Source organism: Nycticebus coucang, chromosome 6, assembly GCF_027406575.1.
Source record: "Nycticebus coucang isolate mNycCou1 chromosome 6, mNycCou1.pri, whole genome shotgun sequence".
NCBI lineage: Eukaryota > Metazoa > Chordata > Mammalia > Primates > Lorisidae > Nycticebus > Nycticebus coucang.
In genome coordinates this window covers 19,118,760-19,407,117 of record NC_069785.1, presented here as the reverse complement: position 1 = coordinate 19,407,117, position 288,358 = coordinate 19,118,760, and the positions used below count along the sequence as shown (strand labels likewise).

The following is a 288,358-nucleotide window of genomic DNA, read 5'->3' as shown; positions in this document are numbered from 1 at the left end:
CGGGGCTGAGTCTGAACCCACCACCCTCAGCATATGGGGCTGGCACCCTACCTACTGAGCCACAGGCACCGCCCACTCTTTTTTTTTTTTTTTGAGACAGAGTCCCACTTTATTGCCCTCCGTAGAGTACTGTGGCATCACAGCTCACAGCAACCTCTAACTCCTGAGCTTAGGCCATTCTCTTGCCTCAGCCCCCCAAGTAGCTGGGACTACAGGTGCTGGCCACAATGCCTGGCTATTTTTTTGTTGCAGTTTGGCTGGGGCTGGGTTTGAACCTGCCACCCTTGATATATGGGGCTGGTGCCCTACCCACTGAGCCATAGGTGCCACCCAGTCTTGAACTCTTAAGCTCAAGCAATCCTCCTGCCATGGCTTCCCAGAGTGCTAGGATTATGAATTATAGGCATGAACCACTGTGCCTGGCTGATGTTATTTAGCTACACAAATACTTACCATTGTGTTACAACTGCCTACAGCGTTCAGCATGGTGCCATGCTGTGCAGGGTTTTAGTCTGGAGCAATAGGCTGTACCCAATAGCCTAGGTGTGCACACGTAGGTTTGTGTGAGTACGCTCCATGATGTTCACACAAGCATGAAACTGCTTAGTGCCACATTTCTCAGAACATATCTCTATTCTTTTTTGTTTGTTTGTTTGAGACAGAGTCTCACTATGCTGCCCTGGGTAGAGTGCTGTCGCGTCACAGCTCACAGCAACCTCAAACTCTTGGGCTTAAGTGATTCTTTTGCCTCAGCTTCCCAAGTAGGTGGGACCACAGGCCCACTACAACACCCAGCTATTTTTTTGGTTGCAGTTGTCGTTGTTATGTAGCAGGCCCAGGAGGCTTGAACCTGCCAGCCTTGGTGTATGTAGCTGGCGTCCTACTCACTGAGCTATGGGCCACGAGCCAACATATCCCTATTGTTAAGTGACACATGACTGTACCATGGTCGCAACACAGAAGGAGAACTGAAACCCTTGACTTTTTTCCCAGTTGATTTATCTCTAGTTGGTACAGCTATCGGAACCATGACTTGCTTTTTATTTTTATTTTTTTGTGGTTTTTGGCTGGGGCTAGGTTTGAACCCGCCACCTCCGGCATATGGGACCAGCGCCCTACTCCTTGAGCCACAGGCGCCGCCCTGATTTGCTTTTTAATGTTATAATTTTGTATTCTCATTTGTAAGAACTACAGATCCAAAAGTGAATGAATTGATCTTACAGTAACTATGGCCTCTGGCTACCTCCCTACCATTCATCCTCAGCTGAAGTAACCAGGAGGCCGGGCTGATATGGGTGACAGTGGAAACCTAAGTGGATGAAGTAGCCAGGGCCTTCATGGGAGCTGGTTTAAGCCTCCTAATGTAACATAAGGACAGGTAAGGCTGTGAAGTACTGTAATCGTGTTTCAGAAATAGCATCTGGCGAAATTATTGTCATCAGATAACAGTATATTTAACATTGTCAGTCTCATTTGAATACAGAACAAGGAGGTAAGGCAAGTTCAGATGATTGCTTGTCTGGTACTAATTTCATATTCTAAATTAATAAATATGACTTAACTTTCAGTGAACTAACGCTTTCAGATCCCAGGTTGATTTTTCTTTAGAAGGATGAGGAAGACAGGTATTATCACATTAAGTAGGATATCAAGCAGAGAACTTTGGAATAAAGTGAAATGGGAAGCATAATCCTTAAACCTAAAAGCAGAGGCCGGGAGCAGTGGCTCACGCCTATAATCCTAGCACTCTGGGAGGCTGAGGTGGGCAGATCGCTTGAACTCAGGAGTTCGAGACCAGCCTGAACAAGAGTGAGACCCCCATCTCTACTAAAAATGAAAAATGGAGGCAGGAGAATCGCTTGAGCCCAAGATTTTGAAATTGCTGTGAGCTATGACTCCATAGCACTCTACTGAGGTGAAAAAGTGTGAGACTCTGTCTCAAAAAAAAGGAAAATATCTAGAGGTAGAATCAAACTTTAAACTCTGGCATTCTTTCTACTGAAAATTATAGGGTAACATTTTGATAGTTTGAACCAAAGAAAACACAGAAGCAATTGCCAAGTGTTGATAGGTAAAGAAAGCGTTATTCAATCCACTCGGAAGATTTTGATCCAAAATGAAACAGTTTTCTCCCCCTGCTAGTCAGGCAGAAATCTAATTACTCTTGTCTGATCTACTATGGAGAGGTAAACCTGAGAGGTATAGATTATGGACAGTTTTATTGATTTTAATCTTAGAAATCAACAAGTGAAGGCTTTACACTTTACACATAGTTCCTTAGCTGGTGTTAAGAATAAAACGTAATCAATAATAATTTTTGTTTTACTGAGGTTTGTTCTAGTTTCAATTACGAGGTTGATGATTTCATAGTCCCTTTCTTCATGTGAATGCTTTAAAAATAATGTCTAGTTAAGGGTTTAATGCTAAATTAATTTTCATTGTATATAATCTCCCAGAAATAAAACCAGAATAATGAAAACTTAAAGATAAGCTCCTGGAAGGTTGGGGGCATAAAGACAGATGAACTGAAATGAGCCTCTTTGCCTTTAAATTGTGTTAATTCTCCTTACTGTCTGAATGGTTTAATCCAATCAGGTGTGGGAATGAGATGAAGCACATGTACATGACAGGTAGGGGCTACTGTCCTCCTTTCTTGCTTTCCTTTGTATAATATCATAGTCTGAGTGACCTGGTGTTAAAGCCTGGGAGAGCGAGAGTCTAAGAACTAGCATTTACTGATTCCTCACTGTAGGCCTGCTGCAAACACTTTATACACATGCTTTCTTTTTATACTTAAAACATTTCTGTTAAGTAAGTGTATTTACTTGATACATTTTTTTTTTTGAGGCAGAGTCTCAAGATGTCACCCTCAGTAGAGTGCTGTGGCGTCACAGCTCACAGCAACCTTAAACTCTTGGCTTCAGTGATTCTCTTGCCTCAGCCTCCCAAGTAGCTGGGACTACAGGTGCCCACCACAATGCCTGGCTATTTTTTGATTGCAGTTGTCATTGTTGTTTAGCAGGGACCGGGCTCGAACCTGCCAGCCTCGGTGCATATGGCTGGTGCCCTACCCACTGAGCTACAGGCGCTGAGACACTTAATACATTTTTTATAAATGGTATGACTGAACTTCTTCGAGGTTAAATAACATGGCACAAGTTAGAAGAGGAATATTTTGAAGATCAGGTGAAATAATGTTTGAGAAAGTACTTTGAAAATTGTCAAATGCTATACAAATTTCAACTATTGTTACTGTTGTTATTTTAGTGCTCAGTGAGGAAAGTAAAAATCTGTTCTAAGTGCTCTTTCCAGGCTTCCTCTTCCTCTGCGTTAGTATCGCAACGGCTTCCATTTCTAGAAAGGGAACGATTAGTGTTTGCAGGTGTTCCCTTGGTCCTACAGTCACAACTGGGAGGAGCAGTTATTTCGCCAAGTTGATGACAGGCCAAGAGGAAAGCAAAAGGAAATCTACTTTTCTTACTATTCTGTTAGGATTTAGTAAAATAAAACTGTGTTAATAAAATAATGAATTTCATGGTACGTGTGGGAACCACGGCCGAGGATGGGCTTGCATGGTGATCAGTCTCTTGGGAAGGGTCACCCTTTGCTCTGTGACATTACTGCCTTGCGTCTTTTTATTCGCACAAGCCGTGCACACATAACCTATTTGTCAGCTTCACAGGCACTCAGCTGTAAACAGCAGAAACCCTTAGATTATCTTGATAGCCAGTGTGTCCTGGAGAGATAAGACTGTTTCCTCCCAGCTGCCACATTCCCGAATGACTGGCAACTCCTCTAGAAGAGGCTGCTGCCCTTTCTCTCAGATAAAGGTTATCAGAATGCCCATTATTCTCTTCTCTGTTTTCCCTGTGGCTGTAACTACTGTCAAAACATTAACCTTCTTATGGGAATGTAATACCAAATGGTGGGGAAAAAAAGGGGAATCTTCATTCCCACATTCTGACTAGGCCTATGGTTTGTCATGTCATTTCTCAAGCCAATGTTGTTAATGATGTTTTTGAGCCTATTTTGTTTCCCAGAAGTGAAATTACCAAGTACAGCATTTTGTTAGTTTTCACAGTTCTGATGCATTTTGATCCTCATTTATTTAGTTGGGAAGAGTGAGGGAATTCTCTACAGGCCAACTGTAGAAAGCATTAGGAAAATCCCTGGACTGAGAAATCTGACTGCATCTGACTATTATCCTTTTGCATGCCACAGGTGACCTCTTTTGGTGTCTCGGGCTTATTTCTCCATTAAAAAGACTTACCTTTTAGGCCTTTAAACAAAATGAGTTAAGTGTGTATATATATCTAAGGTCTTATCTGTGATCCAAACTGGCTCACGATTGTTCTGTTGCATTGATATGCCAACAGAGTTCCTCCTTTTAAAATTTCTTTTTGAAAACTCTGGTGGGGCCAGGCACGGTGGCTCATGCCTGTAATCCCAGCACTGTGGGAGGCTAAGGAGAGAGAATTGCTTAAGCTCAGGAGTTCATGACTTGCCTGAGCGAGAGTGAGACCCCGACTCCTAAAAAAATGGAAAAACTCAGCCGGGCGCCTTGGCAAGCGCCTGTAATCCCAGCAGCTTCAGAGGCTGAGGCAGCAGGATGCCCATAGCCCGAGTCTGAGGTTGCAGTGAGCTATGAGGCCATTGCACTCTGCTCAGGGGCATAGGGTGGGACTCTGTCTCAACCAAAAAAAAAAAAAGCAAAGAAATAAAAATAAACATTAAGCAAGGAAATAAAAAAAATTTAAAACTCTGGTGGGTTAGCGTTAGGAACAAACAAAACAAAAACACAAAATTCTGGTTTCTTGGAAGCAGTCTAGGCATTGACAAATGTAGGATTTTTTTTTTTTTTTTGAGACAGTCTCACTCTGTCACCCTGGGTGGAGTGCTGTAGCATCTTAGCTCCTCACAGCAACTCTTGGGCTCAAGAGATCCTCTTGCCTCAGTTTTCCTATTTGTAGTAGAGACCAGGTCTTGCTCTTGCTCAGGCTAGCCTTGAACTCCTGAGCTCAGGCAATCCACCCGCCTCGGCCTCCCAGAGTGCTAGGATTACAGGCATGAGCCACCGTACCTGGCTTACAACTGTAGGATTTTTAGGGCTATCTAGTCCCATTTCTGAGACTTGGATCTTGCTTACATTTTTTTTTTTTTTCAGTTTTTGGCCAGGGCCAGGTTTGAACCCACCATCTCTGGTATGTGGGGCTGACACCTACCCCTTGACCCACAGGCACCACCCTGGATCTTGCTTACTTTTAACTCAGAAAGACTTGAGAGCAGGGCCCGATAATTCTCCAACTCCTGGAGCAATCCTATTCTCAGAAGCAAGAAGCAGAAGGAGGATCCAAAATTTGGAGGAAGCCTTCACAACTATACTGCTACTTTTACAGGATCTTTGAACGTGTTGTTAGGTAATTATACAATATTTATATGCTAAATAGAGGGTTAAATTACATTAAAGGAAATATGTTTATCTGAGGCCCCTTAACAACTAGCTGTGAGTGACTACATGACTATTCTCTAAAATTCGAAATGTTTTTTTTTGCAGTTTTTGGCCAGGGCAGAGTTTGAACCCACCACCTCCAGTATATGGGGCCGGCGCCCTACTCCTTGAGCCACAGGCGCCGCCCCTAAATTGAAATTATTTTATTTTGACTTTTGTATGTCTTATGATAAACATGACTATTTATTTATGTATTTATTTTGAGACAGGGTCTTACTATGTCACCCTCAGTAGAGTGCTGTTGCGTCTCAGCTCACAGCAACCTCCAACTCTTGGCTTAAGTGATTCTCTTGCCTTAGCCTCCCAAGTAGCTGGGACTACAGGCATCCACAACACCTGGCTATTTTTTTGTTGTTGTTGTTGCAGTTGTCATTGTTGTTTAGCTGGCCAGGGCTGGGCTTGACTCTGCCAGCCTTGGTGAATGTGGCTGGCGCCATAACCACTATGCTGTGGGCGCCGAGCCTATTTATTTTATTTTTTTGAGACAGAGTCTTACTTTGTGGATTCACTGGAGTCTTACGATTTACTATTACAGCATTGTAGTAAATATCGAAATTGAGATGGGTGAGTTCTCCAATTCTGTTCTTAATTTGCAAATTTTTTTTTTTTTTTTTTGCTGTTTGGTGTCCCTTGCAATTGTATATATATTTAAGGATCTGCTTTTCCATTTCTGCAAAAAGACTTGTAATTTTGATAGTGGTTGCCTTGACTCTGTCGATCACTTTGGATAATACTGACATCTTAACACCAATCAGATTTTTTGCCCAAGAACATGGACTGTATTTCCATTTACTTAGGTCTTTTTTCATTTCTTCCAGTAATGTTTTATACTTTTCAGAATACCAGTCTTTTACCTTGTTGTTTAAACTTATTCCTAAGTATTTTACTCTTTTGGATATTGTTATAAAAGAAATCACTTTATTTATTTCCTTTTTTGGATTGTTCATTGTAGGTATATAGAAACACCTATGATTTTTGTTGACTTTGTATTCTGCCACTGTGCTGAATTCCTTTATTAGCCCTAGTAGCTTTCTTGTGGACTCTTGGGGGATTTTCTATATGTAGAAACCTGTCACCTGCAAACAGGGATAGCTTTACTTCTTCTTTTCCACTTTGGATGCCTTTCTTGTCTAATTGTTCTGGCTATAACTTCCAATACAATGTTGAATAGTGGCAGTGAAAATGAACAACCTTATCTTTTTCTTTTTTTAATCTGCAAGTTAGTGTCCTATCTTGTTTTCTATTTTAGAGGAAGAGCTTACAGTTTTTTGTTTTTTTTTGAGACATAGTTTCACTTTGCTGCCCTGGGTAGAGTGCTATGTTGTCATAGCTCACAGCAACCTCAAACTCTTGGGGTCAAGTGATCCTCTTGCCTCAGCCTCCCAAGTAGCTGGAACTACAGGCGTACACCACAATGCCCGGCTATTTTTAGAGATGGGAGTCTTGCTATTGCTCAGGCTAGTCTCTAACTCCTGACCTTAAGAGCAATTTGTTCACCTCAGCCTCCCAGAGTGCTAGGGTTACAGGCATGAGCCACTGTGCCTGGTCTTCTTTTTCATTTTCTTTTCTTCACTTTTTCTTTTTTTTTGTTTTTGAGACAGAGCCTCAAGCTGTTGCCCTGGGTAGTGGGCCATGGCATCACAGCTCACAGCAACCTCCAACTCCTGGGCTTAAGCAATTCTCCTGCCTCCGCCTCCCAAATAGCTGGGACTACAATGCCCAGCTGTTTTTTTTTTTGGTTGCAGCTGTCATTGGTGTTTGGCGGGCTTGGGCTGGATTTGAATACACCAGCTCAGTTGTATGTGGCTGGCACCCTAGCCACTTGAGCCACATGTGCCGAGCCTCTTTTTTTTTTTTGAGAATTGTCTCACTCTGTTGCCTAGGCTAGTATGCCATGGCATCATCAGCCTAGTTCATCACAACCTCAAACTCCTGGGTTTAAGCAATCCTCCTGCCTCAGCCTCTTGAGTAGCTGGGACTATAGCCACACAGCACCATGCCTGGCTAGTTATTATTATTATTATTATTATTTTTGCAGTTTTTGGCCAGGGCTGGTGCCCACCACAATGCCTGGATATTTTTTGTTGCAGTTTGGCCGGGCCAGGTTTGAACCTGCCATCCTCAGTATATGGGGCCAGCGCACTACCCATGGAACCACAGGTGGCGCCTGTTTTTTTCTTTTTTTTTTGAGACAAAGTCTTACTCATTTTGTTGCCCAGGCTAGAGTGCTGTGGCATCAGTTTAGCTCACAGAAACCTTAAACTTCTGTGCTCAAGCAGTCCTTCTGCATCAGCCTCCTAAGTAGCTGAGGCTACAGGCACCTGCTACAATGCCTGGCTATTTTTTTTTTTTTCTATTTTTCATAGAGATGGGGTCTCACTCTTGCTTAGGCTGGTCTTGAACTCCTGTGCTCAAGCAATCCACCCCTTAAAAATTCTTAAAAATAAAATCTTTAAAGTGTTTAATGTAAGGTTTAATTTTTCATTCTTATACTTTCAAAGGAAAGATGGAATAATAAAATGTATCTGTAAATATATAGCTCCAAGGTCAGTAGTATTTTGACAATATTTTATTTATGTAGGGCTAATTTGTTTAAGACTTTCAACTTTCAGGAAATATCAATGTAAACTAAATCATTAATTCAAGAGTGATTGATAAAGATTATTCATGGAAGGTGGGGACAATGACTCGTCCCTGTAACTTCAGCACTTTGGGAGGCTGAAGCTGGAGGATTGCTTCAGTCTCAGAGTTTAAGGTTGCAGTGAGCTATGATGACACCACTGTATTCTAGTCCAGGCAACAGAGTGAAACCCTGTCTCAAAAAAACAAAAAAACAAAAAAAAACAATAAAACCCTACTGGGTTGCATGATCTTTTTTTTTAGATTTTTTTTTTAAATTATTTATTATTTATTTATTTTGTGTGTGTGTGTGTGTGGTTTTTGGCCAGGGCTGGGTTTGAACCCGCCACCTCCAGCATATGGGACCGGTGCCCTTCCCCTTTGAGCCCCAGGCGCCGCCCAAGGGTTGCATGATCTTAAACTGTCCCTCAAAACCTTAATTTTTTTTTTACCTTTGTCATCTCCTTTTCTATAGTCAAAAGCTTTCAAGACCCTCTGTCTACAGGTTAATCATGGGAAAGGTGTAGGCTAAGTTGTTTCTAGTTGTATTTCTGCTTATATATAATATTTATTTATTTATTTTAATGGCTTGGACAAACAGGAGAAAACTTACACCCTTTTTCAGCAGAGGCACATTAATGTTTAGTCCCTTAAGCAGAAATTTTAAGGAGAATGAGAAGAACATTTTAAACTCATGTCACAGACGTTTCCTTTTTTTTTTTTTTGTGTTGAGACAGGGTCCCACCCTATGCCCCTGAGCAGAGTGCAGTGGGCGTGGTAGCTCACGCAACCTCAGACTCGGGCTGCGGGCACCCCGCTGCCTCAGCCTCCGGAAGCCGCTGGGAAGCCGCTGGGATTACAGGCGCTGGCCGCGGCGCCCGGCTGGGTTTTTCCATTTTTTTCACGAGTCGGGGTCTCACTGTCGCTCAGGCGAGTCTCGAACTCCTGAGCTCAAGCGATTCTCCCTCCTCAGCCTCCCACAGTGCTGGGATTACAGGCGTGAGCCACCGCGCCCAGCGACGTTTCCTTTTAATAAAAGTAACCCTCTGAAATAATGCTGTCCTCAAGAGGGTCATCTGACAGTTATGGAACTATTTTCTCATTTCTACTATCTTTGTGTAATCATTGTGGGGAAAAGTATTAGAGAAATACGTGCTCTACACAGAGCACAAGGTGGTCAACGTCCGTCCTCCCTCAAGCTCACCTTTTATGCGTGCACATGTGCTGTCATCTCTGTACATTAACTACTTATATTTGATTTTTATTCTTTTTATTGAATGAAGCTCTGAGTAGTTTACTATATCAAAAAGGTTTGCTGTATTTTAAGAATCTCAAGTAGCGCTCCATTTTTTTTTTACACTGGTTAGAGGTGCAGGGTTCAGAGTACAGAACTGGGACAGTCCCTGCTTATGTTTGTGCTTTATCTCATTAAGCGCTGATCACCAGGAAGGCAAACAGCCTGTCATGAAATTTGCCTTGCAAAGAAATATAATAAGGAAATCTTATGAAAAGAGGCCGGACAGAAGGTGTGTTTAATCTGTTGTAATGTAATGTTGGTTAGCCCCAGTTTCAGATCAAGAGTAATGATTCTTGGGAAAAAAATTGGGAGTCTGCCTGCGGGCAACATTTACCCCTGACGTAGAGATGGCTGCAGAAACCTAACCATTGGAAGTTTTCAACATACAAGTAGGGATTTATTAAAGGAATTAATATCTTTGAAGGCTCACAAGGCAATCCTATTTTCCTACAAGATGGATGAAAGGCAAAGATTTTAAAACATCTGCTAGAAAACATCAATAGCCAATCCTGCTGATTTAATTTTTTCAATCCCTTAGGCATCAAAAGAAGTTGTGACTAGTAGACATTTGCTTCAGAAGCAAAGCAATATTGTAAATTAAAAATGACCGGAGCTTAGCTGGCTGCATTTCATTTTTAATTAGCTGAATTTTCAAATATTTATCAATATTTCTTCAGCTCAAAAGCAAAAAGAGACTTCTCACATTTGTTATGAAGATGGTACACGGAATATTTGGTGACATTCACTTATACAGCAAGGAACAAGTTCTTAAACTTAGCTATCTATCAAAAATACTGAAAAGAAATAATATTTAGTCATCTTCATTTCTTTTCTTTTATTCTTCAGAAAGGACGAAAGTTTTCCTATTGTATTTAACCAGTTGGGAACTCAAAAGATTGATGCTAAAAATCAAACCAGATTCTGACAACACGTAATACTCTGATCCCAAAGGTGTAACTAAGCAACTGATTTTGCTTCAGGCATTTTGTTGGGGTGTGCGGTTAACCCACAGGAGGCAATAGCAATGTAGCCCCAGATTGTAGAGTTAAGGTTTTTCTCTGAGATAAAATGAAAATGATAACATGAGGTTAATCAGTCATTCAAAAAATAAATTTTGTTGGCTACTCGTTTACACCAGGCACTATCTAAGCACTTAAGATAAAGTGGTGACATTATGAAGCTTGTATTCACTTTTAGAAATATTTAGCCCTAAACAATACTCTGTAAGTGGGTAGATGAGTTCTGGGAGCCCTTGAATTCTATTCAAGGTAACAGGAGTGTACTTTGAAGAAAATGTGACCGATTAGTTACATCCTTAACCTTATATTGAATTATATTAAATCTTACCTGAAAAAAAAAATGTGTTTAAAAGAAGTCTGGAAAGAGGAGAGGCCAAGAGTACGAATTTTCTTTTTTTTCTAGCTGGGGCTGGGTTTGAACCCGCCACCTCCGGTATATGGGGCTGGTGCCCTACTCCTTTGAGCCACAGGCACTGCCCCCAAGAGTAGGAATTTTCAAAGTGTCTTCAGCATAGCCCTGGGCAGTGATGACAAATTTCAGTCCCCCTAGTAGCTTCCAGTTCCCTTTGCAAGTTTGTCCTTAACAGTGAAGATGGATACATCAGAGTTGCTTGATGTATTGATAAAGGTAACTAACTCCCTCTGCTAGGATTCCAAGGTGATCGAACAACCTCCATTTATAATGTGGCTTCCCATATGGACTTTCCTGCAGAGAGAGAATGTCCTGTCTATAGTCCCAAAGACTCCAGTCCCTTTAAAGTTATCATTCTCACTATAAATAAGTTAGCATTCTGGTTTATATTGATGTATCTTAGGACTTTGATCAGGAATCTGAACACCTCTGGATATTTTGTCAAAATTGGATGTCCAGAACTCTTAAAGCTTTAGCTCAACCCCCTTGAATAGTGTTTCTCAAAGGGTGGTTTAAAAACGTCTGGCCTGAGAATCACCTAGGGAGTTTGTTAAACATACAGATTCCCAAGACTCACAATGAACTCACACTGAATCAGAAACTCTGAGGATGGAGCTCAAGATCTGCATTTTACCGAGGTTTCTAAATGATTTCGGTGTACAACAAAGCTTGAAAGTCAGCCTGAGAAGCAGGGGATCACATCCAGTGAAGCTCGCTTCGGCATTTAGCCAGGTTCCTAGATAGCATCTCCATCTTTATAATTGCAACACAGTGTTTAGTGACAAGAGTCAAGGATTCGTGGCTCTCACAACCCAGCTCCTTTCCAGTCTCCCTTCGCACATCCTCTCTCAATCCCTCTGTGCATCCATGACTTTCAGGACTCTATGCCTCTACATTTCTTGATGGTTTTTCTTTTGGGGGGGAGGGTGGACAATAAATAGCATCCCAATTCCATGCCTGAGTTCCAGTCCACCTGAAGGAGGCAGTTCAAAAACAAAGTATTACTATTACTCCATTAATAGAGATGATGCCTAGATTGGAGAATGTGGTTTAGATGTAGAAAACGAGGGGCTTGTTTTCAGAATTAGAGACATTTACCCATTCTGCCATAGGAAGAATTGAATAGCTACTGGCCTCATCCTTCTGGGGCAACCAGTTACTTTTAAGGTGATGAAAGGTCAAGAGAGTAGACCAGGCCAATCAGGAAGAGGAAGGAGGAAGGAAGTATCTGTTAGGGACGTTCTCAGTCCCTAACTCACTATTAAATAAGTCATTCCTCCACCACTGGGGAGGAATAATGAATGAGGGGATGGAAAGAGTCCAGAACTGCCACTCTACTCGATGTTCCTTGACATAAAAGGAAACAGCAGGAGCGGATGGTAATGCTCCCCCATGAAAGCATGCTCTGCTTGGTGCTTGAGATACCCTATTACTGCACAATCCTTCCTTTTCTTTTTCTTTTCTTTTCCCTATTCTCTTCTCTTTAAGGATAGAGTCTTGCTCTGTCACCCAGGCTGGAGTACAGTGGTACCATCATAACTCACTGTAACCTCAAACTCCTAGGCTCAAGTGGTCTTCCTGACTCAGCCCCCTGAGTAGCTAGGACACAGGTATGCACCACCAAGCCCAGATCATTTTGTTGTTTCTAGAGATGGGGCCTTGCTATGTTGCCTAAGGTGGTCTTAAATCATAGGTTCAGGCAGTCCTCCTGCTTCAGCCTCCCAAAGTGCTAAGATCACAGCCATGAGCCACTGTGCCTGGCCCCCCCTCTTATTTTGATGTCTTATTGCTACTCATCTGTCAAGATGCAGCTCAAAAAGTCCCTCCTTTGGGAAGCTTGAGGGAACTGAGGGGAGCATGCCTACCTTTATGCTGTTATAGGACTCTAAACAACTTTTATTATGGTGGTTGTCATGTAATGTACTTAACATGCTTTCTTTCTGGTATGAGTGCAGGGGCAGTGGCTTATGTCTTTATATTGCCATAGTAGATATTTTGCTGAATTACTATAAACAGGCTTAGTATTTTTAAGCCTGCATTCTTACCAACAAGACCAGCAAGAGAACTGCTAATTATTTTCCTCTATAGATTCATCTATTTTCTAAAAGTTGGCTAACAATCTGGTCAAGGCAGATATCGCCTATTTAAGCCCCATCCTAGAAATTCAACTAGTGTCGTCTTATCAATATGACATGTATGACTGATGATCTGATCTTAAAAGACACCTTCTTCCAGTTAGTATTGAGCCTATTCAAAATTAAAATAAACTGGCTGGGTGTGGTGGCTCATGCCTGTAATCCCAGCACTTTTGGAGGCCGAGGTGGGAGGATTGCTTGAGGCCACAAGTTCAAGACCAGCCTGGGCAACATACTGGGAACCCATCTCTACTAAAAATAAAAATTTTTAAAAATTACCCAGGCGTATTGGTACATACCTATAGTCATAGCTACTTGAGAGGCTCGGCTAGGAGAATCACTTGAGGCCAGGAGTTTGAATGATCACATACTGCATCCAGCCATACTCAACAGCAGGACCTTGTCTCAAAAAAAAGGAAGTTAGAATAAACTATGAGGTTGTAAGGAATCACTTAAAAACAAAACAAAACAAAACCCCGATGGTGGTGCCTGTGACTCAGTGGGTAGGGCGCTGGCCCCATATACTGAGGGTGGCAGGTTCGAACCTGGCCCCAGCCAAACTGCAACAAAAAATAGCCGGGCATTGTGGTGGGCGCCTGTAGTCCCAAGTACTCAAGAGGCTGAGGCAAGAGAGTCGCCTAAGCCCAGGAGTTGGAGATTGCTGTGAGCTGTAACGCTACAGCACTCTACCAAGGGCAATAAAGTGAGACTCTATCTCAAAAAACAAACAAACAAACAAAAATAAAAACAATGAAGTAGAAACTACTAATTAGAAAAATTATTTCAGATAAAACTTAAAATTTCAAAGTTCAATTATAAACATATGATTAATAATTTGCTTGTACACATTATTAGGAGAAAATTATTTCTCTCCTCTTCAAGTTTTTATATTTTCTCCAATTGTGTAAAGAAAAGATAAATCATTTTAGTCTTGAAGTTTACCACTATATGTCCTTATAGCAGGGTTTATATATAGTTATAAAATAGAGTTATTCCAGAAAGTTATAAGCATAAGAAAAGATTTTGAGGCCAGGCCCTGTGGCTTATACCTATAATCCCAGCACTTTGGAAAGCCAAGGTGAGATGATTGTTTGAGGCCAAGAGTTCAAGGTTGCAGTGCATTCAAGGTTACTGTAGCCAGTTTGGGTGACCAAGTGAGATCCTGTCTGCCACTCACACACACACACACAAAAACCCAAACACACAAAAAGATTTTCAGCTTTAATTGGTAATGCCAATTTGTAGATATTGTAAAAGAGACAAAAAGTTATTTTTGTGTTACTCTTAGTTTTTTTCTTTTTCTTTTCTTTTTTTTTTTGAGACAGAGTCTCACTATGTCTCCCTCGGTAGAGTGCTGTGATGTCACAGCTCACAGCAACCTCAAACTCTTGGGCTTAAGTGATTCTCTTGCCTCAGCCTCCCAAGTAGCTGGGATTACAGGTGCCTGCCACAACACCTGGCTATGTTTTTGTTGTAGTTGTCATTGTTGTTTGGCAAGCCTGGGATGGGTTTGAACCTGCCACCCTATGTGGCTGGCACCCTACATGCTGTGCTATGGGCACCAAGCCTAATTTTTTCTGTTTTTTTTTGTAGAGACAGAGTTTCACTTTATTGCCCTCAGTAGAGTGCCGTGGCGTCACACAGCTCACAGCAACCTCCAACTCCTGGGCTTAGGCGATTCTTCTGCCTCAGCCTCCCGAGTAGCTGGGACTACAGGCGCCTGCCACAATGCCTGGCTATTTTTTGTTGCAGTTTGGCCGGGGCTGGGTTTGAACCCGCCACCCTCGGTATATGGGGCCGGCGCCCTGCTCACTGAGCCACAGGCGCCGCCCCCTAATTTTTTCTTTTTTGAGACAGAGTCTCACTGTGTTGCCCAGGCTAGAGTGCCAGAGTGTCAGCTTAGCTCACAACAACCTCAAAATCCTGGGTTCCGGCGATCCTCCTGCCTCAGCCTCCCGATTAGTTGTGACTATAAGCACCCACCATGCCTGGCTGATTTTTCTATTTTTAGTAGAGATGGGGTCTCGCACTTGCTCAGGCTGGTCTTGAGCTCCTGAACTCAAGGGATCCTCCCACCTTGGCCTCCCAGAGTGCTAGGGTTATGGGTGTGAGCCACCTTGTCTGGCCTGTGTTATTAAGATGAAAATTGGTTTTGGAGAACATGGAATCGTCTCTAATATTGGCTTCTTTTCAAACTTACTTTTTGTTTCAATTATTAGTTGTGGTAAATCTCCCAAATAACTGGTAAGTAGCATTTGTTAAGTGATAAGATGTACTTAGCTAAGATCTGCCTAAGGCTAATCTTCTCCCTACTCTTTAACAGCTAACAACCCCAAACTAGAACCAAAACATATGAAGTAGAAAGATGTGCAGAGCTATTTGATACAATAGAACAAGTCATCCCAGCAAGACCCACATTTCCCCTTTCCTCTTAAAGAGATCCAGTGGTTTGGGAGTGGGTAGGACAATCAAACTAATTTCAAAATAAGTATCTACTTTTTTTTTTTTTTGTGGTAGAGGCAGCATCTTGCTATATTGTTCACGCTGGTCTTGAACTCCCAACCTCATGCAATTCTTCCATCTGGACTTCTCAAAATGCTAGTATTACAGGTATAAAACACCACAACTGGCCTCTAATGTCACTTCAATACTTTTATTTATTTATTTTTGCACTTTTTGGCTGGGGCATGGTCTGAACCTGCCACCTTCAGTATATGAGGCTGGCGCCCTATTCCTCTGAGCCACAGGCACCACCCCAATACTTGTATTTCTATTGTGGTAATCTAAGGCATTTTAAATTCTGTTTCAAACAGGTGTCTGTTAGTATGTTTTCTTCTGTTTAGGACCTAGAGCAAACTTTAAAAATTGAGGTGTTCTGTCAATCAGCATCTGCTAAACCCTGGGTCTACAAATCAGTAAATGTGCTTCTGTTTAACTATCTTTTTACAGTCATGAGAGAAATAAACATATAAAATAAATGCATCTCAATGCATAGCTGTGCAGGAGTACAGATGTTTTATTAATGAAAATGAATCCAGCTTTTTGTAAGTCATGGCAGCAATATAACATTTCATTGTTTGGTTCTGTGCTAGACAGTCCCTGCTGTTTCCACATAGAAATTCCTGTAATGCTTAATGGACATCTGGAAGAATTCAGCCAATTAATCGAATTCATGTAGGAGCTAGACTAATGGCTGTCTGAAAGGCAGATTACATTAAATCAAACTTGCAATATGAATGAAAGCACTTAATCATACATGCAACATTCATTAGATGCGACACAGCAAGTGTTTTGATTACTTTAATGAAAGATCAGGTAAAGTGCATCAGCTGAACAGATTGAAAAGACAGCATGCTTACAAATGTTTGATTATGCTGAATATCAACAGAAACAGTGCCAGTAATTTATAGCAAAACATATTTATAAGTGTCTAGAGCTGGTGAATTCAATGAAATTTGGAGCCCATGCTCAACACCATAATTAATACCTGTATATGATAAGACTTTGATCAACTATCAGGAAAGAAGACAGACTGACAGAAGTTTAGTAATTTATAGTCAACTGGGAGACTTCATGTTTTGAGTGGCTTAAAATCTCTTTGCACCCAGTTTCATTTACTTTGAGGTACACAGTTCTCGAGTCAAAAGGTATTGTTACACTAAAAACATTGTATTAAAAGAGGAATTTAATTCATAAGTTGGGCTTTAAAATCTCATACTAGGAATTAAAATGCTATTCTTAACAATTGTTCCTGTCGTCTCTTAATTTTCTTTTTGATTTTTTTCTTAATATTCTGTAGAAAGAAAGTTTATAAGGTATATTTCCTACATAATATTAATGCTATTATAAGTTTTATAATGAAGCATATGCCATTTGCAGTTTTTTTATAAAATGAAGATAAAGAACATATATCCTTTTATATTTATTTATTTGATTATTATTTTATAATCATTATTATTTATTTTTTGAGGCGGAGTCTTACTCTGTCACCCAGACTAGAGTGCCATGGCATTAGCCTAGCTCACAGCAACCTCAAAATTCTGGTTCAAATGATCCTCCTGCCTCAGCCTCCAGAGTAGCTGGGACTATAGGTGTCCGTCACAATGCCTGGCTAGTGTTTTTATTTTTTGTAGACAGACAAGGTCTTGCTGTTGTTCAGCCTGGTCTCCTTCCACCTTGGCCTCCCAGAGTGCTAGGATTATAGAAGTGAGGCACTGTGCCAGGCCTAACTTTATAATTAATAAAATTATAAAAATAAAATTATATTTTGTATAATTTACATGAATATAAAATTTCATTTCTGTAAGTACATTTAATAAAAGACAAGAGTTCTTTTCAGGTGATTGAAAGCACTTTTTCCTGGTGTTTCACAGAAGGACTCTCTCTAGATTGATGTATTATTCTGAAAACAGAAATAAACATAGGACATTTGAAGTTCTTTTTTTTTGAGACAGAATCCCATTATGTTGCCCTCGGTAGAGTGCTGTGGCATCACAGCTCACAGCAACCTCAAACTCTTGGGCTTAAGTGATTCTCTTGCCTTAGCTTCCCAAGTAGCTGGGACTGCAGGTGACGGCCACAACGCCTGGCTACTTTTTTTGTTGTAGTTGTCCTTGTCGTTTAGCAGGGCCCAAGCTGTGTTCGAACCTGCCAGCTCTAGTATATGTGCCAGTGCCCTAACCACTGAGCTATAGGTGCCAAGCCACATTTTAAGTTGTTTTTTAGACATTTTCTTAAACTCAAACAAATGAATATGTAGTGAGTACTCAACTGTTTTAGATGCTATGGGTGATATCAAGATGTGAAAGATATGAGTCATAGAAGTTTATCAAGTGCTAACCACCAAACCAACACAAATAAAAAATCAAAGCAGTGGCAAAAGCAAACAAGAGGACAATCCAATCCAATCTTGATTTACAAGCAGTAGAAAGTGAAGTACAGATTCATAAGTTTTAGAGAAAATCAAAGAAGAGATAAAATAATGAGCTCCTTAATTCACTTGGTAAGAGATCTTAATTTAAAAGAATTAAAATTTCATTATTCCAGAATTAAGTGTATCTTAATCTGCTATAACAAAACATCATGAACTGGGTGACTTATAAAGAACAGAAATTTATTTCTCACAGTTCTAGAAGCTGGGAATTCCAAGATCAAGGCTGTAGCAGATTCTATAGCTGGTGAGGGCCTACTTTTTGGTTTACAGATGGTGCCTTTTAGTGGTGCCTTCACATGGTGGGAGGAATGAACAAGTTCCCTGACCCTATTTTATAAGGGCACTAATCTCATTCATGAGAGCTCCACCCTCATGGCCTAATCACCTTCAGAGCTGTTCTCCACCTAATATCCTTCCCTTGGGGATACACCTTCAGACCACAGCAAAACATTACAGAAAAACCTGTGACTCCTGTTTTTTTCTACAGAGAGTTAAAAAATTGAGTGCATCTCCAAGCACTTTTCAAACACACAATTGTTGCAACACATTCTTAGCCTAAATGAGTTGATTGTTTCTACATCAGGCTAGGCATTCTTTCTCTTCTTTATTTCCTCCCAGTATACATCACATTCACAAAAAGGGAAAGAAAAACGAGCTGGCTCAGAATATAACTTTTATAGTCTATCCACCAAAAAAATTTTTTCTACCTATGACCTTTTGAACATACTAAGTATATAACTAGAAATAAAGCCTTGTGCAATGCTACTTAAGCCTTCTTACAACATTTAGCTCAGTTACTGCATAATGTCCACACTGTCAGTTACTTAACCTCATATATACAGTCATGTATACATCCGTATAATGACGGATCACATACACAACGCTGAAAGTTGTAATACTGTATTTTTGCTGTACCTTTATTAAGTCTAGATACACAAATACTTACCATTATAGTTATAATACAGCGTTCAGTACAGTAACATGCTGAAGAGGCCTGCAGCCTAGAAGCAATAAGCTTACACCATATAGCAAAGTGTGCAGTAGTACTAGGCTGTGCATAGTACTACCTGGGTTTGTGTGAGTACACTCTATGATGCAATAATGACTCATTTCTCTGAATGTATCCCTATCCTTGAGCAATGCATAACTGTAGAGTAAAAAATGGCATTGCTGTTCTACACTATCTGCTTTGCCTCACTAATTTGTTTCTTTTTTTTTTTTTAATTTATTTCTTATTATAAAGAAATACACCCAAAGTCTAGAATTTTAAGTTGTCAGTGCTTCTGCTTGGGAATGTAATAATTATTTCTACCAATTCAAGTAGGTTGAGACAAAGTAAAAGACTTCCTTATATTTCTTTCCATTGGTAAACCTTTGCCTGTTTCTCTGACTGATCAGAAATTGTCATTACAAATATGTTTTCAATCTCTTTTGAGGCGTGAAGTTCGACATTGTTCACTCTGCAGAGTGAAGGGATTTCACTAATAATAATTACTATCTGTCAGTCTATTAATCTACCTATCTGTCCAGCTACCTGTCTGTATCTTTACTTTTTCTGAGATGTCTCTGTAACTTTGGTCTTTAGGCAGTTAGAGGAAAAAAGTAGCTAAATGATCTGCTGCCACTGTGATTTGTGATCATACTTTTCCAGACATTTGTGAGCATATGTTTTTGAAGTGAAGACTTTACATTTAGAACAGTGGTTCTCAACCTGTGGGTCACGACCCCTTTGTAACAATGAAAATACATCCTGCATATCAGATATTTACATTAAGATTCATAACAGCAGCAAAATTACAGTTATGAAGTAGCAACGAAAATAATTTTATGGTTGGGGGTTACCACAATATGAGGTACTGTATTAAAGGGTTGTGGCATTAGAAGGTTGAGAACAACTGATTTAAAATATAGTCTTTGAGATTCTTCTGATTTTTAAAAAAAATTATTTCTCATAGTTCTGGAGGTTTGGAAGTCCAAGATCAAGGCATCAGCTGATTTGGTGTTTACTGAATACCCACTTCATTGATTAGAGATGGCCTTTTTTTCTTTTCCTTTGCTCCAGTCTAATGGTGCTACGAAATCAAAGCTCACAGCAACCTCAAACTCTTGGGCTCAAAGCGATCCTCTTGTGTCAGCCTCCTGGATAGCTGGGATTACAGGTGCTGCCACAATGCCCATCTAGTTTCTCTATTTTAGTACAGACAGGGTCTTGTCTTTACTTAGGCCGGTCTCGAACTCCTCAGCTTAGGAGATCTACACACCTCAGAGTGCTAGGATTACAGGTGTGAACCACCCTGCTCGCTTGATTTATTTTCTTAAAGAGAACCTCGGGATGGAGGAGGCAGAATTACTATGTATTTTTTAAAAACTGTGTCTGGGAACTGCCTCTTTCCCCAGATTTCTGAAAGAAAATATACACTCCAGTATAGAGTGCATTGCTTAGTCCCAATTCCTACATAGAATAAGGAATAAGATGTGTGAATTTTATAATCAGATCAAATGTTTATCTCATTGCACTTGTTCTTTTTTATTCTATTTAACCTGGCTAGATAATGGAAAGAATTCTGGTATCTAGAGTTTCTTCTGGCTCTGGGAGGCTGAAATGGGTGGATTGAGCTCAGGAGTTCCAGACTAGTCTGAGCAACCAGTCTGTCTCTACTGAAAACAGAAAAAAAAAAAAAAAAAAAAATTAGCCGAGCATTGTGCCAGGCACCTGTAGTTCCAGCTACTTGGGAGGCTGAGGCAAGAGGGTGTCTTGAGCCCAAGAGGGTGTCTTGTCTTGAGGTTGTTGTGAGCTGTGGTGCCACAGCACTGTACCCAGGGCCACAGAGTGAGACTCTGTTTCAACAAAGAAACAGAGGTTTCTCATAGTGTTGCTCCTTCCTAGGGAATCACTGAAATGGAAGTGATTTCATTCAGACTCAGTGGCTTAAATATTCTCAGTTTGTAATTCTTCTAGGAAAGGTTTCACCCTCTGAACACAACTAACGGTGAGACAGGACAGAGAGAAAGTTGTCATTTCCTGCTTGGTCAATGAAGAAATTCCCTGTTGCTCAGTCTATCGAGCTTTCCCTAGGGCTATTTTCAGTAATGTTTCATTTTTAGTTTGGTTAAGGCAAATCTTCAATTATTCATTTTTTTTGGAGACAGAGCCTCAAGCTGTCACCCTGGATAGAGTGCCATGGCATCACAGCTCACAGCAACCTCTAACTCCTAGGCTCAAGCGATTCTCCTGCCTCTGTCTTTTAAGTAGCTGGGACTACAGGTGCCCACCACAACGCCCAGCTATTTTTTGGTTGCAGCCTTCATTGTTGTTTGGCGGTCCCGGGCTGGATTCGAACCCGCCAGCTCAGGTGTACGTGGCTGGTGCCTTAGCTGCTTGAGCCATAGGCGCCAAGCCTCAATTATTCATTTTCAAAAACTTCCATAGTATGTCTTTTAATAATAGTAATAGATTTTATTGAGCTTTTACATTAGGTCAGATATGTGTTAGTATTATTTATAGTAAATGATCTTCACAACTTCACAAGTTTTTTAAAGGATAAGGAAACAGAGGGTCAGAGACATTGAGTAAGTCCGTCAATATAATTCTGCTGCAAAGTTGCCCAGCCAGGTGGCTCTGCCTAGATTCAAGGCCTCTTTAGCTGACTAATTTACACAATGTTATTCTTTTTTTTTTTTTATTAAAACACAATTTTATTTATTTACTTGTTTATTTACTTACTTACTTATTTCTTTTTTTTTTTTTTTTTTGTGGTTTTTTGGCCAGGGCTGGGTTTGAACCCGCCACCTCCGGCATATGGGACCGGCGCCCTACTCCTTGAGCCACAGGCGCCGGCCCTACACAATGTTATTCTTTCATTGTGTGGTTTGTGTATTCCTCTATTCATTTTGAATTGTATACTTTCATTATGCACTTTGATACTTTCATTATGCACTAGGGGTACCTTGCTGAAGAAATAATATTAATAGATAGAAAAGCGGCCCATATTTTTGTTTGTTTGTTTATATTTTTGAGACAAGTTCTCACCATGTTGCTCAGGCTGGCCTCAAACTCCTGGGCCTAAGAGATCCTCCTATCACAGCTGTGGCACAGGCCCGTGGCACAGCCCCCATCCCACAGTGCTCATCTCTTTCAATTTTATAATGGAATCCTCTATTAGCAGCTCCAGAGAGAAGAGTCCAGCCAGGATTTAGCTTATAGATACGTAAAGATGATCCAGGCAAATTCCTAGGGCCTTGTCAAACAGTTATCAACACTGAGATAACTTTAAATTTAGAAATAATGGGCAGCAGAACTGCTGGGTCAGGTCTAATTTGGCTCCAAATAAATCTGCAGCACAGCTATCTTGGGAAGCATAAAATTCAGTTTGAATTACTTTAAATCATTTATTGAATACTTACTATGAGTTAAAAACATATCTAGTCACTTCCCTCAAGGGTGTTAACAATTTAATGAGAGATAATACATTCAATTAATATGAATCTAGGACTTGTGGGCAGAGAACATACATATAAGGTCATAAAGTGGTATGCTGTGGCAACAGTGTCCAATAACGCCCCGGTGAAGTCCTAAGTTATGAATGAGTGTTTGGCAGTCCCTTGACCATGTCCAGGGTGTTAGCTGTAAAACAGATCATACTTGAGTCAGTTCATGGAAGCAATCTGTGAGTCTCCAGTAGTGAAACCCAAGGAGGTCACAAAGAAATAAAAGTGGAAGGAAGTTGAAGGAAATAAAACTAAGCTTCAACATTCAATAGCCAAACAATATTTCTTGACATCCAACAGGCAAAAAAGTAAACAAAAAAGAAAACAGCCAACTTGACGGGAACTGGAAGAATAGATGGCAATGTAGTTTTTATTTCCATTAGCTCTCACATCCAAAGTTTCTAAAATGCTTTACAAAATCTTACGCCTCATCGTATCGTTATGAGTGAGGCGAGTGTTATTAGCTCCACATAAAGGTGGGGAAAAGAAGGCACAGAGGTTTGCTTTTATGCCAAATGAGGCCAAATATTTTCTGGAGTATTTGAAATGAATCTTGAAAATAGAGAAACAAAGAGAAAGGAGGCTGGAAGAATTTATAATCGAGGGGCATAATTTCATACCACGTAAGTGTCTAGAGAACGCTAATATAGTGAATCTTCATTTCCAGTGAAGTGGAATGAAAGCTTTGGATTGCTTCAGTGCTCCACATCGTGCAAACAGCAATTTCAGTTTCAGAAAATCCTCCACTCAGAGTAAAGTTATTCAGTGAAAGTGGTCATGATGAAGATTTCTCATATAATTGTCCAATATATGTTCATAGTTGTGCTCTGTACACACACACACAGAGGCTTCCTCTGCTGAAATATTAAATATTTAGGGGGCATTGTGTAGGCTCTTGAAATACACTTATGGATGTCAAATATCTCTCAGCTATGCTATGTATTTGTTCACATATTTCTTTTTATTTCTCTACTTGCCTTTTTATGTACGTTTTTCTTTTCCTTTGGAACTTTCTTTAAGGGGTTCTGTTTAGGGAAGATAGATGCAATAGCTCAGTAAGAAGAAATGTAACAGTCCTATTTTCTTATTTATTAAAAAAATCTATAAAATATACATATTGATTTCCCGAAAGTAAAGACTTTTAAGTTCCAACATTCCCTGTGAGAAAAGTGGTGTTTATAGTTATTCGTTTTTATATTTTTCAATGGAGTGTTGGAAGGTGAAACATTTAGGTTAGGTTGTCTACCAGTAAACTGCTGATCAAGCTAAGAATAAAGCCTATTGATCTTGATGCCAAGTTAGGACTCTTTAAGTATTAAAAGTGAATTGAATGCTACTAAATATACCATAAGGCTCTTGTTCTGTAAAAGATTTGAAGTAACTATGCTGCTTTCATTGTTGAACAAGTTTCAGAGGTTAATCACACTTAACGTTTTGGGGAAGCAAATCAATCTCTTTATTCATAATACATTTTATGGTAACAGAAATTATGAAAGCTGCTTACACCCGAATTTCAACCATATTTTGAAGTTATAATACTTTATTTAAGGATTTATATTTAAATACAGCTGTAAGTCTTTCTTTTTATTTTTTTGAGATAGAGTCTCACTTTGTCACCCTTGGTAGAGTGCTATGGCATGACAGCTCACAGCAACCTCAAACTCTTGGGCTTAAGCGATTCTCTTGCCTCAGCCTCCCAAGTAGCTGGGACTACAGGCTCCCACCACAACGCCCAGCTATTTTTTTTTGTTGCAGTTGTCATTGTTGTTTTAGCTGGCTGGGGCTGGGTTCAAGCCTGCCTGGGTGTATGTGGCCGGTGCCCTATCCACTGAGCTACAGGCACCGCCCATAGCTGTAAGTCTTTCTGATTGATTTGGGAGAGAATTAAGCCCTAAGTGCCATAAGCAATTCATTGAGCATCTGGAATGGCACTGGCTATGTACTATCCTTGGGAAAAGTGAGAAAATAGATAAGTAATTTTATGTGCATTGTAGTTCAAATAAGGTATCTTGGTTGAGAACATTAAAGTTTTCTTGGTTCTGTTTTCTTTGTTTTCCTATCCTCTCTTAATAACTACTCAGGCTGGGTGCAGTGGCTCATGCCTGTAATCCTAGCAGTCTGGGAGGCCGAGGCAGGCTGATTGCTTGAGCTCAGGAGTTTGGGACCAGCCTGAGCAAGAGTGAGACCCTGCCTCTACTAAAAAATAGAAAAACTAGCTGAGCATCGTGGGGGGAGACTGTAGTCCCAGTTACCGGGGAGGCTGAGGCAAGAGGATCACTTGAGCCCAAGAGTTTGAGGTTGCTGTGATCTATGATGCCATGGCACTCTATGCAGGGTGACAGAGGAAGACTCTGTCTAAAAAAAACAACAACAACAAAACAAAACAAAAAATCCTCCCCAAACTACTGAGCAAAACATTAACAAATAAACCTTTGGGGAAATTTGCATTATTGGAAAATATAACACTCTTTATGTACAAGCAGCAAGGCAAGTAAAGGTTTTATTAATGAAAGGCAACTCTGTTAGACAATAGCAGCCAGGCCTATATTCTAATTACCCCTACGTAGGATCCCCAGAGAAATATTAAGGAAGTGAAGGAAAGGTAGTGGAGACTTTCTATCCTCCTCTCTCACAATAATACTGTCCTCTTTAATAATTATTTCTTTCTTTCTTTTTTTTTTTTTTGACGGAGTCTCAAGCCATCGCCCTGGGTAGAGTGCTGTGGCATCATAGCTCACAGCAACCTCCAACTCTTGGGCCCAAGAGATTCTCCTGCTTCTGCCTCCCAAGTAGCTGGGATTACAGGCGCCTGCCACAACGCCTGGCTATTTTTTTTTTTTTTTTGGTTGCAGCCATCATTGTTGTTTGGCAGGCCCAGTCTGGATTCGAACCCAACAGCTCAGGTGTATGTGGCTGGCACCTTAGCCTCTTGAGCCACAGGTGCTGAGCCTAATAATCATTTCTAATACACACAGTATTTAATGTCTTCCACTAAATTAGCATGGTTTATATTTAAGCAACAGAAAATCAAACCAAGAAAGATGTGATTATAATTGATCCTGTGAGGCATCATGTGCTTAATTAAAAAAAAAATTTACCAGAAAGAACATTGAAGATTAGGGAATATAATGATTTAGTGTTATAGATATTTCCTCTAGATTTTGCTCATGTTTCTCCTCGGTTTTGATTAATTCATTATTGGATAGAGAAATTTTAAGTATACTCTATTAGTAAAGGAGATACTTACAGCGAGTAAGTGATGACAATTTTTCTACTTATTCTATCTATGCTGCTGTGCAGCATCTTCTCCCAAATCACTGTTCTGTGGGCTATGTGGATTTGTTACTACAAATGCTGATCAAAATGGCTCCCAAAATGACGCACACATTTTCCCAGTGGATAAATTATTCCCTGGGAGTTGTGACTGAATTTAAAATCTGGGTTGGTTTGATTGATTTAAATATTTCTAACAATAAAATTAAAGCATCATGGAAACTGTACATACCAGTTCATGATGAGTCTGGTTGAAATTAAGATACAGGAACAAAAAAAGAGATGTAGATGGTTATTTATCTCCTTATCTTTTGCAAGTCCATTAAATTTGTTAGCTAGCTTACTGCCTCTTTGGATGGTACCAAAATTAAATGCATAGTTTAGGCGTATGCCACTTATAGAGATAAAACATAGACTTCATACGTCATCATATACATGTAAGAGAAACAGCACCAACAAATGTATCTATTTTGCATAATGACATGGCATGTAATGAATAGAATATGTTCATTTATCTTGAAATAAAGAACAACTATCATTTTTCTTGGATGAAGCACAATGATTATTGTGTCAGTATAACAAATTTTTCAATGAAATCATTTCACATCCAGTGTATCTTATTACTAACCTCTTACATAAAACTCAATTTCAACCAAATCTAATTACCTAGAAGGGAATCTAGTGTTAGTATGTATTATAAGTATATATGAAAGGAAGATATTTTTCATTTTGCCTACATTTCCTACTTATGACATGTAGTACAATGATTTAGGTAACAGTAATATCACTAGTTAAAGCTACGGTATGGGTATAATACACAGGAAACTAGGTTTTATTGGTTCAGATACTTGCCTGCTTGCTTCACAGAACACTTCGTTAAGTGAAAGGAAGAATAATGTCTCCAGTTGAAAAACAAAGGGAGTTTGAGGCTGGCGGAATGTAATTGCCCAAGTTAGAGTGAACCAAATTGATCTGAAATCATTTAGATAATAATGTGATGGGCAGTGGACAGCATTTGTTTATGAAGACAAATCATTCCAGGCAAATCTGATTTATTTGATATTATACAATTACTCAACAAGTTTGTGGATAGAAAACTCCATGGACAAACAATATATCTAAATGTTTGTAAAAGCCTTTGATGTGTGTCTGCTTGAGATTAAGATAATTGAAATGCTGGGGAGATGTTGCCTAGATAACAATGCAATGGTGTCACATTTAAAATAGAACAATCATAAAAAATAGATCATAATATCTAACGGATATATTTGGCACAAGACCATAAAAGAGCTGGAATCTTTATAGATCAATATTGTAAGCAAGTATGAAAATGATTTAGTGCACAAAAATTAGTTTACTCTTTCTTCAGGAGGTTCAAATCATAAATAAACCTTAGCTCAAAATGTTTTGCTGCTTCCCCAAAATGAACTATTTCTTTTGGCCTCTACTAGTATTTATAAAATTTGTAATTTAGGGTGTCTGCTAAAAGCATTGAAATAGATAACCATGGGGCGGTGCCTGTGGCTCAAGGAGTAGGGCGCTGGTCCCATATGCCGGAGGTGGTGGGTTCAAACCCATCCCCGGCCAAAAAAAAAGAAATAGATAACCATAAGTTTGGTAAGTTTTCAAAGCATAATAAAATTCAATGAAGAATGGCTCCACATGGCCCACAGCTAAACACTGGGGCCCTAGACAACACTGGGCCTAAAGTTCTCCGCACTCTTGCCCAAGCTCTCTCAAAGCAGTTCAACTGAGTGCCAAGTCCAAAATCACCATAACAACTCACAGGGTAGAATACAGTGGCATCATCAGAGCTCATGGCAACCTCAAGTTTCTGGGCGCAAGTGATTCTCCTGCCTCAGCCTGTACTCTGGGCACTTATAGAGACCAACTGCAACTGAATTCCTCCTCATCATCATTGAGATTTGTCTTGGTCCCCACCTGAGAAATGTATCAACATGATTCAGACCAGACTATTGACCTCCTTGTGCAAACATAATTTAATTATTTCAACCATGATTTTGTCTAAGAAAGACAACTCTTTACACCAATAGGTAACTTCCTACAGATTAATTATTGCACATAGAAGTCATAAAAGCACTTAATTCAATGTTTTTCAACCTTTTTAATCTCATACTTGAACCTATAGTTAAACATTCATAGCACACTTAAATTAAGTTGATCAAAAAATGAGTGAAAAAACCCCCAATATATCGTCTGAGGAGCTGAGGAAGGCAGGGAAGATGGCGATCCTCCATTGCTGAGACCCGGCAGAAGCACATGAGACTCCCAAACAACTTCCACAACAATAACCCAAGCAGGAAGAGGAGAAAGAGAAAGAGGATAAGGAGGCTGTGGGGCTGGGGAACCTGAAGCACCTCCACTCTCAGTCTGAGGTCTGGAGGCCTGTCCCCCAGGAGTCCAGATTCTTGGGTGATTTCTTGAGGGGTGTGAATAGGGCCTAGACTGCAGCTGGTCAGTGCTGATTCTGCGGCACGGGAGAGAGGAGAGGACGGTCAGCTGAGAGGGAACCACACCGGAGCAGCAATGCCCTGAGGCACAGAGCAGCAGCCAGTTTTGGCAACAATAGGGCTCAGTCCCAGATATTCCCAAGCCACACCCCCTGTCTCCCTGGGCAAACAGAGGAGGCCGGGCATCTTCTCAGGTGGCAACCACCTTGGAACAGATCTGGGATAGAAATGCAGGCCCAGTGAGTAAAGGGTTTGCCTGAGGCGGTACCGGCCTGGGTGGAGCGTGGGGACTAGAAAATGCATGCGCAGAGCCGGGAAATTCCCAGGGCGGGGCTGACCCAGAGGACTGCTTTACTGAGCCTAAGACGCACCTGGCCCTCAGGGGATTGTCAGCCTATAGACAAAGAAAGGCAGGAGGCTAGAACTGACAGCTAACTGAATACAAACCTGCAGGGGCAAAGACAGGGCCTCAGGTGCAGGCTCTGGGAACTCAAAACAGCTTCTCTTCTGCACGGGAATTTAGCAGGGACAGAAACAAATTCCCACAAAGTTGTTCTGTTCTGTCAGTAACATCAATCGGGGCGGGGCTGGAACTGAGTGAACACCCCCCATAAAGCTCCTGAGGTTGTCAGGCCTCACCTCCCCCTGCTGGATAGAGGCAGAGCGCAGTGGCCTGGCTAAGCAGATATAGATTTCCTTGTGATTCAGGCAGGTGCAAACCCCTGGAGTATCTGTTCACTAGAGGCAACTGGGTCACCGCCCTGCGGGGCTATCAGTGACTGGGTGTGACAGAGATGCAAGGTGGGAAAGGAGGCATCAATCTTCCCAGACTAATCTATTTGCTGGGTGGATCCTCCGGACTTCATGGAGCACCGGAGCAAGTCATATCTCAGTTGTCACCAGACCCCTGTGATCCAGTTGCCAAAGACCTTTTAAACTCTCCCAGCTGAGACAGGTGCTGACTGAGACAATTGATTTGGACCTTTTGAACTAAGCCAATCGCCCGAGGACTGTTCAAGTGGTGCCCTGGGTGTGTGGTTGTAGGAAGGTTTGATTTTCCTCTTCCAATTATTGCCTGTGGGGGGCGGGGTGACTTAATTGCTGGTATTTCTCCACAGTTGAGACTTCAACACAGAGTAACTGTTTCACTGGGGTTGGATAGAGACCAGCTGAAAACAAGACAGAACCACTTAGCCCCACCACACCAAACAGGTCCCCAGTTTCTCAGGCCATAGCACTGTACAGGTCCTCGACAAAGCTCCAGGGGGAAAAATCAAATGGTATAAAATAATCATGGGGCAGAATCAGCAGAAAAACTCTGGTACCATGAATAACCAGAATAGATTAACCCCCCCCCCCCAAAGAAAGATATGGCATATGTAACTGAAGATCCCATTCATAAACAGCTGGCTGAGATGTCAGAAATCAAATTCGGAATTTGGATTGCAAACAAGATTAATACAATGGAGGAAAATTTGGAATTAGAAATTTGAGGAGCAATTCAAAAGTCAGAATTAGAAATTTGAGGAGAAATTCAAAAGTTGTCCCAAGAACTTAACAAATTTAAAGACAAAACCACCAAAAATTTTGACTGAAGCAAGAATGTGCAGCCCTCAAAGATCTGAAAAATACAATAGAATCCCTCAGTAACAGAGTGGAGCAAGCAGAAAAATGATTTCTGACGTTGCAGACAAAGCTTTTGAATGCTCCCAAACTCTCAAAGAGGAAGAGAAATGGAGAGCAAAAATGAACCATTCTCTCAGAGAGCTCTGGGATAATTCGAAGAAGGTTAATATCCACCTCATTGGAATTCCTGAAAGTGATGAAGTGGCCTCGCAAGGCACAGAGGCCCTTCTCCATGAAATTATGAAAGAGAATTTTCCAGACATGCCAAGAGATTCTGAAATTCAGATAGCAAACAGTTTCAGAACCCCAGCATGACTCAATCCGAATAAGATATTCCCCAGGCATATCATAATTAACTTCACTAAAGTTAGTATGAAGGAGAAAATTCTGAAAGCAGCCAGGCGAAAGAAATCCATTACCTACAAAGGGAAGAATGTTGGAATGACTGCAGATCTCTCTGCTGAAACTTTTCAAGCCAGAAGAGGGTGGTCAGCGAATTTTAATCTCTTAAAGCAAAATAACTTTCAACCCCGGATCTGGTATCCAGCTAAACTGAGTTTCATTTATGATGGAGAAATTAAATACTTTAATGACATTCATATGTTGAAGAAATTTGCCATAACTGAACCAACTCTTCAGGATATTCTCAGACCTATCCTCCTTAATGACCAGCCCAATCCTCTACCACAAAAGTAAACTCACTCAGAAACTTTTCATCAAACTCCAACTTCCACAGTGGTGAAAGGATTAAAAATGTCCACTGGACTTTCAAAAAACTCTATACCCAAAATTTTACCAGACTTATCAATAATCTCCATTAATGTGAATGACTTAAACTGTCCTCTAAAGAGGCACAAGTTAGCTGACTGGATACAAAAACTCAGGTCAGATATTTGCTGCATACAAGAGTCACATCTTACCTTAAAAGATAAATATAGACTCAGGGTGAAAGGATGGTCGTCCATATTTCAGGCAAATGGTAATCAGAAAAAAGCAGGTGTTGCAATTCTATTTGCAGACACAATAGGCTTTAAACCAACAAAAGTAAGGAAGGATAAGAATGGTCACTTCATATTTGTTAAGGGTAATACTCAATATGATGAGATTTCAATTATTAATATCTATGCACCCAACCAGAATGCACCTCAATTTATAAGAGAAACTCTAACAGACATGAGCAACTTGATTTCCTCCAGCTCCATAATAGTCGGAGATTTCAACACTCCTTTGGCAGTGTTGGATAGATCCTTCAATAAGAAGCTCAGCAAAGACATTTTAGATTTAACCCTAACCATCCAACATTTGGATTTAGCAGATATCTACAGAACATTTCATTCCAACAAAACTGAATACACACACTTCTCATCAGTCCATAGAACATACTCCAAAATCCATCACATTTTAGTTCACAAGTCTAACCTCAGTAAATTTAAAGGAATAGAAATTATTCTTTGCATCTTCTCGGACCACCATGGAATAAAAGTTGAACTCAGTAACAACAGGAATCTGCATACTCATACAAAAACATGGAAGTTAAATAACCTTATGCTGAATGATAGCTGGGTCAGAGAGGAGATTAAGAAGGAAATTGCGGGAAAGGGAGGGAGGGAGGGGGCAGGTGGGTGGAGGGAGTGATTGGTGGGATTACACCTGCGGTGCATCTTACAAGGGTATATGTGAAACTTAGTAAATGTAGAATGTAAATGTCTTAACACAATAACTAAGAAAAATGCCAGGAAGGCTATGTTAACCAGGGTGATGAAAATGTGTCAAACAAAAAAAAAAAAAAAAAAAAGAAAATGTGTCAAACGGTCTATAAAACTAGTGTATGGTTCTCCATGATCGCATTAATGTACACAGCTATGATTTAATAAAAAAAAAAAAAGGAGAAGGAAATTGCCAAATATTTGGAACAAAGCGACAATGAAGACACAAATTATCAGAACCTCTGGGATACTGCAAAGGCAGTCGTAAGAGGGAAATTTATAGCACTGCAAGCCTTCCTCAAGAGAACGGAAAGAGAGGAAGTTAACAACTTAATGGGACATCTCAAGCAACTGGAAAAGGAATAACACTCCAATCCCAAACCCAGTAGAAGAAAAGAAATAACCAAAATTAGAGCAGAATTAAATGAAATTGAAAACAAAAGAATTATAAAAGATTAATAAATCAAAAAGTTGGTTTTTTGAAAAGGTCAATAAAATAGATAAACCTTTGGCTAACCTAACCAGAAAAAAAAAAGAGTAAAATATCTAATCTCATCAATCAGAAATGACAAAGAGAAAATAACAACAGACTCCTCAGACATTAAAAAAATCCTTAATGAATATTACAAGAAACTTTATTCTCAGAAGTATGAAAATCTGAAGGAAATTGACCAATACTTGGAAGCACATCACCTTCCAAGACTTAGCCAGAATCAAGTGGAAAAGTTGAACAGGCCAACATCAAGTTCTGAAATAGCATCAACCATACAAAATCTCCCTAAAAAGAAAAGCCTGGGACCAGATGTCTTCTCATCAGAATTCTACCAAACCTTTAAAGAGGAACTAGTACCTATATTACTCATCCTGTTCCAAAAGGTAGAAAAAGAAGGAAGACTACCCAACACATTCTATGAAGCAAACGTCACCTTGATCCCCAAACGAGGAAAAGACCCAACAAGAAAAGAAAATTATAAGCCAATATCACTAATGAATATAGGTGCAAAAATATTCAACAAGATCCTAACAAACAGAATCCAGCAACACATCAAACAAATTATACATTATGACCAAGTCGGTTTTATCCCATGGTCTCAAGGCTGGTTCAATATATGTAAATCTATGAGTATAATTTAGCACATAAAAAACAAGGACCATATGATTCTCTCAATTGATGCAGAAAAAGCTTTTGATAATATCCAACATCCCTTTATGATCAGAACACTTAAGAAAATTGGTATAGAAGGGACATTTCTGAAACTGATAGAGGCCATCTACAGCAAATCCACAGCCAATATCGTATTGAATGGAGTTAAATTGAAATCATTTCCACTCAGATCAGGAACCAGACAAGGCTGCCCATTGTCTCCACTGCTCTTTAACATTGTAATGGAAGTTTTAGCCATCACAATTAGGGAAGAAAAGGCAATCAAGGGTATCCATATAGAGCCAGAAGAGATCAAACTTTCTCTCTTCGCAGATGATATGATCGTATATCTGGAAAACACCAGGGATTCTACTACAAAACTCTTAGAAGTGAATACAGCAGCGTCTCAGGTTACAAAATCAACATTCATGAATCGGTAGCCTTTATATATACTAACAATAGTCAAGCTGAAAAAACAGTTAAAGACTCTATTCCATTCACAGTAGTGCCAAAGAAGGTGAAATATTTGGGAATTTTTCTAACAAAGGACGTGAAAGATCTCTATAAAGAGAACTATCAAACTCTAAGAAAAAAAATTGCTGAAAATGTTAACAAATGGAAAAACATACCATGCTCATGGCTGGGAAGAATCAACATTGTTAAAATGTCCATACTATCCAAAGCAATATACAATTTTAATGCAATCCCTATTAAAGCTCCACTGTCATACTTTAAAGATCTTGAAAAAATAATGCTTTGTTTTATATGGAATCAGAAAAAACCTCGAATAGCCAAGACATTACTCAGAAATAAAAACAAAGCAGGAGGAATCACGCTACCAGACCTCAGACTATACTATAAATTGATAGTGATCAAAACAGCATGGTACTGGGACAAAAACAGAGAAGTAGATGTCTGGAACAGAGTATAGAACCAAGAGATGAATCCAGCTATTTGATTCAGCTATTTACCATTATTTGATCTTTGACAAGCCAATTAAAAACATTCAGTGGGGAAAAGATTACCTGTTGGGCCCTGCCATGTGCCTGAGGCCTAGTGCAACTTCCCAAGCTTGACTAGAAGTAGATCCATCGAGCTACTTCTGCATAGCAATGACTCAGCAAGACCCAGCCTGAAACTGCCTCTACCTAGATACAGCCAACGTGGTACCATGCCATTGGCCCAACCCTGTTTTACCACCCATCACACCATTTCCTGCACCTCATCCCCCGCCTCCTTTCCCCACCCCTTCCCCACGCCCTATATATGCGGCTCCTTGACGCAATAAAGTTGAGTTCCTGCTTCGACAGACTCCCGGCTCCGTGTGCTCCTGTTCAAGCTGCCGACACTCGCCATCCCGCCCCTGGGATGAGATCGTGCTGGCCCCGATCTTCCCTCAACTGCGACTGCTGGAGGACCTGGCAGATTGGTGCCCCGTGTGAGGAACTCGGCTCCCCACATGAAGATCGCTGACGGGCCAATCAGTCTGCAGGTGAGTGTACCCCCATAAATTATGGGGAAGTCCAATTCCAAATTTGACCCTGCTTTGGAATCCCTTAAAATCTTACTCAAAAGCAGAGGACTAGACCTCTCAGATAGTCAGACCCTTCAAGCCTGGGAATGTTTACTTAAGGTCACACCCTGGCTTCCGGAGAGCAACCTCTTTGACTGGGACACCTGGGATAGGGTTGAAAGATTAATCAGAAGAGCACATATAAATAGGGGGGAGATTCCCCCGCTTGGGACACTCCCTACTGTATCTGCCTTAAAGGGCTGTTCCCCGCCCCCGTAGCCCCAAGAAAATGGAGGGAGCATTGACCCTGAGAGAAGAGGAGAATAAAAGTCCCGAAGCAGAACCCAGCCCAGATCAGAGCCCTGAGTCGGCGGACCTCATTGGCCCGCCGAGTCAACCCAAACCTCTCTATCCTTCCCTCGACTCTTTTGGGAATCCTCCAACTAATCCTTTCTGGGCCCCCTCTGCACCTCCTCCATATGGTGGAGAAAACGGTACTGAGGGTGGAGCTACCAACCTTTTTCCGGTTAATATTAATCCCAGAGGTAATCGCCCCGTGGCCTGGTACCCCTGGGAGGCTCAAGATCTCAAAGCTCTAAAAAAGGCAGTTTCTGAGGATGGCCCTAACTCACCCTGGGCAGAAACCATACTTGAAGGGATAGTGCACCAAGCGTGCGTAGCCCGAGATGGGAAAGAACTAGCCAAAGCAGTACTCCCAGGCCCCACATTCCTTAAGTGGATGGCCTACTTCCAGGAGGAGTGCCGTGTTCGGGGAGAACGTAATCAGAGCGCCCAACCTCCCATACCCATAATTTATGGCATACTTTATGGTATGGCTGATCAATTTTCCACTGGTCTCCAGCAGGCAGCTATTCCTGCTCCTTACCAAGATCAGGTCAGAGCCAGTGGGCTAGCTGCATGGATGAAATTAGACCCATAGCGGGAATCAATCAGAAACACACAGAGGACCTCTCCTTTATAGACAGAGTCCAAAAAAGCCTAAAAAGAAAGTTCCCTGCTGGAGAGTTACGGGACCAATTTGTCCATTCTTTAGTCTGGGATGGCATGACCACTGATTGTAAGCTCGCCTGCACTGGGTTAAGAAACCAGGCGATGGAGAGGTGGATCATAGCTACTCGAGATGTTGGTTCCACATCTCATCAAGCAAGGGCGATGGTTTCGGCACTTCAGGCAGACCGCCAGGAAGAACTCCAAACACTTATTAATGCCCTTCAATTAGCCCCTACTGCAGGCAAGCAGACGTGTTTCAGGTGTGGTAAAGAGGGCCACTTCAAGCAGGAATGTCCTAACCAAACCAAATGCTCCCGTGACCCACCAGGGGGGAATGGCCCTCGCACCCCCTGCCCTCGCTGTAAAAATGACTTTCATTGGGCCCGCGATTGCAAATCTAAATTCAATCTCAAAGGTGGGCCTTTAAACTCCCTGTGGGGCTATCCCCAGCCCCGTTAAAAAAGGGGAGCAGACCAGTACAAACTCATTGGACCATTCCCCTAATTGTGGGCATGAGACCAAAAATAACCCTTACAATTGGAGATAAATCCTTCAAATTCCTCATCGATACTGGGGTAGACCACACGGTTATCAGGAAAGAGGAAGTACCCCAATCTTGGCAGCTAATACCTGGACCACCCCTGTTAGGTGTGGGTGGCTGATCTACCTCCTGGGAGACCGACGCCTGGCTCCCCTGGGTGGACCCTAGTGGAAACCTTGGGACAGTGCGCCCTCTTGTGGTCCCGGGCCTAACCGCCAATCTCCTGGGTCAAGACATTTTAGGTGAGGCGGAGGTATTTATCACCACTGACCATAATAACTCTCAGGATGATCACCCCCAAGATAAACTTGAAAAGCAATTTCAACAAAAACAGAGAGGGCAGTGCTATTATCCAGATGACCCATACCTCGAACCAATCAATCAAGAACACTCCCAGGTTCACCCCCAATTCTAAAGGCCACCGCTCATCCCCCCGTATTCCAAATTCGATGGACACCCGGAGACCCTGTATGGGTAGAGCAGTGGCCTCTCCCTTCAAATAAACTCCAACATCTACATTTGTTAGTCAACCAACAGTTAGACCAAGGGCATTTAAGACCATCTACTAGCCCTTGGAACTCTCCAGTATTCATAATCAAGAAGCCCAATAGCTCTTGGAAACTCCTACAAGACCTCAGAAAAATAAATAACAGAATGATCCCTCTCAGAACCCCCCAGGGAGGTCTCCCCTGGATTCCCGCAATTCCCACAGCCTACCACCTCACAGTCATAGACATTAAAGATTGTCTTTTTTTCTATTCCCCTCCATCTAAACAATATGGAAAGGTTTGCCTTTTCCATACCTTCAACCAATTTCTGAGAGCCAGATTTAAGATTTGAGTGGATGGTCCTACCCCAAGGAATGGCTAATAGCCCCCCTATCTGCCAATATTATTTGACACACATCTTCACTTCATTACTAACGCGACCTAACATACTATTCTACATTTATATGGATGATATAATCTTAGGAAGCCACAATTCAAATAACCTCCAAGAACTCACCACTGAATGCCTCACTATCCTCCACCAAAATAATTTTCAAATAGCTCCTGAAAAGATACAAACCACCCCCCCCATTTAAAATCTTGGGGTCCGTCCTCTCCCTAGATACAGTTTCCCCTAGTAAGCCCCAACTGGTCCTTCAAGAAACTTATAGTTTTCCCCAGCTGCAGAAATTACTTGGGGAAATTAATTGGCTAAGACCTTGAATCCCTATCTCCACTGAGGAAATAATTCCTCTGTTTAATCTTCTAAAAGGCCTAGATTTAACCTCTCAAATAACATTACCACCTCATTGTCAACACATACTGACTAAAATTCAACAATCCATAAACCAAACTTCTTTAAAAAGATTCAATTCCCCACATACCCCTTGTCCTCTACCTCTTTCCCAGAGAAATTTTATGTACCACCCTCTTAGCCCAAAAGGGGGAGCCTATCCAGTGAATTCATCTCTCCGTGGGAGGAGTCCCTAGAGTCTATTCCATAAACAATCAGATTGCCGACTGCATAGTTAAAGGAAGGGACATAGCAATCAGATTGTTTGGCATTGAACCCCATTCCATCTTCACCCCATATAAACTCTCAGATTTTTCCTGGCTTCAGAGAAATAATGATAGAATTGCACTGGTGCCTAAAGGATTCTCAGGCTGAATTGATTGTCACTACGGTCCTTACAAATGGATGAACTCCTTTGCCAAACTAACTTGGAAACCACCACAACTTTTTCTCCTGCATCCTAATCCCACCTTCCTCACCATCTTTACAGACGGAGGGCGCCTAGGAGCTTCCATTATTATTTATCTTCCCCTAGTGCAAGATCAAAAACCCACCCCTTAAAATCCATCCTACATGAGCTTGAAGGATCGGCTCAATTCAAAGAACTTTTTGCTGTTGTCATGACCCTTAATTCCATACCTGAACCCTTTAACCTATTTTCAGATAGCCTTTATGTAGTCAACCTACTACCCAATTTAATAGAGGCTCATATTAAATTAGATTTCAATCCCATATCCCCATTAATGATCCAGGTTAGAACTCTACTCAGACAAAGAACCAATCCAATTTACTTACAACACCTTAGAGGACATCAAAACCTACCAGGATTTTTAGCTACAGGCAATAGATTAGCAGATCGGCTAGCCTCCATGCCACAATGCAATACAGTAACAGAAGCAACACAATTTCACCAACTAACTCATATCAATTGGAGAGGGCTTAACCACAAGTATCCCCACATACCTGTTAAGGATCTGAAAAAAATCATTCGTACTTGTCAGTCATGCCAGCCTTTCCTTCAAGTTCCCCCTCTGCAGACCTCGGGCACTAACCCCCGAGGCCTTTGACCCAATCATCTATGGCAAATAGATGTTACTCACTATGCCCCTTTTGGGAAACTTAAATACATTTTTGTGTCCATTGACACCTTCTCCCACACCTGTTGGGCATCAGCACATGCTGGAGAAAAAACTAAACATGCCATTAGCCATATGCTCCAATGTTTCACTACCCTTGATCTACCTGATCAAATTAAAACTGACAATGGCTCTGGCTTTACAAGCAAATCCTTTACAACTTTCCTACAAACATGGAAAATTTCACACTCCACTGGCATACCACACAACCCCCAAGGTCAAGCTATCATTGAAAGATTCAATCAAACCCTTAAGGCTCAATTACAGAAACAAAAGGGGGAGTCTATACCCCCTCATGATCAATTAAAAAAGGCTCTATTCACATTAAATATCTTAAAATTTTCCAAAGAAGACCCACACTTATCTCAAAAGCATTGGTCTTCATCCGTGACCTATAGTTCCATCTGGGTCCGATGGCGAGGTCCGCTTACGGGAGGGTGGAGAGGACCAGACCCACTCCTTATAGCTGGGAGAGGTTTCGAATGTGTTTTCCCTCAAAACCAGAAAAAACCCATTTGGGTTCTGGCAAGAGACCTTAAATACTTGCCCCAACAAGAAGGGGATAATTTATCCAGGGGGTCTAACGCCCCTGAGAAGTGTCTTTCTACTTCCCCCCCAGAAGGAACCCCCAATGAGGAAGCAACTGCTTCCACTGCTGATGATGCTAATGATGTTCATCCCCCCCAGTGATGAGGGAATGGACGATCCCAATGCTATCCGGAGTCTCATAGCATCTAGGGAGGCATCTGTTTATTTTTGCAGAAGAAGTGCTGCTTTTATGCCAACAGATCTGGGATCATGCAAAACAAGATCAAAACACTCCAAGAAGATCTAGAAAAGAGAAGAAAAGAAATTTTAAAATGGGCCTACATGGTTTTTCTTACCCTACCTTACCCTATGTTAGTTATCACCTTTGGACCCTGTTAAAAAGGTTGGAGGCAATAAACTTAAATAGGTCGAGGTCCGATATCACCAGCTCATTAGCCACAAATCTAACTATTATTCTTAACCGCCCTCCATAGCACCAATGATGGGTAAGATCCCAAAACTGGGACAACCTAAGACAGGATATGGAGAGGCTGCACGGTGGATTACATTCATAGTACCCAAAGACGGGTAAGATCACTCTGTGTTCAGTCAACCTAAGACAGGGACCAAACCGTTGACATTTGTATCCCCATGATGGGCAAGACTGAAACTACAAGAGCAGGCAACCTAAGACAGGGACTATGTTTTTCTGCCATACAAAAAACAAAAGGGGGAATTGTTGGGCCCTACCATGTGCCTGAGGCCTAGTGCAACTTCCCGAGCTTGACTAGAAGTAGATCCATCAAGCTACTTCCGAGTAGCAATGACTCAGCAAGACCCGGCCTGAAACTGCCTCTACCTAGATACAGTCAACATGGTACCATGCCATTGGCCCAACCCTGTTTTACCACCCACCACACCATTTCACGTGCCTCATCCCCTGCCTCCTTTCCCCGCCCCTTCCCCATGCCCTATATAAGCGGCTCCTTGACGCAATAAAGTTGAGTTCCTGCTTCGACAGACTCCTGGCTCCGTGTGTTCCTGTTCAAGCCGCCGACACTCGCCATCCTGCTCAGCCCCTGGGACGAGATCAGGCTGGCCCCGATCTTCCCTCAACTGTGACTGCTGGAGGACCTGGCAATTACCTATTTAACAAATGGTGCTGGGTGAACTGGCTGGCAACCTGTAGAAGACTAAAACTGGACCACACCTTTCACCATTAACTAAGATAGACTCTCACTGGATAAAAGATTTAAACTTAAGACATGAAACTATAAAAATACTAGAAGAGAGTGCACGGAAAACCCTTGAAGAAATTGGTCTGGGCAAGTATTTTATGAGGAAGACCCCCCGGGCAATTGAAGCAGTATCAAAAATACACTACTGGGACCTGATCAAACTAAAAAGCTTCTGCACAGCCAAGAAAACAGTAAGTAAAGCAAGCAAACAGCCCTCAGAATGGGAGAAGCTATTTGCACGTTATGTTTCCCACAAAGGTTTAATAACAATAATCCACAGAGAACTCAAACTTATAAGCAAGAAAAGAACAAGTGATCCCATCGTAGGCTGGGCAAGGGACTTGAAGAGAAACTTCTCTGAAGACAGGCACACGGCCTACAGACATATGAAAAAATGCTCATCATCTTTAATCATCACAGAAATGCAAATCAAAACTACTTTGAGATATCATCTAACTCCAGTAAGATTAGCCCATATCACCAAATCCCAAGACCAGTGATGTTGGCGTGGATGTGGAGAAAAGGGAACACTTCTACACTGCTGGTGGGAATGCAAATTAATACATTCCTTTTGGAAAGATGTTTGGAGAACACTTAGAGATCTAAAAATAGATCTGCCATTCAATCCTATAATTCCTCTACTAGGCATATACCCAGAAGACCAAAAATCACATCATAAGAAAGATATTTGTACCAGAATGTTTACTGCAGCCCAATTCATAATTGCTAAGTCATGGAAAAAGCCCAAGTGCCCATCCATCCACGAATGGATTAATAAATTGTGGTATATACACACCATAGAATATTATGCAGCCTTAAAGAAAGATGGAGACTTTACCTCTTTCATGTTTACATGGATGGAGCTGGAACATATTCTTCTTAGTAAAGTATCTCAAGAATGGAAGAAAAAGTATCCAATGTACTCAGTCCTACTATGAAACTAATTTATGGCTTTCACATGAAAGCTATAACCTAGTTATAACCTAAGAATAGTGGGAAGGGGGAGAGGGAGGGGATGGAGAAGAGGGAGGGGGGAGGATGGGTGGAGGGAGGGTGATTGGTGGGATTACACCTGTGGTGTATCTTACAAGGGTACGTGTGAAACTTAGTAAATGTAGAATATAAATGTCTTAACACAATAAGTAAGAAAATGCCAGGAAGGCAATTTTAACCAGTGTGATGAAAATGTGTCAAATGGTCTATAAAACCAGTGTATGTTGCCCCATGATCGCATTAATGTACACAGCTATGATTTAATAATAAAAAATAAAAATAAAAAAATACTTCCTGGAAAAAAAAATTCAATGAAAATCACATCAAAGTTTATTAATCAATTTCTTTGGAGATTTTTTTTTTTTTTTTGAGACAGAGTCTCACTGTGTTGCCCTCGGTAGAATGCTGTGCTGTCATAGCTCACAGCAACCTCAAACTCTTGGGCTTAGCGATTCTTTTGCCTCAGCCTCCAAAGTAGCTGGGAGTACAGGTGCCAGCCACAATGCCCAGCTATTTTTATTGTTCTTGTTGTTGCTGTAATTGTCATTGTTATTTGGCAGGCTCCAGGTCTGGTGTATGTGGCTGTTGCCCTAGCCATTGAGCTACAGGCACCAAGCTGGAGATTTTTTTGAGAGCTTAGAAATCATTTAAAGAAAAATAGCTATAGTAATAGTAATAATTTAGGGAAAAACAGCAACTAATTATAAATAAAAATTAAGAAAATGGGATCTGGGCTGGGCACCATGGCTCATACCTGTAATCTTACGACTCTGGGAGGCTGAGACGGGTGGCTTGCCTGAGCTCACAGGTTCGAGACCAACTTGAGCCAGAGTGAGACCCATCTCTAAAAATAGCCACATGTTGTGGCTGCTGCCTGTAGTCAAATTGCGAACTTGTCATTATTTGCTTATGTTGGCAGCACTGTACAAACAACTCTGTAAGGTGTCCTAACCCTGGTATATCAGTGTCTCACAGTTGTGTTCATGTGGTTGTGTGGTGCTGTCTTGCTGAGTGGTGTTCATTATTGTTGCATGTTTTTATGTGCTACTGTGGAAATGTTGGAGCTTGAATTAGAGCAACAGACAAACCTTCATAAATTTCTTGTTAAAGTTGGCAAGAGTGGAAGTGAAATCAGGGAAATGTTACTTCAAATTTATGGGGATAATGTCATGAAGAAAACTGCAGTGTACAGATGGATTGAATGTTTTTCTGAGGGGAGAGAAAATATCACTGTTGAAGAGAGGTCAGGATGGCTAGTCATGGGCAGAACTGAGGAAAACACTGCAAAACTTCATCATATTGTGGTTAAAACCATTGGCTGACTGTGAAATGCATAGCAGATCAAGTAAACATAGATACAGAAATAGGAAAATCTTGGCTCAGCACACATAGCACAGTGGTTATGGCAATAGCCACATACACGGAGACTGGTGGGTTTGAACCTGGCCTAGGCCAGCTAAACAACAATGACAACTGCAATAAAAAATAGCCGGGTGTTGTGGCTGTCGCCTGTAGTCCCAGTTACTTGGGAGGCTGAGGCAAGAGAATCACTTAAGCCCAAGAGTTTGAGGTTGCTGTGAGCTGTGATGCCTTGGCAGTCTACCAAGGGTGACATAGTGAGACCTTGTCTTGGAGGAAAAAAAAAAAATAGGAAAATCTTTTTTTTTTTTTTTTTTTTGAGACAAAGTCTTACTCTGTTGCCTAGGCTAAAGTGCAGTGGTGTCAGCTTAGCTCATAGCAACCTCAAACTCCTGGATTCAAGTGATCCTCCTTCCTCAGTCTCCCAAGTAGCTGGGACTACAGGAGTCCACCACAATGCCTGGCTAATTTTTCTATTTTTAGTAGAGACAGGGTCTCACTTTTTGCTCAGGCTGGTCTTGAACTCCTAAGCTCAAGCAATCTTCTTGCTTCAGCCCCTCAGAGTACCCAGCCAGAAACCAGAAAATCTTAACTGAAAATCTTAGCTAACAACTCATGCCTCTTGCAGCACGAAAAATGCACCAGCTCACATGGCACTGTCCTTGAGAGAGTTTTTAGCCAGCAAACAAATAACTGTATTGGAACATTCCCCACTGCCCCCACTCACCTGATCTGGCCCCCAGTTACTTTTTTCTTTACTTGAAGATAAAGGAAATACTGAAAGGAAAACATTTTGATGACATTCATGACATCAAGGTTAACACAATGACAGATTTGATGGCTATTCCAGAAAAGGAGTCCTAAAATTGGTTTGAAGGATGGACTAGGCACTGGAGTCAGTGCATAGCTTCCCAAAGGGAGTACTTTGCAGGTGACCATAGTGATATTCAGCAATGAGATATGTAGCACTTAACTTTCAGACCTTGTGTATCCATAGGAATCACACTGAAGTATTTAATAATATCTATGAAGTGGCTAACCAATCAGAACAGATAATGGCCATGGAGCTAGAACAGGGCTCTAAGGACCCCTTAGTATGTTGGAGATTTAGTTGACAGATAATAGGTAGGTAGATAGTATTTGGAAGAGAGTAGGGCAACTGAAGAAGATAAGGGAAGAGTATTTAGAAAGGTAGAGGGTATTTGCTAAGTGATGTGAAAGTATTTTATATTTCAACAACTAACGCAGTTTTTTTGTTGAGTACTAGCTGTAGAATAGCCAAAGGCCTTTAAGAAAAATAAATAACATAAAATTTGAATAAGTTAAGTTATAAAAGTTACATTTTATAAGATGTTAAACTTTATCAATAACAAATGCAAGTTTATTTTAATAAAACATAACTTTTCACTTATCCAACTGGCAAATATTTTTTCTCATAAGTGACAGAACATAGTGAAGGAATAGAGAAAGTGGCACTCTTATGCCTGCTGATAGAAGTATAAATAGGCACAATCATTCTGAAAGACAGTTTTGAAATGTTTATCAAAAAATTTGGCTTGGCACCCATAGCTCAGTGAGTAGGGTGCTGGCCATATACATGGAAGCTAGTGGGTTCAAGCCTGGCCCTGGGCCTGCTAAACAATGACAACTGCAACCAAAAGATGGCTGGGCATTGTGGTGGGTGCCTGTAGTCCCAGCTGCTTGGGAAGCTGAGGCAAGAGAATCACTTAAGCCCAAGAGTTTGAGGTTGCTGTGAGCTGTGACGCCACAGCACTCTACCAACGCAACATAGTGAGACTCTGTCTCAAAAAAAAAAAAAAGTTTTAGAACATTGGTCTGGTTCTGGTAGCTTTAGGCTAAGTTAGACATATCAATCCTTCTGGTGAAAAAAATTAAAAGCTGGGTTTAAAAAAGTATTTTTAAAGCATAAAAGGGATACAAAAAAAAAAATAGCATGTAGTAAGAAATTACCAGACTAAAGGTGAAGGCAAAATGGGAACCCAAATGTAGAGGCTATCCTGCTCTGAGGGAATTTTCTGATTCGTGACAATTAGAATCTTCATCCTGACAGACCTGAAGAACATGAAGACAGAAAGCAAAACCCAGGGCCTGTGTAAGATTAGATAGGAAGTCTAAGAGATCTTCCCTCATAAGATATTGAGTATTTACTGCTTGTATTCAAATTGCCTGGGTGAATCTCAAGCCTTGAACTTGGGTTAAGGTAATTCTAGATTGGTAGTACCTGGCAGAAGCAAATATAAATCCTCTCTAAAGTAAGATAACTTCATCATAGGCTTACAATACAGATTCTCACTCTATCACCCTCGGTAGAGTGTCATGGTGTCATAGCTCATAGCAATCTCAAACTCTTGGACTCAAGTGATCCTCTTGTTTCAGCCTCCTGAGTATCTGGGACTACAGGTGCCACAACACCCAGCTAGTTTTTCTACATTTAGTAGAGAAGGGGTCTCGCTCTTGCTCAGGCTGGTCTTGAACTCCTGAGCTCAAGCAATTGGCCTGCCTTGGCCTCCCAGAGTGCTAGGATCATAGGCACAAGTCACTGTGCCTGGCACCTACAATCATTTCTAGAAATAATTCTTCAAATACAGTGTTCAACATATCATCAAAGAAATCATGTACACAAGCAAACCAGATTAAATGAGCAAGAATCAGCAGAGATAGAAGACAACAAAAGTAGACTCATAAAGACTTTGGATGTTGAATTTGTGAGGCTATCAATAAGATTATGAATCAATTATGAAGAATATTTTAAAGACAAAAAAACCAGCTTGATGAGATTACGGAGAACATGAAACCACAAAGGCTAATATATGAGTTTAAAAAAGAATCAAATGGATTTTTATTGTGATTTCAAACGTTTTAAATATTGTAGTATTATTTTAAATAAGATTTATAAATAAAGTTTATAAATATATTTATATTTTATAAATAAAAATGACTTTTATAAGTAATAATTATAAATAAAAAATTAAAATCCAACCAGAGTTGAAGTACAGATTAGACATACCTTAAGACTTAGTGAACCTGAAGAATTCCAGAAGAAATAATCCAGAATGCGGCATGGAAAGGCAAAGAAAAAAAAAAAGCGAAGTATACATAAGATGGTAAAAGACACAGAAGATAGAGTGAGACTGTCTAATGTAGGTTTAGCCAGAGTTCTGGAAGGAGAAGAAAGAAAATGCAATAGAAGCCATTCTTTGAAGAGTTAATTGCTAAGGAGTTTTCAAATGGACAAGACTTCAAGGCACTGATTTTGAGAAGTCTTATGAACTGAAAGCATAATAAATGAAGAAATCCACAACTAAGCACACTGAAGCAAAAACTTCTTAAAATTAACAACTAAAAACAAATATTACCAGGAGGCAGAGAAAAAAATACTTTCAAAACAGCAACGATATACTAATAGCTAACTTTTTACTAGTAAAAATGGGAAAGAGGAGACAGAGGAATGGTACTTTCAATGTGCTGAAAGAAATACAGAGGGTGCCAAAAAACATGTATGTGTTTTAAGAAAGGAAAAGACTGTATTAAATTTGTAATATTCAAGTCATATTTGAATTCTACAATTACAAGAGGTGCTCAGTGTGGCTTGTATTCATCTTTTGTTACTGGTATATAGGGAGTATTACAATTTTACAAGCAAATGGTTTAATTTTTTTTTTCCTTTTTGAGACAGAGTCCCAGTATGTCGCTCTCAGTAGAGTGCTGTGCTGTATACAGCTCACAGCAACCTCAAACTCTTGGGCTTAAGCAATTCTCTCGCCTCAGCCTCCCAAGTAGCTGGGACTACAGGCACTTGCCACAACGCCCAGCTATTTTTTTGTTGCAGTTGTCATTGCTGTTTTGCTGGCCTGGGCTGGGTTCGAACCCACCAACTTCGGTGTACGTGGCTGGTGCCGTAACCACTATACTATGTGTGCTGAGCCACAAATGGTTTAATTTTAAACTGGTTAAGAGGATTTGATACATAAAAATTAGACGTCTAAAAGAAAAAAGAGAGAAAGAAATGTAACAGATCAAACAAATGAAAGCACTTTTAAAGATGGTAGATTTAATTTTAAATATAGTCTAGATGAAAACATCAGACAAAACACACTTTAACGCAGAAAGCATTACTACAGATAAAGAGGGGTACTTTACTTATGAAAAGTTCTGTTAACCAAATAGATGTTGCTTTTAATTCATATGAATGTTGAGACTATGACAAAATCTCAAGATCATACAGAGCAAAAGTTGAGAGACTACAAAGAAGTTATCATATGTATGTAGGGAGAGGGCATAGTGAATAAGACTTGGAATCACAAGGGCAAAATGCACATTCTTTTCAAGCATATGAATAGAATTTAAAATCCAAAATATACAGATAAAGATTGACAAGGCTTTTTCCCCCTTTTCTTCCCATCCCCAAGGAGATGGTTTTCATTATTATTTCAAAATGTTTATTCGGAATACACATTATTTGTATACGTAAGGCAGGTTAGATAATCTCCACCTTTATGAGTTTACGAGCAGCACTAAATGCATATACACCAGTATTAGCCTAGTACATGCCAGGGCTGTTTAGGGTGCCAGTTCATTTCATTTAATTCTCATTCTACTATGTAGGTATTGTTATGCCCAATTTAGAGGCAAAGAACTAAGACTCAGAGTAATTAAGTCCCTTTGATAAGACTTCCTCTTCAGTAAATGACAAATCTACTGTTTTTTTATGAGCAATGAACTAGCTCCAGAAAATACTTATTGTTTTTAGACAAGAAGTAAGGAGTGAAGCATTCTTACAGAAGGATCTCTAATAACATTAGGGAGCTATCTTTGTGCAACGCTGACAAAGCTTTAAGTGTCTGTGATATAGCAGAGTTACATATTGAGCCCAAGAAGTGGCTAAAATAGTTTGAGAGAGCTATTTTAGAAGATAGAGGTAGTACTAGTGATTTGGGATGTGAGAATGGCTGAGGGTAAAGAACTATCATGCACCCAGCACAACAGAAATTTAAAAGCCTCTTCTCTATGGCATCTTATGCCATTGAAAATCCTTTTCTTCTAGTTTTAAGTTCACAATTTTGCCATTGCTTATAGTTCCTGAAATGAATCCCAATTTCAACAGGCAGTTTTTCATGACCACGTGCTAGTCAAGTTATAAATTCCTTTTACTTTGAAGTTTTTAGAATGTGTTATGTATTTTGCTGCTTAACAGGAGGAGGAAAACACTCAGAGATAAGTATGTGAATAGATTATTCACTATATGTAGGGCATATTGAATGCACTATATAATATATAATATATAGTGTGTTCAATTATTAAATCTATTCAATATTTGAATAATTAGGCCCACATCATCTTCTAGCAACTATTTTAGGATAATACTCTTCCAGCTGAGTTCGCTGCCTCAAGTCTCATTCCACTCTTTTACCTTCTTCACATCTTTCCCTCAACCCTCCAGCTTTACTCCAGTATAGCCATTAGAGTTATCATTAAAAAAAAAAAAGATTTGATTATATCATTTAAATGCTTTTGAAAAAATCAGTGGCTTTCACTGAAAAACATCCATGCTCAATTTAGCACAGTTATAATGTTCTTTGCAATCTGGCCCCAATTTATCTTTCCAGTTTCTATTTCTCCGCTCCCTACTCTATCTTCTTCTCATAAGAAATAAAAGACTGATGTCCCATTTATGAAGACTACTGTATCATGCCTACATGGTAAGAAACTGGGGCCAGAGAGGTTAAATTTAAGCCCAGGTCACACAATAAGTAAATGGCACAGCCAGATTCAAACCATGGGCTTCACTCAGCAGACTAACTACTTTGCCTCTTGTGTCTTTTACATGTTTTGTGAATTTTGTCATAACCACATGAAACAAAATTAATTTTGAGCATATTAAATTTAGTGTACAATCTTTGCTATCTTGCCTCATAATTAGGTATAAAACATAAGCCATAATATAAGAAATAATTCTGTCATTTCTGTAGGCTTTATAGTTGCCATTAGTATAAGAGTTTTCCTTTACCTCAGACACGTATTGATAATAATGCCTTCCATTCATCTAGGGCTCACTGTGTGCCATGCATTGTGCTAAGTATTTTGCATACATAATAATCAAAGCACCCAGTGATATAATTATTTCGATTCCCATTTTGTGATGAGAAAACTTAGGCTAAAAAAAGGCTAAGTAAATAACTTAAGATTAAACAGCTAGTAGGGGGGCTAGAATTGAACTCAAGACTGCTTTGCTTTAAAAAAATTATTATTGTCAAAGTAATTTGTAAGGACTGCCTTACTTTAAAGCATGTGCCCTCAATTACCATATTATGTGATTTTTCCTGTAAAGTTCCTAGATTGAACTTCACAAACCGGGTCCTACTAACTGTGCCTATGCCTGAAATTCCTTGTTTTCCACACATGTAGTCTTCTGCCAGTCTTGTCTTTCCAGTATAATAGCTGATCAGCTTCTTTCTGCTCCCATTCTCCTGGTATCCCGGGGACGAAACAGCTGTAAATAGCAGAAACTCTGATTATGAATTGGGCTTTATTTTCTCTATAGGTAAAGGCTTCAGAGGAAGGAAATGAGAGTTATCTAAGCCATGGGTCAAGTGGCTGAGGTGGAAAGAAAAGATTTCAAAGGTCACACGATGCAAGAAAGACCTTTATATTCCTGTCATCCCTCTGTGCCATGATTCCCAAATGCCCAGCTTCTCTAGAAATTATGACTTTGTTTTCCTCTTCTGTGCTTAGTCAGGCTGGGCTTCAGGTCTGTAGACTGCAACAACAACAACGAAAAGCTGTGATGACTTTTTGAAGGCTCATTATTTTAGACATCAGTTCGTGTCCATATATCCCAGGCATTGTTCAAGATACTGGATATAAAGGTATGAAGAAAACAAAGTACCTGCTTTTGCAGACCCTGTAGCTTTCTGGGAGACAAAAGACAATTAACAAATAAACATATATATGACACAGTGATAGGAGTGATAAAAACTATGAAGAAAAAGAAAGTTGAGTGAAAGGAAAGAACATGAAGGGTGATGGTGAGGGTGGGGCTGCTATTTCAGTGAGTGTGGTTGGAGAAGATCTTTCTGAGGTGTTATTCTTTGAGTCAAGATCCTAAGGAACACGATGCAAGCATCATTCCAGCAGAAGAAACAGCCTTGAGGTGGAAGCCTGTGTGCCGTTCTTTGAGGGAGATAGGAAGATCAGTGTAGATGGAACAGACTGAATGAGGAAAGAGTGGTGGGAAATGTGGTTTAAGAATATCCAAGGATCAATCAGAGCTTTAGATTTTATTCTAGATATGGTGGGAAGATTTGAAGATTTTGAGCAAAAGAGTGAAGTGATCAGATTTATATTGTATTTTTTTTTTGCAGTTTTTGGTCCAGGCTGGGTTTGAACCCACTACCTCCAGCATAGGGGGCCAGTGCCCTTCTCCTTTGAGCCACAGGCGCTGCCCCAGATTTATATTGTAATAGGATCCATCTTGCTGCTGAATAAAGAATACATGATAGGGGAGGAGGGTGGAAGCAAGAGACCAGACTACAGTGGTAGAGAATTTAAGAAGTATTCAGATTCAGGAAATGCTTTGAAGATAGAGCTGATAGGAATTGCTAATGGATTGAAGATGAGGTGTTCAACTTGAGCCAAAAGTCTTTGGGTTTTGGCTGAGGCAGCTAATTGAATGAAGGTGCCATTTCCTGGGATGAGGAAAACTGAGAAGGAGATTAAGTTTAGGAGAGGAAATCAAGAGTTTGGTTTTAGATTTGTGAGAAACTGACTTTCAAATTCTTAGGGACAATAGACCTCTAGTAGTCCCAGCTAGTGTTAACCTTTCACAGAGTCAAGTCTAAGTGGAGGTGAGGGGGCCAAGAAACAGAAGAAATAAAGTTCCTTCTGAGTAATTCTCCAGATAGTCAAGTGATAAAAAGTAGGCTATTCATCCCTGCCTGCCTTACACACTATGATTTCACACTATGATTTCAGGGCAAGAAGTAATTTCCTCTCTACAAAAATGTTCTGATTTCTTTTGTCTCAGAATTTCTGAATTTAAGTCAAATTTATTCCACAATTAGAGCAGAAAGCATAAAATGTAAATAGCTTGAGAAATACTCCAAGGTGTATGAGTTTTTTTTATCAAATTATAACTGAGTGCAAATGAAGGTCCTGAGTGTTTAAAAGGAGGAAAACGTTGTCAAGAGAAAAGATGTAGATAAACATAGATCTCATCATCATGCCAGGCACTGCCCTATTATAGTTTCTAAGTGAGAAAATACAGTAAGAACTGTTCATATTTTGAAGGATCATTCAGGTTTATACCCAAGTGGGAAGTATGCATTTAAATTCTTTCTCTCCTTACCTTCTAACCCTTTCTATCTTTTATCCCTTAGTCTCTCCCCAAAAGCGTTTTTCAACTAGTGACATGATAGAAGCTTGTTACCTCTTTTTCAGGGACAGACTTCAAACAGATGGCCCTGAAGAATGCTACTTGTCTAAACAGTCTCCATTTGACGATACAGTGTCCTAGGGAAAGGGTACCACAATTAACACCAGAAACGATTTAAGGCAGTTTTACATTATGGTTTTTCCCCCCCTTTTTGAGATGGGGTCTCACTCTGTCACCCAGGCTAGAGTGCATAGCTTATTCAGCAGTGATCATAGCATACTACAGCCTCAAATTCCTGAGCTCAAGTGATCCTCCCATCTCAGCCTCCTGTGTAGCTGAACATTTTTTTTTCTCATTATCAGAGCAATATATGTTTATTTTGCAGAATATTTTAACAAAAGAGTTAAAAAGGGCGGCGCTTATAGCTCAGTGGGTAGGGCACTGGCCACACACACAGAGGCTGGTGGGTTCGAACCCGGCCCAGGCCTGCTAAACAACAATGACAACTGCAACAACAACAAAAAAATAGCTGGGCGCCTATAGTCCCAGCTACTTGGGAGGCTGAGGCAAAATAATTACATAAGTCCAAGAGTTTGAGGTTGCTGTGAGCTGTGATGCCGTAGCATTCTGAGGGCAACACAGTGGACTCTGTCTCAAAAAAAAAAAAAGTTAAAAAGACCAAAAGCAAAAAAAGTTATTTAAATTCCTACTTATTAGAGGCAATGGTATTCTGATGTATTTCCTTCTAGTGTTTTATACATTTTGTTATTTCATAACTGAGCTGTTTATTGTTCAGGCGATTTTGCATTTTGCTATTTTTGCTTAACATTATGGTGTATATATTTATGGTGTATCCTTACATTCTTATGGCTATGTAATCATCCATAGTACAGCTATATCACAATTTACTCAAGGTAGTTTCTGATTATTTACAATTATAAATAACACATAAACAGATTTGTGGATAAATCTTTGCCCTTCTTTTAGATGGTTTACTAAAGGAAGAGTTGGTGGATTAAATGTACACTTTTTTAAAAAAAACTCCTGATATACAGTGTTATACTTATTTCTAGAAAGGTTATTATCAAATTACACCTGAGGGAAAAGGAATGGGAGAGCGATTGGATCTGGTAGAAAATATTTGACAGCAATTCTTATAAAATACTATGCTCTTAGGTAAAAGGCCCCCTGGAAAAGGGCTTTCTTAAAGTATTAAAATTCTTACATCAGATTTTCCACATCACACAACATGTCTGGGTCATGAGGAGAAAGGAAAGGACAATTATTAAGAATTTGAGTTAGAACTCAGACATAAGCTAACATGTCTTAACTGATCAATTTGGGAAACTAACATTACCAACACTATTAAAGGACTCAGATATTTTAAATAGTGATTCAGGATATTAATTTTGATTATACAGCTTAGGTATACTTAATTCTGTATGATTTTATGTGATTTTATGGGGAAAAACATAATGAGAATGTTTTTTACACCGTGGGTTCTAATCCATTAGTGATTTAGGAAATCAGTTTGTTTGCTACGACCAGTATTAAAAAAAATACAATGGAATCAAATAGAAAGTGAAAATACACTGAACTTATTTAAGGGAAGTATTATATTGTGAAACCTGTTTCAGTTTTGTGTGTGTGCTTTAAAACATATTTTCTATTGTGGGATGTGACTAAGAAAAAAAAACAATTTGAAGCCATTGGTGTAGGAGTGGAAAGTATGGGCTTTGGAATTAGCCAGACGGTGTTTGAATCTGAGCTCTGCATGACTTTTGCTAGTTATCTAACTTCTCTATGGCTTAATCCCTCATCAAAAAAAGAGAGTAATATTATCTCCTTCCTGGTGTGTGGTGTGTGTGTGTGAAGATTAGAGATTACTTAAGCAGAATGCCTGAAACAGAGTCATTGATTAATATATTAACATTTCCAAATCTTCCTTCAAATAATGCTCTACAATACTTCATTTGCTAGAGGGAAGACAATTTGTTTTATTGATGACTAGATCTGTTATGTTTTAGTCCACTTTAAAAACACCTTCCCTCAGTCTTTCTTCCAGTTCGGTTTAGTAAGGAAACCCGAACACACAGTTCTTTCCCCTTCCTGTTTTCACACTGTTCACATCTATATTACGATTCTGGCACTTTACATTCGTCATATATTTTCTAATTATGTCACAGTTCAGCTATTATTAAAAACTTTCAAATCTCTTCTAGTTCTTGAAACAGGACTGGGCACACTGCAGGGTGCTGGATGAAAATCTGTTGAGTTGGTTTACAGCACACCTTTGCAAAGTATCACTTGTCATGTACGGGGAAGCAGATGTAACGCTGATTCCACCAGCATTTCTCACTCAATCTTCCCCATGCTAAACAGGTCAGTTAGGCATTAAGTCATGTCTCTGGGTAGTACAAGTGGAAAGTGTGAACAGAAGAACCACTTTATGTGAGGACAGTCGAAAATTAGATCCTACTTTCCTCTCCCCACTCCTATTCCCATCGGGGAGGAGGAACTTATAAGCCCGGAGGACCAGGGCCCAGAAGCGTGCAGGCGCCCTGAGCTCCAGAGGCTTGCCAGCACGCACGATCGCCCGCACTGAGAGCCCTTCTTCTCAGATGAATTCTCATAGTATCACAGACGCGCGCAGCCCCGATCGATACTGGATGGCAGACGTGCTCCCACCGTCAAGTGTAGGCACTGGGCGGTGGATTTAGCCCGCCCTGTCGCTCTGTCACAGCTTCTCATCAGCTCAATATGGGCAGAGGACTTTAACTCGTTTCGTTGGCGGATACCTACACCGTGGGCACCTCCACCCCGCAGCCCCTGCCCACCGCCCCTTTCCCCTTCCTTCCCCCGCGCCCGCGCAGGGCCAGAGCTTTTCGGTCAGACACGTAGGGGGCAAACGAACCCCGGCCAGTGGTGAGGTGGCCTTTCTGCCCAGGTCCTCAGTGCGACGATCCCTGCCGAGCTCCCTAGCCCTCTGGACCTTACCTTGTTGGTCTCCGTCCGGGGGGCAGCAGGGGGCGGTGGCCCCAGCTGAGCACGAGGGCCGCTCGGAGGCGCCGCGAGGCGGGGCTGAGGCTCCCGCGGCCGCCAGGTTCCTCAAGTCCCGCGGGCCCCAGCGGAGGAAGTCCCCGCCCCCGGCGCCCGCTCCCACTCCTGATTGGCCCGGCCGGCCTGTAGGAGGCCGGCGGGGCCCTGGGCGCCGGCTCTGCTATAAAGAGAGCCCCGGCATGACCGCTGCGGTGAAGCTGGTGTAGTTCCTGTGCTCGCCAGCTCTCAGCCCTCGTGGGGCTCCCATTGCTCTTACACCCGAGCGCTCCAGACTCGACCATGCCAAGGGGCTTCTTGGTGAAGCGAACTAAACGGACAGGCAGCTCGTACCGAGTGCGCCTAACCGAGCGGGTCTTCCCTCTGCTGGGGCCGCAGGTGGCGCCGCCCTTTCTGGAAGAGGCTCCCACCTCCTTGCCAGATGTGGAGCGGGTGAAGTCCCCCACCCAGGAGGAGGTCGGAAAGGGGCTGATGGCGGAGGCTGCCCGGGAACTATCAGGGTCGCCGTGTTGGGCGGCCGGGGTGAGCCCGGGGGCAGGCGGGCGGGAAGGTGCAGAGAGGAGGGCGGATGGCATGGAGGGTCCTGGGCCCGGGTCCGGGCCCAGCCCCAGCCCCAGCCCCACGAAGCCAGTGGGCACGAAGCTGCGTCGGGCGTTCCTGGAGCGCTGCCTCAGCTCGCCCATCTCCGCCGAGTCCTTCCCCGGGGGCGCCGCCGCGGTGGCCACTTTCTCCTGCTCGGTGGCGCCAGCAGCCGCACCGACCTCAGGGGAGCAGTTCCTGCTGCCACTCCGGGCACCGTTCCCAGAGCCCGCGCTTCAGCCGGACCCTGCGCCCCTCTCGGCCACCCTGCACGGCCAGAAGCGGGCTGGCAGCGGTGAGCGCCGCGCCAAGGTACCTCCGGGCTGCGCTTCTGGACCAGCAGCCGCGGGAATCAAGAAACCAAAGGCCATGAGGAAGTTGAGTTTTGCTGATGAGGTGACCACATCCCCTGTTCTGGGCCTGAAGATCAAGGAGGAGGAGCCCGGATTGCCGTCCCGGGGGGTGGGGGGCAGCCGCACGCCGCTGGGGGAGTTCATCTGCCAGCTGTGCAAGGAGCAGTACGCAGATCCCTTTGCCCTGGCCCAGCATCGATGCTCCCGCATTGTGCGCGTCGAGTACCGCTGCCCCGAGTGTGACAAAGTCTTCAGCTGTCCTGCGAACCTCGCTTCGCATCGCCGCTGGCACAAGCCGCGTCCCGCAGCTGCAAACGCTGCCACAGTCTCCTCCGCCGACGGGAAGCCGTCTGCGTCGTCGTCTTCGTCCTCCCCGAAATCCGGGGCCATTACATCTTTTCTGGCCGAGGGCAAGGAGAACAGCCGGATAGAGCGAACTGCGGATCAGCACCCGCAGGCCAGGGACAGCTCCGGGGCAGATCAGCACCAGGACAGCGCCCCGCGCCACGGCCTCCAGGTGCGGCCTCACCCGGAGCCCCCGCTGCCACAGGGCCCCTATTCGGAGGGGGTGTTTGGGCGCCAGGGGCAGGTGCCGGGCAGTACCACTGGTGGCGGGGGACCTGAGATCTTCGTGTGCCCCTATTGCCACAAGAAGTTCCGTCGCCAAGCCTATCTGCGTAAGCACTTGGGTACTCACGAGGCAGGCGCGGCCCGTACGCTAGCCCCGGGTTTTGTCTCCGAGCGCGGCGCCCCGCTTGCCTTCGCTTGCCCGCTGTGCGGGGCGCACTTCCCGTCCGCAGATATCAGGGAGAAGCACCGGCTGTGGCACGCTGTCCGCGAGGAGCTGCTTCTGCCCGCTTTGGCAGGGGCTGCGTCCGAAACGCCCGGCCCAGGCGGGGCATCTGACGGGGGTGCTCAGCAGATTTTCTCGTGCAAGCACTGCCCGTCCACCTTTTTTAGCTCTCCGGGGCTGACTCGGCACATCAATAAGTACCACCCCTCAGAAAGCCGGCAGGTATTGCTGCTGCAAATGCCACTGAGGCCCGGCTGCTGAGGGCCAAGAGACAGGAGGACTTCAAATTCGGCCTTGGAGCAAACGAGATCATGGGAATTTCTGTGGGGCTTTCTTCCACTTGCAAGTTTACTTTCTTTCCTTCCTATGTTTTCTCACCTAAAACTCTCCCGGTAGTCTTACGTTCCGCCAGCGGAGCGGACAGTGAAATGTAAAATCCCTCTCTAGAGCAGGTAGGTATAAGGTACAAACTCCTGCAATCAGACTGTCACCTTTAAATCCTTCTCATTTTCCGCAAATAGAATTTTCCCCCTCAAAACTCTGGAGACCTTAGAGTCCAATATGATTTGTAATTCCTATGGAAAGTAGCAGTGAATGCGTGCATGTCTCAATGTCTGCAAAGGGTTCTGGCTACCCAAAGTGGTAGTAACGGATTTTTTCTTTCTCTTGCCATTATAGGTGCCTATGTAGTTTCTGTCTCAATAGGGTCAGATATCTAGGATTGTATATTCCGTGAATTAAAAGTTATGTGACTGGTGCCAAACCTAAGGGGAGAAAAGTTTCAAGACCTGTGTCTATGGGCAAAACATAGAAGAGGATGTTTGCTGCTTTGGGGGGGTTGTTTAACCTTGTAACCTTGCCTTCCCCACTTACATGTACTAGTCCATTCTAAAGTTTGTGTTTGGAGGTGGGAAGGATGCTGCTTTACTGGAAAGAGACCTTCAGCCCAATTCTCACCTTTAGTTATTTTTGTGTGCAGTTTTCAGGAAAAGCTACTTAAAACCTTTCTTTAAATAACCCGTTGGAAATAAATTGTTTCCTGAAGTTTGACTGTTTTAATAACAATTATTTTAAGGCTTCTGCTGTAAATCTGTGTATATGATATATAAAACTATGTTCAACTTAAAGATGATGTTAATACCTATAATCATCTTAGGAACTGAATGGCAATTCATTCAAAACTCAGTATTTTCTTTTCAGCAGCTACTTGTTTTTAAATTTTTTGTAAACCATTTCAGTGTACATTCTGTACCAATGCCCTAAAAGCAGAGTTTGCAACACTGGCTGAGCACTGCTTGGTACAACGTATTTGTAAGATGCTTACTACCAAATAAATGTACATATACTGTGCTTTGTTGTTTTCTGTGTTTGTCTTAAGACTCCTGTTGAACACAGCCTGTTTTCAAAGCCACAATTCCTTATCTCCCCAATGTCAGCATCCTATTTTAGAATCTTAGTGATCCATTTAGACCGAACACAAAGATAGGAGATACTATGTTTTGCAAATGAATGTAATGGTATAGAAATGGAATGGAAAATTTTCCTTTGAAGTATGGCTGCACCGACTGAGCTCCAAAAGGCAAGGAATTATGTACTATTCTTTAAATCTAAAATAATGTTTCCTCTCAACAGATGTCATCAGCAAATACATTAAAAAAATTTTTTAAAGCTAGTGAAAAATGTTACCTAAAGACGAAAAAATCACATTAACGGTGCCAACTTATTTTGGGTTGGTATTTTCACTTCATGTGTTACATATCATCAATCTATTAGATGTTTTTACTTTTAAAAAGAAAGGAAAGCACCTTAGAAATATGAAAGCAGTTACTTTGATTTTCCTTTTTGTATTTCATCTTGGCTGTGGGAAACTCTCTATGTTGTTTAATCTTGTTCCCAGGGACTCTATTTGTTCATCTTCTACATACGCTTTCGTAGGAAATTTAGTTTTTATTTGTAAGAAAACAAAGAATTGAGTGCACAGAAGCTCTGAAGGGTTGTTTTAGAAAAACCTATCAGTAGCAAGTATTATTCCTGAAAGTACACTGTAAAACAAAATGAAATTCAAGAAATCAGAGAAACATGAAGCTGAGATAAACGGATGCTTTAACCAGGTGGACTGGATAAAGTTTCTGGCAGACTTTAAATTTACCATGTTTTTAATGATTGTTTAAAAATTTCTCACGTAATCTAAGGATCTTCGAGAGATAAGTTGGAGTATATCCTGAAAAGGAATTCAAATTCATTTTTCAGAATTACCTAAGATAACCTAGGGTTTTTTTTTTTTTTTTTCTTTTAGAGAGAGAGTCTCACTTTACGGCTCTTGGTAGAATGCTGTGGCATCACAGCTCACAGCAACCTCTAACTCCTGGGCTTAGGTGATTCTCTTGCTTCAGCCTCCCGAGCAGCTGGGACCACAGGTGCCCGCCACAACGCCCGGCTATTTTTTGTTGCTGTTTGGCTGAAGCCGGACTCGAACCCACCACCCTTGATATTTGGGGCTGGCACCCTACCCACTGAGCTGCCCCACCAAAGGCACCACCCCAATAACCTAGGTTTATGTTTAACATCTCCCCATTAATCATACAGCCCTGCTTATTAATCTGAAAATATGAACTACAGAAGACAGATCAACACTCATGAAAAGGAAGTGACAAGAATATTTTATTTTTATTAAATGTTATGTCTTTTTTTCCCACTGTTACAAATTTGTAGATACTACATGAATGATGATACATAATTTATATTTTATGGTTTGCCAGTATGATGTATTTACACATGCAGTTAGTACCGATGTCATGCTACATTTCCTTAGGAGATGCCCATTCAAAACAAAACGTGAGCAGCTTATCTACTATAGGAAAATATTTCTGGAGTGTGGAATGTGTATCAACCTACACCTGCAAGTTGAGTATTAACAGTATTAGATTTAACTTAAGACTCATGGGTCATGTTCCCTTTCCTTTTTCAATAATATAAATAATTTGAGCAACATAGTTATACATGAAAAGTTTTTTTCTTCTTTTCTTTCCCTCCTTTTGGGTACTCAAGAAAGCACATAGATACACCAGGATCTAGCAGCCGATAATAAAGGGCCTCAATCTCAAAACAGAAATGGCATTTAACAGTGATACTTTCTACAAAACAAAACAATAGAAAAATATTTGAAAGCTAAACATAATCAAGTTCAGCACAATGATTTTTCTAGTTATTAGATATAATGGCATCACCTATACAGCCAAGAGATAAGATGTTGCTTTGGGAAGAAAAAGTTAATGCTAAAATTATTACAGTTAGAATTTAAGATGCTAAACGACCATTTATTTTAAGTGTTTTATTTTCATAACATAAATAATCTGTACACATCCTGTGTATTGACAGATTTGTAACTTTTTGCTATAACTTTACAAATGCTTAAGTTTAAATTTTTATATTTGTAAAAAAAATTATTTATTGAGCCATAAAGTAGCAATGGGGCACGATAAATAGAACAATGAGACTATCTGTCCAATTATTTTTTTGGGCTCAAAGTTAATCATGAAATTAAAGGTAAAACTACTTAGACATAATTACATAGGAAGGTAGACGGTGCAGAATAAAACTTCACCCTCTTAAAACATGGCAGCTTGGAGTATGGGGATAAAAACAAACTGAATAAATAACCCAAATCTAAAATACTATGCTACAAATTACTTAAATCCAGTGTTTTCTCAAATAAATGTACAAGAAACATGCGTGTTATGGCAGACACGAAGGCCGGAAAGGTTAAGCCTAGGTTCGTGCTATGGTGGTGCTGCTGATCACTGCTGTTGGGCTGCTGGTCTCCTTAGGATTTATTGGCTGAGCCAGAGGAACGACGCAGCTTCATGGACATACGGCTTTTGCTAGTTCGAGGAGACATTGGAGAGGCCAGGTCAGCCCCATCTACCTGCGTTGCTGTGGGAGTTTCACTGGGTAGAATCTCTGGGTGGCAGCCTGTAGGAAATAGTAAGAGCAAATACAGTCATCCAGCCTCTTATCCCTTAAAAAATAATTTTTCTGCTACTTCTCTGTAGCAAGTATCCCATCCCTTAATGAGATCTTTTCAGGGAAAAAGCAGGCCCCAAACTTATTACAGCAGCCTACTAATGTATTTAAAACCCAGGGATCTGGTGGCTTACGTCATCATATTAGCAAGAAAGTACCAATCGTCATCCCCAGACCCAGAACCCCAGAAAAAGTAATGGGAAGCAAAATCTTTGGGCCAGAAAGAATAAGGATGCAAAGCACCATTAGCATGCAGGGAAGGGCTCTAAAAGCAGCTGAGAAGGACCAATTCCTACCTCTAGGATTCAGGGTATAATCGAAGGGAGAAAAAAAAGGGCCTTCACTACTTAAACTTGAAAAACAGCATCAGTTTGGAACCAAAAGTTCCCAAAAGGAACTCAGCAGTATGAGATGAGAACTCAGCACTATGAGCATGTTATACATGCCAAGTACTTAAACATGGTTTTAAGAAAGAGCAGGATAAATTCCTGGGTAGAAGAAAGGATAAGAATTCTCATCTAAAAGTTGAGTCAAAAAAGGCAGTCTGACCCCCAAAATGTCTTTACTTTATGAGAGATAATGCTTTTGTTTTCATTAACTTAGACCTTTGTAGTTACACTATTCAGTCATAGAAAGTAGGGTAACCACTGGAATTAAATTTAAAATTTTAAAAGCAAAACAAAATTGAATAAATTCTTTTTTTTTTTTTTTTTTGAGACAGAGCCTCAAGCTGTTGCCCTGGGTACAGTGCCATGGCATCATAGCTCACAGCAACCTCTAACTCCTGGGCTTAAGCTATTCTCTTGCCTCAGCCTCCCAAGTAGCTGGGACTACAGGCACCTGCCACAAAAAATACCTGGTATTTTTTGGTTGTAGTTGTCACTGTTGTTTGGCAGGCCTGGGCTGGATTCGAACTCCCTAGCTCTGGTGTATGTGGCTGGTGCCTTACCACTTGAGCTATAGGTGGCCAGCCTGAATAAATTCTTTATGTCATTTACAAATTAGTTTTTTAGTTCGATACTTTATTTCTATGAATTATTATTCTCTAATATATAGCAATACTACATAACCTTGCACTTTGTAGGTTCTTAAACACTTCCTGAACAAATGAATAAGACATTATATTAAAAATAAAAGCCCTTCAGAAAAAAAAAAATCTGCAGAGTAACAAAATAAAAAAGTCCGTATATTTCAAGGCGCTGCAATCCAGATTTTCTGAATCTGAAGTACATGAAAATTTTCTTTATATATCACAAACAAAAACAGGTTGCGGGTTTAAATTTATGTATCTCCTTATTTTACAGGGAGACTGTTAGCATATTTGTTAGCCAAAGCAGCACCTCGCTGACACTTCAAACTTGGAAGTAAGTATGCAAGCACTCCCATATAATGAAACGTTTGTGATTAAAGTTATGAATATTTATAAGAAAAAAAAGAAGTTCAATAAGGGATGTGCAGTTCCTATTCAGATGTCTTAAACAATTAAGAATATGTCTCTGTACAATACTTCAAAGTGTTTTTAAGGCCAAAGGTTATAATTAAAAAATATACATTGCCAAGGAAAAATATTCTGGTCACTCATATTCCAGGTCAATCGTCTTCCTTTTTTTTTTTTTTTTTTGTAGAGACAGAGTCTCACTTTATGGCCCTCAGTAGAGTGCCGTGGCCTCACACAGCTCACAGCAACCTCCAACTCCTGGGCTGAAGCGATTCTCTTGCCTCAGCCTCCCGAGTAGCTGGGACTACAGGCGCCCGCCACAAGCCCCAGCTGTTTTTAGATATGAGATCTCATTCTGGCTCAGGCTGGTCTCAAACCTGTGAGCTCAGGCAATCCGTTCGCCTTAGCCTCCTCCCAGAGTTAGGATTATACGCATGAGCCACCATGCCTGGCCTTAATTGCATTCCTTCTTAAAAGTAACTTCTCCAACATTCTTGCTTTTCTAATGGAAATGAAATTGGCCTTCAAAATATGAGAAGAAAATATACTTCTGTTCACCTTTACTCTTCCTGAAGATCTGAATTTGTTCATAGTGGACCCATACTGGAAAATGTAGAAGAGAATATGAATTCATGGCCCCTTTTAGGGAAGCACTGCAGATAGATGGCAGAATGAAGGTGAAGAGGAATAGCTCATGCTTTTCTGGTAACGCATATTATTCCCAGCCACCATGTGAGGCCTTCCCATGGCTGTTTACCTTGAGATGGCCAATCTTTTCTAGCGGAGGTTTTGGGAGGAAGAGAACTATGACTGTATTTCTTTCTTTGTTGTGAATGAAGAAATGGAGTAGCGAGCAGAAGTAAGAAAACAAAACAGAAGATAGATAACAGATATGAGAGACAAAGTGCAGAATTTTACAGGTGTTAACTGAGGAGCAGAGAAGTAATCTAGTTTTTATTATGAAATACACTTCAGCATGCAATGAGTTGGGGTGACGATGTTTCACAATGGACAATACTTTGTATATTCAAATGTTATACTTACCAACTAACAAAACAAGTTCAAATAAGAAAAAAGAAAGAAAGAAAAAATTCTATGAGAGATTCTATAAACGTTTACCTTTTGAAGTGTTTACTGTAATGCTGGCATGTTATCCTAATCACTGAGTCATAAAATCTCTACTGTTGCACTGTCTAATATGGTAGCTAGCCATAGCCATATTGAAATTAAATTAATGAAATTAAAATTAAGTAAAAATTCAGTTCCTTGGTACATTAGCTACATTTCAGCTGTTTAACAGCCACATGTGGTTCGTAGCAGGACAGCACAGATATAGAACATTTCCATTATCATAGGAAGTTTTACTGGAGAGCACTACTTTCGAATATGCCAAACTCAAAGAATGTTTTCCTCAAAAACTATAATTCCTCCATGTCTACCTTAATGCCTTCAAAGTGAAATCTCCCCCTTAGTCAACTGAGGCTAGAAACAGGCTTTCTAATGTGTGTGGTGTAACATTATCAGTACTGTCTCCCCTTTGAGTAGATGCTATCTGTGGTATACTGGGAATCTGGGTAGATTCAACATGCCCAAACTCTGTGGATAATTTACAGTGGACAGACCTCAATTTCAGACATAAAGAATACAGCGATACCTACATTTCATTTTACATTCTGCCTAACTATTGATTTAGACAACTTAAGTCATAAAGAATGCTGATTTATTTAATTATTACTAATATGTCCTTAAAGGTAAAGTTCTATAAGTATCTATGGGAGCCTATGTTTGTGCATACTGTATTTGTTACTAGTACTCTTACAGTGCTCACACACATTGCATATGTATTTTGATGGTATAATAAATTGATTCATATATTACATACTGATTGTAATAAACTATTATTGCAAATAACATGACAAATATGACATTGAGGTCTCATTTATATCCATATAGATTATAGGATTGTTATTTACTATGATTTTGTTTGTATTGTTTGGTGACATGCATGGCCAATTTAAAATTTCTAATTATTGGGTAGATACAGCCTTTTAAAATGCTGCTTAACACTGAAAGGAATTTCTATTAATACTGAACTAATAGACAATGTGATGTATTAGAACATGGGCATGGGTTAGACAGCCCTGGACTAAATGCCAAATCTGTCACTTTACTAGCTGTTTGACTGTAGGCAAACTAAACTGACTTTAGACATTCTCTTATTTGTAAAATGGAGAAAATACTAATTATTTTGCAAAGCTGATATGGGGATTAATAACTATAAATGCAAAGATCCTGGCATATAGCAGTTTCACAGTAAGTGTAACTATGTAATAGAGCTATTAAACAGAGAAAAGTTAATGAACTTTTGAGTCAGAAGAGATGAAGAAAGGAGGAATAAATTATAATTTTTGAAGAAAATGACCCCCTACAAAATATGATCATTCAAATATAGAGAGTACAACATACCATTAAGTTCAGTTGTGGAAAATAAAAGAATCTATCCTTTCTTATGTTGATAGTCCTATAAAATATAACCTTATGTTAAAGGTTAAAGAGTACCCAATAACCTTATTGTTTAATATTGTGGAAAGAGTTAATAAGTAATTAAGATTAGCAGGAATACAGCACCATAAGGAAAATATTATTAATAATACAATTTAAGATAGCTCAGAAATATAAATAAGTGGTTTCATTTTAAGGTATTAAAGGACTACTACAGACTTAGAACAAATCAGGCTGAGCCTCTCCTATTATACCTCCTTCTTACAAATGAGAAAACTGGGTATGAGATAGGTAAGAGTTCATATGAACAATAAATGGCAGATGAGTCTGATTCCAAAGCCCATACTTCTCCCCTGACAACCTTAAAGCTATTTAAAAAATAATTTTTTTTCAATAGGTGGGAAAAACAGAACCCTTAAAATAAAAACGTTTAACAATTCTCTCTCTTTTTTTTTCTCCTTTGAGAGAGTCTCACTACGTCACCTTCGGTAGAGTGCCGTAGCATCACAGCTCACGGCAACCTCCAACTCTTAGGGTTAAGCGATTCCCTTGCCTCAGTCTCCCAAGTAGCTGGGACTACAGGTGCCCACAACACCCAGCTATTTTTTTTTTGGTTGCAGTTGTCACTGTTGTTTAGCTGGTCCGGGCTGGGTTTGAACCCACCAGCCTAGGTGTGTGTGGCCAGCACTGTAACCACTGTTTTACAGGCGCCGAGCCTACCTTTAACAATTCTAATTTGTAAATGTGACAAGTTACTGGCAATATCTCTTTCTCTGTCCCCTCTATCAGCAGCAAGGAATGGATGAAAATATTTAGACTAAACAGGCATTGTAAGAGTTCATGTGTTTCAGAATCAGGTCTAGGTTGGAATGCTGGCTTCACCATGTACCAGGTGACTCTGGTAAGCCTTTTTTCTTTTAAACTTCATGGAACTACTATGAAGCTTAAATGAAAAAAGTGTTTGAATAGTACCTAGAATAGTGCCTGGCATTCAGTAACTGCTCAATCATTATTCTGTTATTTTCAATACAAAAATTCCAAAACTGGATGAATGTTCTATGTGGAAACTGAACCTAGTAGTTATGGTCACAAATGTTAGTGGATGTTATTTAAGATTGATATTATTTGCTTCCTGCTCAAAAACATAAGCCAAATTTCTAAGTTTAAAGTACTGATATTTGGCTGCCTATAATTTCAGGCTAATCTAGTGATAAATACTAGTGGGAATCTGTTTTTAAAAACATTAAATAAGGGCGGTGCCTGTGGCTCAAGGAGTAGGGCGCCGGTCCCATACGCCAGAGGTGGCGGGTTCAAACCTAGCCCTGGCCAAAATAAAAAAAAATAAAAAAAATAAAATAACTAGCTAACTAAATAAATAAATAAATTTATAGCTTATATTACATGTGGTAAGAAATTAATTTCCTATTGGTATGTACAAATAATATTTAGAATATGTATAACATAACTTCTAAGGTATTTTCTTTCAGGTCATTTCAACCCTGGTAACTTTAAAATATCTTTTAAAGAAGGATGCTGAACTAAAAAACATTACTTAACGTAATGGATAAAATTTTTTTTTTTTAGGCAGTCTCCCTATGTTGCTCTCAGTAGAGTGCTGTGGCGTCACAGCTCACAGCAACCTCCAACTCTTGGCTTAAGCTATTCTCTTGCCTCAGCCTCCCAAGTAGCTGGGACTACAGGCACCTGCCACAATGCCCAGCAGCTATTTTTTTGTTGTTTGTTGCAGTTGTCATTGTTGTTTTAGCTAGCCTGGGCCGGGCTCAAACCCTCCAGCTTGGGTGTATGTGGCCGGTGCCCTACCCACTAAGCATAGGTATTGCCATGATGGCTAAATTTTGATGATCTACCACAAAGATTTGAAGAGAGAGCGCTGTCCATCATAAATCTTATCTCATCTATATAGGACAATACAGATTTTGTGAATTAATAGCAAAGCTGAGGTTAGAAAGTAGATTAAATGCTACTTTCGGTCTTCATAATCACAAGAGAGTGTATCTGATTTTTTGTTTTTTTTTTTTTTTGCAGTTTTTGGCCGGGGCTGGGTTTGAACCCATCATCTCTGGCATATGGGGACAGCGCCCTACCCCTTTGAGCCACAGGCGCCGCCCAGAGTGTATCTGATTTTGACGGCATAGAAATGACATTTAAATCTTATTTATAACGTTTCTTTAAATAATATGTTTTCTGGAGGTAATTATAAAAAGTGGTATTTGTGTGTGTGTGTATATATATATAGAGAGAGAAAGGCAAATACCAACGAATCCTTGAATTTTTAAAGAACTAAATACTTTATTTATTTTTTTTTTTGTAGAGACAGAGTCTCACTTTACCGCCCTTGGTAGAGTGCCATGACGTCACAGGACTCACAGCAACCTCCAGCTTTTGGGCTTTTGCGATTCTCCTGCCTCAGCCTCCTGAGCAGCTGGGAGTACAGGCATCCGCCACAACGCCCGGCTATGTTTTGGTTGCAGTTCCGCCAGGGCTGGGTTTGAACCCGCCACCCTCAGTATATGGGGCCAGTGCCCTACTCACTGAGCCACAGTCTTTAACTTAATTTGTAGAAAAACAATCTTAAGGAAGGTACATACTAGCTCAATTAGAGTAATAGGCATTAGAGGTAAATCTAGATATACCACACAGTAGGCATTCAAAAATAATTCTGGTTGATGACAGTAGAAAAGAAATAATATTGGTAAAAATTTAAATGTGGGCGTGCCTGTAGCTCAGTGGGTAGGGTGCCATATACTGAGGGTGGTGGGTTTGAACCTGGCCCTGGCCAAACTGCAACAAAAAAAATAGCCGGGCATTTTTTTTTGGGACTACAGGAGCTTGTAGTCTCAGCAACTTGGGACGCTGAGGCAAGAGAATCGCCTAACCCCAGGAGTTGGAGGTTGCTGTGAGCCGTGACACCACAGCACTCTACTGAGGGCAATAAAATGAGACTCTGTCTCAAAAAAAAAAAAAAATTAGGAATGTATTTTTAATATTTAAACCAAGAAAGATAAGCCCATTTTTATTTACCATATACTTTCAACAAAATGAGGATCCTGTTTCTTGTTGACATTCTAGAATTTCTTTTATTATAAAATAAAAAAACAATTTTAATTTTATTATAAAATAAAAAAACAATTTTAATTTTATTATAAAATAAAAAAAGACAACATTAGGGAAAAATGTATACATTTTAAATGACCACTGTAATTTGGTCACGAAGAGACTAATTCCATTTTAAAGTTTATGGTTAGAGGGGAGGTGTTTGTACATATAAAGAAAATAAGTCACTGTAAAACTTTTGATATTTTCCACACACATGCCTGACAAAGATAAAGGGATTTTTTTCCTGTAACTTTTTAAAAATAAAAGACAAGAAAAATCTAATAATATTTTAATGTAGTTACGGGAGATCAACAAAGTGTGACATCACGGTATTTCCCTCAATGACCTTAGGGATAAAAATAATTTCCCTTAAGTATTAAGTCTACTGCCACAGACAGTACATTTTGAGAAAATACGGTTAGAAAATTTATGGGACAACTATGATATACCAAAATCTTCCATATCTATCTAAATAATGCTGAAAGTTATATGAAAAAATCCTTTCTTGGATTGAAGTGTCATCAAAAGTTTGTACCTTACTGTTAATCTGAAAGTGGGTTTTATTTAATCTTGAACCAAATTAAGTAACTTTAAAAAAAATAGTATTTTTTTATACTATTCCACTGAATAGAATTGTGTTTTAGGGTTGGTAAAAAAGAATATAAGCATACAGGCTTTGTTTTTGAAATAGCATCTCACTCTGTTGCCTGGACTAGAGTGCAATGGTGTCATCTTAGCTCACAGAAACCATAAACTACTCCTGGGTTCCAGTGAGCCTTCTGCCTCAGCCTCCCAAATAGCTACAGGCATGCACCATCATACCTGGCTAATTTTTCTAGTTTTTGTAGAGATAGGGTCTTGCTAAATTGCTCATCTTGAACTCCTGGCCTCAGGCAATCTTCCTGCCTCTGTCTCCCAAAGTGCTAGGATTACAGGCATGAACCACAGCACCATGCCATACTGGCATTCTTTAAATCTAATTCGAAATTATTACTAATAATTCTAATTAGGAATTAGAATAATTAGTATTATTTTATATACACAGGATATCAAATGTTGATTCTCAATTGCAATTATAAATCCATTTCCTCGATAGGATGAACAAATTTTATCAGTGCACAAAAATAAAAATGAACCTAAGCAAATGACACCAGTATGTTATTTTTGCAAATCAGAAATTGGGTCTAAACTGCTACTGTGTGGCTTATTTTATATCTTCTCTGTCCCACTTTGACTTATGATTTTAAAGGAAGCTCTATATGTATGGGGTTGACTTACGATAAAAAGAAATCAAGATTTGAGATGACTGGAAGAATAAAAATCATTCTTCAAATTCCACAATGTTTTTGGTACCACAGTACTACGTATTTCTTTCTTTTTTTACTGTGTTGAACTGAGAACCATTCTGATAGAAACTTCTGTCATAACTATTAAAGTCTGTAAAAAACTTAAATAGAAATATATTCAGTAATAGTGGCACAAGTTATTTATAAATAAAAGCATCTTTTTGAAAATTATAGGACCTAATGGTTCCTAAAGGCAAAAGGAATTGAAAAAAATTAGTAGCATAATATTATGTTTAGATAATCGTTAAGTGCTATGTTAAACAACTAGTAGAAGAATTTAGTAAGATACAGTAAAAACAAAGCCAATAGAGCCTTTGCCTAGTTGCTTAGAGCATCTTTTACCTAATGTCTCAGTAAGCAAGACTACTACTTACTTCCCATATTATATACCTAGCTGAATGTACGGGATAAATGCAAACTATGAGAACATTAAGATGACAAATATGAAGGACTCCAGCTGGTAAACAACTACAACATGAAGCAGCGTGTATAAATGTAAGGGGGAAAAGTTAGTCCAAATGTGGTTCTATTACCAATATTTTTCAGTTGTGAGATTTATGATTTAACCATATGATACACAAAAGGGTCACTGATAATCTATTTTAATATAGTCTGATATTTTATCTGATATTCTCTATTATTAAATAATGAAATTATCAGGTATACTTACTAATTTACTTTTAATATCTTTCTTTTACCAACTTTCTTAATGCCAAACTGAACAATTGTATAGATAGTGTCAATCTATTAAAGTAAATATTAGACTTTTATCTTTTTCTTTCTTTTCTTTTTTTTTTTAGTTTTTTATTTTTTTGCAGCTTTTGGCTGGGGCTGGGCTTGAACCCACCACCTCTGGCATATGGGGCCTGCGCCCTACTCCTTTGAGCCACAGGCACCACCCTAGACTTTTATCTTTTTCAAAGATAAAAAATTAGACCAGACTCAACCTGGTCTAATGTGATTTTTCCCTTTGCTATGTCTCTTATAATAACTGAACGGGATCAAAGATTTTGGTAAAATTATTTTTCTAATGGCAATTTAATGATGACAGGAATGGAAGCTTTAACATCATAAAACTAAATCTCAGTTGAGTATTATGTAGTTTTTTTCAAATAAATTAGACTAAGAAAAGGAGTGCTGTGCTAAACTTATTTATCATAAAGAACACTCATTTAACAAAGAGAATCTGAAGGTTTATTATGATGAACTTCAAATATATTACGTTCTCTTTTCCTGTTTCCTTTAACACTGTTACCCTAGCCATCTTTGGACCCTGTTTCCCCGAAAATAAGACATCCTCCGAAAATAAGAGCTACTTACAGGAAAGATAAGATGTCCCCTGAAAATAAGACCTAGCGCATCTTTGGAAGCACACCTTAAAATAAGACACTGTCTTATTTTTGGGGAAATGGGGTATTTTACGTGCCTAGCACAGTGCAAGGCACACAGAGAATAACCTTTTGATGAGTTAAGATATCCAATAACAATGCAACACATTACAAAATACAAAGACAAACTACTTCAGTTCAGTAGTACTACTTTTTCATGCCGAGAAACAAACAAACAAAAAAAGGTCAATATAACAAGGTATAACTAATTTCAACCCAAGGGAGTCTATTATTTGTTATTTTTATCCCCATGTTAGTTTCATGCAGACCTGGGTTAGTCAATAAAATTCTGGAAAAAATTTAGTGATAATTTCTGAAATGTTTAGTATGAACCAGGAAAGTGTTAAATTTGCTTATTACTGTTTGAGTTACAAGCTTAGAGCTTGCCAATTTTGAAAATAGGAAATGGGAGAAGAACAGAAGGTGTTTTAGTTGACACTTTGTCTTACCTTCAGATAAACAGAACTGATATTTAATGATCTAAAGAGGGAAAATAAAATAAATGAAACAATCATAAGGAGTGCAAGATATTACAGAATAGGAAGGCCACGAGTCATTTATTTTCTTACTGATTTCTTCAAAATTAGTTAATTGTTAAAAATGCAGTACCCTCTTACAATCTCTAATTATTGTAACATAATTTACACTATCAAGCACCTCTAAATCTAGACCAGGTATTTTAGCTCTATTTGTAAAATTAGAGATGATAAGGCAATAATACTCATAGCCATAAAATACATCTCCTAAAGCTGAGAATGCATGCTCAACTTGTGTTTCTTTTGCAGATACTTTTTGTAATGCCCTCATGAGATATGAGAGTCATTGATCATTAGTTCAGATAAAATGTGGTGCATGTACTTTTATGAAGATTGCTGCCTTTCTAAGGAACTGCATTTAGGTAAAAGGAAAGTATAAGTCAAATTTATAGGCCAAATTCAAATATTAAAGTAATAAAAATATTCATATTTCAATGATTAGAATTTTATTTAAGCAAGTTTTTTAGAACAAAAGGGTATTGCATTTTAAGTTCTGGTAACAACTCACACGTGTTTTCAATCTTACCGGCATCAGATGGTAAATAATGGTAGGGGGCTGGAGAAAAAAGCTGCGCTGCAAAGTCTTCAAAGGTTGTTGGCTCCAAATGGTGCTGGACGATTGTTTGCAGGTATCGTGCTCGCTCCTCATAGCTGATTCCCTTCAGTTAAGGATCAATTTAAATGCAGCTTATACTGGAAAAGAAAAGATCTTATAAAAAGGACTACTACAAATGCTAAGCCATTACTTCTCAATATAATTATTAACTAATTATTTTGCATATTATTAATAGTATGGCTTTTTAAATTGTAAAAGTATAGTTTTTAATGTAAGTTTATTCTTCAGAAATCCACTATACATGACAGAGGCATTTATTAAAAACAATTAAAATACCAAACTGCTGAAATAAAAAAAGTTTAACAGTTTACTGGATTCAACTGCCATCAGGTCAGCCTAGGCTCATCTTATCTTGTTAATCAGCTTTCATCTGAAGATTTACTCTCAAAAGCCACACAATAAACATTATAATGCTGCTTAAAATACTACATCTAAAATTCTGTATTTTTCATTTGTAAAGATTTATTGTAAAAAATTCCTATATATCTTCTTTTTCTAAAATCCTCGCATTTTCTTAGCAATTGTTCTCATTTTGAATGGAAGACTACTGTTGCTGTAATCCTCGAATAACTTCATGCAGTTAAGATAAATACATAGCTGAATCTGTATGTCAGGAAAAAATACCTAGTCAATTATAACACTGAAACAAGCAGGAATATTTGCAAAGAGTCCACGGGACTCCTAAAGACTGTCTAACAAAGCATCTACAGGGCACTGACACTGACAGAAAAATACTGTACTTTCCTTTCACCACATTTTCTTCTCTGATATTATTGACAAGCAACCAGTACCTTGAAGTGTTGTTCCTTTTGAACAACCCACTCCAGGCTTCCTGTTTCAGCAGGCCTGATTGTGCTGTTAGCACAGAGAGGGCGAGAAAGAGAGAGAATATTTCTGTTGTTCACGAAAGCAACTATGGAAATGGCTGTCAAAATGTAGAGCAGCAGGCAGCAACATACAATTATCAGGAAAAACTCACATGCTGACTTCATGTCGTATAGTTCCTGAACTGAGAAATCAGTTAACCTTTCTTCTTCAACTTTTAAAAGTTTTCCTGCTGTACGCAGTATGCTATGTTGACAGGCTTTACACAAGACATTTAAATAAGGATAATAAAAATTTGCCTATTCTTTTTTCACTGAACCCATTTTAATATATTCCCCTCAAAATTCCTTCATATTTTAAAATTGTAATTCAATTATTATAGTTGTACAATTTTAGAAATTATAGACCAAGTTTGTAATAGAGACCAAAAAATTGAAAATGATTCAATGGAGATACCATGGCCAATTATATTTACAAAAGCTTATTATGAAGAAAAAAAAGCATGAGTGTCAAAGGTAAAACTATATTCATTATGCACTTGACTTTGTGACTTCTGCTCTCTAAATGGCTTGTGTACACTCTTCCTGTATTACCATTTATCTTATGCATCAAATATTGAAATAAGCCTGAATTCTAATTCCTGGCAACTCGTTATTTTCAATTCTTTACACCAGGATTAAGCTTCAAAAGAATTTTATTTCTGAAATGGGTAGCAACAGGACAAGATGCTGTATTAAAATGATCAGGATTGAGGATTTTATAGGAACATAATGTAGACATTTCGGAGTCTTAACTCAGAAAAATAATATAGCACACTTTTAAAGAGGGTATATGGTTATAAATGGAAGGGGATGAAACTGATGGTTCAATCTAAATAATACCACATATCTCACAACTTGTTGGAAAGTACTTTTTTCATTGGGGGAGATTCACAGCTGCCGAATTTTCTGCAGTTAATAGAGTCCTTTGATTCACAGCAGTGCCCCTTGTACAAAAAATACTGGCCTTTGTGTATTACCAGAAACTAATTTTCTATTTGGCTGAAAAGGGAAAAATGGGGTTATTGCTTCTCCCTCCTACAGAGCTTTTCATTATGCCTGATGCACTCAACTTCTAAGCTCTTCTGAGAAAAAAAATAACTGAAGAGGCAAGAGGTAGAAAAATGAGCTTGTTAGCACATTAGAAGTGAAGTATCTTGGTGGGCCCTAGAAATTCCCAGTGGTGTGTTAACTTATCACTCTATGCATGCTGGCACTGATAGTCTCCCAATTGATCACTCTCTTTTCGCACCAAAGGTGCTGCCAGGAAGCAAAGGCTGAAGGCCCACAGGAGAACAGTCTGCTATCAAAACAAGCTGTTTTTAAAAGTCTGCTTGAATGGGTAAAACGCTTCATGAAAAGTAGGGTGGAGACACCTACCTGCTTTTAAAATGCTCTACTTTCAGAGGGCCTATAAAGGAAATATTTTACTTTATCTTATAATATTTAGAGTTTATACAAAAATTAGGCAGAAAGAAAGCAAATGTTAATATTTCAAAAGTAAGGAAGGTACTTCCAATGTAGTAACTTCACTGAAGAAAACAATTTTCTGGATAAAACACATTTTAGAAGGTAATTCTACTTTGCTATACAAAAGGTGATTATAAAACTCTGAAGAAACCCTAATAAATAGCTGTACAAAGCTAAAATTATCCAGATATAACATTCACTTTGTATAATAACATGATATATTTAATAAAATTATAATACATCTTCATTAGTAAAAAACAATGCTTTCTAAAATGATTTTTTTCTTTATTTCCTATCACTAAAATGATTTTTTTTTTTTTTTTTTGTAGAGACAGAGTTTCACTTTATCGCCCTTGGTAGAGTGCCGTGGCGTCACACAGCTCACAGTAACCTCCAACTCCTGGGCTTAGGCAATTCTCCTGCCTCAGCCTCCCGAGTAGCTGGGACTACAGGCGCCTGCCACAACGCCCGGCTATTTTTGTGTTGCAGTTTGGCCGGGGCCGGGTTTGAACCCGCCACCCTCGGTATATGGGGCCAGTGCCCTGCTCACTGAGCCACAGGCGCCGCCCACTAAAATGATTTTTTAAAAGTTCAAGTCTAGGTGGCAGAGTGAAGAAAAACAATCCTTAATAATTAACTTTAAACAAAAAACTACAGCATTCATCATTTATTCAGGGTAGGTTAATGTTTGAAGTTACCTTTCGGGGAGCTTATCTTTAGAAAACATTGTTAGTTAGGTAAATAATGATAGTTTATGGAAACTCACCTTCTAACCAGGTAAATGTTCTTTATAATTTTCCAAGTTTGAAACAGCCAAGTAAAATAAATTATAAGACTTACATCTTTCCCCCTTTTTACCAAGGAAACATATTAAAGAGATATGTGTATGAACTCTATTTGAACTAAATGAACTCTATTTAAACCATCGTTCTGAGTCCACAACAAGGTGATCCAGATGATAAAGTTCCAAACAGTACTGTTAGCAATTATAACTGTAACCATAATCCACAGCAGTTAACTCCTAGATCTCCTCTGAAGAGGTTACACACTCCTTAAAAGGCAGCTCTGTAGGGAAGAGTTATTAGTACATATACATTGAAGCACTAATGTTATGAGTACCTATACACAAACTTGATGGCCAGCAACAATAGGAACTCAAGCTATATTCCTACTGTCTGGGTTTTGCCCTTGGCACTGAAATTAAAAAACTAAAATGAGTAGGACAATAAAAAGGCAAAGGTAAACTAACCAAAAAATTTACAACAAAAATTGAAATGCAAGTCTAAATTGAATTAAGATTTTCACTATACATGTAAAACAAGCCCAAATTAGCTAATAAAAACCATTTGATGAAGGAGACTCTGAACTGGTAAGAATCTGTAATACAGAACTAGCCAATCAAAAGAAATAACACACAGGTGCTGCAATCATAGCAATGTAATTATCCACTAATCCTCCTTCCTTCTATTTTCTGCAAAAGCAAAAAAAGAGGGGAAGGAATATTGCCATTCTAAAAATACTAAGACACTTTCTATAACAAATCATTTAAATCTAATCTGTACTTCATTAGTATTAAATTAACATTATTGTATTTTTTTGGCGTCATTGTTTTAGAGACAGGGTCTCGCTCTGTTTCCCAGGCTTGAATGCAGTGGCACAAACATAGCTCCTTGCAGTATTGAACTCCTGGGCTTAAGAGATCTTCTTGCCTCAGACTCCTGAGTAGCTAGGACTACAGGTGTGTGCCCATTTCTTTGTAGACACTGGGGTGCAGGGGGTGGGGGAAAGGTTGCTACCAGGCTGGTCTCAAACTCCTGGCCTCTAGCAACCCTCCACCTTGGCCTCCAAAACTGCTGGGACTAAAGGTGTGAGCTACCACACCCAGCCAACATTATTATACATTTTAAGTAACTATTCTTGATTTTAAACTTTAAGGTCAGGTGTAAAGTGGGGTTCAATTTCAACCTGGTCCTGAAAAAATTATGCATGAATTCTCTGTGCCACAGTTTATCTGCATGTTAAATGGTGACAACATCACCTGCTCCTGTTCGCTTCATAGAGGTGTTGAAGAGAAAGGATATAATAAATACAGGTAACAAAAGTGCCCATACATATGTACTGAAAATAGATTTGACCTTTGGCTCCTGTCTTTGTAAGCAGGTGCTCATCTCTAGAAGGACAATTTGTCAGTTTAAGAATTATACCTTGGTTGGGTACAGTGGTTCACTCCTGTAATGCTAGCACTCTAGGAGGCCAAAGTGAGAGGATCCTTTGAGATCAGCCTGAGTAAGAGCTCAATCCTGACTCTACTATAAATAGAAAAATTAGCTGAGTGTTGTGATGCTTGCCTATAATGCCGGGTACATGGAGGCTCAGTCAAGAAGATCACTTGAATCCAAGAGTTTGAGATTTCAGTGAGCTACAAGGATGCCACAGCACTCTAGCCTGGGCAAGAGTGAGATTCTACCTCACCAAAAAAAAAAAGAAAAGAAAAGAAAAAAAAAAGAAACTCCTCCCCCCAACACTGTAAGAACTCCTTGATAATACTGCTAATATTTCTTACTTATGGTATATACAGATGGACTTCAGACTTATTCTGATAAAATGGAACACCGACTTCTTATGCAAAAAAAGACACTGCAGAAGGTTAAATAGTATCAAGGATTTTAACTTTATTCACATGTAGGAAGAATAGATAAAAGGTAGATTTGGTATTAAAAAAGCAGCAACTTTTCATTCTCTACAATAATTTTATTACTCTGGTAATTCTGGACTGCTTTTACTGTCAGAAAAAGCTTTAACTTTCAGGTTTGTGATTCCATGGCACACCCAGTAAGGTATATAAACAATTAGCTCCAATGTGACTTGTGACCAATCTTAATGAAGTAAAAAATCTGTGTGTGTATATGGTGCATGTGAGGATGAATATAAAGTATAATTTTTACAAAAAGGAATTATGAAAATGATTATAAGCAGATATCAAAGATTTGTATTATTGCTTTATTTTTTTCTCTTAAGTTCAGGTTTAATGTTTTATTCCCTAGGCAAGAAATCTTGGCTTCTTTTAAAGTAAAGGCAAGTATAAAGTGTTTATATCTGTGTTCAGTGGTGTAGTTTGGAGGGATTTAAGGCTATACTTAAATTCCTAATTTAGTACGCACTTGCCTACATTCACATTACTATGGCTTCTATATAGTTTCAGCACTTGGGAATTTCATCTTCATTCTCTATGTAGAAGATTCCAAGAACATAGGAAAAGGGAGAGTTCCAGTAGTAGAAATTACTTATAAATTTTGCCTCCTGACTTAAAAATTTTTTTTTGGAAAGCACTACTTATAGTTGAGCAGATTAGAACCAATTATTCAATATTCACAGAGTCTATAAGGCTAGTAGCTTGAAACTGGCTATGGTGAGTTTCCACATCATGAACCTCAATGACTGCCACAAATCAACCTTCTTGCTTCCAGGCCCTAGCCTCATTCCTCAGAACTGTTCCAATAAACTACACTTTTTTTTTTTTTTTTTGAGACAGAGTCTCACTTTGTGGCCCTGGGTAGAGTGCCCTGGCATCACAGCTCACAGCTCCTCAAACTATTGGACTCAAGCAATCTCTTGCCTCAGCCTCTCAAGTAGATGGGACTACAGGTGCTATTTTTTTTAGAAACAGGGTCTCATTCTTGCTAAGGCTGGTCCTGCACTCCTGAGCTCAAGCAATCCACCTGCCTCGGCCTCCCAAAGTGCTGGGATTATAGGCTTAAGCCACCGTGCCTGGCCCCAAACTATACTTTTCTTTTTCTTTTGGTTTTCGGCCAGGGCTAGGTTTGAACCTGCCACCTCCGGCATATGGGACCAGTGCCCTACTCCTTGAGCCACAGGCGCTGCCCTATACTTTCCAGAGAAATAGTTTTATCCCTGATTCTTGGGATCTGATTTTGTTAGTTTTTCAATGTCACTACTTCACTTTAGAGCAGTGATTTTCAACTAGTGTGCCATAAGAGGATCTTAGGTGTGCCAGGAAAATTTTTAAAGATCACTATTAAATTATTTTTGAAAGAAGTTCAAAGCACAGTAAGTACGTTCTTTTTTTTTTTTAACTTTTATTTTGATCAACATAATTTAAGTGTGCGTGCAAGTTTAACTATAGGTTGAAGTGCGCTGTGAGATAAAAACGGTAGGAAAACACTGCTTTAGAGACTAGTAATCCAGCAATTCTATTTATGCTATTTAAATTTTAATTGTCCATTTTTAAATTACAGACTAGTGGGGAGACTAATATCCTGAGGACAGATACTATGACTTTATTTTTATTATCTTCAGCATCCAACACAGAGCCTAGTAGTACTCAATGACTGTTTATAAGTTGCAGAAAGAATGAATGAATAAGGTTGTTTAGATAGTGGATTAGGAGATGTCTATTATGCCAACAGGTCCTGTCCTCTAATCCCAGTTTAGCTCCCTAGAGACAAACCTCTTTGGGGCAAAATACAATAGTTGGAACTTTCCTAGGAATAGATCTAGAATTTGAATCCTGTGAGAAAGAGTTGGGTTCTACCACGCCCTTTGATGTTGCTGACCCTCAAAAAAAGTGAAAAAAGCACAGTGAATAAATATGTAAGGTACAGCATTAAGAGGAAAGAAAACTGATAATTACTTCTTTAAATACTTATACTATAATAATTGCCTAAAGTTGAAGGTAATTAAAACTCATAATTTAGCATTGAAATAAACTTCTTCGCCCATTAGTTGTGACTGTTTTTCAAGAGAAATCTAAAAATTTTAATAAATTCTATAATGGTATGAGACAATGAATTTAGTTAACCTAATTCTATTTGCTTATGTGGCCATCCATAGAGAAGGAGGGAAAAGGGCAGAATCTTTGAGAAAATCTCTATAGATAAAATCAAATGAAGGGTAATTTCAAACCACAGGCAGATTTCCAAAACTGGACTGTATACCATAAGAATAGAGATAATGATACCCTTGAAAACTAATACTTGAACCATTTTAAATATTTAGGATTTTACAAAGGCCATTTTGAGAGGGATTATCCCAAGACATTTATGAGAATATTAAGATAGTTTGAACTACAGGAAGGATACACCCACCAACATTACTTTACATTTCATAAGGAAATTTAGCAAAATGTTTATTCAGCAATAAGCCTTGCCTAAATTCAGAGTGCAGAGATTTGCTCAGCTAAACAAAGCTGCTGAAAGTTGGGGCTTAAATCTCAGTCTTTTACTCAACAGTCCAGTTTTCTTTCTACATCCAATCTCAATGATCTGGGTGTTGTGTGGTGAAAAAACAAAGGTATGTTAAGCCTGTTAGTTATCCTAAAGATGGCCAAAACAATGACAATTAGCTTAAATTCTAAGACTGGTAATTTCTGAAAGAACTCTATTTATATATATTTATAATTGACTCTATAAATTATAGTTGTAATTATACATTTATAATTTACTATAATTACTATACTATAGTAAAATCCTTGTATGTTCTAAAATAAAAATGAGAAAAACCACGTTGGCATTTTCATTTTAAAAGGCCTTGAGATATCTTAAATATTCTGAGGCAACATTACACTGGCCCATCAAGAAATAATGAACAATAAGAATTTTATTGAGATATGATATGCGGGTAGAGACATTTTACAAGTACATCTCGGGGATCTCATGATTATTACCAGTAGTAAAGTAGTGTATTTTCTTGAAATATACAGGGTAATGAAGTATCTCATGGGTTAATATGCACTGTTCCTTTATAAGATGGAAGTATTGCTTACCGTATAAAGCAAGATCTGGTAAATTAAAAGCTGGCAGAGGGGGGCATATTCCATTTCTGTCCTACTGTAGCTAATTCCTTTAAGAAACACCCAGTCTAGTTCATATGCAGTAAATAAAATTCCCCTAAACAAACAGCATAATCTTGGTATTGTTTACTTATACTATATTAACAGAAATTCTCAAAGTCTTCAACAGGTTCTGACAAATTACTGTCTATTTTTGTGATGCCTTATATTAATGAAATTCTTTAGTAGTTGATACTATCTACACTATGAAGGAAAAGCTGTGATTTGTCAGAGCAGACAAAGCTGGGCTTTAATCCATCCTTTTAACCATATTGCCAAGTCTATATTGTTTTCACTGCGTCTCAATTAGGAGACAGGCAGGACACCTGGTACTTCTTTATCTAACTCCCATGGGCTGCCAGATGACTCAAAATCCATAACAGGTGCTAAGGCAGTGTGAGGATAGCCCTATTATTGAACACTAGGGTTGAATAAAATTTGGACTACATATAATTGCTCATAATCAGTCAATTATTAAATGAAAACATTAAGTAAAAAGTTGATAAGCCCAATTCTACCAAAGTTCATGCAAATAATTTAAAAAGATTAACCTTAAGTAAGTTTAAAATTTTGAACCTACCTAAAGACTCTGAAAATCTTTCTCATTTAATAATCTAATAATCATTGGTGGGTCCCTAAAAGCACTGCCATAATTACCCAATATGTATATATCTATTTTACTTTTATGAAAGTTGTATGAAGCAAAACATCTAAAAAAAAATTCAGTTAGTGAAATTAAAATTTTGTACTCTTAATTCTTGATAAGATCTATTTGAAAAGATTATCATTAAGGCTCAAGTAATTATGAGCCTTCCAGAACTGGTACAGAACTACTTCAAAATCACTAGTATTATAGTAAGAGTTTTAAAAACATTGGGAGATATTAGAAACAATCATTTTTTATTGTTTCCTTTGAGAATGAAAATTTCAGTGCATTGAAGTTGAGGAAATAAATGTATGTATTTGAACTAAATACTAAAGTTGAACCCTGTCAGAAGATTGCAAAAAGGAAAAAAAAAGTAAATTTTACAGTGTACAATTACTTAAGTGTTATCTCTACCTAAATGTGTACTAATTTAATTAAGATTTTGTTTAAGTGCTATAATTATTGGGAATACAAAAAAGTGATTTTATTATCATAGTAAGTAGTAACAAAGCACAGCAAACCATCATTTAAGACAGTGTCATAGAATCTATGATAAGCAGTATATTGGCTTAAACTAATGCACTATATGCCCCCAGGGAATGACAGGCTTAGACACTGGACTTTAACATCAAGATCTATCCATTAATCTTGACTTAAATATAATCTATTCTGCAGTAAAAAGAAGAATGGGCATTCAATGAATTATTGTTTTTGAAATACTGCACTGGTGCCCAATTACTAAAATCACTTAAGGAAACATGAGGAGATGGAACATTAGTAAGTTTTACAGATTTACTAATTTTATAAAACATGCATATGACTTTCTACAAATTTTGCAAACGTGTTCCATTAAAAAAATTATAGATTTAAAAAAGATTTCTTAAAATATCTCTCTGTGATCTTATTTAAGAACATGTTGCATAAATTACAATAGTGCAATATAAGTTAGTCAACTTAATTTCAGCTACAAAAAAAGAGAATCATCTATGAAAATATACTGTGTGGTCAGGATCCCTGAAGGCTGAAAATAAGTTTTAATTTTTTGTAAGGCTGTAGATCACTGTTCTCTGCAACAGGAACTACCAACTGCTTCCTGGAAGAGCAGTGTTCATACAAAATATACGTTTCAAAAAAAGGAAGCAACCCTATCATTTAAAAAAAAATCTAATCTAAACAGAATTCAACCTCAAGACGAGCTAACTAATTAATTCACCTTTAATGGGTTATTTTATCATTTGCAATTGTTACACAACATTAATTTACATTTCTATATTCATATAGTTTATACACATCCAAATGCTATTTAAGAATCCTAAAAAGCAAACTGCAAATTAAACCATATGTGAATTGTGGTCGTTTTAATTTACTCCCCCTCTCTTAAAATTCTTATGAAGGTAAAAAGAATATTTTTATCTAAACAAATCATAAGGCAAAACTGACTTTTGCTGTGTTAAAATCTAGTGGGCTAAAAATAGATAATGGCATGTTAACAAGGAATTAACTACAGGTGGTTGCTTAAATATATTCTTTTTCATAGGAGCTACATGCTAAATAAAAGTCAACACTCCTATCAAGAGAGTAAGTAAATGTAGAAACATCAGATTCTACAACAGCTATTTTTGCTTCTTCTCTTTTCTGAACAGCAATTAGTAAAGCAACCCCTTCCCCTCCTCCCCAGTGCTGTCAAGCTGTTCAGAGCGGTTTGCAACTCAACAATGGTACCATTGTGAATGCTCTCTGGGCTTCCTTCCCACAGAGAGTTAAATGGGCAGTTCCTGCTGCCCATGATTGGTGTCCAGTGAAATAATACTCAAGAGCCAGGTTTTATCAGCTTCACGCCAAAGAAGTGAAGCCAGGGAACCCAAGCCTTCATATCATACTGGACCATATGCCAACCCTGATGGCCCCAAAGGTTTATCACTAAGAATCAGGATCCATCATGTCCCTTGTGAAATTTCACTTCACATACCTTATGTGAAATGCAAAGCTTCTCTAAAAACTGAACCTTCTTTACAATTGGCATGAACAGATGGATGGTAACAGTGGTTTGGCAGGCAAAAGTTAAGATTTAAATAGGCTGTATTCTAGTGTTTGAGAGGAAAAGCAGTTAGAAGAAAATGGAGAGATTTGTGATCCATAGTTTAATTTTATTTCCATTACTGATTATTAAAAATATCAAAAAGCCTAATGAAAAGAATGGATTAAAAGCACTTGAATTCCTATGTCAAATAAGTTTACAGATTAATTTCAGCTTTACATCTTTTTTTTGCTTTCTGAAATCCCCAAACAGCATCTGAAGCTATAGTTGTTTTCACATTTAAACAAAGACTAGAATAAAATTTGCACATTATGTAGTTATGTAGTGTGGTAAACAATAATGTGAGAATACCAATGTATACTCACCACTCACACAGGAAAAAAAAATCTCTATTCTAGCACAGGTGAGAAGTCAATAAAGATGGAAGTAGACAGACTTCAAGTATGGTTGTTGTTTAGGGAATACTATAGTTTAACCATGCATTAGTGGACAGAAGACATTGTGTCTTCCTTCTGGTGCACTGTGTTGTGACCCAACTGTCTAGATTGGTATATGTGGACCATACAGTTACACTGGATTTCACAAAATGGGTAAGATGATTAATGAGAGTGCTTACTTTCCTTTTGCTACTTGTTTTTTTGCCATGAAGCCAACATAACTATAAGAACAGGATTAAAGTACTTCATTTATCAATAACATGCAAAAGCATAACATTATATAAAAAAGCACAATAACTGCATAAAATATTTTTAAAAGAAAAAGCGTAAAGGATTATTATGCAAGAAAGAAGAATCTACCATGAATTTATCATAAGAAATATGGAAATCTCAGATGCTTTTATAAATGATAAATATATATAAATAGTACCAAACATTTAGAGACCTTCCTAGACTCATTAAGAAAACTAACGCTGCAGGGCGGCGCCTGTGGCTCAGTGAGTAGGGTGCTAGCCCCATATACCGAGGGTGGCGGGTTCAAACCCGCCCCGGCCAAACTCCAACAAAAAAATAGCCGGGCATTGTGGTGGGCGCCTGTAGTCCCAGCTACTCAGGAGGCTGAGGCAAGAGTATTGCCTAAGCCCAAGAGCTGGAGGTTGCTGTGAGCTGTGACATCACAGCACTCTACCAAGGGTGACAGAGTGAGACTGTCTCTAAAAAAAAAAAAAGAAAAAAGAAAAATAATGTTGGTGGGCAGTGCCCACAGCTCAGTGGGTAGGGCACCAGTCACAAATACACCCAGGCTGGAGGGTTTGAACCCAGCCTGGGCCAGCTAAACAACAGTGACAACTACAACAACAACAGCAACAACAACAAAATAGCCAGGCATCGTGGCAGGCACCTATAGTTACAGCTATTTGGGAGGCTGAGGCAAGAAAATTGCTTAAGCCCAAGAGTTTGAGTTGAATTACAGAGGGCGACGCAGTGAGACTCTGTCTCAAAAGAAACAAACAAACAAAAAGAAAAATAACGCTATCTATCACTGCTATTAGTCTGACAATTATTACTCAACTAATTATAAGAAATTTCATGAAAATAATGATCAATAAACATTTTCAAAAACCTTCATTAGAAAATGAAAAATAATAAATTCACAGTAACCGTTCTGTTATTCAACAGGCGAAAAGCATACAAAAGCACAAGGAACTGTTCCTTAGATACTGGCTGTCATATTATTGTAACATTAGAAAACCAAGTTTATTTTTTCTTTTTGCTTGACTACATTATCTGGTTTTGACCTACTTTTTGATTTTCATCTGCCACTACACTTTCCTTTGCTTTGTAGCATCAAGTAGTGCTGAATTCCTTATATTTTTTGACCACATCACACTTTTATGACTCCATGACTAATTTCTATCCATGAAAAACTCTTCCCTGACCTTGTCTGCCAGGCAAAGTCCCAGGTGTCTTTGAAGTAATTAGCAGAACAAGCTTCCTAGGTAAAGTCACTTCTCCTCCCCACCCTACTATCCCCTAGTTTCCTCCTTCCAACATGCTATCAGTTCCCACTTAAGATTAATCACCTTTACTGTCATATTTTGTATATATATCACTACTGTTGGACTCTCAGAGTGCTCTTCATTCAGATATTCATCAAGCGTCCCCCTCCAACACCAGACAGTACATTCCTTGGAAGCTGTGACTTTCTATTCCTAGCTTTTCTCTCACAGTGCCTCCCACATAGAAGGCAGTCAATAAATATATTTGGTGAGTAAATGAATGATCCAAAATTGCTTAGCAATTTTGCTAATACTTAAATTTGTCATTAGTGTAGTTAAGTTCTTGGGGGAAGATAAAAATTTAAAAATCTCTAGAATTCAAACAATGTTAACAGAAATAGAAGTTGGCCATGTATTGAAATTAGTTTTGTGAGCTTCTACAGTTTAAGAAAATAAGTAGTATTGATTCATATCAGTAAAACCATAAAAAAAGATCATGGGTTATTGAAGATTAAAAAACAAAACTACTTTCCTTATTTGGTAATAAAAATAATGTAAATGCAGAAAAAAAAGATCGTCTCTAGAGAACATTAAGAGACAATGGTATTTTCAGATATACTAGTTCAATTCCACAGAATTAAACTTTATTATTATCACAAAGTTATTATATATCACAGAGAATTACATTTATTGCTTTCATATCTTTTTTGAAAGGACAGAGATTTGCTAAACCAATATCCTTAAAGGTGTACAATAAAAATATTCCCCCAATAGGCAGCACCTGTAACTCAATAGGGCGCCGGCCACATACCGAGGCTGGTGGGCCCAGGCCGGCTAAAACAACAAAGTCAATTGCAACAACAAAAAAACAGCCCAGCATTGTGGAGGGTGCCTGTAGTCCCAGCTACTTGGGAGGGTGAGGCAAGAGAATCGCTTAAGCCCAAGAGTTTGAGGTTGCTATGAGCTGTGATGCCACAGTACTCTACCCAGGGAAACAGCTTGAGACTCTATCTCAAAAAAAAAAAAAAAAAAAAGAATTCTCCTAGTAATTGTAAGGAAGCTCCCAAAAATACCAGTAACATCACTAACAGGCATAAATTGCCATTCCTTCAAAAGAACAGTTGAATAAATTAAAACTGATGTAGTAAAAAATACATTAGAGTCACTGTAGAAGTGCAACACATATGCAGGGCCTGTTTAAATAATTACTCTTTGTATGCACAGACTCTTTTTGTATACTTTCAAGCCAAGGGGATGTTTAAGCACAAGAAAAAAAATTCTTGAATAGCACTGCCATGTCTTTAACTCTGGAGACTTAAATGTTCCAATTACAAAGCAGAGTGTTAGGTAAATGTCTACTCTTGGAGAGGTCCTACTGCAATGATTATTATCAATGGCATAATGGCTGCAACCATTTTAAAGACCACAAAACCCGGATCATTTAGCTGGTGAGACATTTTATTTAAAGAATTACCTTCTTTTGAAGCATAAATGATCATAACTATAGACCTCAAGAGTATTTAACTAACATATTTGTCCATGAAGTCTAAGACCTTCATTTACAAAATATAAAGAACAAATGGCACAGGATATTGAAAGCTCCCTATGGAATCACTAACGTAAGTAATAAAGTAGGTAATAATGTAGGTAATGCAAATGTTCAAACTCTACGTTCACATGAAGTGAAAACCTTCACTAATAATTTCTGAAAATTATCTTCACTAAATTATAATGCCCTCTAATAGAAAATATACTACTGATTAATTAGTCAAAATGTAAAACCCTTGTGCATGTGCTAGTCTTATTCAAGTATCAGAGGCAATTTCTGCTGGTCCTAGCTTCTTACCTACCAAGTAAGCTCTTAAGAGTTGTACCATAGTCTGATACAAACCAAATTATAAATCACTACCTAAAGAATTTTTTTTTGGGGGGGGGGGGACAGAGTCTCAATATGTGGCCATTGGTAGAGTGCCATGGCATCACAGCTCACAGCAACCTCAAATTCTTGGGCTTAAGTGATTCTCTTGCCTCAGCCTCCCAAGTAGCTGGGACTACAGGTGCCTGCCACAACACCTGGCTACTTTCTGGTTGCAGTTGTCACTGCTGTTCAGCAGCCCTGGGCCGGGCCTGAACCCGCCAGCCTTGGTGTATGTGGCTGGTGCCCTCCTCACTGAGCTACGGGTTCTGAGCCACTACCAAAAGAATTTTTTTTAAAAACCCACAGTAATTATAAACTTCAAAAACATAGATAATAAATCCATCCACCCTGTTTTACTACAACAAAGCACCATCATGGGCCAGGCCCTATGCTAGAAGTTAGCGAACAAAGAGGATCTAAGACTTGTTCATATGTGCATGTACATGCTAAATACTGTAATAAAGTGTTTTGAGTATATTAGGTGGAAGAGTAAAGATGGGCATTCTTGGGGTAAAAATCTGGGCCTGAGAGAGAAGGGGATTCAGGAATAAGGAATAGGATTTAGCTGGGCACAGGTAGTGTCCCAGTTGTCAGGGTGGCAGAAGAACAGGATACAGATAGAGGATGAAGCAGGGGGAAAGTACAGGTATATCTCACAAAATCACAGTGAGAAATATGTACACATGAGGCTGCAAGGCTAAGATTAAAAGAACTGCTTGCAGGTGGTAAAAAAAGTAAGACTTGTTTCAATAAGCAGTTAAGAGCCATCCTAAGCCTTTTAGCATACCAATGCTCCTTGACTTATGATGGGTCATATTCTGATAACTCATAAGTTAAAAATATCGTTAAGTTGAAAATGCACTTAATATACCTAACTTACTGAACACCACAGCTTAGCATAGTCTACACTTGCATTGGCCTATAGACAGGCCAAAACCCTGTAACACAAAGCCTATTATACAATAAAGTTATTATAAGGAATTCTGAATCAAAATCCAAAATCTAAAGTACAGTTTCTACTGAATGGCCTATGGAGTTTGCACCATCATAAAGTTGAAAATTGTAAGTTGAACCACCTTAAATTGCAGACTGTCTGTACTTAGGCTTGTATTTTAGAAGAACATTACCATTGTCAATGAAGACAATAATGGTAACGACAACATCATTAACTATAGTGCAGCTACCATGTTCTGAGCTCTTGCTACACGACAGACCTAGCAACCTGTCTAGTGGATAATGGGATAGTTTCATTTAATCCTTACAACAATCCTTAGGTTTGGTACTATTATTATCTTTTTTTTCACAGATTAAATTAAGAATAGCCCATACTTATTGTTAACCTTCTGAAGAAATGATCTACAAAAGATAGTAGATACATAAAATTATGTAGTTTCTCAATAAACTCATTTTCTCCTAACATGAAATGGCAAAAATATTGATGGGTCCCCCTAAGAGGTTTTTTTATTTTTATTTTTTATTTTATTTTTTTTCCCCTAAGAGGTTTTATAATGTTCTATCATAATGAGAGGCAACTGCATTAGCGGACCCAATCAATTACATTTTGTTTAGTTTTGGTTCTCATACTTTTGCAACAGGTTCTTTACATTTGATAGAAGTACAGGGATAACAAACTGACTAATTGAAGAAAAATCATTGACTTCTGGTAATTTATCTGATAAAGTTAAACAGAAACCCAATTCTGACATTTAAGAAAAAATCAAATCTAAAAAGATTAGAAAAAATTAAATGATATTGGTTGTGGTAGAAAAGAATACTTTAAACCTAGGAATAAAGTATTCTCTAAAGATGCTATTTAATTGTAATATCCCCCATATGGTATATTTCAGATTAAATTTATGTAATATACATATATAGATACAAAGCCTCAAACTGTAACTTATAAGAAGTGAAAGAGACATGCTGCACTCCAATCACTCAAACTTCACCCATATTTTTGATACATTCTTTCCTGATCGTCTTCCTCCAGTGTAATTTCTTGGTCCTTGGAACTGTCACACCATTTTATTTATAACCCTACTAGAATACTTTCACTTTATCTTGTATATAAATGAGATCTAACAATTCACTTTGTGAACTTGCCCCAATATGCTTACGTTGGCAGCATTGTACAAATAATTCAGTAATTTTGGTATATCAGTGTCTTACAGCTTTGCCTGTGTCAATGTGTAGTGGTGTCTTGCTGAGTGGTGTTCGTTATTGTTGTGTCTTTATGTGTGCCTACATGAAAATGTTGGAGTTTGAATTAGAGCAACAAACAAACATTACATTTCTTGTTAAACTTGACAAGACTGAAAGTGAAATCAGATACTTGTTAGTTCAAGTTTTGGGGGATAATGTCACGAAGAAAACAGTAGTGTATAAATGGAATAAACATTTTTCTGAGGAGAGAGAAAGTGACGCTTATGAAGTGAGGTAACCAGTAACCAGCAGAACTGATGCAAAACTGGTCAAATCATGCATCAGAATTGTTGGCTGACTGTGAGCAGCCTAGTAGACCAAGTAAACATTGATAGAGAAACAGGAAAATCTTAACTGAAAATCGTGACATGAGAAAGTTATGTGTAGAAAAGGTCCCAAAGGAGCTCACCAATGAACACTGTGGGGAGTTTTTAGCCAATAAACAAATAACTGTATTGGAACACGATCCCTACTTATCTGATCTGGCCCTCAATGACTTTTTTCTTTCCAAAGATAAAGGAAATAATGAAAGGCAGACATTTTGATTACATTCAGGACATCAAGGATAATATGTAAGATGACAGCTCTGTCGACCATTCCAAAAACAGTTCCAAAATTGCTCTGAAGGGTGCACTAGGTGCTGGCATTGGTGGATAGCTTCCCAAGGGGAGCACTTTGAAGGTGACCCTAGTGATATTCAGCAATCAGGTATGGAAGGTGACCCTAGCAATCAGGTATGTAGCACTTTTTCTAGGATGAGCTTACGAACTTCATGGTCTGACTGCGTGTATCATATACATATATCTTATAATTATTAATGTACATATTATTCTTTCCCTATTAAACTATAGGCTTTATAAGGGTATCTGATTTTGTTTTTGTATCCCTCTAAAATCTTTACTATTATTGTATAATAAATTAATTTTTTTGAAAGAAGAATAACAGTACAGTTCTATTTCTTGACCTGGTGATGGTTAAACTGTAATTGTTCATCATATTGTAAATTTATAATTTATATACTTTTTCAAATTATATTTTGTAATAAGAAAGGATAGGAATAAAATAAGATATGTTGGTTAATATTATGGAAACTGCTGGGTCATGGGACCCATTTTTTTGTCAAACACCAGTCTAAATGTTACCGTGAAGTTTTGTTTTTAGATATGATTACCATTGGGTAAAGCAAACTACCCTCCATAACACCATGGGCCTCATCCAGTCAGTTAAAACACTTTAAGAGAAAAGACAGGTCCATTGAAGGAAGGAATTCTGCCTTTAGACTCAGACTGCATCAATTGTTCCTTGGGTTTCCTACAAATTCTGGATTTGTCAGCCTCCACGATTGTATGAACTAATTCCTTTAAGTAAATCTGTTTTCTATTTATACATAGCCTATTGGTTCTGTTTCTCTGGGAACCCTGAATAACACAATATGATTATATAGTATAACTTTTGAAAATTTCTACATATAATACATCTCATATTAAAAAGGAAAAAAGAGGCCAAGTGCAGTGGCATGCCTGTAATTTAAACACTTTGGGAGGCTGAGGCAGGGGGATTGCTTGAAGCCAGGAGTTTAACACTGAGCAAAGAGTAAAACCCCACCCCCACCCCTGCAACAAATATAAAAATTAGCTGGGCATGCTTGTACTCCTAGCTACTAGGGAGGCTGAAGCACAAATGTTTGAGCCCAGGAGTTTGAGATTGCAGTGAGCTATGAGTCCACTGCACTCTAGGTTGGGTGACAAGAGACAAAGCAGGACCCTGTGAAAGAAAGGAAGGAAAGGAGGGAGGGACGAGCATACTTAATATTTGCATATTCAGAAGTCACAGTCAAAATGTCTTTAAGATTAAACCTGAAATACCTCTCTGGGCCAACAGTTAACCTACAGTCTACCTGGTATTCCTTACAAGTGTTGTATTTCAATTCTAATTGCATGATCAAACCAACAAATTGAGCCGAAGAGACAAATGAAAAGAGTACCTAGCTGAAAAAAAAAAAAAAAAAAAACAAAAAAAAAAACCAGAGGTTGCAAGAAAATGCTTTTCAAAGTACAAGTAATGCAAGAAACAAGTGAAGTGAAGGAGATATTTCAAAGCTTGAAAGACAGTCATCAATACTGACAGATTACTGTAATTCTGGCTGCTAGCATGATCGATTTGGGTAGCATATGACAATCAATATTGTCCTCATTCAGTGAACAACATTAGCTTCATAGTTACAGAAGATATTCCTAGAATAAAATTTAAACAGTATTTAATGATCATAAATAGCACAATTTATGCTGTGGAATCTTAGTGGGTACTTTTATTGGGCATAAAATAACTGACCTGTTCCAGAATGCTTGATTTTCTTCTTACTGAGAACTTAACTAATCTGGATATGTCAAAAACGTACATTTTAAAATTTAATATATATTTCTGAAATAAGTATTTATTTAAAAGTAAAACAGATATACATATATTTTTTCAGTATCTTAAAATGTCTAGTTGTAATTTATTATATAAACTTTCATTTGGCTGGTCCAATGCTTGCGCCTGTAATTCTGGCACTCTGGGAAACTGAGGTAGGAGGATTGCTTGAACTCAAGAGTTCAAGACCAGCCTGAGCAAGTGTGAGACCCCCATCTCTACTAAAAATAGAAAAATTAGCTGGGCACCATGGGGGTGTACCTATAGTCCCAGCTACTTGAGAAGCTGAGACAAAAGGATCACTTGAGACCAGGAGTTTCAAGTTGCAGTGAGCTATGATGATGCCACAGTACTCTGGACAGGGCAACAGAGTAAGCCTCTGTTGCCAGAAACAAACAAAAAACTTTCATTTAAAAATCAAATGACCTACATCATGAAGTAATTTCCCCCCAACATTTATAATTAACACAGAACTTTGTGAACATGATTTATATGTTCTTCAGATTAGTAAAGACTAGGAGTATCCCTACTATAACTTTAAAGTATGCAAAAACAATTTTCTATAATTTCTAAATTCAAGATTCTAAGTCAAGAAAAATTTGTTTGGTTTATCTGATTTAATGCTTTTACTCTGTGTTCCAAAAGTAATTTTGCTGGTAGAAACTGTTCAGATATGCTGTTTAAATTAAGTGTTCATGTTCACTATTTTCTTTTTCTTCTTCTTTTTTGAGACAGTGTCTCACTCTGTTACCCCAGGCTAGAGTGCCATGGCACCAGCCTAGCTCACAGCAACCTCAAACTCCTGAGTTCAAGTGATCCTCCTGCCTCAGCCTCCTAAATACCTTGGACTACAGGTGACTACCACAACGTCCCGCTGATTTTTCTATTTTTTAAATAGACCTGGGAGTTTTGCTCTTGCTCAGGCTGGTCTCGAATTCTTGAGCTCAATAGTTCCTCCCACATCAGCCTCCAGAGTGCTAGGATTACAGGTGTGAACCACTATGCCTGACCTAGAAGGCTAATCCTAATCTTATTCATCTGATTAACTCTTATCCGTTCTTCACAATTGGTTCAACACTTAAGATTTCTCAGAAGTGTTTCCTGACACTGCCACCCCTTCTAGCTGAGTGAAAGGCCCTTTGTTATTATACTTTTGGGATACCCATATATATATCTATCTGTATGTTTCACGAAGGAGATATTCCAGGGGAAAGGTTCACATTTTTAGCAGATGTTTTTGAGAACATATAAAATTCTTAGCAGATGGAGGAACTGAAACTAAGAAAAAATAAACAAAACCTTGCTGATTTCAAATTAAGACTGTGGCAAAGAAGCAGAAGTTATCATCAACTATTGTATTTGTGGAGACATATATTACTACCTGCTGGAAATGCTTGATCTGATGTTTGAAAATGCATTGGTGGGTGATGGGCTTTTCATTCTTTTTTTAATTTTTTTTGTAGAGACAGAGTTTCACTCTATTGCCCTCAGTAGAGTGCCGTGGCGTCACACAGCTCACAGCAACCTCCAACTCCTGGGCTTAGGCGATTCTCCTGCCTCAGCCTCCCGAGTAGCTGGGACTACAGGTGCCCGCCACAACGCCCGGCTATTTTTTGGTTGCAGTTTGGCCGGGGCTGGGTTTGAACCAGCCACCCTCCGTATATGGGGCCGACGCCCTGCTCACTGAGCCACAGGCGCCGCCCACGTTTTTCATTCTTTAGAGATTTCATTTGAAAAGTTAAGAGCCTATAAAATATTTATAAATTAAAATAAAAAACTTACTACAGAACCTAAAGCACTTATTATCTATTATCTGCTATATTTACAGAAAATAGTGTGTTTCTCCAACTAGACTGAGTTTTTTGCAATAAGTATTTGATTATTTCTGCACTTCAAGAGTAGCAGAGTGCCTGCAAATAATGGGACTCTAATTAACCAAAAGATTAGTACTTATTAAAACTATATAAAATACACCATTCAAATATCATAACTGCCACAACATTGAGGAGCAACTCTACTACCTATACATAAACAAATAAAAAATAAAGTTCTTAACCATACATACAACATATTTACCTTGGAAAGTAGATATACATTAGAGTAGAAATCATACTGTCAAAAAAAAGGATACAAGTTTTGATACAACGGAATCAGTGATTTCAGAGCACGACTTGCATTTATAGCTGTTGCTCTAACCATGAGGGGTAGAACCTTTCCATTCACAATTGCACCATCAAAAAGTGGACCAAAGAAGGGAACCTAATTGAGAAATTAGAACATAATTTTATATTCAAATTATAGAAAGACTGTAAATAAAAGCAATCAAGACACTTTGCATATGAAAGTGTTTATGCTTCCTCTTCAGTTCTTCCTTCAGTAAAAATACTATTGGAATTCAATTATTTTTCACAATGGGTCACTCACAATAGGACAATAAAATTATCATGTCTACAGGTGTCCATTGAAAAGAACTATGTGCTTCAAATAATTAACTATATAATTTACAAATCCTGCCAATTTTTAAATTTTGGTAGTTTTAATTATAAATAAAAATCTAACAACACTGGAAATAAATTTCTTTTTCTCGATTGAGTAATCACAGGAAAGATACATATTATTATAGACAGGAAGTTAAGTTTTTCATTATCTTGGTGTGATGTCAACCTTACTACAGAACCTAAAAGACTTATTATCTGTTTTGATAATTAAATGTCATTTTTGTGGTGACTGACAGTTTCAAAACAGCTACTCTATTTCACAATGGTTAGCACAAATGACAGGTAAAGGCAAGGACATGAGCTGTGGATAACATGGTAAACCTTTTAGATTTTGTGTTTTTGTGGTGACATACTGTCTCTGTTGTATATTCTTCAATTTAAAAAAAAAGAAAAACCCTTTAAAATTAAAAAAATTACTAGCTTGTGGGGTGTATAAAACTAGGCTATGGGTTATATAACTTCTGGTTTAGATGAACCCTAAAAAAACCCCTCCTATAAGCAAAATTCACTTTGGGAAACTTAATTCAAGGAGTTCTGAAGATGCATGATCAATTGTCAAAAGCAGATTTTCTATAAACTAAAATAATCTAGTTTAAAAAAAAAAAGAAGGAAACATACCAAAATATTACCTGAAAGAAAATACTTCTGCAATAGTGTTTAAACCCTATAGCATATATAAGACATTCAACTATAGCACAGGTAACAGAATCACTTGGCTGGTTTTATATATTAGGAGAATTCTTATTTATTAAGTGACATGACTAAGATGTGTCAACTAAAAATGTAAGAATCATACATTCCTATTCTAAAGGGAATAATTCTTACTATGTTTCTATGAAAATGTAATCATTCTCTTAATAAAAGATAAATTCTTTTGCGAGCCTGGTACAAAGAAACTTTTGCTCTGGTACTACCTAGAAACCTCCCACTGAACATACTTTCTTGCTATATACTCTTTTTAGCTCCTATTGAACCAGGCTTAGATAATCCACATAGTTACCAGAGTCTGTGCTGCATTTCCCCTCATTCTCACTATGTAATGAGGATGCCTAGTCCAAGTTTTCTTCTCTAACATGGAAAGAAACTCACAAATTCCTACAAAATGCAAAATAAATTACTAAAATGGAAGATAAGGTGTTCTTACCTCTGGTTTTTTCATTATCTGGATACTGAACATGTGATTTTTCATTGGATATATTACAATAAGGACATCACCAAATTCTGTAGGAATAATTCCTCTCCTGTAGTCTCTAGTATGCTCTGACCAAACAATGTGCACTTCATCATTTCCTAAATGTCTCAACTGGAAAACCAAGAAAATAATTTACAGTGTTTCATAAAAGTTTGTGAGGACAGTCATATAGCTATTGACAATGTACTATAAAAAGGAAAAACATAAAGAAAAAAATTGTTAAATTACATTTCATCATTTCACATGTGAAACATAAACACTCAAATACATTAGGAGACACTGCAGAAGACCAATTTCAACTGTCCATAATCACTCTTTTTTTTTTTGGCCGGGGCTGGGTTTGAACCCACCACCTCCAGCATATGGGACCGGCGCCCTACTCCTTGAGCCACAGGCACTGCCCACAACTGTCCATAATCAATGGGAAACAGAGAACTTAGATAAAAGATTCATATACAGCCCAAATACTCCCCTTAACTAGCAACTACACCAATTCTCTATTACCAAACCCTTAAAAGATGATTTAAAAGAGCGTCTTAAAAGAGTGACTGAGTTGAGATTCTGAAATTATTTTATCCTGACTACTCTCCAGAAGTGCCACTGAGCAATGAAGTGGTCTGAAGAAAGCAACAGGACAAAAAATAAAAGAAATGGGTAATGGATAAATTGGGTAATCACCTAATGAGATAAAGTTGATTTTGTTTGATTTAACAAATTTATTTCTAAGTTTTCTTTGCCCATGAAACTTAAAAATTCTTCAGATTTGTTAGACTCTCAAGATGTTACTTGGTTGTGGTGCTCACAAAGGTGTTTCTGGAAATTAAGAAACGCGATAATTAAAATAGCAAGAAAAGAAAAGCATTTAGGCCAGACACGGTGAGTCATGCTTAGGAGGCTGAGGTGGGTGGACTGCCTGAGCTCATGAGTTCGAGACGAGCCTAAGCCAGAATGAGACCTCCGCTCTAAAAATTGCTGGGTGTTGTGGCGTGTGCCTGTGGTCCCAGCTACTTGGGAGGCTGAGGCAAGAGGATCACTTGAGCTCTAGAATTTGAGGTTGCTGTGAGCTGTGATGCCATAGCACTCTATTGGGCAACAAAGTGAGACTCTCAAAAAAAAAAAAAAAAAAAAGCAAAGCATTCAAAAGTTGGTTTCAAATAAGTTAATGGAAAATTAAATCAATGCCCATTAGCCCTGAGTTTTCTTCATAAAGACCACTATATAATCATGAATTTTATTATAAAATTTCACGATCCTAGTGTTATCTACTGATCCTTTCACTGCAAACACCTGAGTCCACTCCTGATGCATATCTTACATGGGCTTTTCCATTACTTTCAGATAACTGGATATACTGCAGGTGGGAACGTTTGAAAGAGAAAACTAGATATAAGCGTCAACACCATCTACACCATAAATTAACACATGGGCAATTTCTGCTTTTGAAATATGTCATTTATTTTGGCTTAAAGACCATAAGGCAGGGAAAAATTCATGTGTGAGTAAAACAAAGAAAGGAATTAAGTTTAATTAGTGAAGAGCTCTCTTCTGTCATTCCTTAACCCCAAAATAACTCTTTATGCCTAGGTGTATATACACATACACATACAACTTGAATGATACAAATGTGGGACTTGGGCTTCCTGACATTTTTAAAAAGCAAAAAAGATTATACAACTCAGAAAAGCCATGGCTCTATAATTTCATTTTTTAATCAAAATACTTTAAAAATATCCTTCCTATACAGCATGCCCATGTGTCAGCTTCCCTAATAGGTTTATGTTAACTGAATACAAAAGAAATGTGAAATAAATTTAACCAGGAGGGATGATCCAATCTAATTTTGATACATTAATGTCATATGCTGTACATGTTACAATAGCAGCTAGATCTAATACTAAGCTCCAGGCTATACTGAGATTTCCAAATGGCAGATTGTTCTAAGTGATATCAAGTATAATTGAAGTAATAAACGATAGTAAAAGCTGAGCACACTGTCAGGAAGAATTTAAGTATTTACTTTTTAAAATTAAATGAGTTAAGTTAGGAAAGACAAGACAACTGAAATAATGCAGGTCTCAATTTACAGAAAATTCCTTTTATTTATCTGCTACATTAACCCTTGAACTCTTGCCAAAACTATCTATAATTTCTAGTGCCCACTTATCTAAAGAAATAAGAGAAAGGGGCGACTATAGTTTTATCTTATAACCAAACCTTGTATTCAGATGTCTTCCATACAATATTAAAAGTCTGTTAAAGCTGTTTAATGGAAAAGAACAACATATGTTTGCCAAGATGTTGTAATGAAGATTTCTGGCACAGAATCACACATATAATGAAGTCATTCTAAACATGTTCAAACATTTTAAGGGAAAGCTTCATGAAAATCTCCTACCATTTATATTCAAATGCTAAAAGTTAATTATTTTAGGCTATCATGATGAGGCATGTTTTTATATCTTTAAAACCTGTAATACAGTAATTAAACACAAATCGAGAAACTGCTATCACTGCTATGCGTCCTGGATATTTTTAAAAGACTACTGAAAGAATGAATTTTTTTTTTTTTCTCTCTCTCTCTTTTTTTTTTTTTTGTGGAGACAGAGTCTCACTCTGTTCTCTGGGCTACAGTGATTCTCGTGCCTTTGCCTCTCAAAGTGCTAGGATTACAGGCACGAACCACCACTCCTGGTCAAGAATGAATTTTTAATGGTTAGCAGAAATTTCAGGTGTACTGTATCTGACATACTTTATACGCTGTTTTATTTATTCCTTATTTCTTAGGGGCTTACAGGACTGTGTGCTATGAATACCCAGCAAGTTTTCCTATGCTCTGAAAACTCTCAAAGGAGTCCCTTCCCGTATTTTTTTTTTTTGGACCCAGATGGTAATTCATCTATTTGAGAGTACAAGACTTCTGTACACGGGATAGGTCTATTTATAATAAAATGACTTGCAGGTGGCACCTGTGGCTCAGTGAGTAGGGCGCCGGCCCCATATACCAAGCGTTGTGGGTTCAAATCCGGCCTCGGCCAAACTGCAACAACAACAAAAAATAGCAGGGCATTGAGGAGGGCACCTGTAGTCCCAGCTACTAGGGAGGTTGAGCCAAGAGAATCACCTAAGCCCAAGAACTGGAGGTTGCTGTGAGCTGTGATGCTACAGCACTCTACCAAGGGCAACGAAGTGAGACTCTGTCTCTAAAAAAAAAAAAAAAGAAAGGGAAAAAAAAATAAAAAGACTTGCAACCATACTACTCTTCAAAGTTTACTTCAATTGCTGCTGAAGTCATTTTGGTATATGACATAGGCTATAGATTATCACCACTAATATATGAAGACAAAACAGTTAAATTAAGTTTCACATGTATACAACTAAAGTCCTTAATACCCTGTATAATGTTTATACTGGCAGAGACCTTAAAGTTCTAATTTCCCAGCTGAGAAACATATATCCTGCTTCTGCTGGAATACTTGTAAGATTGGACAGTTTGCTAATTCACAAATCAGTCTGTTTCAAAGAGCAACAAATCTCTGAAACATTTTTTCTACTATACTACCTGCTTTCTTGAATCTAGTTCTTATTCCTTTTCTTTCTTTCTTTCTTTTTTTTTTTCCAGATAGTCTCGCTTTGTTGCCCCCATTAGAGTGCTATGGCATCACAGCTACCTCAAACTCTTGGGCTCAAGCAATCCTCTTGCCTCAGCCTCCCAAGTAGCTGGGACTTCAGGCGCCTGCCACAATGCCTAGCTATTTTTTTTTAGAGACAGGCTCTCACTCTTGCTCAGGCTGGTCTTGAGCTCCTGAGCTCCAGCAATTCACCCTCCTCAGCCTCTCAAAGTGCTAGGATTGTAGGTGTGAGCCACTGCGTATGGCCTGAATGTAGATCTTCTTAAATGAGCCTTACCAAATATCCAATCTGTATTCTATGTATTACGTTTTCAAATATTTGAAGACCAGTCTAATATATTTCTTTTCCCCATTAAAAGTGTTATTAGTTCCTTTTCTTATGCTTTCAAGCATATTCATTATCCTGGATTATTATTCTAGTTTACTGACTTTTCTATTATACTGTATGGAATATAATATCATAATATCAATATATGATCTAATACAGTAACCCATAGTGGGACTGTTTCTTACTTTGTCTTGTTCACTAAATTATTTTCTGCATTTTTACAATGTTAGAGTCAATTCAAATCCCTAAGTCCTTTTCTTACAAAGTTCTTTTAAGCACTGCTAAAACTAAAGAGAAGACTTCACATTGATTCTTATTAATTTTCCCATGCCAGGTTCAAATTATCTTTAAGTTTATAAAGGTCTACTGTTAGCCCAATTCTGCTAGTCATTGTACTAGCTCTCCCTTTCCCAGATTTGAGTTATCCTTAAATTCAAATTCTTGTGTGTTCATTTAGGTTTTGGACAAAAATGTCAAATGGGATAGGTTTGGGGTAAAAGCCTTAACGTAAGTCATTACAGACTTTCCTCCTGGTTAAAAAAAAAAAATACCCTAAATTTATAAAGGGTATTTATTTATTAAGTGCTTACTATTTATGATTATTCAAGTTTTACAACAATGCTACAAGGTACACTAAGTATAATTATTACTACCATTATTTTTACAGATGAGGAATTGAGGCTGAAAAGGGTGAAGTAACTTGCCTCAGGTCAGATAACCAGTAAGTGGCAGAGCCACGATACCAAGCTTAGGGAACTTGGCTCTAGAGCCATACTTTATCCATCTCCCTACATTGCTTCTTGTCAAATAACTATACGTATTCTGAATATGATTATATAATTAGTCATAAACGTACTTATCATGCTATTATTAAGACCACATTTCTTCAACTGGTCTGTAACAAACAACTTCGTTAAATGCTTTATACATTCTGGCTGGACGCCTATAGCTCAGTGGCTAGGACGTTAGCCACATACACCAGAGCTGGTGGGTTCGAGTCCAGCATGGGCCTGCTAAACAACAATGACAACTACAACCAAAAAATAGCCAGGCATTGTGGTCAGTGCCTGTCCCCAGCTCCTTGGGAGGCTGAGGCCAGAGAATCGCTTAAGCCCAAGAGTTTGAGGTTGCTGTGAGCTGTGACACCACAGAACTCTACCAAGGGCAACATAGTGAGACGCTGTCTCAAAAAAAAAAAAAAAATGCTTTATACATTCTATGGTCTTCCCTGACCTAGTAATCATACTAATATAAATTAAATTATTTTGATGTTATGGTAAACTCATGATGGCTCCTGATGATCACTACTTCCTTATCTAAGTGCTCAAAGCCCTTTTGTTTTGCCTGTTTTGTCAGACACAGACATGGAGCTCATGAATGTTGGTAATTTCAACAGTCTGTGGCCTGCTCTATGTCCTTTTGTGAAAATCAGATGTTTGTCCATTGCTATAGACTGAATGTTTGTGTCCTCCCAAAAGTCTCATATTGAAATCCTAACTCCCAATGTGATGGTATTGGAAGGTAGGGACTTTGGGTAGTGATTATGTCATGAGGGCTCCTTTATAAGGGATTAGTGCCCTTATAAAAGAGACCCCATCTTCTACGCCGTAAGCTCCCGGCTGGTGAATAAAGCCCTTCCTCTTATAAAAAAATAAAAGAGACTCCAGAGATTTTGCTTGCCCAGTCTGCCACCTAAGGTTACAGCAAGAAGATGGTCAACTGTGAACTAGGAAGTAGTCCTTCACCAGACACTTAATCTGCTAAGCACATTGATCTTGGACTTCCCAGCCACCATACTGAGAAATAAATTGCTGTGATTTATAAGCCACTAAGTCTACAATATTTTTTGTGATAGCAACACAGACAGACTAAGATACCTATCTATGACAGTGCTCTAATTCTCCATGATTATTAGCATGGATTCCAGAGTTAATTCTAGATTTCCTCTGTGAATTAAAATGTAATGATATTCATCTGGGGCTGGCGACTAGAATTCATGTAAATTAACTAGATTATCTCTTCCACAAAATCAGCTTACTCTCCTGATTTCCCTATTTCTGTAAAAAAAGCACCTAGCAACTAATTATAATTACTTGGAATCAAAACCTGCTAGTCTTTTTTGATTTCTGTTTTCCTTACTATGTCTCTAACAAGCTCATTTTTTTTTTTTTTTTTTTTTGTAGAGACAGAGTCTCACTGTACCATCCTCGGGTAGAGTGCCATGACTTCACACGGCTCACAGCAACCTCTAACTCTTGGGCTTACGCGATTCTCTTGCCTCAGCCTCCCAAGCAGCTGGGACAAGCTCATTTTTTAAGACAAAAAGTATTATATTCCTTTTTCATATTTTTACTTCCTATTTCTTCCCTTGTTGTCTAGATCAGACGGGACATCCTACATACCTAGCCTAGTTCAAGAGTTAATAAAAGGCCTTCTCTGTACTCTCCTTCCTTCCTATCCACTTTTGCAAATACAATGATGGTAAAACATATGTGGTGGTCTCTGCTCTCAAAATTTTGAGTCTAGTGAAAGAGACAGCGTTAACCATACAATAAATGAACAATAAAAATACAAACTGTGCCCTACATACACTTCTCTTAATGTACATAACAAAGAACATGGATCTATAACAGCACTTGAACTGAGAGGTAAAGAACACATAGAAGTCAATTAGGTTAGGCAGTTAACTTTAGAAGATAGTGAGAAACATGAATAAATTGAAATGTAGTGTTCTCACTGCCCTAAGTCCTGTTCCTTCCCCCACCTTCTACACACTAGGTGAAACATACACTATCATATGCCTCTCAATTATGTGTGAAAAACATACTTGCATATACCTTGAGGTATACATATTTTAATACATCTATTTGCTGTCTGGATCATTCATTTTTAGTAATTAAGAAAAGTTTCTTTACTTTGGGAGGCTGAGCTGGGAAAAATCACCTGAAGTTAGGAATTCGAGACCAGGTTGAGGAATATAGCAAGACCTCATCTCTACAAAAATAAAAAAAAAATTAACCAGATGTGGTGGTGCACACACCTGTAGTCCCAGCCACTTGGGAGGGTGAGGCAGGAGGATCACTTGAGCCCAAGAGCTTGAGATTGCTGTGAGCTTTGATGATGCCTCTGTATTCCAGCCCAAGCAATGGATCGAGACCCCCCATCTCACAAGAAAAAATCCAAAAAGGTCAAGAGAAAAAAAAGTCCTTAAGCATCTAGTACCGTTTCTTAGCAGAGATGGCATGTGATAAACACTGCTTGCTATTAAAAAGATAATATAACATTTATCTTGGCAAACATTTTCCATCATCACATAGTGTACAACTCAAAAATAGTATTATCTGCAATTGTGGCATTTGTTTATTTATTTATGAATGACAGAGTCTCACTCTGTTGGCCTGGGTGGAGTGCTGTGGCATCAGAGCTCATAGCAATCTCAAATTCTTGGGCTTGAGCAATGCTCTTGTCTCAGCCTCCCAAGTAGCTAGCACTACGGCGCCCACCCAGCTAATTTCTCTATTTTTAGTAGAGATGGGGTCTCACTCTTGCTCAGGCTGGCCTCAAATTCCTGAGCTCAAGCAATCCATTGCCTCTGCCTCCCAGAGGGTTAGGATTTCAGGCGTGAGCCAACTTGCCTGACTGTTGCATTGTTCAAATATGTCACTTTGATAATGACAAAGGTATCTATAGATTTTTTCATTTCTGACTATGGTAGCTATGGTAATTCATTCAATAAACACTTATTAAACACCAATAGGCCTGGTTCTAGGTGTTGGGGATGTAGCAGTAAGCAAAACAGAGACACACGGTCCTTGTCCCCATGACACTGATATTCTAGTGGAGGAGTCAGGTAAACATACGTAAAAATAAACAGGATAGCTTTACGTGGTAGTAAGTGCCATAAAGAAAATAACCTAGAGTAATGTGACAAAGTTCCATAATCGAAGGGGGCTGCTTTGACTGGTTGAGAAAGGTCTAAGAAACTGTCATGTGACTTTGAGAGTAGAATAATGAGAATGAGGAAGCCTAGTGATGTGGAGAAAAACATTTCAAACAGGGACTATTAAGTGTATATAACCTCTGAGAAGTGAATGAACTTGACATGTTGGAGTGTTAGAATGACAGCCAGGCAAGGCAGGTGGCCAAATCATGCAGGGCTGAAGGCCATAGTTAAGAATTACAATTTTCTTCTACATGCAAGGAGAAGTCACTGCATCCCATTCAACTTACACCACTTACAACGGTGAGATAAATTTGTGCTGAGCCATTTATATTTTCTGGTTTCTCTGTCCTCTATTCTTTTTATCAGGAGTATATTTGTAAGAATTGAGGTTAAAGGCATAGTCTATAGCAAAAAAGAATTATCTTTTATAAGGTTGATTGTTGTATTTGGGACTGAAACCGTGAGTACAATTTTATAGCATTTATGAACTTCACAAAATTTTATTATTCCTTTTTTAGATTCCAGACTACATTTAACATATAGTTTTTTGGACAGTATCTTATATTTCACTTCTATATAAAATAAAGTGGATTTAAAATTAAAATCAGACAAGGCAAGTCCACTAAAAGGTTTATCTATTTGTGATACCACTTTGACCAAATTTCAAGACAGAAAATAAAATGCTGTCTGTAACACTAAATAGTATTTCAGAGGAAACTGACTTAAATAAAGTGCTTCTTTCTCCTCTTTTGGGGGGTCCAGGAAATGAAAGGTAGGCTAGAGAGTCCAACTAAGTACATTACAATTATCTCAACTGGATCTTTATCAAACTTCTAAAAGGACAATTCAGCTACCTATGAAGCAAAGTATCAGCAAGTGGCTAGAACAAGGAGACAGAGGAAATGAGAGAGGCTCCTGTGAACACTTTATACCAATGCCTGCAGCACTTTTGATTTTTAGGGGTGAATACACTCAGTTAAGTGGAAATTATTTTTAACCATTTTCCATCTATCTTCCTCAGATAGAGATAATTTATAGAACAGATGGCTTGATCTGGGGTTACATCAAGATTTCTGATATGGTGGTATAATATTTCTAAGAGAAACTTTGCTAGACTGAGTATTTGGTTAATTTGTTCAAAAGGTATAGTCTAAGTTATAAAAATTCTCCTGCTACTGTCTTGAGCCTTGAAAAGGGTTTCTCTTCACAAGAAATAAAAATGCTACACTTCAATAGGTCCAAGGACATTTACTTCCCATTCTGAGAAAATAAAATGTTTAAAAATAATTTACAAATCGCCAAATGATATTTTAAATAAAAAGTCAGAACTAAAATTGGTTTCTATAAAAGGGATATAAATGATTTTCTCCTACCAAGTTTGAAACAAAGAACCAGAGTCATAAATAATTCTAGCTTGCCAGAGGCATGGCTATTTCTTTATACTGACTGTCGACTACCTAATTTAATTAGAGGTATTAAACTTCATGCCGAGGTCAACAAGCCTTACTTCCTCCAATATTACACTTCAACCAATGCTCATTAATGTGTCTACTGAATGGATTAACACACCTAAAGATATATATACAAAGGACGGGGGGACAACCTAATGATATCCAATTGTTCATTTGTAATAGGACACATGTTCTAGGCTTCAACTTATTACCACTAATGTGGAATTTATTAAATTCAGGAGAAAAAATACCAATACAGAAAGTGATTTTTTTTATTAAGGAGAACTGCTATGAGACAACTGGCTTCTATGATTAAGCTTAAACATTTAACCTATTAAAAATAAAGTGATACTATAATAGAACTAAGCTGTAAGCCTGTGATTTAGAAAAATCTTACACAGTAGGACTATGGAGATGATCAAAACCAAGAGTTAGAGGAGAACAGGGAAAAGAGAAAATCAGTATATAAAGAAATCAACATTTATAAGTTTTTAAAAAAATTTCTATGAAAAGAAGGTTATACTGAATTGAGATCTTCAGGTGTGTTAACCCATTCAGTAGAGACACATTAATGAACACTGACTGAAGTGTAATATTGGAGGAAGAAAGGCTTGTCAACCTCGACGTGAAACTTAATACCTCTAATTAAATTATGTAGTTGACAGTCCCTTTTTGCTTGTCATTTCTTTAAGGGGAATGGTAGTATTAGGAGATATTTCATAACTACATTATTCATTTATATATAATTAATTGAAACATGCTTTCTATGTAGTCTAACATTGATAGAACAGACTTTACTTAACACTTCAGAAAATAAGACATTTCTACAAAGAAATACACAAATGACCAGTAAGTACATGTAAGGATGATCAACAACATTAATCAGTAAGAAAGTACAAATCAAAACTACAACAAAATGTCATTTCACACATACTAGGATGACTATAATTTTCTTTAAAAATGGAAAACAGTAAGTGTAAGGAGGAAGAACAATTGGAATCCTCCTTATACATTGTTGGTAGGAGTGTTAAAGGTGCATCTACTGTGGAAAACAGTTTGTTAGTTCTTCAGAAAGCTAAATATGCAATTTTAGGTATATTTGGGGTATACACATAGAAGTAGAATCAATAGATATACTCAAAATAATTTGAAAATAGTGGTTCAAACAGATACTTGTACACGAATGTTCACTGCAGTATTATTCACAACAGCCAAATGATAGAAACAACCCAGGGTCCTTCAATAAATGAATGGATAGACAAAATGTGATACACACACAAATATTATCAGTCAAAAAAGTACTGCCATGATGAAATGCATGAAAAAAAGAAAAAGAAAAAAGTAATGAAATTCTGACACATGCTACAACATGAATAAATTTTGAAAACGTTATGCCAAGTAAAATAATAGAGGCACAGAAATACGAACATATATTTCCACTTATATGAGGTTCTTAGAATTGGCAAATTTATAAAGAAAGTAGAATAAAAGGTTGCCAGAGGTTAAGTGTAGGGAAGAATGTGGAGCTACTGTTTAATCGGTACAGAGTTTCTATTTGGAAAAATAAAAAAATTCTGGATCTTTTAGTTTCTAGTGCAGCATATAAAAGCTTTACTTGGTCCTAATACAAGTAAAAGCCAGACAAACTGAAAAATCAACAATTATTCCACCCATCAGAGGAAATGACATCACAGAAAAAAATTGCTCTCCCTGGCCCCCATGAGGCGGGGAGAGACAGAATCAGCTCACTGGAGCAGAAACCTTCATAGGATCCAATGCCAGCGCAGGAAAACCTGAACTGTAATTGAATTGCTGGAGGCTCAATGTAGACAAGTAACTAGTCATAGGGGACTGACTCAACTTTTGTTAGTTTTGTTTCCAGGAGCTCTACCAGGTCTTCACAGTGAATACTGAAGAAAAATTCCCTCATGCTTCAGGGTGGGGGAGAGGAAAAGCAATTACTAGCAATACATCAAAGGACCTTTTTAAAAGGCCTGCTATCATGAAAAACTGTTTTACTAGAGCCTAACCTACCTGAGAAAATAAAAACACACAACTCCCAGAGCTTATCTTGTCCCACCTAAGAGGTGGGGAGGAACTGAAAAACAGTGGTGAATTACAGGACAACACAATACTTCTCTTCCCCTCATACCTTACCCCTACACCACTAAAATCCCATCTACCAACACAGTTTCTTTCACCCAATTTGTCATTTCTGAATTTCAGTAAAAAATTACAAGGCAAACTAAAAGGCAAAAAACATAGTTTGAAGAGACAGAACAAGCATCAAAACCAGAGTCAGATGTGGCAGAGATTAGCAGACCGGAAATTTAAAAAAACTATGGTTAAAAAGCTAAGAGCTCCAGTGGAAAAGTAGACAATACGGAAGGGCAGATAGATAATGTAAGCAGAGATGAAAATATTAGGGAAGAATTAAAAAGATAAGCTAGGGATAAAAAGCACTAGAACATAAGTGAAAGATGCCTTTAATGGCCCATCAGTAGACTGAACATAGAGGAGGACTCTCTGAGCTGGAGATTATCTCAATAAAAACCTCTTAAACTGAAAAGCAAAGAGAAAAAAGACTGATAAAAGGAGAAAAGAATATGTAAGAATTGTGGGAACATTATAAAATATGTAAATACACAAAATAAGAATACCAGAAAGAGAAGAGAGAAAGGAACAGATTCACTACTTGAAGCAATGACTGAGAATTTCCCCAAATTAATGTCTGACATCAAATCCAGATTCAGAAAGCTCAGAAAAGAATCAAACAAAATAAATGCCAAAAAACTACAACTAGGCATTCAAACTTCAAAAAATAAAAGATAAATTCTGGAAAGAAACCTGAGGAACAAAACATCTTATCTATAGAGAGGCAAAGACAAAAATAAGAGTAGAATGAAATATTTATTGTTGAGAGAACTATCCCACCGACCTAGAATTCTGTATCCTCTGAAGTTATTCTTCAAAAGTGAAAGAAAAATACTTTCTCAGACAAACAAAAATTGAGGAAATTAGTTGCTAGTAGACCTTCTTTCCAAGAAATGTTAAAACAAGTTTTTCAGAAAGAAGGAAAAATGATATAGGTCATAAACTTGGATCTAGGTAATAAAAGGAAGAATATCAGAGAATGAATAAAGTGAAGGTAAATAAAAATTTTTATTTTCCTTAGTCTTGATTGATTTAACAGACAACAGTTTGTTCATAATAATAATAGCAGCAATGTATTTGAATGTGTATGCTCCTATTCATCTTACGTATAAGTGAAATCAATGACAGCAATGATACGAGGAATGAGAGGGAAGAATTAGGAATACCATGTTATTATAAGTAGTTATTATATAAGCAGCATAGTGTTATTTGAAAATGGACTTGTATTAGTTATAAAGGTATAATGAAAACTCTATAGCAATCACTTAAAAAAGAAAAAAAAAAACACCACAATTGATATGCTAAAAAAGGAGAGAAAAATTCATTGTATGAAATGTTCAATTAAACCAGAAAAGGGGGTGCATGCAGTGGCTGCTTTTAATCCTAGCACTCTGGAAGGCCAAGGCAGAAGCATGGCTTGAGCTCAGGAGTTAAGAGAAGCCTGAGCAAGAGAGAGACCCTCGGGCGGCGCCTGTGGCTCAGTCGGTAAGGCGCCGGCCCCATATACCGAGGGTGGCGGGTTCAAACCCGGCCCTGGCCAAACTGCAACCAAAAAATAGCCGGGCGTTGTGGCGGGCGCCTGTAGTCCCAGCTACTTGGGAGGCTGAGGCAAGAGAATCCCTTAAGCCCAGGAGTTGGAGGTTGCTGTGAGCTGTGTGAGGCCACGGCACTCTACCGAGAGCCATAAAGTGAGACTCTGTCTCTACAAAAAAAAAAAAAAAAAGAGAGAGACCCTCATCTCTGCTAAAAATAGAAAAATTAGCTGGGCATTGTGGCAGGCACCTGTAGTCCCAACTACCTGTGAGGCTGAGTCCCAGAGTTTGAAGTTGCAGTGACCTACAATGATGCCACTGTATTCTACCTGGGGCAACAAAGCAAAACTCTGTCTCACATAAAAAACAAAAAACCTACCCAGAAACAGAAAAGGCAGAAAAAGCAAGAAAAACAAAAAGTGGAAGAAAGAGCTGGGTGCGCAGTGGCTCATGCCTGTAATCCCAGAACTCTAGGAGGCCAAGGTGGGTGGATTGTTTAAGCTCAGGAGCTTGAGACCAGCTTGAGCAAGAGTGAGACCCCATCTCAACTAAAAATAGAAAAACTAGAGCGGCGCCTGTGGCTCAAAGGGGTAGGACGCTGGTCCCATATGCCGGAGGTGGTGGGTTCAAACCCAGCCCTGGCCAAAAAAAAAAAAAAAAAATAATAAATAGAAAAACTAGCTAGGTGTTATGGTGGGCACCTGTAGACCCAGCTATTGGGGAGGCTGAGGCACGAAGATTGCTTGAGCTAAGAGTTTGAGGTTGCTATGAGTTATAATACTACGGCACTCTACCAAGGGCAGCAAAGTGAGATACTCACAAAAAATTAATCTTAGACTCTCTCTGGGGTTTAAAAGAGTTGTAGTCAGAGTCATGAAATGACAGTAATGCTAAAATATGAATCACTGCCAAATTCTCAATGACTATAATTACTTCTTTTTTATATTACAACTGTCTGTAATTTGCATATGGCTTATTTTCATAGAGATTTAAAATGAGTTGATGGAAGAAAGAGTTTAACAGAAGCTAATTTTGTTGTTGTTTTCTTTTTTGAGACAAGTCTCACTCTGCCACTCTCTGTAGAGTTCTGTACTGTCACAGCTCACAGCAAACTCAAACTCTTAGGCTTAGGGGATTCTCTTGCCTCAGCCTCCCAAGTAGCTGGGACTACAGGTGCCCACCACAACGCCTGGATATATATATATTTTTAATTGCAACTGTCATTGTGGTTTTGGTGGCCCAGGCCGGATTCGAACGCGCCAGCCTCGGTATATGTGGCTGGCATCCTAACCACTGAGCTACGGGCACTGCCTGCTATTTTTTTTTGTAGTTGTCATTGTTTAGCAGGCCCAGGCCACTTTGAACCCGCTAGCCCTGGTGTATGTGGCTGGCACCTTAAACACTGAGCAATAGGCACTGAACCAACAGAAGTTTAATGAAGCTTTACTCTAATCCTATCATCATCATCTACTTGTCAGTACTCATGGTTCATCTTGTACTTCTAAAAAGTATATGGCAAGAAATTCCATGGCAAATTTGTTGTTGAATATACTTTCCTACGATTATCCACTCCCACTACTCATTCTAATCTAATTAGCACTCATTAATTTTCCCAGTCATTATCTATTTACTGGCAATTTCCAACAATATCATAAAATGTAAACAAATATATAAATATTTGAGAGGAGTTCTAAAGTTCCTTTTTAAAAGGGTATGAGAATAACACTGTTTCATAGCTTATTAATGAAGTATGAAGAGCTTTGCTATTTAGCAAAAGAATACTATGTAAAATGCCTGATGGGTGGTTATATTTAGCAATAGTTTTGAATAAACTGAGGAGAAGAAATAGGAGGAGAAGATAAAGTAAAGAAATGTTGGACAAGGTTTTCCTTTTTAAAATGTTTTTTTTGGCTTGGCACCCGTAGCACAGTGGTTACGGTGCCAGCCACATATACCGAAATTGGTGGGTTTGAATCTCGGCCTGGGCCAGCTAACCAACAATAACAAGTGCAACAAAAAATAGCCGGGCGTTGTAGCAGGTGCCTGTAGTCCCAGCTACTTGGGAGGCTGAGGCAAGAGAATCGCTTGAGCCCAAGAGTTTGAGGTTGCTGTGAGCTATGATGCCAAAGCACTCTACTGAGGGCAACATAGTGAGACTCTGTCTCAAAAAAAAAGTTTTTCCCTAACAAAACCAAATATGAATTGAATATATACAACTAATACTTTGAGGTATCTCTGTAGACACTACAATGATTTTTAAATGCCTCTGTGTGCTATAGCAACATGGTGGTGTAAGTTTTAATAGCTGTGGACCATCAATTGATATATTCTACCATATCCTTTATAAATTCTAAGGTAGCAATATATATTTAATAATGCATCTTTTATCTGCTATTATTCGTTTTAGTTCAAATTTATGATACAGCATGTTATTTTTTCAGTGTTGTTAGTGCTTTTAATTTACATTTTAAGTTCTTCTCAATCAGTATAATCATTATACAACCTTCAGTCAACATAAACATAATAAAATTTTATTTTTCCCCTCTCCTTCAAACAATATATATGTTTTATCTTAGTCCATGTGGTAAGGCAGTGGTTCACAACTGTCCTAATGCTGTGGCCCTTTAATACAGTTCCTGTGGGTCGTGACCCACAGTTTGAGAACCGCTGTGCTAAGGGATCTGAAATACAGTTTTACAAATTAAAACATACACAGAAATTTTTCAATTTGTTATATACCCATTTTCTTGAAAGCGAATTGCCTTAAGACTATAACCAATCAGGAATGAAAATGGAAATATTTCAATCAACACCTCAGCAATAAAAAGGGTCACAAGGGACTACTATGAACGATTGTATGCCAACAATTTGAATAACCTAGAGGAAATGAATAAATCCCTAGAAAAAGACAGCCTACCAAGACAACCAAGGAAGAAATAGAAAACCTGAACAAACTAATAATAAGTAAAGACACTGAAGAAGCAATTAAAAATCTTCAAACAAAGAAAAGCCCAGAACCAGAGGGCTTCATGGACGAATTCTACCAAATACTCAAAGAAGAATTATAATCAATACTCAATACTCTTCCAAGAAACAGAGCTGGAGGGGATACTTCCAAATACATTGTACAATGCTAGCAGCATCAACTTGATACCTAAGTCAGATAGTGAGATCACAAGAAAAGAAAACTACAGGTCAATCTCTCTGATCAACACTTACACAATCTGAATCCAATAACATATCTAAAAGATTACACATCACGATCAAATGGGATTTGTCCCCAGCATGCAAGGCTTGTTTAACATATGCAAACAAGTCAATGTGATACTATATCACATTAACAGTATAAAAGATAAAAACCATATAATCAATCATCACAATTGATGTAGAAAAAAAGCAGTTGACAAAGTCCAGCATCCATTCTTGATAAAACTCTTGACAGCTTAGGTTTAGAAGAAAAGTGCCTGATCATAATAAAGGTCACTTAAAATGAAAGCTTTTTCACTGACACAAGGGAAGCATACCCACCCTTGACACTTTATTCAACATAGCACTAAAAGTACTAGTAAGAGCAATCAGACCAGAAGAAGAAATAAAATGTACCCCGATTGGAAAGAAGTATTAATATTTCCAGATGACATGATCCTATATATAGAAAACCCCAAAGATTCTGCAAAAATAGTGTTTGAACTAATAAATACAATCAGTAAAGGTGCAAGAGGTAAAATCAACATACAAAAATCACTAATATTTCTATACACAAGTAATGACCTAGCTGAAAAAGAAATCAAGAAAACAGTCCTATTTACAATAACATAAAAAAGTTACTTAGGAATAAATTTAACCAAGGAGGTGAAAGATTTGTACACTGAAAGCTGTAGAACATTGATGAAAGAAATTGAAGACACAAACAGAAAGATATCTTGTGTTCATGGATCAGAACAATTAATAATCTTCATACTACCCCAAGCAATATAGAGATATAATATAATCTCTACCAAAAATTACAATGCCAATCTTAAGAGAAATAGAAAAAACATGCCCAGAATTCGTAAGAAACCACAAAAACCTGAATAGCCAAAGCAATACTGTGAATAAGAAAAACAGAGTCCTGGGGCAGTGCCTGTGGCTCAGTCAGTAGGGCGCCGGCCCCATATGCCGAGGGTGGCAGGTTCAAGCCCGGCCCCAGCTGAACTGCAACCAAAAAATAGCTGGGTGTTGTGGCGGGCGCCTGTAGTCCCAGCTACTCGGGAGGCTGAGGCAAGAGAATCGCTTAAGCCCAGGAGCTGGAGGTTGCTGTGAGCTGTGTGATGCCATGGCACTCTACCGAGGGCCATAAAGTGAGACTCTACAAAAAAAAAAAATAAATAAATAAGAAAAAGAAAAACTGAGTCCTATTATGGCACCAGTTTTTAAAAAGAAAAAAAAAAAAACAATAATAGAGTTGGAGGCATCATGCTCCCTAATTTAAAGTTATATTACAAAGCTATAGTAATCAAAACAGGATGGTACTGAAATAAATCAGAAACACAGACCAATGCAACAGAATAAAGAGCCCAGAAATGAGTCCAAACATAATAAGGTCAAATAATTTTTGACAAGGGCACCAAGAAGACCAATGGGAAAGGACAGTCCCTTCGAGAAATAGTCCTGGGAAAAGTTAATGTCCACACACAAAAGAATGAAACTGGACCCTTGTCTTACACCATACACAAATATCAATTTGAAATGGACAAAAGACCTAAATACAGGACACAAAACCATAAGCCTAGAAGAGAACACAGGGAAAAAGCTACTTGACATTGTCTTTGGCAATGATATTTTGAATATTATACCGAAAGTCCTGGCTACAAATGCAAAAATAAATGGGATTACATCAAACTAAAAGGCTTCTGTACAGCAAATGAAACAATCAATAAAATGAAAAGGCAATGTATAGACTGGGCAAAAAAATTGCAAACCGCCTACTGATAAGGGACTAATATCTAAAGCTTATCAACAGTCTTACAACTCAATAGCAGAAAAACAACCAATTAAAAGATGGGCTAAGGACCCAAACAGATATTTCCTCAAAGAAGACATAAAAATGACCAACTGGTATACGAAAAGATGTCCAACATCACATTAATCATCACACAAATGAAAATTAAAATCAAGTATGAGATATCAGTTCACACCTGTTAGGATGCTAATACTAAAAAGCCAATAAATAAAAAAATGATGGTGAAGGTGTTAAGAAAAGGAAACCCTGAAACACTGTTGGTGGGAATGTAGCCTGGTACAGTATTAATAGAGAAAAGTGTGGAGGTTCTGAAAGAAATTAAAAATAGAACTACCAATTGACCCAGCAATCCTTCCTCCGGAGATATGCCTAAAGTGGGTGAAATTACCACCTCCTAAGGATACCTACAACTCCTATGTTCATGGTTGCATTATTCACAATAGCCAAGACATAGAAATAACCTGAGTGCCCACTGTTGGACAAATAGATAGGAAAATATGTAATATATACCAAAAGGAATATTATTCAACCTTAAAAAGGGAGATTCTGCCATTTGCCACAACGTGGATGACCTGGAACACATTATGCTAAGTGAAATAAGCCAGACACAGAAAGAAAAATATTGTATGATATCCCTTATATGCAGAATCATTTAAAAAAGACCAAATATACAGAGGTAAGACAATAAAACAGTGATTATCATCAGTAGAGTAAGGAGGGAGAGGGAGGAAGTAAGGACTAATAGGTTAAAGTGTAGATGACAAGTCTAGAGATCTAATATACAACATGAGGACTAAACTTCATAAAATTGTATAGTATTTGAAAATTTTGTTAAGTAAGCAGATTTTAGCTGTTTACGTCATACGAAAAAAGTCACTCTGTAAAAGGACAGATACATAATTTTTCTTCACTATCATAACCATATATTGTGTTATACCATAACATTGTGTGTAAACTTCAAATATACACAATAAAATTTATTAAAAATAAAGACTGTAATGTTCAGTCACATCATTGTTCTTTAAGACAAACATAGTTTGTCGTATAGCAATCCTGTTTAGAAAGACAGTATCAGGGGAAGAGTAGAGCACTACAACCAGAAATAGTGCTTGATCAATTAATTACTTACATATTTATGTATAAGTGGTGTTAATTACTAAGATTTTAACTCTAAACTACTTTATTCCTCAGAACTTACTTTTTTGGTCAAAGAATCATCAGAATCAGAAGGCATTCTTGTTGATACATGAAATATTACTTCTACTGTAGAGGTAGCAAAATATGGAGTGGTCAATCCAGTACTTTTGTTTTTTTGTAATCCTCCCATAAAACCACAATGGTTTGTAAGATTTATCTAGAAGCAATGAAGAACCACATAAAATTAGTCAACTAAACAAAACTCAAAAATGTTATTGAAAAGATTCAAATTTTCCTCTTTCCAAAAACACTGAAAACAAAGTCTTTGCATGTTATTAACCAATAGTTAAACTAGAATTATTCATTAGTGTCGATCTGTTCCCACTTATATTTTTTTCTAAAGTATTTGAAGATCTCTAATTAGCAGGAGATAATTAGGAAACAAATCAACTGCTGTGTAAGATGCATCTTTTGTTAGGCTACTAGGTGTTAATGGTATATTATAAAGGGTGTCAGGGGACCCCCAAGCCAGAGACCAAACATCAAATCTGGAAATGATTTGGAGAAAAGTTAAAATAATAATGTTAATTTAATAAAATGATTAAGTTAGATGTGTTACATTTACTCATAAAACTGGCTTCCTGGTTTGTATATATCATAACTCAGAACCAAAAGAAAACATGCATAACTTAAGTATAATTGCATTTAAAAAACAACAAATTAATTTGTACAAGGATTTTAAAAAATTTATTTCCTGACTATAAATATAATATACATTTACTATCAGGGTCATTGCATTTCACTATATTCCCTTGACTGGCATGATGCACAGAAGCCAAGAATTTGTGTTCACTATAGAAAATGAGGGCTCTATAGAAGAAAAAAGAAAAATCGAAAATTATCTGTATCTCTCCACTTAGAGAAAACCATTTATGCCAATGTTTTACTGCAACAAAATCTGAATGTTTGATAAAATTGAGAATTACAAAACAAAATCCCTGCCCCTGTTAATTCAACATGTCTCAAATATCAGTATCAATTCCTAATGAATGAACATATGATTGACAGATTAGTTTTTATACTATTATTATAAAATTGCCTCAAGAACTTAAATTTTTTTTTTGAAAATGTCTAGAGGACATAATTACTTTACTCATAATTACTCAAATCTGGAAACAGCACAAATGTCTGAAGAACTTAAAGTTTTTAAGTTTATTTTTTGACCCACTAATACACTTAATTAGAAATTCAAAAGTATAAAAAGGTATATTTAAATTCTTCCTTTTGTATTTCTCACCTCCAACTACTCAGTTACCCTTACAGAAAGCAATTCAAGTATTTCTCCAAAGGTTTTCTCTGCATATAATTCTTCTCTTTTCTTTTTAAGTCTTGCTCTGTCATCCAGGCTGGAGCTCAGTGGCATGATCAAGCTCACTCTAGCCTCTTAATTCCTGGACTCAAGTGATAATCCTGCCTTAGCTTCCCAAATAGCTAGCACTACAAATGCATGCCACTATGCCTGATTATTTTTGGTTAGAGATGAGGATCTTGCTATGTTGCCCAGGCTGCGTTCAAACTCCTGGCCTCAAGTGTTCCTCCTGCCTCAGCCTTCAGAGTAGTTGAGATCAGTTATGAGCCACTATGCTCAGTTTTACAATTAAATTCTTACATGTCTGTATGCGTGCATGCACAAACATGTACTTCTGCACACACACAGTGCACGCATATACAGTATTCTGCCCTTTCCTTTTTGTAATTAATAAATCTTGAAAAATACTCAATAACAAGCCTCTTCATTTTTTTGTTTTCATGGCTTCTTCACAGAAGATTATTTTATTGATGTACAATAATTTAATTAGTTCCTTACTTGAAGGATATTTAGGGTCTTCTCAATCTTTTGCTATTACAGTCAGTGCTGCAGTGAATAATGTTGAACATACCACGTTGCACTTGTGAAAGTCGATCTATAGACAATAGCTAAAAGTGAAATTTTCAGGCAAAGGGCATGTGCACTTCTGATCTTGAAATACACTACTAAATTGCTGTCCATAGTCAGTACCAATGTTGTATGAGAATGCCTGTTTTCCTCATGCCCTTCCAAATATTATTATCAAACTTTATGATCTTTGCTAATCTGGCAGGTGACAAATGGATTCTTACAGTAAAATTTTTGTTTTATTTTGTTTTAGTAATAAATTGATTTACTTTCAAGTCAATTCTCTTTTGTCTCTGATTATGTAAAGGAGTCTCAATTTAGTATGACTTTGCTGTTAACGTTTTTGATCTCTACTCTTTAAAATTTCTTTGTTCATCTCTACTTCTTAAAAATTAAGTATCTGGAGAGTCACATGAAGAAATGAAATAATAATTTTAAAAATCTCATGTATCCTTTACTCAGAGTCCCCCAGTGCAAAACTGTGCCTGTTGGTATTTCGAGGTTGCTAGCTTCTTCAGCTCCAAGTCTGGGATATATGAGGCAAAAAGAAAATCCAGAAAACTCACCAATCTGTCATTCCTCAGCCCTAAAGTATGTGTCATCACTTCATTCCTTTTTATGGCTGAATAATACTCTACTGTATGGAAATACCACATTTTGTGTATCTACTCATCCACTGGGCTATTTCAACCATTTTGCTATTATTAATAATGCTGCTATAAACATTCACGTATAGATTTTTGTGTGGACATACAGTTTCATTTCTCTTAGGTATATACCGAGGAGTAGAACTGTCTGGTCATATGGCAACTCCTATGTTTAACTGTCTGACAAACTGCCAGTTTTCCACCGTGATCGTATCATTTTACATTCCCACTAGCGGTGCACGTGGGTTCAGATTGCTCTAAATCCTAGCTTATAGTTGTTTATTTTTTGACTTTTTGATTCTAGCCATCTTACTGGGTGTGAAGTGTTATTTGATTATAGTTTTGATTTGCATTTCCCTGATAATGCTGCAATTTTTTTCATGTGCTTATAGGCCATTTATATACCATTTTCTGTAGCATTGTCTATTTGGGTTCTCTTTTAAAAATTAGGTGTCTTCTGATTATCTGAAAATCCTTTGCAATATCCAAGATCACAAAAATCTACCCCTATATCCTCTTCTAAGGTTTTGTAATTTTAGGTCTTACATTCAGGTCTTTGATCCACTTGAGTTAATTTTTGTAGATGGTATGAGATAAGGGTCTGACTCATTCTTTTGCACATGGCCATCTAGTTGACCCAGCACCATTTGTCGAAAAAACTGTTCTTTCTTCACTGGATAGTCTTGGCACCCTTGTCAAAAAACAGTTGACTGTAGATATGTGGGTTTATCTCTGGACTCTTGATTCTATTCCACTGATTTTATAAATCTATTCTTAGGTCAGCATGACTACATTATCTCAACTGCTTTGCTCTCTAGTAAATTCGAAATTAGGGAAGGGTGAGTCACCTCCATTTCTTCTTCTTTTTCATGTCTCCCTCACTTATTACTAACACTTTTATAATCTTTTTAACAGAAAGTCTATTGACAATTTTTTAATACTTAAAAAAAGCATTTCCACTAAGTGTGTCTGGGTGACTATGGAAAGCTTTAGTTAGCCCTTGTATCTTAGTTTCAAGAACACCAGTTTGGGAGGCTGAGGCAAGAAGATCGCTTGAGCCCAAGTGTTTGAGGTTGCTGTGAGTTACGATGATGCCACGGCACTGTACCCAGGGCAACAGAGTGAGACTCAGTCTAAAAACAAAAAAAGAACACCAGTGTGATGGTCACAGCTATAAGGAACATCTATATCTTCTAAACATATGAATTTAGTATTTTTTCACAATATGTTGTCTCCATGACAATAAACATCTTTCCTTTCAAAGTCCCAACCGCTGCTATATTTGTAGATTACATGTAAGGCAGAAATATTAACAAATCCATTTTTAAGTTGTTGTATCTCCTAAAAATAACCCTCTGCTTCCAAATACAAATAAAATATTTCATACAATTTAAAAACAATACCTCCCAACCAAGACCAGCGACAAAATCCTCATAAGCTTGACTTCCTCCTGTATTGGTAAGAATGGAGTGTTTGTCCTCTTGTCCTTCAGCAACATAAAATACTGCAATCTTGTGCGTCTCTCGGCTATAAAACAAAAGAATATACCATTCATTTAATCATAATTTATACATTCATTCATCCAAAAATTAAGTTTTAGGTACAAACTATGTGGCAATAAAAAGATGAAAAGTCTTAGATCTTACAGTCTACAGAAGGTGACAAATAAATACAAGTAAAAAATTATAAAAGTTACAAAATCGCCCTTGCAACAGAAGAAAGGCATGATTACTTCTGACTGTAGAAACAAAGAAATCTAAAGAATAAGAAGTATTGAGTTAGGAGATAGATAAGAAAGATTTGATAAATGAAGAGAAAGAGTATGAAGGAGGACAGACACATAGGTGTGAGCATATTTGAAGAATTGTCTGTCGCATGATGTTTGTGAATCCCAGGTTCAATAAGTAGATGAGTGAGAAATGATCTGTTCCTTTACAGTACTTACAATACAGAAAAAGAAACATACACAGCCAGTCATGTTCTGCTTAACTACAGGGGTTGTTCTGAAAAATGTGTTGTTAGGAATCTAGTTATTGTGTGAACATTTTAGAATGCACTTATACAAACCTAGACAGTATTGCCTACCAAGGATATATATTTGGAATAGCCTATTTATTGCTCCTATACAAACCTGTACAGCTTGTTACTATGCTGGTTACTATAGGCAACTGTAACAAATGGTAAGTATTTGTGTATCTGAACACAGAAAAGTATGGTATAAATATGGTATTATAATTTTATCAGAGGACCACCATATATGTGATGCATTGCTGACAGAAACATCAGTATGTAGCAAATGACTATATACAAACATAAAATTGTACAGAGTAATTGCCATGTTCTTAGACATTTTATTTTTAGTTTTTTCTAAATTTGAAAGTGTTCAGAAAAGCAAATTTCTGGTTTGAAATTTGGCTCTCCAAGTTAACCAGGCTATACCATATTTTTAAGGTATCATTCATACCCAGATATTGTCCTAAAGTCATATAGCAAATGGGAAAACATTCATTTAAGAAAATTTACTAAATTTATGAACAGAAGTAAAGTTTTCACTGCTGTACCATGCAGAATTAAAAAAACAAACTACAACCAATAACAAGGAAATAAGAATTAAAGTAAATTTAGTCTGACAACCATGTTTTCCAGTTCGTCTTAAAGAAGTTGCCAAATCATGATTATGGATTTCAATATTAACAACAAGGGTGGTTTTAGCTGTTTTCAATAATGGGAATATTTCACTTTAGGTGGTAAACACATAAACTTTCAGCATGCCCAATGTGTGATTATTAGAATAATCTAGTGCAAGCAGTAAAATATAATTTGAAGGTGAGGGAGATTTGCAGAATTGCAGAATAAGTATCTATGTGGCCTGTCTCCCAAGCAAAACATGACTTAACTGTTGAAAATTATTTTTTAATATATCATTAATCTCCAGATATACTGTCCTAAAGTCATACAGCAAATGGGAAAACATTGATTCAAGAAAATTTACTACATCTTGGTAAGAACACAGATTTGCAACATGTGAGTTACAGAAAGTCCCTTTACCCTACACACAGCTCTTTGTTGCCAAAGATCTGCCCTGGGCAATTTACTAAGGCCTAGAAGACAGAGGCTCCCTTTCTCTCCAGCAACTCATCTGGGGCTATGGTTTCACCTGTAAGAGACAGATTACTGAAGATATTTGTGATCCTTCCCTGGCTCCATATTACAGAAGCTCTATTCTAGATAAGTGTGGCTGAAAAGAGCAGGTCTCCCTTCCCTCATTCAGCCCCCTCCCTTATGGAAGAAGCTCCAAGTGCGAAAGGCTGAGGGTCCCAACCTTTCCTATTCCAACGTGCTCATAGTATAGAGCTTCCAGTAGAAAAAGCAAGCAGAGAAGACCAGGGACTACTATTGGATGTATCTCCCAGGTGTCCACTTACAGAGTGAGGAGTCACTCCAGAAATAGCTGGTCTCAGACCCCAGCTCAGAAAGAGTGACAAACAGGTTCTTCCCAGGGTGAAGGATAAGTCATAAGGACAAAGAAATCAGCGTCAGCTCTACCAGAGGGGACTGACTTTATGTAGAACAGAGCTTAGAGGTAAGCAACTAGGAGAAGCTGACACAAACAAAAGAGCAAAGCAGCAGAAGTTTAACGGAAAAAAATCAGGAAAAGAGACAGCTATGAAAAGCCCTTCTGGGAGTCAGAGTCAATTGTGGAAGTTGAGCAGCCTGTGGATATGCACTAGGCTACACCCATTCAGGAACAATTAGAGTAAGATGTAGAGTAAGAAAGCATTCCCAAAGCCACATACAGACCTATCACACCTAACACAGGTAAAATGTCACTGCCACTGAATAAAAACCTATTTGAATTCAGAGTTAACTCCTAGGAACCCAAGACTTAAAACATCTAGTCATTCCTGTTAGTATGAAAGACTGTTCATACCTAAGACTGTATCCTTTTTGTGGTAGTCAGACAGAGGACCTTCAAACTATTCATCTCTAGGTGAATGTGGGATAAAAAAACCATAAACAAACACTCTGAACTCTAAAAGGCATTCACATCCAACAGTAAACAATAAAAATCTAATGAACTAAGGCGAATAAAGCATAAACTTTGGTCAGTAAGCAGATGTCAAAATAGAGAAGAACCCTAAATAACCAGGGTTCTTCTAACCAATTTTTTAAAAATCTGAGCAGGGAAATTAAAGGCTACATACTGTGGGGAAGATAAGTTGCTAGAAAATAAAACAAATGACTAAGCCTATAACAATTACTAAAAAAGTCAATCTATTTTTGATTCAAAGACACAAAGTAGAAAGTCAAAGGAATGGAAAAAATAAAGTAAGAGAGCTAGAGTAGTATTAGACTTTAAAACAAAAAATGTTACAGATACAGAGAGACAATTTATGATAAAAGGCCAATCTAACAGAAAGACATACAAATTACAAACATATATTCATCTAAGAGCAAGCCCCAAAATACATGATATAAAACCAAGACAGAATTGAAGGCACAAATAGACATTTCCACAATAATAGCTGGAGACTCTAATATCCCATTTTCAATAATGGACAGAAAATCTAGAAAATATCAAAGGAAATAGAAGACTTGAATACCAGTATAGCCCAGCTAGACCTAAAAGATATCTTTGGAACACTGTACCTATGGTAGCAGGAAAGATATTCTCTTCAAGCATACATAAAATATCTTCCAGGAAAACTACCCTGTTTCCCCGAAAATAAGACCTAGCGCATCTTTGGGAGCACACCTTAAAATAAGACAGGGGAAACAGGGTATATAGGAGGCTATAAAATAACCTTTAAAAAATTAAAAGGACTGAAATCATGCAAGGTATACTTTCTATCCACAATGGAGTGAAAGCAGAAATTAAGAAGAGAAAATTTGGAAAATTTACAAATGTGTGGAAATAAAACAACACACTCCCCAAGTAACCAATGGGTTAAAGAATAAATCACAAACATTAGAAAATATACAGAGACAAATCAAAATAAAAATACAACATACCAAAATTGATGGCATGCAGTAAAGTAGTACTCATTGGAAAATTCATAAATCTAAATGCCTGTATTAAGAAAGAAAGTTTTTGGGCGCTACCTGTGGCTCAGTGGGTTAGGGCCCTGGCCCCATATACCGAGGATGGCAGGTTCGAATGTGGCCCAAGCCAAACTACAACAAAAAACAGCTGGGCACTGTGGTGGGCGCCTGTAGTCCCAGTCCCAGCTACTTGGGAGGCTGAGGCAAGATAATCACCTAAGCCCAGGAGCTGCAGGTTGCTGTGAGCTGTGACCCCATGGCCCTCTACTGAGGTTGGTAGAGTGAGACTCTGCCTCTTAAAAAAAAAAAAAAGAAAGAAAGAAAGAAAGAAAAGCTTTCATACCAATAACTAAAGCTTCTACCTTAAGAAAATAGATAAGGAAGAGCAACTAAACTCAGAGCCAGCAAAAGAAGCCCAATATGGTGGTTCATGCCTGCAATCACAGCTACTTGGGAGACTGAGGCAAGAGAATTGCTGAAGCCTAGGAATTTGAGGCTACAGTAAGCTATGACTGTTCCCCTCTGCATTCCAGCATGGGCACAGAATGAGACCCTCATCTCTTAAAAAAAAAAAAAAATAGGCAGGACAAAAGAAAAAAAAAGGCAAGAGAAGAAAGGAAATAATAAAGACTAGAGTGGAAATAAATGAAGTAGAAAGTACAGAAAAATCAATGAAACCAGAAATTGCTTCTTTAAGATTAAGATAATGAACAAAATTGACAACCTTTAGCCAGACTGAGCGAGAAAAAGACTTAAATTAGTAAAACCAGGAATAAAAGAAGGGACATCATACATACCTCACAGAAATATAAAGTGTTAAGAAAATGTTACGAACAATCATATGCCAAAAAATTAGATAAATTCCGATTAAATGGACAAATTCCTAGAAAGACACAAATTTTGAAAAATAACCTTAAGAACAAGTAGAATATCTGAATATATCTATAAGAAGTTAAGACTCTGAATGAGTAATCTGATTGGAGAAGAAGAAGTAAAAATGTCCCACGTATACATGAGATGATTTTATATATAGAAAATCCTAAGGAATACAGTAAAAAGCTATTGGATCTAATACGCAAGTTCAACAAGGTTATTATTCAGCAGGTTATTATTCAGCAGGACATAAGATCAACATACAAAAATCAATTGTATTTCTATACACTAGTAATATAAACATTCCAAAAACAAAATGTTAAAAAAAATTCCTTTTATAATAGCAACAAAAATAATAATTCTTGGGTATAAATTTACCAATAAGTGTAAAACTTACATCTAAAAATGACAAAACATCATTGAAAGAAATTAAAGCCTAAATTAAAAAAAAAAAACTCACGTTCATGGACTGAAAAGATAATAGTGTTCCCTAAATTGATCTACAGATTTAATAAAATCTTTATCAAAAAGTCCGCTGCATTATTGTAGAAAGAAACTGACAAGCTGATCCTAAAATTTACAGGAAAATGCAACAGATTCAAAATGACCAAAACTATCCTGGAAAAAAAAAAAAAAAAAGAACAGAGTTAAAAGAAGATTCATACTTCATTTCAGAACTTACTATACAAAAGTAATCAAGGCACTGTAGTACTAGGATAAGAACAGATATATAGGTCAGTAAAACAGATCATGTATCCAGAAATAAACTCTTATGTTTATGGTCAACTGCTTTTTGATAACAGCACCAAGACAATTCAGTAGAGGAAAAGAAGAATCTCTACAACAAATGGGACAACTAGATAGCTACATGCAAAAGAAGCCTGGACTCATACCATATTCAGAAATTAAATAAAAACAGATCATAAATCTAAAATATAAGCATTAAAAGTATAAAAGTCTTAGAAAAAAACCAAGACCTTGAATTAGGAAAGGTCTTTTAAAATATAACACAAAAAGCCTAAGTGATGAAATAGAAAAATAGGCAAAAATAAAAAATTTTTGTGCTATAGATAATACTGTTAAGAAAATGAGTCTACAAAAGAAGTGTTGGCAAATCATACATCTGCAAAGTTTTGTATCCTTAATGCCTACAGAACTTACAACTCAATAGCAAAAAGATAACACAATTTTTAAAATAGGCAAAGAATTCTGCATTACCTTTCTAGGGTTTCTGTAACAAAGTACACAAACTAGGTGGCTTTCAACAATAGAAATCTATTCTGTCATGGTTCTAGATGCTAAAGTTAGAAATCAAGGTGTTGACAGGGCCATGGTTCCTCCAAAGGCTCTAGGAGAGAATCCCTCCCTCATCTCTTCTTAGTTGTAGTGGTTGCCAACAATCTTAGGCATTCCTGGCTTATAGCCCTATCACTATAATTTCTGCCTCCATCTTCACAAGGCCATCTTCTCTCTCTGTGTGCATATGTCTGTATGCAATGCATAATGGCTTTTCTTAACACCGACCATCAGCTTTAGAGTTGAATCTAATCTAGTATGACCTCATCTCAACTAATTCTATCTGCAAACCCATTTCAAAGCTACATTCTGAGGTTCTAGGTGGACATAAAATTTTGAGGGGATACTATTCAACCAGTACAAGATCTAACAAATATTTTTCTGAAGAAGATATACAAATGGCCTATTAGCAATGAAATATACTCATCATCGTAAGTCATTAGGAAATACAAATCAAAATCACAACAATATACCACTCACATCCACCAAGAGGAATATAATAAAAAAACCCAACGATAACAAGCTTAGGCTAGCATGTGGAGGATTTGGAACATTCAGGCATTGTTGGAGGGGATGTAAAATGGTGGGGCTACTGTATAAAATAGTATGGCAGTTCCTCCAAATTTTAAACAGAGAGTTATCATATCATTCCACAATTCTACTTCTAGGTATATATTCAGGGAACTGAAAACATGTCCACACAAAAAGCTGTACGTGAGTGTTCACAGCAGCATTATTCATAATAGCCAGAAAGTGAAACCAACCCAAATGTCCGTCCACTGATGAATGGATAAACAAAATGCAGTATAGCCATAAAATGGAATATTATTTGGTAATAAAAGAAATGAAGTAAAGACATGCTGCAGCATGAATGAACCTGAATCTACGCTAAGTGAAAGAAGCCTCCACAAAAGAGTACACATTGTTTGATTCCATTTATATAAAATGTGTACAATAGGAAAAGCTACAGAGACAGAAAGTAGATTAGTATTATCTAGGGCTGGGGGATAGGGAGTGGGATGTTGGAGAAATGGGAAGTAACTGGTAATGAATACTAGGTTTCCTTTTAGAATGACTAAAGTACTCTTAGATTATAGTGATAGTTGCACAATCTTGTGAATTTACTAAAAATATGTACACTTTAATGTGAATTGTATTTTATACGATTTATGTCTCAGTCAGAAAGCTATTAAAAATTTAATTTGTAAGCATACGCTATTATAATGTATAAATTCTAATCTTGGAGAAGGGGAGCCTCTCAGTGTTCTCACTTTTCTAGGTCAATGGCTATCAATCAGAACTTACGAATCACAATTTATAAAATTGGAAAAAGTTGCATAGAAATGTTCATCTGACACTATGTAAATCCAAAAGTTGAGAGAAATATATGTGCCATGTAGGAAAAGAATAGAACATAAATCTTTAAAATGTAAAAAAGAAAAGCAGACTTTAGTTGCCTTTTATGCCAAATTTTAACCTTTCACCATTCCTTTTTTTTCCTATTGACTATAGTTGCTAAAAGGTTTGTTACATTGCTATTTGATTAATATGCATGCACCAGAGAGTGAATAATGAGGCAAATCTATGAGAAAAAGTAATTAAAATTAGTGAACTCGCAACTACAAATATGCTATATGTACAGTACTAGCAAAATATCATTAGCTTACTACTGGAAATTCACAGTGATATCTGGCAAGTTATAAGCACTTCTGAACCCCCATATATATACTCTGCAATAAAATAATAAATGTCTTTTTGAGATTCGAAATTTAAAAATCTGGTGGTTCAACCATGAAGAAAAGGGATCTATTAGTCTAGTCAAAGAAAAAAAGGATCTATTAAGTTGTCTAATGAGTTAAGTCTGTAAACAAGGTAATCTTTCATTTTTTTTTCCTCCCTGTCTTCCAGACAAGTAATTAGGTTTGTTTCCAGGTTTTCTGACTTAAGAAAGCAGCTCAAAAGTTGTCTTATTGACATGTAATTAGAATAAATTTTTATTTGAGCCCATTAAGAAAAAAAGTATATTGTTTTGTTTAAAATTAATTCTTCAACTTGGAGGCTGAGGCAAGAGAATCACTTTAGTCCAAGAGTTTGAGGTTGCTGTGAGCTGTGACGCTGCAGCACTCTACCAAGGGCAACACATTGAGACTCTGTCTCCAAAAAAAAAAAGAGTTGATGTGGGTAACTTTAGTGTCATACAAGTTGGAGAAGCAAAATATTTTACAGAGAGAATAAACAGTAGTATCAAACTTTTAGGGGATTTAATACACAGAGGATTTTTAGGGCAGTGAAACTATTCTATATGATACTATTAATGATGGATACATGTTATTACACGTTTGTCGTAACCCATGGAATATATAACATGAAGAGTGAGCCCTAATGTAAACTATAATCTTTAGTGAATAATAATATATTAATATTGGTTCATCAGTTTTAAAAAATATACTATACTAATACAAGATATAAATAATAGGGGAAACAATGACTAGAAGGAATGGGTTATACAGAAACTCTCCGTACTTCCCAATTAGTTTTTTTATAAACTTAAAACTGCTCTAATTTTAAAACATGGCTATTGAATTAAATTTAAATTAAGTTTAATTAATCAGACAAATTAATGAAGCTGGTGAGAACCAAGTTAAAGTTATGGTAAAAACCATAACTTTAGACTTGACAGTCAGAATACTAACCTTCTGAAAAACAGCTTTAGTTGAGTAGCAGACGTACAGCTAGCAGGTTGAGGTGAGCAAGACAGAGATATGATTCCTGTCCCCAAGAACTTGACTACTTAGTACCAAACATAAATTATTTGGGAGAAGTGTCAGAATTGAGAACCCACAGATTACTTAGGGAGTTCTTTTAACTATCTTGGAAAAAAGTAATGGAGTACCTAGACAATAACGATAATTATAATAATGCTGTGTGATAAATGCAACAACAGGGAAGTGTTAACAGGGTTCTAGGAAGGCACATGGAAGGAGATCCAAACATAATCTGGGAAGGAAGGTAAAAGGTAGGAGTAATCCAGGGAAAGGCTTTCCAGAAAAAGTGATATTTAAGTTAAGACATAAAAGGATGAATAGGAAAAAAGAGAGAGAAAAACTGGGCAGTGCCTGTGGCTCAAAGGAGTGGGGCGCTGGCCCCATATGCTGGAGGTGGCGAGTTCAAACCCAGCCCTGGTCAAAAACTGCAAAAAAAAAAAAAAAAAGAGAGAGAGAGAAATTTACAGCCTAAGATTATCTCGTTGTTAAGTAATAAAGAATGAAACTAAGACAAAAATAATTTAATTCTAGGCATAAGGAAACAAAGCTTATGAAGAAGGAAGTAACAAAAACAGAAATTAATCAGTTAGAAACAGAACATCATAGAATATAATTAAAAACTGTTTCTTTGAAGAGACCAAGTAGATTATCTGCATTAAGAAAAATTTAAAAAACACACAAAACTAAAATGAGAAAGGGGATATATGACACCATGCATAAATTTCTTCTCTCCCAACTTCTATGACTCTATTTGAAAACCTAAATGAAATGGATTTTTATAAAATAAAAACCAAGAAACAATGATACTGACTTAAAGCTAAAGGAAAACAAGACAAAACTAATAAAGATGGAAAAATGAAATTAACAATTTTACTGATTTTTCCAAAATTTCAAAAAATAGATAAAACTCATTTTATGAGGCTGGATATAACCTTATCTCTAAAAACATAACAAAAACAGAAAAAAAAAAACCTACTACAGAACCTGCTAATAGGTGGACTATTCCCTAATTCAAAATGAAATTCTATTAAATCTAACACATTAGGAAGTCAAAAGACCAGGCAGGGCTTGCCACCAAAACACAAAGATTATTTAATATTAGCAACTTTAAATGTAATAAATGACAATTAGTTAAGAAATCAAAACCATAAAAATTCAAACAGATGCTGAAAAGAATTTTGATATCATTTGATATCCTTTCTTTACAAAATTAGAAAACAGCATGATAAAAATTTATCAGCATGATAAAAATTATCTATTTTAAATCAATAAATGATACATTCTGTAATGATGAAACAGAAGATTTTTTTCCATTAAAATCAGGAAACAGGATATCTGTTTCCATATTATTTAACACTATCCTTCAAGTTCTAGTCAATACAGTAAGACCTAACAAAAACAAGGATAACCAAGGGAAAGGTGATTATCTGCAGATGATTATATATCAGCAAATCCTAAGAAAGAGAAAATAAATGTTTAAAATCAAGAATTCACTAAAGTGTTTAGATACAAGATAAATATTAAACAGAAAAACCCAGAAAATATCATCATAGGGGAAAAAATCCCATTCAGGATAGCAACAAAACAATTCCATTCTGGGTCTCAGAATAAATGAAAAGTAGGCTGGGCATAGTGGCTCATGCCTGTAATATCAGTGCCAGGGAGGCTGAAAACAGGAGGATTGCTTGGGGCTACTGTTTCAAGACCAACCTGGGCAAAATAGTGAGACCCTGTCTCTACAAAAAATTAAAAAAATAGCTGGGCATAATAGTACACACCTATAGGTCCTCCCTGCTTGGAAGGCTGAAACAGAAGGATCATTTGAGCCCTTGGAGTTTGAGATTACACTGAGCTACCACTGAACCACAGCACTCCAGCCTGGGCAACAGAGTAAGACTTTGCCTCTTAGAAAAAAAAAAAAGAATAAATGAAAAGATACTATGATTATGAATGAGAAGAGTGATGATTATAATGATGCCTATTCTTTCTATATGACAGCTGCACTGAAAAATCCAATTAAAATACCAATGGGAACTTTTTCTTGAAATAGCAAGAGCATAAATAGGTAAGACTATTGAAGGAAATAATAATGTGGTAGGCAGGGTGAGGAAGAATAGGCTTATCAGATATTAAAATATATTTTAATGCTATTATGAAATAGGGCAACATCTGCACAAAAATTATAGACAAATCAATAGAAATAAACAGCTTTGAAGCAGTTTAACATTTGATAACAGAAACCTCAAATCAATGGGAAAATATGGTTTATTCAATAAATTACAGAAAAAGACTTTTCAAACATTCAAATTAGTTTCAGTTATCATTCTATAAATCAAAAGGTATTCTAGAATAAAGAATTAAATGTAAAATAATTTACACTTCAACAAAATAAAGATCTAGAAGGAAATATAGTAAAATGTTTAATTTCAACATTGAATTCTCTAAGCACAACAAACTGAGGAAATTCAAAGAAAAATAGTAAGAGATATGGCTACATAAAAATGAAAACCCTAGGTGGCGCCTGTTGTTCAGTGGGTAGGGCGCCAGCCCCATATACTGAGGGTGGCAGGTTCAAACTCAGCCCCAGCCGAAAAAATAGCCAGGCACTGTGGCGTGTGCCTGTAGTCCCAGGTACTTGGGAGGCTGAGGCAAGAGAATCGCCTAAGCCCAGGAGTTGGAGGTTGCTGTGAGCTGTGTGACGCTCACAAAAAAAAAAAAAAGAAAGAAAACCCTATATGCTAAAGAATCTAAAGTCATTGAAAACTGAAAGCTAAACAACAACTGGGAAAACTCCCAGAAATAGTACAAAATGTAATCTTTATCCTACAAATAAATATATTGGGAGCATTCTTACAATTAAGAAAAATTCCTAAGCAGAAAAACAGAGAAAGGGCACCAGGAGAATTTGAAACAGATTAAAATTTCATACAAATAGGGCGCGCATGTGGCTCAAGTTGTAGGGCGCCAGTCCCATATGCTGGAGATAGCGGGTTCAAACCTAGCCCCGGTCAAAAACCACAAGAAAAAAAAGAAAGAAAATTTCATACAAATATTTGAAAAATATCAACTTCACTAGTAATAAAAAACGTTAAAGAGATAACCATGATCTGCCTCTTAAAATATAAAGATTAAAAAAGCCTTACATAATGTTGGTGGGACTACAAATTATTACTTAATGGAAAGCAATTTTGCAATATACCTGGCCTAAAATATGCTTTTATGATTTGACCTAATAATTCTATTTGTTAGGAATCTATCCTATGGTTAAAACAAATTAGGTGACTAAAAACCAATGTCCAGCAATCACAAAACTTGGCACCTTTATGGTTATTTTTGCAACAATATCTGATGAAATGCCCACAATATAATGCAAAATTTTTCAAAACTTAGTATGTAACCTATGATTCCAGTTTTACATAAAAAGCATATATATCCAAAAATAAATTATGAAAATAAACAAATGTTACTATTATAAAAACATAAATTAATTTTGTTTTACATTTTCTGTAATGACCAAATAAACATTATTTTTAAAAAGGTCATTCTGAAAAAAGCTAAAAATAACGAATGTGAGAAAAGGCCTGAATCATCTTATTCCTCTGCAGTGCTTTAGAACACTAATGTTATGGTAAGTTGTTTGTTTCAAATTAGCTTCCTAATCCATCAGAATCACTGTATTTAATTTATGAGAGAAGTGACTAATGTCTGCCTGAATATATGAAAAACCAAAGGATATTTTACAGGTTTATTAGTTTCCTAAAATTCAAAAGGTGATTCTGAAATGTATAAAAAACATATAAGCAATTCAATGATTCCAAATTAAAATATGCAGTCCTAAATTTTTCTGAAAAAATTTATTATTTCCGTTTAATTTCTGTAAATGAAACAGCTTCTGTTCATAAAGTTATGGCCAAATAGTACAGTGATACTCACTATTTAGAACATTATTCACATTATTATTCTTTTTTTTTTTTTTTTTTTTTGTAGAGACAGAGTCTCACTTTACTGCCCTTGGTAGAGTGCCGTGGCATCACACAGCTCACAGCAACTTCCAGCTCTTGGTCTTATGTGATTCTCTTGCCTCAGCCTCCCGAGCAGCTGGGACTACAGGCACCCGCCACAAGGCCCGGCTATTTTTTTGTTGCAGTTTGGCTGGGGCTGGGTTTGAACCCACCACCCTCGGTATATGGGGCCGGCGCCCTAGTCACTGAGCCACAGGCGCCGCCCCACATTATTATTCTAAACAGAGAAATAGCTGTGAGTTGCTACTTATGTCTAGATCTTCCAACGACTTACCACTGCCTTGAATCCAAGTTCCTAAGTTCTCTAAGTAGCTTTTCATTTTTCTTCAGGAGATGAAAACTCCTCCTAAATGGAGAGATTTATAAACACTTTCATCACCTTTGCAGTGAATGACATGACAGTTCCGGAAATACTTTCCATTCTACTCATGCAACTTTTAAACTTTTCCTGCCTTTTCACACTTCTAACACAAAGAAGAATAGACCCTAAAAAAAATGTAAAGAATATATGTCATTATTTCTAATAGGCCCGTACATATTTCTGCTAGTGGATCATTATCTATTGACCACTCAATCTTCCCTTGCAGAAGCTGTGTGCTTCCCAAACTCGTATTCAGAAAAATGGATGAAAGTACTTGCAGGTTCCTTCTCAAGAGTTTCATAAAAATATATGAGAAAACTGTACCTCATGAGAAATAAAATATTTACAAAGTCTAAATCATTACCAAGTAAGCAAGTGTAATTCAGATGGAATGTGCTTGCTTTCTTATTTCATATTATATCTGTTTTTTATACTAGAAAGCAATGTATAAATTTTACCAAATCTGTTCTATGGGTGCTAAATAAGTATACATTATTTTGATGAAATAAATGTGGCAAAATATATTTTCTCAACTTAATTTTTCCCAAGAGACAATATATAGATGATTCTATAGCAAAAGAAAATAGAATACATGTTCAAGCCATTCTCTTGCCTCAGCCTCCCAAGTCGGTGTGACTACAGGTGTCCACAACTACACTCAGCTTATTTTTTTCTGTTTTTAGTAGAGATGGGGTCTCACTCTTGTTCAGGCTGGTCTCAGCCTCCTGAGCTCAAATGATCCTCCTGCCTCAGCCTCCCATAGAGCCAGTGTGCCTGGCCTATTTTATAAAGTTTTAATAAGGTTTTATAATATGCGTAAGAAAATAAAATAGTAAAAAAAAAAAAATGATTCTTTTTGACTGATCCTGAATCTTAAGTTAATTTCCCTGCTTCAAACCAGAAATGATCATATTACAGCTGGTCGAAAGTTGTTAAGCTTATGTGAAAGTGGAGAAAATAAGATCTTTTTTTTTTGGAGACAGAGAGCCTCAAGCTGTCGCCTTAGGTAGAGTGCTGTGGCATCACAGCTCACAGCAACCTCCAACTCCTGGGCTTAAGCAATTCTCTTGCCTCAGCCTCCTACGTAGCTGGGACTATAGGTGCCCGCCACAACGCCTGGCTATTTTTTGATTGTACTTGTCATTGTTGTTTGGCAGGCCTGGGCTGGATTTGAACTCACCAACTCTGGTGTATGTGGCTGGCGCCTTAGCCGCTTCAGCCACAGGTGCCAAGCCGATAAGATCTTTTCTTGATCATATGAACTATAATTCCTAAGTCAGACAGCTCTAGTAGTCATTACAGAAATGTTAATAATTTACTAGATTAAATTATTTTATATTCCTTTGAATCCCAACACAACTTAGCAAAATGAAAAGAAAGAATGAGAGAAAGAGAGAGGGAGGAAGGAAAGAATAAAGGGAGGTAGAGAAGGAGGGGAGGGGGAAAGGAGGGGGAGAAATAAATAAATAAATAAATCAGCCTACTAATGGTAGATAAAATTTAGTGAGGAGGCGGGGCATGGTGGCTCAGGCCTAAAGCAGGAGGATTACCTAAGGCTAGGAATTCAAGATCAGCCTGAGAAACAGTAAGACTACAAAAAATAAGATAGATTAGCCAGGTGTGGTGGTGCATACAGGTAATCCCAGCTACTCAGGAGGCTAAAGCAGGAGGACTGCTGGAGCCCAGGATTTGGAGGATGCAATGTGCCACTGCACTCCAGCCTGGGCAAAAGAGCAAGACTCTGTGTCCTCCCCTTCCCCTGCACCCTGAAAATAATTAGTGAGGAAAAAAGCAGAGACTAAAATACTTGATCAAAAGAAGATTAAGACGAAACTTTTAAGAAAAGGAAACATTTCTTTTATGCTTACCGTTTGTCCCAGGAATTCATTCCCAATATACTAAGCAGCAATCTGCAGTAATAAAATGCTGACTGAGGTTTTTGAGGTGTCGGTTCATCTTGTTCCACAGCTTTCATGTTTAAGTCATTAAAGTGCTTCTCAACAAATTCTTTTTCTTCTGTATATTGCTTAAGGATAGCATTAATAACATCATTTTCCTGTTTTTCAGAAATGCATACAGGTTGTGGAGCCGGAATATTAAGGGAGATTCCAGTTCTCTGTAAGCATTCAGGACTAGTAACACCCAAATACTGCAATAGCTCATCAAGAGCATCTTCTTCATCTCTTATTGTATCCCACGTTGGTACGGTTTCTCTAAATCTTTTAAACTGGAGGGCAAGTCCATCTTTTGCTATCATATCTTCTAAGCACTCATTAGATGGTGGAGGCTCTTCTGGCTTCTCTTGGTGAGATAATGAAAGTATGAAAGACGTAGGTTCTGACGAGCCACTTACAGGAGGTGGTCCATACAGTATGGCGGAATCCCACGAATATTTCCCAGAGAGATCACGTACTATGATTCTGACGTTTGAATTGGCTGATGCAAGGCCAGCAGATAAACCTCCTCCAGGCATATTCTCTTCGGATCTGATCTGGATACAGGAAACTAAGGTTGTATTGTTTAACACAAAGAACTGGATATTTGGACTCTCAAAGAGTTCCGGAGAAAGTTCAGTACTTTCACTGTAATGATTGTCATGATTTTCACACACCTGACTTGTTAACATAGCAGGACCACCACTCATTGGATAATGGCCCAAGTGATTTACCAGATGTGTAATAACAGTGCGGGCTGCTATAGAGATTAATCCTTGTTGCATTTGAGTTTTCACTGGAAATAAAAAGTACAAACCAGTGGGAACACTGTTGCCTCCTAGGAAGTCATAAATCAATGAAACATTAGACAAAAAACAAAAAATCATAATCAAACATTTGAGCAAATATTAGTATTTCCAATTTAGATTCTGTATTTTAGGAATGATGGTAAAAGAGAAAAGGGAAGAAAACTATTCTTTGATGAAGTTTTATTTTAGAAGCTATTTTTGAAATTTTTGCTAATGGATCCATAATTTAAACAAAAGTCTTTAAGTGTATATCACTTTCAAAGAATCAAAAGTATTTATAAATTAATCACATGAAATCCATAAACACACAGATTAAAACGCCATAAAATCTATCCAATGGATAAGTTTCTATCTTGTAAATAAGATTCCAGATTCAGAGACGTAGTTTGCAGCATGATTTAAATGTCGTTTAATTCTGGCTTTTACTAATGAATGGGAGTATTTCAGGAAAAAAAGTGACATTCCAACTTAACTTTAGGAATCACTATCAGTTTAAACAGCAAGTCAGTTTGGCCATTACCTATATATACCAAGGAAATTTTATTTTAAAAATATTTGATAAGGCCGTTTATTTATGTTTTTCTAAAATATTCTTTTTTTTTGAGACAAGAGTCTCACTATGTTGCCCTTGGTAGAGTGCCGTTGCATCACGGCTCACAGCAACCTCAAACTCTTGGGCTTAAGCGATTCTCTTGCCTCAGCCTCCCAAGTCGCTGGGACTACAGGTGTCCACCACAACACCCAGCTATTTTTTGTTGCAGTTGTCATTGTTGGTTAGCTGGCCTGGGCCAGGTTCGAACCCGCCAACTTCGGTGTATGTGGCTAGCACCATAACCCCTGTGCTACAGGTGCTGAGCCTCTAAAACATTCTTCAGGGTCAGTGTGATGTAGTCTAGCAGTTAGTTGTATGCAGTTTTTTTTTCCTTCCTTAAGCACATTAGGGAAAGTAAACAGTTAAGAAGCATATCCATATGAGTAACTTAAAAAATCATAAGGAACAGTTAAAAGAGAAAACTAAAGAACACAGTAGTTTAAGAGGCCTAGAAAGACAAGATGCCTAATGTCAGAATCTGAAGAAGGAAAAGGGAGGGAAAGAGAGAAGGATGACAGAGCACACAGAAAGAGTAAAAGGAGGAAGGAAAAGAGACCAATAGCTTGTTAAAGTCAACTATTAATGCCAGAATGTTTCTAAGGAGGACTGATAGGAAAGCTAGCTCTGGACTGAGAAGTAAGGACAAATATTGATAGGTTATCTTGATATTTTTCATGTAAGAGGAATAAGGAACATTGTCATTGGTAAAGAAGCAGTAGTCATTCACATTAGATGAGAATGTTTAGTTGTGTGTGTGAGAGTGTGTCTGTATAGCCACAACATTCTACTTAGTTTTAGATATAATGACACAGTGATTGTTTTTCTGTATTGTTCTACCACAGTCATAGAGTGATCTTTTCTGAGTATTATTTATAGTATCTGAAAATTAATTAGTTAAGAATTTTAGAGCCTAGCTGCCAGAAAAAAATATGGATTTTTAAGAATAAATACAGATTTAAGAATGCCCTGATTTACATATAATAAATTTCCCCAATTTTAAATGTGTAGTTTGATGAATTTTGGTAATGGTAGTACAATTGTGTAACACCAACATAATCAATATAGAAAAATTCCTCCACAAAAAGGATAATTTAGTAAATGTGGAATGTAAATGTCTTAGCACAATAACTAAGAAAATGCCAGGAAGGCTATGTTAACCAGTGTGATGAAAATGTGTCAAACGGTCTATGAAACTAGTGTATGATGCCCCATGATCACATTAATGTACACAGCTATGATTTAATAAAAAAACAAAAAAAACACAATACTTCAATAAATCCAACTTTTTTTTTTTTTTTTTTTTTTTTGTAGAGACAGAGTCTCACTTTATGGCCCTCGGTAGAGTGCCGTGGCCTCACACAGCTCACAGCAACCTCCAACTCCTGGGCTTAAGCGATTCTCTTGCCTCAGCCTCCCGAGCAGCTGGGACCACAGGTACTCGCCACAATTCCCGGCTATTTTTTGGTTGCAGTTTGGCAGGGGCCGGGTTTGAACCCGCCACCCTCGGTATATGGGGCCGGCGCCCTACCGACTGAGCCACAGGCGCCGCCCAATAAATCCAACTTTTTAAAAAGCAGACTAGCTTGTACACCGCTGGCATGACTATTTAAAGAGGTAAGAATGAAGAACAGTGTTGTAGTTTCAAGACTATGGCCCTCAAGATTCAGAACCAATACTACTGGGTACAGGAAAAGAGTAAGTAACCAACCAGCTCCCATGCTGTTAATACCAATAATAGCTTTCCCAACAGTTTTCTTTGAGGTTAGGCTGATATTAAAACATCACTGAGTATCACAATTTTAATCTTCCACAACCAATCAAGTTATAACTACAGACATGTAAATACATGCATATAAACATTTCTTTGTTTACTTAAAAAGTTTCAATTGTATCAACATTTTAAAAATGATGTTTATGGGTCGCTCTGAGAATGAGCCATTCAACACTAGAAATTAACACTAAATGATAAACCTTAACCCACCATTTCCAAGAATGTAAGCAAAGTAAAACGGTGTGTGTCACTTGATAATGAGAAACAAAGAGGGTACTTGAATCTAGTGTCTACTTTCCCTTGTCTAATTACAACTTAGAATATAATGAATGTTCACACTACAAGGGGATAATCCAGTTAGTACTCCTCATTTTGTGTATGAGGATGAATGGGCTCACGAAGTGAAGTGATTTGCCTGCCACAGGAGAACATACACATTAGGACTGGTCTTTCCTGTCCCAGCTCAGTGTTACTTTCCCCTTTACGACAATCCATATTTTTCTCTTTTGTTAAACTGCCTTTTTGTGTCAAATGAAAAGAATGATTTCAAAATTTATTTTTTCTGTGTGTAAGAACCTCAAAAAAGTATTATTTAGCATAAATTACTAATTAAAAAGACAAAGATCAATTGGAAAAGCTCACTTAGATAAGATTAAATCACATTTTAAATGGCAAAGAAAAAAGACAACTAATGATTTTTAAAATCTTGAAGTTGGAAAAAAATTTTTCTGTTCTTTACTCTGCCTTTCTTCCTTTTTAATGATATACTTAAATAGCTGACTTAGTCTAAGTGGTGAATGTTCCTTGCAGAGCAAAGAAGTTTACTTTCTGATGAAGGGAAAAGAAAAATGATTTCTGATGATTAAAGAAAAACAATCACTGGCTTGGTGCCTGTAGCTCAGTGAGTAGGACAGCGGCCACATACACCGTAGCTGGCGGGTTTGAGCCTGGCCAGGGCCTTTAAACAACAATGACAACTGCAAACAAAAAATAGCCAGCATTGTGGCAGGCGCCTGTAGTCCCAGCTACTTGGAGGCTGAGGCAAGAGAATCGCTTAAGCCCAAGAGTTTGAGGTTGCTGTGAGCTGTGACGCCACAGCACTCTACCGAGGGCGACATAGTCAGACTCTGTGTCAAAAAAATAAAAAAGAAAAACAACCACAGAAAAGAAAGGAATCCCTGACTTTGGCTTGCTCTGTGATCACTTAAACATTATATAAAACTCCTTAAAATCCAGTTCTTCTGTCAAGAAAAAAATCTACATTTCTTTCAGTAAGAAAAAATATACTTATTTGTAAAGGTAAATTAAAAAATCATATACAAAGCTGGATATGACAAAGACAATATAGAACATTCACTTTCGAGAGCACTATAAGTCACAGGTCCTCTGAGTTCCTTTTTCAAACTTGGTTATTAATAAACCCCAATACAGAGCCAGCTCTTTCCCTAAAACATAAAAATCCAAGCACTGGTAGTAGTACATCCCATACGTCCTCTTCCCAAAGGGAGAGATCATGGGATTTGATCACAAATATGTCATAATTAACACTGAAAACGTGGAAAGAATAAATTAAGATTTCAGATGTAAGTAAAAACAACTTCTTAACTTATTTTTCTAAATTCAGGGTATATGACAGAAATGGTCCAAATTTTTAGCTGTAAAACATACATCTCTCTCTTCTACTTATCTACTAGCATATAAAGATACAAAATTCTCTAATTTAAAAAATCAAAATGAAATTCTAAAATAACCAGCCGAGTAAGAAAATGCAAAATGAAGATATCGATGCTTCTTAGGTTTTGTGTAACTAGCATTCATTTAAATAAGTCTATTCAGGGTTGTCTTTTCAGATTGTCAGATTAAACAAACCCTACAACATTTGCAGCAAACCCGTAATTACAGATTATTATGTCATACAAAAGCAGCAAGACATAAAAAGCTGCTGCAATTCATTGTACTGTAATAGAGCATGCAGAGAAAGTTAATTTTGGCAAATGCTTTAAATATTAGCTTTGCATAATATGTATATATGAGACTATAATTAGGACAGAATGAATCCTTTGGAGCCTCTTTTCACTCTGACCCAGCAAATGATGACTTTTTGCTAATAAGACTACTGCCATTTGACTAAAAGCCAACTTCACTACCTTGCGTTATTCTTTAGTAAATTTAATAATTACAACTACTCCTGCCAACAGTTCTCAAATCAGACTTGTTGAATCCAATACTGAGCTTATTAGAGACGCTATGTTTAGAATTCTTTGGCCAAAAAAGTACTTGAAGATGATGAAGCATGCCTTAGACAAGGGTACAATGATCATTTTCACCACATTAAAAAACTCCCACAGCACATAGTCACTACAGACCAAAAAATCACCTGCTGTTATCTCATAGCTATTCCTAAAAGGTTTTGCATTCACTAAAAGGTTTTGCATTCACCTGGTCCTTACCATCTTTAAGGCAAGCCAAAGGAAATAAAATACTATATTCAGAGAATAGTATTACTATTGTTCAGTATTTGGTGTCAATATTAAGCTCATCTATTTACATCTTCTCCTTTGCTTCTTTTATAGTGACTGATACTGGTACAGTAAATTTTATATGAAATACAAAATTAAAACTTTCTTTTACATAAGTAAACACTATGTATTACTCTATTCAAGAAATACTATAATATCTTGAATCAAAACTTTATTATATTATACCTCAAACATGCAAAGAGCAACTAATACTTTCATGCAACTGTGTTAAGTAAAATAAGCACTCTATTTTACTATGCCAAATAAGAGATAATTTTAAGTTGTCTATATAAATTATCTAATTTTTTTGACATATTATACTGCTTAGCCTCTTTTATATCTAAGCAACAATTTGAATCTTATATTCCTATTTCACCTATGTATTGGTGTTCTAGATAAACCATTTGTATCTTATGGTCAACCTAAAACTTCAGCCCCACTTTCTTGACCTCTGTCCTATCTTCACTTTCATTGTATGCCATCAATCCATTATCGTGGTCACATCCTAGATGTTTCATTCATTTGTTACTAGTCTTCCTGTAAAAAATGAAACTTTTCCTTAACAGTCTACCCTTTGACCACTTCCTAATGTACAGTGATTTCCCAATCAGAATTTGTAGAGTCCTTGGGAAGGGCCCTTGAACACGAAAGAAGTCTGTAGGATCCCAGGCCTCTACCATGCTGAAACTCTTACCTGTAAGTTTTATAAACAAGGCTTCTTTACAAAATTTCCTGAAAGAGGTTTTGCCACCTAAATTGTTCTAAAAACTATTGTCCTAATATATTGATGCTTTCAGGGGTTCTCAATGGTGGCTACATATTAGTCACAAGCAGAGCTTTTATAAACCCAAATAATCCCAAATGAATATATAAAAATCTCTACAGACAGGATACAGAATCAGTATTCCAATGTCCAGCCAAAGCTGAAAACAATTGCTTTAATTTATTATCAAAAACATCTACTTTCTGACTCTCAGATTACTCTATTTTCTTCCAATTTATTGCTACTTCCTGACCGTACCAAGGTAAGTTCAATCATTACCAAGGTTAGGTTCCACAGCTAAACTAACATTCTGTAATCTATAGTTCCCTTGTATTTCTGCCATACTCATCTTAGTGTTGGTTGGTGCAAACAAAACTTTGTGGTTTCTGTTTTGAACTGAGCCCTCAAGAACTTCTGCCAAATTTCTCAATTACTTAATACCTTGAATCTTCCTCTTCTGATGGTCAAAAAGAAGGGCTAATCTTAGCACCTCTGCTTTCCAGCTCCTCCTCTCTGGGACTTCACTTTACCCCTCTCACTTACTTCCTTCTCAGCTTATAAATAAGTTCAACTCTCTCTATCCTTAAAGCTCCTTATCTTGGAATCCTCCTTTAGCTTACCTGTTATATTGCCTTTTTTCTTTATTTCCTTTTTTTTCTCTTTTAAACACAGTCAAGGGGCTGGGCATGGTGGCTCATACCTATAATTCCTAGCCCTCTGGGAGGCTAAAGCAGGATTGCTTGAGCTCAGGAATTTGAGACCAGCCTGAGCAAGAGTGAGATCCTGTCTCTACTAAAAATAGAAAGATTATCCAGGCATGGTGGCACACACGTGTAGTCCCAGCTACTTGGGAGGCTGAGGCAAGAGGATCTTTAAGACCAAGAGATTGAGGTTGCTGTGAGCTATGATAATGCCACAGCGCTTTACGCAGGGCGACAAGAGTGAGACTTTGTCTTAAAAAACAAAAATGAAAACACAGTCAAGCTTCTTTAAAGAGCACCATCCATTGGACGACTCTACTCCCTATTTTCTGCTTGTTCCTCAACCCACAGCAATCTGCTTCTACCTACTACTTCTCTGCTGAAACTAACACAGACATCTTTGTCAGTCCCTTTATACTTGACCTCTATATCAAACCTGGAAGCTTTTTCCTATCTTGGTTTCTGAGAAATTACATTCTCTCTTGCTTTTCCTTCCTTTTCAACTTTTTCTTTCTCAGAACCAATATATGTAAACACATATTCCTAACAAAGACCTCTTTAAGATCTAAATCTGTATATACAACTAATTACACACTGGATATCTTCACATAAATGTCCAAAAGTCCCCTCAATCTAAACTATTTCCAACTGCCCTACTCATTTTCCATTCAAAATCTGTACTTTCTCTAATATTCTCACTCTTAGTTTGAAGAAAATCTAACCCATCCCCAAGTCGGAATCTAACCAGTGAGAAACCTCCTTTAGATTCTCACCTATTACAAAAGCTTATTGACTTTACTTCCTAAATATTTCTCAACTCTCTTCTTCCTTTCCATTCCTACTACCATTCTTCAGTAACTAACTAAAAAAACTTAGTTTAGGCCTTCAGCAACTCTTGCTTGGCCTACTGCTACAGCCTCAGGATTGGTCTGTGTTAATTGATCAAATCAATCTAATACACAAGGAATCAGTAAGCTTTTTCTGTTAAGGGCCAGATAATAAGTATTTTTGGTTTTGTGGGCCACATGATCTTTACTGCCACTCAAGACTGTATTGTTACACCAAAGCAGCCATAATGATACAATATGGCTAAATCCCAATAAAACTACTAATAAAAATAGTTGGCAGGTATTGGTCATAATTTGCTAGCTCCTATAAAATGCTATTGTCAAAAGTGCTTTTAATACTAATTTAATCATTTATCTACCCTTCGGTAGTTGCTGGGATAGTTGCTGGTAGTTCCTCTGGGATCTCTCTGTATCTTGCGTATACTTCTATTTTTATACTCACAATGTTATTTGCTTGTATCTTTTTCTTGCATCAGGAGAGTAAACTCTGAATGCAAAAACCATGTAGCTTTAAAAAAAGTTATTGTGTTTACTATTACTAAAGACTGCTCAAAGGGCTTTCAATATATTATTTTACTTACTCAAAACAATCCTATGTGAGAACTAGTATCATTATTTGCCTTTTACAAATAATTGCTCAACAATTAAGAGTCAAAATTCAATACCAGGTTTGTCAGATTTCAAAGCTAAATTTCTTATTCTATATAAATCCTATGATGTATAAAATAAAATTATCAAATATCAGTAACTGTGTATATGAAGTTATTTCTCAAGCTAAAAATGAACTTGTGCTACAATATACATGGTTAGATAAACAAAGTAGGACTTATTCCTTTTCTCCATTATTTCCATTCATGCCCTCAAATCATACCTTGAGAGAACCCAAGCAACAATACTGTACTGAAGAGAATTCATTTTACCTTCTGTTACTGGTTGGAGTTTAGAAGATCGTTCTGAATCAGGAGAGTGTAGAGGTTCAGGCTCTTTTAGACTTTCCAAATGCATAAAAGGATCATAATCTACAGAGGCCAAATCAGAAAGGCTTATTGGAAAATACCTTGGGTTGCTAAAACACTGAGCTCCATAAACACACCCATGTAAAACCTGAAAATACAGGAGAAAAGAAAATGCCAAGTTTTACTTTTAAATAAAAATAAGCCAACAAAGCTAAATATCTCAAAGAATTCAAATTAGATCTCCCATTTGATCCTGTAATCTCACTACTAGGCATTACTCAGAAGAAAAAAAAATCATTTTATCATAAGGACATTTGCAGTAGACTATTTATTGCAGTTCAATTTACAATCAACAAAATGTAGAAACAACCTAAATACCCACCTATCCAGGAATAGATGAACAAGCTGTGGTATGTGTATACCATGGAATACTATTCAGCCATTAAAAAAGATGGAGACTTGGCTCTGTGCCTGTAGCTCAACATCTAGGGCACTGGCCACATTTAACCTGGCCCGGGCCTGCCAAACAACAATAACTACAACAACAAAAAAATAGCCGGGCGTTGTGGCAGGTGTCTGTAGTCCCACCTACTTAGAAGGTTGAGGCAAAAGAATCGCTTAAGCCCAAGAATTTGAGGTTGCTGTGAGCTGTGACGCCACAACACTCTACCGAGGGTGTCATGGTGAGACTCCATCTCAAAAAAAAACAAAAAACAAATAAAAAAGATGGAGACTTTATATCTTTTGTATTAACCTGGATAGAGTTGGAATGAATTTTTCTTTATAAAGTATCACAAGAATGGAGAAGCAAGAATCCACTGTAACCTAATTCATTGTACCCTCAATTAACCTGAAACAACAACAACAAAAAGTCAACTGGTAACACAAGGGCAAAATTTTTAAATATTTTAGAACTTAGCTCTTCAATCAAGGTAAAATTTAAGACCTTTAAAAAAGAATACGCAAAATTTCACTAATCATTCTCATATTGAACAAAAATTTGACTCCTCTCAAAATTTAGCAATGAAACCAGTGTCTTGTAGGAAGTGCTTTTAAATTACCTTTAGGTACTCTAAGCTATATCACATTCTTAGAAAATATCTAGCTCTAAAACAATGAAAATATTATACTAAGAAATTGTTAGTTTTTACATCTTAAAGACTCTTGGCTATCAAATAGACAATATAGCAAGGAAATTTACCTTATAGATGCAATTGAGGACAGATTTTTCTGTTTTATCATTTTCTGCTCCTGTAGCATGAACTGGTTGGAGCAGTGTCTTTAGAGGTAAGGCCATGATCCAGTCCAAAAGGCAGAGAAGTAAAGATACCACCAACTGTAAAAACAACAACAAAATCATTACAATGGTAAACTCACAAAATAGGAGCTTTTCAATACATAATAATATACCTTCCTATTCTTGAGTTTGCAAACTTACTTCAAAACCATCAACCCTAAGTTCCACTATTAATATTTACCTAACTGATTTTAAGATGCTGGATATGAACACTAATGTGGGCTTCCCTCGTGTTTCAGGGCAAGCACAATGAAACATTTAAGCATAATAAAAACAGGACTGTTAAAATTATTTTAAATTGGTGGCGCCTGTGGCTCAATGAGTAGGGCGCCGGCCCCATATGCTGAGGGTGGCGGGTTCAAACCCAGCCCCGGCCAAACTGCAACAAAAAAATAGCCGGGCGTTGTGGCGGGCGCCTGTAGTCCCGGCTGCTCGGGAGGCTGAGGCAAGAGAATCGCCTAAGCCCAAGAGTTAGAGGTTGCTGTGAGCCGTGTGATGCCATGGCACTCTATCTGAGGGCGGTACAGTGAGACTCTGTCTCTACAAAAAAAAAAAAAATTATTTTAAATTAATGTGAAAACACCAAGCTTAAAAGACAGCAGATATCAAATAACTATACTTATTTAGTTGCACAAGGAAAAGAACACAAAAGGAAAGTTTTAGTCCATGTGTATTATTATTATTATTATTTTTTTTTTGTAGAGACAGAGTCTCACTTTATGGCCCTCGGTAGAATGCCATGGCATCACACAGCTCACAGCAACCTCCAACTCCTGGGCTTAAGCGATTCTCTTGCCTCAGCCTCCCGAGCAGCTGGGACTACAGGCGCCTGCCACAACGCCCAGCTATTTTTTGGTTGCAGTTCAGCCGGGGCCGGGTTTGAACCCGCCACCCTCGGTATATGGTGCCTGCGCCTTACCGACTGAGCCACAGGTGCCGCCCCCATGTGTATTATTTAACAAGTCTTCACTGACTATCCTACCAGAAAGTACTTTTTGAAACTGTCACTTATTTTACATCTGAAATTTTTTTATCGGACACTTTCAAACTAATGGATGCTACAAACAGAACACTTTTATCCAAAATACAGAGTAAAATAGCAGCATCCATTTTATTAAATAAAGAATTACAATTTATGCCAAAGTGATAACTAAGTAGCAGTAAGAGATCTGCTGATCTTTAGAATTAAGAATAAATTCTCCAACTCAAGGAGCAATTTTGGTCTAAAATTCCTAGCACATCCTCAAAAAAATAAAAATAATTAAAAAACCCAATAAAATCTCACAAAACTCACACTCTTTGTACAACCAGAAGACCAAGAACATCCAATTATCTCTAAGTAGAAAAATACATAAGCAAATCCCAGGAGACTGTTCCCCATCCTCCCATTACAGGCTTTCATGAAGAGTAAGGGAAGTTTGGAAAAAACTGTGAAGGAGAAAAGATGGGAACTAGCTATAACCTAAGATTAATCTAAAACTTAAGCAGAAAGAAAAAGTCCATGCTAAGTGTGAGAATACTAAGTGTTCTAAAAGGCAAGACATAGGAAAGATAATGCTTAGGGGAAAAGAATGTTGAAAGGAAATGAAGATAGATCCTGTGGAAACATGGAGTGAAAAGAAAAAGCAAAACATGAAATGTCGGATCCTGTGAAACTTAAAAAAAATTTTAATTTTTTAAATTTAATTTTTTAAAACCACAATACTTAAATGGCCAGAAGAGGGAGCTCTTGAAATAGGAATCTTGTAAACCACCCCAAGCTACAAAAATACCTAGGCAGTTTTAAACTATACAAAACTACCATAAAAACAAAACAAAGGTCAGTGCAGTGGCTCATGCCTGTAATCCTAGCACTTTGGGAGGCCAGGATGGGAGAATTATTTGGGGCTAGGGAGTTTGAGACAAGCATGAGTAATACAGTGATACCTGGTCTCTTAATAAACAAAAGAAAAATCAGCTGGGCATAGTGGTACATGCCTGTAGTCCGAGTTTTCAGGAGGCTAAGGGAAGCTCTATAGAGACACTATTGTATTCCAGCCTGGGCAACAGAGACTCACTTTCTTACTCTCTGTCTCATTGCAATTGTAAACTCACAAAATAAGAGCTTTTTAATACACAATAGTGCACCTTCTCATTCTTGAGTTTGCAAATTTATTTCAGAAACAATGTAAAAATATATAGGCACAAATTTAGTCACTGCAGCACTGTTTGTAACTGCAAAACTGAAAACACTATATATGTCATACATAGGAGAGTGAATAACTACAGAACTATGGAATACCCACACACTCTCTCTCATTCACTCACACACATGCACACACACACCAACCAGAGAACCTAAGCAATTCAACTTCTGGAAATTTTTTCCCCCCAAAACCAATTGTGAAGCCCAAGAAAAATGTAACACAACATTCTAAATACTCTGAATTAAATATTTTCAAACAAGCATTTAGAGATATTTGGGTGAGGACACCTTAAATCAGAAACTAACAAAAGAAAAAGACCAAGGAAGACAGAATTGATTCAAGCCAGGAAAAAAAAGACAAAATCTTACTAGAAATGAAGACTGAGGCGGCGCCTGTGGCTCAAGGAGTAGGGCGCCAGTCCCATATGCCGGAGGTGGCGGGTTCAAACCCAGCCCCGGCCAAAAAAATCACAAAAAAAAAATAAAGAAATAAAGAAATGAAGACTGAGTTGTAAGATGCTTAAGAAAGAAAAAACTTGGAAAAAAAAAAAAACTTAGCAAGGGTCAATGAAACAATTATGAGAATAAAAATGAGATAAAAAGTTAAAAAGTATCAGAGAGAAAGTGGTTAAAATGAAGGATAGAAAAAGAATACTCACTTTATATATAGTTCTAGTCCCTGAAGATATAACAATTTAACAAAAAAAACCTTAAAGAAATAAAAGATCTGAATCTACATGTTGAAAAGGCCTAATAGATGCCAGGACAAACTGACCTGCACACATCCTGGTAAAATGTCAAAAGTTAAGACTTAAAAGAAATTTTCAGTGCCTCTAAGGAAAAAGATACAATAATTTCCATGGGCAAGAAAATAAGACTGGGGGTGGCACCCATAGTTCAGTGCGTAGGGCACTGGCCACGTACACCAAGGTTGGTGGGTTCAAACCTGGCCCAAACCAGCTAAAACAACAATGGCAACAAAAAATAGCCAGGCGTTGTGGAAGGCCCCTGTCCTCCCAGCTACTTGGGAGTTGAGGAAAGAGAATTGCTAAGCCCAAGAATTTGAGGTTTCTGTGAGCTGTGACACCACAGCACTCTATAGAGGGTGACATAGTGAGAATCTGTCTCAAAAAAAAAAAAAAAAAAAACCTTTTCCATAACGCTCCCTAAAATGAAACAAAAACTACCATAAAAGGCAAACTTTAAAAAGGGAAAAAATACCTACAACATATATCCTAGCTAAGGAGCTAAAATCCCTAACATATAGCCATAGAGAGATAAAAACCACAAACCTAATATAAAATATAAAAAGACATAAAGAAAATTCAAAAAATGTTTTAAAAGTAAAAAACTAGGCCATTACTAAATATGAGATGTTCAACCTCACTTACAAAGGGAGATAAAGAGAAACTACACAGAGATACCACTGTGTGCTTAGCAAATTGCCAAAAATTAAAATATACGACAAGCTGTGTGAAGAGGCTCTGGGGAAACACTCTCACAGTCACTGATAGAAAGCACAGTATTTTACAAAATTATGTTTCTGCTTGCCTTTTAACCCATCATCAATTCCATTTCTAGGAATAGACCCTGAAAGTACACTCCAATGATGTAAAAATTTATAGGCACAAAATTAGTCACTGCTGGCTCGGCGCCTGTAGCTCAATGGTTGAAGCGCCGGCCACATACACCAGGACTGCTGGGTTTGAACCCAGCCCAGGCCTGCTTGACAACAATGACAACTGCAATAAAAAATAGCTGGGCATTGTGGTGAGCACCTGTAGTCCCAGCTACTTGGGGGGCTGAGGCAAGAGAATCGCTTAAGCCCATGAGTTGGAGGTTGCTGTGAGCTGTGACACCACAGAACTCTAACAAAGGTGACACAGTTAAACTCTGTCTCAAAAAAGAAAAAATTAGTCACTGCAGTACTGTTTATAACTGCAAAACTCTGAAAACAACCTATATGCCATACATAGGAGAGTGGCTGAATGAACTATGGAACTATGGAACACCCACACAATGGAGTACTAATACTACCCAGCTAAAAAAATGAAGATTGCAATGAATTTATGTATCATGGAATTCTAGGTCAGATGAAAAATCTATAGTACCAAACACAATCTAGACTAGACTATGTAGAATATGCTTGTGTAACAAATAAGGAGAAAAAGATGTACACACGCACGTATCTGCTTATTTGTGCAAAAATAAACCTAGGATAGGTGAACCATAGCCTAAGAAAATAAACAAACAACAGAGATCTGCTTATTTGTGCAAAATAAAACCTAGGATAGATGAACCATAGCCTAAGAAAATAAACAAACAACAGAGATGGAGAGAAAACCCTAAAACTTCATATAAACAGAAGAAACTGAACTGAATCATATTTCAAATAAATTATATAACCACATTGAAGTAGCAAAGGGGAAGTAACTCAAGTAACTTACAAAAACATTTTTTAAAATTTTATATTTTCTTGGTAAAGATGAAAAGAACTCCAAGCTATACAGAGGCATTAAGTGAATTCTAAAACTTTTTTCCCCTAGAAATGCACAAAGAAGTAAATTCATTTTAGATAAATAATAGATATGGGAGCTACATTTTCCATTGTTGGAGCAAAGAGTTAAAAATAAGAAAAAGGGGGAATGGGGTGGCGCCTGTGGCTCAACGGGTAGGGCGCCGGTCCCATATGCCGGAGGTGGCGGGTTCAAGCCCAGCCCCGGCCAAAAATAAAAAAAAAAAAAAGAAAAAGAAAAAGGGGGAATGATAAACTAAACCTCCTCATAGTGTTGGATTAGAATTGGAGGGGTCGATATAAACTCAAAGTTTTTAACAGATATAGTTAGATATTATGTTTGCTTCAATTGCTATAACAAATACCACACACTGAGTGGCTTAAACAGTAGAAATTTATTTCTCACAGTACTGAAGGCTGGAAAACCCAAGATCAAGGTGCCAGCCAATTCAGTATTTGGTGAGGGCCCATTTTCCAGCATAGACTCCCTGGCTGTAGCTTAATATGGTAGAGAAAGTTCATCTTTCTTCTTATAAAGGTACTAATTTCATTCATGAAGACTCTATCTTCATGACAGAGATCTCATTACCTCTCTAACGCCCCACCTCCAAGTACCACTCTATTGGAGTTAGGACTTCACATACGAACTTTGGGAGGGACACAAACTTGTCATAGTCCACAGCAGATAAAGAAATATGTATGTGTGTGTGGGTACATCCATTATCTATTTCATGATTCTATCTCCTGAAAAGTGTGCATCTAGTTCTTATGTCCTGATTTTTAAATACCATTTACCATTCAATGGAAGAGAAAGAAGTCCTTTCTCCAAGGACTTCTGGACTTCTTACCAGAAGTCCTTGGAGAAAAGGCCAATTCCAGGGCTGGGGTAGGGAAAGTACAAGATGAATTTGAAAAATCTTGTGGCGACAGAAATTCAGAGTATGCCCAAAGAAAATTGTGATTTATCAAAAAAGAAAAGAAGCCACTTTGAAGGGGCTCCCATTGGCTAAATCTAAGACATTTTGAGCATCAAAATAAATATTGGTAACAAAAAGTGAAGGATTACCAACCTTGCATGAAATGAGAATCTTGAGCTCACTGAAATTAGATGAACAGGAAAGAAGGAAAAGCCCTTCCTTACAATGGAAAACTAACTAATACAGAAGGAATGATGGAAATAGGAAAATCAGTATAACAAAAAACAAGAACTGATTCTGTTAGGAGTCATGGGTGGTTAGCAAAACCAGTTAGCAAGAGCTTAAGGAGTATACATATTTATATGGTAGAGCCTCAATATATCTTCCTACAAACACTTATTAATTGAAATGGGCTAAATAGTAGCTTTCCAGTGAAAACATTTGGCAAATACCATCTTAATCAGATGATTAAAGTGAGCACCAATCAGTAAGGAGACAAACTTACATCTGTGCCACCTGATATGATGTACTAACAGGGGCACAAAAGCTTCCAAGGCATTCCTGCCAAATACATAATTTAATCTAATAATTAAAAAATATTACTAATCTTTTTTTTTTTTTTTTTTGAGACAGTCTCACTTTGTTGCCCTTGGTAGAGTGCTATGGCATCACAGCTCACAGCAACCTCAAACTCTTGGGCTTAAGCGATTCTCCTGCTTCAGCCTCCCAAATAGTTGGGATTACAGGTGCCCGCCACAAGGCCCGGCTATTTTTATTTTTTGGTTGTAGTTGTCATTGTTGTTTGACAGGCCTGGGCTAGATTCGAACCCGCTAGCTCCTGTGTATGTGGCTAGCACCCTAGCCGCTGAGCTACAGGCACTGAGCCAAAAACATTGCTAATCTATTCAGAATGAAACACATACCCAAAATGTGACACATTCTATACAATAACAAGCCTGTACATTAAAAAAACATCCAAAGTCAAGAAACATAGAAAGATTAAGGACCCGGTGCCAGATTATAGAAGGCTAGAGAGACATTATGACTGAATGTAACACATGATTTGGAATTGTCTTTTGCCACAGAAGCCACTGCTGAAACAACTGGTGAAATGAATAATATCTACAGATTAGATAACACTAATCTATCAAGGTTAATTTCCTAAGGTTAACTGTACTGTTGCTAATTGCTTGATTTTAGGGAGAACACAATAATGTAGTTAGCAGCATATACTTTTCTCTTTATATATATACAGAGGTATCAAAAACTGTATATACATTTGAGAAATGGAAAAACTATTAAAATTATAATAACCAATATACACTGATAACATCTGTTATCTTGTATATTATACCTTGTAGCTCTTATAATTGTAGAAGTCAAATGTGACTTAGTATTACAAGTTTAATACGGTTATTTGCTTTCTTAAAATATGTGTATTTTTTTGGGTACTCTTTGTATAATTCATATATAGAGAGGAATGAAAGAAATGTGGCAAATAAACAGACCAACATAATTGGGCCAGGCATGGTGGCTAATGCCTGCCATCTGGGAGGCTAACGTGGGAAGATCCCTTGAGCTGAGGAGTTTGAGACCTGCCTGAGCAAGAGGGAGACCTTGACTCTACTAAAAATAGAATAATTAGCCAGGCACAGTGGTCTGAACCTGTAGTCTGAGCTACTCAGGAGCCTGAGGCAGGATGATTGCTTGCCCAAGAGTTTGAGGTTGCTGTGAGCTATAATGATGCCACCATACTCCAGGCTGGCAGTAAAGGCAAGACTATGCCTCAGAAAAATAAAAAAGAATAATTTGTACTAGTCTTAAACTGTCCTATAAACATGAAATTATGTTTTAAAAAACTGGCCTTTTTGTTGGGACAAGAAAGCCTATTGTCTATGACAAACGTATCTTCCTCCATAACCCTACCTTTCTCTTCTGCAATGAACTTTGTTTCATGCTTGCCTTAAAGCTAATACAAAGGGGGAGGTAGGGAAATGGGGGGGAGGGGAGAGGTGAGGAGGGAGGAGATAGGAGGTCACGGTGTATGGCATACCTCTTGGGGGCGGGACACAATTACAAGAGGGACTTTATCTAACAAACTCGATCAGTGCAACCTAATTGTTTGTACCCTCAATGAATCCCAAACAATAAAAAAAAAATTTAAATCCCCAAATAAAACTCATAAAAAACTGATGTTTTTTAATAAAAAGGATATGGACTTTGGAATCTTATCTGCCAAAGACAGGTTGACTCTATTATTAGTAACTAACAATAGTGTGAACTTGGGCAACTTAACCCCTCTGAACCTCAATTCTCTCTGTAAAAGGGGGATTAAAAATATCTACCAATGGGTGGCACCTGTGGCTCAAAGGGATAGGGTGCCAGCCCCATATGCCAGAGGTGGTGGGTTCAAACCCAGCCCTGGCCAAAAACTGCAAAAAAAAAAAAAAAAAAAATCTACCAAAATTGTGAAGCTGTTTTGAATTTGGAATGATGTATATAACGTATATATTGCTGGGACATGTTCTTTTTAAAAAACCACTATATCAATGTTCTTTTTACTTTATTTTCACTCTATCTTAAAAAATTTAGGGCCACATTTACCAAAGATGATAAACCATTTGAGAAATCTAAAAACTACTAGCTCACATGAAGTTTACTCATATTCTTAAAAATCTGAGGTTAAGGAAAGATGTAAGGACCAGCTATATATGTACTATAAGCAGTCTGAAAGTTAAGCATGAGAAATGTCTCATTATATTGTGGCTTGCATGAGTAGATTCTTAGAGAAAGAACAACATAACAATTAAAATAATTCAATATATCTAGTTTTCTCTATGTAATGTGCAACCATCTACTAAGACAAAAGATAATCAAAACCTAATTTAACAGAATAAAAAGTACTGAAATACAACGCAGTACAGAAGGATCAGTGAATTTAAATAATATTCTGATGTTTCTCCTACAGAAAGGGAAGTCATACATTCTAAAGATGCCTAGGATAATAACAAAGCATATTTGAGGAATACAGAGATATCTGCTACTGGCCCAAGGAAGATGAGACATATTGTGCTAAATGATGATTCCCTGTTAAGTGGTATCACAGTTTAAAATGGTAAATTGAATAGTGTATTATTTTTCTCAGGTAAGTATCCAAGATATAACTGAGTCCTTGCATCTGTTCAGACCTGATTTTATTTGTTCCTACTGCTTTGTATAAGAGTGAATGATAAAATTTGAAATCAGAAAAGCATTTTGGAGTCTGTTTATTTTACCTAGTATATGATTACTCTCTCCTGGACCTGGTCTTCCCACCCTTCCTACTAGTAGTCCTTTCAGTCACTTTTAGTAAATCTTCTGCTGCTGCTGCTTCTTTGTTACTCCTTAATGTGCTGGACCTTGCTAACTCTTCCTTCTCTATTGTCTCTCATTAAGGTCTCATCTATTGGCATGATCTTAATACTATCAATGCCAATAATTTTATTTCTAGACTAGAATTTTCTAATCAGTTACACAATCGCTTTGCTGGTGGTATCCTCCTAGTTTTTACTCCTCTATGCAACAAACTAAAACTCATCTTCCTCCAACAATCTTGTTTTTTTCCTGTATTCTTTACTTTGGCTATGGATTCTACTTTGTGAATATCTATCTTTATTCCCTTCACCTTAGTTCAGAATATTAATTTTTTTTTAGAGACAGGGTCTCACTTTGTTATCTAGGTGAGAGTACAGTGGCCTGATAACAGCTCTCTGTAACCTCAAATTCCTGGATTGGGATCCTCCCACCTTAGCCTTCTGAGTAGCTGGGAGTATAGACTGGTGCCACAAAACCCAGCTAATTTCTTTCTTTTCTTTTTTTAGAAGTGGGCCTCACTATGTTGTCTAAGCTGGTCTCAAATTCATGGGCTCAAGCAATCCTCCTGCCTCAGCCTCCCAAAGTGCTGGGATTATAGGCATGAACCACTGTATCTGGCCTTGTAAATTCTTAGATAATTTTAATAACAATCACTATATGCTTCTATTCAAGTAAACTTTCACATTTTCTTAAGTGATTGTCCACAAATATGATATTTCATGTTAAAAATCCTTAAAAAATGACTTTTACTAAAGTCTGAGACTCATAGTGTACATCCTTCCTATTTCTGAAGTCTCATTTTCCCTACTCACCTGTGCACTTCATAGTCTATAATATAGAATTACCAAGAGCTTCCCAACACATCACACTATTTCACATGGCCATGACTTACACATGCTATCCCCTCTACTTAGAATAACTCTCTAACTCTAACATTTGTCTCTACATAGAAAACTCTATTAAATAATCTTTAAGGATGTTTTCTCTTAACAAGCCCTTTCCCCCCTCAATAATAAATTACTTCCTCCTCTATCCTACTCAGTATAATATATATTTTTCCACTTTTCATAGTAAGTACTTATTACACTTTCTTGTCTCTCTTATTTTTAAATTCCATGAGAATAGGAACTATCTTACATATACCTGCTTAACTAGTAGTGTCCAGAATTCACATTTTGCCACGCACTTTTTTAGATCAATAAATGATTAGTAAATTAAGTGTATAAGGAATAAAAACTTGGTAGTATAGATTTTTCACATTAGTAGCTAGACCTTTGGAAGACAGAGATGATATAGAAGCATATGGCTAGAGACCCAGATGTTATTCACAAACTGGATTTGGAATTCTAGACCATAGCCTAAGAACCTAAAATGAAGAACTCTTAGTTAAAAACAGTGTATATGTCTCTTTTGAAGATGAATGTATTTACCTCAAGTTATACACAGCCTGTTCAAAGAGCATTTAAACTGAATACAAAGGGGAAGAATAAAAAATTCTGAGGCAAACTCATAAAGTCAGTCAGAAATCATATGGTAGACAGCAGGAATAATATAAAAGACCAAAAGGATAAAAGATGCAAGCCACACGTGAAAATAACTGGGAATAGGTCCAGAAACATAACTATAGCTTCAGAGATCTATAAATTAATGGGCAGAACATAAACAGTAAATCAAACATACTTGAAATTTTAATACAATGTGATTAAAAGATAATTAACACTGAAACCTAGAGAACAGAACTCAAGATTGGGATGTGACAAAGGAAAGGAAGAGAATAATTTTCAGAGGAAATTAACAGAATCTAGAGCAGCCTTTCCTAATAGAATTTATGCAATAATAAAAAATGGTCTATATTTGTCCATGTAGCTGAGTATTTAAAATGTGCAAATAAGGAATTAAATTTTTAATGTGAACTTTAAATTTAATTATAACTGAAAGCAGTATGTGGTTGGTAGTTAACATACCGGGCAGCACAGGTAGAGTCTCTAGAACGTGTTATGTGTAGTATCTGATACACAATTGAAAAAAGACATACTAACAAACAGGATAATAGAACTCAATAGTAAAGAGGAAAAAGAATTCAACAGAAACAAACTCAATGGATGACTCAGATTTTAGATCTAACAGACAAGGACTAAATTATGTCCAATCAGTTAAAGAACTGATGAGAAGATGTATATAGCTGTGAAAAATGAAGAATTTCAGGTAAGACATGAAAACTATAAAAAAAATTCTAGAACTTGATAAATACAATATCTGGAAAAAGTAAAGGACCCTTATAATGAATTTACTAAGGTAAATGTCACCTTATAACATTTGTAATTATTTGGTGGACAGAGACAGGGAATATCTTCTCCTAAGTATTATATCTCTATGGATTATAAGTGCTATAAATACAGGAAATATTTCTACTTTCTATCAGTATAAGCTAAATAAAACAAATGGTTGCCTTGAGAGGTGATGAATTCCTCCAAATTAATAAACTTCAGGAATGATAAGACCATATTTGGCAGAATATAGTGAAATAATTATAAGTGGAGAGAAGGTTCCCAACATTCCTTAAAATCCTGAGATTCAAGAATTTTATCAAATGGCCATGAAATTTGAAATAACATATAATTTACCTATACTTAAATAACAGAAAGATATGTCTCACATTATGATTTAGTTGATTTAGGATTAGATGAATTCATTTTTACTATGTAAACAAACAAACCTTTGAAAATTTGAAATATAAATGCTTAGTAGAAAACCACGTCTTAAACAAAATTTAAATTACCCTCTTGTCCATTTCATAAGATGACGCTTCTGTACTTGGCAAAAGATGGGTGATAGTGGCTATTAGGATCTGTAGGCAAAAAAAATTAAAAAATAAAACAGCTCAAAATTAATGATAATCCTAAAACAACTCTTAAACACTAAAGTAATATAAAAACCACTGCTACAGATTTATTCTAAATATATTAATAATGTTATGTGAAAGTAATATTTTTACATAAGCTTTTCTTTCTTCTTTTTTTTGAGACAGACTCTCATTTTGTCCTGTTGGTAGAGTGCTGTAGCATCATAGCTCACAGCAACCTCAAACTCTTGGGCTCAAGTGATCTCCTTGCCTCAGCCTCTGGAGTAGCTGGGACTACAGGTGCCTGCCACAATACCTGGCTATTTTTAGAGATAGGGTCTCGCTCTTTCTCTGGCTGGTCTCAAATTCCTGAGCTCAAGCAATCCATCTGCCTCAGCCTCCCAGAGTGCTAGGATTACAGGTGTGAGCCACCATGCCCAAACTAGGTTAGCTTTTCAAGTATACTTAATTATCAATCATTTACCATCTTCATGTAGAGAAGCAAAATCATATACATTAACTATAAATAAATTTCTTCCTAATTCAATTCATAAGGGTAAATAAATATGCATAAATACACAGACAATATATGTTCACTACAGAAAAATTAGAAGATACAGATAAGGGGCAGCACCTGTGGCTCACTCAGTAAGGCGCCAGCCCCATATACCGAGGGTGGCGGGTTCAAACCCGGCCCCTGCCAAACTGCAATAAAAAAATAGCCGGGCGTTGTGGCGAGCGCCTGTAGTCTCAGCTACTCAGGAGGCTGAGGCAGGAAAATCACCTAAGCCCTGAAGATGGAGGTTGCTGTGAGCTGTGTGATGCCACAGCACTCTACCAAGGGCGATAAAGTGAGACTCTGTCTCTACAAAAAAAAAAAAAAAAAAAAAGAAGATACAGATAAGCAAAAAGATTTACATAATCCTTCCACCTGAAGAAATCTACTCTCTTGTCTTTTCAGGTCTTTTTCTGCATGTATACAAATATAATAAGCCTTTTTGTTTAAATATATATGGCTTATTCAATTAATAAATATTATACAATATATTGAGTATTATATGCATAAGAACTAGAATACCACTGAAAAGAAAGATATTATTAAAAGGTAAAATATTAATATATAATGTTATCATTTACCCTGCATATTAATTGGTCTCATTCGATTTTTTAACATGCATGTTAAAAATGGACAAGGGTAAGCTTATTGTATGCCACATTTTTTTTTTTAAGACAGAGTCTCAAGCTGTCACCCTGGGTAGAGTGCCATGGTGTCACAGCTCACAACCACCTCAGATTCTTGGGCTTAAGTGATTCTCTTGCCTCAACCTCCCAAGTAGCTGGGACTATAGGCACCAGCCACAATGCCTGGCTATTTTTTTTGTTGCAGTTGTCATTGTTGTTTTAGCTGACCTGGGCTGGGTTTGAACCCACCAGCCCTGGTGTATGTGGCTGGCGTCCTACCCACTGAGCTACGGGTGCTACCCTATGCCACCACATTTTAAAAATTATTACTTTCATGCATTAAGTAGAAAAATTCCTCTAAATATACCTTATATAGAAAAGAGCTTTACTTGCTAATGTAAACACACTCACTATATTTAATGCTATAATACAGGCTGGCAACATGGTAGAATGGAGAAAGCCTGGACTTTGGAATCTTAAAAACTTCTGTTTGAATCCTGTTTCTGCCTTGTTAGCCTGTGACTTTATGTGGTTATTAAATCCTCAGTTCTCCCATCTTGAATAAAGGGGCATGGGATAGAATAATATCCTATCCAAAAACACTTTTAAGGCTCGGTGCCTGTAGCATAGTGGTTCTGGCGCTAAGTTGGTATGCAGCATTTAATTAACACTACAACTAATAAATTATCTTTTAGCTGGGTACAGAAGCTCACACCTATAATCCTAGCACTTGGCAGGCTGAGACAGGAGGATAGCTTGAGGCCATGAATTTGAGACCAGTGTGAGCAAAACAGTGAGAGCCTTTCTCTAATTAGTTGAGTGCAGCGGCATGTGCCTATGATTAGGGAGCTAGAGGGAGGTTGAGGCATGAGGATTGCTTGAGTCAAAACGTTTGAGGTTACAGTGAGTTATGATGACATCACTGTACTCTAGCCAAGGAAACAGAGCATGCCCCTATCTTAAAAATATATATGTATTTTTTCTAATGCTTTTACTTTGTCCAAAACCAAGAACACAATCTTCTAACATAAAATATAAAGGTATCATCATGAACTTTAATATCACAAAAAAACAATGGGTAGCCATTATTTAGCTATGTAAAAAAATTTTTTTAACTGTTAAGTAATTTTTTATTTCAAAATATCTAAATCTCAGACTGTTTAACAAGGTTATAATTTTTTTAAAAATGAAAAATTACTTACTTGAATAATTTTTAAGGGAGAATCAGGCTGGTAACTCTGAAGTCTAGGTACATAATGAACCAGCATGTGAAGCATGTTACAAGCTACATGAGCGACTGTTTTATTAGTAAACTGCAATAATAACAACAAAAAACCATTGTTATAAAGAAGTGGTAAAGATCACAGAGTAATAAGTTACAAAAATACTAGTTAAAAACACAAATGAAAAATATGTGTTTGCTTTTTTTCGAGACAGAGTCTCACTGTGCAACCCTGGGTAGAGTGCCATGGCATCATAGTTCACAGCAACCTCAAACTCCTGGGCTCAAGTGATCCTTTTACCTCAGCCTCTCAAGTAGCTGGGACTACAGGCGCCTGCCACAACACTCGGCTATTTTTTAGAGACATAGTCTTGCTCTTGCTCAGGCTGGTCTCAAACTCATAAGCTCAAGTGATCTGCCCGCCTCAGCCTCCCAGAGAGCTAGGATTACAGGCGTGAGCCACTGCGCCCGGCCAAAAAATATGTTTTAGATGACTGGTTTCTTTTTTAGGAGTCATCAATATGTATTATAAGGTTAAGACAAATATGCAAAATGTTGAGATAAAATAGGTCATCACAAAGATATCCTAAATTCAGGAGTATGACCATACCTAAGGAAAGAGTCATGATCCAGGAAATATTAAAAATAATAATGACAACATCTATTCAATGTCTTCTTCCATAAGGGCACAAGATATAATTCACATTTGGAGGAAAAAAATGACCATGCTTTCTATACCAAGGTATTTCACTGAACAGTTCCATTTACCTTTAAGGAAACACAAATTACATTCAAAGCTTCCTTAATTTGAGGGTGATGAGATTCATGGACTAGTTCTTCACAAATCCAAATACCTAAACTGCAAAGTGCTACACATCTGCAAAAAAGGCAACCAGCAATAATTAAATAAAATCAAACCACCACAAACAATACCCACAATTCATAGACATAGAATGAATAGCACTACTTAAGTAAATTAAGTAATTTGTTACTCTATGTTATTTGGTGACTAAGGAAGAGAAGTGGGAAGAAGGCACATTATAATTTACTACTAAAATCATAGGCTGAGATAACATATATATTTCAACAAACCCTCATTTAAATCGACCCAAATACCCAATAATTTATGAGTGGATTAATAAAATGTAGTATATGTATGCCATGGAGTACTACTTAGCTATAAAAAGAATGAATTAATGCCCTTTGCAGCAGTTTGCATAGAACTGGAAACTATTATCCTAAATAAAGTACATCAAGAATGCAAAAAGAAGCTCGGTGCCCACAGCACAGTGGTTATGCGGCTGGCCACATACACCGATGCTGGCAGGTTCTAACCCAGCCCAGGGAAGCTGAACAACAATGACAACGGCAACAAAAAAATAGCTGGGTGTTGTGGTGGGCGCCTGTAGTCCCAGCTACTTGGGAGGCTGAGGCAAAAGAATAGCTTAAGGCCATGAGTTTGAGGTTGCTGTGAACTGTGACACCACAGCACTTTACCAAGGGTGACATAGTGAGACTCTGTCTCAAAAAAAGAAAAAGAATGGAAAAACAAACACCACATGTACTCTCTAATAAACTGGAAGTAATCAATAGGTAGCCATGTGCAGAGAAGGAAGTAAAAGTCATTGGAAATCAAGCAGAGAGGAGAGAGAAGGGGAGGGGCAAAACCTACCTGATGGGTACAATGAACAGCATTCAGGTGATGGTTACATTTATAGCCCTGACTCGAGCATTACAAAAGCCATTCATGTAACAAAAATATTTGCACACCCTTATTAATATATTGAGATTAAAAAAAGCTCTAATAGAAATATGAAGTCTGGTAATTAAGTTCATGAACTCATTGTAGGAAAAGTGCTGCATACCTCATTGCTGAATATCACTACAGACAACTTTGAAGTCCTCCCCTTGGCGACCTGGTGACCGCGGTAATTAGCAGTGAGTTATGTAGCACTTTTTCTAGGATGAGTTCACAAAGTTAATTGTCAGACTCCATACAACTTATAGAGTTTTGTTTTTTTCTACACCCTAATCCCTTTGGGGGCTTCATTTCCCTAGAAACATAACCTCATCTAAGTTTCATCTTAAAAAGAATTATTTAATGATTAGAATCTGTAAAAGTTCTATTACTATGTTCATGTTTAGGCTTCTGATAAAGTGTATCATGGTTCCAAAATAAAGACAGTCAACTCTTTCCAGTTTCCTGTTATATGTGGCATTTCCTGATATTGATATTCTTAACTTCAACAGTAGAATGCTGAATTCCAAAACAATTCAAAGTAGAAAGATTTTCTTCCTAATATAGCACATCAGAAGGTCTTAAGTCCTATCTTTCAGCCTAGAGAGTTAAAGCTAAGTTATTTATCAAAACTTCCTGAAAATCTTCTAAATAACCAAGTTTCAGGTTTAGCAAAGGAAACAGTCATAACCCTAAAGCAACAATAAACTCACAAGTAAAGAAAAGCTCTCCATGGATGCAGCTGACTACAGAGTCAGAAACTGAGGGTACAAATGCTCGACAGTTTTTGTTGTATGGAGTTTTCCACATTCCCACCAACATGTCAAAATAATCTAGATTATTCTCATATAGCTCAAATCTGCTTCTGCTCAGATTTGGAGTTACAACCTTCTAAAAATGTGTATATACTAAAATGATACAGGAAAACAAGTTGAGACAATACTTACATCAAACTTCCAGAGTTCTTCCTTACTGTCAATAACACATTTCTATGATAATACCCAGATCTAGGCAGCGCCTGTGGCTCAGTCGGTAAGGCGCCGGCCCCATATACCGAGGGTGGCGGGTTCAAACCCGGCCCCGGCCAAACTGCAACCAAAAAATAGCCGGGCGTTGTGGCGGGCGCCTGTAGTCCCAGCTACTCGGGAGGCTGAGGCAAGAGAATCGCTTAAGCCCAGAAGTTGAAGGTTGCTGTGAGCTGTGTGAGGCCACGGCACTCTACTGAGGGCCATAAAGTAAGACTCTGTCTCTACAAAAAAAAAAAAAAAAAAAATACCCAGATCTATCTCTGGACAGTTATGTTTTGGGCTTCCACATTCCTTCTCTTAAGGGACAACATAGTGTTTTTTTAAAAGGCAGAAGATATACTTTATCTGAGTCATGGCATTAAAAAAAAAAAAAAAAAAGAAACAAAGAAAGAAAAAAAAAGGCAGAAGACCTAGATTCCTAAACTCTAGGTACAAACTTGGTTCTGTCACTTATTACTTATGCATCTAGTAAGACAAACTGCCAGGGTATTAGTCGTGATTCTGTCCTACCTGGGTGATAGAGCAGATAATTAAATTCTCTGGACTCCAGTTTCCTTCTGAATTGAAAGGAGGATAAAAATTGTATCTATCTCATAGAATTATTAAAAACCTCAAGAAGCTAACAAAAGTGTTTAGAACAGCACCTGACACTTAAAAAAAGCTTAATAAAACACACTTTTGGGTCTAACAAATGCTGGCTTTCTAAGGTTCAGTTTCTGGCTAATAAAACTGGAAGAATAGGGTGATTCCATCAATCTCTCAAAACTGTGATGAGAATTAAATGACATAATAATATAGGAAAACCCTTAAAACTTAGATTAGTGTAAAAGAAAAATTTGCTCAAAGAGATTTGTTTATAGTTAACTTGACTACTAAGTAGGAAAAATACAATTAAATTGGAGCTATATTTCATTTAATTAAATAGTTCATTTTATATTACTATTATTTTTTTAAACACTCTCATTAGAATCATACATTATTTTTATTTGCTAGAAAAATAGTTTTAAATTAGAAATAGAATACAAATGGTTAAAACCATGATTTATACAATTTGAAACATGGGTCAGATAATTAAAAAACAGGAAGGTCAACAGAGATTAAGCTTAGAGAAGTAGCAGCATACTACCAGAATTATCAAGAGACATAATATATAATTTAATGATATTTGGGGGAAGAAAGGAGACATGGTGTTAGTAACCTGTTAATTTAAATCTCACCCTTTCCTTTGAAAGGTTTACTAAAACAAAGAAAAACCTCAGTTTTTACTACTTAGGACATTATGAAAAGAAAAAAAGTAAAAACCTTATGTTATTTTTAAAACTCCTCATCAAATATTTATAAATATTAAAATATACTATTTCCTTGACATATCATATCTACAATAGAAATATTCTGTTTTAATTCCATTTAGTAAATATTCATTGGATATCTACTAATGAGCTTCAAAGTATTACAGAAAAGACAATGATAAACATAATCCAAACAAAGCAAAATGTACTTAAATAAAATTAAAACAAATTACTTTAGACAGAAAAAGGTGACCACAATTATTTTTTTAAATGAAGGAAGGTTAATATGTACCTCATGAAAAAAAGCATTTAACCATTTCAATAATTTAAATTTGTAATTCAGAATAGCTTTTGAACCCGCCACCTCCGGCATATGGGACCGGCGCCCTACTCCTTCAGCCACAGGCGCCGCCAGAATAGCTTTTATATGTCTGGAACAATCTGGACTGATATAATAATTCAGTTAACTTCTAAAATAAGATCCTAAACACAGAATAATTAAGTCTAAGAATATGTGACCTACCGTGCAGGACCAGAGGGCTCATCTCTTGCTGAGCTTAATACGGTTTTGATTATAAGTTCCTAAAATAATGGGGAAATAGTTAATAGCAATGATTAAGTTTTCATTCATTCATTCAACAAATGTTTATTAAATGGCTACTAGGGACCATGTGCTACATCAGGTATTAAGAATACAACAGTTAAGTAAAATAGTTTTTGTTCTCATGTACATACTTAGAATAAAGGTATCTAATATTATTCAGAAAAGTAGCTGAAATTTATAGTCAAAAATATCTACTCAGAAAATACCATTTTTCCTGATTAGTACAGTAATTAAAGCAGAATAATAACTCAAAGATATAACCATCTTTTTAAAATTTTGAGAAACACCAATTAAAAGCCAGGACCAAATGACTTCACTGACGAATTCTACCAAACATTTAAAGAAGAATTAATGCTAATTCTTCTCAAACGCTTCTAAAAAATTGAAAAGGAGGGAATACTTAAATTCTCATTTTACAAGGCCAGTACCCAGATATCAAAGTAAGACAAGGGTACTACAAGAAAAAAAAAAATTTACAGGCCAATATTCCTGATGACTGCAGATCCAAAAATCCTCAAAGAAATACTAGCAAACCAAATTCAACAGCACATTAAAAGGATTGTACACCATGACCTATGATGCAAGGATGGTTCAATATATGCAAATCAATAAGAGCAATACATCATGTTAACAGAATAAAGGACTAAAATCATATGATCAACTCAATAGGTGGAGATAAAGCATTTGACAAAATACAATATCCATTCATGATTAAAACTTAACAAATTAGGTATAAGAAGGATGTACCTCAACATGACAAAGGCCATATATAACAAGTCCGTAGCTAACATCTTATACAACAGTGAAAAACTGAAAATGTTTCCTTTTAGACCAGGAACAACACAAGGACGCCCACTTCTGTTCAATATAGTAGTGGAAGTCCTAGCCAGAGTAATCAGGCAAAAAAATGAAAAAGAAAAAAAGCATCTATACTGGAAAGAATTAGAACTCTTTTTGCAGATAACATGCCCTAACACATACAGAAAATCCTAAAGAGTCCACCAAAAACATACATAAGTCTGTTATGGGCTGGGTGCAGTGGCTCACACCTGTAATCCTAGCACAGGGGGAACTTGAGCTCACGAGTTCAAGAGCAGCCTGAACAAAAGCAAGACCCCCTTCCTACTAAAAACAAAAAAACTGAGGCAAGAGGATCACTTGAGTCCAAGAGTTGGAGGTTGTTGTGAGCTATTATGCCACAGCACTCTACCCAGGGCAAAAGCTTGAGACTCTGTCTCAAAAAAAACCTGTTATGTTTCTATATACTAACAATTAACTATCCAAAAAGAAATTAAAAGAACAATTCCATTTAAAAATAGTTTCAAAAACAAAATGATTATGGGGTGGTAGCTGTGGCTCAAAGGAGTAGGGCACCAGCCCCATATGCTGGAGGTGGTGGGTTCAAACCCAGCCCTGGCCAAAAACTGCAACAACAAAAAAAAAAGATTATGAATAAATTTAAACCAAAGAGTTGCAAAGACCTATATACTGAAAAAATAAAAAACACTGATTAAAGAAACTGAAAAGGACAGAAAATAAATGGTATTCTTGAACTGGTAGAATTAATATTGCTAAATATCCATACAACCTGAAGCAATCCCACTTTTGGGTATGTATCTATACCTAAAGGACATGTAATTAACATGTCAAATGTTAACATGACATGCACTGCCATGTCTACTGCAGAATTCTGCAGTAGCCAATTCACAATAGCCAACATATGGAAAAAATCTAAGTGTCCATAGGAGGACTAGTGGATAAAATGTCACACATATATACATACACACACAATGGAATATTATTCAGCCTTTAAAAAGAAGGAAAGCTTGTCATTTGTGACAATATGAATGAAGCTAGATGGCACTCTGATAAGTAAACCAATACAGACAAAGAAAGACAAATACTGTACGATCTCATTTACATGTGGAATGTAAATGAGAAAATGCTGAACTCTCAGAAGCAGACATTAGAATGGCCTTTAATGTCTAAAAATAAAAGAAACTGTACCTACCACATCTCTAAAGAACAAAGGTCACTTTGCATAGTTTTTACTAAATGGCACTATAAATCTGTATCAGCCTGTATTATTTAATGCATAGGTCAAGTTCACTTATTTAACAAATGATTTCTGAGTATAGACCATGTGCCCAGCAGTGGGTTATACTATGATAATATAGCAAAAAAAAAAAAAAAAAAGAGACCTCGTAGTATTTTTCTGTTTAAAAGTAGAAGTCAGACATTGACCAATTTTAAGTATGATAAATGTTACAAAGAGGAACACAGATGCTATATAAAGTATATATAGCACTCTTAACATAAATGTAAATACATCAGAAAAATCAAGTTAAAAAAATTAGCATAGCTCCCAAGGAGTTATAATGTCTCTCTGAATCCTTCATCTAATTCTAGGCACCAATTCAGGTCAAGCAAAGACCATCTGACAATTACTGTGTCAGGCACAAGGTATCAGGACTGTTAAACCCTTGGGAATTTACAAATACCCAGGCATTCAGTTAGAGACAGCTCTTAACTTACTGATGAAATTATTTACTACCAGGCACACTGCTAAGCCCAGAGCACTGACTTCCTTTATCCAAACCAGGAGAAATTTTCACATGACTCCCTCTACCCTGGTCTAAGAATTACTGAGTCCAGAGAACTAGAATGCTAAAGGTGTCACATCTTCCCTTCAAACAGAGGCCAACCTCTGCAGAGGCACATAACAAATTTGAGCCACTTTTCTACACAAAATTTAAAAAAAAAATCATATAAACAATAAAAGACATTTGGGCTTGTCTGCTCTTAAATGGATTCAATTTTTTTGTTTGTTTATGAATTAAAATCTGGGACAGGTTTCATGGGCAACTTTATAGTTGTTCTTAATTTTGCACCTACAATTCAAGCCCTGTAACAAACTTTCCATTACTCTGTCTCCTACACTGGGAAACTGGGAGAGGAACAGTCAGATATGCATGTTTAGTTTGCCATCTCAATCTTAGAAGCCTTACATTAGGACAATAGTATTTAGCTCACAGGATATTTCAATAAAGGTTCAGTGAATGAATGAATAAATCGTAAAAGGTAGACTAGGCTTAATAACAAGAAAAAAGTCCCAAAGAAGGGCAGCGCCTGTGGCTCAAAGGAGTAGGGTGCCAGCCCCATATGCTGGAGGTGGTGGGTTCAAATGCAGCCCTGGCCAAAAACTTCAAAAAAAAAAGTCTCAAAGAAATATTAAACACAAAAAAGTCTATGTTCCTAATAAACATTCCAGCCTTTATGTCTAAATGACATGGCTGGTTAAAGTTCTTTAATTCTTGTATGGATTTCAAAAAGAAAAAGAAATGGCAGCGCCTGTACTCAGTGGGTAAGGAACAGGAGCTCGCCACATACAGCAAGGCTGGCGGGTTCAAACCCAGCCCAGGTCAGCTAAAACAACAATGACAACTGCAACAACAACAACAAATAAATAGCCAGCATTGTGGTGGGTGCCTGTAGTCCCAGCTACTTGGGAGGCTGAGGCAAGAGAATCACTTAAGCCATGGCACTCTACCCAGGGGGACAGCTTGAGACTCTGTCTTAAAAAAAAAGAAAACAAATTTTATTGTTATAAAATCATTTAAATGCTAAAAATTAGCATCTGATTCATTTTCTTTTTTAAAAAATTTAAATAGATTTAAGGGTACAAATGGTTTTTTGTTACATGGTTGTGATTTCTTACCTTAACATCTGTAAACTGAGATACAGTAATGTCAGGAATGTTGGGATGGAGAGAAGGCAGTTCACAATATAAGTTGGGAAAGCAAACCAAAGATCCCAGAAGAACCTGTGCTTCCACTCTCGGTGCCTGTGTGTCGGATTTTAAAAAGCTTTAAAAAGTATTTAATTATGTCATTAAATTATCAGAAAAATTACTTTACTACCCAACTACATCGGACAGAGAAGTAAGAGTATAAAACAAACTTCAAAAAGGAAAAGGGACACAAAAAGATTCAGGTTCCCATCTACACTTTCCACATCAACTACTGTTATTCTTATTAAGTGCAATAAACTGATATCAGAGCTTTCCTCATATCAGCCACACTTAATGAGACTGTAAATCGGAATATAACTTAGTTACCAACATCAATTTGCCCTAATTATAAGGAAAAATATAAATAGTTTAATTATAAAGGTAATGCAACATAGTGACTTATTGGTCTAATAAGCTGATGACTCAATTTCACTACATCATTTATTCATCTTAGAGTAATAAATATAAAGATGAAAATGTTAACTATATGAAAGGTACCAGTCTAGATGGTTTTTATAATATTATGCATGTGAGAAAAACATAGCCTACACTGCTTTCTAAAAACATTAAAATGTACGCCTGGACATTTAAACATTAAAATGTATAGCTGAAGCTAACTTTTTATCTTTTTTTCTTTAGATATATTAAGCTATTTCTGAAGCATCAATACTGCCTTCTTGCATCTACACCAAACATCATCCATATACTAATACACCGTTTCATTTACTAAAACACCTGCAAATTGATTTGTATGTTTAGTAATTATTCACAGTTTCATTATAGTATAAAAAATCCTCATATGCAGTTTGAGAGTTCAGAGTTCTGATCACTGTTTCTTTTAATTTTAAAATACTTAATTGTTAAATAAAGATGAAACATATGTAGTATTTAAGGTGTATAGCGTGATTTAATATATGCATACACATTGTGCAAGGATTACCCATCACTGTTTCTTCCTTCTCTTTTTTGCAACAGCCCATTGCCCCTTCTTTGCTTTTTTCCCCACCCTATTTCCTCGATTTCCTCAACTTTAAATCCTGTTATGCTAATCAGATTCTACTGATGTTAGTGCTAACTAATGTTAGCACTTTCTTACACTTCAGAATTTCGTATTTATATTTTTTAATGCAAGAAAAGCAACCAATTCCAATTAAACTGTAAAATTTCCTGAAAATCTGCTTGTTGTATTTTATCAATGACAGCTCCTCCTTTACAGATTTGTTAGCTGGGTTCTTGCTATCTGAAGTTTGTTATATTATGAAAAATAAGAAATAACTTACATTGAGAAAAGCTGAAGAAGCCACTCTACCAGCTGCTACAATAAAATCCATAATAAGCATTGTGGCTCCAGGCAAACCAAGTGAAAAAAACTGAGGTGAGCAGTGTTTGATGATTGTATTGACGATATCCTTAGAATAAAGAAAAAAGAGGGAAAGATCACATATGAATTCTGGGTATCAGCTAATCAATATCCTTAAAAATAGATCATGAAAATAATTTTAAAAGGCAATTACTGTGCATTGGAAAGGTTAATTGGAAAGGTTAATTTTAATTCTTCCAAATAATCCACATTTAACATTATAGTCTGACAAAGGAAAAGTAAACTTAGAAACACATTTCTTTAACTAATACAAATACCAGCATTTTTTTTTTTTTTTTGTAGAGACAGAGTCTCACTGTACCGCCCTCGGGTAGAGTGCCGTGGCATCACATGGCTCACAGCAACCTCTAACTCTTGGGCTTACGCGATTCTCTTGCCTCAGCCTCCTGAGCAGCTGGGACTACAGGCACCCACCACAACGCCCGGCTATTTTTTTGTTGCAGTTTGGCCGGGGCTGGGTTTGAACCCGCCACCCTCGGCATATGGGGCCAGCGCCCTGTGGCTCAATAGCAGCATTTTTTTGTCACACTAGCAAGGGTCCTCAAACTCCAGCCCGTGGGCCACATGAGGAGGTGTGATTGTATTTGTTCCCGTTTTGCTTTTTTACTTCAAAATAAGATACGTGCAGTGTGCTTAGGAATTTGTTCGTAGTTTTTTTTTTTTTTTTTTTAAACTATAGTCCGGCCCTCCAATGGTCTGAGGGACAGTGAACTGGCCCCCTGTTTAAAAAGTTTGAGGATCTCTGCTAGAGAAAAAAAAGGTTCTTCACTTCAGAGAGTTAAAAACACAAGGGTCACACATTATAAAACTAAATTACAAAGTAGTTTCCCCTGCCACGTAATTGCTTCTATATGGTAACTCTCAGAACCCACGTGATCTGATATGTGGCAATTGGAAAGATTCTCTTTTTTAAATAAGTTGAAGTCCTTTAATAATAGATATGTAGACCTGGACACTTTTAAGGGAATTTTTTATTTTTTTTGCAGTTTTGGGCTTGGGCTGGGTTTGAATCCACCACCTCTGGCAAATGGGGCCAGCACCCTATTCCGTGAGCCACAGAGGTCGCCCTAAGGGAATATTCTTAATTTGGTTATTTAGTTATTTTACTTTGGAATTTACCATGAGAACACAGTGTATTAGATTGTGTTACTCAATCCGCTTATCCTAAACAAAAGCTCTCTTTTTCTAGTAATTAAGAGTAGTGTTTTGAGACATGTTGATCATGTAGAACACTACTCTTATTTTAAAGAAGTATTTGCATTTTTCAGAGAGATGTAATTATCATCTTTTAATATTAATTTAATGCCTCTAAATGACCTGCAAGTGAAATTTAAATGTATTAGGATAAAAATATTTATAATATTTATAAATACTGACTTGCAATTTCCCATACATTTTAGTTTTATGGCCAAGATCAAGATCCCTGAAATAATGTTTTAGAGTTGTATTTGTGACTAAATCAAAATTGTAACTGATACAATTGCCCAATCAATGTAACTGTCACTGTACCAACATAATTGGCAGTAATAAAAATATGTGACATGCTCACTCTTAGAGTGGAAAAAACTTTGACTACCATAGGACTAGATAAGCAAATCCATATGCCTCAAGTATTAATTTCAAAATGCCTAACAATAGGTATACTGGGACATTAAAGGAAGACAATGTGAGCACAAAATGGTTTAATCTCTTCAAAAAGTGAACTGGTTGGTAAAGTTGGAGGAATACTCAAATCAATTACCTAACTACAATAATAGGTTTGTTTTTCAACCATGTTTTAAGAATAAGTAAGGTCAAAAAGAAGAAAACTGTATGTAAGGGAAAGAGTTTTAATTCTAGACCTTAAAAATAAGAATCAAACAGCCTCAAGAATAAAAAATAAACTGATAAAATAACTTCTTAGAAAGTAAAAATAGTTACCTGATCAATATGAAGTAATCCACAATGCATTATATTGTAGAAATGTGTTAGAAAATCTCTATTTGGAGATACATCTTGTCTTCTTTTCATTGTATTACAAATAAGTTTATAAGCATGTAATTTACCTTGTTTATATTTATCAGTCAACATGGTTGCCTGAAATTAAAAGATTAGTTTTAATACTCAAAAAGAAATTATATTTGTCAAATGCTTAAACAGTTGAATATAGCAAGCAATATATTTGTTCTCATTTATTTCTATGTTGACCTAATTTCTTTAATGAACTAAAAATTAGGACTACTGAAACTGTGGGTATGGAGGGAAGGGAACACTTTTACACTGTTCGTGGGACTACAAAATAATATAGCCTCTTTGGAAAGTAGTATGGAAAATCCTCAAAGAAGTCAAAATATACCTTCCATTTGATCCCACAATCCCATTACTAGGCATCTACCCAGAAGAAAAAAAATCATTTTATTGTAAGAACATTTGCACTAGATTGTTTATCACAGCTCAATTTACAATCACCAAGATGTGGAAACAACCTAAATGCCCATCAACCCAGAAATGGATTAAAAAACTGTGATGCACACACACAAATACTATTTACCCATAAAAAAGATGGAGACTTTACATCTTTTGTAATTAAGAGTTGAAACACATTCTTCTAAGTATCACAAGAATGGAAAACCAAGTATTCAATGTACTCAATGCTAATATGAAACTAGTAGGATCTAATACATGCCCACAAGAGAAAAACTCAATTCAATTAAAGTTGGGGTAGGGGGAAGGAGGGAGCGGGGAGAGAGGTGTGCTCCTACCTAACTGGTATGATGTAAGGGTTATGGCACACCGGGGTCCTGGGTGCAGGACACAAGTACAACAGGAACACTACCTAACAAATGCAAACATTGTAACCTAATTGTTTGTACCCTCCCGTGAATCTGAAATTAAAAAAAAAAAAAAATTATAAAAAACAGAAAAAAATTAAAAATAGTGAAATGTGAAATAATAAACCCTGAAAGGAAAAAAAAACCCCAAAATGACACAATGTAGGTATAAATAACCACACACAGTTTCACTTAGGAAACTGTACCAAATATATCAAATAATATTTAAAATTATTAAATCTTCAAAAGTATATAGTGTATTCTGTGACACAACTCAGGGTTTAAATTTCACTTAACTACAATAACGACAGACTTTTCCTATTTTTTTTTTGTTTGTTTGTTTTTGGAGACAGAATCTTACTCTGTCGCCCTGGACAAAGTGCTGTGGCATGATAGCTCACAGTAACTTTGAACTCCTGGGCTCAAACAATCCTCCTGCCTCAGGCTCCCAAGTAGCTGGGATTATAGGTACCCACCACAACGTCCAGCTAGTTTTTCTGTTTTTAGTAGAGATGGGGTCTCGCTCCTGCTCAGGCTGGTCTTGAACTCCTGAGCTCAAGCAATCCACCCACCTTGGCCTCTCAGAGTGCTAGGATTACAGATGTGAGCCACTGCACCTGGCCTAAAGATATACTTTTCTATATTCACTCTGATTTTATTGAATAAAAAACCAAAATGTATTCTGTATAATACTGCCATACTCATTCTCCTCTCTGTATGCCTCATGACTTCCTAAGCATACTAGTTAAAAACTACTCTAGAAGATTATATAATAAGTAAAATTTCATATGTTGAAAATAAATTTACTAAATGAAAATTTAAATTAATATTTTATATTTTAAGCTTACCTTAAAAAGCCAAGGTGTAAGAATTCTCAGTGGAGGAATCAAAACAGGTGGAGAAGGGGAGGTCAGGTTATCAGTTGAAATGCCAAGGTTATCTCTGATCTGTAATTTTCAAATAAAAGGCAATAAACCTATGAAAACTGTTCTCTCTTCCAGTCTGCTTTACCTTAAAAGCTAAAGTTCAAATCCAGTTTCTACCACCGAGTAAATGCTTAATTATGGATAAGAACGTTGCCAGGCCAGCAGGCACCAGTACCTCTATTGTATGAGGGGTGGGGGTAGTTCACAAAATTTTATTTTTCTTCTCCCTTTATATTCTTTATTTTCTTTCTTTCTTTTTTTTTTTTTTTACCTTAGCTAGATTCTGCCAAAGTTCACAGAGGTAATCAAAAACTTGAGCATGTATTTCAGGATCCATAATTGCATTGACATCTCCCAAAATGCCTAGCATTCTTCGCCACATTACAGTAGCAACATCAGCATGCCATCCAGTAAGAGTACCCCCTGCCATCACACTACAACATTCAGATGGAAATTCACTGATTTCTATTAAAAAAAAAAAAAATAATGTCAGTAATTTTTCAGAAAACTGACCACAAAAATCCAAAAGAGCCAAGTTAAGTCAATTATCTTAAATATTTACAGAAGTGAATAAAGTCAATGTGTATTACTGTTATTTTTTTCCTGACAAGGCCAAAAACTCACTAGTTCACAATTTGGTATTGTGACAATAATTATTTATTCAATAATACTTATACCCAGATTTGCTTAAGGAGGAAATAATGCAAATACACTGGGCATATGCCAGACAGAGGAATTTACGTTTGATATCAATATCAAATTTTTAAGTACATAATCTCACTTTAATAGCTACGTTAGGTTAGATCACCGAATTTGTAGAAAAATCTCAGGCCAAAGGCAGCTCTTGTAGGAAGTCTTCACAAGCTTGTTTCTCTATAGTTAAAGCTTCCAAAGAAATATATTTATATATTTCACAATTAAGCCAACGGTATCACAATGAAAAATAGACATTTTTACTAAAATTTAAACGTAATCAAAATTACTTTAAGTATATTTTGCCTATTAATATTGGCAAGATCATAAGTAAAAATATATAAGTTGTTTAATAACCAAAGGCTACATTTCCTCATCTGTAAAACAGACAGTGTAGGTATTGGACAGTGTAGGTATCATTATAGGTCTGCTCTAATAGTTAAAAAACAAACAAACATTATTTTACTAAATTTCCACTATATGTATAATGAAAGACTCTAGAAATTCATTAAAAAGTTAAAGATATCCATGTATCTGAAGAAATTTGGGAACTAAAAGTTTTAGACTGAAAGAATCATAAGCTTATAGTTTTTCACGTTTGGTAATATCCTGATGATTGATAATTAGTAAATTCATTCTTAGTATATACAATCCTCTATTCCTAATACTTATTTTTTCTCTTTGCATATTAAAGTATATAATACATAATAAATGTGCCTTGTGATGCTGAAAAGGTACCAAATAATTAGCCTTTCTCCATAATTGTGTTTAAAGGCTTATGGCATAAAAGCCACTATAAACAAAACAAAACAAAAACATTAACATTTTAACCATTACTGTTAATGCCTCCCTACTCTAGGGCAGTTTCATAATATAGAGATGTATCAACTGCTTTGTTTTTAACTTATACTTTTCAAAGTAAAGCTAACTATTTATTTATTTATTTATTTATTTATTTTGAGACAGAGTTTCACTACGTAGCCCTTGGTAGAGTACGTGGCAACACAGTTCACAGCAACCTAAAAAAAGGGTGGCGCCTGTGGCTCAGTGAGTAGGGTGCCGGCCCCACATACCGAGGGTGGCGGGTTCAAACCCGGCCCTGGCTGAACTGCAACCAAAAAATAGCCGGGCGTTGTGGTAGGCGCCTGTAGTCCCAGCTGATCGGGAGGCTGAGGCAGGAGAATCGCGAAAGCCCAAGAGCTGGAGGTTGCTGTGAGTCCTGTGACATCATTGCATTCTACCAAGGGTGGTAAAGTGAGACTATGTCTCTACAAAAAAAAAAAAAAACAAAACTCTTAGGCTTAAGTGATTCTCATCTCAGCCTCCCAAGTAGCTGAAACTACAGATGCCAGCCACAACACCTGGCTTTTTTTGTTTTTGTTGCAGTTGTCATTGTTGTTTAGCTGGCCAGCGCTGGGTTCGAACCAGCCTGCCTTGGTGTATGTGGCCGGTGCCCTACCCACTGAGCTATGGGTGCCGCCAAGCTAACAATTTTAAGATTAAAAAGCAAGCAAAGATGTGTGGTCTTTGATTAAATTCTGGATTGGGTTGGTGATGTGTTGGAGATGGTATAGGGTAGCAGCTATCAAGGACTTTACTGGGACAACTGAAGACATCTGGGACTACGGACTAAGAGCAATGTATCTGTTAAATATCCTAAATATGGCCATTATATTGTGGTTATACAGGAAACATACTCTTTTTTTTTTTAGGACACACCCACTAGTTTAGCTCTGAAGAATCTGGTATTTGCAATTCCCTTTTATATAGCTTAGCAAAAAAAGGGAAGGGGGAAAGGTTTTTTGTCCAAATAGGTGCATGTGAGTAAATAAAAGACAAAGTAGTAAAATATTAGCACCTGCTGAATTTACATGAAAGTTACAGGTGCTCACTTTACTAGCCTTGCAACTTTTCTGTAAGTTTGAAACTTTTTTCCAAATGTTGGGGGAAAACTATAAACAAAAAATTGCAAACCAAAAGGAGAAAACGAAGAGGTCAGAAATAACTCATTAACTAGAAAATTAGGACTACATAACTACACGAGCCCCTTAAATATTAAGTGCAGAAGCTAGACAACTTTAAATTTCTATCTTTGCCAAGGGAGTAAACAAGCTGCCTTACCACTGAAACTGACCTTTTATTTTATTCGCTGTAAAATATATCTCATCAACTATGTCTTCGATTGAAATCTCGACCTATTTGCAAAATGCCTATTATATTACACAGGCTTTAGCAAGTCACTTTTAATCTGCAGTTTCTGAGGCTTCTCAAGTCACTTTTTAACATTTATTTAAAAATACTTCATTTGGAACATATGCTTTTTTAATTAAGTTTCATGGATATGTTTGCAGAATCAAAGTTAATAAAAATACTATTTATTTGATAAACCATTTAACTGAAAGATTCATAAATGATGATGTTACTAGTTTTCTTCTGTGAGTCAGCAGGTACCTTAGGTAAAATATTTAAGAAAAATGATGCCAAATTATGTATGTTCTAGGAAACATAATATCAATAAATAACATAAAAAAACCTAAAACAATGCAATCACTAATTCTAAGACTATAAAATGAACAAAAATAAAACTATAAATCTTTAAAAGTAAAAAGACATATTAAGAAGAGCCAAAAGATTCATATAATCATAGATAACCAAGTTTAAGATGCTTTATTTATGATCTGACAGTTAACACCCTGAAAAATAAAATAGCAAATATCTAATTTCTAAATATTGCCTAGATCATCTGGTGTCTGAAGAACAGAGTGGTGAAGCTTCTCATCAAGCTGTAGATCCTTCTGTTCCATATGATCTATGTTCAGTGTAGAAGGTGAAGGTGTCTGTGACCTGGATCCCAGAGGTGAGTGGACTGTGGAAGCACTTTCTGAACCTGTAAATATAGTTTCATAAAATTACCATAAAGAATACATTCACTGCCATATTCCCTTGCTTTAATGCCTAGGGCCTAGCACAGTGCCTGTTAGATGGTTCCTTTTTTGCCAGGCGATTCAATCTCAATCAACTAACAAGAATATCGGAAACCCTGGGCACGCCAACTGAGGAACAGTGGCCTGACATGTACAGTCTTCTAGGTTATGTGACATTTAAGAGTTTCCCTGGAATCCCATTGCAACACATCTTCATTGTGGCAGGAGTCAACTTGCTAGATTTCATACAAGGCTTATTTTTATTAAATCCATGTACTCGCACTACTGCCACACAGGCATTGAAAACTAAGCATGTCAGTAATCGACCAGGGCCAACACCTGGGTATCAACTGCCAAGACCAAATTGTCCCATGGAAATCTTAAAGGAGCAGTCACATCCAGCTCTGGCAACAAAATGGAAAAGAATAGAGGCCTCTGAACAAGGAGGATTGCCCAAGAAGCTAATATTTTAGTTAAAGAGAACCCTGGACAATATTTTACTACTAAACGAAATACTATAAAATGCAAATTATAAAAAACATAATAAGCATTATGTAAAGGCTATGGAAGGAATTTATAAATATCCTACATATGTAAACTATATAAAGCTGTGGGTTACTTTTATTAAATGTGGGTTACTTTTATTAAATTTATTTTAAGATTAAAAAAAAAAGAATATATATTCAGTACCCTAAGATGTAATTTTTAAAACCCCAATAAAATACAAAAAATAAAATATAACTCACGAAAGATTATAAAACTAATTATAAATTGGCCAAAGAGGTCAAAACAATCATAATATTGTACAAGCTTCTGTATTTAGGAGGCTCAAATCATATCTTCCATGCAATTAGTATGGAATCAGATCTGGAGGGATCAGGTAACAGGAGCCATCACTAGAGCAAGAATATATTCCTCCATTTTTGGCCTAGCTAAAGAAACTCTAGTACCCACTGCCACTGTATTTCACTTAGACTTGGGACAATTCAACAGTTGTGGTACTTGCTCAATACTGCTCTATATGACTATCACTGCTAGCCTTGTATGCACTGGCCTCAGCCTTCAGTCTCACCCACATCCCTACTCCACTTTCTGTAAAGCAGCAAAAAGATCTAAATGTCTAATCTGACCACGTCACTCCCTCATGTAAAACCCTTCCGTGACTTCTCATTGACTTTAGCATAAGCTCAAGCTTCTTAGTATGGTTCTCAAGTCTCTGCAACATTCCTATCTCTCTACAACCCACCTAGAAATTTTATGTTCCAGGAGAAAGTAAACTATATTTATTAAAATGCCTCAGACCTCTGGCTTTTTCCACTTTTTCCTTTGCCTGGAAAAATAATCTTATTTCAGGCCTACTCAACAGGTCATACTAAAGGACATTCCTACTAACAGTATGTAAGTGTTCTCTTTTCACTGCATCTGTACTATTATCTATTTTTAGACTTTTTAGTAATGGCCATTCTGACACAGGTATGTCATTGTGGTTTTAATCTGCATTTCCCTGATGATTAGGAATGTTGAAAAATTTTTCATATGTTTGTGGGACATCTGTGTATCTTGTTTTGAAAAATGTTCATGTGCCTTGCTCTCTTCTTAAATGGGGTTATTTGGGATTTTTCTTGACAATTTACTCTTATTTCCCTGGCTGTGCAGAAGTTTTTCAATGTAATGAAGTCCCATTTATTTATTTTTGCTGTTGCTATATTTGCCTTAGGGATCTAAGTGATAAATTCTTTGCTTAGGCCAATGTCCCAAAAAGTTTTTCCTGTTTTCTTCTAGAATTTTGATGATTTCAGGTTTTATATTTAAGTCCTTAATACTTCTTAAGTTAATTTTTGTGTATGGGTGAGAGGTAGGAATCCAGTTTCATTTTTCTCCAAGTGGCTATCCAATTTTTCCAGCTCCATTTATTGAACAGGGAATCCTTTCTCCCAAGTGTATGTTTCTGGTCTGCTTTATTGCAAATCAGTTAGTTGTAGCAGTTAGTTTATCCACAAAGTTTCTCAATAGTAGAAGGATCATCTCTGAGATCAATTTGGGTCCCAACAAGCAAGAAAGGAGTCTTTGGACAATGGTGAGTTATCTCAGGCACCCACTTTTCTTTCACATTTTCAAATGAGGATGGAGAGACCACTGAAAAGCAGACTAGAAATACATCTGTTTGTGGATAACTCAGCGGTCGTAATCTGTCATAATCCTCTTGCCCTGCAGTATCAAAAAGTCCAAGAGTATACGGCTCTCCACTGATCATAACTGTGACTGCATAGTTGTCAAAAACAGTCGGAACATATTCAGATGGAAATTTGTTTGTTGTGTAGGATATCAGGAGACATGTTTTACCAACAGCACCATCGCCTACCACAACGCATTTAATTGTCTGCATTGCTGAAATAGTTTTATATCCACTTTAAATATTTCAAACCCGATGTTGACCTCAGCGTCTCCACCGGGGCGTTGGCAGCACTGCACGGGGCCGTTTTTTTTTTTTTTTTTAATGTAAATTGCATTGGATCTATAAATTACTTTGCGCAGTACTGAGATTTCAATGGTGTTGATTCTTCTGATCCATAAGCATGAGATATTTCTATCATCTGATTTCTTTCATCAGTGTTTTGTAGTTCTCCTTGTAGAGACCCTTCACTTTCTCTGTTAAATATGAAAATATTCCTAGGTATATTTTCTTTGTAGCTATTGTAAATGGTATTGCTTGCTTTGATTTTCATCTTGACTATTATTAGTGGATAGAAATGCTACTAATTTGTATTCACTAACTTTGTAACCTGAGATTTTACTAAATTTATTTTTCAATTGTAGAAGCATTTTGCAGTAGTATTTAGGATTTTCTAGATATGAGATCATATTGTCACCAAAAAGGACAGCTTGCCCTCTTCTTTCCCTATTTAGATGCCCTTTCTTTCTCTTGCTTAACTGCTCTGGCTAGAACTTCCAGTACTATGTTGTATATTAGCGGTAACGGTAGTCATCTCTGTCTTATTCCAGATTAGGGGGGAATGCTTTCAACTTTAGACCATTCAGTATGATGTTGGCTGTGACCTTTATTATTTTGAGGAATGTTCTTTCTATTCCTAGTTTGCTGAGGGTTTTTATCATACAGGGGTGCTGGATTTAACTGAACGATTTTTCTGCATCTATTGACATGATCACATGCTTTTTGTTTTTAATTGTTTATTCACTCACCAGTCCATGAACATTTGGTTTGTTTTCAATTTTTAGCTATTGTGACTAAAGCTATAAACTTTTGCATACAACTATCCAAGGAAAATACCTTAAAATGGTCAAATAATAAATGCATGTTTAACTATAAAAGATACTGCCAGTTTTTTCAGAGTGGTTCTACCACTCTGCATTCCCACTAGCAATGTATGAGATTTCCAGTCCTTCATACCCAATTCAACATCTTCGGACTGTCAATGTTAACTTGAGCTGTTTTACTATGTGTATAGTGAGATCTCGTTTTTTCATTTGCATCCTTTATTACTAGTAATGCTGCACATCTCATATGAACATTTATTTTTAAGGACAAATACAGAAAAAAGGTATTTATTTTAAAATAAGAATTTTCTCTGCTATTTTTCTGTGTAATCTAAATATAGTGATAATGGTACTGTGGCTCTAACTACTGACTCTGAGCTCTACTCGGGCCCCATTCTGCAATGAGACAGGCAACATCCTGCTATTATTATCCGGGAGAAGAGGAAACAGGATGTAAAAACAGAGGATGGGTTCCTGTCTGTCTAGTACTCCTCTGGCCCAATTCCATCTGTCTGGATTGGCTAAGAAAATATGCTTACCTAATTCAGAGATGCAGAAATCACTGGTCCAGTCTTGCAAGTTCCAGCCAACCAGGGTATACAGAAACCCGCTGGTATTTAAGCTGGAAAGGATAACTACTTATCAAGAGGCAACAAACTGCAGCTGAAACCACAATGGGTTTGAATCCGGAACTATGGGCCAATAGCTGCTCAGGCTCACTCACAGCGCTAACCTTGCAATAACGTGACTATGCATTGAACATGACTGAATTTCTTAGACCCTACTTGTCACATGACGGTTGGGTTTGACCACATGTAAAAAGTTTCTGAAATGCAAAATTTACTGTATAAACACAGAAAATTAGTATATTGACAAATACAACTTCTATTAGGCAATGTGCTTTATATTTTCTATAACAAATACTTAGCAAAAGACATCTTTAAAAACCTAGGCTAACTGTGAATGATAATAAAAAAGATAAAAGTGCAGTACTTTTAAACTTTTTTGGTTATCTACTTAAAAATCACTGAGGGAAATACTCTAGTGAATATAAATACACAAAATTGTACATATAATATTAGGAGTTCTTAAAGTCCCCTAAAATTTACCTACATAGACTCTAGGTCAAGAAACTATTTTCTTTTTTTTTTTTTGGAGACAAGAGTCTGACTCTGTCACCTTGGGCACCATAGCTCACGGCAACCTCCAACTCTTGGGCTTAAGCGATTCTCTTGCCTCAGCTTCCTGAGTAGCTGGGACTACAGGTGCCTGCCCTAACGCCCAGCTATTCTGTTGTTGTTGTCATCATTGTTGTTTAGCAGGCCTGGGTGGGGTTTGAACCCACCAGCCCTGGTGCATGTGGCTGGCGCCCTAACCACTGAACTACAGGCACCAAGACTCAAGAAACTATTTTTCTTTCTTAAAGACACAGTCTCAAGTTTGTCGCCCTCGGTAGAGTGCTGCGGTGTCACAGCTCATGGCAACCTCCATCTCTTGGACTTAGACGATTATCTTGCCTCAGCCTCCTGAGTAGCTGGGACTACAGGTGTCCACCATAACGCCCGGCTATTTTTTTTTGTTGTTGCAGTTTGGCCAGGGGCCAAGGTTTAAACCTGCCACCCTTGGTATATGGGGCCGGCACCCTACTCACTGAGCCACAGGTGCCACCCAAGAAACTATTTTAATGTTTTTTTCAATTCCACTGTTACATAAAGATGAGCGGAAAAAATAATACTTAAATAATAATAAGTAGCACTTAAAACCTCTCCAAAAAAATTCTAACCAGATTCTTTCTTTGGAGGTTTTAAAAATATATTTAAGGAACACATTCCCTTAAGTAACTTTACCAGTAACTGTTGCGACTTCAGCAGAGAAAGCCTGTTGATTGAGACTGCTTGTTTCAGAGTCTATATGAAGAGTGGTTAGACTAGCCACTTCCTGCTCCTCAGCACTCTGATGATGGCCAGAACCTGAATCCACATCAGCAGAAGCTATAATCCCAGTGTCAGCTCCAAAGCCAAAATCTAGAGAAAGAATAAATGAATATATGAGTCCCTATTATAAAACAAAAGTATTTACAAAAGACATAGCTAAATTAGCAAAATGATCAAACATTAGCATTTTCTTGAATCTATTTTATTTGCACACCACTCAGTAAAGTATAAACAATGTTAACACTTTAAAGATTATAGATTACAGTATAGTAGTGATAAGGTGAGGAAACATGAGATTCTTGAATGCATCTCCCAGTTTTTCAAAACTTGGTTCCCAAGGTTTTGACTTCTTTTTAAAAATTTTGTTGCCCTTTACTTACGGCCAAGTATAAATAATTACAGTAGAATAACTATGTGTTAACAATACTTACTCAAATAATATCATTGATTTTTTTTTTTGCTTTAAATATTTTCTTGTGGGAAGGGGACACCCCTTCTACTCAAAAAAGAGAAACATTTTTACAGTAGCCTTTTTATTTTTTACACCTATTATGCTATGAATTCAGAGGGAATAAGTTCCAGCAGCCCTTACATTGGCTGTCACAAAGCGTGTTATACCTATTACACTATGAATTCACAGGGAATAGGTTCCAACAGCTCAGGTTCCTTTCCACTGGTTCCTTTCTCTTTGGCTTCCTTCTTTATCTGACCATTTTCCTTCACACTTCAAGAAACTATCTCAGCTCTTAGAATGCTTGAAGTGCTCAATATGCACATTAATCCTCTTGGCAAGAATATTGCCCTTAACTTGTTTGTTTACAACAATATCAACAGCATGCTGGTAGACACTTCCACTTTTGCCATAGTAACATTTGTGTGGCATGCCTTTTTGAAAAGTACCATTCTCTTGACGCCTATGATATCACCTTTCTTGTAGATGTGCATGTATCTGGCCAAAGAAATAACTTCATCTTTTCCAAAAGACCTAGAGAACATGCGTATGGGGTGCCTTACAGATTTTCCTTGTATTCATCATTTTGGTGAATTACCAGAAGATGGCAGCTCTGGTTGAAAGGAAGTCCATTGATGTTATTTTAACATGGAACAATTATGCATGTTATGGAAACTGTAGCATTGAACATAATCCAAATATGGTTTTCAAATATAAGTGCACAAAACAGTAGTAACTTATGACTGTCCTTAATTTTATTATCAAGTCTATCCTAACATTTTTCTTACATTTTTGGTCTTATAAGTATCATTTGTATTATAAAAGAAGCTTTTTTAAATATTAGTTTGGCAAAATAAGTGGTTTCAACCTGAAGTGATCCCCTGAAACTTCCTTTGGAATTTCCCTGAAAAGTGATAATCAAACAAAAGTATGTCAGAATCACTATGTAAGTGGCATTGAGGGGAAAGTGATGGCTGTATGATCCATAAGTCAGTTTCAAATTGAAAACAATCAGTATTAAAACATACTACTCAAATGCAAAAAGATACTTGCTGTCAAATTTTCGGCCATCATATTGGAAAGCGCTGAAAGAATCCGAATGACTATCTGAGCTGATAAGATCACTGCTCCCTGCGCTGGCGGGAGAAGTCCATTCCGAGGGCACACCTGGGTCATCAATAGGGCGCATCTGGTTCTGCTTGTTTAGAATATCAGGGAGGTCTTTGGGAATTTCAAGGCTGCCTGGACTACTACCTCTTCTTGTCATAGTCTAAAAATTCAAGAAGTAGTTTACCATTAAAATAAAGAAATTTTTATTCTTACTAAGCATCTGAAACCTTTTATTTCTAAGATAATCATCACAATAAATGCTGAGATATAGGACCTGAAAGAGAGGGGGAAACACACTTGACCCAACAATCCATGTAACTATATGGAGCTGGAGCCTGAACTATTATTGGTGGTCTGTCTAAAGCAAAGACCTGAGACTCCTAAGCCTAAGTAAGATCCATGCATTGAATATAAGTTAAAACAGCAGAAAGAGCAAAGTAGAAAAAGCAGCAGCAAACAAAAGACATAGTGGGAGAGAAGAATGATGGCAAAGATGTCATTCTGCAACAACTCTACAATGATTTTTAACCACTTAACAAAAACGTTTTGTAAAAAGAGAAATATAATGAAGCTAAGGAGAAATCAAAACCCAAATCAAATATGACCATTTATAAAAAGCTATTCTGTATATATTTATCCTTCCCTAACAAGCATTATTAAGGATAAAATAGCTTGTATTCTCATCTTGCCATAATCCTTAACATTCAAAATAAAGATTCTATTCCAAAGTTCTCTAAAATGATTGAGCAATGCTTGTGCTATCAAACTATGGGAACTCGGCAAGAATACCTTCACTGTTATTTTTTCCCCGCTAAGGGCTGGGAGCTGGCAGCAGGGTAACCTGTGAACAAAGATTTAAAAAGTGTGTGTGGGGGACTAGGAAGGTAGTAGCTTATACCTGACTATTTGACAAACAGGTATTTCACTCCTTCACCCTGGTGAAAACTACAAGCCTGCTTACTTTATAGATTTAAAGATGTCTATAAAAATGTAAGTTTAAAAATCTTAATTTGAAAAAGAAAATTAAATTTTGGGAGAAAAGCCAGGTGTAGCTGGTTTATGCCTACAACTCCAGTACTTTCAGAGGTTAAGTAAGGAGGACTGCTTGAGTCCGGGAGTTCAAGACTAATCTGGGCAATGTAGTAAGACCTCATGTCTACAAAAATAACCAAAACAAAACAATTAGGCATGGTGGGGTGGGACACTTCTCTAGTTCTAGCACTTTGGAATGTTGTGGCAGAGAAGACTGCTTAAACACAGGAATTTGAGGTAATAATGAGCTATGACCAGGCCACTGCACAATCAAATAATAGTGACAGCCTGGGCAACAGAGCAAGATCTTGTCTCTTAAGAAAAAAAATTGGGGCAGGAGGCTGTTTTGACTAAAAATTGCCATATGCGCTTTATACATATATATATATATATATATATATACACTTATATATGCACAAAATGCATGGGTATATAACTTTTAGTTTCTCTACCCTCACTTACAAAACCAAATAAAGAAAATAAAACTTACTGAAGCATTACCACTTCGAAGTCGTTCCGCTATAAATTCATCCATCAGATCAGGAACATTAGCATTGCTGCTGCCAATATCACTATTAAGAGGAGGCAGTTTTGGGCTCATGTCCTCTTTATTGACTAAAAATAAATAAATAACTACATATAGTGAAGAAAAATTTAACTGCATTTTCTAAATTTGAAACAAAAACAACCCAAAACAAGACACTATGCCATATCAATTATTTGCCAAACATGCATATATGAATAATTTCCCTCCTTTTAGATTTAATTTTAAGAATTAGTAAATTGATATTTACTTTATTTAACTAAGCAGATGTTAGTCAATCTTCAGGATAACCTTAAACAGCAAGAAAGCTTATAGATAAGCACTAGCTGAAGTTAGGTTAATATTGCCTATAAAGAAACTGGTATATTTATCTTTCTTCCTGCCTCTATGCTTCTATTTAGAGCCTTAATCATTTATAATGCCATCTTTTCCCAAAAAATATTTTCCAGGAATATATCCCTCGAGTCTATGCAAATCTCTGTTGTACACAAATATATTTAAGTTTGGATATTTTCAAATAAAAATGGTGATGTTGATATAATGTTGTTTCTATTCACTATAAAATCTAATTTTAGTGCTTTAAGAAAAAAGAGGTTCATTTTCACCAAGGCGTTTCTTTAAAAAATAAACCAAGAGAGTTACTTTGATTTTTTTTATGAATACATTATGATTTATATTAACATTAAAGTTTTAAACTTGGGAAACTAACAGAAAATAATATTATTTATGTCATTACCATGCTAGTGAAAAGTTGATTTCTCTCAATGAAAAGAAAGTCAGCATTGTCTGTATTCCTAATGAACTACAAAGCATTTCAGGCTAAAAAAATATACTGGTTAGAACCTCATTGTGAAATACCATTATCTTTATATTACCAGCCAGGCTGTGCTAAGCTGTCAAATACTGCCCTCAAGTGGCATTAAGGGTTCAATGCAAGATGCATTATACAGCGCTGTTAATCATGCTAACAAAACCATGTTAAAACAAATAAAATCAAAACCTACTTACTGCTGAAAGTTAATTTTCTATATCTGTAAAGTTATTTTAACTTGAATCAAGATAAAACAGTTACCATAATCTTGCTTTCTTTCTATAATCTGTCCATAGAGGTTCCATATTTAAATCATGATTGTTTATCATGAAACCTTTATACACATCTAAAATCTCTGAAAAAAGAAAGTAATGATAAGTGTTTCAAGGCCATAACTTGCATTCTATACAAATGAATGCAAAACTAAAATGTCTATGGCACGTTCGGAAATGGCTCAAATAGAAAGTGATTAAATCCACTTTGAAATTTAAGAAATAATTTCCTCTTCAATGAAAATTAACTACAATGTTGGTGCTGGCTACAAGACCTTAATTTTTATTACGTTAAGTAATTTTCTACCAAGAAAAAATTTACGACCAAATAGATTAGCAGTAAAAATAAACGAACTCAATTAAATATGGCTGGTGCCCCTTTAAAAGATAAACTATTAGAGGACAGAGAAGAAAGAATAATTACTACTCAGTAAACTTAATTTCTAGACTCACGTGGTACATACTTAGAACACTGATTTCAGTAGCCTTTGAAAGGTCATTAAAATTTTCCTATTGCCGGTGGTGCCCGTAGCTCAGTGGGTAGGGCACTGGCCACATACACCCAGGCTGGCAGGTTCAAACCTGGCCGGGGCCAGCTGAACGACAGCTGCAACAAAAAAATAGCCGGGCGCTGTGGCAGGCGCCTGTAGTCCCAGCTACTTGGGAGGCTGAGGCATGAGAATCACTTATGCTGTGATGCTCTTGAGCTGGAGGTTGCTGTGAGCTGTGACACCACAGCACTCTACCGAGGGTGACATGGTGAGGCTGTCTCAAAAAAAAAAAAAAAAATTCCTATAATCTTCCTCTTTCCTATGTTGTTGTTCAGCAGCAAAGAGGTTTAACTAAATGCCTTAAAAGGGAAATTAGTAATTTAAATAAACATTTTATGCTGGGAAAAATATAGCTGGGAAAAGGCGCATGCATAACCAAACAGAGAGAAAGCAGTGACCATCCCAAAGCTTTTTGATTGCTTATAGCTTGCTTCAGTTGCATTAAGCCAAACTGGTGCTGCCTTTCTCCTTTTGCGCTCTGCACACTGTTAGTGCTCACCTGCAGCTTTCCTTCCAAAATAGCCCATTACATGACTGTACAGATCCCTCAGTGGAGCCTCTGGTGGCATTCTGTTCTGCCTCTGTGGGGAAACATTTGCCTTCGGCTTCGAAAGAGCATGTACAACAGATTTATAAACGCCACCCAGGGAGCCCTGCTGTAGTCCTGCCTCATGATTTGATGACCTAAGAGTACTACGACTACCTAACTGATTATTTACAATTCCTTCTTTTTGTAATACAGTGCTGGGAATCTCAGTGGATTCCTTCACTGTTCTACTACTTACTGATGCTGTGCTAACTGTATCTAGTGGCCTGTACACACCAGGTTTTACTAGCTCTGAACCACTATCTGAGCTGGTGTGAATGTTGCTGGTGCTGCTGTTGCTACTACTACTAAAGCCACTGAGTTTCCGTAGTCTCATCTTCCATGGAGCCTCTTTGTTTTCCAGAGGATTATAAAATTGGACTGACTCAGTGGATGGTCTAAAAGTAACATGAACACTATTTCGTTTTTTAGTGGCAATTTTCATGATTTTGGCTCTATGAGTTACTGTTTCAGACAAACTCCTTTTAGTTGGAGAAAGCTTGCTGGTATTTGTAACATGAGGCATTCTGCGATTAACAGGTGCTTTTAATGTTGTTTTCTTGGCACGCATAACATGTGGAACAGTGATTTTTTCATTAATTTGCACACCCTTAAGCTTTTCAACTAGTGTTACATCTACACAAGCATCTAATTCTGTAGCAGTTTGTCTATACAGATTTTTCCTTTTTTCTTTATCACAAGAGGTATCTGAACTAGGCTCCAATGACTGTTTCTCACTGTTTAGTTGCTTATATTTTTCAGAAGTTTGTGTTCTAATAAAACTGTCTGATTGGTTAGGTGCAACATTACCTATGAAGACAGCTGAGTTTGGTTCCTTTTGAAACTGTGTGTTTTCAGAAGTCCCAACAAAAGAGGTGATACTTTCTGATTTAATTTCCTGATCTATATATTCTAACTTATCTAAGGATAATCTTTCATCCCTATTTACTGCAATAATCACTTCCTGAGAAGCTGCATCTTTACTCATCTCATTTTTACTCTGATTTTCCTGGTTTTCCTTAAAATATTCTCTCAGGGAAGAAAGAAGATCGTCATCTCCTTCAAGGTCAATGTATTGGATATGTTCATCAAAAGCTGAATCTGCAAGTTCTACCGGACCTATTAAATGACAAAGATGGTCATATATGCTATCACCAACTTCCAGAGAAGACTCTCTACTATGAGTATCAGTGATGTAGCTTTCAGTGGATCTAGTTATTGAAGAAGCCTCTGTGGAACTCTGCAAGCTTGGTGCATGACGGGATGAACTGTCAATGACAGGAACTGCACCTTTGGCTCGTTCTACAGTGAATGGTTCCAAGATGTCAGAAGTACTGCTACTTCGAGGCAATGGCTGCTCCTCATTCAAAGCACCAAAGACTTCATTTCCAGTGTCTTCACTTTGTGAAAAATGTCTGACTCTAGTTGAGCGGGGAAGTATTTGAGCATCATCAATATCTGCAAAAGAGAAAAATTATACAGAGTAGGAACTGCATGAATATAAAAAATTGGTATTAATTTCATACCCTAAAGCATATGCTTTTTAAAATAAAAGTTCTGAGATACTTGTTATAAGCTCAATGAAAAAAAAAATAAATTAAAAATGCAAATTTGTTTTTAAAAAAAGATGGGGCACAAGCCAATATAGTATGTAGTGTCAATGAATTAGAAAACTATCAAAATACATTTTAAAATGTTAACATGCAAAGAAACAGACAGTGAGGCGATGAAACATTTGGAAGTGCAGTTAAAGATAGAGCTGTGCCAATAAATCAAGCAATTCAAACTTGTTATTCAATTTTTCTTAAGTTCCAAGTGAAAAAAATAGATCTTAACACATAAAGCTGATCTAACTATCCCACTGTATACTCTTACAGGGTCTCACATAAATGCTCCTGTTTCCTTCCTAATCAGGCAAGCTATGTCATCTTTTCTTCAAATTTTGCTTACCTGTTAAAACAAATATTAGAAATGGAAATCTCTACCTGCTTCCTAAAGTTCTCTTTGTCAGAAAACTATCTCGTTGGGCTGGGCGCAGTGGCTCATGCCTGTAATCCTAGCACTTTGGGAGGCTAAGATGGGTGTACTGCTTGAGCTCAGGAGTTCAAGACGAGCCTGAGTCTGAGTGAGACCTCGTCTCTAAAAATAGCCATGCACTGTGGAGGGCACCTGTAGTCCCAGCTACTTGGGAGGCTGAGGCAAGAGAATTGCTTGAGTCCAAGAGTTGGAGGTTGCTATGAGCTATGACGCCACAGCACTCTACTAAGGGTGACAAAGTGAGATTCTATCTCAAAAGAAGAAAGAAAACTATCTTATTTTACTAAGGTGTTTTACTTTATTAGTAATAAAATCTATTCATTGCCATCAAATAAAGTCAATATATTATTAAAAAATTAATTGTACTTTTTCATTTTTGACCAAACTACCATCTGTCTGCTAAGAAGAAATCTGGCCTGCCTGTGATAGGCCCTTTCCATTAATAATTATCAAACTCCAAAAACTTTATCTATGGTTTCTGAGATCTCTTTTTAAGAATTAAACAATTTAGAGTTTAAATGGATATTCAGAGATTACCTAATTTAACTTTTTACAGAGGAAAAAATTGAGGCCTAAAAAGTTTAAGTTATTTTCTCAAATTTACAATCATAAAGGTTTGAGAAACAGGTTTAGAGTTCCATGTCATTCTATTACTTTCACTGCCTTAAGTGTTACATGTATGGTAAATCCTTAAAAATATTTATGAAATTGAAATCACAAGATGAAGTATCATTTAACTGTTCATATATATATATAAATTCTCAAGCAGAAATTTTAGGAAAAAAAAAAAGAAATTTTAGAAGTAAAAACATCCATAAATCCATCGTGGTCTTTACGTTACCTAGAAATAACAAAAAATTTGCCCTCAGAAACCAATATAATGAATTAGGATAAAAAATATTGAAAAGTCAGCTATTGCCACTTATTTGGTCTGTAACCCAAAAGTGAAATGCAACAGAACTATAACTGAACTATTAAAATAAGAAAATTTAGATCCAGAGGGAAACAGTGACTTGTTCAAGATCACAATGCAATTTGTTGATGGTACTATGTTTAAACTTAGATTTTTTTACTCTGGGACTCCAAGACTAGTTTCTTCATTGATAAAATGAAGACAGTCATTCAAAGTATTCTTAAGATCTACACTATAAATAAAAGGAGGCTAATCCTTCTGCTATTTCCTTAATAGCACCCTCTGTGCAGTCCAAAAGGATCTACTTTACTTAAATTAAATCAACAGAGGTTTGTATTATGCCAAAATTCTAGTATTTTCCTGAAGATATACTGGTGGATCATATTTTACAGGTCATATACAGTATCTCCTGAAGTTGAAAGAATTAAATTTTCTTTTTTGTGTCAGTAAACTGAAGGGAATAAAAAACTTTAAAAACTGGGCGACGCCTGTGGCTCGGTCGGTAGGGTGCCGGCCCCATATACCGAGGGTGGCGGGTTCAAGCCCAGCCCCGGCCAAACTGCAACCAAAAAATAGCCAGGCGTTGTGGCGGGTGCCTGTAGTCCCAGCTACTCGGGAGGCTGAGGCAAGAGAATTGCTTAAGCCCAGGAGTTGGAGATTGCTGTGAGCTGTGTGAGGCCACGGCACTCTACCGAGGGCCATAAAGTGAGACTCTGTCTCTACAAAAAAAAAAAAAAAACTTTAAAAACATTGTCCTTCTTCCTCAAGCACTCCACTTAGAAATGTTTCTAAATGAAAAGCAAACTGTTTCCTTATAAACTTCACATTTATGCATTTGTACTCATTAGTATTTGTTATTCCAACAGATAACTAATGCATATTTGTGCATCTTGATAAATGGGATTATTGTGTTTTTTTATATCTCTCATATTATTAAAGATATCTGCCTGGAGGACAGATTATAGCCAAGTTTCTCTCCATATGATATTCTATAGGACGCAGGTAAAGGATAAAGATTGTATAACTTTCCTCTGAAACTTCTTAAGAGTTTTATAGTTGCAATTTTATTTTACCGAAGTTCAAAATTAAGATTAAAACATTAAAATCTAATGTTAAAAGACTTGGAAATATATGAACTTCGGAAACATATTAATTTGTAGTTTTCTTTATTGATATTTCAAAATGTTTCCATTGTAAAGAAACCAGGAAAGATGGCTGTGAAGTTGTGTGTGTAGGACTTTCTTCTCAAGCTCAGCCCTGACCTTACTATTGGAAAACGTGTTTTTTTCCCTAAAATTTGGTTACTGCATATGAATGCCAACTTTCATGCATGTTTAAGAGGGCAAGCAAAAGTTTTTAAAAAATGAAGTGATTATTTTTCTACTACTAATTGTAGTATTGGAGATTTTAAACAATTTTTTATAAAGTCTTAAGCTTTAAATATAGTTCTTTCATGGATGTATAACAACTCTATAAAATCAAAGACAATAACTGCTGACAGGATACCAGTATTAGCACTTGAATGAAGCATAATTGACTCTAAAGAGCCTTATATTTATCAAGCAATTACAGTGTATGTGAACTTTATGGAGGAGGAAAGAGTAAAATAATAAACATACATAGTATTTTCTACATGTGAGGCATTGTTCTAAGCCCCTTACCTATAACTCACTTAATCCTTAAAACAACTGCATGAAGTAGATGTTATGATCCCTGTTTTATAATGAAGAAACTGTTTAAAGGACTTGCCTAACATTACACAGCTACAAAGTGAGCAACTGTGATTTGAAGGCAGAAGTTACTCCACACTCTAAATCTCCTGAATAATATGCTATATATGTTTTGTACTTACAAAATAATCCATTATCTTTTAAAAGTAAAAAGTTGGTAAAAATTATATTATTATGGGTGGTGCCTGTGGCTCAAAGGAGTAGGGTTCTGGCCCCATATGCCGGAGGTGGTGGGTTCAAACCCAGCCCCAGCCAAAAACTGCAAAAAAAAAATTATTATGAAACTATAAAGCAGCATAGTTATTTATCCCTATAAAGATAAGAATCTTTAACTCGGTGCATGTAGCTCAGCGGCTAGGGCTCCAACACACCATACACTAGGGTTGGTGGGTTCAAACCTGGCTGGGCCTGCCGAACAACGACAATTACAACAAAAAAAAAATAGCCAGGCGTTGTGGCAGGTACCTGTAGTCCCAGCTACTTGGGAGGCTGAGGCAAGAGAACTGCTTAAGTCCAAGAGTTTGAGGTTGCTGTGAGCTGTGACACCAGGACACTCTACCAAGGGTGACATAGTGAGACACTGCCTCAAGAAAAAAAAAAGAAAGATAAGAATCTTAGGGTGGGCACCTGTGGCCCCATATACCGGGAGTGGTGGGTTTAAGCCCGGCCCTGGCCAAAACTGGAAAAGAAAAAAAAAGATAAGAATCTTGGAACTCAAACTTAACCAAAACAAATATTGATAAATTATTTGAAAAACTTTGTACTTATATAAATAGCTAAAAATAATGGTGGCATAGGTTTTTAAAAAATGCCTTTCAAAACAATTCAAATATCCTACTTATTCACTTAAACTTGAGAAAAGAAGCCATTAAGTTAAATTTTAACCAAAAGTATTAGAAACCATTTAATGAGCAAAACAGCAAAACAACAAAAAGAATTTTAACAAATTTTTAAAAACCCACTTTTAAATGCTGAGAATATACTTCCTGGGAAGTCTATAAAGTTATAGAAATACCATTTTATCTCTGTTTCTTTAATAATGTTTAGCATTAATATGTGCAAATTATTTCTAGATTAAAAAATAATATTTTACCTAAATATTCTGTTTCAAAGAAAAGTTTCTTTTGGTATTTTGAAAGGTAATCTGTACATTGAAGTACTATGTATACCATTAGCTTGTAAAATATAAGGAAAAAATATTCCTTTCCACCACAATTAAGTTTCTCAAGGATTTTTATCTTGTTTATCGTAATATCCCCATGCTTGAAAGAGTACTTGTTAAAAAAAAAAAAAAGAAAGAGTACTTGTTACATAGTATGGGCTTATTATATGCTGGTAGAAGGAAAGCATCTCTTTTACAAAAAAATATTAGTAGCTGCTAATGGCTTAAAATTGAGTTAGTTCCTTAGGGAAAAAAAACCCTTCAGTTATAATACTAACAAATGACTAGAAAATTTTAATGAATTCTGAAATGATTTACGGAACCAAGTATCAAAATCCCCTTTACCAAAGTTAAATTCTTTTCTTGGTCAAGCACAAATGTTAGCTGGAGTAATATAAGAAATCATATAAAAAGACCTTTAAGCTTAAAACCAAGATCAAATAAATAAATTTAATTTTAAACCAATAAAACTTAGCCTACAAAACTTATTTTCTTTTATTCTAATAATGTTCTACTGACTTTTGAGTTCTGAACATAGGTGACCAATATTTTTTTTTATGTTAAGAAAATGACAGTACTTTCTTTATAAATATGTAATATAAAGCCCTGTTTAAAGTAGCTTCAAATTCTTAAGATGTTCTTTTTAAAAAATTAACGTTATTTCAACAACAAAAAATTCTAATTTGGAACTGTGCTATAACCAGAAGATTGTAGGTTAAAAAGCTATAAAAGATTAATATCCTATTGCATATTAAAGATAGGAAAAAATTCCTTAGCTGTACAAAGAAGGACCTACTTGTTTGATTAGAGATGAAAACTTGTCCTCTTAATTGGGTAGAAATTAGGACTAGGACAGGGGCATAAAGTTATCATTCTTTTCTCCTGATAGACATAAAACAGAAGTACAAAGACCAAAATATTTTGCTTTATAGAGGTCAAATAATAAAGCACTATTAATAAAAAGAGATCAGCCCCAAAGTGTTAGTAGCCTGCATATTAATACTATGGCCTCGATAGACCAGAGTCTAACAGCAACAAAAATGACAAATCACCAGTTTTGAGAACTGGTTGGAAAAAAGTGAATCTGTAAACTTAATTTCAGGATGAGAAACCCACAGTATTCAACTAGAAAATAAGAAATATATTAAATATATTTAAATAATATATAATTATATAAAATATTTAAATAATATATTTATAATAATATAATAAAGCTGCAGAAGTATACAAGTTGCCTGCTATGCTTGTGTACTTTTATATCCCTTCTTTCATTAAGGTGTAATTCTTGGCAGTAAAAGTTAATTTACTTAAGAATGATGATTGAGATTTCTGTTTTCTCTCTAATCCATTTATCAGGAAAATAATGACTGGGTTACCAAATGCGGGAAAGAGTCCAGGAAGAGTGTGGTGGATGCCCAGACACCAGAACTGATGGAGCTGTGAAAAATTAAGTTAGATGTCTGTGTAACATTCAACACACTGTATCAAATTTGATATATATTTTTTCAACTGTTAAACATGAGTCTGATGTTAAGAAATAAGTGTCACTGACATAGTGCGATGTCTCAACTGGTCCCCAGAGCATAAGAAAACGTCTACAAGGATATTCAGCTATTTAGCTACTTCAGTCTATGGCTGTATATGAATATAAAGCTATATCACATAGCATCACACTCACAACAATGTAGGTGGTGGCATGGACATCTATCCAATAATACTGGAGCAGAAAAAAAGGGCTGGATATTAATGAGCTACTTTGAAAACTGATGGTCCAACGTGTTTTTTAAGAAAAAAAAATAAAAGAACTTAATAGGTTAATTTCAGGTTAATGTGAGGGTACAAACAACCAGGTTACAATAGTTGCATTTATTAGGTAGAGTCCCTCTTTTAGTTTTGTCCCACATCCCAAAGGTGTGCGATATACCCTTACATGGTGCCCATTCAAAGGTATCAAGTGAATATTTTTCTGACGAATTTTATATCTAAACATAAGCTAGAGTGACTGTCTTGAGTAGTTTTTCTCTAACTCCTAATCTTGATCTATAGATCAGGAACTATTTTATTATTGAGTTCATTTACACCTGCTCACATGAGAGAGACACATAAAACTATGAAAAAACATTTTTTTCCCTTCATTAGTTTATTTTCCTCATTTATTCTCTCTTTACATCAAATATTATAAGGTAAAATTTACTTAAACCTTTGAAGAAACAAAAGCAATTAAAAATAATTTGGTTGAGGATCTAAGTTAGCGCTATTTTTACAAATCTCTATTCGTATTATTCCTTCTCTTTTCTTCCTCTCTGTTCTTAATAGCTGAAGCAGCAGCAAACTCTAGGCTTTTGCTTCCAAGAATCACATGAGTAATTACCAATCCATTAGCTTGGTAATGGATTTTTACAATGTAAACATGCATAAAAATGACCCTGTCCAATTTTTAGTTCAATATTTTCCGAACTTGTTCTCTCTGGAAGCTTAATGTACAAGACATTAATATGTGCTCTTGGAAAGTTGCTCTATGCTCAAATTTAAGAAATACTAAGTTATAAAAAGCTTTGAGGTTTTTTAACAGGATTTGGGGGGGCCTTTTATATGTTGATGTGCACTATGAATCTTTAATCTTTTCTTTATACATCTATTTACATCTCCTGTTAAGTATTCAAAATTTACACATCTGTTTGGAAATGCCAACTTCATTCACTAGTCAGTTCTCAGGAAAGAAAGGGTTTTGCTATTTTTAAAATGATATGGCTCCTTGACTCTTTGAAGCCCTAAGAGAAAAACAATTTTTCATTCAAAATAACTCCAATTATGCTTTTATATTTTGACACATTAACTAATGTGTGAGTTGTATTTAACTCACACTAGTTTTGAGCCTGGAGCCTCATAAAGATGTGAAACCTCTGCTGTTTTCACTGCCAATCAGCACATCTCTCTCACCTCCTGTTGCCCTGTTCCAGCCAGCACCCCTAGGCAAGCCACACATACTGGATTGTGTTCTCCAGTTACCATAACTTCTGATTGCACATTTCCCCTTAAATGTCTGCCTGGCAGCTCTTAGTATGTGGCACATACTAAGGGGGTATGATTCAGAGGTGATCATCTAGGAGCACTCAAGGTCCACTCTAGACGTAACTAAATACTTATGGAATAATGAAAGTCTCAAATCTCAAAAACAAATGCAATAAGTATGTCATGAGTCACATACAACTTACGTGGCACACAGTACAAAAACTGATTTTAGTATGTGGCACACAGTACAGAAACTGATTTTAGTGCTAGATAAGCTGCATGTAACAAATGCACAGAAAACAAAAAGTAACTAAGTTTTCATTAAATTAGAAAGGATTATTTTGTTTTCAAAGTTTTTATTCCATTTTCATAATAAAATGCTGTGGCCCCAAGGAAAAAAATTGTTTCTGGTGTGGCAATGTGTTAAATGTAAAGATGCATAAAAACCTGGCAGCAAAAGCAGTTTGTGGAGAGAAGGAAAAAAGAAGAGTGACTTTTATGGTATCAATAATTTAGCACTGGTTTTGGAAGATCGTATATATTTTTTACATACTTTTACATATAATCTGCATTTTCTAAAATTAACATTTATTTCTAAATGTTAATTTCTAAATGCTAATATTTTAGCATTTAACATGAATAGTTGCCAAAATATTTGTACACAGGAAATTTTGTAAATCTCTTAAGATTCTGAGAAAAAACAAATCTTCCTGTCAGTTTTTAAAGACAGCAGGGTCTGATCCAACCAAACTTTTAAGAATTAATGGCCAAAACTCATTTTACTTTTTCTAAACATATCAAAAAGGTTCACACTAAATGTTTTAAATATATATTTAAACACACCTAAGAGAAGTTTATAATTGGAGCTTTTTTTTAGCTCTAACTTACTTATAAGAACAGAAACATTGTTTTGCCAATTTAGTTAACTAAATTACAATCGGAAGTAAGCAACCTAAATCTGTGCCACTTACATAGCAATCAATGTACAGTACCTAAATAGAGCAATTAAGAGACATAATAGCCAAACTATTTATTTATAGATTAAACATAACATGTAAAATGAAACATGTGCACATTCTCCCATCTATTAAAAATGTACCTTATTCCTTCCATACACTTTCTAATCTTATAATGATTAGTTAGGTTGCCTAACTTTACTGGTATAAAATATATTCATTCATATATCAAATACTTATTGAGCATCTAGGTTTAGACTGAGGCCAAACTTTCTATTTTATTATTGCCATCAATTAAATTGCAAAATCTCTACCGAATTCATCATTAACAACTTCTAATTAATTGTATTATGTTTTCAAATACAATTGGTACTTGAATGAGATAGTACTTGACTGTGTCTCAAAAACATCATAAAGAATATTACTGAAGTCAGTGTTTCCTAGTCAAGGTATCCCAAACAAGACAACACAAACATATCATATCCAATACTTAAATGTTATCTTTTCATTTTGAGAAAGGCAAACACTAAGTTTTTTCATTTATGACATTTCCAAAGAAAAACAAACTCAAGACACATATAGATATATGTCTGTATCTACATATAGGTAACTAACTCTCAATTATGTTACTCCTTTAGGTTTAGAAGAACTCTCTGATCAAAGGGATTAGGAAAGGCACCAGTGACTTCACCTATATTATTGTTAATAAAAATGCATCTTCTTATATAAGCCTATAAGCCTACTCTCATGTAAGTTCCACTAGGAACTGATAGGTATGGAAACAGGCTTAGAAAAAAACAACAAAACAGCAGCCTCACCAAAATTGGCAATGTCAGGAAAACACTCTTAAGAAACATGTTAGGAATATACTTAAGAATATACAGGTAAATTTCTTCGAGCTAGCACAACCTGCACAGTAATTGTACTCAATACAAGTTTGTGTCTGTCTAAAAAAGATACTATATGATTTTATTTATAAAAAAAGCAAGACCAATTTGTGGTGATGGAAATTAAAATATAGTTACAGAGATGGGAGAGTAGGTGGTTACTAACTCAAAACGGGTTCAACTTCTGAGGTAACAAAAACATTCTATATTTTGTTTGGGGTGATGATCTGTAGGAGTGTGTACAATTCTCAAAACTCACTGAACTGAACCTATGGATCTATGCATTTTATTATATGTTAACCAACCTTACTTAATAAAAGAAGAGACCATCCTAGTACTGGGGATGAAGGTCCTGAGGCAGAATTGGAAAGCTAAGCAGGTTTTGAAGCTCCTTGGAAGCTGGGGCTTCAAAGAATGGTTTAAAAATAAATGAATCCTTAGAATTCTATGTATTATTATATCTTATGAAAATACAAAGACTTATTCCAACACAACTTTAAGCTTACATACTTTTCCCAACTACTGACTGTCCTTACTTAGTTCCATTACTATGGATGACAGAGAATAAATACTGTTAGTCAAAACAACGGGAAATTAAAAGTCAAGGTTCTGATTATCTTCAAAGTTATCTCTTGTGAAATATCGATAAGTATACATTACTAATACTTTTAACCACCTGAGAGGAAGGAAAAAAATCAAACATAAACAAAAAATTAGCCATTAACAACCAAACATATTGGACATTGGCACAGCACTAAACTTCGCACTTCCAGAATGAACTGCAAAGACAGCATTAGAGCTCAAATAACTCAAAATGTTGATTTCTCAATCACTTTCCCAGTTTCCCATACCTCCCCCAAAGAAATTAACTTTAAAGAGTGTATTTGATTAAGCAAAATTTGAAAGCAGAGGATTAAAAAGTGAAAAGGTGGTGCAGAAATTAGCAGAGGTGGCACTACCTGAAAGCTCATCAGAAAGGGGAGTGAGAACAATATCAGGCAAGAAGGGTTTGGAAGTATGGATCAGAACAGGAGCACTTTTAGCACTGCGTATATAGGCCGATGGCAGAGCACATTCACCAATGGATCGGCTTCTCATGGCTTTAAAAAAAGGAAAAGAAAGAAGTGGGGAAGGAAAAAAGAAGAGTGACTATAATGAAAGGCTTGTGTCACAGAAAAAGCAGCAACAGAGAAAACTAAAAGATACAAAGGAAGGAAATTTTAAATTAAAACATTTCAGCACGGCAAATACTGGCAAGCTGTAAGAAAAGAAATCAGAGAACACACACCAAACTCTGAATGTAAATTTTTTGGTATAAAGCAGGAAAATGCTCTTTATTATTAGCCATTACAATGGAATAGCATTTTAAAAAACAGCAGACATTTTAATTAGCATTATTTTCTCAAAACTAAGGGTTGAGAAATTTATTGAATGACACATTGAAAAGAACTCAACATTATTAGTTCAAAGAAATTGAGATCATGTTTGGGTACTTTTCTAGTACCCGTGAGCCATTCTTCTTACTAAGGCTAAATTCTAAGAATAAATCATTCCTATTTTCATATGCTTCACCAATTAACGTTTTCAAATCACCCACAGGTCTTTCTTAGAAACTTTTACATAATTCATAAACAAAAAGTTTTAGTCTCATGGTTAATATTTATTCCTGGTAGAGGAGAATGCTAATCAAATATTTCTTAAAGTATAATAGTATAATTAAAATTTTTAGATAGAAACATTTCTAGAAAACAAAATTTGCAATCAAGAATCAAGTTCAAATCATAAACATTTAAAAGATTATGTTTTTAAAGATGAGCTTTAAACTGGTTTTTTAAAATTGTATTTGGAGTTGCATTTGATAATTTTTTAAAGAGAGTCACTATATCCACAAAACTCAAGACAAACTTCTAGTTCACTTCAAAATAAATTAATAATCAAGTCTACACTTCGCAGAGATTTTTTTTATTTTTTATTTATTTTTTTTTCGCAGAGATTTTTTTTTAAACTTTTATTTTAGTGACTTGTGATTAAATGAAGTTAGAGGTATTTATGGATGAACAGAGGTTCTAAAAGAAACAATAGTGCACGATATCCACTGGGGGAAAAATGTTTAAATATTAACATCAATTTAAAATCCCATTTTTCCCTGATTACTGAAAACATGGGGGTCCCAGATGTCCAAATTACTTAGCTTGTCACACCAGACCTTTCTAGTGGACTTGCCTACAATTTACCACTCACTGAAGCTTCATTTCTTTCTACTGTCCCCTCATGCTGCTGTCATTCAGAATTTTATATTGTTCTCTAAAAATTGTATGCTTTTTTTATCATCACAGCATGTCTTTGTATGTTACTAATGTCGTTGGTCTTATTTAACCTAGCAAGAGTTTTATCAGCTTTGTCAATATTTTCAAAGAACCAGCTTTTGGTTTTGTTTATTTTTCTCTAGTGATTTCCTATTTTCAACTTTACAGATTTCGGCTCTAATTCTTATTATTTCTTTTCTTCTGCTAACTTTCGATTGAATTTGCTCTTCTTGTTTTTCTGATTTCCTAAGGTAGAAGTTCAGATTACTAATTTTTGATCTTTCTTCTTTTGTAATATATGCTTTCGATGCTATAAATTTCCCAAAGCACTGCTTTTGCTGGCTGTATCCCACAAATGTGACAAGTTTTATTTTCATTTTGTTCACAATATTCTAAAATTTCTCAAGAGATTTCTTCTTGAGCCCCAGGTGTTATTGAGATAAGTGTGTTGTTTAATCTCCTAAATATTTTGGAGTTTTCCAACTATCCTTTTGTTACTGATTTCTAATTTAAATGCATTATAGTCAGGGGGCACACTTTTTTTTTTTTTTTGTAGAGACAGAGTCTCACTGTACCACCCTCGGGTAGAGTGCCCTGGCATCACACGGCTCACAGCAACCTCTAACTCTTGGGCTTACGCGATTCTCTTGCCTCAGCCTCCCGAGCAGCTGAGACTACAGGCGCCCGCCACAACGCCCAGCTATTTTTTTTTTGTTGTTGCAGTTTGGCCGGGGCTGGGTTTGAACCCACCACTGTCGGCATATGGGGCCGGCGCCCTACTCACTGAGCCACAGGCACCGCCCAAGGGGGCACACTTTGTATCATTTCTATTCTTTTCAATTTGTTGAGGTATGTGTGATGACCCAGAATGTGGGCTATCTTGGTGAATGTTTTGTCTAGGTTTGAGAAGAATGTGTAATTTGCTTTCTTTTTTTGTTTTTTGAGACAGTCTTACTCTGTGGCCCTAGGTAGAGTACTATGGTATCATCATAGCTCACTGCAACTTCAAACACTTGGACTCAAACAATCTTCTTGCCTCAGCCTCGCGAGTAGCTGGACTACATGTGCTCACCATGACACCAAGCTAATTTTTCTATTTTTAGTAGAGACAGGGTCTCGATCTTCCTTGGGTGAGTTTCGAACTCCTCAAGGGAGCTCAAGGGAGCCACCTGCCTCACCCTCCCAGAATGTTAGGATTACAGGTGTGAACAAGCCACCGCATCAAGCTAATCTGCTACTCTTTAAAGAAGTAATCTGTAGAAGTCACAATTAGATCTAGTTAACTCCTGGTGCTATTCAGTTCAACTATATCCTCACTGATTTTCAGCCTTTTGGATCTGTTAATTACTGACAGAAAGGTGCTAAGTCTCCGGCTGTAACAGCAGGTTTAACTATTTCTCCTGGCAGTTTTATCACTTTCTACTTCACATATTTTGGTGCTCTATTGTTATACACAAACATTAATGCCTAATATGGCTATGAACTGCCCCCTTTTTCCTTGACAATTTTCCTTGAAGTCTGCTGTGTCTGGAAATTAAAACTAATGTAGTCAGGTACTACATAACATTTCAGTCGACAATGAACCCCACATACAGTGGTAGTCCCAAAACATTATAATGCATTTTTATAGTACTTTTTCTATATTTAGATACATAACATTTAACTGTTGTTACAAATGCCTACAATATACAGTACAGTAACATGCAGTACCTATTTACAACCCAGGAACAAAAGGCTATACTCTGTAGCTTAGGTGTGTAGGCCATACCATCTAGTTTGTCTAAATACACTCTGATGTTTACACAATGAGAAAATCACCTAACGGTGATGTACTTCTCAGAATGTGTCCCTATCATTAAGCAATGCATAACTATATAGTTAACTACCCTTCTCTTTTGATTAATGTTAGCATAGTATACTACGTCCATCCCTTTATTTTTAATCCATCTAATCTATGTGTCTTTATATTTTAAGTGGATTTCTTTTAGGCAACATACACTTCAGCATTGTTCTTATAACCACTGAGATAGTCTGTCTTTTAGACTATGTGTATTTAGATCACTAATGTTTAAAGTGATTATTGATATACAGTTTTCTATTTATTGCCCTCAATCAATATCATACTGTTACAATTAATATCATATTGTTTCTTGACTTGTCTGGTTTTAATTGAGCATTTTGTTTTTTTTGTGAGGTAGGGTCTTACTCTGTTGCTAAGGTTGTAGTACAGTGGCATGATCGTAGCTTATTGCAAACTTGAACACCCAGACTCAAGTAAGCCTCCCCTCCTCAGCTTCCTGAGTTTCTAGGACTACAGGTGTGTGCCGCAATGCCTGGCTAATTTTATTTTCATGTTTTGTAGAGACAGGGTTTTGCTATGTCACCTATGCTAGTCTCAAACTCTTGCCCTCAAATGATGCTCCTGTATTGGCCTCCTGAAGTGCTGGGATTACAGACATGAGCCACTGTACCTACTCTAACCAAGCACTTTACATGAATTCTATTTTTTCTTTTTTCTTAGTATATATGTATGAATTGTACTACATTTAACAAAAGAAAAAAAACATTTTTAGTGGTTGCCCTTGCATTTGCAATATACATTTACAACCAATCCAAGTTCTCTTTTGCAAATAGCATTGCACTACTTCCCAGGAAGAGGTATTTATAACTGAGTATTCCCAATTCCTCCCTTCTATCCCTTAAATTACCACTGTCAATCCAAACACCTAATACATGGTGCTTTTGGTTTAGTGAACAAATCATTAGCTGTTAGATTAATTTAAAAATTTTAAAAAGATGGCTGGGTGCCCACAGCTCAGTGGTTAAGGTGCTGGCCACATGCTCTAGGGATGTTGGGTTTGAACCCAGCTGGGGCCTGCTAAACAAACAAACAAAAATAGGGGGGGACACTGTGGCGGGTGCCTGTAGTCCCAACTACTAGGGAGGCTGAGGCAAGAGAATGGCTTGACCCCAAGCAGAGCAGAGAGAGAGGAGTAGGGGGGATGGTGGAAAAAAGGAAGAGCAGAGGGGGGTGGGGTCTCAGTGTGTGATACACCTTTTGGGTGCAAGGCACCATTGTAAGAGGGACTATACCTAACAAATGCAATCAGTGTAACCTGGTTTCTTGTACCCTCAATGAATCCCCAACAATAAAAGAGTTTGAGGTTGCTGTGAGCTATGATGCAACAGCACCATAAAGTGAAATTCTGTCTCAATTAAAAAATATATATTTTTAGGGTGGCGCCTGTGGCTCAGTGAGTAGGGCGCCGGCCTCATATGCCAAGGGTGGTGGGTTCAAACCCAGCCCTGGCCAAACTGCAACAACAAAAAAATAGCTGGGCATTGTGGTGGGCACCTATAGTCCCAGCTGCTCGGGAGGCTGAGGCAAGAGAATCACACAAGCCCAAGAGCTGGAGGTTGCTGTGAGCCATGTGACACCACGGCACTCTACCAAGGGCAGTAAAGTGAGACTCTGTCTCTACAAATATATATATATATATATTTTTTTTTTAAAGATTTTATTTTACCTTCATTCACTCATTCTCCAACATGCTTCCTTTGTTTATGTAGTTTCTGACCTCTCCTTCTTTCCAAATAATTTCTTTTAACATTTATTGCAAGGCAAATTCCCTCAATCTTTGTCTGACAAAGTCTTTATTTCCCCTTTACTTCTGAAGAATAATTTTGCTGGATACAGAATTCTACGTTGGTGGAATTTTTTTGTCACCATTTTAACAAAGTCTAGTAAGAATGGAAAGGTGAGAGCAAAGGAGAATGAAATAAAATGAGATTGGAACAGTGGGCAGGAACCAAAGGGACTAATAAACCATGTTAAGATTTTCAATTTTATCCCAAGAGCAATAAAAGGTCACTGAAATATGTAAGAAAGGAAGTTACATCAATCTGAAAATTTTCTTAATAACACTATGACAGGAAGATAGAAAATGGATTGGGGGCAGCGCCTGTGGCTCAGTGGGTAAGGGTGCCAGCCCCATATACCGAGGGTGACAGGTTCAAACCCAGCCCAGGCCAAACTGCAACAACAACAACAAAAAAAATAGCCAGGTGTTGTGGCAAACAGCTGTAGTCCCAGCTACTTGGGAGGCCGAGGCAAGAGAATCTCCTTAGCCCAGGAGTTGAAGCTTGCTGTGGGCTGTGATGTCATGGCACTCTACCGAGGGCAATAAAGTGAAACTCTGTCTCTACAAAATAGAATTAAATTAAATTAAAAAGAAAGAAAATGGATTGAGAGGTGGTAAAGGAATGGTACAAGGAAACAAGTTAGGGAACTCTTGCAGCAAGGTAGGCACGATGGTGTACTAGACCAAGGTGGCATCAGTGGACATGTAGAAAAGTGAGAGATGTGAGAGACTTAGCTCACGGTATAATCCACAGGATGTGATGAATTAATCAGAGTTCTAGGGTACAGGAGAGAGAACAGAGTTGAAGCAGCTTTTTCACTTGGGCAAGTTGGCTACTCTCTATCCCCACTACTAGTCCTTCATCTCTGGTCCTGACTTTAAATAAAGAAGCTGCCCACTTCAGGTTCCATTTGCTTTCTCTTACATTCATAGTGTACAACATTTCTAAATTAATCTCTGCACTTTGTATAGGTTTTTCTCCTGCTTAATGACAAAGCCAAATATAAAATTCTCTCTATTCTCAATACAGTAGAACCTCTGTAAGTTGATCACCCAAGGGACTGTAACAAACTGGTCAACAGACAGACTAGGCCAACTGTACTAATATGTACCAAACGTGTTTGGTGCATGTCTGGTCTATGAAAATTAGGTCAACTTATAGCAGTGGTCAGTGTAGGGAGGTAGTCAACTATGGAGGTTCTATTGTAGTTGTTGTTTGGCTTTTACAAACAATAAGCAAAGGGGAATGGTGAGATATTATACAAGAAAAATCTATTAAAATAAATCAGAATTGGTCCCAATGTTAAGAATAAGACATAAAGATATGAATTAATCAGTCTGGGAAGGTCGTGAACTTCCTGAGGAAATAAGGAATAAACTGTACTTTAGACTAAAAATTAACCCGAGGCTCAGCACCTGTAGCTCTAGGGCACTGGCCACATACACAGCGGCTGGCATGTTTGAACTCGGCTCAGGCCTGCTAAACAAAAATGATAACTACGACAAAAAAATAGCCGGGCATTGTGGCAGGTGCCTGTAGTCCCTGCTACTTAGGAGGCTGAGGCAAGAGAATTGCTTAAGCCCAGGAGGTGGAGGTTGCTGTGAGCAGTGATGCCACAGTACTCTACTGAAGGCGACATAATGAGACCCTGACTCAAAAAAAAAAAAATTATCCTGACAAGAATGCATAAATTGATGAAAGGAGCTATTCTTCAATTCTCTTGAATATATACCTACAAGTGGAATTTCTGGGTCATAGGATTACTTTTAACATCTGGAGGAAATGACAAACTGTTTTCCATAGTGTCTGTAACACTACCACTAGCAATGTATAAGGATCCCAGTTTCTCCACATGTCATCCATACTTGCTCTTTTTTTTTTTGGAGACAGTGTGTCACTTTGCCGCCCTCAATAGAGTGCTGTGGTGTCATAGCTCACAGCAACCTCAAACTCTTGGGCTGAAGTCATTCTCTTGCTTAGCTTCTCAAGTAGCTGAGCCTACAGGTACCTGCCACAATGCCTGGCTATTTTTTTAGAGACGAGGTCTCGCTCTTGCTCAGGCTGGTCTTGAACCTGTGAGCTCAGGCAATCCACCTGCCTCGACCTCCCAGCGTGCTTCGATTACAGGTGTGAGCCACCATGCCCGGCTCTGCTCGTCTTTTTGATGGACAACAGCCATCCTAGTGGGTATGAAGCCATTTTGTGATTTTCATTTTCATTTTCCTGATGGCTCCTAGTGCTACTGAGCATGTGTTCATTGGCCATTTGTGTACCTTTGTTAGAGAAATGTCTATTTCCATTCCTTTGCCGTCTTAATTGAATTGTCTTTCTCCTTTATATTTTTAAAGGCTAATGTTTTTTTTTTTTTGGCCGGGGCTAGGTTTGAACCCGCCACCTCTGGCATATGGGACCTGCGCCCTACTCCTTGAGCCACAGGCGCCGCCCTTTTAAAGGCTAATGTTAATATAATACCACACGCTCCCTAACCTACCCTGAATAAGGATTTTATTTTTTATTTGTTTTTTTAATTATTATTATTATTTTTTTGCTTTCAATTTCAGCTGGCTTTCACTCTTCTTAGTTTAAAGGTTTTGGGTTTTTTTTTCCTGTTCTTCCTTTAGCGATTCTCTTGCCCTTTGCCTCCCAAGTAGCTGGGATTACAGACGCCCCCCACAACGCCTGGCCTTTATTTATTTATTTATTTTTTTGGTAGAGATGGGGTTTTACTCTGGCTCACTCCTGCTCATACTGGTCTTGAATCTCCGAGCTCAGGAAATCCACTGTCTTGGCCTCCAACAGCGCTGGAACTACAGGTGAATAAGGATTTTAGTTACTAAACTCTTAGTAAACTGCTCCTGAATTACATATTATTAATGACCTATATTTTAACATGCCCTTAAGTTCCAAAATGATAATTATTATTTATTCAGATAATATTTATTTAGGTTTACCTACACATTTACCAGTTTCTTTCATCATTTATTCCTTCTTGTATCTCAGACTTTAATCCTGAAATAATTTTTTTCCTGACGTATTCTTTGTAAGTTCATACATGAAGGTGAATTAGTAGTACATTCTTTTGCATTTTTGTCTTTCTTTTACCCTTAGTTGCAAAGGTTTGGTCAGTACACAATTCTGTAAGGACAGTTATTTTCCTGAACACTTTGAAGACTATCCTGTTTTCCATTGTTGGTATTAAGAACATTGCTTGTGGGCGGTGCCTGTGGCTCAAGGAGTAGGGCGCTGGTCCCATATGCTGGAGGTGGCGGGTTCAAACCCAGCCTCGGCCAAAAACCAAAAAAAAAAAAAAAGAACATTGCTTGTGGCATAACTGTAATAATTCTCCTGCAGGTTTTCTGTTTTTTTCTTTTTGCCGCTTTTAACCCTTTTCTTTGTCTCTCCATTCAGCAGTGTCACTGTAACGTGTTTAAGTATGGGTTTCTACTTATTTATTCTATTTGGTATACCATGTGCTTTGGTTCCCTCTCTTGAAATTCCAATTAGACATCTGAGACCCTCTTGTCCTATTCAACATAAGCTGAACTTCTCCGCATTTTCCTTCTCCTTATCCTGAGTAATTTCTTCCAATCTCTCTTCCAAGTCTCCTGATTCTCTTTTGTTTATATCTCACACACTGCTTAATCTATGCATTGAAGTTTCTTTTTTAGCAATTATATATTTTTAAACTTTTTAATTTCTAAAAAGAGACAGGGTCTTGTTCTTGCTCTGGCTGATCTTAAACTCTTGAGTTCAAGTGATCCTCCTGCCCTTGGCCTCCCAGTACAGTAGGATTATTACAGACATGAGCTACCACAGCTGGCCTTTTCAACAATTACATTTTATTTCTAAAAGTTCTACCTGGTTCTTTTTATTGATCATTTTTATGGGCTTATCACTTTTTTCTTTACACATTTCAAATGTGGTTGTTTTATAGCCTGAAAAATTAAATCCCAATATTAGGGATTAAATCCTACTAGAGGTCTAAGTCTCTTTTCTTTTTGCTAACTCATACAGTTTATTTTCTTGTTTTTTGAATAATCTTTGTGAGTTCATATTTGATTGATTTTAATCTGCTGAATTTCTGGAAGCCTCATTCAGAGTGTATTCCTTCAGAGTTAATCTATTCTTAATCTATTCTTACTTGAATAGAGTTAATCTATTCTTGCTTGTACCAGTTGCCAGGAAGCATTACTGACCTGAAATCAACTTTTATCCTTGTCAAGATCCCTACTTTAATGTGAAAGTCTTCAATTCAGTCTTCTAACCTTGAAACTTGCCCAGGTCTTAGAGTCTGTATTCCAGAAGTAATCATCAGCAATTTGCTTCAGGGTCATCTCACTTTTCCAATGTGCTCATCACTGCATTTTTAACTCACTCTTTCATTTTTGCCAAGGAACATAAAGAGTCTCCTTCCCTTAGATACTTCTTGCAAACCCCAAAAGGGCAACACAAAAGTAGCAAGAATATCTAACAGCTCTAGAATATCAAGTTTACTGTGTTGCTAATAGTGCAAGTCATATTTTTTCTAAAAACTCTTTCTACCCAACTTTTTTTTTTTTTTTTTTTTTGCAGAGACAGGGTCTTACTTTATCGCCCTTGGTAGAGTGCCATGGTGTCACACAGCTCACAGCAACCTCCAGCTCCTGGGCTTAGGCGATTCTCTTGCCTCAGCCTCCCGAGTAGCTGGGACTACAGGCGCCTGCCACAACACCCAGCTATTTTTTTGTTGCAGTTCAGCCGGGGCCGGGTTTGAACCTGCCACCCTTGGTATATGGGGCGGGCGCACTCCCCACTGAGCCACAGGCGCTGCCCTCTACCCGATTTTTTATTAAGAAAATTTTCAAACACACACAAAAAATTAAAAGACCATTATAATGTACACATGTATACCTCTGCCTAGATTTGACAACTGTCAATATTTTGTCATATTTTCTTTATTTTTTGTGTGTATTTTTGCTAAAGTATTGGAAGTAAGCTGCTGATACCATGTCTCTTCATCTCTAAGTATTTTAGGATTCATTCAGGTAAGGTCATCAACCTGTATAACCAATGCCATTATTACATCTGAGAAAATTAACAAAAATTCCATAATATCATCTAATATCAAGGCTACATTCAGAATCAGCAAATTATCCCCAAAGTGATTTTTATAACTTTTTCTCAAACTAGGATTCTACCAGGATCCAGGTACTGCATTTAGTTGTCTCTTTAACCTAAAATAGACTCTGTATCTACCTCAACCTTTTAAAAGACAATATTGTCTTTTTGAAGAGTCTAGGCCAGTTGTCTCATAAAATATACTAGTATTGAGTAATTATTTCCTCATGGAGTCATTTAATTTGTTCTTCTATCTCCTACATGTACTATGTATTGGAAGTTAGGTAAATAGGCTTGATTAAGTGATGACCTCCAATTTCCTCCAATGTACAGGTAAATTTGTCCTTTGCAATTGTAAATATCTTTGACATGATCCTTGGCAACAAGTGAATATCCTCTTCCCACTTTTAGTAAATGATGGTTTTAGTATCAGGCTGCAAAATGAAGACTTTTCTAATTCCTTCATTCCTTCTGTAATTACTGGCTTACATTTTTTAGTAAAGTAGAACTTTAGCTCCACCCCCATAACACCCACACATTTTTTTCTGTGTATCATTCCAAACTAATGAATTTTTGATGTTTTAACCAGTTGGAAGGTTCCATATAGCTTTTAAACTTAATCAAAAGGTGCTCCTCTTCATTCATATAAAAAAGAACATTAAAACTAAAATCAGATTAATTTTTCAAACCTTATGCCATGGAGTAAAATTTTCGATAATATGCTTCACTGGTAAGCATGTGAAGGAAACATGAACTCTTTATTATAAGTAAAAGTGTAAATTAGCATAGCCTCATTAGAGGGCAAGTTAACTTCAAATCCTACAGATTTAACCTATAAATATTCCTGCATATGTGGACAAAGTATACATAAGTATATTCTGTACCTTTTTTTTTCCTTTGCTACAGCTGCAGGAATGAGATGTACCATTTTTAATAATAATTGCACACAACTGTAAAATGTATATCCATCTTCAAGACTTAAATCATGGTACTTCCATGTAATAATATATGATGCAGTTTAACATTTTTTGATAAGTAATAATCTTTATGATATTTCATTACAGTTTGACTTCGTCTCCTAAAATCTTCTTTCCTTACTCCACTTCAGCCACGCTGACCTCCTCACTATTCATCAGGCAACCAAGCACACTACTAGGTCCAGGGCTTCTATAATTTTTCCACTGCCTGAAATGCACTTACCATAGATAGATAATTACTTGGCTCATTCTTTTACTCTATTGAGGTTTTTCTTCTTAATCATATGATAAAACAAGCTTTCCCTGACCTCCTTATCAACAGTCCTATTTCCCTAGCCCTAAAAATCTCTAGTCCTTTAGCCTGCTTAACTTTTCTTCATAACTTACTATGCCTGACGTGTTTACTCATATATAGTTCTTCCCTGATGCTGGAACTTTCAGCTCCAATAAACTTTATTTGCTTTGTTCACAACTGCAGCCTCAATGCTTAGAACAGCACTTCCATAGTGTACCTGAAGATTTGTTTTTTTCATTCCTACGTATAAAAGCCATGGCTCACCACAGTGTATACATTATGCTATATGCGTATATAAGCATGACATATCTTTAGAAGGATACTTAAGAAACTGGATACTTACTACAATGTATGTACTATATTTTATCACAGTCTGAATTTTTAATAATGTACATTCAGTAAGGACATAAAAATTAATTTTAAAAAATCAAGAATATTTAATATAGGTATCTTAACAAACTTTTTAATACTTTAACTTTTTGTTTTGGTAGGGTTGTTCACTAAGTAAGTCAGACAAGGTTTTTTTGACATAAGTACAACCAAAAAACAATCACAATCATCTATTAAGTCAAGATGAGTATTTTACTCTTTATATACTATTTAAATGACTAGAAAGATACCTATCAACATGTTAAAAATGATGACCTCTCATTAAACAGATAATGGGTCACTACACTATCTTACATTTCTTATTCTTCCTGCTTAGCATAAACAATCAATATAATTCTAAGCTTATTTTATCAGCAAAAGACAATTCTGAAAATGTGATTCTTTTAAAGCATTTTTAATTAATTATGAATTTTAATTCTTTTAAAATCTTTATTTCCTTATGTTCTTTCCAGTTTTGTTTCTTCCTCTCAAACTGTAATTCCTAACATTTTAGAACAATTCTTTTTACAGAAGTTACATCCTTACAATAATGGTTTTAAATTTCTTTAAAATTAATAATGCTTTTCACTAATTACCAATAAATGTGGATATATTCCCATGGAAAATTCTCCTTTAGACAATCATAGGTTGTAATCCCAAAATATAATAGCTTCAAGCAATTTTGTTTCAAAGAGTATCATTACCACTACACAGATAAAATATTCAAAGCCTAGAAAAGTTTGATAAATTGTCCAAGGTTACCTAGCTCTTAAGTAATGAAAGTGAGTAAGAGAGAGATTAGGGAAAAGCCTTTCTTGTTTTTCATTGCAGTACTCTTTTCTATTACAATTCACCCCAAGTTTATAAACCTCTGAAAGGAAAAGGAAGAAGATGATAGCTAGGTCCACAGTATGCTGTGTGACCCTATACCCAGAAATTCTTCCCATCATTGCTCCTTTGTTACTATTACCCACATTATAGAAATTTCTTCCATATTTGTTAAAAGCAGCAAGGAACCTACTAAAAGACCCCCACCTTGGTCTCATCTGTCCACCAGTAGACAGCATGAATTCTCCGTTCAAAGTCAATACATAATATAATTGTAGCACTGAAAATCAGCTACCCTAATTTTCCACGTTTCTGAGTGTATTCCTTTAATAAAACCTATACCAGTTAATGCTTAAGTTCTGTGGATCAGGGCTCTATTTCTTCAATTCTGTAAAATAACATTTTAAAATTAGGACTACTTGCAGTAAAATAAACTACATAAAAACAGTAATGTAAGATAATGTAATAGCATAAAGGGGTAACATAGCATGTCACTGGTCTCTGCGCACTACTGGGGAAAAAAGGCTTTGCTATAGCAGCTTTTCATTTCATAATAAAAATCGACTGACAACAAAACAGTATATTTATTTACATTGTTACCAAGGACTGTAAATGCACTGCTTTGTACAACTCTCATGTTTTTTAAGAGTACATACCAACAGTTTTTTGCCGTACTATACTCCTTGCCTTTTCAGTTCCTGGGGAACCAGTGGTTGTTGCACTTCTCTGTCTCATTGGGGCTTGGCCAGGCTGATCACGACTCCATCCTCTGGAAAACGACTTATCAACTGAAACTTTCTGAAATTCATGTCCAACTCCTAGAAATGCAGATTTTTCAATCTCAATATACTCTTACCTCATCAGTAATACCTTCCAATTATGTGTACTATCTGCCTCAGAGTCTTAGGTTTGTTCATAATAAATTACAGAGTAACAAGATAAAATCTTGTGTCCTATAAAGTGTTGAGCTTCATTTTATATAAAAATTATATTCTAACACTGATACAGAATATTAAAATTACACTATCAACAATAAACTACTAGAAATTCTCTGCCACCTATTTGCTTTGTAATAGAAATGAAACATTTGGATAGCGAAGAAAGACAGGAAGTGAGCTAACCAAATGACATTCTGTGTTGATGGTTACTAACTCTCTACCTGCCAATAATAGCCACTTGGGAAATAAATAGGCAAGGAAAAAGTAGTTTGAGCACATACTATACCCTGTATAGATAATAGGGATGAATAATACTGGATTACAAGTATGAAATATGACTCAGATGTAATCTCTAGCTAATAACGAATTATTAAGAACATAAAATACTAATAAACCAAGGATTATAAAAGCATGCATTAATGATATGTATTATCATCCTATTTTAACATTAGAGGGATACATACAGATGGTGCCCAAAAAATGTACACATATTTTAAGAAATGTTATCAATGCACTACTTTACAAAGTTGAATTAAATATACCATTACTGGTCAAGTGTAACTAGACATGCTACACACATCCATTTTACCTGCAATTTGTACAATTTTGGGGGAATGACCAATTTTACCTCCAAAAAGATGTCTTATAATGTGTACACATATTTTTGGCACTCCCAATATTTCACATCTAGGGAATGTCTGCTTTTAGTTAAAACTAAGTAAATGCTTTCAAAGTAACTTTTCAAATAATTCTTAATTATCTACTTTTTAAATACTGTGAAATAATTTCAGTTCTAACAAAAACTGGTCATGATAAAAACGAATGACATTTTATAAATTACTATTTTGTTGAATTATTAAAAATATTTAAGATTCTGAATTATTTAATTTTATTAGATATATAAAGAAAAAAATTATCTCTTATCAAAAGTACTATTGGGGCGGTGCCTGTGGCTCAAAGGAGTAGGGCACCAGCCCCATATGCTGGAGGTGGCAGGTTCAAACCCAGCCCTGGGCCAAAAAAAAAAAAAAAAAAGTAAAGTACTATTGATTTTAGGTTCTTAAAAAAATAAGAGGGTACCTACATACTTTAGTCTTGGAAATTTTAAAGCTCCAGGGTAAACAGAGAAGGGAATAAATAAGAATGAAAATGACTTTCATCCTCACCCCACCCCTTGGTTTTCCGATTCAATTATTAAAGTGAACAACTCTTACCTTTCCCTTTATGCTTTTTTTGCTTCTGTTCACTTAGTTTATCCAAAGGTAAATCACTGAGATCCAAACTATATAAATTCCTAGCCAATACTTTAGTTAATGTCTCCATTGTCAGTGACCACTCCGTGGCCAACTCTTCCCAATAGGTCAATGATGACAATACTGACAATAAGTCATCCCAAAGTTCTCGGGAGATGTACACATTTAGATTTGCTTTGATCCAGGCAACTATAAGTGTCTATAAAGACAAATGATCAGAAATAACAATAAAATGTATTTAGTTTGTGACTTCAAAATCAGATATTCAATTCTTAAAAAACTACCTAAACAACCAGGATTTTAAATTACATAATAGCTTTCTTCACAGATAACGCTTGTAAAAATAACTCATACAATCATTAGTACCTATTGTAAATTTCATTTCAACAACTGCCAACCTCAATATTCCAGTAATCCAAACCAAAAAGAAATTTCCCTATAGTTACACCTATCCTTCATGGTGCATTAATGTTAAATAAAATAAATGTTGTTTTAAAACAGATAAAAATCTCCATACTATCAAGTGGCAAAATGGTGAGTTACTGAACTAAAAAATCAAAGCTTTCACTCTTAAAATAAAGGTGGACATCACTATATAATTTGAAAATTCTTTTTACTATTGTAAAAGAAAGGTGTATTTTTTGTTCAGACTACAAAAGTTATTTCATATAACAAGATAATCTGTGTCTCTATAGCTCCCACCATGAGGAAAATTGAAAAGAAAAAAAAAAAAGGGCCAATGAAGTTAAAGAGTTCAGATAATACATGTAGCTGGTTTTAAAGGATGATTCACCACCATCATAGAATTTAAGTAAATGGCTAATATCTAGGGAAAAAAATTTAAATAGTCATACAGTCAAAAATTAGATCTAAGACAGCTTTTATCTTTGACATTAAGAACTATTTTATTTATATATATGCATTTAATGTGTCGTCTTAAGAAAATGTTTTTCTTCTAGTTTTCAAAGAATACACTCTTGTCCTCAGGTTGGAAAACACAATAATTCCTGCATAATCAAACTGCCACTGATACATCAAATTAGGAGAGGATAATAAAGTCTTATGGAATAGAAAGGTAAGAATGAACCTTGATTACTCACTACTTTTTCATTATTACAGAACAACATAAAAGACAGATTTCCTAACAATCCTGGAGATTTAGAAACTTACTACGCAATTAGGCCATTATCCCAAAAGACCCTGGCAGCTTTTGCAACTGTATGCCACACAAGGTACAAAATAAATATCATTAGTCTGTTATAACACTTTTATCACAGACCTGATATTTCCTCCACTCCTGATACTAAGGTTGTGAGTCAGTATGTATCAAAAATAGCCTATTTAGATGAGCAACTTTTAATTTACTTCTATGAAAGATCCTTTAATATGAAATGATCTCAGGTAACAAATTGAGGATTCAAGGAATCTTAAAAAAAAGTTATCTATTCAACTATTTATGTATATATTTTATTTTTATTGCCTGAAAAAGTGGTCCTGCAAGTCGACCTGCCAAAGTCATATTTTTTTTCCCCTGGAATTGTAGAAAAGCTTGTGATGGCATCTTCAGTACAGACTCTGTGACTCTGAGCAACACAAGCAGCATCTGTTCCCTTAAATAAAAAGATGAATTAATGTTATCAAAGATGAATTATTGCATATGTTTGCTTTTGGTTAATGGTTAACTTTCAAATTAGTATTTCTTACAAAAACAGTGTTATCTTTGGAATTACTAAAATATCAAACACCTCTAAAAGGCAATTTCAAATTGTTAGAATTCTTCAAATAGCAAAATTTAAAATTCTATTTTATATATTTCTATCAGCCATTTTAAACCATTATCAGCCACCATACCCTCTATTTAAATAAAAATCTATTCAAAAGCTGATGAACGGGGGTGATAATATGAAGACTGCACTTAACCACAAATCAAGCAGCAATCTTGGAGAGCTGTTTCAACACACATCTACTGCAATACAGTTCCACCTTGAAGATTGTCCATCTAATCCATGTTTACAGTATGGAGAACAACCATTATCTGGACTCATACAAGCTCAATTTGAAAAACTACATGATATCTTAAGATTAACAGATCACGAAGGGGCTTATTTTTTTTATCCCTTGGGACTGTTTTTAATCTTTTGTTGTCTGTATGTACCTCATGTCAAGCCAATTCTAACATTACCCTTACATTGCCTTTTTCTCCAAGATGCTTATTATTAAAACTGTAAAACTACTTGATTTGAACCTGATAGTTTGAAATTTGATTCAACCAGGCTGGAAGCAGTAGCTCACGCCTGTAATCCTCGCACTCTGAGAGGCTGAGGCGGGTGGACTACCTGAGTTCACGAGTTCAAGACTAGCCTGAGCCAAAGCCAGACCTCACCTCTAAAAATAGCCAGGCATTGTGGTAGGCACCTGTAGTCCCAGCTACTCAGGAAGCTGAGACAAGAAAATCACTCGAGTTCAAACGTTTGAGGTTGCTGTGAGCTATGACACCATGGCACTCTACTGGGGCAAAAAAGTGAGACTTTCTCAAAAAAATTTTTTTGATTCGACCATATATTTTAAAAAGAGGCTGGCAAAGGACTTTCAGGTATGTGTACATGTATAGCCAGGCTAGCAGCCAACTCCCTATCACAGCTTCCTTTTCTTTGGCTATTTTGCATTCCATTTCAGGCCTATCAATACATGGTATAGTCACTCAGAGAAATGTGAAGGAGGCAGCAATGAGTCCATCTACAGATCATGGTTTTTCTAGGAAGTGACAGCAGAATCAAGCAGAAAACTATCACTCAATTTAAAATATCCTGAATTTATTAGCAAACAAATGTATGCATTCATTCATAGAATAAAGAACAAAGGTACCACATTTATAACTTCATGCTTATAGCTTAGCTATAAGAAAATGAACATATATAGGGCGGCGCCTGTGGCTCAGTCGGTAGGGCGCCGGCCCCATACACCGAGGGTGGCGGGTTCAAACCCGGCCCCGGCTGAATTGCAACCAAAAAAATAGGCGGGCGTTGTGGCGGACGCCTGTAGTCCCAGCTACTCGGGAGACTGAGGCAAGAGAATCACTTGAGCCCAAGAGTTTGAGGTTGCTGTGAGTTATGACGCAAGTTGTATGTCAGTCAATGTTTGTAACTCCAGGACTTGCCACGATAGCCTCCATTATTAAGTGTGAGTTGTACCTAAGTTGGATGTTTATAACTCAGAGACTACCTGTATAGATTTTCCAAATAAATCTTGTCTGATGGTGGTCAAACCGTGACTCATAATCAGACAACCTTTTCACTTTGTAATACAATAATTATGATTTTAATTTCTAAAGAAAAGACTTAAAACTCAACATAAATATGTGGATATGGTCCCCAATATACTGTAACTTCAAGGGAACTTAAAAATTTTTTAAATTATATTCCACATAGAAAGTATTTCACTATAACCTGGATATTCAATAATTCAGAGTATACAGAAAGAAAAAAAAAACAAACAAACAAAGGTCCAATGTAGTATAGTCAACTAGCTAATAATAACCTGGCTCAGAAAAACTAGAGTTCAAAAGGCCAGGCACAGTGTCTCACACCTGTAATCCTAGCACTCTCAGAAGCCTGAAGCAGGTGGATTGCTTGAGCTCAGGAGTTTAAGACCAGCCTGAGCCAGCGCAAGACCCCCATCTCTAAAAATAACCAGGCATTGTAGCAGGTGCCAGCTACTCGGGAGGCTGAGGCAAGAGAATCACTTGAGCCCGAGAGTTTGAGGTTGCTGTGAGCTATGACACTATGGTACTCTACCAAGGGTAACAAAGTGAGGCTCTGTCTCAAAAAAAAAAAAGTGAAAGAAAATGTTTAAATAACACTACGTAGAAAGAGGAAAGTAGAATCTAAGGACAGTTGTGGTGACAACAGGGTAAGATGGCAGGAATTAGACTTTCTAAAGAAAAGTTCACAACATGCTCACTAAAGAGCAATTTGATATAGCTGAAAAGCAGAATCCTGTCTTTCAAAGTGTAAGACTTCAGGCAGGAAAAGTAGCCAGGGGCCTAACTGGACACAGAATGTAAAGGACTAAGGAATAAGGCATTCACACATTTAATCATCTACTTATTCATTCATTTAAAATACATAAATTCAGTTATACATGGATGCAAGCATGTACTCATTCCTTAGGAGGGGAGTGTAATGCTATCATATGTTTACATCACAAAGATAGTCTATGGGGTTGTGTGGAAGTCTGAACAAAGATGTTTGAAATAAAGTGAAATGAACTACTGTCACCAAGATTATTATATAAAATATTATACTTATTTATTCAATAATAAGAGCCCATATAACATTGTAACAAGCCCTGTTCACAGACACTATTTCTCTAAAAATTATTAGACTGGGTACACAGTTAATAAAAACACACTATAAATAAAAGAAAAAAATTATTTACCAAGTCTTTTTGTCCATTGATACTTGCACAACCATGTGCCGATAGATGTTGAGAATGCGTTTACACATATCTGTGTGTTCATCCAGGAGATTTTTTATTTCATTTGCAGGCTCAAGAAGAAATATGTTTGATGAGTTTATAATAAACACCTAAGACAAAAGAAACTATCAGCTGTTCACAAAGGAATTTCAATGACAGATTTCTCATTCAAAGAGAAATAAATTTAGATGCTGATCACTAACCTATAACCAACTTAAAAGCACTAAGGCTTAATTCTAACCCTACTTCTACCACTAGCTTAATATCTGAAATTTAAACCCATTAAACCTATCTATTTTTATATTTGTCTAGACAAATATAAAATTACCAGAAGAGATTTACCAGAAATTACCAGAAGAAAATAAACTAAGTGACTTAGAAGTTTTAACATAATAACTCTATTACTGTCTTAAAATGAAAAGAACAATAAATGATGCCCAAAACAGGAAGAATTTTCTGAGTTGTTCCAAACTTTTTATCTGCTTTTCTTATTTATTTGTATGTATGTGTATCTGCTGTGGTGATTACAGACTGCATAAACAGATGTCATTGTAAATAATACTACTGAAGAGCCATCATTATATATCTGTAAGTAAACTCATTATAAGTATCTCATTAACTGTATGTCATATAGATGACAAAGTCAATATAATGGCAAGAGCTGTGTTCACAGGCTATCAAGTACACTTTGAAAGACAAGACCTTTATGTTTAGCGTGAACTTAGGACATTTACATCTTCTGTAACTTCAATTCTGATTTATATCCCCCAAAAAAACTACACAACAAAGCACAGTTGTAAAATCATTTAAAAAAAAATTTTTTTAAGAGACAGGGTCTTGCTCTGTTGCCCAGGATAGAGGGCAGTATCATTATCATAGCTCGCTGCAACATCATACCCCTGGGCTCAAGTGATCCTCCTGAGTAGCTGGGACTATAGGCACATGCCACTGTACCCAGCTAATTCTTCTATTTTTTTGTAGAGAAAGGTCTCCCTCTTTCTCAGACTGGTCTTGAACTCCTGATCTCAAATGATCCTCCTTCCTTAGCCTCCCAAAATGCTAGGATTACAGGCGTTAGTCACCATGCCTGACAGAGAAGAGAATATTAAGCAAACTTAAAACAGTGAAAAGAGCTGATTTTATAAATCTAGCAACAATGACCAAGAAAAGCAAGAGAGAGGCATAAACATTAGAAATAAAATAAGGACAGAACTATAGATTAAGCAAATGATTTTTAAATACTTCAGTAACTACTTTATGCCAACCACATTGGAATTTTCCATAAAGACGTTTGCACTAGAATGTTTATAGCACCTCAATTCACAATCACAAAGATGTGGAAACAATACAAGTTCCCATCCACCCATGAATGCATTAATAAACTGTGGTATATGTAATATGATGGAATGCTAGTCGGACATAAAGAAAGATGTAGACTTTACATCTTTTGTTTTTACCTGGAAGGATTTGGAGAACATCCTCCTAAGTAAAGTATGACAAGAATGGAAAAGCAAGCATCTAATAGACTCAATACTAATATAAAACTAGTAAATGAGTAACTACACGACCACATGAGAGACAAACACATTTAACTTCAAGAAGGGAGTTGGTAAGCTCTCACCTATTGTGCATAAAAGAAGTCACACTTCCTGGGTAAAGGGCACAAGTAAAGTATCTGACTTTACCTAATGAACACAAATAATGTAACCTAATTGTACATACCCTTATATTAATCTGAAATTTAAAAAAAATAACAAAATTGAAATTTTAATGAAATTGATTATTCCATAGAAAAAATATAAATTGTCAAAACTGGCTCAAGAAGAAGTAGAAAAGATGCATATATATGTATATAACACCATGAAAGAAACTGAACTGGTAATCAAAGCCTTCCTGACCCAGCCTTCAAAAACAAGCCTAGAAAGCCCCATAGACAAAGTTTTGCCAAACCTTCATGGAAGATGATTCCTATCTTATGTAAGTGTTCTCAGAAACAAAGAAGAAGAAGAAAAAAGACCTATTTTATAAAAATATAATCTTGGGCAGTGCCTGTAGTTCAGTTGAGTAGGGCACCGTGTTGAAACCCAGCCCTGGCCAAACTGCAACAAAGAATTGCTGGGTGGGCGTTGCGGCGGGCGCCTGCAGTCCCAGTTCCTCAGGAGGCTGAGGCAAGAGAATCACCTAAGCCCAAGAGCTGGAGGTTGCTGTGACATGTGTCACTCCATGGCACTCTACTAAGGGCGACAAAGTGAGACTCTGTCTCTAAAAATAAATAAATAAAAATAAAAATATAATCTTGTTATCAAAAGCAAACAAGGACTAAATAAGAAAACTAAGGATGATATGATTTTCAAAACAATGAAAATCTAAAAAAATACTAAAGATTCAAATTGATTTTATAAGTAAGCAGTGTTTACTTCAGAAATGTAAGGATGCCTTAACATCAGAAAAATCTAGTAATATAGCTTACCAAAAATAGAAAAATATGATCACCACAAAGAATGAAGAAAAACCATTCAGCACTTAATATTTACTAAAAAAACTTTTAGCAAACTAAGAAAAACGCAAAAATTCATTAATCTGAAAAAGAGCGTTGATCAAAAAGTGTAACAAACGTATACATAGCAACAGAGCTTGAGAAGTACTGCCAAAAGCTAGTAAGATGACAAGAGAGCTATCACTTCAGTGTCCTGGGAAGACCTAGTAAAGCAAGAGAGGAGGGTAGAGAATGAACATAAATACAAATAAATTAAAAAGGAAAGGACAAAACTGAGCTATGTCACAGTTTTAAAGAACATTCCAGACAAAAGGAAAATTAAGCTCTAAGGAGCTAGTATGTCTGAAGAACAGTTAGTATAGAGAGTAAGGTGCACCGGGGGAGAGCAGTAGCAGATGATGCTGAAAAACAGAGCCAGAGCATATGAAGCAGAGTTTCTTACTTTATCAGTAGTGAAAGAACAAGGTCCCTTGCCCTAGTTTTTTGCCAACTAATCCTATTATTAAATATAATAAAAAATGAATAGGAAAAAGGAAACCAGAAAATAAAAAGACATACAAAATACAAGCTTAAACTTTTTATCAGAATCAAGAGATACTAAATGATTTCATTTCTAAAAATTTACTTTCAATCGTGCAAATAAACATTCCATGGGCCAGCACTGGTCTATGGACTGTACTCTAAAGAACAATGATGCAAAGTCTAGACCATTATAAAGACTTTTGCCTTGAGGCTTAGTGATAATGGAAAGCCACTGAAAGATTATGAGCAAAAAAAATGACATAATCTGACTTATAGTTTACAGGATCTCTCTGGCTACTACCACGGTGATAGGTGGTTAAGAGTAGAAGCAGGGACACTAATTACAAGTTTACTGCAATAATACAGACAAAACAGTATGGCAGCTTTGACACAAGAGGTAGTGTAAGTCCTAAGTAGTAGTCAGATTCTGTATACGTTATGAAGGGAGAGATGACAAGACTTATTGTCCAATTAGACAGACACAAGATAAAAGACAAGAAATGGATGGTCTGAGAAACTGGAAAACACAGTTGCCATTAAATGAAACAAGAAAGACTGCAGGTACCCCCCACCCAAAAAAAGAAAAGACTGCAGGAAGAGCACTCAAGTTTTAGATATGGAAGTAAAGATGCCAAGTTGGCATTTAAGTATTTCAGTTCAGGATCCACAGAATTCATATAGAAGTTTCAGACTAGTGATAAAATTTACAAGTTTTATACACATATATAGATAATATTTAAAGCCATAGGAATGCATGAAATCAACAAAAGAATAAGTGGAAAAGAAGTTTAAGAACTGATTCCTGGGCACCACTTCATGAAAAGGTCAGGGAAATACGGAAAAATCGGTTTAAAAAACCTGATTTGAGAAGTAGAGGGTGAGGTTTGAGAAAAACAGGAGGGTATGGTATTCTGGAGGCCAAGTGAAGAAAGGTTTCTACAGGGAGGGAATGATCTACTCTACAAAATGCTCCTGACAAGTCAAACAGAATTAGAATTGAAAATGTACATCGAGGGCGGCGCCTGTGGCTCAGTCGGTAGGGCACCGGCCCCATATACTGAGGGTGGCGGGTTCAAGTCCGGCCCCGGCCAAACTGCAACCAAAAAATAGCTGGGCGTTGTGGCGGGCGCCTGTAGTCCCAGCTACTCGGGAGGCTGAGGCAAGAGAATCGCTTGAGCCCAGGAGTTGGAGGTTGCTGTGAGCTATGTGAGGCCACAGCACTCTACCGAGGGCCATAAAGTGAGACTCTGTCTCTACAAAAAAAAAAAAAAAAAGAAAAGAAAATGTACATCGAATTTAACAATGAAGAGGTCACATATGGCCTTGACAAGAACAGATTGATTAAAAACAGGCCGGGCATGGTGGCTCACATCTAGAATCCTAGTGATCTGAGAAGCCAAGGAGGGAGGCTCATTTGAGGTCAGGAGTTCAAGACCAGCTGGAACAACAGTGAGACCACATTTCTACTAAAAAAAGAAAGAGCAGAGAAATGACATATTCGGCATAAAGAGAAACAAAGACAGAGAGAGAAAGAAAGAAAAGAAAAAGGTAGCTGAACAAGGTGGTACCTGTCTGTAGTCCCAGCTATGTGGGAGGGGGGACAGGATGATCACTTGAACCCAGGAGTATGAGGATGCAGTAAGCTATGATGACACCACTGCACTCTAGTCTAAGCAATAGAATAAGACCTTGTCTCAAACAATTAAAAACTCCAAAAGACTGAATGGACTACAAATCAGTAAGAAAAAGACAAACATCCAATGGGATAATGGAAAAAGCATAAGGTCAAATCATCTATGAGAAAAGGTGCTCAAATTCTGTACTGAAAGAAAAGCAAATTAGAAGAGGAAAATAAATTAAAAATCAGATAGTATGGGTGGCGCCTGTGGCTCAAGGAGTAGGGCGCCAGTCCCATATGCCGGAGGTGGTGGGTTCTAAACCCAGCCCTGGCCAAAAACCACAAAAAAAAAAAAAAAAAAAAATCAGATAGTATATCACATATTTAGGAATGGCAAAAAATTTAAATCTGATGATACAATTAATGGGGAGGATATGAGGAAATGAGAATTCCCAGACATAAATGTAGAGAGAAAATAAATTATTGCAACATGTTAGAAAATGATTTGGCAGTAATAGTGAAATAAAGCTAGTAATGTACAAATCCTACAAAACTCAGCAATTCCACATTGGGTATGTATACCCTAGGGAAATTCTCAGAGATATGCACAAAAACACATATGTAAGAATGTTCACTGTAGCACTGTATCGAACAGTGAGAAACTAGAAACAACTTAAAAGACCACCCATCATAAATGAATAACAATATATGAAATAAGGCTCATTGCCTATAGCTCAGCAGCTAGGGTGCCAGCCAAATACACCGGGGCTGGGCGAGTTTGAACCAGGCCGGGGCCTGCCAAACAATGACAACTACAACCAAAAAATAGGCGGGTGTTGTGGCAGGCGTCTGTAGTTCCAGCTACTTGGGAGGCTGAGACAAGAGAGTAGCTTAAGCCCAAGAGTTTGAGGTTGCTGTGAGCTGTGATGCCATGGCACTCTACCGGGCACCATAGTGAAACTCTGTCTCAAAAAAAAAAAAAAAAAAAAAGTTGAAATAAAGTACAAAACCACAAAATTTAAATTAACGTGGCACTGTATTAACAAATCTCAAAAAACATAATAGTTAATTAAAAATCAGCTGCAGATGGCAATATACCATGTCATGATTTATATAAATTTTAAAACTGTCTAGAACAAGAATATATAATTTTTATAAATATACATATTATAAAGTGAAAGTTAAGGGGAAAATATGCATAATAAATGATAGATGTATGTGTTGAATTTAAATTTAAAAGCTATACTATATAATGAAATATTGGCCTAAAATTAAATACTTGAAATATTATCAAAAATACTGAACTTAAATATTTGAAATGTTTAATGATTTTTTTTTTAAATAGCCATAAAATGATCTACCTGCAAAACTGCCTGGGTACCAGCTCGTATGTTTTGTTCTGTGGCTTCTTCAGAGGCATCATGAAGAGCATCTTGGTAGGAGCCATTTTTTGCCCAACTGGAATTTCGAACATAATCAGCAATATTGGTCCCATTTTCCTGCATCAAAACATCAAGTTTTTAATATTTCATTAAAAAGAATGCTACACAAGTTAAAAAGGCAAATGAAATTATAAGATCCCACAGCTAAACAGATTTCTTTAAGTATCTGATTACAAAAGCATTGTATATTAGCTGTAAAAAAACAAAACATGGCATATAAGTTTTTGGGGTTTTTTTTTTTTTTTTGAGACAGAGTTGGTAGAGTGCCATGATGTCACAGCTCTCAGCAACCTCCAACTCTTGGGTTTAAGTGATTCTCTTGCCTCAGCCTCTCAAGTAGCTGGGACTACAGGCACCCGCCACAATGCCCAACTATTTTTTTGACTGCAGTTTTCATTGTTGTTTAGCTGGCCTGGGCTGAGTTCAAACCTGCCAGCCTTGGTGAATGTGGCCAGCGACGTAACCACTGTGCTATGAGTGCCAAACCAAAAGGTTCTCATCAACAAAAAGATAAAAAAAGTAGAAAACATCATCCATAATGAGCTGCCAGAGATTATATAATTTCAGATACACAAACATTATTCTCTAGATCTAATATATAAAATTTCTTTCCATACTGCTACACATTCAAGTGGGATTATACTATTTACAGCTTTGTAAAACATGAATTTTGTTCTAAATCAAATGCCAGAATCAAAATAACTTAAATAAAATAGAAAATAGCTTATATTTACCGTACTTAAGGGTAGTAAAATGCTCATTATTCTAATGCTGCTGCTCCTCCTAAGACTGCAACTTTCTACTTGTGTTTTAGCTGTTGTTAAGTTTCATAGATAGGATAAGTTTCATCAGGTGAAAAATCAGACAGACATATGTGCTGTATTTTTTACTCACTCTCTTTTGAAAGTTTCACTCTAGTTTCATCCTACTTTTGGTCACTCACCAGTATCTTCAAATGGTTGGGTTTTTTATATTGCATATAGAGTTTATAATTGTAATGTGCAGGAGGTTTAGTCTGATACAAACATCTCTGTCATTACCAGAAGCAATACTCAGCTTCAAGTAGCCAGTACAACACATCATGGTCTACTCTAGCCTTTCTCTTGAGCCCAATATCCATATAATCAAGTATCTTCTGAAGAATTCTTCCAGAATGATCCTAATGCTCCTCCAATTCGTGGTATTTATTTAAAAATAAGTTTATTAACCACAAGCTTCCCATTCCTATCCACCCAAACTCTCTAGCCACCAACACCAAATGTGCACTGCTTAAAATTCCTAATCACGTGTGAATGGCAACTACGCTGGTTGCAAAAACTTGGGACACGTCCCCATTCATCTCTCTTAGCCAACTAATCATCAAGGCATATTGGTTTTATCACCAAGCAAGGTAATACATCCGTCCTTTTCCTTATATTCCCATTGTAACTGTCACTGTCCTGTCTCAAGTATTTATCATCTCACTTCTGAACTTTGCTAATTCTTCCTAGCTGGTCTTTTTGCCTCCAGACTAACCTATAATCTATCTTCCACTCTGGTATGATCTTTATATGCCTGGTATGATCCTTATAAAATATGTAACTATTCATTCTGCTTTCCTATTAATAATCCGTCAAATTCTTCCTAGTTCTAGAATGTAACTAAAGTTCATTAACATGGCATACAAGTTACTGCATTATAACTAAACCGTAAGTTATGGAAAGGTAGAAATAATGATTTTTGATGTTTATACCTCCAACACTGGTTCTCAGTGTGGGCACTGTGACCTTTGTGAAAGTGTTTCGTTGTCACAAAAATTATAAGATAACAGATTTAATGGGATAGGACAAGGAATGCTAAATCTGTATTGTAGAATGCATGGTGCATGACAGCCCTGCATGTGGAACACACGCAACCGTCTTGTACTCTGCATGCTCTTTAAATGTCTCAAATATATTAAAAGAATTAAAAAACCCATTTATAATTATCTGAACCTATAACCTACTTCCATTTTATAATCACAACATGAAAAAATTTAAATGATATCAATATATATTAATTTATCAGAAATGCAAATCAATGAATGATTTTACCTTTTGGTTTTGGTTTACATCATTAACGAGTTTCTGGCACTTTAAAAAAATCACATCTCCAATTGCAACACTGGTAACCAACAGAACTAATCTACACCACATACCTACCTCATCAACCTATCCTCCTTCCCTCCCTTCTTTCTACTGTTTGTTTTTAATTATCTATGTAGATAGTTTATATTACCTATCATTCTTATTTAATAAGAATAGTAAATGATGCAGGATAGGCTCAACAGACATAGGCAAAGCATACTAAAATAGTTGGGGAAAATAAATTACTTAAATTGATAGGTTTATTTTCCAGCATGATACAAAAATTCGTTATTTTTCACTGGTGCATAATAAAATTATAAATGTTTCTTCAGGGTGGCGCCTGTGGCTCAGTGAGTAGGGCGCCGGCCCCATATACCGAGGGTGGCGGGTTCAAACCCAGCCCCGACCAAACTGCAACCAAAAAATAGCCGGGCGTTGTGGCGGGCGCCTATAGTCCCAGCTATTTGGGAGGCTGAGGCAAGAGGATCGCCTAAGCCCAAGAGCTGGAGGTTGCTGTGAGCTGTGACACTCTACCAAGGGCAAGAGAGTGAGACTCCGTCTCAAAAAATAAATAAATAAATAAAAAATAAATGTTTCTTCATAATTTATATGGTTAATTTTATTTACTTCAATTATGTTTCTTAGTTACATTTTTCCCCTTCCTAGAAGAGAGGGAGAATTGTCCATGGACACACACATTCATTGAATCCCTGTAGAACTGGCCTATTCATTGATACATTTCTATCTTGATTGAATTCCATGAGTGAGGTTAGATTAACCACCAAAGCGAATAAACATTACCTAATCATTCCTAACTGGATTTAGAAGATATACGTCAATCTCAGATAACTTTTGGGTGAAAGGCAAGTTAGACAAAACAGAGAATCACTTTCAATAAACTCTTACACTTCTAACTTCATCTCATCATCTGCTTCTTGGAGAACTTGACCTGTGATAAGGGTTGAACAACCAAAGGATGAAAATTTATATAGGCTTAAGAAATAAATGGAAACAGGGCCCCAAATGCCACCTCTACTCTCTCTTCTCTCATCTTCCCCCTTCTAAGAGTAAACTCCACTCTTTCTTATCACAGGCCAGCTTATTTTACCAGGTCAGGAAGTTTCACAATCTACAATCAGCTCTAGTGTAAAAGATTCCAAGGAAGAATTCAGAATATTGTGCTTTGTGCTAGGTAGCCAGTCCTAGAATAAAACAGACACTACTTCCAGGGAAGGGGGAATTGTAGTTTGATAATCACCCTATGAAGTATATATACTCTAACATCCATCTTGACATACTACAATAGTTTTAAATATTAGATCTTTTTAAGAGCATCTACTTTTGATCTACACAATGCCTTAAAGAATCATTATACAATCTCAATATTGATTTTTAAAAATTATATATCACAGGGTTTTGTAATAGGGTACTGAGATCACAACTGTCGTATTACTTTAATTGCGAAACATACTGAAAGGTATTTTTACCTTTCCATTTGTTAAGTATATTTATGTTAACATTATTATACCTTTGTGAAACTCTAACCCATTAAATGAAAATATATAAATCTTTTAATTTTACCTCTTCTCTTTTCTCTCCTTCTTCCACTGAAATATCATGTTCTGTGACACTTTCAATACATGGGAGGTCTGAAGAAGTGAGCACAATTTCTTCAGGCTCTTGCATAAACAAAGGCTTTTCCTCTTGCTGGATCCATTCTTGATAGACTTTTACTACTTTTCTCATTGCTGCTGCTTCACAAATTGGTAATAAAAATGCCTAGTCAAAAAAAAGGAGCAGAGAAAATGATACCTTTTCCTTTGCCACAAAATACTAACAGTAACTCTTAACATGGATAGGTTCTTAGAAACTGCAACTTTTAGCAAAATGATACATAACAAAACCTGTTTTAATGTGAGCTAATAGATATAAACAAGAGTTAACTTCCTTTGACACATTTCTGGTCACAAAAACATCACCAAATTTCTAAATAAAGACCAAACACTTCTAATATTAAACACTAAAATAAATGTGAACTATACACGTATTTGAGAAAAATTAATAAAAATAACTAAGATAATTATTTACCCAAATATTCCAGTTCAGGTTCGCAGATGGTCAGAGTCTACCCGGGCAACTCAGAGTGCAAGGCAGGAACCAATCCTAGATAGGAGGCCGTTCTACCTCAGGGCATATTCACACAGTGCCCTCCTACCCCCTCACTCCCTCACAACCTCCTCCCCGCACAAAGGGACAATTTAGACACACCAGTTCAGCTATCTTTGGAACATGGGGAGAATGTGCAAATTCCACACAGACAGTGGGCCCAGGCCAGGAATCTATTTTTGCTCCATTAATGTAATAATGAAACAATGTTATTCAAGGACTTGCTATCTACACATTCCTACCTTACTATAAAATGTGAGGTATAAACAATTTAAAAACATAACCAATCCATTGTTGAACAAAAGCTCATCTCTAAATAATCTGTACATTGGGTGTATTTGTGACAGATAAGACACTGACTTGAAGTGAAAATAAAGATTTGTTTCAATTATATTATCTCAGAATGGTTTTATATGTGTGTGCGTGTGTGTGTGTGTATGTATTTGAGACTCACTCTTTTACCCAGGCTGGAGTATCACAGCCTAACCTAGCTCACTGCAACCTCAAAACTCTTAGATTCAAGCGATCCTTCTGTCTCAGCTCCCAAGTGGTTGGGACTACAGGCTTCCGCCACAATGCCTGGCTAATTTTTCTATTTTTGTAGAGACAGGGTCTCACTCTTGCTCAGGTTGGTCTTAAACTCCTGACCTCAAGTGATCCTCCCATCTCAGCCCCCAAGAATGCCAGGATAACAGTTGTGAGCCACCACAACTGATAAAGTAATATTCTTTATCTCATGAAATAATTGTGCTCTTACAAAGTTCAATGTAAATACAACTTTTCATAATTAGGCATATTTTTAACACATGTTATTGGGGTTTATTATTTTATTTTTAGAGCCAGAGTCTCATTATGTTGCTCAGGCTACACTCAAACTCCTGGCCTCAGGTAATCCTCTCACCTCAGCCTCCCAAGTAGCTGGAACTACAGATGTGTACCACTGCACTCAAAATCAGTATATTTTATATTAAAGACAAAAGTCTTCATTGTAAATTAAAAGTACTAAAAGGTACTTTACCTGACGAAATATCTCTGTGACAAAATTTACATTACTTCTTTTAGAAGAAAAAACTCTGCGAACTATTTCAATGTCTGTGAGATGTTCCTCATCAATACTACAGAGACTAGATGAGCTAGGTTCTCGCTCCGTGAGAGTGCTTGTATTGGAATGAGACTGTTCTGGTTCTGTAGTTCTGTCTGCTTTATCAGCATTATCATTTTTGTTTTCTTCTCTGGATACCAAACTAGCAGCTGCCCTCTAAAATAAAAACAAAAGAGGAAGAATATCATAATTATTTAACTTGGTATTTTGTCCTTTAACAGCAAACACTGGCAGAACCCAAAGCATTCCACAGATAACTTTACAGCATTGTTTAAAATCTAGGCACAGAGTTTCATTTAGAATCCATTCTAAATAATTAAGTGGCAAAGCAAATAACTAAACATCTAAGTGATATAGAGATATTCCAAAATGTACAGTAACTAATCATCAACCACTCTGTTTACATTTCAAGTAAGTCACTAATTAAAGCTCAGTGAAAAAATAATGTATACAGAGGCAGCTTAGATCTTCAAGAACAAATAAATTACTTAGCATTGGGCTATTTGCATAATTTACCTTACTGTTGTTAAATCATCTTTATTTTACCTTACACAAAAATTTACACAAGTAAAAACTTCTTAAACAAAAAAAAATCCAAAGGAAAGGAACAAAATTTATGACAGAATAAAAATAAAAGAAAATCAAAAAGACTGAAGATCAAGCTTAACCTTAGGGAAAAAGTCTTAAGGTGGTGGTAAGTAAATTATTACCATAATAGAGTAGGAGAAACACTATTCTAAATCACTGTCTGTTAAGTTATTCAATTTTTGGTCACATTTTTGTCATCTCAGAAAGTCATAGAGTTTAATAAATGATCTCAAATGTGCCTTCCCAATTGAAAACATTTATGATCTTAAGTCCATTATGTTCTAAGATCAGAAAAATAGCTCTGCTTGAGAGTTTTTACATTTAATAATTCTTCACAGAAAACTTGGAACGAAGTTTTGGGGAAAATGCACCATACAGTCTGCTACAGATGAATAAAAGACTAAGAGGAGGACGGCGCCTGTGGCTCAGTCGGTAGGGCGCCGGCCCCATATACCAAGGGTGGCGGGTTCAAACCCGGCCCCAGCTGAACTGCAACCAAAAAATAGCCGGGCGTTGTGGCGGGCGCCTGTAGTCCCAGCTACTCGGGAGGCTGAGGCAAGAGAATCGCTTAAGCCCAGGAGTTGGAGGTTGCTGTGAGCTGTGTGATGCCACGGCACTCTACCGAGGGTGATAAAGTGAGACTCGGTCTCTACAAAAAATAAAAATAAAAAAAATAAAAAGACTAAGAGGAATAAAAGCCAAATGTTCTGAACTTAAATGAACTAAAATATTTTACAACTGCATGCTATTTTTAAAAGATTTAAAAAGTTATACAAAAAGCAGTATAAGATGTTTAAGACTCAACGAGGAAATCTGAGAAAAGAAAAATGAAAGTACTATAATATAGACATGTTCAGGAAGATGTACGTGAAGGAAAAAGAAAATGTTTTAAAGTATAAAAACGGTTTAATAAAAAAAAAAAATTTTAAGTACTAGTTCCTCCACTGTATTGCTGTATAATTTTACATCACAATTTCCAGATTTGGTGTCTTGGCTAAAAAAAGAGGGCAAGTAAGTAGGGACAGAACTTTAAATCTGCCCAGAAATTTGAAAGGGCTATCCTGGTCCTAGCATTTAATTGCAGTTCTTTCTACCTGGAAGAATTTATTTGTATAATTTGGAATATTTTTAGTACTATACAACTAAACATATAAATTATCTTCTATACCTCTTAAGTTTTTTATTGAGATAATTATTAATTCTATAATTATTTAAATTTAGATTATAAAATTATATCTGTACAAATAAAATATCAATGTCCTCTATAATTAAATGTCCCCCTAAGACAATTGAAATCAGTGGACTAAATCTCAAAAGCCATTTCTAACTTCAATAAGTTTGCCTCACTTGTGTATTACCTGAATATTCTTTGGCAAGACTTCACCTTCCATTCCAGGAATATGAGGTCCTGTATGTGGTTTTGGCTCCAGCCAGAACGAAACTAGCCAACGAATGACAATAACACGAGCCTTAATAAAAGGCTCCTTAGTACAATAGACTGCTTCATTGGTTTCCGCATCTTTCTTTACCATGACATAATGTGGCTTTGGTCTCATCTGTGGGATATCTGTGCAAAATAAAAGGAAAACAAACTGCTAAATAATACAGGAATTATGCTTAAATAAACCTACATTTTTAAACATTTTGAGATAATATTGTGATGCTACTGGTTTTAGAAGCAGATTCAGCACGAAAATGCCATTTAAAAATTTGCTAGATGTTACCATGGAACCCAGAAGAGTCATACATAGTATACATGAACCATACGTACCAACTGCTATGTGGAAATATGTCTTTCTTCAAAATATTATCAAAAGGTTTGATGAGCCTAAGTACAAAAAGTTTCTAGTACCATTTAAAATGAAAGCTGACTTCAATATGAAATATGAGGTTTTGCCTGCACCTGTTACTCACCTAAACTTGGCATTAGAAACATTTATAAAACAGACATTTCCACATTCATACTACCAATGCTTCCTATAAATGGCAGAGCTCTGCTTATAATCTGAGATTTAGCCACAAGATTCTTGCTTCAAGACTTCAATAGATATTTTGGCACAGTTACTACATATATAAATATCAGACAAGGCTTGATCAAAATATGTGACAATGTAATTATTCTACAAAATTTGAAAAAGACAAACTGACCCTCAAGGAACCTTAAAAAGAAAATTCATTATAGCCCTTATAGTCTGAGGACCATATCAAACATTAGAATTTAGTTAAATTTATATGCACAAATATTTCTTATGAGCTAACTTTTTGAACAGATGAGCTCCAGAGAGTAAATTTTTTAAAAACCTCTTCATTCTCAATGAAAAATTCCTATTAATATAAATTTACTTTCAGTATGAATCTAGATGTAGTATCCCTATCAACCAATACAATTATTTAATATGATCAATTTTCTATAGGCAACAAATGCCAACTTTACACTGAGAGATATTTTATTCTTCTGTGCCATCTTTTAGAAAATTCCAAACACTACCTACCAAGTATAGGATGATATAAACTGTTCTCCTTACAGATGTTCGGGAAAATGTAAGGCAAGTAATATTTTTTGAAATGTGAAAACAAAAATGAAAATCCCCTTTCTTGGTTTTCTTTGTTCTTCCATTCTAAACTTTTTACCTAAAAATAAACAATATAATTAGAATTATTCCAGGAGATAGAATTTTGTAAATACAAGTATTATATGGTATAAACAAACTTATAAAAGGTTACAATACACTGAACTGTTACATTGTGAAGATCACAATATACAGAATAAGGACAAAACTTTAAAACTGGTCTCATGTCATACAAGTACATTATTTATATATTTTATAAATATTTAAAATATGTTTATATGTTTTATATTTATATATTTTTAAAAGCTGTTAAAGAAATTAAAATGACCCCTCCTGGCTGCTCTGAAAAGCCACCTTTGTGCTGTTCCTAGTCTGACTTCCTGCTCTCAGTAGCCACCGCAGCCACGCTGCACTCCACCACCATGGACTCTGGCAGCTTTATAAGCAGAGTCCCCAATTTCTTGCTTTCTTTTCCATCCCTTGCATTGGATCAAGTGTGCCCTAAGATCACCACCAAGAACTTAAAGAAGAAGTTGTAGAAGAGGCAGAAAATGGAAGAGATGCCCCTGCTAATGGGAATGCTAATGAGGAAAATGGGGAGCAGGAGGCTGACAATGAGGTAAATGAAGAAGAGGAAGGTGAGAGGAATAGGAAGAAAAAAAAAGAATGGTGAAGAAGAGGATGGAGATGAGGAGGAAGCTAAGAGTGTCATGGGCAAAGAGGCAGCCAAAGATGAGGATGAAGATGCTGATACCAAGTAGCAGATGACAAATGAGGATGACTAGATAGCAAAAAAAGGAAAACTTAATCTTAAAAAATAAAGGCCACTGTGACCCATTCATCTTCAACTTCCTGTGGTCACCTAGAGAGGCCTGCACCCCCTGCTGACCATGGGCAATGCTACCATAGATGACCTGCTTTTCACTACCCAACTAGAACCAAAAGAATTTGCATCAGGGGAGAAAAACAAACCAACATTTCCTGCTTTTTCTCTTAAAAGCACTTTATTTGTTTTTGTATTTTTGAGACAGAGTCTTACTTTATTGCCCTCGGCAGAGTGCAGTGGCATCATAGCTCACAGCAACCTCCAGCTCTTAGGCTTAGGTGATTCTCTTGCCTGAGCCTCCCAAATAGCTGGGACTACAGATGCCTGCCACAATGCCCAGCTATTTTTTGTTGCAGTTTGGCTGGGACTGGGTTCCAACCCACCACCCTCCATACATGGGGCGGGCACCCTACCCACTGAGCCAAAGGCGCCACCCTTAAAAGCACATTAAAAAGGAAATTTATTTGTATTTTTTATTTACATTTTATATTTTTGTACCTTTTGTTATGGGTCAGCCATTTTTAATGATCTGGGATGATCAAACCAGCCTTTGGAACATCCTCTGTCCCACTTCTGATTCTGACAATACTTCTGATATGAGCATGCTCATTATAATCTCAAATGAGAAAAAAAACTCATAAAAAAAAAAAAGCAAAGCAACAACAAAACAAATTTTACTCTGAGCATTTCAGTAACTTCTTTTGTGTATATACTTAGCTGTACTCTTAGTTGATTTGTATGGCATGTTTTAAAAAGGCAAAAGATAAAAGGTTTCTTTTTTCCTTTTTTTGTCTATGAAGATGCTATTTATTGTTTTTGGCCTGTTTGATATATGTGTGAGAAATGTCCAATAATGAACTGGAATTTTATTTTGTTGAGTTATTCCAACAACAACAACAAAAAAGAAATTTAAAAAGGCTCTGAAAAACTGTACAAATGTAACTCAAAATTCTGTTCTGCTAATGACAAAGATACTAATGTTCTTTTCCATTTGCCTCTTCCTAAATAACTCAGCCTAAAGGTCATACAAAATACATAGACATATGTGACCAGGGGTGTGTACGCCTGTGAGTAAGTAGTGCAGTGCAAATGCAGATAATCAGAACCCGAGCACAGGAAACAAGGCATCCACAAAGAGGATGTAGCAGAGGCAGTGACCCAGAGGGGACTCACAGCCTAAGAGAAGTGAGAAGGGTATCTATGAAGTAGATGAAGGGCAACAGCAGAAGACAGGGCACAATATAGGGTGTGGGAATTCCAGAAGGGTGAGGAAAATACGTAAGTAGCAGTTAGCAAAGGCCCAGAGTGGGGAATCTGGATCCTGAAGAAGTTAAGGAGAATGTCTACAGAGGAACACAATGGTGGTAATTAGAGATTATCTACAAGAGGGGTTGATTAAATATGTAAATATACTGAGAATAATGTGAGCCATATTTTTCACTAACAGATAACAGACTTATTATGGAAAGGGAGAAACCAAAATGAACCCTGGGGTATTGTTATGAATTCATAGTGTGATAATTATGAATGTGATAATTATGTGTGAGTGTGTGTGTGTGTGTGTGTGTGTGTGTGTGTGTGTAGACATCCCCTAGCAGGTCTGGTCACTGAGAGGGTCCAGGAATTGTAAAACCCCAATAGCAGTGAGCATTCTGAGTGCCCAGTTCTTGGACTCTAAACATAATTCTCCAGTGAAATGAATGTCAGCTCCCTGAAGAAATGGCAGACTCTAGAGTGGGCAAGGAAGGTACAAAATGAAACTAGAACATCTTGCTGTCCCAGGAAGGAAGTACTCAAAGAATGAAGACGACAAATAAAAAGGCATAGGAACCAACTTGAAGGAGCTCCCACTAGCCAAATTTAGGACAATCTGGACGTTGAACTAAAGCACAGAAATAAATATTAACACACAGACTCTTAGGAATCCAGAAACCTATGTGGAGATAAATAATTAAACAAATGACAAAAACAGAAAGCTTTTTCCTACAATATTTTGCTAACTGTTAAATGGAGAAGTAACGATAGAATTAAAATAGCACCAGTTGGCTAAAAGTAGAATACTCAATATTTACCACCTAATCTAGACATTAAAAAAAAAAAACTATGATTATTCAGCAATAAAAATGAATTAAGTGGGTGGCGCCTATAGCTCATTGGGTAGGGTGCCAGCCACATACACCCAGGCTGGCAGGTTCAAACCCAGCCTGGGCCAAATGACACCTGAAACAAAAAAATAGCCAGGCGTTGTGGAGGGCACCTGTAGTCCCCACTACTTGGGAGGCTGAGACAAGAGAATCACTTAAGCCCAAGAGTTTGAGGTTGCTGTGAGCTGTGACGCAAGGCACTCTACCAAGGGCAACGTAGTAAGACTCTGTCTCAAAAAAAAAAAAAAAAATTTAAGTATTAATACATGCTACAACAGGGATAAATCTTGAAAACATATGCTAAGTAAAAGAAGCCAGCCAATAAAGACTACATATTATATGGTCCCATTAATATGAAATATCCAGAATAGGAAAGTATAGAGACAGAAAATAGACTGGTGTTTGCCTAGGACTGGGGATGGAGGGCTAGGATGTAAGAGGACTGACTCCAAATGGAGTTTGATGCTGTACATTTTAAGTGAGTGAACTGCATGGAATGTATAATCTCAACAAAGCTGTTTTTAAAAAATAACCAAAAGGCAATCGTCATAGTGATAATTCAGCCAAAAGCCCTCAATGGATATTAAAACATACGTGTGAAATTTCTATAAAGAAAAGGATATTTAAATACTTACAAAGTGCTTTCCTAAAATATTTATTGATTATAAAAGAAAAAAGAAAATGGGCGGCGCCTGTGGCTCAGACGGTAGGGTGCTGGCCCCATATACCGAGGGTGGCAAGTTCCAGCCTGGCCCTGGCAAAACTGCAACAAAAAATAGCTGGGTGTTGTGGCAGATGTCTGTAGTCCCAGCTACTGAGGAGGCTCAGGCAAAAGGTCAATATTATTCATATATCAGAATTTGCTCCAATTTGACCACAGACTTTAATGTAAAAGAAACAACTAAAAAACTTCAAAAAGAAAACATAAGAGAGTATCTTTGTGAAATGTGATTAGGCAAAGATTTCTTAGAAACAATACCAAAAGTAAGATCCATAAAGGCAAAAAAGTGATAAATTGAGCTTAATCAAAATAAAATACTTTAATTGTTCAAAAGAACAAAAGTATCATTAAAAGACTACTATGAAAATGAAAACACAAACTATTAGGAGAAAATACTCAACCTAAAAAACAAATAACCCAAGTAAAAAATGGTCAAAAGAAGTAAACATACATTTCACGTACAATACATGGATGACAAACACACAAAAAAATACTAAACACATTATTATGCACTGGGGAAATGCAAATTAAAATTACAGTGAGTACCCAGGGCAGAGAGTGAGACTCTGTCTCAAAAAACAAACAAAAACAAACTAAAAAAAAGTAAGTACAACGAGGCTGGAGAGTTTGAATCCAGCCTGGGCCAACTAAACAAATGCAACAAAAAAACAGCTGGGCATTGTGGGAGTACCTGTAGTCCCAGCTACTTTGGAGGCTGAGGCAAGAGAATCACTTAAGCCTAAGAGTTTGAGGTTGCTGTGAGCTGTGATGCCACAGCACTCTACTGACAGCGATGCAGTGAGACTCTGTCTCAAAAAAAAAAAAACCAAAACACAGTAAGATATCACTACCTACTCACTAGAATGACTAAAATTACAAGCTGACCATACCAACTGTTAATGAAGCAACTGTGTTAAGTCTCATACATTGCTGGCAGAATTGTAAAAAGATACAACCATTTGAAAAAGGCTGTACAGTCAATATATACTTATTATATGATCAAGCCATTCCACTTGTAGGTTTCTACACAAGAGAAAAGAAAGCCTCCATCCCCACAAAGATTAGTTTACCAGTATTCACAGTAGTTTCACTACTAGCCCAAAACTAGAAAAAACCCAAATGATCATCAACAAATGACTAAATAAACAGGTATATGCAATGGGATGCTTACTCAACAATAAAAGGACCCTCTATTGATGGGTTTATATATTTGAGAATATAATGATTCTGAAAATAATTATGCTGAGAAAAATACCTCAAAAAGTATTACCATATGATTACATTTATATGAAACAATGGAAAATGAAAACTAAAAGGGACAAAAATCAGAACAATGATTGCCTAGGGATGGAGTGGGAGTTGTGAAGTGAAAGGAGATGGATTACAAAGGCATCCAAGAAAGCTTTTAGGGGTGATAGACAACATTCATTATCTTAAATGTGGTGATGGTTTCATGGATATATACAGGTAACAAGATTGCAAACTTCAAATGTTGCAGTTTACTGCCTATCAATTACAGCTCAATAAACCAGGTAAGCAATTTTTAAAATCTATATGAAGTGCAAAAGATACTTAAAAAAAAAAAACTAGTAGGCCGGGCATGGTGGCTTATGCCTGTAATCTTAGCACTCTGAGGGGCCAAGGCGGGTAGATTGCCTGGGCTCACAGGTTTGAGGCCAGCCTGAGCAAGAGAGAGACCTCATCTCTAAAAAAAATAGCCAGGCATTGTGATGGGCACCTGTAGTCTCAGCTACTCGGGAGGCTGAGACAACGGAATTGCTTGAGCCCAAGAGTTGGAGGTTGCTGTTTGCTATGACACCAGACACTCTACCAACGGTGGCAAAGTAAGACTCTGTCTCAAAAAAAAAAAAAAAGGGTGGCTCCCATAGCTCAGTGGCTAGGGTACCCGCCACATACACTGGGGCTGGTGGGTTCAAACCCAGCCCAGACCAGCTAAAAACAACAATGACAGCTGCAACAAAAAAAAATAGCCAGGCGTTGTAGCAGGCACCTGAAGTCCCAGCTACCTGGGAGGCTGAGGAAAGAGAATCGCTTAAGCTCAAGAGTTTGAGTTTGCTGTGAGCTGTGACCCCACAGCATTCTACCCAGGGCGACAGCTTGAGACTTTGTCTCAAAAAAAAAAAAACTAGTAATAATAATGATGACAGTAACACCCACCTATTATAGAAGGCTTACTGCACACCTTTTGATTCTAGGCATTTTGTCCTACTTAAGCCTCAAACACCAAAATGAGATAGGTATTATTTTTATCTCTATTTCACAAATGAAGCATGGAATGGTTAAATAATTGTCTAAACGTAACATTATGAATAAAATGAGGATCAGGGTTCAAGTTGTGGCAATCTGGTTCAGGGTCCAAATTAACTTTATAATGTTTGTTTCTGAGGTATAGGGAATTCATGCATTTGGAACAATTAAGAAGAAATATGTATGTGCTAGGAGTGTTCTCATCCATCAAACAGAATATACATTGCATATACAGAGGCGAATAGATTACCTTATGAAATACATGCACCCCAAAACTCAAAAGGTACAGACTTTAGTAAATTACATTTCTCCTCAATCTCTATTCTGCAGCCCACCTCTATAGGTGGTACATCTCAGCAGATTGATCCCTACATCAAGCATTTATTAGCTTTTCATTTAAAATACCACAGCTGGTGATTACAAATGAAAGGATTAGAAAATAAACCCAATTGGCTCACACAAGAATGTATGCACATAAAGACTCTACCTTACAAATATTTCTCTCTCCAGCTCCTGAAGAGTTTCATAATACCTCCAATGATTATTTCAAAACGGGGATGCTAACATTTTCAATACTAAAAAATTTGTCACTCCTCCTTCCAGAAAATAAGCAAATATGTGCATCTATTTGACATGCCTAGAGCAGTTACTCTTTGTAACTAAGGTTTCTACTATGGTTGCAAAAAAAAAAACATGTTCTAAAGCTTTCTGTCTCTAGGAGGGTGCCAGCCAAGAGTGAAAAGAGGGAAGAAAAGAAAAACAGGGAAAGATAATTTTGTAACTCAGGAATAACCTTTGTAAACACTGTGAAGAACCTGTTTTACTCCAAAGAACCTAAACTTTCAGTTTAAATGAGAAGTGCTGGGAACTACCCCCTACAGTCCTTACCTGGTTTATCACACAAAAAAATTTACAAGTTAAAACAAATTAAAATTAAGCCAGTGACTCTTTGGTCCCACCCCTGCTCCAACAAAAAAAAATAAGCAAGTATGTACTATAACAGAACAACAGTAAAAGAGAGAAAGGAGAATTACCCGCAGAGAATAGTATGGAGGGCGTGATAGCAAAGCAGATAGATAACAAGTACCTGAATTACTATGTACTTTAAAAGTGCTTCAAGAAAATAGCTTGTGAGATCTTCTTGTCCTTTATCTCCTGATTGTGGGGGGACAAGAGGAGTGATTTCCTCTATAGTGACTTGAGCTATCCAAAGACAAAAGAATAGTATAATTATAAAAAAATTAATAATATAATATATGATCAAATAAATTTTAACTCCAAAGCATGTATGGAATAAAAACTGCTTGAAAACTTTCCAATGATTGAAGCTTGAAATAAATCTGAGGTCATCTCTGATGGTCTATCTCAACCACCACAAACTGTTTTTTGTTGTTTTTTTTTTTTTTTTTTGAGACAGAGTCTCACTATGTCACCCTTGGTAGAGTGCCGTGCCGACCCAGCTCACAGCAACCTCAAACTCTTAGGCTTAAGTGATTCTCTTGCCTCAGTCTCCCAAGTAACTGGGATTATAGGTGTCTGCCACAAGGCCCAGCTACCACCACAAACTTTTATCAGCTGTTTTGTGAATCCTTTGACTGAAAGAATGTGACATGGAGATGGAATAGATAGACAAATATACAGTGACTCAGTATATAACACCTCACGTGAGAAAGAACTTCTGATAATTTTATATTCACATTAAGAGTATTCATGACATAAATTCCACAATATGATGAAAAACATTAGCAATAATACACTTACTCATCTAAGTTAACAATATGATTACTTATAACATAAGAAACTTTTACATTTTTTACTTTCCAATATTTAAAAAGTTCATTATAACAAATACAAATGCAAGAAAGTCAACCCACAACTAGTTGAATTCTCTTAAATATTTCCTAAGCAGCACAATTAGTACCTAGCTTATCACATGCAGGTCCCTAAACCTGTCTAAGGAGTAAGCAAACTCACAACAGAGGAAAATTTTAGTTCTTTTTTTTTGTAGAAACAGAGTCTCACTTTATTGCCCTTGGTAGAGTGCTGTACCATCACAGCTCACAGCAACCTCCAGCCCCTGGGCTTAGGCGATTCTCTTGCCTCAGCCTCCCCAGTAGCTGGGACCACAGGCGCCTGCCATAACGCCCGGCTATTTTTTGTTGCAGTTTGGCCGGGGCTGGGTTTGAACCCACCACCCTCAGTATATAGGGTCCTACTCACTGAGCCACAGGTGCTGCCCAAAATTTTAGTTCTTAAATAATACATAGTATCTAGATGGCCGTGGTGGCTCATTTCTGTAATTCTAGCACTATGGCAGGGGATTGCTTAAGCTCAGAAGTTTAAGATCAGCCTGAGCAAAAGCCAGATGCTATCTCTACTAAAAATAGAAAAAGCAGCCAGGCACGGTGGCAGTGTTCCTATAGTGGCTGAAGCAGGAGGAATGCTTAAGCCCAGGAGTTTGAGGCTGCTGTAAGCTAAGATGATGCCATTGCACTCCAGCTGAGGTAACAAAGAGGGACTTTGTTTTAAAAACAAAAAAACATAGTATGTTATTTCTACCACTCGTGTTTTAAAATTATTGTTTAGGCCAGGCATGGTGGCTCATACCTGTAATCCTAGCACTCTGGGAGGCCAAAGTGGACTGCTAGAGATCAAGAGTTCCAGACCTGCCTGAGCAAAAGTGAGACCCATCTCTACTAAAAATAGAAAAATTAGTCAGGCATCTTAGTCCTAGCTACTTGGGAGGCTAAGGCAAGAGGATTGCTTGAGCCCAAGAATTTGAGGTTGCTGAGAACTTTGATGCCACCACACTCTACCCAGGGCAACAGGGTAAAACTCTGTCTCAGAAAAAAAAAAAAAAAAAAAGATTCTTTAAAAATATAACAGGCACAGTGGCTCATACCTATAATCCTACTATTCTGGGAGGCCAAGGCAGGTGTATTGCTTGGGCTCACACATTTGAGACCAGCCTAAGCAAAAAGCGAGACCCTGCCTCTACTAAAAATAGAAAAACTGACCTGGCTTATTGTACCCTCAATGAATCCTCAACAATAAAAAGAAAAAAAAAAAAATAGAAAAACTGAGGCAAGAGGATTGCTTGAGCCTAAGAGCTGGAGGATATTGTGAGCTATGATGCCATGGCACTCTACCCAGAGAACAGCTTGAGACTCTGTCTCAAAAAATAAATAAATAACAAGCTTTATCATCTATCCTCTGGATTTCCTGAATTACTCTCTCCCCACAGAATACACTTTATGGATGATTCATTTGATTAAGCTATAAAAATCCCCATAAATCCTAATGGAACTCTTCCATACAGACTCTTTTGAGGCGCATATAAATACTCCATATTTTCCATGTCCTTAGACTAAAACACAGAAATCCTGTTCATAAAAAGGGAAGGGAAAAGAGTCAGTCACAAATGCATCTAAAACTAACAATTTTTCTTAAGTCACCTATAAAAAGAGTAATGAAAGAATTGATTGCAGTGGCATGTGCCTGTAGTCCCAGCTATTCAGGAACCTGAGGCAGGAGGATCACTTCAGCCAAGGAGTTCAAGGCTATAGAGCACTATGGTAGTGCCTATGGATAGCTACTACACTCCACCTTGGGCAACATAGAGAGACCCTGTCCCTTAAAAAAAAAAAAAAAAAAAAAAAAGGCTCAGCATCCATAGTACAGCAGTTGCAGCACCAGCCACATACAATGAAGTTGGCAAGTTCAAACCCTGCCTGGGCCAGCTAACCAACAATGACAACTGCAACAGAAAATAGCTGGGCAGGCATTGTGGCAGGTGCCTATAGTCCCAGCTACTTGAGAGGCTGAGGGAAGAGAATGGCTTATGCCCAGGAGTTTGAAGTTGCTGTGAGCTGTGACACCACTGCACTCTACTTGGGGAGACAGCTTGAGACTCTGTCTCTAAAAAAACAAACAAACAAAAAAAAAAAATTATGAAAGAGGGTGGTGCCTGTGGCTCAAGGAGTAGGGTGCCCGTCCCATATGCCAGAGGTAGTGGGTTCAAACCTAGCCCCGGCCAAAAACCAGAACAAAAAAAAAAAAAAAAAAGATTATGAAAGAAAACTTACACTGATAGGGTTATAGAGACGCAAAGAAAAAAGTACTTATAAAAGATCTGTTGAATATATAAAAATAGCATACAATGTTAACAAAAGCAGATATTAAGTAGCCTATTTAAACTGGTTCATCTATAGAACCAGTCTATACTGTCTCTAAAATTTTCTGCTACTGATGTAGTGTGCTTTAGCATAAAAACCTAAATGTACAGAAATACAAATTACAAATAAGATGAAATATTTATTGTACCCTCAATGAATCCCCAACAATAAAAAAAAAATAAATAAATAAAAATAAGATGAAATACCTAATAGAGTACTTATTATGGGCTGAACTGTTTATCCTCCAAATTCATTATGTTGAAACCCAACCCCAATGTTACTGAATTCAGAGCCAGGACTTTTATGAAGGTAAAGTTACATAAGGTTATAAGGGCAAAGCCCTAATTCACTTTCTTTGTGTGTGTGCATGCCCGCACTTGTACAGGGAAAATGCCATGTGCAAATGCTGTGAAAAAGGGTGGTCTGCAAGCTCAGAAGACAGCCTCACCAGAAACCACCTTGATCTTGGACTTCCTGCCTCTAGAACAATGATAAAATAAATTTCTGTTGTTTAAGCCCCCCAGTCTGTGATATTTTGTTATGATAGCCTTGGTCAACTATTATACAGGGTGTCCATAAAGTTCATGTGCAATTTAAAATAGTTGTCTACTCTATACATCCTATACTACTGTATATGACAATGTTTGCCCAAGAAAGAATAAAGAACACATATAAATATATACACATACACACATATATATAACAAAAAGCAAAATCACTTTAAGCAGTACTAATACAGGGAAAAAAAGAACTGAAGAACTAAAAAAATTATAATATTAGAAAAATTAGGGTAAAAAAAGCAGAAAAATTTATAAATAATGAAAGCAGAAATTAAACATTTCTGAAACTATAAGTGAATTTTAATATTACTAGTACTTTATAAAAATGCAATTTATATCTCATGTCTTTACAGTCACCTATTGCACAATATAAAACACTATTTGTACTTTATATCCACTAACTCCAGGATACAAGATGATACACAAGGAATAGAAATTAAAGACAAAATGTTAAATAATCTGTATTAACCATTCCCATGTTTAGACATCTGGGGCCTTGCTAGCTCTGGAGAGAATGTCCCCCTCAGGCCTCGCCAATTTCTACAGACAGTAAATGATTAGCCTGTGAACATGCCTTTCATATTCAAATCACCAATCCAGAGCCCAAACCCCTAGCAATTTCCCTACACTCACACTCAAGGCCACTATTCCCTTGTCCTAATTAACCCAGAGCCAAGTACTAGACAACTAGGGACACCCTTTATGCCTCAGAGCCTGGTAAAATTATTCCAACTAGCTAATCTTAAACTTGCTTACCCTGCCTTGCCTGTTTCTTTCCACACGAACCATAATAAAGGCTTTTGCCTATGCTTCCCCTGTTCCCTCTGCCTTCTAACTCACTCAGGTGCTTTCCCACAGTTCCTGGGGCATAGCATGCCCCTTCCTCTTGGTAACTGTTGAGTAACAAACTATCTTCTCAACAGCTCCCTTGATCTGTGGCCCCACCTTATCTGAATAATAATAAAACCTACATTTTAAAACACTGCCTTAGATAACCCAGTTAATAAGTGTACAGATCTTTTAAAAAATGTATTAACAGATTACACATAAAACTTAAAAGTACTAATCAATAACATCTCATAAATCTTACTTTCCTGAAGGCTGAGTGGTGGATTAATGAGATTATCTAAAGTCCGAGGTCCGTGTTCAGATTGTGGTGCTGCAAATCCAGGGATTAAGCATGAAAACATCCAGAGTTGTTCTTTGCTGCAGTTATTCTGAAGAGCTTGCAACCATAATAAGAAAAGACGAACACCTTCCCGCCTAATCTAAAAAAAAAAAATGAAAGGAAAAACTGATAGTATTTATATTGATAGCGGAAATACTTTCTTTCTTTTAAAAACAAAAGTTCCAGACAATGATTACAGAATAATACCTTGGGACTCAGGAAGGAGGAGATAAATAAATATTATTACACCCATGACATATACTAAACTCTCATTGTTTGGAAATTTAAATTCATGGATTTGTAGTAAGAATGAACTTGGTCTCTTTAAAGACGTCAGGTAATTTTTATTCTATACTTTCCACTGGTGAAAAATCAGAAAGCCATTTCCTTCGTGTCTACCTTCCCTTCCTCCATACTACCAATCTAATCCAAGAAGCAAAAAGGAAGGACAATAACTACTGGTAGCTGTAATAAGTTTGGAAAAAGGAAGAATGGCTATGGAGATCCTAGCACAAAAGTAAAGTTATTAAAATTATTTACAAAAGAATTTTAAAGCTCTCTAAAACGAAACGATCTCATTTGCTTTTTACTTGCTTCTAAACTGCAAAAAGAAAAGTACACTGGAGCTTTGCTAACAGTCACCGTCAACGCTATTTAACTGTTGCCACTTTCATGGATTTTAGCCTGATAACAGGAGAAAGATAAAGGATGGCCTTGATGCGAAAATTACCTATAATATGTGATTTTACCTAACCTACAGCAAGATGTTCTGGAGTGGGCAGCTTCTCTTATCACAGCACAATCAGTGAAAAAGAAATAAAACCAGTATTTTTAAAATATATATTCCCTACTTTCCTCTACATTAAAAATGGATATGGTAAAAGGAAAAAGTAGAAGCCCCATAGTTGACCACCCCTTTACATTGACTACTCCCTTAAACTGACCTAATTTTCATAGACAGAACATTCACCACATATACTAAGGCTTAATTTCTTATGCTGACCACCTTTTTATGGTCACCAGTTAGTTTCCAATCCCTTAGGTGGTCAACTTACAGAGGTTCTACTGTAACTGGTTGAATGACTAGTGTTTTTCCTCTGGGGAGCACAAAGAAGAAAGATTACTGGTGAATGAGTCAATGTAGTAGCAAAATTCAACAGTTTTCAAAGTCATAGTTAACCTTGTACTTTCTAGCACATTGTTGCTACTTCTTTTTTTTTGAGACAGAGTCTTATTTTGTCACCCTCAGTAAAGTGCGGTGGCATCACAGCTCACAGCAACCTCAAACTCTTGGACTTAAGCTATTCTCCTGCCTCAGCCTCCCAAGTAGCTGGAACTACAGATGCCCACCACAACACCTGCCTATTTTTTGGTTGTAGTTGTCATTGTTGTTTGGCAGGCCTGGGCGAACCTGCCAGCTCCAGTGTATGTAGCTGGCTCCTTAGCCACTGAGCTACAGGCGCTGAGCCCATTGTTGCTACATTTTCAATGAATTCACTTCAATTAAGTAAACTGAAGACAATTCAACAATCTTTAAGAAAAGTAAACTGAAGACAATTCAACAATCTTTAAGAAAAGGTGAGAAGGGCAGCACCTGTGGCTCAAAGAAGTAGGGCACCAGCCCCATATACCAGAGGTGGTGGGTTCAAACACAGCCCTGGCCAAAAACTGCAAAAAAAAAAAAAAAAAAGAAAAGAAAAGGTGAGGAAGGAAATGATAGGTAGGAAAAGTGAGACAGGTGGCATGTATGGTTTTTTTTTTAAGTCACAGAAAATAAAATATAATACCTTTAAAGAGTTTCCTGTGTGGAGTAGTTTCTTTAAAATCAACCCTAGAAAGAAAACATGACTTTAAATATTCACATCTATTTCTAAATGTCAGAGTTCTCAGATTTAAAACCAATGTAAATAAATCCTTGATAACCTCCAAATTATTCCTGATGATCTTGATAGCCTTCTGCCCATACTTGGGACCAGAGAGTATATTAAAAAAAAAAATCACCTTTTCAACACATGGTTCATTGTAACTAAACATTACTTGTTAACAAAACATAGGCCCCAAATTGCACTTAATACACAACTTGCTTAGACTACAAATATGTATAATTAAATACTATCACTAATAGAAACAAAATCCACTGCATAAAATTTCTACTAACCCCCTGAATATTGACAACTCTAACATTTCCTTAAAAAGTTTCCATTATACCAATTTTCTTTTAAAAATCTCAGAAAGTATTTAATATTATTTTTCCTTTAAATTATCAAATGTTTGAAAACAACAATAAAATACTAAAAATAACACTGACATCTAAACACCCATAATTTGGTTTTAAATCTACACATAGTTCCATGTATACCCATACAGTAGAATATCATGTAGTATTAAAAAGAAATACTGACATGTGCTACCTACAAACACAAATAAACAAAAAAAAATGCCAAGTGAAAGAAGCCAGATGTGAATTACTACAAATTAGATTGTTTCATTTATATAAAATGTCCAAAGAAGAAATATTTATTTAGGACAGAAAGCAGATTGGTTGCGAGAAAGGTAACTGACTACAAATGGACTCAAAGGAATATTTTGGAGTGATAAAAATGTTCTAAAACTAAATTGCAGTGACACTACACCCCCAATCTGAAAATCCAAAATTAAAACTTTTGAGCTAACATGTCACCACAAGTAGAAAATTCCACCCCTGCAATGGGTCACAGTCAAAACACAGGCACTCTGGGGGCAAGACATGATTGCAAGAGGGACTTTACCTAACAAATGCAATCAGTGTAAACCGGCTTATTGTACCCTCAATGAATCTCCAACAATAAAAAAAAAAAACACAGGTACACAGTAGTTTATTCAGCATCCCTCCAGGGAAAAAGACCCTCCCAGACCCTGTCAACTGCAATATATCTTTTCAGTGCATGCCCAGATCCCCCTTTGCAAGCATGCCCACAAAGGGTAATAAAATGGCTCATATGTAGGCCAGACATGCCAATAGCATGGAGCCAAGACCTATACACATTGTGGTTTTTTGAATGTAATGCAAGTGATCCTATTTTGTGATGCCAAACAACCATAGACTGTCCATACGGATGGCTAAGACAATGACCTCTTTGCTTTCTGATGGTTCAATGTACACAAACTTCGCATCATGCACAAAATTATTAAAAATATTATATAAAATTACCTTCAGGCTACGTATATAAGATGTATGTGAAACACAAATGAACGGCGTTTAGACTTAGGTGCCACCAGTAAAATACTCATGTATTATGACAACATTGCAAATTCCAAAATAAACAGAAACCTGAAATACTTCTGGCATTTGTATTTAGGATAAAGGGATACTCAATCTGTACTAAAAATCATTGTTTACTTAAATGGGTAAATTTTATCTATATAAAATATATTTTAATAAAGCTATTTTTAAAAAACCAACTAGAGGGACGGCACCTATGGCTCAAGGAGTAGGGTGCCGGCCCCATATACTGGAGGTGATGGGTTCAAACCTGGCCCCAGCCAAAAAAAAAAAAAAAACACACCAAATAGAGTCATTGATTTATTTTCTTTTATACACAATATAAAAAAGAAAGAGCTGGCTGGGAGCAGTAGCTCATGCCTGTAATCCTAGTACTCTGGGAGGTCAAGGCAGGAGGATTGTTTGAGCTCAGGAGTTCAAGACCAGCCTGAGCAAGAGAAAAAAACTACTAAAAAACTAGTTTTTGGGTAGTGCCTGTGGCTCAATGAGTAGGGCGCTGGCCCCATATACTGAAGGTGGTGGGTTTGAACCTGGCCCTAGCCAAACTGCAACAAAAAATAGCCGGGTGTTGTGGCAGGCACCTGTAGTCCCAGCTACTAGGGAGGCTGAGCAAGAGAATCACCTAAGCCCAGGAATTTGAGGTTGCTGTGAGCTGTGACGCCACAACACTCTACCAAGGGCAACAAAGTGAGACTCTGTCTCTAAAAAAGTAGAAATAAAAACTAAATAAAAAACTACTTTTTTTAGATAACTCAGGTGGCTAAGTCAAGAGGACCACTTATGCCCAAGAGTTTGAGGTTGTAGTGAGCTTATATAAAGCTACGGCACTCTACCTAGGGTAACAGAGTTAAAACTCTGTCTCAAAAAAAAAGAAAAGAAAAGAAAAGAAAGTTGTAGGAATTCTTCTGAGTGACTAATGAAAAATGATTTCTTGCGCATTTATGTATTTTCTCAAGTTAGACATTTTTCAGAATATTGTTAATCATAACTAGGCAGCCTAACGGTCCTTTGAAGATTAATGGCCATATTTCTCAGGAGATACAATAAATCTGTGAAGTTCAGATATCTCCAATAAAGTTTTTTCATAGATGACCTTCAATGACATTTTCATGATTATGAAATACAAAACAGTATTTCACTATTCTGTTGAGCAGCACATTATGATGTGCTTACTGGCAAGTCATATGTCTTTTCTGATATAATGTCTACTCAAAGCTTTTTGCCTATTTTAAAAACTGACTTGTCAGGCTATGTTATGTTGTAAGAGTTCTTTATAGGAATACATCATTTTAATCTCAAACTCACCTAAAACATTTATTCTAAAAGGCCTTACAATTTAAGATTTTGTCTTTTTTTAGCTGCTCCATGGGTGTCTCTCCTACTTGTCCAGAATTCCTTTTCTTACTGGAACTGCTAATTAGAACGACCTATAGTTTCAAAGCCTCAGCGAAGATTTCATTTGCTAGAAATGATTAAGAAATGTAGAGCCGGGCGGCGCCTGTGGCTCAGTGAGCAGGGCGCCGGCCCCATATACCAAGGGTGGCGGGTTCAAACCCAGCCCCGGCCAAACTGCAACAAAAAAATAGCCGGGCGCTGTGGCGGGCACCTGTAGTCCCAGCTACTCAGGAGGCTGAGGCAGGAGAATCGCCTAAGCCCAGGCGTTGGAGGTTGCTGTGAGCTGTGTGACACCACAGCACTCTACCGAGGGCAATAAAGTGAAACTCTGTCTCTACAAAAAAAAAAAAAAAAAGAAAAGAAAAGAAATGTAGAGCCTAATGTAGAGTTTGATTTCTATCAAACTCTTTTAAGAGAAACAAATACAATTTTACAAATGAATGTAAGGTCTGTATAACATTCTACTTCAACAATGGAGATCTAGTGGTTGTATATTCCACAGAAGAGAAGGGAAAAGAGAATTGCTATAAATCATCATTCAAACACTGAACATCATCATTCAAACATCATTCAAACACTGAACCAAAGGCAATAACTGCCTACGTGTAGTCTCTATTTTTGATGAGGGGTGAGAGAAGACACCTTATAATGAGAGCCTAAGTGCCCTGTGGTGATACTGTAATCATTGCAGAAGCAGGCTCTAAGCCAGCAAGCATTTTGGCTTACATCCTGTTAACAAAAAAATCTTTGACCTCCTGTCTCAGGCAGTAAACTGTAGCAAGGTTTTGTTTATCGTTTTGTTTTCTGTAGCCACATTTTATGAGCCTGGAAGTCCTACTTTGCCCCTGCATACAGTGAGCTTAACTCTAGCCCCATTTCTTGCCTCTTCTGTGTGAGGAGCAAACTGCCACTTCATACTGCTTGATTCCAATCTGGAGCCCATAGTTTCCTGTTCTACTGGCACTTTGTATTTCCCTTCCATTTCTAATTCACAAACATACTTCTCTTGATACTGAACTTCCTTTTTCTTTTGTTTTATAGTTTTATCATCTCTGCTAATGTATTAAGAGCAAAGGAAGCAGTGGATGAAACAACTTCACTATGCAATTTTGACTAGAAATCCTTCATCTACAATTCTCTTACTCTTTTCAGTCTATCTGACCCTGTATTCTTTATTCGGTTTTTACTAAAGCATATACAATAAAATCATTTTAAATAACAACCAACCAATTAAAGAACATTTTCATATATTATCATTGATTCGAATGTGAAATACATATTTGAATTACTTACCAATACTATGAAACTGCCATCGCTGATGAATTCTTTCTGGAAGAAGTTGTAAAATTTTCTAAAAATCAACATAAACAAAGAAAAGACCGAAAATCAAGTAATGAACTCATATCCCATAAAATGTGAAAAATTAAAAGGCTTACTAAGTCCCTCAGAGTGTCTATGTAAAAGATATTACTCATTTGACAGTACTGGCATTATGTCAAAACTGGCATGTTGATCAATATCTGAAAACCCTAAGAGACAATAAGCAATACTAACAAAACACTTGGAATAGGAAATTAACAAAACTTACCTTTTATACTAATACAGATAGCATATTTCTTCCTAATGCTTAAATACTAATTCTAATATTTCAAAATGTTTATTTACTATTCCTAGAATTTCTTTTTTTCCCTCTCTTTAGAGACTGGGTCTTGCTATGTTGCCCAGATTGGAGTGCAGTGGCTGTTCACAGACATGACCATAGCATACTACAGCCTAGAACTCCTGGGCTCAAGTGATCCACCTGCCTCAACCTCCTTAGTAGATGGGACCACAGGAACAAGCCACCACACATGGCAATTCCTAGAAGTTCTGTACTGTGGGTATCACTAATGACTTTCAATTCTTTCACATATTGATATTTGTGCCATTTTTTCTTTCTCTGGTTTTAATAAACCTAAGGAAAACACTTTGATTTCATAAAAAGTATTTCACATCAAGTATTCACACTGAGTTAACTCATGTGAATCCAGAGGTACACACATGCTGTGATGGACACAGCTATGACAGAAAAATGCTCTGTAATTAAGCTAACATACATAGGTTTCCATTAATTGGGAGTAAACACTATATGTATGTGTGTGTGTGTGCGTGTGTGTATACATATATATATATGCCTTTTATTTCCTTTTCTATTTCACCTGTGTGGATTACTCTAGATCAGGGGTCCTCAAACTACGGCCCACGGGCCACATGTGGTGGTGTGATTGTATTTGTTCCCATTTTGTTTTTTTACTTCAAAATAAGATATGTGCAGTGTGCATAGGAATGTGTTCATAGTTTTTTTTTTTTAACTATAGTCCGGCCCTCCAACGGTCCAAGGGACAGTGAACTGGCCCCTATTTAAAAAGTCTGAGGACCCCTGCAGCTCAATAACTACCTTACTGCAGCACTATGCTTTCAATACGCATTTACTTGGTGAATAACATTTGTATTTGTTGTTAGTGCTGCTCTTAGTACCATTATTACTAGCAATACCACTAACTGAATGTTCATAAGGGCCAAGCACTGAACTAGACACTTTATATCATGGTATCTCATTAATATTTACAATCATACCAAAAAGGAAGATTACTCGATAAATGAGGAAATGGGTTAGTATTGTGCTTAGCTTAGAAAGCTATGAAGTGGAAGAACAGATTACAACCTCAATATGCGCATGTGCAAAAAAACTTTGCCTTAATATTACTCTGATCGAAGAATGGTATGCATAGTTTATACTTCTCTATCTTCCCTTACTTTAGTGTACCCCATATAAGAGAATGATGAAGAAATTATAAAGTTCTACAATGATAAATGAAGGACCCACATTAGAAATGCAAATTTTTTTACCTTTGCCCTCCCTATGTCTCCACAATTAGTCAACGGTTATATAATTATATTCATTTTGATATGGACAAGAGATAAAATTATACAAAGTTGAAAAGACAAGTCTGCAAACAATTCAAAAGCATTCCCAGTTGGTAGTGATGGCTCATGGTTATAATCCTAGCACCCTGGGAGGCCAAGGTGGGAGGATCACTTGAGGTCAAGAGATTGAGACCAGCCTAAACAAGAGCAAGACCCCATCTCTACTAAAAACAGGGAAAAATTAGTTAAACATGCTGGTGCTTTCCTGTAGTCCCAGCTACTTAGGAGGCTGAGGGAGGAGGATCAGTTGAGCCCAGGAGTTTGAAGTTGCAGTGAATTATGATGTCACTACTGTACTCTACCCAGGTTAACAGAACATGACTCTTCCCACCCCCAAAAAAGCATTCCCAAATTATAACTATTAAATTATACTTTAGATTTAGCCCCTTGTGTTTTTTGTGGTTAATAAGAGATGGGAGAAATTACACGTGCCCTTAACTACATAGAAAAAAACAGAACATAATTTCTGTTCCATATTAACACTGTAGAATAATTCTTTGTATTCCAGAAAGAGGGTATCACCTTAGTATTTCTTGAGTATTTTTCCATCATTGATCTCTAAAAGTAGAGGTCACATACTATTTTCCGATTATATGGAGAAAAATATCAGCACAAATGTTAATTTTTTCAAAAGCTGAAAATGTTGTAACATCTTTTTTCTAATACAATTTAGTGATCCATTAAAGATAAACATATTTCTATTTTAACAATAACAAATGATCAGTATATATTACATATAATCAATATCATTTATTTTATTTATTTAGTTTTTTTAATGAGACAAAGTCTGACTCTGTTCCCTTAGTAGAGTACCGAGTGCTGTGGCATCATAGCTCACAACCTCTTGGGCTCAAGAGATCCCCTTGCCTCAGCCTCTTGAGTAGCTGGAACCATAGGCACCCACCACAACACCCAGCCAGTTTTTAGCAGAGACAGGGGTCTTGCTTTTGCTCAGGCTGGTCTAGAAGTCCTGAGCTCAGGCAATATACTCACCTTGGCCTCCCAGAGTGCTAGGATATTATTTTTTAACAGAGGAAATACCATGAAAGAGCTTCTAATAAGTAATCAAACATCTTAGTTTCCTGAATATAAGGCAAGCATGAGCTTTTAAAGGAACACTTTCCAAGAATCACACTATCTTATAGTAGATATTTTCATTCTTTCTCAAAACATCTATTTTGAGTGGCACCTGTGGCTTAAGGAGTAGGGCACCAGACCCATATACTGGAGGTGGTGGGTTCAAACCTGGCCCCAGTCAAAAACTGCAAAAAAAAAAAAAACATCTGTTTCACTATTTCCCTTGTAAACAGTTGATGCAAACACTTAGGGGGTTAAATGTAAACAAACATCAGGGGTTATGACTAATGAAAATGAAATGCAGAACAGGTAACATTAATTACTGCTGTCTGCAACCAAAAAACAACAAGACAACAAATTTCTGGCTAGGCAAAGTGACTCATGCCTGTAAACCTAGCACTTTGAGAGACTAAGGAAGAGGATCAATTGAGGCTAGGAGTTGGAGACCAACCTGGACAACAGTAAAACTCTGTCTCCGCAAAAAATCTAAAAATTAGCCAGGTGTGGTGGTGCACACCTGTAATTGCAGCTAGTTGGGAGGCTGAGACAGGAGTACTGCTTGAGCCCAGGAGTTTGAGGTTGCAGGGAGTTATGGTGATGTAACTGAAACCTAGTCTGAACAACAGAGCAAAACCCTGTCTCCAAAAATATTTCTTTTTTTTTTATTTTTTTATTTTAGAAACAAAGTCTCACCTTATCACCGTCAGTAGAGTGCCATGGCATCACAGCTCATAGCAACCTCCAACTCCTGGGCTTAAGCGATTCTCTTGCCTCAACCTCCTGAGTAGCTGGGACTACAGGTGCCCACCACAATGCCCAGCTATTTCTTAGTTGCAGTTTGGCTGGGACGGGGTTTGAACCCACCACCCTCAGTATATGGGGCCAGTGTCCTACCCACTGAGCCACAGGTGCTGCCCCCAAAATATTTCTTTTTTAATCTATGACTAAATCAACAGCTAAAAGAGATATCAACAGGTTGTTCAAATTCTCCTGAACAGTGTCAAATACTCAAAATACAAAAGACCAAATTATCTTTAATGATCAACTGACAGAGGAGCTCAGGCTTTAGAAAATTATTTCCTTGAAATGACAAGCTCTACTCTTTTCTACAGGTCTCTAAATTCTAAGTAAAGATCAGAATACCCCTATGATTGTTTACTTTGAAAGACAGAATAAAGAACAAGGAGTTATTTTTAAAGGAGAAAATAAAAGGGCCTTAAGTTTTATGAATATGCTAAAGAGAAAAAAAACAAATTTTAGTAGAGCATCTAATTTTGCTCATCCACTTACGAACCATGTTTTCTCTGACTTTTATAACATTTATAAAGACTTGCCCCACCCCAATCTAAACTACTGTAGAATTATTTTTAAAACATGTAAGCCTAGGCTCAGTGCCCATAGCACATTGTTAGGGCACCAGCCACGTGCACCAAGGCTCACGGGTTCAAACCCAGCCTGGACTAGCTAAACAACAAAGACAACTGCAACAAAAAAATAGGCAGGTGTTGGTGGTAGGCACCTGTAGTCCCAGCTACTTGGGAGGCTGAGGCAAGAGAATCGCTTAGTTTGAGGTTTCTGTGAGCTATGACACCATAGCACTCAGCAACAAAAGGTGACATAGTGAGACTCTGTCTCAAAAAGAAAAAAAAAGTAAGCCTATTTTATACAAGTTTGAAATAAAAAGTAGTTAAGCCAGAAATGATAAATCCCATAGGCATGTAAGAGTTATATGAATATACCCTCTCAGGAAAGAATGTTTTGGAGCCAAAACAAAAACAAAGAAATTCTCCATTTGTGTAAGTCTTCCAAATTAAAATTTTTATTGTTCGCAAACATGATGACCATCCCATCGATTTTGTGGCATTAAATGCATAAATAGATAATTCTATTAAAAATATATAAAATCCAGGTGGCGCCTGTGGCTCAATGAGTAGGGCGCCGGCCCCATATACCGAGGGTGGCGGGTTCAAACCCAGCCCCGGCTGAATTGCAACCAAAAAATAGCCGGGCGTTGTGGCAGGTGCCTGTAATCCCAGCTGCTCGGGAGGCTGAGGCAGGAGAATCGCGGAAGCCCAAGAGCTAGAGTTGCTGTGAGTCCTGTGACATCATGGCACTCTACTGAGGGCGGTAAAGTGAGACTCTGTCTCTACAAAAAAAAAAAAAAATATATATATATATAATCCATGGGTGGCGCCTGTGGCTCAGTGAGTAGGGCACCAGCCTCATATACTAAGGGTGGAGGGTTCCAACCCGGCCGCAGCCAAACTGCAATAAAAAAATAGCAGGGCCTTGGGCGGTGCCTGTGGCTCAGTTGGTAAGGCGCCGGCCCCATATACCAAGGGTGGCGGGTTCAAACCCGGCCCCGGCTGAACTGTAACCAAAAAATAGCCGGGCGTTGTGGCGGGTGCCTGTAGTCCCAGCTACTGGGGAGGCTGAGGCAAAAAGTTCACTTGAGCCCAAGCTTTTGAGGTTGCTGTGAGCTATGATGCCAGAGCACTTTACCCAGAGCGACAAAGTAAGACAGAAAAAATAACAACAACAACAACTTAGATTTAGTTTTTGGAAACATTTGCAGATTCACAGTGTTTCACTGTATGTTTAATTATTTCTATATATTCCTTGTATGCTCCAAGAATTATTTTTGAAAGAAAGAAAAAAGTTAGATTCAGAGGAACTTACCTCAAATATAAAAAGTATAGCGTCCAATTCTTCCCTTTGAGACTTGTGACCTAAAGTATTTTTACAGGAAAGTATTTGAAACATGTCATTTTGTCCGCATTGTTAGCAATCATTTAATAAGCTTACAATATTTCAAGTACATTTTTTCAATGATTCTTTAGTAAAATATTTAATGCAGATTCAATTCATTATGTACACAGTATCACAGCATCTCTCTCTATTCTTCTGAGTACTGTAATTAAATTTAGGTTCTACATATTTGTGTCTAAAAACAAATCATGATGTAGGGTAAGAATTTTAAATGAGCTCTGAAAATGAAAACATGAAATGACTGCTAAAATTTGACACACGTTCCTAGGCAGAACAAAGAAGGATGAGGAAACACATAAATCTGATCAGAGAAAAATCAAATCTTCAAAGCCTTCACAAAGTAGTGAGGATTATAATGAGAATTCATTAGTTGTCTCCCAAATATATGTCATTAGTCCTATGATAACAGTGTCAGGAGTATCAAAAAGCTGCCTGACAAACAGAAATACAACAACACTAAAATCTAAATGTCCCAGAACCTTTTTTTAAGTTAATGTTTATGACAATTATTGGAAATATTAACATAAGCCAGGATAGATGTTAACATCTTACCTTTCTGTTTAAGACTGGCTTCAATAGTCACAAAATTTTCAAAGAACACATAGTATATATGTGAAAAATGTTGGTCAAAAAACTGTTTAAGATCAATAGATTCTGCATTCTCTGAAAAATGAATAAAAACAGATTTTAGTATTTACTATTTACATATGTTAAGTCATGTTTAGCAAGTATTCATAGTGTCATGCTTCCTTCAAAGCCAAAGAACTGCTCCTAAAATTCTATCCTATTAAAATCTTTCAAATATGTAATCATCTATCTGTATCTTTGTTCTCAAAACTTTCATCTTTACAGATTTTAGTTTTAATTTTAAAAACCAAGCCAGGTACAGTACCTCAACCTGTAATCCTACACTTTGGGAAGTCTAGGTGAGAGGATCACCCAAGACCAACCTCAGCAAGAGAGAGACCCCGCTATACAAGAAATAGTAAAATCAGCATGGTGGCATGTTCCTATGTAAGAACCAAGTTAACTCCATTTTGTTAAAACTAACTTCCGACTTCAGCAGTGATTCCAGCGACAAGCACTTCCCTGAGAAAGCTTCTGCTCATCCACAGGCACGAGAACTTAAAGAGCAAGAGGAAGTGAAAGGAAAATTAGGGCAAGGAAACAGATAAAAGAAATCACCCATGAGGAAGAATCAGCAGAAAACTCCAGGCAACATGAAGAACCAGTCCAGAACAACCCTGCCAAGGGACCATGAGGTAGATACTGCAGAGGATTCCACCTATACAGAAATGTTAGGAATGACAGAAAGGGAATTTAGAATACACATGTTGAAAACAATGAAAGAAATGATGGAAACAATGAAGGAAACTGCTAATAAAGTGGAAAATAACCAAAAGGAAATCCAAAAACAGAATCAAATCAGAGATGAACGTTATGAAGAATATAAAAAGGATATAGCAGAGCTGAAGGAAATGAAACAGTCAATCAGGGAACTTAAAGATGCAATGGAAAGTATCAGCAACAGGTTAGACCATGCAGATGAAAGAATTTCAGAGGTAGAAGACAAAGTTTTTGAGATAACTCAGATAGTAAAAGAGGCAGAAAAGAAGAGAGAGAAAGCAGAACGTTCACTGTCAGAATTATGGGACTTTATGAAGCGTTCCAACATACGAGTTATAGGAATCCCAGAAGGGGAAGAAGAATGCCCCAGAGGAATGGAAGCCATACTAGAGAATATTATAAAAGAAAATTTCCCAAATATCACCAAAGATTCTGACACACTGCTTTCAGAGGGATATCGGACCCCAGGTCGCCTCAACTCTAACTGAGCTTCTCCAAGACACATTGTGATGAACCTGTCCAAAGTCAAGACAAAAGAAAAGATTCTGCAAGCTGCCAGGAGTAAGCGCCAGTTGACCTACAGGGGCAAATCCATCAGAGTGACCGCAGACTTCTCTAATGAAACTTTCCAAGCAAGAAGACCATGGTCATCTACCTTTAATCTACTTAAACAGAACAATTTCCAGCCCAGAATTCTGTACCCTGCTAAGCTAAGCTTCAAAATTGATGGAGAAATCAAATCATTTACGGATATACAAACATTGAGGAAATTCGCCACAACAAGACCAGCTCTACAGGAAATACTTCAACCAGTTCTGCGCACTGACCACCACAATGGATCAGCAGCAAAGTAAGAACTCAGAAATTAGACAGAACCAAACCTCCACACTGATCCAAAAGATAAAACTAAGCAATGGACTCTCACAAAATAAGACGAATAGAATACTACCACACTTATCAATTATCTCAATAAATGTTAATGGCTTGAATTCCCCACTGAAGAGACATAGATTGGTTGACTGGATTAAAAAACACAAGCCATCCATTTGCTGTCTGCAAGAAACACACCTGGCTTCAAAAGACAAATTAAAGCTCCGAGTCAAGGGTTGGAAGACAATTTTTCAGGCAAATGGAATTCAGAAGAAAAGAGGAGTTGCAATCTTATTTTCAGATACATGTGGATTTAAAGCAACTAAAATCAAAAAAGACAAAGATGGTCACTTTATATTGGTCAAGGGAAAAATACAACAAGAAGACATTTCAATTCTAAATATCTATGCACCCAATTTAAATGCTCCCAGATTCTTGAAACAGACCTTACTCACTCTGAGCAATATGATATCTGATAATACCATAATAACAGGGGACCTTAACACTCCTCTTACAGAGCTGGACAGATCCTCTAAACAGAAATTAAACAAGGATATAAGAGACTTAAATGAGACCCTAGAACAACTGTGCTTGATAGACGCATATAGAACACTCCATCCCAAAGATAAAGAATATACATTCTTCTCATCACCCCATGGAACATTCTCCAAAATTGATCATATCCTGGGACACAAAACAAATATCAACAGAATCAAAAGAATTGAAATTTTACCTTGTATCTTCTCAGACCATAAGGCACTAAAGGTGGAACTCAACTCTTAACAAAAATGCTCAACCCCACCCAAAGGCATGGAAACTAAACAATCTTCTGTTGAATAACAGATGGGTGAAGGAAGAAATAAAACAAGAAATCATTAACTTCCTTGAGCATAACAACAATGAAGACACAAGCTACCAAAACCTGTGGGATACTGCAAAAGCAGTTTTGAGAGGAAAATTCATCGCTTTAGATGCCTACATTCGAAAAACAGAAAGAGAGCACATCAACAATCTCACAAGAGATCTTATGGAATTGGAAAAAGAAGAACAATCTAAGCCTAAACTCAGTAGAAGAAAAGAAATATCCAAAATCAAATCAGAGATCAATGAAATTGAAAACAAAAGAATCATTCAGAAAATTAATGAAACAAGGAGTTGGTTTTTTGAAAAAATAAATAAAATAGATAAACCATTGGCCAGACTAACGAGGAATAGAAAAGTAAAATCTCAAAAAAAAAAAAAAAAAAAAACTAACTTCCATCTTGTCCCTCTGTCTTCATTTTGCAGCTGCATACCAAAGGCGTTAGGCAACCTGCTCCCTCCCCTGACCCCCATCCTTGCCCCACGATCTGCTTACGCAAAGTCTGCTCCAAGCACGATAACAGCACTTTCCAGACAGCCAAGGACACCTCACACCCCCTCCCTTTTTTCTTTTCTGTACCCTTAAAACCTTCCTCCTTTTCGAGATCAGGGCTTCTCTGCTCTCCTGCTGCATCAGGAGCAGGAAGTCCAGGCTGGAGTTTGTAAATAAACAACCTCTTCCTTTTGCATTGGACTTGGTTTCACTGTGATTTATGTGGGGGATCCCGCGACTGGGGCACAACACCTATAGCCCAAGAACTTGGGAGGCTGAGGCAGAAGAATTGCTTAAGCCCAGGTATTTAAAATAGGAACAACATAGAGACGGCACCCTAAACTCTCATGTTATTTAATTTTTAATAACATCTAATCTATGGAATTTTCTGAACTACCTCTTTTGCTCTGCCCTCCCCCAAAAGAATTATGGATGCCTCTCCCTCTATTCCCTTGAATATTCTACCTTTCTCTCTCATGGAAATAACAATGTTTCAGGTGTCTTCTTGTCTTTCTTCAAGGACTAGTCTAGTTTCTTTAGAATAAACTGTGTCTGGGCGGCACCTGTGGCTCAAAGGAGTAGGGCGCAGGCCCCATATGCTGGAGGTGGCGAGGTGGCGGGTTCAAGCCCAGCCCCGGCCAAAAACTGCAAAAAAAAAAATAAAAAATAATAAAAAAATAAACTGTGTCTGCCTCAGGATTCCCCAAACCTAGCAGAGTGCTGAATTAAACGTAGGTACTCAAATGTGTTTTATTACTAATAAAATTAATCACTTTTACTTTTTGTAGTCATTTTATAGCTTGGAAATTTTTACCTTGGAAAAGACTGCATAACCTATCGATAGGCCTAACTAACAGCACTGCTTTGACCAGAATTATAAAACACACAAATGCCACTCCTGATTCCAGATTCCACATATAACACTTAACTACCTGTGTGGCTTTCCACTAAACTGGAAAAAAACAATAATAGCTAACACAAATTAAATGCTTCCTACATACTAGACACTCTTCTAAGTACTTTACAGGAATTAATTCTTATGATCTTCGTAGCAACACTATGAAGAAAGTACCATTATCATCTCAATTTTATGCATGAGGAAACTTAGGCACAGACAGTATAAGTAACTTAACAATTAAGAAGCAGAGTTAGGATTTAAACACCAAGCACCCTAGATCTGATGTACATGCTCTTAACTTGTACACCATTTGGCCTTCAATGTAAGAAAACACTAGATGATTATCTGTTGTTTGCCTATAGGAATAACAGTCATCAAATCTAGTTAAATACATTTTACAGAATATCAAAATAAAAACACACACACCTGAGATAAACAGAAAAGTGTTCAATTTTCCCCACAGAGCAGTTTAAAGAACAATAAATTAGAATGAAAGAGGATGCTATAATTACCTCTAAATTTACTGCAAAACAAAACAAAAGCACATGGGAACCAACTCAAGATATGCAACATATTACAAGCCAAAATATTCTCTTAATTGCCTTCCCACACAGCAAGCTAACAAAGTATGAGAACTATATACAGTACTTGCTAATGCTAATAAAAAATGTCGGAAAAGCTAAATCAAAATTAGGCTATTTTTTACTCTATATCTATTTACAATGAATTCTTTAGCAAATAAAAACTATTTTACAAAATGCTTTTTATAAGTCACCAAAAAAAAGAAAAATCCCCAATTCAGCTTGGTGCCCGTAGCACTGTGGTTACGGTGCCAGCCACATACACCAAAGTTGGCGGGTTCAAACCCAGCCAGGGCCAGCTAAAACAACAATAACAACTGCAACAAAAAGTAGCCAGGCTTTGTGGCAGGCGCCTGTAGTTCCAGCTACTTGGGAGGCTGAGGCAAGAGAATCGCTTAAGCACAAGAGTTTGAAGTTGCTGTGAGCTGAAGGCCAAGGCACTGGGCCAAGGGCCACATAGTGGGGACTCTGACTCAAAAAAAAAAAAAAAAAAAAAAAATCCCCAATTCACAAAATTTGCATAGAGGAGAAAAAAAACACAGAAAAGATAGATAAAATATAACAGGGTTTCACTTATTTGAAAACAACCCTCATGCCAAAACAGTAACACAGAAAAAAGAAAAATGGAAAAGGAAGGAAATCCAGAAATAAGAGATTATGGAAATAAATCAAGTTTAAAACTCAATAACAAGTCCCATCCTTCCCAAAATAGTCCCCCTTTACCCATTCTGTTTCTCTTTCTGTGAATGCTCCATTACTTTACTCAATGAGTCCTTTTTATGTCACATGAGCTAGTTATTATTCTCCTACAGATACTGGATGCTCTTTAGGGGCATGCCTTAACTTCTTTTATAATCTTTCAAAGTTTTAATCTAAGGGAAATACTTTGCATTATGCTAAACTGATAGTAAATGCTTTCTAAAAAAAGTTTAAGGGTTTAAAATTTTCCTCTATTTTTGAAAATACAGTAAAACCTCCATAACTACCTCCTTACATTGACCACCTCAACTTGACCTAATTTGCATAGACTGGACATGCACCACAAGTACTTAACAGAAGTCTGACCTCTATATATTGACCACTTCTGTAAGCTGTATCTTAACTACTTGGACTGTGACACACAATATTAACTTATGCTCTATAACTTGACCAGTTGAGTCCCCTCTACACCAGGAGTTAGAAGTTGTAGGCTTTGCTCCTTAATTGTATTATTTTTTCTTTAGTGTAAGCTCTTTGTTCATGTTTTATTACTACTACATGTTGGATTATGCCTAATGTCCTATTGTTCTATCACATGTTGAGGATTTTTTCAATGTGAAGGATGGGTCTAAATTATAGAAACATCCCACAATTACTGAAAAATGTTTACCATTGAGACATGTTGGCCCAAAGTAAAGAACTCAAAGAGCTGACAATGAAGGAAAAGGTCGATCTACATTTTCTGGAAAGTGGCAGCGAAAGACAGACAGTGGAACAACGTAAACATGAGTACATAGAGAGATATAGTAATGAAAGTGGAGAGCTAGAGAGGAAAAGGAGGAAAATTTCCCTTGATGAAGTCAATGAAGCCACATTAAATCGGGTCAAACAAATGAGGGCAGTTAACACCTCAATCTCCTGGCTGATGATCCCAGAAGTTGCTAAAAAATTTGCACAGAAATTTGGGGTGGCAGATTTCCAAGCATCAAGTGATTGGCTTGAGATATTTAAATTGCAGCACAAGATCTCCCAGAAAGTCTTGTGTGGAGAGTCCAATAAAGTTCTACTAGAAGTTGTGGAAGAGTTCATTAAAATGTTTCTGAACTGGCAGCACCTGTGGTTCAGTGGGCATGGCACCAGCCCCATATACCGAGGGTGGCGGGTTCAAATCCGGCCCCAGCCAAACTGCAACAAAAAAATAGCCAGGCATTGTAGACCATGGGCGATAAAATGAAACTCTGTCTCTAGAAAAAAAAAAAAAAGAAGTTCCTGAACTTCACCAGAGGATTCAAAAGATGACATCTTTACTGCTGACAAGTGCAGACTCTTTCAAGGTGATGCCTAATAGAAGCCTCATCATGAAGGGCGGCTAAGGTAAGACCACAAACTTTCCAAACAATGTTTCATAGTTCTGCTTTGTGCTAGCTCAACCACAGAGAAACAAACTAAAGTCCTCAGTAACTGGTAAAATTGGCAAAGCCACGCGCATTCAAAAATGTGAAGCCCTTAGCTGGGCGCCTATAGCTCAGCGGCTAGGGCACCAGCCACATACACTGGAGCTCACGGGTTCGAATCCAGCCCAAGCCTGCTAAACAATAATGACAACTACAACCAAAAAATAGCCAGGCATTGTAGTGGGCACCTGCAGTCCCAGTTCCTTGGGCTGAGGCAAGAGAATCGCTTAAACTCAAGAGTTTGTGGTTGCTATGAGCTGTTTAGCACGCCCAGGCCAGGCTCAAACCCACCAGCCTATGTGTATATGGCTGGCACCCTACGCTACGGGTACCACCTCTCCTTGTCTTTTTTTTTTTTGAGATAGAGCCTCAAGCTGTCACTCTAGGTTGAGTGCCATGGCATCACTGCTCACAGCAACCTCCAACTCCTGGGCTTAAGCGATTCTCCTGCCTCAGCCTCCCAAGTAGCTGGGCCTACAGGCGCCCGCTACAACATCAGGCCATTTTTTGGTTGCAGCCATCATTGTTGTTTGACGGGCCCCAGGCTGGATTCGAACCCACCAGCTCAGGTGTATGTGGCTGGCACCTTAGCCACTTGAGCCACAAGCGCCGAGCCCACCTCCCTTTGTCTTTATTTGACTTAGCTCTAAGCTCGCCCAGTGTAACAACCTTTTCCCCTGAGGGCATTTTTTAAAAACTATAGGTGGTATATGTCAAGTTTTCAACAAAAAAAGTCTAAGACATACAAAAAAACAACAAAGTATGTGCTATGTAGAGGATAAAGAACAGTCAACAAAAACTGTCCTGAGGAAGCACACTGGACTTGCCAGACAAATACTGTTAACCATCTGTTTTAAATGTATCAAAATTTACTAGAAGGATTTCCTTTAATAAAAACTTACTAAAGGGATGGCAGAGAGTGGCTCAGGCCCATAATACTAGCACTTTGAGAGGCCAAGGGGGCCTGTGGTTGCTTGAGGCCAGGAGTTTAAGACCAGCCTAAGCTAGAGGAAGATCTACAAAAAACAGAAAAATTAGCCAGGAATGGAGGCACATGCCTACAGTCCCAGCTACTCAGTAGGCTGAGGATCAGCTGAGCCCAAGACTTTGAGGTGGCTGTGATCTATGATGTCATGGCACTCTATCCAGAGTGAGAGTCTGTCTCAAAAAAATAAAATAAGAAATAAAAAACAAAAACAAAACCATAACCCTATATATTGCCTACAAGACCCAAACTTCATATTCAAAGACACTAAATACGATGAAGGCAAAGGATGGAAAAGGTTATATCATATAAGTAATAACCAAACAAACAAAAAGTGGAAATAGCTATACTAATATCTGACAAAAATTGACCATAAGATAAAAATTGTTACAGAGAAATAGGACATTTTATAATGGTTAAAGTGTTAATCTATAGGGTGGCGCCTGTGGCTCAAGGAGTAGGGCACTGGCCCCCTATACCAGCAGGTTCAAACCCAGCCCCGACCAAAAACTGCAAAAAAAAATAAAAAACCTAACAATTCTATAAAAAAAAAAAGTGTTAATCTATAACAAATCTATCGTAACGGTGAACATATATGCACCTAATAATAGAGACCCTGCTCCGGAAAAAATGAAATAAATACTAACAGAATTAAAGAGAAATAACAATTCAACAGTGATAGCTTAAGACTTTAACACACCACTTTCAATCATGAATGGCACCATGAGACAGCAGTGGAAATAAAAGACCTGACACGATAATGCAACCAGATCTAACAGATATCTATTAAACACCTACCCAATGACAAAACAATACATTCTCTTCAACTGCCTTAGGAACAGCACTGAACAGAACAGACCATATTCTAAGCTATAAAACAAGCTGAGTGTAATGCATTTTCCAGTACATAAAAAGTCCTGTTGTTCATAATTTATTTATTTTTCTTGGCTCGGCGCCTGTAGCTCAGCGCTTGTAGTCCCAGCTACTTAGGAGGCTGAGGCAAGAGAATAACTTAAGCCCAAGAGTTTGAGGTTGCCGTGAGCTGTGACGCCACTGTCTCAAAAAAAAAAAAAAAAGACGTTTGCACTATACAAAAACTTAATGTTCACAAAATGTCTGCCTACATTAGTGTTTGCCATTTTAGATTTTAAACTCCGAGAAAGCACATGTTTAATTATTTTCAGTATCAAAAAGAATGTATTTGAATGATAGGGAAATGATTTTTTTTTTTTTGGTAGAGACAGAGTTTCACTTTATTGCCCTCGGTAGAGTGCCGTGGCGTCACATAGCTCACAGCAACCTCCAACTCCTGGGCTTAGGCGATTCTCCTGCCTCAGCCTCCCGAGTAGCTGGGACTACAGGTGCCCGCCACAACGCCCGGCTATTTTTTTGTTGCAGTTTGGCCAGGGCTGGGTTTGAACCCGCCACCCTCGGTGTATGGGGCCGGCGCCCTGCTCACTGAGCCACAGGCGCTGCCCGGGAAATGATTTTATAACTGAGAAATTATTTGTACATGTAAAACTTGACACAGTACTACTGTATTTTGATTACTCTATTATCTGATTACTCCATTAAAATGATATCATTTTATATTATGTAATAGTGGTATACAAATAGCTAGCTAGTCTTTAACTGTGTAAAGGTAAAGGCAGTGTACTTGCACTATCAGTAAGAGAAATACTATTAGTCTAGGAAAAGAAGATCTACTTTGAAACAACAGAGAGAAAAGCAGAGTGAGTAAAAATGGGGAGAATTAATTATATCATAAACACAATATGTAAACTACGTTCTCAAGCTATTTGCAAAGGACCAGTTTTTTGTTTTTTAATTCCAATTCATCACAGACTAATTCTTTACAATAAATGTATTTCTAGAAAGTAAAGTAAAAACCACCTGGACTAGTCTATACGCCATCCCATAATACAGGTCTGCTAGTCACATGCTTGGATGTCAGAATTGTCAAACTGAAATGAGCTTCTCAATATACTCAATATCTGTACCTAACTCATGGCAGATCTGTAATAAACGGTCAGCAAACTAGCACCAAAATGTGGACCACATTTTAAGCAGCTATAGTGTTCACTATGGAAAGAAATAGACAGCAGTATGTAGGTTAAGCAATAGTGCTCCTTGATAGCAATGTTGGAGGAAAGAAATATATTCCTGGTATCAATTCACCAATAAAACCAGGATTTCAAAAAGTAGATGATAAAGAAGTGGCATCATCTCCATTTCTGAAATCTTCATTAAAATCGGTTATCAAATTTTAATAGGGGTGCCTAATCTTTTCTACTGCACATTGGAAAAAGAAGAGCTGTCCCAGGGTATGCATTAAATACACAAACATAATGAAAGCTGAGGAGCAAAAACAAGGTCCATGCACAATTTTTGCAATATCCAACACCACAGATAAGCAAAAGAGTCCTCAAATAATCTGCATACAGGTTGGACACCCCTGCATCTAAAGCATCCACAGTATCACCCACAAAACTCATTCCTTTCTATATTCACCGTCCTATTAATGCATAATTTCAAGGTTGAAGCTGAATATCTTTTTGAGACACAGTCTATGTCGCTCTCAGTAGAGTGCCACAACATCACAGCTCACAGCAACTTCCAACTCTTGGGCTTAAGCAATTCTCTTGCCTCAGCCTCCCAAGTGGCTGGGACTACAGGTGCCTGCCACATGCCCAGCTATTTTGTTGTTGTTTTCGTTGTAGTTGTTATTGTTGTTTGGCAGGCCCAGGCCAGGTTTGAAAATCGCCAGCCCCAATGTATGTGGCCGGTTCCCTAACCACTGAACTATAGGCACCGAGCCAAGTGCCAATAAATACTTTAAATTATGAACAACGGGATTTTTTATGTACCGGAAAACGCATTACACTGAGCTTGTTTTATAGCTGTTGTTGTCATTGTTGTTTAGTAGGCAGGCCCTGGCTGGTTCGAACCCGCCAGCCAAAGTGTATGTGGCTGGCACCATAACCACTGAGCTATATGCGTCAAGCCTGAATATCTTTTTTTTCCTTTTTGTAGAGACAGAGTCTCACTTTATGGCCCTTAGTAGAGTGCCGTGGCATCAGACAGCTCACAGCAACCTCCAGCTCCTGGGCTTAAGCGATTCTCTTGCCTCAACCTCCCGAGTAGCTGGGACTACAGGCGCCCACCACAGCACCCGGCTATTTTTTTGTTGCAGTTTGGCCGGGGCTGGGTTTGAACCTGCCACCCTCGGCATATGGGGCCAGTGCCCTACTCACTGAGCCACAGGCACCGCCCAAGCCTGAATATCTTTATTTTTTAAAAGCTTAGAAAACCTCTGCCTTCTGCTTTCCTGTATTCATGTTTGCGATCTTACCATTCACCCAAACCACTCTTCCTTTACTTCTATTTAATCTTTCAAGGTACAGTTCAAGTACTCCTGGCCCTGTGAAATTTTCTTTAAGCCACTCATTTAGATAAGCTTCTTCTCATTTATACGCACATTTCACATTTTACATATGATTCTTTTACTAGACCATCAAATCCTCTACTCCTTTGCAGTTACCTAAAACCTAGCAAAGTACTATAATTAGTTATTCAAATGGTTTCTCAGATCCATCATTTTCAGATTTCCAAGTAGATTTACATAAATCAGTGATTTTTCCTAAATACATTATAAGAACTAGTATATCTAAGAGAAGTAGCTTATCTAATAGTAACAATCTGCCTCCAGAAGGCCCTAAAAATATTTGATGGAAAAAGGAAGACTGGCAATCTTGAAGCTACAACCAACTTAAAAGAATTCAGACAATGACAACAAATTTTTGTAACACAAACATAGTCATTACCCTGGTAATTCTATTTTAGGCCTGGATGGAGAGGGAAAGAGTAACAATTATTAGGTGACTTCCTTGCATTTACTTTAAATGAAAGGCCAACAATGAATTTTTACTTCCTTTCATTCATTTACTTCTCCTTTGTTTTGTACAACATACAACTTTTCAATAATTTCTAATTTACCAATTATTAACAAACTAGAGACTTAGACCAGAATCATAATCTGAGACTAAAGTATAGCATCATCATCAAGATTATTCAGGGGTTTCTCCTTAGTTTGGGAGGGATTTTGTTTGTTTTTGAGAGAGAATCTCACTGTGTCGTCCTGAGTAGAGTGTCATGGTGTCATAGCTTATAGCAGCCTCAGACTCTTGGGCTCAAGAGATCCTTTTGCCTCAGCCTCCTGAGTAGCTGGACTACAGGTACTAATAGTCACAACGCCCACCTAGTTTTTAGTAGAGATGGGTTCTCACTCTTGCTCAGGCCGGTATCAAACTCCTGAGCTCAAGTAACCTACCCGCCTTGGCCTCCCAGAGGATTACTGGCATAAGCCACCGCACCCAGCCTGCTTGATGATTTTAAAAGACTCTGAGAGGGCCACTATAATTAGGATTATTATGTACTTTTTTTTGCTTATCTCTGGTAGGTGGTTATCACAAAAATTATGCATGGATTTTTTTTCTTTTTTGGCTCATCAACTTTCATTAGTGTTTGTGCATTTCATGTGTGGCCAAGGACAACCCTTTTCCAGTAAGGCCCCGAGAAGCTAAAAGGTTGGACATCCTTGCTTTTTTAAACAAAGCTTCATTTAACTAATCAAAAATCAGAGTCTTTAAACCCACCTCCAATCTGTAAGCCCCACGCTTTGAGATATCTCACCTTTTCAGGCCACACCAATCTATGGCTTCAATGTACTGATTTATAACTCTATGTGTAATTCCTGTTTCCCTGAAACCCATACAACCAAACTGTAACCCAACCTCAGCAAATCCACTTGTTCAAGGCTTCTTGGGTATGCCTCCAGACCACTGTCCTCAAATTTGGCTCACAATAAATTTCTTTAAATTATTTTACAGAATTTGGCTTCTTTTCCATTGATTTCATGTAAAAAAATTCATGTTATTTTCAAATACACGTTGCATCATGGAACTGGGGCAGCACAGACAGCTCAAAATACCAACAAAGTGTTTGGGAAGATGTGGTTAATGAAGGAAGAAACAGCATATCGATGGTTTGAGAAGTTCCATTCTGGTTATTTTAATCTTGAAAATGAGCCACATGCATGACCTGAGACCATGATGGAAAACGATGAGCTGAAAGCTACAGAGGAAGCAAATCAATCTCAACCTATGTATAAATTACCATAGGTTTGATGTTACTATTCCAACAATACTGGACCATTTGAAACAAATTAGCAAGGTAAAGAAGTTGGATAGATAGGTTCCACATGAATTAAACAAGAAATCAGAAAAGAAAGCAAACCATTTTTACACCAATCGAAGCTTTCAGCACAACAGCTGTATAAAAACGAAGTGCCGGAACACAGTCCAAAACCAAGCATTCATCAAAAACGATAATGGTGTCTGTTTGGCGTCCAGTGCTGCTATTATCCACTACAACTTGATGAAACCCGGTCAGTCAATTATAGCAGATGTCTACTACAACCAAGTGAATGAAACGATGCAGATGCTTGCAATTAAGCAGCTGAGATTGGTCAACAGATACAGACTAATCCTCTTGAAATCGCCCCTTACAAATCAACAAAGGGGTACAGGGCAAGAACTGAGGTAAGGGCCTAAGATGCTACAAAGGCACAGGCCTACCTAAAAAATAATGATAATGACCATGTCTATAATTGCTACTCTGAAGTCACATAGCTGGTGGTCATAGAAATTCTTAACTTTCTCCATAGATACCTTTTCAAAACCTAAAGGTATTTTCAGAGATATCTCCCAGGGCCCACATTCCAGTGGCCTGGCTGATCCACACAGACCAGTGGCCTATACCAAGAAACTGACTCAACTGGAATTGTGACTCCAAGCCAGAAACTAACTCAACACAGAAGATGATTTCTACACCCCTATAATTTTCCCCCAAACCTAACCAATTAACAAACCTCACTGCCTAATCCTTTGCCTGCCAAACTGTTTTTAAAAACCTAGTTTCCGGCCGGGGTTGGTGGCTCATGCCTATAGTCCCAGCGCTGTGAGAGGCCGAGGCGGGTGGACTGCCTGAGCTCAGAGGTTGGAGACCAGTATGAGCAGCAGAGAGCCAAAGTAAGACCCCGTCTCTACTAAAAACATCAAAAGCAGCCGGACGTTGTGGTGGGTGTCTTTAATTCCAGCTACTGGGGAGGCAATGGGAAACAGCATCTCCAGAGGAAGAAGAAAATGAACAAGAAAAAAGAGTACTTCAAACGAAGAAGAATGAACAAGCAAGCTGAAATTAAAAATCAATTTAAAAAAAAAAAAAAAAAAACCTAGTTTCCCAAATTCTCAGGTAGGCAGATTTGAGAAATTCCTCCCATCTCCCCACTTAGCACTCTGTGGAATGAAAACCTTTGTTCACTACAACCCTGACTGCCTCACTGCATTGGGCAACAAAACCTGGCAGTCACAACCTGACTGCCTCACTGTACAAGGGGCAACACAATCTGGCTGGGCAGCAACTCTTGACAAGTCAGCGCTCCACCACGAAACATCGCACAAACAACATTGCTCAAATTAGAGAAACTGGACTTGAAAACTGTCATCCACTGTATTCACTAGACCTTGTACCAATTAACTATCACTTCTTCCAGGCTTTCAACCACTTAGTGCAAGGAAAAATACTCATTTCTCAATAAGCTGCGGAAAATGCTTTTTGCAATTTCATCACCACACACTCTCCAGGCTTCTCTGCGACTGGTATAAATAAGCTACTGTTAAGATGGCAAAAGTAGGTCAGGCACAGGGGCTCATGCCTGTAATCCTACTCTGGGAGGCCAACTCAGGAAGATTCTTGAGCTCAAGAGTTTGAGACCAGCTTGAGTATAGTGAGACCCCGTCTCCACTACAAATAGAGCCTCCTATAGTCCCACCTATTCAGGAGTTTGAAGTTGCTGTCAGCTAGGCTGACACCATGGCATTTTAGCATGCAACAAAGTGAGACTGTCACACACACAAAGATGGTAAGACTGTTGATAGTTGAGGTGCATACTGATTAATCGTATTACTTGTTTGAGATGTGATAAACTAAACATCCGTTTTGTTTTCTTGAGAGAAAGTCTCACTAAGTCATCCTGGATACAGTGTCCTGGCATCATAGCTCACAGTAATCTCAAACTCCTGGGCTCAAGAAATCCCCTTGCCTCAGCCTCCCAAGTAGCTGGAACTACAGGTACTTGCCATGACCCCTGGCTAGTTTTTCTATTTTTAGTAAAGACAGGGTCTCACTCTTGATCAGGCTGGTCTTGAACTACTGAGCTCAAGGGATCCTCCCACCTCAGCCTCCCAGAGTGCTAGGATTATAGTGTTAAACTAAACATTTGATTCAAAATCAGACATTTCATATTTAATGACTTAACATAATAAGCAACTTGAGGAGCTTTATTACAGTAAAGTACTACCATATCACCCCCTTTTTTTTTTTTAACACAATTTACTACATGCTTAGTTGAAAATGTAAGCTAGGATCATATAATAGATTGTGCTGATTGCAGACTAAGTATTTTGAACTTTATCCTATAAGCCATGAAAGGGTTTAAAGCAGTTAGAAAAACATGCTCATTAATGTGCTTTAGAAGGACTGTTACAGAACCATGTAAGACTCAAGAGGAAACCAACTAGGTAAGATGCTGCAAAAGTTCAAGAAGAACCAAAAATTTTAACTAATGACAAAAACAGAAAAATGGAACAAATTCAAATATTATTATAAAGCCAATAAGAAACAGGACTTGGCTAGGGAGGAGATCTGAGGCTGTCTCACAGACATTTCAAACTTGAGTCCCAATATAAATTTAATGGAAAAAAATTAACATCTATGACATTGTCAAAGATGAAAGTTTCATGCCTTAGCAACGTGAAGGATGATGAGAACTTCTACAAAAACAGACATACTAATCACCTATTTTGCTATTTTTCTCTTCAAGCTCATAGGTAATATATGAACATACATAATCATCGCACAAATTGTAGAAAAAATTGGAACAAAGGACAAGAATGTTTCAATCAAAACAACAGAATGCTTTCTTTTTGGAGACACCAAAAAACATGTAACCTGTTTCTCTTTTCACCCTAAGCTGTCAGGAAATCTAAGAACCAAATTCAATTCCTTACAGTTGTAATCAGCTCATCTCTGGAACCAGATACTGTTCACTTTCTTTAAGTGATGGCTATTCAGTCGTTTTACCACTAATTGTTCTAGTCTACATTTTATTCAGTCCTATAAACCACATAAAAATCCTTCAGATGCAAAAAAATCCTTAATAAAATGTTAATGCAAAGATCATTTTATTTGAAAAAGCTTGTTCTATTAAGCAAATTAATCAGTGATTTTTTTTTTACAGACAGAGTCTCACTCTGTCACCCAAGCTAGAATTCAATTAGGTCATCATAGCTCCCTGGAACTTCAAACTCCTGGGCTCAAGACAACCCCTCTGCCTCAGCCTCTGAAGTAGCTAGACTACTGAGGAACACGACCACGCCCAACTATTGTTTTCTACTTTTTGCTCTGGCTCTGGCTGATTTCCAACTCCTGACCTTAAGCCATCCTTCCACCTCAGTCTTCCAGAGTGCTAGGATTTCAGGCTTGAGCCACAGCACTCAGCCTCCAATAACACCATTTATGTCAATAATCTACAGAGTAAATCTTTATAAATACACAAAGACAAAATAGTTCAATGAGGTCAAATTTTTCAAATCAGTAAGATAAAATTTAATAATATAAATAAAAGTATATACAAATTAAGGAATGTATATAGGATTTGTGTATATAGGATTACTTACCAACATCACATATTAAACTCTTAAAAATATATATCAAGTTGGCTTTTCTTTCTTTCTTTTTTTTTTTTTTCTAGAGAGAGTTTCACTTTATCACCCTCGGTAGTGCCTTGGAGTCACACAGCTAGCTCACAGCAACTTCAACTCCTGGGCTTAGGCGATTCCCTTGCCTCAGCCTGCCGAGTAGCTGGGACTACAGGCGCCCACCACAATGGCTATTTTTTTGTTGGCAGTTAGGCTGAGACTGGGCTTGAACCCGCCATCCTCAGTATATGGGGCCAGCATCCTGCCCACTGAGCACAGGCACCACCCTAAGTTGGCTTTTCTTAAAAGCAGACTATAGCTCACACATTCCCAGATAGGCAGCCAAATCTGTTCCAAGTTAATCCATACTTTTTTTTTTAAGAGACAGTCTCGCTTTGTCATCCTGGGTAGAGTGCTGTGGCATCACAGCTCACTGCAACCTCAAATTCTTGGATTTAAGCGATTCTCTTCCCTCAGCCTCACAAGTAGTTGGGACTACAGGTGCCCGCCCCAACACCTGGCTATTTTTTTTTTGTTTGTTTGTTTAACAGGCCTGGGCCAGTTCAAATCCACCAACCCTAACCACTGAGCTACAGGTACCCAGCAATCTATACTATTTTTAAGTTACTTATTTAACAAATACCCCTTGATTACACTAATGTACACAGCTATGATTAAACAATAATAAAAAAAAAAAAGACTGAAAAAAAAAGAAAGAGGTTCGCCTGTCTTAGCCTCCCAAGTAGCTGGGACTACAGGTGCCTGCCACAACGCCTGGCTATTTTTAGAGACTAGGTCTGGCTCTTGCTCAGGCTGGTCCCAAACCTGTGAGCTCAGGCAATCACCCTCTTCGGCCTCAGGGAGGCTAATAAATGAAATATCAAAAGGAAAGGTGGAGAGAAATAAGTGAACAAATACAAGCCAAAATTTTTCCAAATTTGATAAAACAAATTTAAGACACTCAATGAACTTCAAGCCAAGAAAAATGAAGAATAACAACCAAGGCAAATCCCAACCAAATTGCTCAAAGCCAGTTATGAAGAAAAAAATCTTAAAAGCAACCAGAGGAAAAAAATGATATGCTATATATATAGTAAGACACAGACATTAGCAGATTTTTTTTTTGAGACAGAGTTTTACTTTGTCACCCTCGGTAGAGTGCCACAGCGTCATAGCTCACAGCAACCTCAAATTCTTGGGCTTAAGCGATTCTCTTGCCTCAGTCTCCCAGCTAGCTAGAACTACAGTTGCCCCTTACAATGCCCAACTAGGTTTTCTATTTTTAGTAGAGACAGCATCTTGCTCTTGCTCAGGCTGGTCTTGAACTCCTGAATTTAAGAAATCTGCCTGTGAGGCAGCAGGGCATGGTGGCTGAAGCCTATAATCCTAACACTTCAGGAGGCTGGGTGAGTGGACTACTTGAGCTCAGTAGTTCAAGACCAGCCTGAACAAGAGCAAGACCCCGCCTCTAAAACTAGCCATAGTGGCAAGTGCCTGTAGTTTCAGCTACTTAAGAGGCTGATGCAAGATGACTACACAAACCCAGGAAGCTGAGGATCATTTAAGCCAGGGGTCCTCAAATTGCGGCCCGCAGGCCAGATGAGGCGGTATGATTGTATTTGTTCCCGTTTTGTTTTTTTACTTCAAAATAAGACATGTGCAGGGTGCACAGGAATTTGTTCATAGTTTTTTTTTTTTAAACTATAGTCCACCCCTCCAACGATCTGAGGGACAGTGAACTGGCCCCCTGTTTAAAAAGTTTGAGGACGCCTGATTTAAGCCCAAGAGTTTGAGGTTGCTGTGAGCTGTAACACCATAGCCCTCTCTCTACCCAGGGCGACAGAGTGAGACTCTGTCTCAAAAAAAAAAAAAAAAAAATTTTTTTTAAATTTAAAACATTTAAAAATAAATTGAAACTGTAGTTAAAAATCTTCCCTTACGGGTGGCGCCTGTGGCTCAAAGGGATAGGGCGCCACTCCCATATGCTGGAGGTGGTGGGTTCAAACCCAGCCTCAGCCAAAAACCACAAAAAAAAAAAAAATCTTCCCTTAGGCCAGGTATGGTGGCTCACATCTGTAATCCTAGCACTTTGGGAGATGAAGTGGGAGGATTACACGAGGCTAGGAGTTGAAGACCAGCCTGAGCAACAGTGCCTCTACAGAAAACTTAAAAATCAGCTAGATGTAGTAGCACTTGGCCTATAGCCTCAGCTAAAACAGGAGGATCTCTTGAGTCCTAGAGTTTGAAGGTATAATGAGCTGTGATGATGCTACTGCACTTTAGCGCAGACAACAGAGCAAGACCCTGTCACAAAACATAACAAAGATACCTTCCCTTGAAGAAAACTCCTGGTCCAAACAGCTTCACTAGTGAACACTTAATAAAGAATTAGTAACAATTCTACATGAATATTTCAGAAAATCCAAAAGGTTAGGAGTACTTCCCAACTAATACAACAAGGCCAGAATTACCTAGCATCAATATTGAAAACAATACAAGAAAACTACACACCAAAACCCACTATGAACATAAATATAAAACTATAAACAAAATTTTAGCAATTCAAACTCAACAATATATTAAAAGGGCAATAAGTATGGGCGGCATCTGTGGCTCAAAGGAGTAAGGCACTGGCCCCATATGCCAGAGGTGGTGGGTTCAAACCCAGCCCCGGCCAGAAACTGCAAAAAAAAAAAGGGCAATAAATACATCATGGCCAACTTCATTTAATCCCAGAGATGCAGAGTTGATTTAACATTTGAAAATCAATGAATAACGTAATTCATCATATGAATAAATAAAAAAGAAAATCTGTTCATCTCAAAAGAAGCAGAAAAGGCATTTGACAAATTCAACATCCATTCCTGATGAAAACTCTTGGTGAACGAGGAAAAGAATGAAACTTTCTCTACCTGATAAAAGGCATCTATAAAAAATCTACAATTAACATCATACCACATGGTGAAAAACTGACTGCTCTTCTCCTCAGATCAAGAGCAAGCCAAGGATGTCCACTGTCACCACTTCTATTCTACATCACATTGGAATCAGTTCAATAAAAATGATCCAGATTAGGGCGGTGCCTGTGGCTCAAGGGGTGGGGCGCCGGTCCCATATGCCAGAGGTGGCGGGTTCAAACCCAGCCCCGGCCAAAAAAAAAAAATGATCCAGATTGGAAAGGAAGAAGTAAAATTGTCTTTACAGACAACATGATTCTCCAAGTAAAAAATCCAAAAGAATATATTTTAAAAACTCATAGAATAAGTGAACTTAACAAGTTTGTAGGTCACAAGCTTGATGTACAAAAATCAACTGTTTTTCCTAATCTAGCTGCAATGAGAAACAGAAATAAAATACCATTTACAAGAGCATTAGGGCGGCGCCTGTGGTTCAGTGAGTAGGGCGCCAACCCCATATACTGAAGGTGGCGGGTTCAAACTCGGCCCCAGCCAAACTGCAACAAAAAAATAGCTGGGCATTATGGCAGGTGCCTGTAGTCCCAGCTACTTGAGAGGCTGAGGCAAGAGAATCACCTAAGCCCAGGAACTGAAGGTTGCTGTGAGCTGTGTGACACCACAACACTCTACGAAGGGCGATAAAGTGTGACTCTGTCTCTATAAAAAAAAAAAAAAGAGAGAGAGAGAGAGCATAAAAAGTAGAAAATGTTTAGAGATAAATCTGACAAAAGATGTGTGTAAAACTTACACAATGAAAACTTAACACTACTGAGAGAAATTAAAAGTTAGTCCTAAATAAGTGAAGAAATATACTTTGTTCATGAGTCAGAGTATTTAATAATGTCAGTTTTTCCTAAATTGATTTAAAGATTCAACACAATCCCAATCAAAATTCGAGTAAGATTTTTTTTTCAGACATCGACCAACTAATCTTAAAACTCATATGAAAATTGGGCGGTGCCTGTGGCTCAGTGAGTAGGGCACCGGCCCCATATACGGAGGGTGGCGGGTTCAAGCCTGGCCCCGGCCACTGCAACAACAACAAGAAGCATTGCAAAGAAAAAAACTTTTAAGGGGAAGTACAAAGTTAGAGAGACAACATTACCTGACTTTAAGATCATAAAGTTACAGTAATCAAAACATTGTGGTATTGGCACTAACACAGATAAATAGATCCCTGGAACAAAACAGAGAGTCCAGAAATAGGCCCACACATATTTAGACAACTAAGTTTTGGCAAAATTACAAAGGCAATTCAGTAGGACAGAGAAAGGACAATCTTTTATAACAAATGGTGCTGGAACAAATGGATATCCACATGCAAAACATAAACTTCAATCCACCACATTTATAATTCGAGGCAGATCACAAAATTAAACAGACTCTTAAACTATAAAACTTCTAGAAGAAGGGGTAGAAGAATATCTTTCTAAATGTGGGTTAGACAAATATGTAGATACAACAGCAAAAAACATGAAGCATAAAAAAAAGCAAACTTACAGACTTAATCAAAATCAGGCATTTCTATTCCTTCAAAGAAAATACTAAGAAAATGAAAACATAGCCCCAGGACTGAGAAAAAAAATCATCTTTGCAAACTATCTGATAAAGTATGTGTCCAGAACATATAAAAGACTTTCAAAACTAAGTAAGAAAGAAAAAACTCAATCAAAAAATAGTAAAAGACCTGAACAGAAACATCAAAGAAGTTATAAGCACAATGAAAAAATATTCAATGTTGTTAGATGTCAGGGAAAGAATAATTATAACCAGTATACATTATAGTAGCTGAAATTAAGAAAACTAGCTATCCTGAATGGTGTTGCTACTATGTATAGGACAAGAACAATGGTGAGATCATAAAATGGTGAAAAACAATTTGGCAGCTTCTTAAAAAGTTAAAACGTAACCGTCACACAATCCAGACACTCCCCTTCTAGGTATTTATCCAGGAGAAAAGAAAGCATATGTCTTTCATAGCAGCTTTATTTGTAACAGCCCCAAACAACTCACAAGTCCATCAACAGGTAAATGAATAAACTGTGCTACACCCATACAAGGGAACTCTACTTAGTAATAAAAAGCAATGACACACAATATAGATAAATTTCCAAATACTAATGAGACTCTGTAAAAGAAACCAACAAAACAAAATAAAACTCCATTGCTGCCCGGTGGCCCATGCCTGTAATCCCAACACTTTGAGAGGATCACTTGAGGCCAGGAGTTTGAAAACAGCCTGGGCAGGCTGGCGTGGTGGCTCACACTTTTAATCCTGGGAGGATTCTGGGAGGCTAAGGTGGGTGGACTGCTTTATCTCAGGCATTCCAGATTAGACTGAGCAAGAGCCAGACTCTGTCTCTAAAAAAATAGCTGGCCATTGTAGCAGGCACCTGTAGTCCCAGCTGCTTGGGAAGCTGAGGCAAAAGGATTATGTGACACCAAGACTGAGGTAGAGTTATGACTCCACAGCACTCTACAGGAGGTGACAAAGTGAGACTCTGTCTGAAAAAAAAAGAAAGAAGGAAAAAAAGAAAAAGGAAAGAAAAGAATATAGCCTGGGAAATACAGAGAAACCCTCTTCTCTCTACAAAAGAAAAAAAAGAATCAGCCAGGCATAGTAGGGAACCCCTGTAGTTCCAGCTACTCAGAAGGCTAAGACAGGAGGATCACTTGAGCCCAGGAACATGAGATTACAATGAGCAATGATCATGCCACTGTATTCTGGCTTGTAACACAGCAAATGTCTTTTGCCTCTTGTAACAACAACAAAAAAAACTATACTGTACAATTCCACTTATATAATGTATAATTCCATTTATATAGAACTCTACATAATACATACTAGATGACAGCAGATTAGTAGTTGCTCAGGGAAAGGTAGGAGGGTTCATGTAGAGATGGGAAGAAGGGATTAACAAAAGGGCATGAAGAAACTTTGGGAGGTTATATATATATTCATTATCTTGATTGGCTATGCTAGTTATCTTGATTGTATTTTTTGTTTGTTTTTTGAGACAGCCTCTCACTTTACTGACCTGTGTACAGTGCCATGGCATCATCAGAGCTCACAGCAACCTCAAACTCTTGGGCTCAAGTGACCCTCTTGCCTGAGTTTTCGTATTGTTAGTAGAGACCAGGGTCTTGCTCCTGTTAAGGCTGGTCTCCAAGTCCTAAGCTCAAGCTGTCCACCTGCCTCAGCCTCCCAAAGTGCTAGGCATGAGCCAATGTGTCTGGCCTTTGATTGGTTATTTTTAACCCTGTTATGATGGTTTCATGAGATATATGTAGGTAAAGATTATTCAGTTATATACTTTAAATACCTACAATTTATTATATGTCAATTATACCTCAGTAAAGCTGTTAGAACAATCTAATAATCAATACATCTTTAGCTAAATAACCACTTCTTTTATATCAAGAGGACTGCACTGTTGGCTTGCCATTTTGAAATATCCACTCAATATCCACTATATGCCAAGCATTATTTTATCCACCTTTCATGTACTAATTAACTATCATTACCTTAAGACTATTAATTTTTTTTTTTTAAGAGACAGAGCCTCAAGCTGTTGCCCTGGGTAGAGTGCCATAGCATCACAGCTCACAGCAACCTCCAACTCCTGGGCTCAAGCGATTCTCCTGCCTCCACCTCCCAAGTAGCTGGGACTACAGGCACCCGCCACAATGCACCCGGCTATTTTTTGGTTGTAGCCATCATTGTTGTTTGGTGGAACCAAGCTGGATTCAAACCCGCCAGCTCTGGTATATGTGGCTGGCGCCTTAGCCGCATGAGCTACAGGGTGCCAAGCCAAGGCTATTAATTTTAAAATGGAGGATGAGAGGGATAAAAAGGACAACAGCTTCAGAAACTAGACAGGGCTTTTTTTTCTGTTTTAAGCAAGACCTGACTTCTAGTTTCTATGAATCAAATATGTAGCAGTATCAATAAACATAACAGATTTAAATCTAAATCCTCAGAGTCAAGGAATTGATTGTCCTACAGTGGGAACACAGGCAGGAAAAAAAGTTTAAAATGGGTGTTTAAATTATTATGTTCTCATATATTATGTATATATTTGGATGCAATGAACTAAATGCACCAAACAAAAATCAAAATCTGTGTAACTGGGCGGCGCCTGTGGCTCAGTGAGCAGGGCGCCAGCCCCATATACCAAGGGTGGCGGGTTCAAACCCAGCCTGGGCCAAACTGCAACAAAAAAATAGCCGGGCGTTGTGGCAGGCGCCTGTAGTCCCAGCTACTCGGGAGGCTGAGGCAGGAGAATCGCCTAAGCCCAGGAATTGGAGGTTGCTGTGAGCTGTGTGACGCCACGGCACTCTACCGAGGGCAATAAAGTGAAACTCTGTCGCTACAAAAAAAAAAAAAAAAAAAAAAAAAAACTGTGTAATTGGCAATGGCAAATTACTCTACAAACCAAACAATTTTCTCAGTCTACCTAACCTAATTTAAAACCCACACCTATGGCTCAGTGCCTGTGGCTCAAGCTGCTAAAGCGCCAGCCATATACATCTGAGCTGGCAGGTTCGAATCCAGCCCGGGCCTGCCAAACAACAATGACAGCTGCAACCAAAAAATGGCCCAACATTGTGGTGGGTGCCTATAGTCCCAGCTACTTGGGAGGCAGAGGCAGGAGACTCGCTTGAGCCCAGGAGTTGGAGGTCGCTGTGAACTGTGATGCTACAGCACTCTACCCAGGGCAACAGCTTAAGGATCTGTCTAAAAAAAAAAAAAAAAAAACCCCACACCTACTTCTAAAAAAGATTTAAAGTGACTCTTGCATCTGCAAACTCAAATATTTAACTAACAGACATTGTTTAACTTTTGTCATCCTACTGTCTCCCACTGATTTTCTTAGAAATTATACGTGGTATTAACTATATCTCAAACAAAATAACTACAACCGTTTAAAGATAAAGAATAGGCCAGGTACTCCTGTAAGCCTACCACTCTTGGAAGGCTGAGGCAGAAGGATCGCTTTGAACCTAAGGAGTTTGACGGTGCTGTGAGCTAGGCTTATGCCATACACTCTGGCCCAGGCAACAGAGTGAGACTCAAAAAAAAAATAAATAGATAGATAAATAAAGATACAGAATACTTTAGTCAATTTAAATAACCCTTAAAATCAAGTATAGGATCTTAGAGGTCCATCTTTTACTCTTATGAGTTTCCTAAACCTCAAGATTAGTAATATTTAGAACTAGAACATTATTGTGAGATATTATCCCGTGTATTATAAATGTTTAGCAGTATCCCTGTTATGCATTAGATGCCAGTAGCACCTTCTTCCAGTTGTGAAAAGTGTATCTAGATATTGTCAATTAACTCTTACAGGGCAAAATGTCCCTGGCTGAGAACTACTATTCTATAATTACTAAAGGGTAGTGTTTCTGAACAGTCCTCTTCTACTCATAGGGCAGGGAGATGAAAGGAGAATGTTCATCATTTGAAAGTTCTTAAGGGTTATTTTAAATGTTTGTATACACACAAACACAGAGTCCCAGTACATGCTACCTTAAAAAAACAAGTCCGTAAGTTACTAAATGCAAAAGGTAATTTTATTTTTTTAAAAAATTGTTTTGTTTTCAAACTGCGGAAGGCTAGGCACTACAAAATATCTTACGTATGTGAACTTTCAATTTACCTTTTAATTTTTCAAGTCTCCTAGATGGAAAAAAAATCTCTAGGCTAAACAAATATATATAAACAATTCCTTAACCATTCTATAATTAAAGAACTATGGTATTAAGAAATCTCAATACTCTATGGGAATTCAAGTTTACAGCTCTGTCATTAATCACCTAGTAGGCATCACCTATCCCTAGCAGGTGTCAAGTTCCATTAAGTGTTAAATTTCAAACTGCCATTATCTGTGATACATTTCCTACATTAAATACATTAACTTTCTATCTCCCATCCTCTCAGTTAAATCTTTTCTTCAATGACTTACCTCATCAATTAAAATGAAAACAAAAAGATCAGAATCTCTACTATATTTATATTTTCTTGAAAATTGAGCTTATTTTTATATCACTAAACTGGATTAATTGCCTTCTTACTATTCCACAGGAATAAATACAATTTATTGGTGATAATGATTAGCTTTCATAAATGTACCAAGAGTAAGAAAACAAATTGGAAACGTGAAATCTACGCTACAGTTCTGACCCAGCCTCCTAATAGCTGTCTGACCACTTAAACATTCTCAAACTTCTACTTTCTCATTGTAAAAAATGGAGAATGATATCTACCTCTAGAGTTACTGCAAGAACTATGATAATGTATTTGAAATCATTTTGTAAAAATTAAAGCAGCATAGAAATGTTGGGTATCTTAGTGATATGAGTAAGTAACGTGGTAGAGAAACAAGGACCTCAAATAAAGAACTTACATCACTAAATAAATATCACTTTCCAAAACAAAGTAGGAAGACAGTTCAAAAGAATAAACTCTGAATGAGGATTCAGACATCAAGTTTCTAAACCCAGTTCTACCATTAACTATAAGTATTAACACAGGCAAACTAACTTTTCCTTTTCACCTCAAATTTCCTCATCTAAAAAATCCAAGTACTGGACCAGATGTTCCACACGTCTTATTTTAGCCCTTATCAGACTACTAAATGACCGAGTATCCAAAAGATTCATTTAACATTATACCCCAAAACTCAGAACAGTTTATTCTGCCACAACACTGAACCTGAGGGCAGCAGATGGCAAGAACATTTTAATTAAGTAAGAATAGAATTCTATACAATTCTTGAGAAGTAAAGAAAGCGATAAACTACCTTGCTTTCTATAATTAATAGTTCTCCCTCTAAATGACAGTAATGATGAACAAGCCGCGTTAACAGAAGGGCGGGGCTCTTTCCCACAAGTTTTTTGGAACCACCCACTTCCCAAAGAGGTATAACTGCTTCCTTCTTGCCCTCATCTGCCAAGAAAATTAAAACAGTAAGGTTTACAATGTCTGAGAGGATTTTGTTTTCCTTTTCACTTGGGTGGAGAGGGCAGTAGTCATCTGGCAAACATATCCCATTAACATCATTATTCACGACACCAAGTTTCTCCAAAGTCTAAAAAGATCTAAGCTTTTAAAAGTGTTACCAATGTTTAAAAATGAGTTCGGACCATTACCTCAACATTAGATATCCCTGTATTAATGGTAATTAATGCTTGTCAACTGATAAGTCTTCCCTCCCCCAAATTATTCGCCTTCCACGTCTCTGCGGAGGCGACGCTTTGCCTCCCTGAACCCACCCAAGTCCAGAGGGAGAGTCCCCAAGGAAGCTCAAGGAGAGGGAGCAACCCAGGCCTCGGCGCCGCCACCCCTCCCTCCTCACCGATGACGATGCGCAGGTGTTTGAGGCGAGTCAGCGCGTCCTTCTTGGTGTCTAGCACCTTCTGGGTAGACTTCTTCACGTCCCCGTGCGGCTTCTTGGAGAACATCCTGCCGCTGTGGCGGCCGCCGCCAGCCCCGGTCGGATTCAGGCGGCAGAAAGTGGAGGGAGTGGATGGGGAGGTGACTAGCTGAAGTGGCTCATTCACTCCCCAGCCTTGCGGGCCCAGGCAGAGGCGACTCCTCCCAGAACCAGGTCAGGGCCGCCACCTCCACCCGCCTCGCGCCGCGGCTCCCAGGCACCTTAGGCTCCGGCTCCAATATGGCGGATTCCCCTCTCCGGGCCCTGCACGGAGCTAAGGAGACCCGGGCAGGCCGCCGCCTGCCGCCGCTGCCGCCGTCTCCCTCCAGCGGCCGCCGCTCGCCGCACAGGCCGGGGACCCGGACCCAGAGCCACGGAGGTGGAGCTCCCGGCAGCAGCAACGCAACTCGTTCCTCCCTGAGGCCCCCTTAAGGTTAAAGATTCTTTAGCAGCTTAGACCCTGCAGAGGCCGAAACGGAGACGCGGAGTGTGGTGGTGATGGGGTTTCACGACTCTGCCGTCAGTGGCGAACGGTCCCCGTGGCAACCACCTTCTGACGTCAGAGGGCCTGACGTCACGCTAGCGTGATATCATCCAAGCCAGCACTCCCCCCGACCCAAGCAGCGACGGGAAGAACTCAAGAAAGTCAAGGAAGATAGTTTCTGCCTGCTCCATCGTAAGCAAAGTAATGATAATAAGCAAAGGAAAGTAATCTTCATTAAACCTTTCCATGATTTATCTATGAAAATATGCTTAAGTTGCTGTGATCATCTGAGACTCCAGCACATAGAAACTTGGAGCTCCAGTGTGGACAATTCGTTCTGTCCTGAGTCCATTACTAAGAATATTTTGGGTGGCGCCTGTGGCTCAAAGGAGTAGGACACCAGCCCCATATGCCAGAGGTGGCGGCTTCAAACCCAGCCCTGGCCAAAAATTACAAAAAAAACGAAACAAAGAATATTTTGTACACTGTTTATGTTTTTCTGTCTTTTTTTAAAATTGGTTATATGATATCCCTATCATATCCCTGGGGTTTGGGGTTTGTTGTTGTTGCTGCAAGCAGCTTGGCAACAAAAAGACTTAAACAAAGTTATATAGGTTTTGTGTGTGTTACGGGTTTGTTTGTAGACAAAGTCTCTGTCGCCCAGGCTGCAGTGCAGTGATACCCTGTTTCCCCGAAAATAAGACAGTGTCTTATTTTAAGGTGTGCTCCCAAAGATGCGCTAGGTTTTATTTTCAGGGGTCGTCTTATCTTTCCTGTAAGTAGATCTTATTTTTGGAGGATGTCTTATTTTCAAGGAACCAGGATACGATTATAGCTCACAGCAACCTATCTCCTGGGTTCAAGCAATCCTCCTGCCTCAGCCTCCCAAGTAGTGGGTACTACCGGCAGGCCACCAAACCAGCTAAATTTTTAATTTTTTGTAGAGATGGATTCTTTCTATATTTCTCCGTCTGGTATCAGACTCAAAACAAGTGAGCCTCTCGCCATTAAAAGTGTAAGGATTACATGATTGCAAGAGGGACTTTACCTAACAATTGCAATCAGTGTAACCTGGCTTACTGTACCCTCAATGAATTCCCAACAATAAAAAAATAATAATAAATGAAAAAAACAAACAAAAAAAAAGTGTAAGGATTACCTAGCACTCTGGGGGACCGAGGCAGATGGATTGCTTGAGCTCAGGAGTTCAAGACCAGCCTGAGCAAGAGTGAGACCCCCCCCACCTCTATACTAAAAATAGAAAAAATAGCTGGGCTTAGTAGAGTCCCAGCTACTTAGAAGGCTGAAGCAGGAGGATTGCTGGAGCCCAGAGTTGTGAGCTATGACATCACAGCACTCTAACCTGGGGCAACAGAAAGTGTATCTCAAAAAAAAAAAAAAAAGTACTGGGATTACAAATGTGAGCCACGGCACTTGGCCTATATAATTTCTTTTAATAAAAGTAATCTCGTTTACCTCTAATATTACTTGTATTCCTTTTTAAATCTTCTTTCCCCTATCTACACCCACATAAAGATGGATATGTTGTCAATTTTTCCTCTGCAAAGAAAAATCCAAAACATCCTATTACATTAATGGAGTCATTCAAAGAATCTGCTATCGCTGAAAAAGATCAATGAAATTTTAAATGATATGAATTAAAATTGTTCTTGGAAACTTTCTTCCGTAAAATAATTTGATGTAAGAGTCAGCCTGGTTGTTCAAAAAACTATTTCCTCCTACGTTTTCACACATAGCAATAGACCTGTCCAAATAGACCTTCTTTGATTAATATAGGAAAACAAAATCAGGGCCAGGTGCAGTGGCTCACATCTGTAATCCTAGCACTCTGGGAGGCTGAGGCAGGTGGATTGCTTGAGCTCACGAGTTTGAGACCAGGCTGCGCAAAAGTGAGACCTCCCCAACCCCGTCTCTACTAAAAAATAGAAAAACATAGTCCCAGCTACTCGGGAGGCTGAGGCAAGAGAATCGCTTAAGCCCAGGAGTTGGAGGTTGCTGTGAGCTGTGTGAGGCCATGGCACTCTACCGAGGCCCATAAAGTGAGACTCTGTCTCTACAAAAAAAAAAAAGAGTTTGAGGTTGCTGTGAGCTGTGACACTATAGCACTCTACCAAGGGTAACTTAGTGAGACTTTGTCTCAAAAAACAAAAAAAATCCATGATACTAGGAGGATGATATAAAGATGGTGACAGGGATAAATGGCTGCTATTTCAGAGCTAAATGTCCTATGTGATCACGCATTTACTCCTCTGAGAAGCTCCATCGGGTGGTAAAAATTATTCCTATTTCACAGATAAAGAAGCTGAGACTGAGAGACTTTGTGCTTGCCTTCCTCATAAATCCTTTCCTTGTAGAGAAAACAAAATCTGAACTGAGACAAATTTGGGCTCATAAGCCAGTTCTGCCACTTGACTAACTGCATGAACTTACACAAGTTATATATTTAATTCTTCTGAATCTTTGTTCAGCCATAAATTGAGGCTATTAATCATATCTGTTTCTTAAGATTGTGAGATTAAAGATAGTGTGTATAAAATACCTATCATAGAGCTGGGCATTGTGGCGGGCGCCTGTAGTCCCAGCTGCTCTGGAGGCTGAGGCAAGACAATCGCATAAGCCCAAGAGTTAGAGGTTGCTGTGAGCTGTGTGACGCCATGGCACTCTACCGGAGGGTGGTACAGTGAGACTCTGTCTCTACAAAAAAAAAAAAAAAAATACCTATCATAAGACTCTGGACCTGGACATGTGAGAGGGAGGACCTTTTATTTAATCGTCAACATGGACTTGGAAACTGAAGACCCAGATTCCCACCACCCCTCCAGCCAATGCCAAACTGATGAGTCCTCTTTCAAAAAGATGTCCTTTGCTGAAGGAGACTCAGATGGTTTCCCCATCTGAGAAAGCATTTGAAGAAAAAGACAAGATACTCTCTGCCATTCCAGTGAGAACCACACTCAGGGGCAAGACCCAGAGGCCAGTTCAGGTGGGAGGAACTCCAGGAAGAGAAAAATCAGTTCCAAGGACAGTGGCCACAATAAAGCTGCAGGCACCGTGTGCAAGGTGAGTGCAGTTCATCTTCCAGAAGGAAACCAAAGACCTCAGCCACTGTGCACAGTAAGGAAAAGGAGACCCATGATGCCAGCCCCTCAGGCCCCCTAAGGGCCTGCACTGGGCTCAGCAAGTGACCCAGATCTCACTTTCTAAGAGATCACCCACCACTTCAGAAGTGTCTGGTGACCTCCCTGTGTGCTAAGTCTGAGGCCATCCATCAAGCCCTGGCCTAGGTGTGGACACAGCAGGCACATTCTCCACTGACCTGGGAGCAGCTCTCCCAGTGCTTCTAGCTCCAGGGGCCTCTGTGCACCACGGTGCAGACCATCTATGCCATGGCCACCCAGGCAGCCAACATCTTCCCTGCTGATGCCTGGCTGATCCCAGCCACTAAGCCTGGTCCTGGGAATCTGCTCCCAGACAGAGAAGCTCACAGCTCCTCCTAGGAGAGAAACAGGCTCACATTTACCTAGATGAGAGATAACTAACCTTGTCAGCGATCAGAGGAAGCCGGAGTTGGGGCCCCTGGCCCTACTTAGCAGAGAATGCAGCTCTGGGAGCAAGAACAAAGACCTGCTACTCCTCAAAGTCTTCCCAATGACCAGCAGCAGCAATTTTGGACCTAGAGCGGGCCTAATAAAGGAACTTGAACTATAAACAATGTGGTTATAACATAAAGGATGGCAAAACGAGCACATTGATATCTTCCCCTCTTTAACTCAGGAAAGGATAGAGATCTTCACTCTCCCAGCTCAAGTAAATGGAGCACTGGTGTCCACTAACCTTTCATAGCATTCTTTATGGAGAAATGTGTACCTTTTCTCAATTTGTGAAATCATGGTTCAATTACCATGCCATTGGTGATTGCTTTTTATTTTCTCTATATGAAATGTAAGGCGGTGTATACAAAATGCTATTACTATTTATTCCTGACTTGGCTCAGATAATTTGGTTTTAAAAATCTCTTTACGGGCGGCGCCTGTGGCTCAGTCGGTAAGGCGCAGGCCCCATATACCGAGGGTGGTGGCTTCAAACCCGGCCCCGGCTGAACTGCAATAAAAAAAAATAGCTGGGTGTTGTGGCGGGCACGTGTAGTCCCAGCTACTCGGGAGGCTGAGGCAAGAGAATCGCTTAAGCCCAGGAGTTGAAGGTTGCTGTGAGCCGTGTGACGCCACGGCACTCTACTGAGGGCCATAGAGTGAGACTCTGTTTGTACAAAAAAAAAAAAGAAAAAAAAAAAAATCTCGGGTGGCGCCTGTGGCTCAGTCGGTAAGGCGCCGGCCCCATATACCGAGGGTGACGGGTTCAAACCCGGCCCCAGCTGAACTGCAAACCAAAAAATAGCTGGGCGTTGTGGCGGGCGCCTGTAGTCCCAGCTACTTGGGAGGCTGAGGCAAGAGAATCGCTTAAGCCCAGGAGTTGGAGGTTGCTGTGAGCTGTGTGATGCCACAGCACTCTACCGAGGGCCATAAAGTGAGACTCTGTCTCTACAAAAAAAAAAATCTCTTTACAGGGTGGTGCCTGTGGCTCAAAGGAGTAGGGCGCCAGCCCCATATGCTGGAGGTGGCAGGTTCAAACCCAGCCCCGGCCAAAAACTGTAAAAAAAGAAAAATCTCTTTTACATTATGTAATTTAGTTGATCTTATTACATAATATTAAATGTAGGTATTCATTTTTACATATTTTTATATTTTATTTCATATATTTTCTATTGCATTATTTTTTTTTTTTTGTAGAGACAGAGTCTTTACAGTAGAGTGCCATGATGTCACAGGACTCACAGCAACCTCTAGCTCTTGGGCTTCAGTGATTCTCCTGCCTCAGCCTCCCGAGCAGCTGGGACTACAGGTGCCCGTCACAACACCTGGCTATTTTTTGGTTGCAGTTCAGCCGGGGCCGCGTTTGAACCCGCCACCCTCGGTGGGGCCGGTGCCCTACTCACTGAGCCACAGGCACCACCCTTTCTATTGCATTTTTCAGTAGGATCATCAATAATTCACCATTTAATGTTCTTACTTTTTATGTAGGATAAAAGAATTTGGGAAAAAAATGCCTGTCATAAGTCTGCCACAGAGGAAACACTGATTAAATGGCTGTGATTAATATAATTTTATATCTTTTTTTTTTCTGTTTTTGAGACAGAGTCTCAAAAGAAGACAATATTTGCAAAATACATGACAAACGATATTAGAAGTATACAAAGACCTCTTAAAATTTAACAATAAAACCTAGGTCCCGGAAGCTTGTTTGCACCCCCATGAGCTTCACTGGGTCAGAGAGCCTCAAAAAAATAGCTCCCAAAACAAACTACTTAATAAGAAAACAAATGGATGAACTAAAAAAATGAACAAAAGAGCTGAGCATGAGCTTCACCAAAGAAGATATACAGATGAGGCCAGGTGCACTGGCTCACACCTGTGATCCTAGCACTCTGGGAAGCTGAGGCAGACAGATGGCTTGAGCTCAGGAGCCCAAGACTAGCCTGAGCAACAGCAAGACCCCTTCTCTACTAAAAATAGAAAAACTAGCTGGGCATGGTGGCAAGTAACTATAAGTCCTAAATATTGGGGAGGTTGAGGCATGAGGATCACTTGAGTCTAAGAGTGTGAGGTTGCTGTGAGCTATGACGCCATGGCACTGTACCCAGGGCAACAGAGTGAGACTCTGTCACCCCCCCGCCCCCAAAAAGAAGAAGATACGCAGATAGCAAATAAGCATAACCTTAAGACAAGGATCACTTTTCTTTTCTTTTTTTTTATTATTAAATCATAGCAGTGTACATTAATGTGATCAAGGGGCACCATACACTGGTTTTATACACTGTTTGACACATTTTCATCACACTGGTTAGCATAGCCTTCCTGGCATTTTCTTAGTTATTGTGTTAAGACATTTATATTCCACATTTACTAAGTTTCACATGTACCCTTGTAAGATGCACCGCAAGTGTAATCCCACCTATCACCCTCCCTCTGCCCATCCTCCCCCCTCCCTGCCATCCCTCTCCCCCTTCCCCATATTCTAGTTATAACTGGGTTATAGCTTTCATGTGAAAGCCATAAGTTAGTTTCATAGTAGGGCTGAGTACATTGGATACTTTTTCTTCCATTCTTGAGATACTTTACTAAGAAGAATATGTTCCAGGTCCATCCATGTAAACATGAAAGAGGTAAAGTCTCCATCTTTCTTTAAGGCTGCATAATATTCCACGGTGTACATATACCACAATTTATTAATCCATTCATGGATCGATGGACACTTGGGCTTTTTCCATGACTTAGCAATTATGAATTTGGCTGCAATAAACATTCTGGTAGAAGTATCTTTGTTATGATGTGATTTTTGGTCTTCTGGGTATATGCCTAGTAGAGGAATTATAGGATGAATGGTAGATCTATTTTTAGAACTCTAAGTGTTCTCCAAACATCTTTCCAAAAGGAATGTATTAATTTGCATTCCCACCAGCAGTGTAGAAGTGTTCCCTTTTCTCACATCCACGCCAACATCTCTGGTCTTGGGATTTTGCGATATGGGCTAATCTTACTGGAGTTAGATGATACCTCAAAGTAGTTTTGATTTGCATTTCTCTGATGATTAAAGATTATGAGCATTTTTTCATATGTCTGTAGGCCGTGCGCCTGTCTTCTTCAGAGAAGTTTCTTTTCAAGTCCCTTGCCCAGCCTACAATGGGATCACTTGTTCTTTTCTTGCTTATACATTTGAGTTCTCTATGGATTCTGGTTATTAAACCTTTGACGGAGACATAACCTGTAAATATCTTCTCCCATTCTGAGGGCTGTTTGCTTGCTTTACTTACTGTGTTTTTGGCTGTGCAGAAGCTTTTTAGTTTGATCAGGTCCCAGTAGTGTATTTTTGAAGCTGCTTCAATTGCCCGGGGGGTCCTCCTCATAAAATACTCACCCACACTGATTTCTTCAAGGGTTTTCCCTGCACTCTCTTCTAGTATATTTATAGTTTCATGTCTTAAGTTTAAATCTTTAATCCAGTGAGAGTCTATCTTAGTTAATGGTGAAAGGTGTGGGTCCAGTTTCAGTCTTCTACAGGTTGCCAACCAGTTCACCCAGCACCATTTGTTAAATAGGGACTCTTCCCCACTGAATGTTTTTAATTGGCTTGTCGAAGATCAAATAACGGTAAGTAGCTGGATTCATATCTTGGTTCTCTATTCTGTTCCAGACATCTACTTCTCTGTTTTTGTGCCACTACCATGCTGTTTTGATCACTATCGATTTATAGTATAGTCTGAGGTCTGGTAGCATGATTCCTCCTGCTTTGTTTTTATTTCTGAGTAATGCCTTGGCTATTCGAGGTTTTTTCTGATTCCATGTAAAATGAAGTATTATTTTTTCAAGATCTTTAAAGTATGACAGTAGAGCTTTAATAGGGATTGCATTAAAATTGTATATTGCTTTGGGTAGTATGGACATTTTCACAATGTTGATTCTTCCCAGCCATGAGCATGGTATGTTTTTCCATTTGTTAACATTTTCAGCTGTTTCTTTTCTTAGAGTTTGATAGTTCTCTTTATAGAGATCTTTCACGTCCTTTGTTAGATAAACTCCCAAATATTTCATCTTCTTTGGCACTACTGTGACTGGAATAGAGTCCTTAACTGTTTTTTCAGCTTGACTATTGTTGGTATATATAAAGGCTACCGATTTATAAATGTTGATTTTGTAACCTGAGACGCTGCTGTATGCCTTGATCACTTCTAAGAGTTTTGTAGTAGAATCCCTGGTGTTTTCCAGATATACAATCATATCATCTGTGAAGAGCGAAAGTTTGATCTCTTCTGACCCTATATGGATACCCTTGATCGCCTTTTCTTCCTAATTGCGATGGCTAAAACTTCAATTACAATGTCAAAGAGCAGTGGAGACAATGGGCAGC

General features: G+C 37.4%; 2 protein-coding genes across 7 annotated transcripts; one reads left to right on the top strand and one right to left on the bottom strand.

The window, feature by feature from the left end:
- The first annotated feature begins 53,945 nt into the window (after window positions 1-53,945).
- Window positions 53,946-56,070, top strand: INSM2 (INSM transcriptional repressor 2). Its single transcript, XM_053594426.1, has one exon. It carries the CDS (start codon window positions 53,964-53,966, stop codon window positions 55,665-55,667), a length of 1,704 nt encoding a protein of 567 aa, XP_053450401.1. The 5' UTR covers window positions 53,946-53,963; the 3' UTR covers window positions 55,668-56,070.
- A 1,978-nt stretch (window positions 56,071-58,048) lies between these two features.
- On the bottom strand, window positions 58,049-280,768 carry RALGAPA1 (Ral GTPase activating protein catalytic subunit alpha 1). Of its 6 annotated transcripts, none has more exons than XM_053593955.1 (41): window positions 279,814-280,768; window positions 253,041-253,151; window positions 252,399-252,448; window positions 246,969-247,026; window positions 242,806-242,849; window positions 240,941-241,118; window positions 236,203-236,318; window positions 229,079-229,217; window positions 227,945-228,153; window positions 225,915-226,154; window positions 224,312-224,509; window positions 220,545-220,682; window positions 214,508-214,656; window positions 211,551-211,680; window positions 210,032-210,269; window positions 208,536-208,697; window positions 195,325-195,465; window positions 183,582-185,126; window positions 181,395-181,519; window positions 179,816-180,032; window positions 178,225-178,401; window positions 172,912-173,064; window positions 169,756-169,949; window positions 169,407-169,505; window positions 167,669-167,824; window positions 165,648-165,776; window positions 164,296-164,421; window positions 160,497-160,555; window positions 156,687-156,795; window positions 155,899-156,009; window positions 153,452-153,520; window positions 141,606-141,740; window positions 140,369-140,552; window positions 131,380-132,283; window positions 129,425-129,496; window positions 116,555-116,678; window positions 112,630-112,785; window positions 93,345-93,503; window positions 91,834-91,961; window positions 70,283-70,407; window positions 58,049-59,378 (listed from the first exon to the last, which is right to left on the bottom strand). In XM_053593955.1, the coding sequence occupies exons 1-41, from the start codon at window positions 279,917-279,919 to the stop codon at window positions 59,230-59,232; spliced, it is 7,812 nt and encodes a 2,603-aa protein (XP_053449930.1). In that variant the 5' UTR covers window positions 279,920-280,768; the 3' UTR covers window positions 58,049-59,229. The 6 variants fall into 6 exon arrangements, with proteins under 6 accessions (XP_053449930.1, XP_053449932.1, XP_053449933.1 ...); XM_053593957.1 differs by having other exon boundaries at window positions 131,380-132,241; window positions 184,959-185,126; XM_053593959.1 differs by lacking the exon at window positions 58,049-59,378 and adding an exon at window positions 69,670-69,700 and having other exon boundaries at window positions 131,380-132,241; window positions 184,959-185,126.
- Between the last annotated feature and the right edge of the window lie 7,590 nt (window positions 280,769-288,358).

What these genes read in the sequence shown, in the direction of transcription:
- INSM2 (XM_053594426.1), top strand. Translation starts at nt 53,964, where the DNA reads ATGCCAAGGGGCTTCTTGGTGAAGCGAACTAAACGGACAGGCAGCTCG.
- RALGAPA1 (XM_053593955.1), bottom strand. Translation starts at nt 279,919, where the DNA reads ATGTTCTCCAAGAAGCCGCACGGGGACGTGAAGAAGTCTACCCAGAAG. An exon ending in CTCCCTTAAAAATTATTCAA is followed by an intron (nt 153,521 to 155,898) that starts GTAAGTAATTTT and finishes TTTTGCCTACAG; the next exon opens with ATCCTAATAGCCACTATCAC. An exon ending in AACTTGGATTCAAGGCAGTG is followed by an intron (nt 116,679 to 129,424) that starts GTAAGTCGTTGG and finishes TTTGTTTTATAG; the next exon opens with CCGAGAGACGCACAAGATTG.